Source organism: Coturnix japonica, chromosome 2, assembly GCF_054131305.1.
Source record: "Coturnix japonica strain WE chromosome 2, WE-NBRP24, whole genome shotgun sequence".
Classification (NCBI taxonomy): domain Eukaryota; kingdom Metazoa; phylum Chordata; class Aves; order Galliformes; family Phasianidae; genus Coturnix; species Coturnix japonica.
In genome coordinates this window covers 98,139,506-98,427,863 of record NC_140664.1, presented here as the reverse complement: position 1 = coordinate 98,427,863, position 288,358 = coordinate 98,139,506, and the positions used below count along the sequence as shown (strand labels likewise).

Sequence of the window (288,358 nt, the reverse complement as noted above, 5' to 3'; positions counted from 1 at the left end):
GGCTATTTAAAAACATAATTTCTATGGGATAACCTTTAGTTAGTAATGGGTGCAATATGATCTTCGGTTTTTTTTTTTGAGACAGAACAGATGTTTCATTCATAGCAGCAGAAAGACTAAATCCAATGAAGAGCCTTGCTACTTATTCTGTCTCTGCATCTATAAATCACATAGTTTCTGAAAGGTGGGGTTCTTTTCCTACCAAATTTACTTAATATTTTATGATTCAGACAACAAATTCAGATTAGATTCTGCATGCTAAGATTAAAAAATATGCATATATTTCCTCAAGTGGAGACTGGAATATGTTTATAGACTCTTATTTTGGGAAATATTTTGTTTTTGAAAAAGATGCAGGTTGTTTTTTAGAGGCATTTACCAAGAGGACAGAATTTCAGACTTTTGAGATTACAAGGGAGTGGCTTTGATGCGGTTCAAACTGATTTGAGTTTTCAGTGTAGCTGCGTTATTTGTTTGCAAAGCGAAGCCAAACTGTACTTGGTTTTAACTTGCAAAAGTTTCCACGTAGTGATCTGCGAACCCCTGGATGCGGTTAACTGGAAAACTTCATAAGCAGGAACTACAGATCTGTAAACTGTTCTGTTCATAGAAGTCATCAGTGGAAGCAGGACTGAGGAGTTGATGACCAGAACTTCCTGAACCAGTGTTTCTGCTAGAAGAAAATATGTTATTGGACAGTATTGTGCTCTGTCTCTTGGGGTGTTTTAAAATGAAGTATTTTACTGTCTTTTCTGGGCTGTTGCCCAGAACCTGTTGCTTCCTACTGGTTTGACTGACTAAATCAAATTGTGGAACTTCAAAACAGGTTCTGTGAAGAATTTGCATTGTCTTTGACATCATGTGTGCTGGAAATGTAATATCAGAAAGCACTATTTCTACCTGCATTCTCTTCTGAATACATTTCCTGACAGTGTTGCTGTTGAATTCACTCTAATATGCGTGTAATAAAAACTGCGTTACAAAAGAGTTCCAAATATTCTGGTGATAGGGAATAGTGGAAACTGCCTGGTTGGGTGGCTTCCTTTAATGGTGACCACACATGCGTGTTATGTTGGGTGTGAGAGGAGTGAGTATGGAAATAAACACATCTGTCACTCAGAGCAGGAGCAGAGCTGAAGGGTTATTTTGGAATTTGTCTTACTTGCATGAATAAATACTTTAAAAGAAGCTATTGAGAAGGAAAAAATATGGGATAAACGCTTCCAAGTAATGTTGATTTATTTCCTAAAACTTCCAGAATGTGTGTGACATCACAGGTGATGTAAATGCTTCATATAGTTAGAATAAAAAGGCCTAAGCAGAATCTTTGGATTATTTCCTGCGGTCTTATTATATAATTTTAAAAATAAACATTTTTTTTTCTACCTTTCAGGTCTGTGTAACATTTACATGGAAAGATGCTTTTGATAAAGGATCACTTTTTGGGGGCTCTGTCAAACTGGGTATGTAGTTGCACTGCAAATGCATGTATTAAAAATATTATCAAGATTTTATAAAGCTATGTAACTGAAAGGTTGATAGTCTTTATAGTATTTTCAGTATAGCTTTCCATGAGTTCAGCTGCAGTAATAACAGATGAATCTCTTAACATAAACTAATAACTTAGCACCATGCACATGATTTCTATAAAATTGAAATCAAGATTAGTTTTCCAAAAGGTGCAAATAGTTATTCAGTCTGATAATAGTTACGCTAACTTGTACACCCTGAACTGATGTTAGTTAAAATCAGTCAAGTTAACATTAAGTTTCAGTAGTAGATTATTGGCTATTTATAAGGCCAGCCCTTATGTTTTCCATGAATTGGATCTTCTTGAAACATGCTTGTGTTGCTGAGTCATCTCTACGGAAGGCTGACTTCAGTGACCTAATTGGAGATCACTTTTTGTTTAGGAGAGTAGAAGGATCTTCCTTCCCATGTAGTGAAATAATTATTCTATTATTTCTTTATATAAAGAAGTGCTTTCATACAGTGTTGAACATTTAGAAGAAAAAGAAATAATATTAGTCTCTTACAGACTTGAAGGAGTTGGTCTCTTTCATTTTATTTGCCTAAGGACAATTCTGCACTGCAAACTCACGGTCATAAAATGGATTTGGAACACTTGCCAGTAGAGAAACTGAGACTAAATCCTCTTGAATTAAGTGAGAAGGTTTTCAGCTGTGTCATCATTCTCTAGCGTTTCTATTTATACCTAAGTGTTCTTCATGACTAGCAGTGCAGGATGGCCGTTGCAATTTTGAAGCTCTGGACGAAGCTTGAAAAATGTTAGAATACCAGTTCTTGTAATTTTTTAAAGCTCTTGTGTATTGTTCTAAATACAGCTGCCACATCTATGCTTATGTGAGCCATGTATAACAAGATACCACGTCCCTGTGTGTAGCAGATGCTACACATCTTTTCTTGCTCTGTTTTCCAAACTACTCTAACAAGTTCTTGTGGGGAATGAGGGACTATCCTGAGGATGCTGTGTCTTTCTTTAAAATTTGCTTGGCCCTGATTTCTGGGGAGCTCCTGCTTCATGATAAATAACTTTCTCATAATGAAGTCCAGAATATGTAATTATTACTTTGAGAACTGACAGACTTTTTGAGATGTGTAAAAATCAGGAGAGAAAGTCAGTAGTCTTAAGGTTGGTGATTGTCCTGAGAATTTGAATACCTGTAATGTTATGGTAGTTTGAGAGAGCTTGCTTGTCTGCAGGTTAATTATATACTAGCCTAAATAATGTGAGTTAGATGGCCAGAGATTTATGCAGCAGTCCATGTTCAATATCCAAGACACTCGTAATTGAGTTCTGAGTAATGGTCAGTTAATGAGAAGTGGAATAAAATGTATTTAGAAGCTTTAAAGCAGACCTTAGTGGGAAGAAAATAACAAAAGGAGCTTACTGGTCTGTAGTGTTAATGTTACATTGAAGATTGTCTAGATGCTGCTCTCCAGGTGAAATACTGAATATATTAGGAATGTTTCCGGTGAGAATCTGCAGCGGGGTTTAGCAGTATAAGGCTAAGTTCTCTGTTATTGAGAGAGTAAAATGTGCTTGCCTCTAAAGAGGATGCAGTTCTTTCTCCAGTTCCAAATTCAACGTAAAACTTATTTGATTTCTGTGGAAGCGAGATCCAGGGGTGTGGCTCAAGAGTTCCCTTTCACTGTGGTGACTGCTTTCTTCCTGTCCCCCCTTGTATCCCAGTCTGAATCTCAGGGGTAGCTGGCAGATACTGTGACTGTTGGAAAAGTGACCCAGTTTGTAGCATGGCATGCAATCTGAAATATGCTGGCTTAAGTTAGTAGGTAGAGCTATAAGCAGATGAGTGAGGAAAAGCTATATTGCTTAACAGCTGTTCTCACTGTAGTAAATCACACTTGAGAAACAGTCCAAAGTGTAAAGTAATTCTATATACGGGGCACTTCCGTACTTCAGGAGTGTTAAGACTGTGTTTTGTTTACTTCCTTGTGTTTTAATTTTTTGACTTAATGCATAACCTGTATAATGTGTTGTTTAGAGAAATTCTGGAAAGTAAGCTTCAGAGGAGAAATGATGGAAATAAATCACTACTACCTAGATGAAATACAATGGCTGCTTGTCTTAACATTTAGTGCAAACTTCAGATATAGAGAAATATGTAGCTGTATAAAGAGGCTGGATGATAGTGAAGCAAAACAATGTGCCCCATTAGTACAACTTTCATGTTGTAACTCAGCAGTTAGATCTGGTTTTGTGAAGTGGGGAATTAAGTTACTCAGTTTTGTCTCCTCTGCAGAACACAGAATCAAAATACTGTTCAGGTATTAACTTTCTAGAACTGGGGGCTCCATCCTCTGGGGCTTTGAAGTACTGCAGGAATCGAGTCTGAGCAGGCCATGCTGCTCTCTAGTGAGAAAATGTACTGAGACAGCTACAGATTCACTTAATTAAAACATCTATAACCAGAATACATCCATTATGTTTGTTAGTGTTTTCAGTGTGAAATGATGTTTTTTAGGGGTGTGAAAAACTCCCTCCATTTCAATGTATAAATAAGACGGAGCATGTGAATCTGCTTCCAATGAGAGAAGGACGATTTACATTCAAGATACAGTAAGAGCACATGGATGGGTAGTTGCTGCAGGGTGACTGATACTTAGAAGGTCACACGTTATTAAAAGATAATCTAAAATATGTTCTTATCCTTTCAAAAGAGCCCCCAACAACCTGCATTCTAATGGTAGCGACTTTCTAGCTATTTCATGTATTGCATAGATACTTATGCTATGTCTCTTCCTCACTTTGAAACGTTTAAGTGTTGAACAGGCTTTGTTCAGTGTTTGGGTCAAAGATAATTTTTTACTTCATTATGATTGTTTTATGTGTTTATTTTGAAACTGTCCCTTTGTATGTAGGACATTCAAATACTGAAGGTTATCATTTTCTTAAACGTGTGAATAACAAGTTTTTCTTGATTGCAGCTCTGGCAAGTTTGGGGTATGAGAAGACCTGTGTTTTGTTCAACTGTGGAGCGCTGGCAAGCCAGATTGCAGCAGAGCAGAATCTAGATAATGATGAAGGGCTAAAAGCTGCAGCGAAACACTATCAGGTACAGAGGCTTATGCTTCGGAATTCATAGAATTCTATCTTAGAATATCAGTGTTGCAGCTGCAGGTGTCTTCTTCCTTTAATTACAGTGGTGGGTTGGCTGATCACATGGCATTGGCTCATGCTTATTTGCTAGTTTTGAAAGATTTCATTCCATAACAGTTCCTCTCTGCCCCAAGACTGCTGGTAACTAATAATCTTCAACTAAAGACCTAGTAATTTTAGCTAATATAAAGTGTATTCCTAACAAGTTATTCAGTAATACTCTCTTGAATTCTTCTTGGTAGAATGCATTACATTTTTCCTGTTCTTATGTGGTTAGCTACCACCGGTATAGTTAGGCTTTTGTAGTCCGTCCTGATAAATGTCTCCATGTGAGTAACTGCAAGAGCAAGAAGTTGCAAGTTGAATTTGTTTTTTGCAGTTAAACAATAAATGGGAGACTGTGTACCAAAGAATTAAAAGTTTTTTGAAGTTACTGTATGAATTATATTTGTAGGAGTAAAGGCCTGTTTGGGAATATGAAGGATATTAATTTTCTGTTTTGCTTAGTTTGCAAGTGGTGCTTTCCAGCACATTAAAGACACCGTCCTGTCAGCTCTGAGCAGAGAACCTACAGTGGACATCTCTCCAGACACAGTTGGAACTCTCAGTCTCATTATGCTGGCTCAAGCACAAGAAGTGTTCTTTTTGAAAGCAACAAGAGGTATACATTAATGTTCAGGTTGTGGGTTTATGCACTCCTTATAACTTCCAGCAAAACATATAAAAGCATTTTAAATTATTAAGAGATTATGACTGGCCAGACAGAGATTTTCAATTTTGCCTTTACTGATTTGTTTTTCAATCTTCCCCTGCAGATACAGGTCATCAAACATAAACTACAAGTGTCATTTTAGAATTTAAAGCTCATTTGACAGTGCATTTATTCCGCTTGCCTTTCTTTTCTTTTTGTATTCAAAACAATTAGTCTTTCTTTACAAAGGATTTTGCTGGATTATGTACTTACCTGTCTTGGAAACAAAAGATCTTAACTGGTATGTTTCTTCACAGAGGAAAAAATATTGTAGCCTTTTGCCTTCTAGAGAATCTCAACCAAAAGCAAATGCCCTTTGGCTTACTAATAAGCTGTGTTTATGTTCATTATTATTCTGGTAGCAAAATTCCTTCCTATTAGGAATATGATGAAGCAAGGCTGATTGAAGGCTCACATGCACCTAGATAACCAGTGAATTTGGCTATTCCTAGGACCACAAATCTCCCAGTCTTAGAAGGAGAGGTTAATGATAATCTGACTATGGAGGGTGTAGATTTTGTTAGATGTAGAGAGGTTCTTTTCCCTTCCAGGAAAATAAATGCACTGTGTGAAGTGTTGTAGTTGACAATGTGGAAAACCTGTTTTTCAGGCAGAAGTGCTTAAGAACTTAGACTCAAAACTCAAATTCAGCTTCTTGATGCTTTGTCTATTTGCATTACTTGCAATCTGATTTGACTCTCATGAGATGGGCTGTTCAGTAGCCTTACTCAACTGGTATCTTGTGAAACTGCAATTATTCACAAATTGAAAGTGGAATTTCTGATTTAAAAAAAAAAAATTGGTCAGCTAAACCTAACTGCAGATTAATTCTTCAATGTCTGTGCCTTTCTTAATGTTTTAAATGTCTCTATGTATATTTGCTATTCCATCTCTAGGTTTGCATTGTAGCTGCTGTATTTTTAGGATTTGTGAATGAAAACTAATGCCCAGAACAGGGAAATATCTATTCTGAACTATTTATGTGGATAAATAGTTTCTGACATTTCCATTGTTAACAGAAGTGTGGCTCATGTATCAATAGTTATTTTTCATTAGAGCTCGGGCTCTGTGAAGGAAGATTAAACTTTCACTCAGTAGAACATGCTTCTAGTCCTGTCTGTTTAGATGTTACTTGTTTCTCTTCAGTAAACTAAGTGTTTAATAATAGCACTTAAATGAAAGAGTTGTCAGATCCCAGAAGCTCCTTTTTCTTCATTTGTCATCTCAAACCTATTCCACAGTGAAAAACGTCTACCTAGGATACCTCAAATGCACTGAAGTCATAGAATATAAACATATATTTATATATATATATATATATATATATATATATATATATATATATGACATATAAACATGTCATAGCTCTTATCTGTGTGTTGTAGGCATGTGCACGTGCTGGAAAACAAAACAGTGCATTTGGGATTTGATTTCAATGATATGAGTACTTACGGCTTTCTATTCCCCTTCTCCTCTACCTCCCACTAATGCTTGTCAGTCTGGCCATATACAAAAAATCACCTGAATAAGAGAATTCTTATTTGTAAGAGCAGTTGTTTAGGTGGTCAGCATTGCATTGCTTGCTTTGTCTTTGAGGGCTGAATTGCTAGTGTAGGCCAGAGATGGTTATAAAAAGAGATAAGAACAGGTATGTATTCTTTTTTTTTTTAATGGTTCTGGGTTCAGAAACTGGATGAGGAAACGAGGCAGGGAATGCTACTGAACATAAGTGTTTCTGATGTGAAATATTTATTCCCTTAGCAGTTATTGAGGCTTGGTGATGAAAAAATCAATCTGTTGACTTGTGTAAACTGATAATAATCATGTTTTTCTTTCTTCCCTCAGATAAAATGAAAGATGGTATCATAGCTAAACTAGCTAATCAAGCTGCAGATTATTACGGTGATGCTTACAAACAGTGTCAGTATAAAGATACTCTGCCCAAGGTTAGTAACTCTTGGAAATAACATGGGGTCTGTTGCTGTTGTGTACAGTGTACTTAATGAAATATGCATCACAAGGTATCCTCAAGAAAGCTGACCACTGATATTTCATTTATCTTATGTGTGAAACTGTAATTACAAAAATGGAAGAATCTAGGAAGAATAATATGTCACTTATTTTAAATGATTATTTTAAAATGTAATTACATGAAATGTGTTTACTTGCAGCATATTTCATTTAAAGACAACTTGGAATATTTGATGCTTTCAAGGATACCTTCTTACTTAATCGTACTAAATCAAGTTTTCAGACTAACGTTTCTAATGGGGCTTAATTGGTTTCTAGTCTCAGTGCTTTTGTGTGAAATTTGCTGCCTTAATAACAGGTTATTATGGTGGCATTGGTCACCTACCTGTTAATGAAAAGCATGGCTGGAAAAGTGTCTCCTTCTTGCCTTCTCCTCTTCTACCTCAAAAGCAGTTTTAATATTTATAAATGACCTCAGATTAGACTTGACTATTAATTTGAATGCTCTTAATTTTTTTTGGAAGAAGTGGGAAGATTGTTTTTACCACATTCTTTCAATAAGAAATACTTTAAGAAATTAGCAAAGCTCTATCAATTGTACTTAAATCATAAAGCAGTAGGAATTTTTCTGTGCAGTGTGAGTTACAAACTTTAATCTTGGATAAGAGGTACTTAATTAGGCTCTGGAAATTTAGATGTAGCAAAGTTGGAGTTTGTCCTCTGTAGTGATTGTGGTGTGAATATCCATGGGGGCATCCCAAACTGCTGATTTTCAGATACTTTTCATTAATGGTTTCTAAAACAACGATGCCAGCTTGCAGTGGGCAATTGTCATAGAAATAAAATGTGAAATATATTAGATCTACCAAGACCCACCACCGCAGAGGGAAAAAAAAATAGTAGAAATATTTTCTACCAGTGATAAAATGACAGGTGTTTGGTCTGATAACTTAATATGCTCTATAAGCCACGTAGGTGTCTTTAGTGTCATGGCAGTTATTTCCTCTGGAATAAATCATGTCAATTTTATATATATATTTATTTATATATTTATTTTGTCTTTTGTGATTGTGGATCTTTCTAAGCTGTAGATTGGCTCCCTGTTCCAGTTTTACAGTAATCTGTCAATTGATTATTAGAAATAACATAATAAGGTTTTCTGATTCTGTGAGTTAATGTCGGCTTTGAGAATCATTACGTTTTTAGGGGGGTGAAATAAAGTCAACTTAATGTATCACATTCCAGTTGCAAAGCTTCCCAGTCTGCTGAGCTTTCAAATTGGACTTCTCTTCTCTGGGGTGCATCAAGGTTGCACAAATGTGAAGAAGCAGGTTTTTATATGAGTTCTTTAAAACATCACTCTGCTTTTCCAGTGCTCCTTGGTTTAAGAAATAGAACAGCAGGGCCAAATCCTTGATCAAAGACTATGCCCAATGCTGTTGCCTGCCCTGTAATGTTTTCTTCGTGTCTTGGTTGGTGTTCCTGTGAAGATAAGTGCATTTATATGAAAGTCTAAAATGACTTTTTAATGGTTTTAAATCTCTGTTTTTGGTTCTGTTTATTCTTTGTTTTCATGGTTGTAGAATTATTTTCTTGATAGCCTCTTGCTGTTACGTGTAAAACAAACAAGCATAACTGAACAGATGGTTTTCCTCTCCCACTCTTTCCTCTTCCTTTTGAGAATACTGTCTTGTCTTGGGGGTGTTTGGGTGTGTTCTTGCAGCTGTCCTTCCTAATATATGCATGCATTCCTAACCTCTGGAGTAAATGTTACGACTTCATGGCTTGAATTTAAACTCTAGTTCATCTAATATAATAGACACCAAGAATCTTACAGCAACTGATTGAAAAAGAAGAAAAAAATGGATTCAATCCATGTGAAGTCGTGTGATCTTTGACATTTACCTCTAATATTTTAACCTATCTAAACCATTAATTGGGTGATTCTAATTTCCTTTTCTTCTTCCTTTTTCTTCCTGCATCCCATGTTGTCTGTGGTGGTTTATGTGGTTGGACTTTCCCCTGGTCAGTATTTTTATTTCCAGGAGGTGTTTCCTGTTCTGGCTGCAAAGCACTGCATTATGCAGGCCAATGCAGAATATCATCAGTCTATCCTGGCAAAACAGCAGAAGAAGTTTGGTGAAGAAATTGGGAGGTTGCAGGTAGGTGATCTGAATACTTTTTATCTTCTCTGAGTAACACGGGAGAACTTTCAATCCTGAAAGGTTAGCTGAGTGTCTTAAACCTGAAACAGGCAGGGCTGAAACATTCAAAAATTGCAGAGTGTATTTATCACATGAATCAAATCATTGGTAGCTGCAAAGGTGAGAAATCTATCTGTAGCTTTTATAATGACACATTTTTGTTTTGGGGCACATTACTGTTGATACTGCTTGACATGTTAAATCTGTATCTTTATATTTACATGTGCTTCTTACCTCAGAATAGTTAACAGTTTTGCTAATAAATGTTCCTAAGTATTTTTGTCATAAAATAAACTTAAATTCAGCCTTGTCTATACTTAATTCCTTTTCTGCAATCCTGAGATAAATCTGAATTATTTTTGAAAAAACACAAACAATTATATTTTTAGGTTTTTTTTTTTTTGTGTCTACACCCGATTTACAGAGGGACTTAGTTATAGTAATGGGTAAGGTCTTCTCACTATCTCAGTGTAGTTTACACTTAAATTAATGATTTTCTTCAGGTCCTCTGCTTCTTGAGAAAATCTTTTTAAAGAAATTTGAGAAATTCTTTTTAAAATCAATTTAATCAAATTAGGCTGGGGAGGAAAATAACACTTGTTATGAAGTTCCAAGTTAATGTATATGTGTTGCATGCCTGTTTCTTCTTCTGTCATTTCCTCTTTCTGGCAAATGCCTGTGAGACTATAGTGATAGGGAAGATAGGGATGCAGAAGAGCTGCTGGTGGGTGACATTTGCTGAGACTTCTGCAAGAAGTCAGTTTTATTTCTAATACAGCTCTTTCCAACCCCCCACTGTACAATCCTCAAAAGCTTGAGTTCATGACTTTCTGCCAGTGAGTTTACATAGACCTTGATTAAAGTTGCCTCTTAAATGTGTTGGTTTTATGTATTGGCAACACGAATGTGATCAGGATGAAACAAATACCATTGAAGGTCAATGTCTTGCATTTCTCTTGCAGTAAATTGTGTGTAGGAGGGTTGGAGATCTTTGGGTTGTATGTAGCTTTGGCAAACAAGTGAAGGGGCAGCAGCATTTGTGTTTCGTTTTAATTTGCACTAGGATTCCAGCAACACTTCTATAGCTTCAGAGCTCAAGGTTAGACAGCTATTAGCGGTAGGTGTGGAGACCAGGACTTTGGCTTTGCTTCTTCTATGCATGTTAGCAAGATTTGAGAAACTTCTGTGATACCTGTAAAATCAAGCTTTGAATTTAAATTGACATGGAAATGGCATGGTGACTTCTTTTGTAAACAGGTGTTTGAAGTGTTGAACCTTTAATCTGTTATCGTTTCTATAGGATTTGGGGGATTTATAGGCTATTGTGGGATACTAACTTGCTCACTGATTTAAAAACAACAAACAAAACTCCAATTACTTTTTAATTTTTATTTTGATACCCAGGAAAAAATTATCCCATTTATTTAAGGAAAGAATAATATCAATCGTATGCTTTGGCATTTAAGACACACGATTAACTGCGAAGCTAATATATATATATTTTTTTACATAAATATATTGGAACCATATCTTTTCTCTCTCTAATTTTAGTTCTTTTAATTTCTTAGCATGCGGCAGACCTGGTGAAAACAGTGGCATCTCGTTATGATGAATATATAAATGTTAAAGATTTGGTTGACAAAATCAACCGTGCGCTTACAGCTGCCAAAAAAGATAATGACTTCATTTATCACGACCGTGTTCCTGACCTGAAAGATTTGGAACCCATTGGGAAAGCCAGCCTTGTCAAGTCTACTCCAGTTGCTGTGCCCCTCAGTCAGAAATTCACTGGTAAGAGAAGTATGCCAAGCACAGGGTAATTGCTGCCTTCTAAAGCTTGTTAGTGGCATGAAGAAGTAAATGTTTACTCTTGAATTATATTAAGTTCACTCAGTGTTTTCAAAAGTATTACTTTTTCCAGTTTGGTTTTCTTTTTTCAGCTTGAGGGTAAAATGCACTGGAAGAAAAAGCCACAATGTAAGTCATTATCTGCAATGTAATCTTAACGATTTTTCACAGCAGCTGTTTTTTTTCCTCCATATTAAACCAGTCTTTTTAACTTCAAAAGAGCAGTGATACAGGGGAAAATATCTGATTATACAGTCTTTGCTAACCTCGTTCAGGGCCTTCCTTAAAGCTGAAAAATACCAGTTTGGCTGAGCAGGGGGTTCTGAAAAATTTCTTCTGTTTAAACAAAAGCCTAAGGAAGGTATGATGTTTAGTCCTGCAGTCCTGTGTGCCCCTGTGGCACAAGTGGTAGAAGTGCTGCTCTGCTATACAGGGGGGCTCGAATCCCAGGGGTTGGACTCGATGATCTCTAAGGTCCCTTCCAACCCGCACGAGATATGATACTATGAGTTGTTGTTGTCAATGAAATGCTTTTAGATTATTTTAACTCAATTTCAGTCTTAAATGGAAACCCAATCCATTAAAGACCTTTGGAAATTTTAACATGACTGGAGTGGAGAAGTATCTTAAACTATATAAATCAGATCTCTATACTACAGCCTGTACTAAACAGCTGTGAAGATGGTTGCATCCTCTTACCTTTACAGTACAACAGTAATTTATATTTCTTTTATTGTAGACCTGTTTGAGAAGATGGTGCCCTTGCAAGTTCAGCAATCTGTGAGTGTTTATAACCAGAGAAAGGCAGATCTAGTAAACAGGCTAATAGCCCAGATGAGAGAAGCCACAAACTTGGCAAATGGGTAAGTATGGCTGCTTCTTAACTTGTTCAAGAGGAGTTATGGAACACCCTCAGAATATTAATGACTTGTACCTTGTATGTCTCCAGATTACAGTGAAGGTTGTTTTTTTTGTTGCTGTATAGTAGGCTAGCAAACTTCAAGTCCAGCAGGGGTGTTGAGAACTACTTGTCTGCAGGTATTAAGGCTAAAAGTATCTAAAGAACTAACAGCATTTCATTTTCTTCAGTCTTCTCAGTTTTTAAGCGTCTGGCACTTGCTCTGAAAGAAATTCACTATCATTAATCTAGTGGGATTTTCACATTTCAGTGGTCAGCTTAACTGAACCAATGATACACCACATCATTTTCCTCACCACTCCCACCTCCAAAGTTTTTTTTTTTTTTAATAATAAAAACCTTACAAAGTTGGTAAATAAAAATGTAACTCAAGGCAGTTGGTAATTTATCTACCAGGTAGTTGCTACTGAAAATATGTGCCATATTTCTTAGAAGCTGGGAGTCTAGGATGTGTTCAGCTTTTAAAAGTTTTGAAAGAGCTCTTGTTTGTTGAGTGTACCTCACAAAGTACTCACTTTGACCTTTTTGCCCAGTGGTATGTCAAATACCATGTTTCCATTCTTTTATCGACTGTGTGAATGTTTATTTGAATAGCAATGCTATTTATAGGATAAAATTACCTTAACGCTGCAGACAAGGTTCCATACAACATGTTGACTCTTTCAGAGTGTTGGCTTCCCTCAATCTTCCGGCTGCAATAGAAGATGTCTCTGGTGATACTGTTCCTCAGTCTATTTTGAACAAGTCTAAGGCTGTGATTGAGCAAGGAGGAGTTCAGACTATTGATCAGCTCATCAAAGACCTACCTGAACTGCTACAAAGGAACAAAGAAATCTTAGATGAAGTAAGCTCAGCAATTGCTAACACTAAAACACCCTTAAACACAGCCATCTAATTTGTTTTCTTTAAATGCTGGTATCAAGGTGTGTGCATGGTTATTCAAAATGCTTGTAACTTGTAACTTGTAACTTGGATAGCTCCTTAAAATCGCAGTGCTTACAGGAGCACTAAAAATTATGCTTGTAATAGCACTTTAAATGTTTAGTCCATGTATGCAAAAACTGCACTGTCAAGTAAGTGAACACCCACACAAGTATATTGTTTTTAATATCAAGGTAGGGGAAGTGGGGGAACTTTCTGTAAAAACATGGATCATTTATGCCTCATACATCCTTTTCTATTTGCAAATTATATTTATAGAAGATACGTGTTCTTTTATATTTCTTAAACAAGTTGTATACCTTGTAGCTATTTTATGCTTACAAGGCATTGTAATGCATGTACACTTCTAACCCCTTCAGTCACTGCGGTTATTAGATGAGGAAGAAACTACGGACAATGAACTCCGAACAAAATTCAAAGAACGTTGGCAGCGAACACCATCCAATGATCTGTATAAACCTTTAAGAGCAGGTAAAGTTCATACTTTATGACTTGAATCCAAGGGGTGTTCTAAAATGTCCGTTCTTCCATAAACTAAAAGTTTTTTACATATTGTGTTATATTGTTTTTAAAGATAAACCTCAATTTAGGAGAGTGTGTGGTAAAACATCCTTATGGCAATCTGTAGGTCTGTTTGGAGTTGGGAGTTGATGTTATGGCAGAGGATTTTTGCATGCTTCATCACCCCTGGAGTGAACATATGTGCTAATGTTTAGAAATTATATATAACGAATGGCCGCCCTTCTAAGAACTTGTTTTCAGTTACCACTTAAGTGGGTCTTTTAATTTAGTGCTTCTTTCTTTGAATGCTAGCTTTTAAATATCATTATTTCTTAAGGTGTTTTTTTTCTTTGGTTTGTGTAGTTTGTTTTTTAGCAGTTTGCCATACTTATGCTAATCACCACAGCAGGCTTTCTGTTCTTGATGTGTATTGTTGAGAAGGTAGCAAGGAACTGCCACCAGTGCCTTAGTTAAGCAAAGCTTTTCAGGCTTTAAAATTGGAGTGGTTTGCACTGAGTTTAAAATGCTTTCATGTGTCTCTCTGGATAATTAATATAGCTATCTTGTTTGTGTACTGTTTCTAAATGAAACTTAAAGTCATAAAAGCATTATCTTGTGTTTGTATACATAAACTGGTGCAAAATAAGTTTGAAATATTAACATTTTTTCTTCTCACCACCAGAGGGAACCAACTTCCGTAATATCTTGAATAAAGCTGTACAAGCAGATGGGCAAGTTAGAGAAGGCTATCAGTCTCACCGGGACACCATTGCACTTCTGTGTAAGCCGGAAGCAGAACTCAATGCAGCCATTCCTTCTGCCAACCCAGCAAAAACATTACAAGGGAGCGAGGTAATGCATGGAAATTAGCCTCTGCTTTGTGTAGAAGGATTGTTTGTCTAGCCAAGTATACTCAAGTGAACTGATATGTAAGTTGTTCCTTATCAGCGCACGTTTAGGCACAATTAATATGGGGGATAGCACTTCAAAAGCGTGTTCTATACTTTGTTTTGTATAAAATCTGCTGACATATGTTTTATGATTACCGTAAGCAAGTGTGGTTGTTATAAAATGTCATTTTAAACACATAAAGTAATAAACTCATACAGTAATGTTGCTGGTGCTAACAGTGAAGAGTGCAGTATAGAAAATAATATGGTATATACTTTTGCAGTAATTCTTCAAAACATATTAATTTCTGACAATTATTTTTGCCTAGGTTGTTAATGTATTAAAAACTTTGCTGGCTGGTCTGGATGAAGTCAAAAAGGAGAGAGAACAATTGGAAAATGACCTAAAATCTGTAAATTTCGACATGACAAATAAATTCCTGACTGCGCTTGCACAGGATGGCGCTATAAATGAGGAGGCCATCTCTGTGACAGAGTTGGACAGAATTTATGGGAGTTACACACAGAAAGTACAGGAATCGCTGAAAAAGCAGGAAGAACTTCTAAAAAACATTCAGGTGCAGTAGCTCGTCTTCCTTATATATCTTATGTCTTCATTACTCTGATTATTTCTTTAACATTTCCAGTGCTGTAGAACTATCACTTTGCTTTCTATTCTGTTTTGTTGTGTACTCTTATTGTAGACCAGCTGATATTCCCTTACTTATCTGATCACTGAGAAATAGCTGGAAAGAAAAACAGATTTCTAGTGACCTCTGCCAGAGTTCTAGTGTAAATTCCCTTGGACTGCCTTTATTAAATAAATCTGCTCAGTAATGCAGATTGTTTTGCCCTAAAAGAAATTTATCTGTGTATAAGAGGTTTTGGGTTGATTTAATTTTCTGTCTCCACACCCCATCATTCTATCTTGATAATCTTGATAGCCTTTTGTGAGATTACAGGAGATCAGCCTTTGCTGTGTGCTAAAAGACATTTTTTTTTCCTCTCTGAAGCAAGTTTTGGCCTATTCCTTGTTGCTGTTTATGATCTGCTTGAGTTCTAGCATCTGTGAAGCTCAAAGTAAAAAACAATGAGAATTTCTCAAAGTGTGAATTATAATCTTCATTTGTCACTAACACTAGAAATGGGTACCTGAAAGAAGAGGAAGTCTTAATGCTTAGTCAACTAAGTTGTTTGAGTAATCGTGAAAAGCCTGTTTGCATGCAAAATTACTTGCAATTTCTGACTGCAACTGGCACTTGGAAGAATATAAATAAGAAACTCTTCAAAAAGGATAAAGTTGTCTCTTAATTACCATATGGCCCTGTTTGACAGGCATTTTACATTCATATCTTTCTTAACTTCTGAAAATGTTGATGGATATTACTTAGGTGCTTGAGTGTCCTGGAATTCAAGTTTGGTTGCTTCTGGAAGCTGAAGTAGTCTTTTAAATCTGACTTTTCCCAAAGAAATGAGATGGTGATCCAAAGTCAGTTATCTGCTTTGCTGGCCTTTTAATAACTTGTCAATGTCAACCAAATTTGAGGTAGAGCTTCTTAAATATGATAGCACTCAGTATGATTTAATGAATAACAGTGGAGTATAGTGCAGCAGAAAGAGCCTAATTAGTATATCCTCTGAAGGAGTGTCTGCAGTAGGAGCTTAAGGATTATCTGGAGGCCAACTAAAACAGAACAGATAATTAGCTGTTACCTGCTGCCAGATAGTTAATACATATAGAAATCTGAAATAGCCAATGCACTTGGTAGTCAGTGCGTGTCAGGAAGCACATTGTATGGCTGGAATGTGATCAAGGTGGGTGTTGGAAAAAGAAGGTAGAAGCACTGAATAAAACTACAAACAAGAGATGCAGAATCTTAGGTGGGATCGGGCTGCATTATTTTCACTGCTCACTTTTTCCCTTCCTCCTCTTAAGAATGCGCATCAGGATTTTTCAAAGATGAAACAATCAAACAATGAGTCTAATTTGAGAGAAGAAGTTTTGAAGAACTTAGCTGTAGCAAATGACAACTTCGTGGAACTCCTAGCCAATTTAAAAGAAGGCACGAAGGTACAGTAATGTTTAAAGAATTTGGAAGAATATTTTATTTACTCAGTGAGGTGAATCAAAAGTAATAAACTTAATAGTCATGTTAAGTGGGAGGTATATTTTAGAGGATTTTACTGCAGAAGTGAGGACAGAAAATGAGGTGCTTGAATGTTGATTGTTCCTCTCTGGAATGTGAGCTTTTCTGAGCATTGGTTTATATTAAAATGGGAAAAGCTATTAATTACAGTGGACTGACTAATGCTGAATTACCCACGTAAGCTGTTTTGTCTAGGGAATTTTTTCTATGGTAATTAATCACATCATCAAATTCTTGTTTTATATACTGCTAATATATACATGAGAAAAGTTGTGCATGTGGGGGGGGAATTATTCAGTCCACTTTCTTGATCTAGTCTTCCAGAAGGCTTCCTGCTGCTTTCATATTAAGTAGTTTTGCTAGCTTATTGAATTGATAATCCTCTAGAGAGAAGAGGGGGAGGAGGGGGAAATGAAATATTACAAAACAAATCAAGTGCATGGAACTGACTGAAGATGGTAAAATAATTAGTCAATAATAATAATAATTAAAAAAAGAAACAACAGAAAACCCCACTTAATAAATAATCAACCTACAGCAACCCAAGTTTTGTTCTGTTTTAAGTAGATTCTCTAATTGTTTTGAATTATTTATGTGTTTTGATATTGATTGTGTGCAATTAGATATTACAGACGTGGGCTCCAGTTAACCAGTATGTGCTTTTGCAAAAAGTATAAAATGCAGTTGTAGTTCCTGCTGGAATGGTAGGCTGTGATCAATGGTGTAGCATAATGCCTATATCAATCAGTGTGTAGAAAAATGCTACTGTGGAATCTGAAACTCTTGGTTGAGCATGTTTAATTTTTGTTACTAGTTTTACAATGAGCTGACAGAAATCCTTCTGAAGTTCCAAAACAAATGCAGTGACATCGTCTTTGCTCGCAAGACTGAAAGAGATGAGCTGCTCAAGTAAGATTTAAATGTTTTATGTGCTATAGAAACTGTGAAGCGTTTATCAGAAAGTAATCATGGGAGACAAATGTATTATGGTACTTGATGACATGAGGTAATCCACACGCATTCTTCCTTTTGCTTCACTTTGCTTTACACATTAACCCCACTCTCTTTTCTTGAAATTCAAAACTATGAAAGTAATAGAATAAATTAATGGTAAATTCTATTTCAAATCCTGTTCTCCTGTTCCCTTGTATAGTTTAGCATGAATCTTTTTCATCTTAGCATCTACTGCGTTCATTTTTGCCTACATCTGGTAATCATATTCTTCCTTTTGAGGAAGTTTTGATTTGTTCCTTACCCCCACTGTTATCTTGGTTTGGGAGGTCAGCTAAATGCTTTAGTGTCTAATTGTCATTTATGCTCCCCAGTGTAGTGGAGGGAGAGACACAGACGTTCCATCTATGATCCAGTCAGTTCCTTTATTATTGTTTAGATTGTGCATGTTGCACTTACTGCTGAAGGAAGGCAATTACATTTTCCTTCAAGTGAAGGACAAACAGCAGTTTCACGTTGTCAAGGTCCCATGCATGTCACCATGCTAGTGCAGTATGCTTGAAATGTAATTTGTAGGCACTTGGCTTGAGAGGAGAGGGTACTTGAAAATACTTCCTATTTTCACCTGTCATCAGCAAAGCACATAGCTTATTATAAAAAAGGCTAATTAGTAAAGTTTCAGTTGGTGAAAATAAAGTTGCTTTGTGCAGTATCTTGTCATGAATAAGATACTCAGCCCCTCAAATGATACCTTTTACAGCCTCATCCTTTTTAAAACTGATTTTTATCACTTGGATGTGTTGTGCTTTTAAATAAATTCCTGGCAACTGCATACAACCCCTTCCATCTCCTTTTACCTCTAATTTTTTTTCCCCTCCTTCATACACAAATGAAGTTCAGAAGCTCTAAACTGCCAAATGAAGGCTTAGATTTTTACATCTCTTATATGTTAACAATTAGTGTTAAAGTTATACATTTACTGCTTCATACATGACCTGTTCACTGACAAATTCTTGTTGCCCAGAGACAGTCAAATTTGGGATGCCCGAAGTATTTGATACCAAATGTATTTCTCAGTTTGCTCACCACACTATTTTAGGCATTCACTGTGTGTCCCTCCTGTTCCTCTGTTAAAATCAGATACTGGACACTGGCTGTGGGCTATGCCTTCACTTACTAAAGATTAAGTTGCTGATCTGGTGTTTCATTTAGGTGGTGTTTTAAGCTTTACAGTTGATGTGCTATAGCTGCTGTATATTGTTATGTATCTCATCCATCACTTTTTAAATGCAAAATTTTTTTCAACTTTAAGTGTATCCTAATGTGTTCTGGAGAATCTGCCAAATCTCAAGTGTTGAATTTTATTGTTCTTTGCACTAAGAAATACACTGCATTAATGCAATATGTACATACATATGTACATATGTATCTACTTGCTCAGAACTTTCATGACGGACTGACTGTAAAATTTCACTATTTAGTGGAAGCTAAACACAATGCCAACACTTTTATCTTATCAAAGTAGTGTCCAAGAGTCATGATCTATACCAAATATTGACTTGGAACATAAAGATACTGTTAGAAAATAAATATAACTTCTCATCAAAGGTTTCGCTGTAAGATTTTCTGTGATGAAAGTAATATAGACTCCTCCAAATTGTTTGTTTGTTTTAAATAAAGCTTATATGTATACTTGTCTGTATTTAATAGGGATTTGCAACAAAGCATTGCTAGGGAGCCCAGTGCACCCTCTATTCCTCTGCCTACTTATCAGACCACTCCAGCCGGAGGAAGTAAGCCTGCTGCTTCATCAACTCCCACTCCAGCACCCAGAACCATGGTGGTAAGTATGTTACAGAATTAGTGGGTTGAAAGTAGGTCTGTTCTTTTGAACTCTTCGCTGGTCTATAACCTTATATATATTGTTCCTTGATGTACTGCAGGATTTTGGAAATTGTTTAAGTAAAATGGAGGAGAGAATCTAAAAACTCTATGGGAAGATGTATTATATCCTGCTGGTGTTAATAAATTGTATATCTGAAATTGAGTGTTTATTGCTTTGCATTATCTATGGGCACCTCCGGTGGCGCTGTGGTAGGAATGCCGCTTGCAACACTGGAGACCCGGGTTCGAATCCCCCCTGAGGCGCAAGTGGTAGAAGTGCCGCTCTGCTACACAGGAGGCTCGAATCCCAGGAGTTGGACTCGATGATCTCTAAGGTCCCTTCCAACCCGCACCAGACTGTGATACTGTGATATGTAAAGTAAATATAGAATATCTGTTTAAAAAATAAGAAAAAAGGCAACCATATAATATAGCTATAGATTCTTCTTGAAAGCTTCAACGTGATTAATTTTTTTTTTTTTTTTTTTTTTTTTTTTTAAGGGTACTAAACCACAGCCACCAGCACGGCCACCGCCACCAGTGATTTCTGCAGCAAGCAGTTCCCCTTCTGCATCAGCACCCTCAGGAACAGCTACAGCACCTCCTTCTGCTCCTGCTGCTGCTCCTACTCCTCCAGCTCCAGGAGCCAGTGCATCAAGCACTGCACCTTCGCAGGCACAGGGACCTCCTTACCCAACTTATCCAGGTTACCCAGGGTACGTTATGGGAGTACTGGAATTCCTACATTGTGGAATGTTAACACAGTCTAAAATTATTTGTTTGTTACTTGTGATGTATTTAAATCTATTATTATTATAGAAGTGTTTAGTGTTCTTGTGGCATGATGTTTTTTCAGTTTCAATCATGTCACTCTTGCTAGAATTATTTGCATGTAGCGTTTGTGGGGGGTCCATTTTGGTTTGAGGGGGTTTTTAACATTTTCCTGTTTAAAAGGAAGAGGGAGATAGGACTGCACTTCCTAAACTGTGCTTTGTGGACCGTCACCATTCTTTCCATAATTAGTTGGTGTTTATCTCTTAAGTGTCGGCATATCATTTTCAATTCCCAATATCTTACTGAAGATGACAATATAGAGAATAAATTCCATTTGTGTAGCGTGTTTTCTTCTGATGCTCTTTTCATCTTTCTGGAGTCGTTGCAAGGATTTTAAAGCAGCTGCTGTCTCTTACAGAGGCAGACTCTTAAAATTGACGTAAACAATTTGCAACTAAGATGTTTTTTCTCTTCACACAGGTATTGCCAGATGCCAATGCCGATAGGCTATAATCCATACATGTATGGCCAGTATAGTCTGCCGTATGCCCCATCACCTGTATTTCAGAACCCTGGACAACCACCATATCCAGCACCTCAGCAGCCTGGATACCCTTTTCCTCAACAGCCTTATTTCCCACAGCAATAATATATCTGCGAAGAAACTCTGCTTGTTAAAAATCTTGGAGAAATCTGCAATAAGCGTACTAAAATTTTAGCTTCCGTTAATGTACCATACTGAACTGTATGCAGTCTATAACTCTTGTTTATTGTTAACTGCTCAAAAGTGTCTAGATGGGTTTTTGATTACACTAAACACTGAGATCAGGTGCGGTGGTATAGACTGTCGAGCAATGCCAGAATTAGAACCTAGTTCAGTGGTCTGAAAACTCTACACTACACGTTGGTTGGCCCAAAAATGTTTCTTTGCAAAAATCCTATAAATAACAAATGGGATCAGATGAGAAAAATGAAGCAGTGCGTGCACTGGGTGTGATATATTCCATGAAACTATATAGCCTTTCCTTCTATACTCTATTGGTTTGTATTTTTTTTGAGTTTAGTTAAAATATGCTATTTTGTCTAATAATCAAGACCTTGTAAATCATTGGTTAAAAATAAATTACATAAGAACGGTTTAAATATTTAGCATTTTCATTACCAGAAAAATGTATTGTGATGTATTGTCTCCTTTAGATTCTTCCATTTATCCCTTGACTTACATTTGACCATAACACAAAACCGACTTTGAGTGCTTAGCCTTACAATTGAATTTCAACCTCTTCTTGAGCATTTTTTTTTTTGGTGACTGTCTGTCACTAACCATTTTAGATATGTAGCAGATAACATTGTGAGGGTAGAATCCCGTACCTTTGAAGTGCATTGGATTAAAAACTGCTGATTACCACTTTAAAATAATGGTTGCTCTCATCTCAAGAACCCTTTTTATATGAAGGGAGTTGAATCAAGGTCCTTATTAGAGGAGTGGTGGTTGGTTGGTATATAACCCTTGTTTTTCTGAGAAAAGTTGATCAGAAACATGTAATGACCTAACATAGGGCAGCTACTGATTGTTGGAATTTTCGGATTGTTTTTATGTGATTTTTTTTTTTTTCCTTCCATCCTCTCAAAACACATTCCTTCAGGGAGTTTGTAATTAGTGGAGAAATTGGTTTTGTTTGTTTATTTTTTGTGGGTAAAAAAAAAACCTCATCTTGCAAATTACAGCATGTATAGTATTTACTTTTGGATCCATCTTCTCAAGGGAATACCAACCTTGCACAACATTTTACATTAGATAGTGAAGAATCTAAGGTTGCGGTTAATGGCTTCTACCAAATATTTGCTAAGCATTTTTCTATCTCTTTTAAACTTGTTTGTGTAGTATGAGACTCTCTTCCTTTTAACCCTTCATATGTGTTACTTGGTTCTGTGGGGCAGTTCCTTTCTTGAGTGCTTCATTCAGGATGTTCTGGCCATACAGAATAGCTATCACAAAACTATGTTAAGTGTTACTACTTTTGTTTTTCTATTTAAGTGCCTGATTAAAATAGCAAGGTATATTTTAATGTAGAGGTTTAGAGGGTGCCAGTTTTTGTAGCATCTGGGTGGAAACCTCGTTAGGTCTTGAATACACTTCCACTTAAAAGAAAGCAGCATGTGTATCCATGTGAGCTCCTTTCTTTGTCTCGAGTTCTTGCCATGAGAACACTCCAATTACTTTGTGAAGACTAATTGTCTTTTATGCTCCCTGTCCCCTACAGAAAATGCAAATCAAAAGGTGTAAAGAACTCCTCTTTCAGAACTTGAGTATCTAATTAAAAATAATTTTATTAGTCCTGTAGAAGCTCAGTGACATGGGGGGGAAATGATGGAATAGGGGAATACAGCACCGAAGATACAACAGTGCATGAAAATGAGTGCTTTGCATTTCCTTTTAAAAATGGCTGCATGGGGTGGCATGGGAACTTCTCAGACTTATATTATCTCTAGGCGAGCAAGGATAATGAGAAAACGCTGGGAAGGGGACTGATTTGAACCAGCAATCAGAACCTGGTTTTACTCAACTGGACAAAAAACTAAACAGAACAGCAGTTTCCACTAATCTCACTGTGCTGATGTGAGCAAGCGCAAGTCAGATACCACCGTTTGAGTTCTGTATTTCTAGTACACTATGGCCTGTAGATTATTCCATTTGTACATCAGATGCTTTTGAGTAACTGTAATAAGTTCGTTCCTAGTGCCTCAATTTACAGACTTTTAATGCTGTATAAAATGTAACCTGTTCAGCAGAAGATTTCCTCAACCTGAAATTTAAGTTTAAATTTCATAGATCTGAAATCGCTGTTTAAAAACGTTTTTCCAGTTGTGTTAGTTTGCTTTGGTCTGCTGTCATTTGAATATGTATAGAAACCTGTGCATTGCTTTTGGCTTTCACATGACTGTTTCCTATTTTTCAAGAGAACAGAAAAACCCAGAGACGTGTCTGTATCTGCTTTTAAGCATGCAGCTATCATGACTTCAGTTGAAATGTTACCTTGTTCTTCTATAGTTTATTAAAAAAAAAAATCCATTAGAAAACCTGATTTCATGGCTTTCTCTCTTGAGTACTGTGGTTTCAGACAGGATGTCTGAAGTTAACTATTTTGTTTTGCCTTCTGTAAAAGCTTTCTTAGCAACTAAGCTGAAAAGCAAATTTTAGGAAGTTCTTAAAAAGCCAATAATAATGAATCAGAAGTGGAATACCAAACTGTTGCAGGGTTACCTTCCTATTAAAAGAAAAGAGGTGGTTAAGTCGTATGAAAATGATGTCATATAGAGAATATCTTTATGGAATGTTTGGAAAGCTCCAGCTTGAATTCTCAAAACTGCTGACATATTAACTATGTGGTAAGGAAGAATATTCTACTGTCGAACATGACAAAGAAGACTTCATCGTGAAATCAGTGCCAAGTCATAATAAATTACCACAAACCAACAACTGCCAGTTCTTCCCGCTCTTGCTCTTACATCAGTCCAGCTGTCCCATATGTCTGCACTGAGTGCATGCGTGCTTTACTTCAGGTGTTGGAGTGCTGGTGCTTGCTGTAGGGGCCTGGTTGTGTGCAGTGTTTGTGATTTTTTGAGCTCAGTTGTTATCCATTGGCCTGTTTTTCAGTATGTGATGATGCTTAGAGAAAGCTGCTGTGCCAAAGTCAGATCTTTGGTCAACTGAGAATTAACACTAACAACGTTCTGTAATCCCTGCCTAGGATTTCCAAGTCTCCTCGCTGCCACACCTTGCTGAGCCTCCTATTCTGTGCTCGAATAGTTCCTGAAGCATATATCTACATAATAGAGGGTCCTCAGCCTCTGCTTTCAGACTGCAGAACGCATCGGGAAGCAGCAGAGGGCGGTCTGCCACCACTCATGGCAGCGTTTCCAGCCGCTCGCTTGGCCGTGCCTGCGTGCAGGAATAGAATCCGGAGCTCACCTTGCTGGAAGGACAGGCGAGTCGCTTTTAATTAAGCACTGCCTATTTTAAGTGAATGTAGCTATCCTGGCATCTCCCTGATGGATGACCTGCGGCCCGAACTGCAGAGCTCGAAAGGCATGGAGGTAATACATCTATTGTAACAAACTGAGTGCAAAAGACATCGTGCAATCCTTAGCTCATGCAACGTAGAGTTATCTGATCGTGGTCAAACTGATGGGTGAGGAAGCAGTGTTGGAGCAAAATCGATGTAGAGTATTACTGTGACCCATTGGAGAGCTGGATGGAGCAGATAAAAAGCAGCACATTACTGGCAGGAGGAAGGTGTGTCAGTGGTAGCAGCTGCAATGTCACTGTGGGGCAGCTTTAATGGGAACAACAGGTGAGGGAGAAAAACACTGAGTGAGGAAAGATGTCAGTGTGGTCAGGCAAGAGCCAGGAGCAGGTGGGATGGAAGCTGAGGGCAGCTGAAGGCTGAGAAACAAGTGTGCTCGTCAGCCAGGGTGAGGAAGAAGAGGCAGTGGGAGAAGTGATTGCAAGGAAGGGAGGTCGTCTTGGGGGTTGGGTGTGAGCAAAGGGCTGGTGATGGGCAGAGAGGGTCTTGGGAAGGGAAAAAGAAAGATGCAGTAGATCAGGTGGATTTGGCAGTGTTGGCACAGGCTGGGTATAGGATATAGTCGGGCTTTAGAAATGGGTAGGATCACCCCTGGAGTGACTGACCTGGGCAGAGGAATCATGGTGTTGATGTGCCCACCTCTGGTACTGGAGACAAAAGGGCAACGTGAAAACCAGAGCCCATAAAGGAAAGGAGATACAGCAGGGTGAGGCACAAGAGCACAAGAACTGGTGGTAACATAGGACTGACCTTACGGAGTTTATTATTTAAACCGATGGAACCATTAAGACCACTAAGGTCATCCAGTCCAACTGTTGACCCAACACCAGCATGACCACTAAGTCGTGTCTCCACTCCAAATACAAAGCTGCCTCTCTTCTCCCTCCAGCCTTTTGCTGTCAGTAATGACACTTTATTAGTGATGGAGCATTCTATATTCTGGAATTTTCATTACTCTGTGTTTTCCTGCAATTATTAACTCCCGTAAGCAGAAAAGGAGCATGAAATCTAGCACAGAAACAGATGTCGATCCACCAAGTATGCTGTGTGGCGTCCTGCTGTTTTCTGACGTTATCATATGGCTGTGCTGAATTCTATTTTGTCTTGTCGCATTAAACAAAACTTTGCAGTGCACTCACAGTCCCCGAACATAACTAAGGAATGAAGAGTGGCAGCTTCGTACCGCTGGGTGGCATTGTATAGAAAGACAAGTCGTTATACCACCCCCCCTACATACTGCGCTGTCGTTAAATCCTTGTGTCTCAATGGCATCATCAGTTTTGCGTGGAAAATTTTGCACAGCGTTGTTAAGGGCCGAGATGAAATGATACAGGCTTACGGAAGGGAAGTTTTGCTATGCTATAAAAAGATTGTTGTGAAGAGACCAGAGAAAGCTTAACGTCACCTGCAGATCTCCAGAAGATGTTATTCTGGATTTAAAAGTTGTTTCCCCCCCCCCCATCTTTGGCCATCTGAGGTGTTTCACCTGGGATGGTCAGTGGGGACCATGCAAACATCCCCACCCTCTGTTTTACCACGCAAGGACATTGTCTGCCCATTATTTTTAATTAAGGGGCAGAAGGGCAGTAGGTTGCTTGACATACTGATAGCAATAACCTGCAATAATTAATATCCTTTCTACGTAGGGTAACACAAAAGATTTATCCTCATCTCTATAGGGGACTTAACAACAGATGTGTGCCCCTTCCTTGCAAACAGGGGCCACTGCTCAGAGAACCACTCACTCTGGTGGGCATCCAAGCAACGTGTCCTGCAGGTGGCCACACAGCAGGACGTGCGCTCATTTCTGCAGGGCTGCAGGGGACCAAAATGCTGCGCAGCCTTTAGCAGAGGGCTGTTATGGCAGAGGAAGCTCAAGGGACAAAGGGCCATTAGGGCTCTGTGGGGAACCGTGCTTGTTTCATGGTGGCTGCACTCTGTGTGGTCTCAGGGAGGTGCAGGAGGAGAGGAGCTGGATGCTCAGGGTAAGAGAAGTAGAAATCTCTCTCTGCAGCTTTCAAATAAATGCTAATGCTTCAGCAAGCAGGTGTCTCACTCCGCCAGCTTCCTCTGCTCCATATGTGCGCGTAGCAGTACCTGCTATAGGAGCGCTGCTCCGCACGCTGTGCCTCAACACCACGTGCGTGAAGGCCAAGCACAAACAGACATTTTCTGTTGGGGTGACCTTCAGTGAGGACTGACAACTGAGGAGTGAGAGCGAGAGCAAACCCGGGCTCTGTGGGAAAGCATCTGGCGTGAGTCTCTGCTGCCAGCCTGCACTGCAGCAAGCACAGCCGTGGCTGCCAACTCTCACAGAGGGTGGATTAGGGATTAGAAAGTGCAGGAAGAGAAGACAAAGGCAAGGGCTGTGTGCTTGCAAGCCCTTGCTGCCTGCTAGGGTGCAGTCTTGTGTAACTTAAGTCTTGTGATTGGAATAACACCCACTACAGAGGGGTGTAAGATCTAGGAATATAAAGGTATGCTAAAGGATTCAGTAACTTTCTAGAATGAGAAATATGAGGGCAGACAATCAGCATTTCTCTCTAATTTAGATAGGTGATCTGACCCGTCCTTTATCTGGCATGTAAGGCCATGAGAGGTAGCATAGTGGATTTTGCTGAAGAAATGGGCCAAATTTGGTTGGCTGCTCCACCTTTTATCTGTGAATTGCACGCATAGCAAGGCAAGAGACCCCAAAAGATGGACAAAGAAGGAAGACGGACATCAGTTTTTATGTTGGTGCGCTGAGCCTTCACATGGGATTCTTGCACTTTCCCAGCGTCTGAACGGGAGCCTTGATTTCCAGACATGGGAGCAGATTTCCCATGGACATGTGGCTCACGGCTGACAGAAAGGCTGGTGTCCATGCGAGGATGAGCTTTGCTACAGAGGCTCCTGGAGATGCGGCAGTAATGGCGTGGCCCACCTCTTGTTCCCCTCTTGGCAGGCTCTCTGCCCTCTGATGAGATTTCTTTGGCTGGGGAACTGCACAATCTCTTCTTCCTTACCCAGATGCTCTCCCAGAACTGGTTGCATCTGGCTATCCGTGGAACTTCCAACTTTGCTGGCAAATACATTCAAAGCTTCGGGAGGTAGGAGGGAATGCATATACGAACATACACTTATGTATATCCATTTGCTGCCTTGCAGGACAGTATCATCACAAGTGCTGTTTCTATGGAAACAAGACTAAAAATACAGAATAACAGAAATTAGAGACTCATCTAACAAGTATTTTCTATCCTGGACAAGGTTATTCTCATTTATATACTGTGCCTGCACATGTTTGCATGGAGACGGGGTTTCATTTTGTTCTGTTGGTGCTCTCGTCTGCTCTTACATGCAGAGCCCCTCAGCAATAGTCCTGCTGTTATTTCTTCTGAATAGAAATGCTGCATTGCATCAATATGTGCTGCTGAAGCACCTCGATGAGATCAAGAATTGATGTTAAGGATTCTTCCCCATCTCAGCTGCTTTGCAGCTGCGTCTCCAGGGCACTATAGCAGGTGCCCAAAGCAGGCAGCTTTTGCCCTTTGGCTCAGGGCAGCCACCTGCTTTGCTCCAGTGCTGGTGGTGTCGGAAGGGCACTGTAGGCACTGATCTGCCCTCACCTTGCAGCTCTCCCAAACAGGCCTTTGGGGCAGCAAAGCACTGAAGCACCAACAGTGTGTTGTGTGAACCCCGTGCCCTTCCCCACTTGAGCTGCCCGGGCCCACTAAAAGCTTTAAAAACCCATGAAAGTGCTCTTGCAATTTGCATATAAGCAAGACTGCACTTCAGAAAATCTTACATTTTACTTCATAAACATAGGCATCTGCTGCTAATTAAAGTAGCAGCATATAATTATACCCTTTCTTATTAGTAGATATAGAGTCTGACAGTTGCTTAGATACAAAATAAGCAACCACGGATTGTCTTCTGCACTTTAACAAGCAGAGAGAGCAGGAACAATAGAAATGTAAACTTACTCTATATTATCTCTGGTAAGCGCGCCTGGGAAAAATGTTTAATCTCATTGGTAGCTTGTAATTTTAGCTGTAAGGTTCTTCAGCAACCCCTCTGTTTTCCACAGTAAAATACCAACCAGTTGGTTCCTTGCCCCATCCTTGGAGGTGTTCAAGACCAGGTTGGACGGGGCCCTGGGCAACCTGATCTAGTGAATGTGTATGTTTGGTGGCCCTGCTAGGCAGGGGGGTTGGAACTACATGATCCTCAAGGTCCCTTCCAACCCGAGTCATTCTGTGATTCTGTGGTTCCTCTGGGGAGAGCAGTGAAGCTCCTTGGGGAAGGTGTCGGACAGGAGGAGTGATAGTGGAGCTAGTAGACACCATTTTTCAGAGACCCCATCTTCTGGCTTTTTATTTCCAGGGAAGTAATGTCTGCTTCCTGATTAAAATAAAACCAGAGCAATCCAGGATTGCCACCGTAGACAGAGGAAGATCAACAGGACCAAAGCGAACTGTGTGCAGAGCGTAGGTAAGGTTTTTAAAAGGCGATGATGTTGCCAAATGTGGTTGCCTTATTTTCTAATGGGTTAAGTTTGCAGCCAAAGCAGCCTGGATGTGACAAGATGGATCTTCAAAGTCCTTACTGCTTCTCGTCAAAATACTCATGACGCTGTAGTGAGAAATCACTTCCCTGCCCCACTGAATATGTCAGCTGCATCCTGAGAGGCACATTGCAGTGCGTGACCTTTTCTTTCCTCTTGTTCTGCTAATAACCCCCAACTTTCCTTGCTCGCAAATCTAAAACTCTGTTGATACACCTACAGTCTAAGTGCTCTTGTTATTAAACTGTAGGGAAGGTAATCAGAGCAGCTAATGCCACGATAATCCCCCTGATCCATACTGTTATCTTTGGAGATATCAGAAATGATGCTGCCTGTAAAAGCGATGATGTATGTTCTGGTTAATTCTGCACTGGGAAACATTTGAAGCTAACCTTCAGAGTGTTACATGCTGGAGGCTGCAATGGGATTTCAATTGCCTTTCTTATTGACTAACAAAAAGTGCAATATTTCTCAGCAGAAACCACGGGCTTATTTCTAAAAAGTCATAGTGATAATAAGAAAGTTCATTTTGGGAAAGGTCCTTCTTCCCTCTGCAGCACTGTGACACCTAGGCAAAAGGCCAAGGCTCATAGGGATGGGCAGCAGCCTCCTTCCCTTCTCCCTTGTGGGGCGTTAGGAGTTGAAGAGAGACATGAAGCTTCCCTTTCTCTTTGCAATGTCAGCTGGAGCAGAATTTCAGGTATGGCTTCCCGTGCTCTGAAGACAGATTCGGTGGGCTGTTGCTGTTCTCTCTTTTCTGAAGCATCACCAGTTTTAGGTTCTGTGTTACTGTTTTGGCAATGATGCCAAGGAGATGGCACAAACACCTTGCCAGCCTACTTGGTGCTTTCCAAGCTGGCCAGATCTACAGCATGGACATTGCTGGCACACCTTCTGTTTCAAAGTTTTTCTGCTATGGCAGCATTGGGATGCCAGTAGAGAAAGGCCAAGGCAACTCTTTCTCTTGCTGTGCCAATCCCTGAAACCACCTTGCCACCTCCTCCCAGCCTGCACACAAGCCAATTGATTTGCTCCACTCTCTGAGCCTCCTGGCAGCCCACTGTGAGCTGACACAAAGGAGGACCCATAGATCAAAAAAAACCAGCACAGAAACAAGGGGAAAGCATTACAGGAAAGCAAAGTGCTGCAGTGAAGTTCTCTTAGCATCTTTTTCCATCTCTGTTTTTGTTTCTGGGCTATTTCCTTTTCATTCCCAGTGTGATAGAAATTTTATCATCCCAGTAACATTAATTTGCTAGATCCACCCTTCTCTGAAAGACTCCTGACAAGAGGACTGCATGGCAAACTCCTGTGCTCTCTGCCTCCCCATTGAGTTTCTCAAATATTCTGATGTTGTCTCAGAAGTGCCTTTCTTCTGCTGTTTTTGTTTCTCAGCATGAACTTTATGGTCCCCAGAGGTAGATTCAGAGTTTAAAGGTAAGCAAAATGCAGTGTCACTGGGTGTGCTTCAGGCTCTTCTGCATGAAACGCAGAAACAACAATCTCTTCACCTCCTTCCAAGCATAACTAAAGCCCTATTTTCAGTAGGACAAACTCATGCAAAAATTCCATAAGGTTCTTAATAGAGCCAGCTGAGTTTGCTGCTCACCCTTTCAATCCGTGGGCATTTGACAATTGTGAGATGATGTTATTTTAGCAAGTATCTGACAAAGCATCTGGTAAATTTTGCCCCCCTATTTTTCAGGAAACCAAATTTCAAGATAAGGTGATCTTAGAGGTTGCCTATTGCAGCCGTGCTTGACATTTTGGCTGCAGGCAAGACATGCGAGTGCACGGCTGTGCTGTGCCAAAAAGGTATTTCTCTTTTCTTCTTAGTGTGAAGTCTCATCTAACTCAAGTACAGGTGAAGAGGTTACCCAGTGTTAACAACAGTGGGCTTTCTCCATGCCTGCTTGCAGGTATAGGTTCTACTGACAAACCATCGGAGACTCACATGTGGTAAGAAAAGCAACCTCCAATGAGCTTGCATAGTTTCTCTGTTCCTTACTATCCCGTTTTTTTCATGCACTTTTCATTACAGCTCCTTTTTTTGTACTTCACTGATCCCTCATCCTTTTTAGAAAGACTTTTTTTTTAAATAGCTTTTAAAAATACAGCTTTCTTATAAGATGGGCTCCTCAGGCAGCACGCCTCCCTCGAGACAACAAAGTAGGCATCTCACACAGAGCCCTGAGAGGCTGTGGATGTCCTGCCCATCAGTTCATTGTTTGCTTTCCCATCACCCTGCTGAGGATTCTGCTACTTCAGTGATGCTACAGCAGCAAATAGACTTCATCTGTTTTAGGCCTTCACAAGGCAAAGGGTGACAGCTCCCAGCTGTCTGCACAGGGCTGCAGGAGGAGGCTCTTCATATGAGCAAGTGCTGCCCATGGATCAGATGGTGCAGAAACATTGCTTCCACAGGTCCACGAGCTCTCTGTGCTGGCCAGTGTCTGTGTGGGCTGAGGAAAGGGGCCCAGGGGAGAGAGGCTGTAAGGTGGTTCAGTACCAGAATAGGATGGGATGTCAGGGAGCATCATTTTGGCTGCCCCTGGGGGCTCCTGTGTGGGCTGGCATAGGGCTGATACCACTTCACCACATGAAGGGGCTAGGCTGAGAGCCCCCACAGCAGATGTCTCTCCTTACATACACATTACAAGTTGCTGTAGATCCAGGAATGAGTTCCTAGTGCAGTGTGTATGGTCTGGGAAGGAAGGTATCTGAGAGGTGGAAATGTAATCCTCCAGCAAGAGTGGAGGTAAAACATCAGTGTACCAAAGGGGTTTTGTACATCCCCATATATGCTGAAGCAATATTTAATTTGTGCTCTCACGAATGCACAGAGCTCATCAAAGCTGTAAATGCAATAAGCTTTTGTAAACTGACTCACAAGAAAGGAGGAAAACTGGGGACCTGGGAACTGCTCTGGAGACTCGGCGTATCATCTCGATAAACTGCTGTTATCATCAGTGCATCAGAGAGCCTAGAGCAGGGTCCTGTTGGCAGTGTTTCTCTATTGGCTATGGGATATCTAAGAGGTACAGCTAACTGATTCCTTGCTGTACCTCAGTGTATCTAGCATCTCCAGCATTAGCAGTATGTCTGCTAAAAGGCATCTTGGAGCAATCTGAAATACAATAAGTGCTGTTGTAAAGAAAGCTGTTTTTGTGTCTGCAGTCCAGGCAAAATGGGTAAACACCTATACTGTCACAATGGGGTCATGTTGTTCCCTCAATAAAAAATAGGGTTTTCGCAGCATAGGTTGCTAAAATTTGCTAGTCACAGCATATTTGAAAAAGAGCCTCCAATTTCCCTGTTAGCTAGTGCTCTTTCTCTGCCATAAACAGTAATGCTCGATCAAACATCTTGATGCTGTTATAATGAGCTGTACCTAATACCTTAACGAAAACATCTGTGTAGGCTAAAAGGGAGAACAGACTTTCTGGCTGTCAGCAGATTTAGAGCTCTGTATCTGATGCAGTCCAGCCAGATAGTCTCTGTTCATATCTTTCCCTGTTGGCTTTCTGCTTTTCCTACATCTGCTCAGGTAGCACTGGGTGTCCACGACCAGTCACAAGTCACCAACCTATACAGATGTTCTGCTTAGGGCTGTGCCACCTGTGGAGGGGAAATCCAGCAGTGATGGGAGTTAGTGGTTTCTTTGCAAGCCCACCCCATGTGCCATGTTGTCCTGTTTTCAGATCCCCTTGAGTAGACCTTTGATTTCTCTTTTTTGCAGGCTGCTTTCAATATTCTGTTTCTCCAGCTACTGGTACCCTTCTCTTGCATTCTCTGTGTACCCCCATGCGTGTAGTACCTCATGTAGTAGCACGTAATACCTCATTCATAAAATTTCCCAGGCACGCTTCTAGACCCAGATAGCAAGGGCATTTGTTAACTGAGACAGGATTTCAACCTGTGTGATGCAGTATCTGTGGAGTTGACAGAGCCTGCGGAAAGCTGACAAGAGATGATTTCATTCAACTGTGAAGCCTTGAACCAGATCGCAGCTCTGCTCATCCTTTCAGAGCACTGTCATCATTTGATAGATTAATCAGGGTTACTTAGCAGGGATGCTTACCTGGCAAGGCAATTCCTTAGCTTTTGTACCCCTCGAGTAAAAATCTCAAGAGCAATGAGCAGCTGCATCTGGCTCCAGCAGCACTATTAAACTTCAATACCAATGGGGTATTCAGTGAAGGGTATGAGGGCTCCATGTCTTACAGTTGATTTTTTTCTCCCTTGAAGATACCTCTGTATTTTGTCTTTGGTGAGGTGAAAATTTCACTGTAACCCGCATTGTTGCATCTGATAATATTTACAGAGCTTTCTGCCTTAGTAGCCTTGAAGAAATTCCTGTCTCTGGTTTATATTTGCTATCAGCAGACCAGTGCATGTTACCATTGTTGTTTAAAGGATATTTGTGCTTCAAGACCTTTTGTGTAGCATCTCTTGCCAGCTTTGGAGTCAGACTTTCTGCTCCTCCCCTGCAGGTCTTCATGCTTCCTAAAGCCTGCCCATGGGCACAAGATGAAGCACACACGTACCAGTGTCCTGAGGCTCAAATGCTTTCCGTCCTCAGGAAAGATCCTGAAAAGCCTTTTCCTAAGTGAAGCTCTGGCCCTTGTTTGGGTTGGCTGTGAGCTGGCAGAGACAAGATCCTTAATGCTACATGCATGCATGCTTAGATTGGATTTTATGTCTTGTGAGCCTTCCTGCAGCCCTCTGTGTGGCAGCCTGACATTTAGGCTTCTTTCTTCTTCCATCTTAAAGAGGGGTCAAAAGCAAGTTAGCTTTCTGCCTTCTTTCTTATCTGATCTGGTCTTTGTACCACGATCTGAGCTTTTGTCACCTGCGTGGACAGCTTATATTAACACTGATTTTAGTTTCCAGCCTTTGATCTGCTCTCTTCTAGCTATTAATCGTCTTATCTCGTTCATCAGTAAGACTGCTTTTCCCCTGAGGGGAGATGTTCTCTTCCTCTGCCCCGTTTTCCTTTATATTACTGCTACAGCATGTTTGCAGTGCCTGAACTTGGCTCTGCATTGTATTTTCTCTAACTTCTTGCTTACAGATGCAGATTATCAAATAACATCCCATCTGCAAATGGACTCTTAATTTAAGCTTCATAGTATCTAAATATCACCACGCTGCAATCACATCAAGACTGAAGGGAGAAACATGTTTTGCAGAATGGCAGTGTTGTATTTCAGATTGGAGTCAGCCTCTTGTGAAAGCAGCCAACACTTTTAATCCAACTGGAGCATACTGATGCTTCTCTTCTGTGACTCACTTGAGGCTGCAAATCTAGCTCAGTAACATCTTATTCTTGGTAACAGTGGTCTTCAGAATCCCTCCAGTTTTGGAAGGCTTGTATCACATTTTTTTTCCCCAAGGACTGAGCCATATAGATGGCCTATGGCTTCTAGGCTGCAGACCTTGTGTATGTTTTTATAAACCTAAAGGAAAGAACTAATATCTTTCCTAAACAACTTAGTACAAGCTGTGCTACGTTACTTGAATACCCTTTCCAATTAACATCTTCTGTGTACAATTCTTGAACGGCCACTAATTTGTGTTTGCTCCATTTTAGTGTAGCACTGTTTAAGACATCAGTTTATTCATTTAATTATTTTAGCCACAGCAGTGGCACTCCCAAATATACTTTTGTTCCACTGTCCAGGTAGCTTGTCAATGTGCATATTGTTAATGCTTTTGTTTTCTTCTTTGCTTTCCCTTCTTTTTTTTCCCTCCTGCAGTTCTGCTGCAGTCAGCCCTAGAAATATCTTGAAGCATAGATTTCTTCTCTGTGCTAATTCTTTAAATGCCAAAAAGTCTTCCTGCTTCCATATGGAGGCTTTTAAGCTTTTTCTTATGCAGAAAACAAACATTTTCTGACAGCTGCAGAGGAATTCAGCCTGCTCTGGCATTTCAATACAGACACCTTTTTGCTTGCTAGATAACCACTTTGGGATGAGAGGTAGTCTTAAAAGTAGAATTTTATCGAGCATTTCCTTCCTTTCTCATAACAAAATTCAAAGCCTTTGGTCTACAAATACATATGACTCGTACCTGCCTCACTGCTGCTGAGTGTTAGCAGCAGGGTGCAATGAAGCCCTGTTTTCCTGAGTTACAGAAGGTCTTCTCCACCTGCACAGAGGCTTTTTCACCTCCCGCTAGTGCTGTGCAGTGGGAATCAGGGCTCATTTGGAGCAAGTGTAGGTGACCTCTGGGTGCTCACAATGCAATGAAAATACAGTAACCCCAAATACAGAGCTTGCTGTACCTAACACATTTACTTTGCAGATCCCTTTGTTCAGATTCCTGTTGCACAGAGTGATATGCTTTATCCTGCATAAAGATGGGTCACGCTGCTCCTGGGAGTGCAGGCTGTACAACTTTCCACTCTCTTCTGAGAGCATCGTGCCTGACAAGTCTCTCTTCAATCTCGCTAGACCCTCAGTAGCTTCCAGATATCCAGACAAGAATAAATGCCAGGATGTTCTTTCATTCTTCATTGTCAAAAAGGATTGCAAGATCATTTTTTCTACAGACTGACTGAACTTGCTCTATCTATCCAAGCCTTTTCCATCTTCATATTAAATTACTTCTTCATATTTCTACATCGGGCTATGATGAGTACAGCATATGGGAAAGTTAATAATGAAAAAGCAAAGAAGTTAAAAGTAAATCTGGAGTTTTAAATTTATTCACATTAAAAAGCCAAGTGCTACTTTAAAAATTATTTCCTATGTTTTCACAGTGTTATTTCAAAAAATATCTCCACTAAGAAAGCTAAAAATCAAATGTGAGTTGAAACTTTTTTAGTTGCATATGATGTTAATGAAGAATCTGGGCAAAACAACAAACTCTGAACCCAGATTGCAAAGTCTGTACAACCAAAGGAAACAAGGGGGGGTACCTACTGGGGGTGATGGCTGACAGGCAAACCGAGAAGAACGTGAACCCCAAGTACTTCAGCCAATAGGAAAAGGGGGAAGGGCTCACTACTGTTGGGGTATAATGATAAAATAGAGGCTGTGTCCCTCGGTACTTTGAGACATTCCACAGGGGAATGCCCCAGTGAATTCAAAATGAGAGAGCTGAAGATTCGCCTCTGTCTCTTTTTGGGATGATTGAATAAGCCTGCTGGAGCAGAAATTTTCCTAACAACTGGTTCAATGGTTCACCCACAGGTCTTAGGAGAATGGGAGGAAACTGGGGAGAGGCTTATGCATTTCTTTCTGCCTTTCTCTTGCCTGTGACACAGAGGTAGTACTGCAGCATGCAGAGAGGCTGCTCTGCTGAAGAGTGCTGAGCACACTGCCAGCTGCAAAAAATGTCATAGTGTGAGATTTAAACAAGAAAAAACAAATTAGTTCTCCTCACCCTATCTTGGAATTTTGAGGTGTCTGTGGGACTATTTTCTAAGGTCTGGAGGGCTGGAGGTTTGTGTTCTCTTCTCTCCTTTTGCTTTTTAAAAGATAGCTAAATTTCCTGTGGGATTATCTGGCTTAAAAAGCCATAAGAGAGGGAAGTCTGAATCCTCGGGAGCAGTCATTGCCCTGCACAATGCAGAATGTGCAGGCAGGTGGGTAGGAAGGCTGTTAGTGTACAAAGATTTGTCTTCGTGCATTTCATCCTGTGAGGACTGTTCAAAAGCTGCTCTTAGTTTAAGGCAATTGCAGAGATTATCATTGATGAAGAGTGACTTAACAGTTCCTAGGTGCTGTACATTCACTGTGCTGGCAATCCGGGCTCTCCATCAGCCTCCCCAAGGGCAGGCCTACAGCTGGTAAGGACACGCTTAGAGGCGGCATTTTTTCTGACTACTAACTTGAAAAAGTGGTGAACTACTCCTTGGTGTGAGCAAAGGAGGGACATCAGAGAGTGAGGGTGGCTGCAAGACCCCTCCCAGTGCCACGCTGGCCCCTCTGCCCCAACAGCTGTGTGAGGCCTCACCTGTGGCCTTTACCCACCCCTGCCCAGGCCCTGTTTCAGCCCTCCAGAGGTCTGCACCAAAGGATAGCTGCTACAGATCACGCAGGTATGTGTATGTATGCTGTTTTGGTGGGTACCTAGCTCTGTTTAACACAAGTTTGGTTGGCAAAAGATGTCGGGGTGCCCCCTCTCTCCTGCTCCACCATGCAAGACTTGCGCTATGCAGGACACATGGCTGGAACTTGCCTGCTTGATGTGCTAAAGCTAGCCAAGTCTCTGTTGTGTCAGCTTTACAAGTCAAGAGGAGCTCCACCTGAGGCTTTCTTTTCCTTTCTCCAGCCAAGATATCTCAGCCCTGGAGCTGCCAGCTGGGGTGTGGGTGGTAGCCGGTGTGCAGGACTCCACCAGAGCTTGCTGCTTGCTTTTCCCAATGTTAGCAGGGTGAGCTGAAGAGTTTGAAAGGAAAGAGGATAACTTCCTCAGTTGGAAACTAGGGGTGTTGGTAACTCTGGGAGTCCTTTCTAGCCTTGTATTTCCCATCCCCTTCCCCTGTGGGAAACCTGAAGGAGCAGAAGTAATCTACTTCCCGCTGCTTAGCTGTATTTATTTTCCACTGCCTGCCTCTCTCCCTGCAGCACCACTAATGTTCCCAAAGCACCTGAAGTCATTTATTTTCTACCTCTGCCTATGGCAGTGGTATTGCACCCTAGAAGGTTTTTCTTGAAGCCTTCTGGGCTTTGTTGGGTGCGCTCTAGGCATGTGAGAAAATAAATGGGCATAGAAGCAGTATGTGTTAAATCCACAGCGGGTGTCTAGACTGCCAAGGCTTGTATATGTTTTCACTTTTAATAAGTGTACATAGATATATTACTAAGTATCTAGTAGACAAACATACTCTAGATGCTGGAAACTTGCTGCTCCTATGGTCCTCACAGGAGCAGTTTTAACAGCATCATCTTCCCTTTATAAACACTGTAACATTTCTCTAAGAACTTAGATTACTTTTGATGCTCTCCATTTAATTAGGAAAATCTCTGCTTGTTTTACAAGCTTTTCTGGGTCATCCAAAGCCCTGTGTGAGAAAAGATGCTTGGATGTTGCTGGGGTTGTGCGGGTCTCCCTGCTCTGAACTGAGCTATGCATGCATAGACCAAGGTTCAGCATTTTGGTTAAGAGGAAAGGAGCCAGTCAGCTGCTTTTTCAAAGAATGATGAGGTTTAGAGTGATTAAATGTCTACAAGCTTCTAAGGTAACAAGGCTTCAATTCTTCTGTGATTATAAATGGCTGAGAGTCAAAATGGGACTATTTATTTCCATGAGTGACTGCGTAGGAAGTGCCTAGTTCATGCTGTGAATAACTTGTGTTTTTCCTCTTCTTCATTCCCTCGGCTTCTGATGGTCTCTTGCAGATGAACTTACACACATTTCTATTAGCTGTCCCCAGCTGGTGTCACTGGCATCTCCTAGATCTACACCAGCAGCTTTTTGGCCTCAGTCATTAAAAATTACATGAGTAAAAATACAAGTCACTGGCTCCAAGGTGGACATAGTGAGCTAGGCTGCTTTCCCCAGTATCTAGCCAGTCTGCATCTAATGGTGAGCCTGCAACCAATAAAGTCCTGAGGAAGGCACATAAGATGTAAAGCCTTTCCCCTCTTATTTCCCTTGGACTGTTTTTCCCATCTTTCCTCATGTGTTTTGCTAGCAGAAGCACCTGTTGTTTGTCAGACAGCTACTTAAGACTTAGGCTGGAACAGGCACATGATACAGTCAAAACTTTTGTAATTTGAACTCCTATGTAACTTTCCTACTTACCACAGGGGAGATAAATCCTCTTACCCACCTGTCAGGTAGGCCCAACAGAGCAGCTGGAAAGAAGAAAACAAGCTGTGCATGACCATCCAATCCCTGCTGACCATTGCGGGTGTTGCTGGGAGCATGCTTTGCTTTCTCCTGTGTAGGAGATATTACCTGGAGCTTTACCTCTGGGGTCTTCCTAGGCACTCTGGTGCTGAAAAGTCCATTCTGCTCAGCAAAGTCATCAGAGGTGAAAAAAGCAGTTTGAGCAATTGATAGAGCTTAAAAGTTACAGATGAAAAGGGAACTTCTCATCAAAGGCTTCAACTTTTTCTATAATGTTGCTGCCCCCAGGCTTGCTCTGCTGATGACTCTCTGTTGGCCTGTGCTCCTTGGGGTCATAGGAAAACTGCTTTGTCTGTTGAAGATGGGGGTGGAGGAGGAGAAAATAATAAGTTGGTCTTTCTTTTTTCTTATTTTTTTCCTCTCTGGAATTGAAAAACATGCAGTTTTATAAGACATTATGTCAGTCTGTTCCTGCTACGGAGCAAGATTAGTGTTGTATACAAATGGAGATGTTAGGAGAAAAATGTAATGCAAAACAATGTCTTGTTCCCATGCAAGCTAGAGTGGCTGCATAATAAATACAAGGCATCCAGTCTGTGTTTAACATGTTTTTTTGAAGCCATGAAAAAACCTTCAGTAAAAGTCTCCTAAAAAGCTATGAAATGAAAAAGTAGCAGCTGATTCTTATAAATGTTTCTTCCTGGAGGTTTACGTTTATCTTCAGTATTTTTGTTTAGGATTGTTTGACCCTCACACAGCCCTGTGCAGAGGGCATATATAAAATCAGAACAGCTCCACTTTGAAACACTTGGGGTGGCTTCTGAGCTCACTGGCTCTGCTGTAACTAACACTGCAGCACCTCTCTATCTCTCTCTTAAAACTGAGACATCAAAAATGTTTTTTCCAGCCTCCTCCTCCTGGCCACACTTCACCAACATGTACGTTGCAGAAGATGAGGGATAGCAATCCATGAACTTTATGGCTTCAGTGCTGGGGTTGTTCCTGGGTCAGCTGCTCCTCTGGGTCCTGCTGATGGTCAAGGTATGCATCTCTGGAAAAAGCTGGCTTCTGAAGCAAGAGGTATAGCATTGAGACCTATTTGAGATCAGTTCAAGCGCACTGATGAGCTGCAAAGCAATAAGGCATCCAGTAGGAACATGTAAGGTGGTATTTCAGCACTTGCCAAGGAAGGGCATTTATCTGCTATTAAGTCAGCACCCATCAGGATAACAACTAATTGAAACCAAAGGGACCGCTCACAGCATAAGATACCAGGCAATGTGAATAATGATAATACTATTTGGCCCTCAGTTAGTCATCTACAGTTTCCTTCAGAGCTAGAGAGCTCTGGCTGTATCTCCTGCTGCTGCACGTGGGCTCTGTGTGGATTAATTTGTGCCTCTGAAGAGGGGTGACTGCTGCTCATGTTTGCAGGTGTTTGGCCCAATCTTACCCCTTCCATTTAAGAACTGAAAAATTAGTTATTTTTTTCTTCCTCCTTTACCACAAAGTATCTGGGGTCTCTCAAGTGTCTCAAATAAATCTTTCTGATTTCTCTTTGTGCCTGCTAAATTATGGCATCTTTACTGCAGGATAACAAGCCTGGCTGTCTCCCAGCTGATTTCTTTGCTGGTTGCCCAGCTGTTAGCCTGACCAGAAAGGTGACATGGATGTCTGTCACAACGCAGGGTTTGCCTTTTCTTTCACATTACTTATGTTGCTGTAAGTATACTTGATGAGGTTCAAACACATGAAGTCTGTGGGAATGAAAATTCCTTGTTATTGCCCATTAACATCTATGCAGGGAGACTGGTACTCAACAGAGCTGGATGGGGATTTTTTTTTCTTACTGCTGGGCTTGTTTCTTTTTGTAATATATCTTCCTGGAAACTGATTTTGGTTCTCCCGTTGCTGTCTGTGAACTTTAACAAGTAGACAGACTACTGTGGTGGCTGCTGCTGCTGAACAATATTGGATGAGCAGACAGGGTTAGTGCTAAGTTTTGGAACACGCTCAGCATGTGCCCCTTGAAGTCTGGATTCTTTCCTGGGACTTGAGGTCCTTCTGTGGACTGCTGCTGTGGCATTGCCTCTGCTCATTAGATTTGATACTTCTGTAAGTATAGAAAGGTGGCTTACTGTTAATAAGCTTCTCTGTTAATCTCAAGCATGTCCCCTTACTGTGTAAAAGCTCCTTGCAAACATAGACTCCGAATTTCTTCTTGGCTGCTTCTTCGTTTCTGTTTGTGCCATGCATTGCTGTAACGTATCGTTTGCTGAATCCTGCCAGGAAGAATGTCTGCTATTCTTCATAGTCTTCTTTATAAGATGGCTTCTGTAGTGTTAGTCCTTGCCTGCTCTGGGAAACAAATACTTTGCTGACAGTGTTTTTCACTGATACATCTTGCTGTACTATTTTTGAAAGCTGGTCTCGTCTTTGCACTTGGGCAATTCTCCCTTTAGAAAATGTGACAATGAAACCCGTGTGGCACCTTTTGTTTTCTGCATAGCTGCTGATGAGTCATTGGTAGGAGACGCTCTCAATGAATTTTAAGTTTGCACAGCACCAAATGAAAGTACTTATTTGGACACTTCCAGTTGATGTTGTGCTCAAGCACAATAGCAGCAATTAACTTGAATGTGATTATTGTGAGGTCTGGTTTTGATCCCACCAAAGATGTCCTCAAACAGAGCCTGCACTGTGAGCTACCAGATCTGAGGGTGGGAAGGCAAAGCACAAGGATGTGTATTTTGGCCACTTCTGAAAACAGAAGCATCTGGATGTAGATTCTGTCTAGAGGTCTCACCCTGCAAAAATATCAGCCATCATAGTACCAGATTAGATCTTCACTTAGCTCCAGTATGTTTATCAAAATGCAAGGCTTTGCTTCCCTCATTCCCCTGCTTCTGCAGTCTAAAGCTGCTGGGGAGTTTCATAAGAATATGTAGCTGTAGTTCCTGTAAATGGGTGAGAAAAATGAACTGCCAACAGTCGTATACTTTATCAATTAGCAGACTGGAGCTGGAAAAAAGAATTATGCCCACCTGTCCTCAACAGTTTCCTGTTTACTGGATTTATTGAGCCCATTCATCTTGACTGAAACATACATCTGGATATGCAGGACTGCTGCTTAATATGTGTGAAGCGGGGGATTTAAAAATCAATCATATTGAGGAGCAACTATTTTCAGTCCTTCACTCACATTTCTGCCTTTTCATTGTGTTCTCCAAGCTGTGAAAGCTTTTAATTTCAGTGTGTTTGACTGACACCCCAGAGGATGTGACTCATGAGTTAAGGGATGGACAGGAAGTGTTCAGTGGTTTCTCAGTAGGGATACATCTGTCCAGAGGCAATTCTCCTTTTTAAGTGGCAGGGGGCTTTAGTGGGAAGAAAGGAGGTTTTGACTAGGAATTATAAAGGGTATCTAGTAGAGGCTTCTAAGAAAAATGCTCACATAAATTCTTTTAATTCTGTGCTAATAAGCACTTGTCAGTGAGCATCCAAAGGTAAAGTTTGTCCAAGTTTGATCAGCACAGAGAGCAGAAAAGGATGTGGCAGCCCAGAGTGCCTTCTTTCCCCAAGTTTCTCTGGTTGGAAGAGCCACTTCTCTGGTCTTGACAAGAGGTCCAGAAAGAAAAAGACAGATTCTGCCTACACTAGAAATAAAGCTATGCAATATGCCTACGTTCTGACACAGAGCTCCATGGGCAGTTTTCTGTGGGCAATTTCTTATTCTTTCCTTGCTTCCTTATGCTGTTCTCATTGTCATAGTGTCAAGATGTCCTGTGGATTTTATGACTTGAATTAGCTCATGCTAAGTAATTTACCTGAATGTTAACTATATGATAACACAGGGGAGGTTCAAGTTGGAAATCAGGAAAAGCCTTCAGCCATGGGGAGGCTGGGCACTGGAACAGGCTCCCCAGGGCATTGGTCATGGCTCCAGACTGCCAGAGTCTTAAAAAGGTCTATTGGTCAGTTTAATCCTACAGCCTAAGCTGACTAGAACAAGATATGTTGCAACTATAATGAGTCTATTTATTTCAGTATATTCTGATTTATTTATCTTTCTGTTCCATGGGTTCAAACTCAGCTATAGCACTAATCTATTTTATATATGGTTTTCCCTGGCTTCAAAGTTTTGGTTCAGACCCCTAGGAAAGTGCAAAGGGTTTCTCCAGACAGAAATCCGTTCAGCTTTCTGATGTGTCATGGAAAGACTTTTTTTGGGTGCTCATATGTGGAGCCAGTGAAGCGTTTTGAAGCATCCCTCACCTGCAGACCACTCTTCTGACTGCTTTGTGAGGGAGACGCTGGGTAAGGGATCTGTGAAAAGTAAAGCAGCTTGAAGCTTTTCTTGTGATCTTGCCAAGCGGGATAAATGGCTTCCCCATTTAAACAGGTCAGCCTCTAGGAGGTTTCTTTTCCAATTGGCTGCTGTGCTAGGGCACTCTGGGAAGACATTCTGTGATGTCTTGGAAAAGTTCAGAAAATGCATATAATGTTTCTCAGTCTTAAATTCTTTCATTACCATTGAAGGAACTTCTGGGATTTTGCTTTTTTATTAAAGAAGACTACAGGTGTGTAGGAATCAAACTTCATAAGCTTATGAACTTGAAGCAAATGAACGCATTTCCTCCAGTTTCCTATGGCTCTAATCTCAATAGGCTTTGATAATATAAGAACAGGGAAAGGACAGCTTGTGGTGATGGACAGTTTAATCTCACCTGCCTGCTGTGAAATACACTGGTCGATCTAGAGAACTGCAAAGTATAAATTGCCTTTTTAATACTGATAAACAGTAAAGGGGTAAACAAAAACTTAAGGAAATATTACATCCTAATTGTAGTTATCTGCTGGGATCAACAAATCTGGTTCATCCCACAGCTTCTGCTGTTTATTGAGTCTCTCAGCCCCACAGTAATTATTTCATTAGCCCTTAGTTTGTTTGTGCTGTAACAATGGCTTGAGGATGAGAAATTCTGTCCGTGTTTATTATGCAACCAAAGCAGCTGACCAGCTAAGTATCTGATTTTTTTTATCAAGGAGTTTGTAAGCAAACTTATAATCTAAATGATGCCCTGATGTAATGTAAAGAAAGGGAGGTGATGGATAATCCTCTACCCCTCTCCATCCCATTCCTTACAAGTCAATAAGCTGTATTCCGTGCTACTTCAGGCTGTTTGCATGGAAAAGAGATAAAGAGGGAATAGACTGAAATTATGTAACTTGTTTAATCATAGAATTATAGGGCTGGCAGCAATGCTTCAAGTCTCCCTCACACTCAGCCTTTACTTGTGCCCTCAGAAGAAGCAGGATCCTTGCAGAAACTCCGAGCTGAGTCTCGCCTCTCTATCACAAGGCAGAGATGGATCTTACCAGATTTTCAGGCTGATCTGATGAAAGAGAGATGGAAAAATGCTACATCCTGTCAGTTTACAATCAGGCAGCCTCCAGGTGCCACAGCTTGGGAGTACAAACACCATGAAGAGCATTTGTTTGAGAAGATCTAACACAGGGAAAGAGAATGAAATTGAGACTGGGCAGAATATCAGAGCAATGTTTCACAGCAGTGAGGACTACTGAGTATGACTGGGAAAACAGCAGAAATGATCTTAAGAGTGGGGTGATAAATATGAACCAACCCATGCACACTGCCCTGTAAAGGAGGAGGAGCTTGTTATCTGCCTGGTGGGGAAACTGTACATCAATTGGTTGATTGCAGTCTAATGAAGGATCCAAGTGTGCTGCCCAAAGATGGACATTTTCACTGATTCATGCCAGAGGAAGACTCCTGGTAGCACTTCAGCTCAGTCTGATTTCAGTGTGTTGCACTCGTGTCTTATTCTAGTGAATTAGGCCAGAGTGGAGTCCTTTGTTAACATACGGTGGTCAATTGCATTTTGCCTGTAAAGCTTTATTTTTTATGCCTTTTTCTCCTTTTGCTTCAGGATCCCAAGTCCCGAAGCATTTAGAAGAGCAGGCTCAGTTAGAAGCACTGTAAGGGCGGTGGAGATGTGTGGCTGCTTACAACTGTCATGGACAGATGTCATGGGAGCTCAGCATTTTGAACAAGAGACAGGCAGAGCCGTGCTGTCATGTCTAAGGAATATGATCCCCGTAAGAGGAATGGTATCTGCTATCCTGTAGGGCATCATGTTGATGGGTGATGTTAGCCTCTGAACTGCTTTTCATGACACTTGAGTGGGTCACTGGTAGCTCCCCAAAGAATTAACTGCTGTGGTGAGGTGGGAAAGGATGTCTGACCTTGGATAGCTGGCCTTTGTGCCTCAAGCACAGCAGCTGGTGCCCTCCCTCTGCAATTGTTTTGTGGGAGTCTGGGAGGGCAGGCAGGCAGGCATGGAGACATCCCTTTCACAGAGCAGAAAGGGGCTTGTCTGGCTGTGCTTGTATGCTTGAAACGTGGAATGAACTTAAATATCCCCTTTAACTTTCTTAGAAGAAATCCCATTTGCATGTTACACCATTATTAGCAGAGACAATGGGACAAACACTGGTATCCTGTTAATTATGGGCATGCTAATGATATATACTTCTGCAGTCAAATAGCTCTGTAATTCTATTTCCTGTCTTAATTTTGTGCTTTGCTGTTTGAAATGTTAATGAAGCCAGAATTCTCAAAGGTCATCCTCTGAATATATCGGCTTTTTTATTTTTTAATTTTTAATTTTGTTTCAGAACAATTTAAATGAGGTTTTGTTCTTAATGTTGCTAACAATGTTAGCTTTTCTGTTTAATTAATGAAGGTGTAGGAATATGCCTTGGCCCTGGTCAGTGAGCTAAATGAGAACAGCTCTGTGTTCTTCTCTAAACCATTCCCTGCCATTTTCTGCCCTGATATGTGTCCTGTTGCCCTGTTTCCCCCAGCAGCCCCTGCCTCTTTCTCTTCAAAGATCACATGGAAGAATAGTTAAAGGAAAGAAGAAAAAGAAAAAACAAGAACAAAAAAACAACAGAAAAGTGCAAATTTAGCAGAACTGAGCATTGCATTTTCCACGAGGCCATTTATCATCCTCAGAAAGTTTAGGTTCTTCACAAATAATAAAGCAAAGAACTGGTAATTGCAGTTTTCGGCTAATTGGCAGAACTGTGTCATGCAAAAAGGAGAATTTCTACACTGCCTTTGCTGACGATACTTGAAGGTTGTTTTAAACTTTCTACTAAATTAAGCGATTGTCCCTTGTCCGGGTTCAATGTTAATCCAACAGGTGGGGTTTTCATTTGTTTTTAATACTCTTAGATGACGGGGAAGTGGCAAATGTAAGAGGTTGTTTCCATCAACTCGATTTGTGTGATAAAGCTCTCCAGGTCTGTTGTATGGACCTTCATATTGTAAGCTAGGTTCTGCTTTCTTTTTCACTGGAAAGCAAATGGAAGCCCTAGGTTTTTTGGTGCTTTTGTACATGACCATACAGCTTTTTGGTGCCTTAAATACCTCTCATGCAGCCAAAGCTTCTCAGTGGTTAGAAAATGCAGGAGCCGTTTGTCTGGCTTTTTTCAGTCTGAACTGCTGACAGTTTCCAGCTTTAGGAAGCTCTCACCTGGCTCCCAGTGTTTAAGTCTCTGATACAGCGGGGCTGAAAAGGAACTGGCCAGGGGGAGGATATGCAGGTATTTGTTTCTAATGAATTAATCGAAACTGGATCAGAAGGGAGTGGTGGAATTTTTAGCTAGCTAATCTATCAGCTGTACTTGCATGTACCTACAAATCTGTGCATGAGAGGCAAGCCAAGAGCTTCTGCAGTAAACTTGCTATTTTTCACATATTTAGATAGCGTGATCATCCTGCATGTGGAGGGCAAATGTGTGAGTGGAATTTTACCGGCTTCTAATATAATCAACAGAGAGTTTGCTTACTTCTCTCATACACCGTGAAGGTGACTTTGGTCCACCTCTTACATTTCTCACTTTACAACTGAGATTGTCAGTGTCTTTTAGCTTCACTGCCTAGGGCTGGATAGTTCCTCAAATATTATTTTACAGCAAGTGTTTCCACCTACAGCGCTGAATTTGCATGTTAGAGCACTTCAAGGGCAGCTTCCCAGCCTACAGACCCTGCTGTTCAGGTAGATAGAGGACAGTTAATCAAGTGTCTGAATGGAGTTCAGCAAGCTTTGCACAGGTATTCCTGGTGTGTCTCAGTGTCAAAATGGGGCAGTATTTACCCTGTGGTGAACAACCCTGGATACAGATATAACAGCTGCTTGGGGAGGAGTCTGTGGCATTTGTAGCTCAAGAACACCCACTAGCTTAAAACCAGGGTTGTGGCCACATAAACTTCTAATCTAACACAACTGGAGAGACTATAAACCTCTTAAACCAGTTTTTCCTGGTTTGTGGACCTCACTTGTCCATCAGCCGTGGTAGTAGAACTGCCCCAAAACTGGGGAGGAACACCATGCTACTGGTTAATGTCTCCTGCAACGCTGCTGTTCTGGGGGGTGAGGCAGTTCCATTATCTGGATGCTTACTACACTGATATTGGCCAACTTTTCTTTTTTTCCTCCACTATTATAGATCTAATCATAAAGTCCAGCTTGTACCCAAAGCACTAGCACATCCATCAAGACGCATTATGTTCTCTAGGGCTTTTTATTTTTATTTATTTTTTTAAAATAAAGACTGTATATTTGGCATTATATAAGAAATCAGTTTTGAGAGAAGATTGATGTTTTCAGCAGATTTTGGTATTTTATGATATTTACAAAGCCCAGAGAAGTGCAGAGGGAGAAAAATATGACTAACTTTTCTTGAGTACTCCAAATAGTTAAATTGAAGTGAAGCTCTTTGTTGTTCCCCAGCAAAACAAAAACAAAAGTCTCTTTTGTTTTGTGTGGTAATTATGGATTTTCATGAGCACTCCCTGGTAATCAGGTTTAATGACACCAAACCCAAATCACATTATAGTCATTTTCCAAGGCTGTGTTGGAGACATGCCACATTAACCCAAAAGAACAAAGCTTTCGACGACAAGAAGAGTAAAAAGACAAAGGGAAGCAGCAAAGAAGTAAGATTTTTCTTACCTGTGACTGTACCCTTTGCACAATGTGATGCTGCACTAGAGGAATAAGCACTGATAAAAATATTGGAGAAATAATGTTGTCCTTGGATATCTTGGGAATCTAAGGGATAAACTTGTGTAAGGATTTACTCTTAATTTTATCTTCTTTACTATCATGTCTATTTGATTAAGCTAATAAAAAAACCGTGCTGCAGGTTGCATTATGTTATTTTAATATGCTCTTTTTCTTGCTTGCTAAGCCTGACTTAGCTCAGTTGTCGAGTGCCAAGGGTTATGGGTTAGACTGTTCTGTGAGCTCATGAGCTGCAGAAAAAGGTTGGGGCTTGGTGGGTTGGAGGAACTTTCTGTAGGAAACTAATGGGGGAATCTCATGCCTGCTGTGATGAGTAAGGCTTTAGCAGATGCGCATGAAATGATGGAAATAGATCAACTGTACCACCACATTGAGCACTGAAAATAATTTTGGAAAGCCTGTCTATCCAGGCTGTGCTCCAAATAAAAACTTGATAGGAATTTCATTGCTGAGCTGAGGAGGGGATGTGGTCAAGAAGTAGGTAACTTAAAATTCATACAGGGAGCATGCTTTAACATAAATGCATGTTCTGAGTTCTGGTAAGATATGAAGTGTGCACACTGGCACACTTGTATCCATTTTTCTATTATGTCACATGCACTTACTAGTGAAAACCTCCATGTAATTTTTAATATGTGCTGAGTGAGTAAGATAACTCTCAGTGTGAATTTTCCTGCACTATAACTTTTGCTTTCTGGCTTCCACAAAGCACCGTAAGGACTTCATCTGTAATTAGTGAGTTGTACGCATTGCTGTAAAGTGGTAACCTGCTGTAGCTATTGTCTTCTTGGCTGTACACAACTTTCAAAAATAGAGATATGGTCTAGGATGTCATTATTCTTTTCTTTGTGGTTCAGAAAAGGAATCCATTTTCTTTGATAAAAGACCCATTGATCTTTGTGATCTATAAATCATTCTTTCAAAAGAAGCCCTTTGAAATATCAATTCAAGGTATTCTCACAGAATATAACTTTATAGCTTTTTCTAGTGATGGAAGATAATCCTTGCGCCTATCAAAAAGGAAAATCCATACTATTTTTCATTGAATTTTGTGACTTTAGTTGAAGCTTTCTGAAGGCCCAACATTACCATCTCTAGCCTTGTATACCATACGAAGTCAAAGCCTTTGTGTCAAAACAGCATTTCCTTACCTCCAGCAGAGCTTGAGATAATTGAATTAAAAACAGGACTGTATGAAACAGCACTCCTTGCAGCACTGCAGAGGCTTAGCACCTTTCATGAGGAACACTTGTGCTGTGTGTGATTTCTTTCTATTTGTATTTTATTTTATATGTCTTTTAAGGAACTGGTTTTCCATTACTGCAAACTGCTTTAGGAGCCCTGATGAAGCACTCTCTCCATAGGATGCGTTTCTTACATGCCAGCTTGAAAGTGTCTTATGTCCAGTGGAAATACCTGATCTTGCATAGACCTGTCCTGGACAAATCTGCCTCTAGCAAGGCTACAGGCCAGTGTCTGCTAAGACTGTCGTATTTGGTGAAACAGCTGGAGGGGAGGTGGTGAGTGAGTGGTGTCCTCATGCTCTCACACCAGCTGTCAGTCCTGTAGCTATCAAGTTTTTTGGGATAAGGGTGCGTTCATGTTTCTCCTTATGCAATGAAGGACTGAGACTTTTCTTCGTATAATCAGAAAACCATGGCCACATCTTCAAGGAAAGCACAATGTACAATAACAATGCTGGCTCTATTGCTAGTGGAGGCTAGAGAGCGGGCCTGGGGTGGCTGCCTTTCAGTGCTATAAGTAATGAGCAGTCCTTAAGTGAACAGTTTAGAATTCCTCAGAGACCTTCAGAAACCTGCTGCACAAACCAAGGAATAAACGCAATGCAGCTCTTTTACATAAATAATCCTTTCTGCTTCTAATCTTCTGATTTATTCCTGCGGTGGCATATTGTTTGCGGTGTTTATCTCAAGGGATTGCTATTGATCTCTATTGTAGTGCTGAGGAAATGCATTTATCTGCATGAACCTTTGTCACTGTAGAGGCGCTCTGTGTCTGAGTGTACAGTTCTCCTCTTCGTGGTGATGGCGCCTTATCTTTATTTCTCTTTTCCCTCCTCAGTTTATCTTTTGGGTGGCTGGCGCAGAGCAGTGGGATGCTTGGTGTGGTTTGTGAAACTGATTTAGGAAGTCAGCAGTGCTTCTAGTCCAGATCTTACCTCTTCAGTCTGTGACCTGACTGTGGATATAATGTGATTTGGTTTGTTTTTTTTTTATAACTTTCTCACAGAGACATCTATACTTCAAGCATGTTCAGTGAAATTGGGGCACTCAGTAGAGGAGGGGAGAAGATGGTAGTGAGGAAATACTACCCAAACTGCATCCTTATTGAAGCTAAATAGGGTATTCCCAAAGGTTGAGAAAAGGACCAAGATCTGAAAGTAGCTGGAGTGCCATGCAGAAGGGGGAGGATTTTGTAGCAAATGTGTCCCTCTGTCTGTATTCTCCTCTGAGAATGTGAGGTCTGAAGGATTCTTCAAAGAGCAGAGCCTTCATCACAGGGTTGTCTCGTCTAAAACTGCAGAATAGAGTGAGAAACCTCTTAGGTCTGGTCCTCGAATGAGAAGATTAAACAGAAAACCACACTTCTATTTTTGTTCATTTGTCCTTCAACATTAGAAACAAGGCAAATGTTAGATTTCTGTTAATTTTTTTTTTTTCTGTTATTTTTTTTTTTTTTTTAACCTGGCTTGTATTATAGGAAATGTCAAGGTAACTGATCAAAGCTTTGGTATCATTCCTATGGGTTTTCCTGCCCCTTGAAAAAGGCAACTGCGCAGTTTTTGTGAGACCCAACATCCTGAAGATCCAGATCCAGAGCAATCAGATATGTCTTTGCCCCACTGCACAGGCTGTCACAGCAGCTGGCTTCAGGGCCTTAGGCAAAAAAATCTCCTTGGTCTTCAGCAGGATGCTGTGGAAGGAGTCTGAACTCAGATGAGTTTCTTAAAATCACCCGTAGAGTTCTCCTTCACATTTCTATACGGAGTTCAGATGCCATTTCACTGTCTTCCTTGGGATAAGTCAGCCTTGCTGTGGAAATCAGTGAGGCAGGCCATATCCTTGCTAGTTGTTCTGCAGAACCAACCTGCTTGTTCCTGTTGGCTGGGTGAATGGGATTTCGGAAAGATGCTTTATGCCTTTGAAGTTTTTTCTGGTTAAATATTGTTAATCGTCAGAGCTATTCAGTTCTTAAGGTAATTTGTGGCTTTCTTTTTTTCTTTTTTTCTTTTTTTTTTTAATTTTCTTTAAATCCATTAAAGGCATGAAATGGAAAAAATTCTTTGGTTCAAGATTATCCAATGTAATTAGAACAGTGTCACTCATCTTAGTAAAATCCTCTATAAAAGTGGTTTTTTTTTTCCCGCTCTCATTAAAACTTAAATCCATGATACGTAGGAAAAGATACAAGTTATTGTTCATTTACTCTGTACCTCCCCATATAACATATTCCTAGAAATAGAAGGCTCTTGGTTTTAGTTTTATAAGTTGAATGCAGCTACTGCTACTATAGGTTGCTGCTTGTATGGGAGGCCTGGAAGTGCTTTCTGCTGGTATCAGATTAACTACCTCTGTAATGTATGAAATCCTCATGTAAAGGATGGCTGTGCAAGAAGTGTGGCTGGGATGTGAAATATGGATTCACTGGACACCATTAGGCAAGGCAAGCTGCAATGTTATTATCTGCTTGTAGATTGTCTTTAATACCGGAATACATGTTGAGCATCCTTCTGGCCATCAACCAGATGCTGATTGTGACTTGTTGATTTCTCGATTCCAGCTTCAGCCATGACATTCCAGGCTATGAGGAATAAATTACTCTTACTACCAGTGCTCGGGATGATAAAGAAACTGTTATTGTTTTTCTTCTTCTCTGCTTTTGTCTTTAATTTGATTGCATAAAACCTTATTTTTCATTTTCTATTTTGTTCCTGTAGATCTCATGGTTCAGTGGAAAAGAAATCATGGGATGCTGCTTCCTTCTGCAAGCTCATCACTTTAAATTTTGATCATTCGAGTTAGTATTATTTCAAGGACTATTCATTAATTAGGATTTGGATTGCCAAATGTGACATTGTGCCTTGTGTAATCATGTATCAACATATCAATGACTGTGCTGTTCAGCAAACTCTAATAGCCATTTTAGGCAGATAAAAATTACAATAGAAATTAAAAGCAGATTTAAGCAGTTTTATGCTTATGCTTTATGCTTATGGCTGCATATATCTAAATTTTCCAAGTGTTTCATTTGATTATTCTGGACTCATCTATTATTATTGAAAGATTTTTTCCCCCCTTTTCTATGCTTCTCATGACTTATTTTTTTTTTTTTAAGTATCACAATTTGTTCCTCTCTCTGTGTGATGAAGAGACCTCCTCCTAGTTTTCTTCACAAAAGTTTGGCTTGCTCTCCACTTGAATCCTAGGAATGAATTTCATTTGTAGCCTGAAGATCCATAATCATTCTTTGTCTACATAGCTCACACCCTGTCAGAGGCTGCTGTTTCTTACAAATTGCTGAATACCTGCAGTGTTTTGCCTTCTTTCTGTTTGTAATGATTGTGTAACAGCTTCCACCATTCCCTAAGTGTTGTTACTGTAGTCTGTTCTCAGTTTGCTGTGCTCAGTCTTGCACTTCAACAAGCCTTTGATATTTCCAGTTGTCCCATGTGAAGTCTCCAACAGGCCCGATTTTACCTACCAAATACCCATTTTCCTTGGCTTTGTGAGTTACCACTCATCTGACAGTCTCTTAGATGGAACTCTATCCCTGTTCCTTAGTGAGGTTGGTGCAGCTTAAAATGAAACTATTATTTGGAGACATTTCTCCCGCTGTGCCATAAACTGAGGTTTCCCGTGAGCCCATGAGAGGTTATTAACAACAGGCAGTCATGGAAATGTCTGTTTCGCAGGACACAAATAAGTTCTATGAAGTATAGTCCAGTACATTATTATTTCTGTGGAGCAAAGGAATCAGGTTTTATTTGTATGATCTGGAAGCTTTGGTTTTTGGCTGGATAGAATGACTGGAAGATACTGGGAGAAGCTAAATACCAGTAATGAACACTCTTCTTTAGTGCTTCGAGCTTGTATTATATTTTTCTGTATGTTTGTCTGTTTGATATGATTGTCATAACTCAAATCCATTTGTTCTTAGGTGTTTAGGAACTGCTGTGAGCAGCTACAAGTATCATCAATTTATTTGCTCTCCTACAGGAAGATGTGTAAGAATACGAAGTTGCCTGAAAGAGACCTTTCCTGAAGTACTGATTTTGGTTCTCACTCTACAATGTGACAAAGCCACCTTCCTAAGACCTTCATCTACAGGTAATATAACATCAGCTGAGTCCATGGTGCTGCTGTTAGATGCAGCCAAATAGAAAATGTATCATAACTAACAATGCACATTGTACATCAGCATACTGAATACATGCATATGATACAGTCTGTAGCTTGGGATCTCTGGATTCCAAGGGTTGGAGCATTGGGCACCATCACAGGTTGTTTAGTCACCAGCATGTAATATATGCTCACTACTTAGCAAATATGATAAACCCAATACTGAGTTTAATGATATGGTTGGTTGAGGGAATCAGGCTCAAAGAAGAAGAAATGGTATCAAAACCAGCTGTATTCTGAAGTGCTTTTGGGGTCCTACAGTTGATAGTTTCTGAAGTGCCCAAGCAGCAGGTTGTTTTTGTTTACTTTAAAGCTTGTTGCCTTCTGATTATTTTCTTTCTCTGGTCACCTTTTCTTAAGGGGAAATAATCTGAGTACCAGGTTTACCCACTGTATTTGTGCGTAGCTTCTTTGCCTTGTTCATATTTTTGCTTAAGGGGAATGTGTCTTTGGACTGACTAGGTACTTAGATATTTCTCCTATGTTAGACAAAATATTGTATCCTTTACAGGGTGGGGAGTGCTACCATTTAAGATGATGGAACCAGTCTGTTCCAAAACTGTTTTATATGCATTAGGATCAAGTTAAAGAAGTTTTTTTTCTGTTGCTAGGACCAAACTGTTTCGGTAGCTTTGGACCATTTGCATCCTCATCTTTGTGTATTGTCATTCTGAAGTCAGTGTTTCTACTGCAACACTGGAGCTTTTACAGATTTGTTTTGAGAAACTCTTCCTCAGTCTGGGAAGGTATTTCTTGTACAGTCCAAATTATATTCACAAATAACTTGCCTTTGTGCAAGCCCCTACCACCTCCGTGCCTCAGCATGCACTGTAGTATTACAGATGAATACATTAAAATGCTTAGGCATTCACGGCTGACATTTGTTCTGTTTAATTGAAATAATTTCATCACCTTCTAAACTAAGCTTTTATGACACATCAAAACTTTGGAACATTCTCTTTTCAATTATTTATAAGCCTTACAATACATTTCTAAATTTCTAGTTTAGTTGTCTCAAATCATGTTTTTATGTTTTCTCATAACAGCCTGCTCTTCATCTTAAGAATGAAGAGTTTAACCTCTAGCTTTCTAGAAAATGTGTCTCCTATGAGCTGTAGGATGAATACACAACACAATCCACTCCATTAAAATGCACACACCATAACAATGCCAAGCTTTTGATGCAGGAGTGCTTTCAAGAAACCCGTGTTTCTTTGTGCTATAACATGTCCATTGCTGAAAGTGGTCTAGTACCTAGAGCTGCCTAAATGAAGATTGTGTTGTAGCTCGACTATATTACAATGACAGTAAATGAAGGACATGCTTTGTATTCACTTATCGTGTTTTTTTTTCCAATTTACTGAAATCATGGAAGTATTTATGGTTAGGTTACCTTAACTGAATGGTATATAAACCCACTATATGGTGGTACATCTATTCTGAGAGTCTGTAATTGAATAAAGTAGGAAAACAGGGTAAGAGTTTATTGACAGAACAGTGGTTCTGTGTTCACAGACTTCTGCACCATCTTGTCTTATTAACTGAAATGTTGTTTCCCTAGCATATAGCTGTTCTATGGTTGTCTTAAATCATTTTGCTCTGTAGCCTCTAACAGCACCCTCAATGTGCTGTTAGCAGCAGGGTCGTTCTGTAAATGAATAAGACAAAATATCTGTTTTTTTCCTTTTTCCGGTGAAATTTCTCTGCCTACACAAGTTCTGTGTCCCTGGGAGCTGCAAGGAGTCAATCTTTGGTTCAGGTTGGGAGGAGTTTTATTTCTTTTTTTTTCTTCCTCCTTTTTAAATGTAGTTCAGCCAGCCACTTGGAAGGTGAAGATAAGATAGCACTGAGGTTGTCTGCAGACTCAAGTCACGAGGACTTGTAGGCTTCTCTCTCTGCTCACAATAAAGTGTTGCAGCGGGCACTTCTTGGGATCCATGATGAAAGTGTATATTTGATTCTAGTTTCAGTGCTTTTCTCTTGGTTTCTGAAGCTGTGTTCTTGCTAAGCAGGAAGGTGTTTTTGTAGTGTTAGAATTAGCAATCAGTGTTGGAACTAATACCTTTGCTGTGAGCTGGGCAAGAGCGCTTCAGAAATAGCGCGTGGTTGTCATTAAATGCAGTGAAATGCGGCAGTGTCTTCTAAAAAAATTAACTTCCAGGATTTCCTGTGGAGCTGACTATTTTCTTGATCTTCATGTAAGTGCTCAGAATTAGTGCTCATAAAATGATTTTAGTGCTAATCCTCCTGTAGGTTCCTTTGAAATACAGTGTTAACTTTTTTTTTCTTTACTCCCGTAAAAGTTCTTAATGTGCCTCCTACGCTTCTTTCAGTGAACACACAGCCTCTGATTTATTAATGCACAACGTGTCCCAGAAATCAGTTTAACTGATTCCCATCCATCATTCAGCACCATTTCTTCTATTATGTTACAGAGCGGGTGTCTTTGAAGCCCTATTTTGTATACACTGGGTGATAGTTCTGTCTAACTTTTCTGAAAAAGAGATAGAACTCACCAGTTTTATTATTTATGATTGAAGGGTGCATTAGTAAGAGCAGAGCCAGAAACCTACTTTCCATAAAAATGTTGAATACTGTTTTTCAGAAGCTGCCTTTCATTTACGCTTCTTAAGTTTTAGGAAATAAATTTAATGATCAAGAAAGGACTGGCAACACCAGTTCAAACAATGTTTAAGGCCAGGTCTGTGTACAAAAGCAAGGTCTGCAATCATACATTGTGCATTACGAATTAATCTAAACCAGAAATGTTATTTCTTGAAGGCCTGGAGCAAAGACGATATTTATTCCAGGCAAGTACCTTCTGTTCTGCCATGTTGTGTCTGTCCATTGCTCTTAGCTGCCTGTCATCTCTGCTGAATGCAAAATACATTGATTGTCACTTCTGCCCTCTGACATTATTGAAGCCTAAATAGAAGGATGTAGAGCTAGTATTTGTTATGCTACATCAGCCATAACATACTTCCTGTACCAAAACAGTCTCATAGTCTCTGATGTTCAAAAGTAAGCAATGCCAGGGAAACAAAGACAAGCCCATCACTTGGGGTGTTTTATTAGCCTCCTCTAGCTAAATACTCCCCGACCTACATCTGGAGCTTGTCTGCAATTAGGAAATAACTATGTCTGCTGTGTTGAGCAAATCAGGAGAGAAGCTCTCAAAACAAGTGAGCAGTGGGTTATGCCTAAGCTGGGGATATTTAAGGCAGAATCCTGAAGTTCACATTCAAGCACGGAAAGTGAGTGATGTGGTAACTTTCTGGTGCGCAATCCTACACCCTGGTCAGAAAGGTGACTGAAAGCAGCCCTCTGTGGGTTTGCTGATGGAAAAGCTGAGTTACCAGACTTTGATCCATAATCAGCACCATTATTCACTGAGACGGTTGGGATGGCCCATGTTAGAGTCAGGCAGTCCCTAATCGTTAAGTAGGAGTTTGCAAAGCCTTGGATCAGTTACATTCTGAGTAGGAATAAACTCTGTTTTTTTGTGGGGATTGAATCTCAGTAAGACTCCACCAGCAGGGCTCCCCTTTGCTCCCACAGTGAGGTGGTGTCCACAGCTCTGTACCTTTTCCCACATTTCATGGTGTCGATGTGGAGTTTTTAACAATCAGCAGCACTTAAGTTAGCTAAGAGGCAGGCAGTGTGTTGGCACTGCCAACAATGTCAGCAAGCAGTTTGTGGCCACCCCACATAATTGACACATCAGTGCGTTATTCAGAGTTTGCTCCGTACAAACTGTTAAACAACGAGTTAGGATTGCCAGCAAGGATAGTCAATTTGGGAGTATGAAAATGTGTGCATCAGCATCTCTAAAATAAGAGAAGAAGAAGCTTTGAGTCTGGGAAAGATTTACAGGTAGGCAGCACCCACTTGCTTTAATTAAGACTGAAAGAGAAGAGCTGAAGGTGACCTGTAGGGGTATAAATGAAGCTGGTGTGTGTAGTAGCAGAATAGGGACTAAAAGACCTGAGGAAAGGAACTGACTATCAGGGTTTGCTAGTGAGGAAGAGGAACCTGCAGCTTTTGGATGAGTACAGAGCTCTTCACTATTCAGTAAGAACCCAAACAGATTGAATGCAGTTTCCTCCTTTCTGGCTAAACAAAGACTGATGGAATATTACAATAAACTTCAGCCTTTTACTGCTTTAGTCAGTATAAAATCATAGAGAACAGGTCAGCCCTGTGAGTGCAGAGGAAATAGGTCAGGGGTAAAGCATATGAACAATAGCATCTCCATTTTCATAAGATATTCCTGTTTTGAGGCAGATTCTGGTCTTTGTGAAGTGCCAGAGGGCATCTGTTGTGAACTCTGGAACAGGTAGATGAATGGTGGCTGAATTTAACTAATATAAGGAAGCCTTCATTAACTAATGAACTGAATAAGTACAAAGAGAAACTGAGCTTGAATAACCCAGCTTCTCCTCTGAAAAGAAGAGCAATGGCATGGAAATCAAATAACATACTCCTTACGTAGGAATAAATTTCTGGCCAATCAATCCTTGATTTGTTTTCCAGGTTGTACCCGTGCTGGCAAGCTTCATTTCTCATGAGTTGCTGGCAGTTGCTGGCTCTGGGATTCGTGGGTGGTTTATGCCAGAAGGTGAGTCCCAGTCTTGGCATTTGAGCTCTGTGTTCCACATGCAATGTGGTTGTCAGCATTTGGGCTCATGACCTTATTCTGACTGACATATCCTGTCCTATGCCCCGGAAAACCCATATGTGCACAATCCACTGTCAAACAGAGTTCATAGAGAGGACACGTTATTTTGTTTTGAAATCTTTGGTCTTTGCCCTTTACCTGTTTATCTGTAAGTTTATTTACAAGGCTGCTCTGTGTCCATTTGTGTCTAGTTGATAAGTGACAAAATCAGATCTCACTTAAGGCTTACACTTGTTTACTTCTAGAAGATGGTGTGATATAGGTGCTAGGAGAGGTGAATCTATTGCAAAACAAAACAAAAATATTTCATTCAAAATTGAGCTTAGATATTTTCTTCTTGTAGTTCAGACTCTTTTACAAGGAATACAAATATGCAATCAGGTAATAGTGCAATCAGTGTCCTAATCAAAGTCAGGGGTCACTTGTTAGATGATCTCTTCGTTTGACACAAGTAGTAGGTGGCCAGATAGATAGTAGAGGACAGACAATTGCTATAGATAAAGAAACAATACAACCAAAATCAATTCAAACTTTTTTACTCTTATGACAGCAATATGAGTCATGCTGAAAAAATCTTCACAGCACACCTTTGTTTTTTTTTCCTGGTAAATGTTTCAAAGGCTGAATATGAAATTTGGGTACAATTATTATTCCATTAAAAATAAAGATGTACTGCATCTGATTTCACTGTGTATCCAAACAGTTTTTAACATTTTTTTCTTCAGAACAAAATTGCACCAAGTAAATTTGTACTAGAAACTTGCACTTAACACAGGAAAGAAACATTATTTTCTGGGCTGAGTGTACAGATGCTGCTGCTTTGGTACACGTGAAGTTCTTTTGTGTTTTATAGTCAAGTGTGTGATTTTTTTTTTTTTCCCACGTGGATGTACTTTTCTTTTGAAATGCCATAAAAATGTATTTTCTCCGCTTCCAAACAAAGATCAACAAGTATGTGATGCACTGATATGTCAGCAGTTACACAGGATAATTTTCCATGAAAAGGATGCTAATTAAACTTGAATCAAAATGAATTTGAACTAGAACTTGCCTTCTGGTGGGTGAAGCATGTAACAAAAGTAATAGCCTATGAAAAAATGGGACACGTGTATGAAGGTTTTTCTTTTGTGGTGTGGAACTCAGGAAAATACTCTTCATGTTGTGGAATTTCACGGTGCAGTGGTTGGTAAGTTTCTATTTCATTCCCCATAGATCTTGAAGCAGAACTGCTGAGTCACAGCCTGCACCAGTGACGGAGCTCCTGGTGGGAAGGCAGGGCCTACCCGGGGGAGCTTAAGTGCATGTAATGTGTCTGAGTGATTGGAAGGGCTGGAGCCAAGATCTACCCTTTCCAACATCTCATTTGAGGGTTGGTGGTGGAGGTGAGGATATCTTGTTGGAGATTCCTGTATACCTGAGGCCTTCTCAAAGTAAGTAGCTACTTTTCTTTATTTCTGTGTCTGCTGTGTTTGAGCAAATCCTCACTTGTTGCAGCCTGTGATCTTGCTCCTCTGCTGTTGTAGTTGTGCTTTCTGTTGTGTTACAGCCCTAAATTGTGCTCTTAGTCTGTGGTAGCTCTATGGGCTTTTTCCAGACCTTATTTAAAAACAAATGGAAAATGGGCAAAGTGGGTGTGAGAGTCAGACGAAAAAGTTTGGGTTTCACAGTGTCAACAACATGTATTGCCTCCTTTGGATTCCTTGACAGGTGACAAAAGATCAGAATTTCTATATTCTTCGCTGCACTATTTGTTACAAGGCTATACTACAAAAGGAGAACTGTGGTTTCTTTTTCCTATTTCCATTTCTTTTCTTCCTGTTCATTAAACTTCTCTTTGTAGAACATAGTTTATCAACTGGATGTATATGAAAGGATGCAGCCTTTTCAGCCAGAAATTTGACTCAAGCACTGCTGTTGAGAGGAGAATGCCAGTTGTGCTTGACAACTTAGTACTCTGTTGAGTGTGGAGTAGCTTTTGATTAGTTTTAGTTTTAATGTAGGCATTCTGCAGGTGAGAGGAGGTTCATGTAGAATCAAGGTAAATGTTTTTGAAAGGCTGTTTCATTTGATCAAGCAGCAATAATAAACTTGCAATTGTTGAATATATATTTCTAGGCAAGTCAGTAATTTGCTTCCAAAGTGATTTGGTTATGTTTGGCCACTCATAATGAAAAGCCTTATTCTGATTAATCTACAGCACATGTCAATTAATCTCATGCGTAAGACTGAACTATAGTGCCGAATGTGGTTCTTCAAAGTGATAACCCTCTTATGCTTTGCTAAAAAAGTACTTGTCTTTGCACTTCTGAAGTAGATTAAATTAAATTTCACATTGTTCCTGTGAAGAGAGGAGGTAGGAAGAGCCCAGTATCATGGAATCATAACTGGAAAGCAGTTTTGCTCTTCATGAACACTCTGGTAACCTCACTGTACTAACCTATGGGCAGAACCTAAAGGAAATGACATAAAATCCAATTTAACTTCAGACTCTTTCATTTTATAAGCAAGAAGAATTTGTGAATCTGCATAGATGCAATTGAACAAAATATGTAATGCAAGCCCTTTTTCATTGACTTAATGTAACCAATTTCAGCCACGTGTCAAATCACATGAGGGGGATGCTCTAGAAACCAGTAAAGTCACAAACCTCTTAACTAATCTTGTTGATGCTAATTTAAATTCTTGTAATAAATTTCTATTATAAAAATATCAGAGGGAAATAGGAAGTGCTGGTACATAATGCTCAGGAGATATGAAAACTAGTCTGATTGGCTGGGAAACTTGTGCCTTTCAAAATTCCACACTTACGAGCAGTCCTATGAATGTTTTGGTCAGTTGCTGGCATTTAATGAAACCTGCAGAATTCATGGCATCTGTAAGAGTCCCACGTTGCATTAGTTGATGATGGGGCTTGGGCCAACAGGCTCAGTGTCTCTGGGTGATGGATCTCAGGTTGAAAATCACTGTGCTCGCTCACCCTTCTGATCATCCTGGATGTCAGATTCATGGGAAATGAAAGTTGCTTTGTTATGCTCATTTCTGAATGGAAACGCTTTGCATGCCTCTAATGTCTGTACCTGGGCTTTGGGTCAGATGCTTTGCACACTCAAGATTTCATTCGGTAGCTGTGGCAGAGTGCATCATGTTAGGTTTTCATTCGTCAGTCATGAGTGTTTGAAACTGTAAGGAAGAGCCATTCTCACAATATGAGTGAGAAACCTGAAGTTGTGGGATCCTCAGCACATCAGCTGCAGCTGACTAGCTAGTTAAAGATAATCTGGTCTTTTTAATTTAAAAATGTAGTGTAAGATGATAAGTTAAAGGGAACACTGTTACGGTTGTACATGACGCTAGAATAGATTTGTCCTCAGTGTTGTTACAAAACAAGTCTCCACAAACAAATTTTAGTGTCTCATTAAAGACTGCTTTATTGAGAGCATAGTGAACAATGGATATTTAAGGTTATTTTTTGAGAGCAGAAATAATTTACGTTTAATGAAAACTTTGACTTTATTTCTTGACCATCTTAAGCTATACATCTTAAACTGTGTTTTACTTGCTCTGTTATTACCAGAAATGCAGTGTAGTAAAACATGAAGTACTCTTAAAAAAATCCCCACAAACATTATTGAAGTCTTATATGGGCACTTAATGTTGAAACATCTTTACTACCAGTTTATAGACACTTAAAATATCATTGTCCTATAAGGTCAATTGCTCTTGCAACTTCACTAATGGCAGTTAGGTTGCCTACCCTGTATTGTATTAAATCTTCGTGTACTCATTTAGAGTCATGTGCTTCTTCCACTTTCAATGCTCTTACATATGTTATAGGAATCAGAACTTTTAAAGCAGGCTTTTAAAAATCGGATGTAACTTTTAAATCATATGTGCCTTCCTTTTGTTTATTTCTAGAGCTGTTAGAGCCAATAAATGAAAATGCTTTTGTAATATAATTGATGTCTGACTATAGCATGGATCGTGTCATATTCAACTTTTACCTCTGTTCTTGTACTTGTATCATTCTGCTCTTTTAGCAGAATTGAAGAGGATAGTGTCTAGTCTTGATAGCTTGGGTACAAAAAGGGATCTATGGCGAGTCCTAAATGAAATCATTTATCTGCTTTAAAACTATACTTCAAGGACTGTTATGCCTTCAGCAGAGATTTGCAGGGGAGGGGAAGAGATCAGAAGGAAAAACTGAAGCAATGGGTCATCATGACATACTTGCGTACAAGCATCAATAAATAGACTTTTTAGGGGCAGTTGCTGGTACGTCTTCCTCCCAAATATGAGTACAGAGGTATGGGGTCTGCCAGCACCCACTGGGCAGCTCAACACACAGCTACATGCCACACACACTCAGCAGAATGCACAAAAGGTAATTTGTGTAGGCATAAATATATGTACCGAGAATATAATTCCTTAGGAGCAGGCAAGCCGATTGTTTGATTCAAATTGTTTCTTAATTGAAACACAAAACAGCTCCTCTTTAATCTTCAGAGTACTTGAAATCATGTCTAGCTGGGAATATATGAACAACAATATATGAACTGCATCTTTGAGGAATGATGTCTCTACTTTTTTCCAGTAACAGATGCCATCTGGATTAACAAATAGGGATTCTCCTCACAGCAGCAGTATCTGATGGGGTTATCAAATTCTCTGAAACTAAAGAGAATGTGACAGTGACATCAATCAGATGTTATTGCTGCACATACAAATTCATTTGCTAGCCCAAGTGGTAGTTCATTTTTGTGCAGCTGGGAAATTCCTTTCAAGATTTGGTAATAGCTCAGCAGTGTGTATGAGTGGATTTGTATACATAAATGACATATATGGGTGCTGTGGCAGCAGTACAAAGCCATACAAATCTGAAGCTGTTTGTTCCTGATTTGAGGCTTTCCATCATCAGAGCTTTGTCTTTTTGGCCTGTGTTAAACATGGGGCGCATAATATCAAGTTGAAACTTGCCGTGGTAGATTCACAGATGTTTCACCTATGTGTTTGTTAAATTAAATGTAGGTCTGTAGTGACAAATTTCAGTCTTGATTAAACCTACGTCGGATTATAGTCTGGAGCTGCAGTTTTCACTTTCATTTTGTAGTGGAGTAGGTATCAGGCTTAAAACCTTAACTTATATCCGTAATGTTTAGAGGATGTTCAACACTAGACTTCTGTTATAACCTTGCCTTTATGGTTTTAAAATGTAATTGCCCTAGTGGCTATTTTATGCACTCAAGTATAAGCGCTCTATATATGTATAATACCTGGGTTTAACAGTTGTCTTTGTTCAGAGCCATATCAGGCATAGCAACAGCTCCTGTGGGTCAAAAGCTTTTGCCTTTTGAATACCCTCCGTGCCTCTCTTAGTTGACCTTCTCTTAGGAAATAGGTTCCCAATAGGGCTGAAACGTCCTGCATGCATTTCTCATTTCATAGTGGAGCATTGCAACTGCTATGTCCTCTTGGGCTTTGAGCTTTGAAGAGCTCCTCTTCCTTATGGCTGCTTTTAGACAAGAAAAAATATGCCAGCAGACTCTATATCTGTGCGTTAGCACTCCATGTACTGCATTCCCTTTCTGAGCTGTTGCATTAATTTCACAGTGTTTTCCAATAGCTAGTAGCTCTGAATCAAAAGAATCTTGGTCTTTTCTGTTTCTAGCAGTTCTGGATTTAGAACAGTCTAGAAATTAAACGATGTCCTAATCTTTCCTTAGTGGCAAATGAGGGAAGAGTACTCATCTGTGTGGGCATGGCCAAATTGTGGCACTGGGGCTTATAGTCCTGACGTTAATCCATGGAGAGAACATCCTCCCATCCACACTGTTATTGGGCCATGAGAAATTAGTTTATTGTGAACAGGATTTAGGAAAAAAATTAATGAAGTGTTATTTAAAAAAAAAATCTGTATACATATATATATATTTTTTCTTAAGGCACCCTGTAAAGTAAAAGCATGAATTCAGTTTATTCGTGGAGTCAGAGGCATCCCAATATGTATTCGTACTTGTTAATGAAGGGGGACAGCTACCTGGAGACGCAGAAATTGTGGTTGAAAGGAACTCTGAGAAGCACTTATAAGTGTATATCTATGTATTTTTAGATAGTCTTTTGTACAGATTTGTATCTATTCACTGTAAGAGAAACGCTATCCTTTTACAGTCTCCATTGAGTGGTATTGGCTTTGAAAGGTACATTCCACCCCTGCTTTGTTCACATATGCACATTATTTCTATTTTAAGGTTTGCTGTGAGTAAAAGCAATCACTGGGTAGGATTCATCTCCTTACAACTATGTCTCTTTAGAGTCAGTGGAGATCACATCAGGACAGTCAGTAGATTCTGGAGTGCAATTCCTGCTATCTTAAAGCAACACTTAAATAGGTCAGATTAATTGTGCCTGAGAGGTTGATTTCTTTCCACTGATTATGGAGGGAGAGTAGATGTTTGTGTCACAGTCATCAGCTCTGAAGCTCAGTGATGTGCATCCCACCTGTGGTGTCAGCACAGAGTGGTTCCTGCAGTGAGGTGCTTCCCATCTACTGGCCTCCCGCTCTGCATTTCTGTGGTTCTGCTTTCCTGCACGCCAGTATGATTTTTGCCTTGACATTAGAGTTCATAGATGTGAAAATGTAGTCTCCAGATGTTTTAATTCTGCCTGTCAGCACAAGAACCACATTCTAAAACACTTCATTTGACATAATGCATAGGAGAGAAGTGGAGGTGCTGTAGGAGACTTTGTCAAATGGGTCCTTTGCTGTTACAACTAGGGCAAGTTAGCCCTGTTTTGAGCATGGTTGGATTATGCAACCTCCAAAAGCCTCTTCCAGTCTGGTTAATTCTATGACTCTTCATCCAGAGTTTTTCAAATTCATGGTTATTAGTGGCAGGTTTTAAGTCGGGCAATCTGTCTTTTAACAGGTCATAACATAGCAGCCAGTCTTGGGCCTGTACCTTGCTATCTGACCTACTCCTGGGGCTGGATGAGGAGAGCTGCCTGGATTTTCTCCATGAAGTTAGGCAGGATCTTCTGTAGGTACTCAGCAGAGCATTGCTTGGCAAACTTTTTTTCCCCTTTCCATCCTCTACAAATAATATGTATATAGAATAAAGTGAAAGAAGATATTTTTCTGTTCTGCTAAGGCAATTTTGTAAGACTTGGCGTGAGTATCCTGGGAGTCTAAGCTAAAGATGGTGAACATATGGGAAAGCCCAGGAGGAAGCACAGAGTTTTAGTTTTCAAACCTTACTCTTGGATTGCTACAGTAATGTAATGAAAGGACATTAAATGAGCTGAAGTTATTAAACCCTAAAGGTTACAGAGTCCTATTGGGGGCCACATTCAAAATGTAATTAAACCAAGTCCAGATATTTTAATTTCTAGCTGGAGATTTACACAACATAAGTAGATTCTTCTTCCAGTTCTAAACTTTATTGAAAATAAGCTTGTTAATTTGTTTATTTCTCTTTAGCAGTAACTGAATAGACATTGTTTAGAGCCACTTGGCTCTAGTAAAACAGTAGGTACCAGTATCAAAGAGTCATGGTTCAAATCAGATCATGTATCTGGGAAAACAGATGCTTGCACTCTGCTATTAAAGTCTCAGTCCCCCAAAACCATGTAGTCTGCAAATGGTTATCCATTCTGATCCTCCAAGGCTCTCCCTGCCTGTTGTTCCAGATGGTCCATTGCTGGTATAATGCTCTCCATTACAGTGTGTGAGAGAACAATGGTCCTAGAACTGTTAATTCTGCTTATTAGGAATATAGGATTACACTTATAAGAGGTTGTTTCCATCTAAAACATTCCGATTTCATTGTAAAATGAACTTGAGTGAGTTTAACTCTTCAAGAACACTATCTTTAAAAAACAAAACACAAGAACAACAGCAACAAAAAGTTCACCAAACATGAACACCACTGAGAAAAATCCTTAAAACAAGCCAAAATCCAAAACCAAGGACATATCTTTATGGATTTGATTTGGCTTCCTATTGCTGGATTGGCTCAGCTTTTAGTAGTCCCTTCTCTCCTTCTGTCTGACTAGCTGCTCTTCTCTGAAGGAGTCGGATTGGCTCTGCTATCTATTTTCCTCAGGGAGAAAGCTGGCATGTGGTTCAGGTGCCTTGTGCTGCAGTTTGCAGGTCTGTGCTGGAAAGCTGCCTCTTGAGATGACCTGGGTGAAAAAGAAGACATCACTCCCTCTGCCCCACATCAGTTTATTTCTTGGACTAATTCTGTGACCTGTTTGGGCATTGTGACTCTAAACAAGTTTATTCATGAAACACATCTTGAGTGTGTCCTGTGACTGCCTTGGAGCTGGGAAGATGATTTGAGGGGGCAAGAAGCCAGCAGTCTGCCTTGGTGAGTTGTGCGCACACTAGCTAGGGTTTGAGTGACCTGGAATAATCAGGCACTGGCAGGGTATACCTGGGCGCTGTGAAAAGGTGTGGATTAGAATTCTTAAGGTGAGGGGAGACTCAGTCCTAAAACTCACTCCTTGGTTGTTGCCTTGACTGTTGGAGGCAACGGGCTGGCACTGAAAAAATGCTTAAGTTTTAAATTCAGAACAAAAACCTGCAGCAAGCCAAATCACCTTATTTAGAACTTACTAATTGCTTATAACTTTGCTACATCAGTGAAGACATTAGTTAGAAGCAATTGTAGGGCAAGGAGGAAGATAAGAACATGTTTTTAAGACTGTCTTAATATTCAGTCGTACTAAACGAGGTTGCTATGCTTGAGACAACAAGAGTAGAGGAGAACTGCTGAGAGTTGCTCTCCTGCTGGAAGGTGTTTGTGTTTGGAAGTACAAGCACTCTGCCCAAGAGACAGTGGGCTGCAGGCTGGCATAAAAGCTGCTTCAAGGACAGAATCCAGTGAGAATGGTTTGTATGCAGGTGGAGGAGAACATGAACCTTGGGCACCACTCTCCCTTTTTTGTTTTGTTTCTTTACTCTGATAGGGTTGTGTAGGGCTGGTCTTCTTAGAGGAGTAACTGTATTAAAGACAGCAATTCCTGAAAAGGTCAATTTAGGATACCTTCATCTTGATCGGTAAACAGACAAAAAAATAGATGTGTGAGTTTTGCACTTGAATCTCGATGAGCAGGAGGCATGTGGTAATGTGTGAGAAGAGCCTCAATGTGCAGAGCAGCCCAGAGAGACCAGTTCAGCAGCAGATCTGGATGTGGGAGTCAGACAACGCTCCCACATTAATTAATGAGGTGAGGAAAGAAATAGAATCACATGTTTTCCAAGTTTGTTCTCCAGAGAAGATTTATCTGGAAAAGCTTCTGTGTTGATTTAATGGAGATGTGCACACTATGAGGTATTTGTATGAACAGTTCTGAGCTATTTGGATGCATGTCCCAAAAGCAGAGTAGGGCAAGCGGTGAAAAACTTCTCCCCTTCTTTTTTATTTGCTTACCCTATTTCTCACTGAACGAAGGTGGATTGGGTCTGAGGGCAGTGTCTGAGCCTGTTATTCCTCTGTCCTTCCGGGGTACAGTGCCAGTCCCTGCCTGTTCCCTGTCGGGTGTTTCCTGAGGGAAAACTGAATGAGGAGTGGGGAGTAAAGAACCTGTTTCCCCCAGGAGAGCAGCTCAGGGATTTGTATTGAAACAGGCCAGTGACTGAACTTAGTCCTTAACCAAAGTGTTAATGCTGGCAGATTGCCTGCACAGTATAAAAAAAGAAGTAAAAAAAAAGGTAGGGGGAAGGATGAGGGTGAAGATGTGGATGGAAAAGAAAACACAGCAGCCTGTACAACCCATGCAAAAAAGACAAAATGAATGTGCTACAAGGAAGGCAAGCTTCCTGGGTGAGGTCAGAATGGAGAGGGGAGCAGGTCACAGGCACAAGCTTGAGAAGGTCAGCTTTGAAAAGCACTCCAATGGCTTTTTTCTGTGCTAGGGAGCAGCAGCTGTTGGTTGTGCCTCTGCTGAGGTTGAATTTTGATCTACTTCAAGCTGCAGTAAAAAAGATGCAATATCCTCTGCAAAATGCCTGCTGAGCACAGAGCTGGGTTTGCAGGGATTGCATGAGTAGCTAATATTGGCTTATTAGCTAAAATGATCAGGAATTGCATCACAATGAACTATCGATGTCCCATAGCAGCTGATGACTCTGAATTCTCTTTGAATATCTATTTTATGTATGTATATATATATGTATGTATATACATACATACATGTATATAAATATATATTTAAGTTTCTTCATAAATTTTTAGGATACAGTGCACTCGTGCCTTGTAACAATTGTATCTTCTGAGATAATTGTGCCCTTAATTTTTTCTGCTGGTTGTTTCTTCTAGGCTTGCCATCTGTGGGACTGGCAGTCCTCAGTGGCTTCAAACATCCCAGTGAAATTTGATCTGATCTTTCCTTTTTCTTTGTCTAAACAAGTATGGTCTAAACTAGTTGGTTCAGGGTGCATGGCACACAGAGCATTCTTGACTGAGTTTCCAGGCAGGGTGAGGATCCTTATGAGGAAAGTCCATTCTCTTCAGTGAAAGCTGCCTTCAGAGCCTGGGAGCCCTGGGACAACTGCAGCTGTGCCTTGCAGTAATCTGGTAAGCAAGAGAAAGATGAGGCTGATTGGAAAATAAACTGAAATGATACAATATTTGCAATGGATAGCTTTCCTCCTGTCTCTGCATATATTGAAAGTTTGTGCTATTTGATGATGCCTCTCCTTTCCCTACCAAATGTTTTACTGTTTTGCTGCTTGCTCTGAAGCTCTAGCAGAGACCTGCTGTGGTACCTAACTTCTAATCTGAGGGTCAGCAGGTTGGGCTCATTCAACAGCAAACTCTGTGGTCACTAAAGTGTCACTGATGCCATGTCCCGAGATACATCCCAGTAAGGTTTTCCAGAAGTGAAAAGATGACAGTTCTGACAAAGGCCGATGAAGTGGGAATTATCAAAGCAATGTAAAAGGGGAGTGTGTTCAATGAAGAAAAGAGAAGTTTCCTTTTGGGATTGGGGGAAAGGACTGAAATGAAATGAATCTTTCTTGTAAATATTATAGAGAAACTCTTTGCTGGCTTGGCTGAAAGACAAAGTTAGCATGAAGTAAACCGGACAATGAATTGTACAGACAGTTGGATAGGCAGGCCTTGGATTTCTTCATAAAGACCATTTCCTGTGTGTTGTTAATCCTGTTGATTTAAAAACAAAACAACAACAAAAGGTTTCCTTAATTGTCCAGAAGTTTGCTGGACCCAAACCTTGATGGTTATTACGTGTTTTCCACAGATTGCACAAATCTAAGTTTAGTTTGGATGTCATTCTAGCTGACTCTTTTTCAGCCATGCAGTGGAATTTGAATGTGGGTTATTATAGTGGGTCCCTTTTTCCTTTACTGACAATTTTCCCAGCGGTGTAATCAGTCTGTGATAAGTTTTGATTCTGCGTTAACTCTTGTGAGATTGTTTTTATGGACAATCAGACCTTTGGAACCTGCATTAGCAGAACAGAAAAACTTTTCCTCTTGTCCTCTGGATGCAGAAACGTGGTGTCACCTAGAAAAAGTGACACAATAATCACAACCTGAATGTGAATTTGCAGAAGAGGGCTGTTGTATGGTCCTTAGCTTAGAACTGCATGATGCTTCTTTAGAAGGGAGACCCTGAAGAGGCGTTCAAAATGGAGTACTTGATATGCTTCATGTAAAAACCAATGCCTTAGTGGAAATCATGTGTTGCATTTTAATATTTATGGTTTTGCTAAGGGAGAGGAGAAAAAAATAATCCAGGTTGCTATTTCTAAATGAGTTCTAGCAGTGACCCATACAGTCCACCTTCTTCTTTTACACAGGCACACAAGGGATCTCTCACAGTAAAGAGTGCTAAGTTTGCATGCTTAAATTTAAAATCCTGCTTAAATAGAGTTTAACTAAGACCTTAACTCTCTTGACATTAGACCTAATAATTATTAGGCAAAGCAAGTACTGTCTTTTATTAAACTAATGGGTAGAGTTGGAAGGAAAAAAAAGACAAGCTCCTGGGTGTAAAAGAATTTGTCTTTTTTTTTTTTTTTCCCCCAACATCTCTTAGCGAGAGGTGGGGAGAATGAAGTATTTTCTCTTTCCATTCAGTGCTTTTCTTGCCCATGTCCTTGATTGACCATAACTCTGTTATATACTACATTATGAACTATTGCTGTTCTGTGGTTGTGTGATTAAAAATGAGAGAGGTCCTATTGGGGGAAGCTGCACTCTGACTGGGACTAGACTCCATGGTGAGGTGCAGTAAGCAAAGGAGCAGCATCAGGAAGAGACAGTGGAAAAAGCATTTTTACAAAGGTAATTTCTCCATGAACTTTAGGTTTTGAAGATAGGTATGTAATGCAGTAAGCTTCCGAAGCTATCAGCAGCTTCTCCTAGCTGTCAGTTCAGGTACTGGGGATAAAATAAGTGATTTTGAAGGAACTAATGAAACTTGCGAGGTTACATGTTAACATCCAGTAGATGTGGGCTCCCAATTGCCAAGTTGGCCTCTGTGTTCTTTCATTTTTTGAGGTCTGTGGCAGATGTAGGAAAACATGAGGAATTCTGACCTGTGAATTAGGTTGGGATCTTTAATTAGGCAGGGAACATTTAGGAAAAAAATTGGCCTGAATGGGGGATTTTTGAGCAATGAGCTGATTTGAGAGGTTCAGGTTTGATATCCTGCCAACTAAAGTTTTGCATTAATACTCAAGCCTCTCTTGTTGGGTGAAGTAGGATGAAATCTGCTTGGGTTTGCCCAGGTTAGCAACATTTTAACTGATACAAAGCACATATAAACTGTCTGCACCCTGCTCAGTGTCCCTGATTCATGCTGGATACAAGCAGCAGTTAAAGTTACAGCATCCCATTCTCCAACTATCTCTGGTCTAACAGGGCAGTATCTGCTTGAGACTAAGAATGGTGTGGGTCTTCCTGGCCAGTTGGAAGAAAGCTTTAGCACGCAAGCCTGGATGTGGAAACAGTCTCGTCTGCAAGAGTAATTCATTTCCATTGTTCTGAGACCTCATTTTCTATAATGATGTGGAAACACTGCTAATGAATTTCAATTCATGTTCATCAGATCTGCTTGGATTTGATCAAATATAGGCAGGTCTAGTATAAGACTCAGTAAAAGGGGATTTAGTTTCTCAATAGCAGGAGTTATGTTCTCTCTATTGCCCTGTATTATCCAGCATCAGAACTAAGCTTGGTAGAGCCTGTTGCAAAGGTGGAATGTGCTTAGCTTAAAAACTAGGTCAGGGTCTGAGTAGGCAGTGATTAATATCAGGGTTCAGACCATGTGTAACCCATTTCTCTGAAATATTTATATTCTCAAGATGGATTTTATCATGGGAGGATTTCCCAGCAGGTTAGGCATATACCAATGTAGCCTTCATTTTTCATGCTGTGATTTAACTGGGTCTATTCAAGAAATGAGTAATTGCCACATCATTGTGATTTTTTGCTTTATCTTAGAACTGCAAGTTTACCTGTTGCCTACAGGGTTCTAATATGAACCTGGTGAACCACGAACGAAATGCTGTTTTGGAATGTAGCTGAAATTAAATCTTGATGTGGATCCTTTGCATGATTTCTAGAATAATGTTCTGCAGGGTATCCCGTAACACTGCTGTGATTCTAACACTTGCCTGTAAGAATGTTTCCAATGGCATCCCTAACAATGACTGGGAATCACTGTATGTTTTCATCTGAGATGTGTACTGACCAAACTTTTAGAAGAGTGTTTTGAGAATGTGATCATTTTCTATCACTTCCATTTTCTTGGAGTGTTTGCTGCTAACTGTGATCATTCACATAATAATAAGAAAGCAAGAGGATGAAAACTGAGACACAGGCAAGATCCATGTACTCTACCTGGTGCTAGTATTGCCTCGCTATGAGAATCATTGTTCTCATCAGCCACAGAAAATGTAGTTTAGTTTTGTCTTCACAAGCTTATCTACTTTACGCAAGCAGCTCTAAGACACCAGGCTGAGTCATGCCTCTTGATAAGTCGACTTCATGCAGTCATTTAAATTACAGTGCTTATCCCTTTCATAGCATAACGAGTCATTTTTTCATCTTTGAAGTGCTTTCAGACTGTTTGCTCTTAGTTCACCTAACACCTGAGAGACAGTAACTGAGAAATGGAGGTTAAGGGGCTTGCTTCAGGCACAGAAACAGTTGGTGTCTGGGCTAAATTCAGGTTTCTGTACACTTGATTACCATTCCAGAATTAGGAGCCTCCATTTAAAAGCCAGCTAAACTTTATATCTCCTTTTTGTTTCTTTACTTTTTTAAAGGGTAAAGACCATTTTGTTGCTCCACTGCAGCAACGCTAATGCAAGTTTTAATGTGGTAGCTGTAAGAAGGTATTTGTTACAGGCGACAGCTTAGAGTTTCTCATAATGACAGCTCCACACAAATAATAATCCAGTAGTTCTGTGTTAGGGTTGTCTGATGGCAACAAAATTCTGAGAATCAAAGGTATGGATGTAATTAGGAATCTTGCTAATGATTCTGTGCGTTTTTGTTTTTTCCTTCTCAATGAAATGAGATTCACACAGATTAATTACTACCTGCTATAAATAAACCCTGAGAATGGCAATCTGCATCGCAGTGGCAGAGGGTAGCTGTCATTTAATATATCACAGCTTTCCACGCACCTGTTCACCCGGTACTGTTCCTATGGCAACTACACTTTATAAGGGAAGCTCTGCATAATTAGCATGGATCGAGGTCTATATCAATCAGAATAATTTGGAAGAATATGGAGAGCCCAAAGGAGAAGGCAATGCTACTTGTCTCAGTAGGGAAGGTATCAGACCTCTGCTGCGTGCTACATAGTGAGGCAGTTACTAGGAGAATTCAGCAGAATTAGCAAATCTGAGGAAGCCAAATTATACAAAACAAGAGACTTTATCTTTTTTATTTTTTTTGGTTATGAAACCATGTTAGAATGAGCTTTGAAAAGTGAACAAAGACAGAAAACCAAACTAAAACAAAAACCATGCTTGCATAGGAAGCTTTGTTGCAACATAGGACATTTCACAGAATGCACAAGTGTTGTCAGCCTGGGGACCAGGCGGTGATGGCCAGCACTGCTTGTAATGTCCAGCTATGCCTTTTACCTTATTGATCTTTGTTTTTTGTCAAGACCTGCCAGACACATTTCAAAGTGACAGATGCAGATGTGTGACCCGTGTTGCCTCACAATGCAGCACATTAAATGTAGAACAACAGCTTTAGCTTCAGTTTTATTTTTTTTTCTTGGCTGCTGGTGTCAGAAATGTCACTTAAAAAAAACAGAGCTCAATGGTTTTATAAAATGCCTATAAAAAGAATAGTGCTGAAACTGGGAGAGCTTTGTGTCTGGTTGTGTGTGTGTGCACAGAAGACTGAGTGAATCTTCTAACACTGTCTTGGCTTCAAGTCTTATCTGGAAGTGACTCAGTTTTCAGTAGAGGAGCTGTATCAGGCTCTGCAGCTGTATGTGAAGTATATGACTTTTAATTCACTGGGGATCCAGTTTGAACGCAAGTGTTGATAGAGCAGAATCATACTTGTGTTGTAATAAAACTTTGTAATATGAGTCATCAAAGCATCTCAGAAGAAAAAGGGAATGAGAACTTGAAAATATGTGCTCTTCAGCATTAGTAATGCTAGAAAATAATTTGAAATACAATGGGTGTTAGAGGTCATACAACAATGTGACAGTATAGTATGTGTACCATCTTGGCTTTTGAAGATACAGTTACTGAAATCAGTCTAAATTTGCGGAATTTGTAGATCTTGTATGATAAACAAGGTAGAATTCTTGGGTGATACTGATTTGTGTTACTTCATCATTGCTGAGTTCTGCATTAGGTGATAGGCTATAGGAAACTCCTTTGCTACACCTGAGTGAAAAGTCTAGGAGAGAAGGTGCTTTTTTTGCTTCTACTGGTTCTGGATTGGGTACTTGGTGGAGAGGCCTCCACTAATGCTATATGTGATTTTTTTATATTTTATTTTATTTTATTTTATTTTATTTTATTTTATTTTATTTTATTTTATTTTATTTTATTTTATTTTATTTTTCCCAATGGGGATGATGGTGGGAGGATTCTTGACTAACAAAACTGGCATTGCATACCTCTGTAACAGAATACAGAAAAGATACCCCTCTTAGGTTCTGTGGAGGACAGGGCAGGGACTTGAGTCCTTGATGTCTTGAGGGTTCCTTCCTGCATGGTATCACAGCTTCAAGAGGCAGAGCTTTGGGTGCCTTCCATTTAAGCAGGTGTCTGCAACACTCATTTTGGAGAATTAGTTTTGAATCTCCCTAAAGAGAGACACTGGAAAGAAGAGCTGGGGGTGCAGCCTTAGCTGCGCTCATTCCAGCCTGGCTTTGCACCATTACCATTGTGGCCTTCCTGGGCAGGCTCTGAAGAAGAATTTCAGATATGACAATTTCCAGTCAAATAAGAAAATGAATAAGGAGCTTAATTTCTTCCAGGAAAAGGTTGCAATTGAGTGAAGCTTTTTGAGTTGTAACTTCCCAGGGAGATAACTAATAACTACATTCCCCAGAAAAATCTTGCTTTTAGGAGCAAATCTAGCTTCAAGTCTCTATTCTAAGTTAAGGATTTTAGCTCTGAGAGTAATGATGCAGTGTAAGTACTTTCATAAATTCATTTCATTTAAAAAATATATATTTTCTGTGGCCCCAAAGTGCTGGATCTCATAAACTACCCATTTGAAATTGTTAGATAAGTGAGGTTTTTTATTGTTTTTCAGTAGGAAAACATCACCTCAAGATAAGGATCATTTGGTGCAATCTATTCAGTTTTGGAGATGTGTTCTCTTTGGAGTTCTGCCTCATTTTACTTTTGTGTAAAGGAGAACTCAGTCCTTAGCTCCAGTGGTTCAAATCTTTTCATATTTCTAATCACGTTGAAGAAAAGGGGAAAAAACTTGGCCAGAAAAACTTAAGTAATATGCGGACCTAAGTTTTGGAAGGTAATCTTTGTACTCCATAAAGGTTTAAGGGCGGCACAGACAGTGGTTAAAAGAAATTTCCTAACCTATGTCAAATTATTCTGTGATCTACAAAAACAGCAGACTGGACTTTTCTCAGCATGTCTGCTTCTGTTTTTTTCCAGTGTTCATTTTTTGGTTATAAAATGCTATCCTTTTTGACATCTACTAAAAAATGCATTTAAAATCTTCCTTAAATATATGACCATCCATTTATCTGTGCATCGTAGATCTATCTGAAGTAAGAAGATGAGTAAAATGTCTCCTGATGCAATGCTTTAAACAACTAGACTGAAGCAAAGATTATTTCTAAACAGATAATTTACTGTTTATTAAAGGGACTAGATTGGGATAGCAAGGAAAGGTCCTCTAGATCTGAATGTATTAATAAGGAAAAAGCCCACTGCCTTGTCAACTTCTGTGGCTACAACACCAGGGATACTTCAGTGACAATTACCGAGTGATAGTTACTCGTGGAGATTAAATATAAGTTTACTTCCCTCTTCCCCTGCCCCATCCCTCCTGAGCTTAGTGGTATTAGAACGGACCATTGTCATCCAAAAACTTGAGCGAAACCACTGAATCATTCTATATGTGTGTTCAGAAACCCCTTTAACTATGACAGGCTTTAATCACTATCTATAAAAGAAATTGAGATGAAATGGAAGTCTGGTACGTGTGTTATCAGTTCCCAAAGCCAGCCAATACACTTGGCATAAAAATAAGTTCATATTCCAGGCTTACTTTCAATGTATCTTGCTGAAAATGAAAAGACTGTACAAAACCATTCCACCTTTGAGCTTACAGCTGATTTATGTAAGGTAACAAAATGGGATCAAAGGTGTCCTGATGTGTCTTCTAGATTGTGGTTCTTGTAGATTCATAAAGCACTAGTAAATTCAGCAAATTTCACCCTCATGACGAATAGTTTCTTCAGTGAACAATGTTTAATAGACTCCAGGTGATGAGACAGGCAGAACTGCAGGAAAGATCTTTGAAGGTCTGAGGATTAGCAAAATGCATTTGGAGTTTGGGTTTTCCTTGTAAAATGTATGGTCTAGTTTGTCCCTCAAAGACCCAGACTAACCAGTTTCTTCTGTAAGCATGGCCCTTCGCTTTGTTTTTCTTTGGTTTCCACACTTTGAATCTGTGTGAGTCTGTGTGCCACGCTGAAGAACAGCTGTTGTGAGTTTGCCTTTATTTCTCTCCTTCCCCCCCACCCCCCCTTTATTTTTATGCCTAATTTTTACTGAATCTGTCTTCTCTTGCAGCTTACTTTAGCTCATTCAGGGCTAGAGATCTGGAATGGGAATAGGAAAAGCAGTCAGTCAGATCTGTAAGCCTTACTTCTTTGGCAAAAGCATTGGCACTAACTCTAGTTCTTCATCACTTTTATTACATCATTATGCTGGCTTACTACACTGACTTTTCAGTGTAAAATTGGCACAATGTGGGCTTTTGGAAGGTGGGGTTTAATGCAGGTACAAACCCATGTAAAGCACTTGCTGGGGTTGCACACTGGAGGAAAGAGTAAGTAGGAAAAGAGGCAGATCCCTGTAGCGCCCACATGCTTTTATCTCAAACAGTGGATCTGTTTGTTTCCACTGGCATATGGAGGTGCTTTGGAGAGCAAAAGGATCCAGAATTTTGCCATCTGAGTGAGACTAGGAGTGAAATGTCATGTACCCTTATAGGACTCAATTAAAACATTTTGAAATGCTTGCATTGGGCATGCATACAAACACATTCAGAAGAAAGGCAAGACTCGATTAATGATGGTGCATCAAAAGTTCAGCATCCTAAACCTTCCCTTTTAAACTCAGGGAGTCTTTAGAGATCTTGTCAACGCTGTTTATGTTGCTTAACAGTGTCTTCTGCCATTGACAAAGCAGCACTTTGCTTCTGTAGTTAATGTGGCAGATTCTCTCTGTCCCTATTCGGATGCTGATGGAAGTTATTTACAGCCTCAGCAGAAAGATCACACAGCGCTGTGATAACTGGCCCCTATCGACACTGCCAGGTTTCCAGGTCTGTAAGACAAATGTTGCTGCTGGCTCTCAGCACCCTGTGTGCCTTGCATTCTGATGCAGATTTTTATTACCTGGCAGGTGGCTTGGGAGAAAAAAGAGCTGAGATCAATAACTGCAAACGATCAAGTCATGTCAGAGAGGGGTCAGCAGCCAGCACTTGTGGAAGCTGCCCCTTGACACGGCTCTTCTGGAGGAGGAAAGGGCCTTGATTTCTGAAAAGCACTGTGCTGTGTTAAGAGTGCCTAATTATAGCTGTTGCTACGGCCGGCTAAAATAACAGAGGGCTTTGAACAGGACTGGTGAATAACTGCACTTAGCTCTGATTGTTGGCTGTGTTGCTGCTGTCTCTCAGGTCTGTGCTGGGTGTTCCTGGTCTGGAGACCCAAATGCACAGTGCTGTGGGCCTGGGAGAAGACCCAAAGGCCTTGGGCAGCCCCACACCAACTGTGGCCATTTTGTGCCTGGGGTGGGCTTATCTCACCTGCTCTTAAACACCACCAGTGTCACCTTCCTTTAGCACACTCCTGTGTGGCAAAACCAAAACCAGCAATTTTTGCTCTGGTTGCCAAAGCAGAACTATGAGAGGCAAGGGCCTTGTCAGAGTTGCAGACAGAGCTCCAGCAGATATAGCAACCTCTTCATTTCATCTTGGTTCGTATCTCCTTGGAATTAGATGAGCAGCAGATTCTGCAGTTTTCTTCCAGCGCAATCCAGGAAGATGTCTGTAAGCAATTTCTGCATTAAAGTCCCTATTTATATCCGTAATTAAAGAAGTAAGTATCGTAGTTATCTTTCTAATTTCATAATTACCTCTTTGAAATAATAGCCCTGTTCCAGGTGTTTTCAAAAATAAAACAGCCAGGGAAATTAATTTCAATTAGAATGGAAAAATACAAACTGAAGTGGAGTGTTTTTTTGTTTTTAAAGATAAAAGAAAAAACAACAATAAAACACAACTGCAAAGAACAAAAAAAGCCTAACGTGCACTTCTTGGAGTGTACTTCATTTAGATAATTAAATCCGTACAGTGTGAATGAACCATTGGCAGCAGTGCCCTTTGTCGAATGACATTTAGAATGCATTAATCTGCTCAATTCTGAGGCTTCCCAGCAGCTTAAAACACATCTGGAGGCAGAAAAAATCAGTGATTTCTTAATGGGAGTGAATAGTCTTTTGGTATGTAATACAGATGCTCCAGGCTTTCTCACTTGGAAGATTTAGTAATGTTGAGAAACTCAAGCTGTATACGTGTGAATTCAGAAGCAATCACAAGCTCATAAGCTTGTTTATGCTTATGTTTAAGTGTTTATGTTGGGGTTCAAAATAAAGACTTTTTTTTTTTTCCATTCCAAAGAAAATGAGAGAACCCATGAAGGAGAACACTCTTATCTCAACCATTTATTTTCCTCCTTTCTCCCTAATCTTTCTTCCAGCACCTTTTGTATTGTCTGTTACCACTACAAATCCTATTTTCTTCCTGTGACAGGGTTGTAGGGGGAACTGTTTGATGTGGGATATGTGGAAAGGAGCTCTTAAGAGAGCTGCCAAGGCTGACAGATTTTGGGAGAAAGTCATGCTTGTTAAAGCTCAAAGTCTAAAGTTGAATTCTGTTAGCAGCACCTGTTCTCTTCCCTTCTCTGGCTCTTGGCAACCCTTCAAAGTGGTCACTAGAACAGAGCTTGTCAAAACAGATAAGGCCTGAAAGCAAATTATTAAGGTCACAACTCTCTTCTGGAGTCTTTCAAAGTGTGTTTGTTGCCCTTGTGATGATGTTGCTCCTATCGGGAATGACATCAGTGAAGTACAGTAGAACCTACCTTCCTGCAGGTCCCCTTGTGAGCCATTAAAATTTGAGACTTTGAAAACTTATTCTGAGGTTTTAATTCATCTGTGCAGGCCTCTGGGGATGAAGCTTCAGGTTTCAGTAAGTGTTTGATACAAGATAAGGCCTCAAAGTCTGGACCTTTGGATTTGTGTGACATCTGAAAGTGGCCTGGACATCTCTGAAGAGTGTGTTCTCGGGTTGGCTCCCTGAACTTCTCGGAAAAGATCTAACATTGTTCTTAACAAGTACGAAGAAGTGATGTGGCAGATGGTGAAAATGAACAGGAGGGTTCATTTTACCTCTTTAGAGGTGAATTACAGTACTGGGAATACTTGGTGTCTAAAAGTATGTGCTTTGAGGTTTAGAGGGAACTTAATGATATTTGTGTTATGCTAGCCGTGTACTGTTTCCATTTCGAAGTAAGATCTGGCACGTGCCAACCTTTCCCATCACACACATCACCCGAACTAAATGATTGTTTTCAATTGCATTAATTTTTCTGAATAAAATGTTAGTCCTTTAAGTAATAATGTGGTACAACAAATTGGGTGGGAAGGTTCTATGTGGGCACTGAATAGGAATGGAATGAAAGATGACCAGGATTCATTCATAGAAAAGGTGCATTTCAAATTGAGGGTGGGATCAAAAGAAGAGAAACGGAGTGCTTATGATCTCTGAAATTAGTGCTTTAAAAAATAAATAGGGGGAAAAATAATTTTTGAACATTGCAAGATGTAAGGGAATTTACATTGGACGTTTTTCGTAAATGTTCTTTTTCTTTTTGTTAGTAACTGAGGCTTTTGCAGCTTGAAGACTTGATCCCTTGCAGCCTATCATTTTATCTCTCCTTGATCCTGCAGTGAAATCATAATACTTCATTTTTTTGAGCGATATTATGATCATTTCCATGGCAACAGACTGATGTCCAAAGTACGGGATCATGACTTCAGCGTAGGATCAAGGAAGGGGAGATAAAGTCCTTATTAAAATACGCACTCTGTCAGTAAGAAACGAAACTCATGATAAATCAATTAATTTTACTATGTGTTTCCTTCTCCAACTGAACATAATTACAAATAAAAATAACTTTTTTTTTTTTTAAAAAAAAGGCTGCTTATTTTTGCTTGTTAATGCTGATCAATAAAACTTTGGCTTTAAAGAAAACATGAACAAAGGAATTCAAGCTATCATATATCGTATACATATATAAAACCTTACATAAAATCCTGATAATATACATATATATTTAAAAAACAGAGTGTTTTCTCACAATCTTTAGTAGGTCTACTGTTATGAAAGTAGACCTTCTCCCCAAAAGATTACTTTTGTGCATTTATATGCCAATTAGGAAGCTCCTGATCATCCCAGCTATAGTTGTATTCCATTAGGCTCTCTTGGTCATGATATTTCTCTCTTAAGACATTTGTTCTGCCTCCAGTTACCCACATTAGGGAAAAAGAAATACTGGCCTCAGTGACCTATGCTGCAAACCCTGATATGTGTTTGGCAGAGGTGACTGCCTTCTGACCTACCAGATATTTTGGAGGGCATCATGAAAGCCAATGTTAAAAGATGCTATTGGCAGTCCAGAGGCATCAGAATTTTGCCAGATAAGAATGGTCAGGGTTACATTTGTTTTGTGCACTCCCTTTCCCTAGAACTGGCTTGGAGAGGTCACTGCATGAAGACTTTCTTGATGTTTCTAAGTAGGAGCAAGAAAGAAGCAAGGGATGTCCTGTTTTAGTAGTTCTATACTGAAAAATACACAGTGAGCTCTGTGGAATCGTGCCTCATGCAGTGGTTATTAGCAGAGGTTTCATACTCAGTCTTAAGTGGTTGTCAGTCCTGTCTACTCCCTCTCAGACCTTTTTTCTAACCAGTTGTCCTCCAGTGAGGCAGTACCAGGCTATCTGTATGTCTGTGATGTGTGGAAGGGCTGAACGTGTGGTTGCCAGCCTGTAGTGGAGAAGAGGGATGGTGAGGCAAGGATGGATGAGGCTGGATCATGAATCCCAGCCTATCCCATGCTATTGGCTTCTAAGAAGCCACTATGAGTCAGACTGTGGTACTCTGATATACTTGCCTTTTGTCGCTGGATGAAGATGTTGAATTATCTGCTATCACCCCATGGGTCTAGTTCTCCTCTGTCTTATACCATGTGTGTCAGAAGTATTCCTCCTGAGACCAATATTTTGGTGTAAATTAGAGGAGAATAAAACCCTCACTGCAGCGGATAAAAAACAGACATAGATTTCAGGATCTCTCCTCCCATCAGTGTGTGCCTGATTTATGCACAAAACTCCTATTAGCATTGGTGGGAGAAGAGATAACTTACATTGCTAAACAGTTTTTTTTTTTTCCTCGGCTGCCTGAAGCTACTCAGCATAAGCCTGTTGTGAAAGTGATTGGAGATTTAGGAGAAGGAATGCCAGAGAGAAATAAGAAAAACAAAACTAATTCTAAACCAAGCAACTGTAAGAACTGTGGGCTTTTTCTTGTGATTTTCCTTGAAACCTAGAGTTTTTAAGCAACTAAATAACTATTCTTAATGGTTTTGAAGTCTTGGAGCGGCTCTGTGGGTGGGGATTTGCAGAGCCCCTGATGAGGGTGGATGTAAAAGGACAAGGAAAGCTCTTAGGTGAGAAAGCAGGAGTCATTTCTCTGCTCATTTCCCTTATCCCAATGTTCCTTGTGACAGCAGAACTCCGTAGAAATGCAGCTCTAGCCCTTACTATTTTGCAAATCAGGTTTTGCTCCCTTTTCCTTTTAATAAAACTTCTGATCTCATTGCCAGCCTCAGAGCTGTAACATTTAAGATTAGTTTTCCCTCTCTCCCTCCTTCTCTGCAATGTCTTCTGAATTTCTATGACTCTTCTTGAATTTCTGGTCTCTAACAGAAAGCTTGTTGTCTTGCCCTTATATACAGCCACCAACTTACTCACTGAAATTTTGGGTAGAATCTACCCATTTTGCTATTTTCCAAGTGCTGGCATTGCAGTAAACTCTTGAAGGCAAGAGTTAACCTTTTTAAAGCAGAAGCATACAGGACCCACATAGACTCTATAGTCTCACTATATTCTCACGCTTACCATTTCCTTTATTGATTTGCCTGTCTAAATGAGTACTTCTAAACTCTGTGGGAGTTTTCCAATTAGATAAAAGGCAATTCATGTCACCCTGCTGCAGCTCTAACAGCCATAACCAAGAGCGTGCGTTGAGGACTCTCAGCAGAACAACCTGGTTTAATCAAGGCGGCCCCCTTCGGTGCTGCCTCATCTGTAGGACATCTCTCAACATGCTTTCTTTACTGGAACTTTAGAGGAATGGGCTGCAGCTACACTAACAGCTAGATGGCTAGCAGAGAAGATGTGTGAGCTTCCCTCTCTTCACCTGTTTGGGGAAAGTGCTGCTTCTTTCAGAACACAGGTGTGATGCACGCAGAGCTTGGCAACTGTCATCAGCTGGAGCTGCCTGTAGCATCGCCCTTTTCAAATGAGAACAAAATGTCTGAGAATGGCACTGCTGCTCATGTGAATGGTGTGGCTTCTGTGAGAGCTGAAACTGATAAACTTGCTAACAGAGCCAAGGTAGCGTTTTCTGAGTCTTATGCATTTGCTGGAGAGTAATGGACTCTGTTTTGTGAGAGAAACTCATTTTCTTGTATGCCTGGAGAGTGCTTATATACCCTGTCCTGAGAAGCAACTGATGGACAACCTCTGGGCATGGCTGAAGAAACCACAATGGGAAGTGGGAGTTTCAAATTGAAACTCCATTGAGCATTTAATGCTCTGCATCTTATCCTGGCTTTGGCCCTCTAAATTTCTTCCTGCTGCTGCCTTCCACCCTCCTCTGCTGTATGCCCTTCCTAGCTGACCTGTCTACCTTCAGAAGGATCTCCATGCTTTTTGGTTTACTCTCCTGCATCAGGTTTCTGGTACCTCTCCTTGGTAACTCCAGTGAAACAGCCCACACAACTACCCATCTTTTTGAGGCTGCGAGCAGTCTCCAGGCTCTGCGTGGCTTTTAAAGGCAAGGAAGTCCCTCACATCACAAGGATAATGGTCCAGCAGCCTCCTGTTAGCACAACAGATCCCCAGCAGGTCCTTCTTGACCTTGGGCCAATAGTAGGATTTAGCTGCTGCTGAGAGGAGGCTGGGGAGTGGAAGGCTCAGGAGGGAAATGTCCCTCTCATCCAAGAGGAACAATTCTTGGGCCTGAGAGGGCTGCAGCAGAACTTAGAGTAACACAGCCTAGTCCCACTAGGTGGGAACCCAGCATGAGGATCAAGGCTGTTTATGGTTCTGCCCACAGAAAGAGCTTGTAGCTTTGACTGTAGAAGACAGATGTAGATGTGACATATCCAGATACTGAGCACAACTGAAAATTCTTTACATGTGTAAGATCTCCACAAAATACTTCCCAGTATCAGATTCTCTTTCTCAAGGAACTGGGCCGTCTAAGAGCTCCTTGGGACTCTAGAGCAGTGCTGCTATGTGCCCCAAACTGCGATCAGAGTCCTGTGGAATATTGGGTGGCTGAGGAGTATTTTTCAGTTGCAGCTTCCCACACTGTCACTAAAATTACAATAAGGAGTATGTTAATTATTACCAATGCATTTTGTCATTGTCAGAGTTAATGCTGTAATATTATTATTTCTTTTTTTTTTTTTTCTTTTTTCTTTTCTATTTTCCTAGCAGGGAGAAGTAAAAATCCTGTTATTTTTATGTTTTTTATCTAATATGATTGTGATATGACTGAGGCATTAGACTTTTCTGAGGAAACAGTATGGCTGAAAAATCTTGCTTATTGGCAGCGTTGGAGAATGTTGCCAATAGGGAAACCCGTGATTTGTCCCTCCTGCCCACACTACTGCAGTAACCCCATGGCTGACCTGCAGCTTTGCATTGTCAGTATGTTAATGCCACCTGGCTGCTGTAAAGCAGAATGGGAGACGGCTGTGCTCTGCTTGTCTCTCTTCTGGAGTGTTGCTGGCTGTGCTGATTTCTGTCTTCTCTACTCTGCCTACGCATCCACTAAACTTGTAAGAACTCAGTTATGTTAGAGGCTATGCCCTCCCCTTTCAAATTCAGGTGAAGTTAGCTACTGAACTCAGATGATAGGGGAGGACTTGCAGTTTGCACATTTGCTGGACAGACAACATGAATATATCAGCACACTACTGTTAGAAAACTAGGCTAGAAATAAATAGTAAAATTCCTGTGAATTTATGATGTGGTTCTCTGTATCTTAAACATCCTCATGATACTTGACTCACTTAAACAAATCATTATAAAAACATTCAGTGGGAGAAGGTAGGAAAAATCCCCTAACAATCATGGCAAATGCTGCTTTTCAGCTCTCACTGGAGCACATACCAAGAAGCAGAAACCCAGCGTCCAGAGCTGTGATGACTAAGATGCTGCTTCTTTCTCACACCGAGTGACCGAGGGCAATGTGAAAAGGAATAAGAAAAGTAAAAGTGTAATGGAGATAAAAATTATTTGATGGCAATTAACATGTTTTTCCTACACAAGACACAAGAAGAAAGTTCTTCCTTTTTAATGTTTAGAATGCCCCTAGCTGTAAATCTTACAAGTGTATGGGAGGACTTTATTAATTCTGAGAATTCTTTAACCTTGCTTTACCATCATCTGCGAGGCACAGCTTTACTCAGGAGTATGTAATTGCTGAACAAATGCTGCATCCGAGGGTAAGATGAATAGAATTAAGGTTGCCATGGGTACTTCACTTTTGAATTTCTTTACTTTGGAATTTAAAGTCTAAACATAAAAAATCCCAACAATTTTTAGCGCTGAATACACGTGTAAATTAATGTCTTAACTCATGGCTGCAGTGTAGCCATTACTGTCTAATGTATAATTCCCTGTATACAGACAAGCTTTGTTTTCACTTGTTCTCTAAGTTTTTAATTGCCTGATGTTTTGCAGTACAACATAAAGCGCAGGTGTTCAGAAACTATGTAGAAATGAAGGGAAAAAATTAAAAAAAGAGAAGCAGGTTATCTTTTGACTAAGAAATTACCTCTGGTGTTTGGCAGAGCGAAAGGGAAGATAAATGATGATCAGCGTTCGGCTGGGGGTTTTATGGGTACTGGTGCGGGCTATAAAAAAACAATCAGAAGGAGTCTGTGAATAAAGGCATGTAAATGTCATTGATTGGGGGAATATCAAATTGCAGAGCATCTCTTCTCTTATATGCAGACCTGGGAGCCTGTCTCTGAGAGGGGGGTTATCTGATTCCAGCCTGAAGGTTTCATCGTGAAGGGAGGTTGTGATGAGGAGGGGCTTGGCCTCTTCTCCCAGGCAACAAACAGGACCCAAGGAAATGGCCACAAGTTGTACCAGAGGAGGTTTAGACTGGACATAAGACGGAACTTTTTCTCTCAGAGGGTGGTCGGGCACTGGAATGGCTGCCCAGGAAGGTGGTGGAGTCGCCGTCCCTGGTGGTGGAGTCGCCGTGTTCAAGAAGCATCTGGATGAGGAGCTATGAGATCTGGTTTAGTAGCTTGTGGTAGCAATGGTAATGGGAGGATGGTTGGACTAGATGATCTTGTAGGTCCTTCCCAACATTGTGATTCTATGATCAGAAAGTTGTATCACATTGTTTCTGATGTTCATGCTGGCACCTCATGGATAATGCAGTAGGTGCTGCCTTGAGATGAGGGGCACTAAAACAATCCCAGGAGGCCCAGACTCACCTCACTGCTGCTGATCTGCCTGGGACCTCACACGTCTGACTGGGGCTGTTAAGTTCATTTTCTGCAGTGTGTTTCTGAAACCTGACAGAAAGACCACAAGACCCTTTCAGGCCTGAGATACAGGGACAGTGCTCTCATCTGCCACTGAATTAGGCACAAGGAAGGATCCCAATATGTTCTGACCCAAGCTACACCTGGTTGAAGTACTCTTAATGAAGTTCGTGTAGGGTGGGAATTTCAAGAGAGTACTCTGCAAGCAAGCAGAGAAGTGATGGTTATGTAGGGGTGTCTGCTGGCAGAGCTAAATTCCTGCTGGTTGCCAGAGATGCATTGAGTCTCTGAGTCTTGTGAGACATTCTGGGAAATGTCTTTTTAATGGTAATAGCCACAAGTTATAAGGTGTGCCTTGAGACAGGATGGCTTTTATATATTCTTACCCACATTACAAATTGTGATACGTACTTGTGGTATGAGCTGGTGTGTGTGTTAGTCTTGATAGAGTTTAGTCATTATTTCAGCTTCAGTGCTTTTTAATCATGCTTCCCCTGTCAAACATAGCAAATATTTCCATTCTTCACTCGGGTAGTTTTTTTTTCCCCTGTAGCCCTTCAAAACGAGACAAAGCAATAGGATTATTTTAGTTCATCTGTATGTTTGTGCATCTCTGCTCTTAGCAAAGAGCATGCTAAAATCGATGTCCATTGAGGAACTGTTGCTATTGCCCTTGCTGCCTGATACTCCACAGTAACTGTAAACTGAAGTCCACTGGAGAGTTTGGGGCTGGAAGAACACTTAATAACAGAAAGGAACCCATATGGTAAATTGTCTTAAAACTAGTTGCTGGGGGATTTGTATTTCTAGCCAAAGCAAAGCATTAGTGGATATTTTGAAGAGTAGGAGCCCAAATTTCACTGAGATCAACAATGCTCAGGCTGGGGTCTAGAGGGAGTAACTGTGGAGTTTTCCTGATTTATTCCCTGACATGTGTTCTAATCTGGGACAACTCATCTACTGAACCTCTAGCTTTGGTTTTCCTTACTGTAAAATGAAGGCGTCAGTGTTCACAATGATTAAAATGAGGAATGTTATGCAAGTGCTGGAGGAGAAGGGAATGAGATGCTCCTTCTCAACACCAATCCTTAGAGGAATGTCATTGTGGCATTGTCTGAAATATCTTCATCTTCACTGTTTACTCTTCTTGCGCTTTCTCCTTTGGGTTAACCTTTTTATTAAGTCTCCAAACTGGCTCAGATTCTCTGTAGACTTAAAGTGAAATGCTAGTAGAGGGGTTTGGTTCTTTAATTCCATGGGGACTGAAACAGAGGAGGAGGTATAAGGAGAGGGCCTAATCTGCAGTGTCAGAAAGGGCTAGAGAAGAAAGAGGAGTTTCAGAGAAAGCTGATGAATTGTGTATATGTGAGAACAGAAAGTAAGATATATTTCATGGAACAGTTCTTGACAGAGGCGAGGTGGAAAAGCAGTCCATTGTGCACCTGATTACCTTGATGTATTCTGTGGCAGGCTGTTGTTGGATGGCTTTCTGGCTGGATGGCTTTCTGGATACTTGTCCTGGGGTGCTGCAATATAGCCATTCCTCTTCAGCCCCCAATCTCTTACTGTTATTTTAATATTTCTTTTAGATGTCTCTCATCTCCCATGAGTAACTAACCACAGGCTATCCTGAGCTCTTCTCTATCTGAGGCAGAGATTTAATATCTTTGATATTGGAGATTCTTTCCATTACAACTCTGTAGTGTTTTTTCTTTCTGTTTATTGACATACGTGCACTAAATAAAACAATGTTAAGCCCTGTTATGTAAAAGTTCTTTGGAGCATTATTCCATATATTGGAATTTATAGTTCCCTATATAGATTGCCTTGAAACCTCAACAATAGATTTGAAGAACTTTCTGCACACAGTTTTACTATTAGACTGGAAGCTATTTTATGTATATATTCTTTGTGCATGGGCTCCCTCTGGAGCTTTCTCTTATTAAAAAAAGAAAGAAAACCCTTTAAAACATATTTAGAGGGAGATTTTAATAAAAAGCATCGAAAGTGCTGTTATGTCATTGCAGGGTTCAGTAGAGCATTGTTTGATATCAGTGCTAGGTACATGAACAGAGTTTTACTGTATTATGCCATCTGAGGAGAGGAGCCCTTAGAATTAACATCTAGTTGGTCTTGGAGAGAGCCTTGTGTGAAAACAATGCTGCACAGTGTAAGAGTAATTAATTACAGTACTCTGAAGATGCAAAGTGCCATGTAAATCCCAGACATTCATCATAGCGTTTAGATTCTAATGGCTAATAACAGATTTGATTTTGCTTTCAATGAATCATCATAATCAAAGAAAATTTTGCTTCTCTGAATATTTTCACTATTTTCCATATGTGTTTTATTAGAGTGTGAGCACACACGGAGAAACATTTTAATTTACTGAAATCAAACTCTGCCAGTATTGGTGCAGATACTTTCAGTGCTTTCCCCTTGGAAATTCTGGGAAATTTTTGGAAAGAAGTTTATGTGTGAAACCTATTCGGTGATGCTGAAGCATTTACCAGCATCTAGTGGCTGGACAAAGTAAGCAGTAACATCTACATTGGTTTTCTCTGAGGGGAAGATAGTAAAAGTCATATTTCCTTGAATTATGTTACTACTTTTTGAAGAGCTTATAGATAGTGTTATTCTGAGGAGCATTTTCTCTTTATTTTAATAAAATAGGATATAATTGTTCTGTGACCAGCTACATGTACTTTTTTAAAGATGCAGTCTGATTGACAACAGTAACAAAAACACGTTATGTACTTGAATTTTTATCCTGTGATCTGCTTCCCAAGCGTTTTAACATGAGCAGGATTGTAGTTTGTCCATCTCTCAGTGCACCGTGACAGTGGATGAGGTGCATCAGAAATTCTGTCACCCTTCTGGCCATTACTGTTTTTATCAGAGATTTTAGTACCTTATCAGATTTGAAGGAATTTCTACTGCATAGCAGTGCGACTGGGTTTCTGTTTCTTTTTTGAAGCTATTTCAGTGTTTTCTTGGTTTGTCTTCCTTGTGTTTAACATGAATGGAGTCTTGTACAATTAGCTTACAGACAGTGATGTGATAGAGATATTTCTTGCATGGTTGTAATGAATTTATGACTCTTCTTATAAAGGCATTCTGATAACAATCTTTTTCCTGTGGAACACAGGGAAGGAGGCCAGGATGTTCAGCTCTGAAAACAAAGATTGAGAATACAAAGGTGAGAATATCATGGGTGTCCATACTGTTCAGAGTTTCTTCTAAACGTGGAGGTCTACACAAAGTGCATGCTCCCTTACGCTGGTATTAATCTTCCTTGCCTATGCATCTTATTTTTGCAGCATTCCTTCCTGTAATGGGAGGTTGTTAGTGGTTTTGCTGTTCTTGCTGCTTATTTTTATTTATTAGCCGATGCAGGACTAATAGTATATCGGTTTTAAAAAATAATAGAGCCATTATCTTTGAGACCACTATAAGTTGAGTTACTTCTTCCGTTAATAATTCACATTTTTAGTCCATTTGCAAATTAAACATCACATTTTCATTTTTAACATCTACTGCTCTTTGGAAAAATTTAATTTCCTATCATTGTCTCATAATTAAGCTCACTGTGCATACTGTGTAACTTAAAGGACTCTAATAAGTAGGACATAGAACCAACTGTTTCAAATCTCTGCCCTTTAGAGTAGACATATTGAACGTAAATGTGGTTAAAAAAATGAAAAAGCAAGGGAAGCAGCAAAATCCAATGGGATTTTGTTGTTTCACTGAGCCGTGCGCCTGGTACTGTGACTGTGGTCCTACTGAAAAAATGTTTCTTGACACTGTGGTAAAATGGGAGTTACCTTTCAGGCTGAAAACTTTTTCTGAAGTTCTGTTGCAGTTTGGTTTGGCACACAGCACACGCAGGTGTTTTTGCTCCATTTTCTGTCTTCTGGATCCAGCCACTCTTTTCACGTGGTGAGAAACAACAGCAAGGGCTTCAGCCTGGCAGGGACTGCATGGGACTGATGCTTTGCAGATGGAAAGCAAAGTGCCTTTCCCAGGCGAACACAGAGGCACGGCAAAAGTAGGACTGCAGGGAGGTGAAAGAACCAGCTATAAGTCCAACAACATTAGTAAGTTAATTTTCTGGACATCTGTTCAGATCCCATGAATTGTAAAAGGATACATTTTCCCCTGGTGATAGGACCCCACAGTTTGCTCCCTGAGATTTCCTCCTCTCTTTGCAGAGTGAATCTCAGGTGTTTTATGAGCAAATGAAAACCAAGATTTGCCTTGGTCCTGTGCTGTTAACAAGGCTGATTTTCCTCTGTCTGCTTGAGCTGCTGCTGATGCTGCACAAAGCCCAGCTGGTTGTGCAGGAATGGAAATGATATTCCGTGAATGATATGAACGGCATAGAAAGGCAAGAAAGAGGGAAAGTAATCGTGTGGGCTCAGCTGTTTACTATTTTCAGCGTACAGGAGACTTTTTCGGGTCTTCCTAAGTGAACCTGGTGAACTGAATGTATGATGTTAGCTCAGACCATGGTTCCTCAGTTTTCTGTGGTTTGCTAAGTAAGGACAGTGATTGCAATTCTTCTTTTTCCTGTAGAAGACCACTGAAAACTAAATGAAAACCGTGTGCTTGTGCTGCACTTGCTGCTATGTCTTTTTCTTCCTCTCTCCCTCCTAACTACCTCCTGACCCAATTAATTGATGGAGAGGTAGAATAATAAAAAAGAATGAGTTCACATTAGTTTCTTGAGCAGAGGTGTCTCATTGAAGAAGATGGGTCTTGTGCGTGCTCCCACAATGCAAAAATCCTTGGAAAATGCACACAGAGTGCAGAGCTGTGCTTTGGATCAAAACTTTGTAGAAACTAAGCTTCTTAGTTTTGGCTGCTGATGGCTCTGTTAGCTTGTCATTTTAAATGCATCAAGTTCCTCGTTGTGATGGCTGAATGAGTGTTATTCCATTCATTTGCTTTATGTGAGGACATTTTCCATACAGTTGATGCATGAATGGGTTTATGGTCCAATTTAAGATGAGTCTGGGGTTCTTCTGGAATACTCTGCTCTACCTGTAAGGCTGGTGATTCATAAGGCAGGAGGGGTTTAACATCACAGACAAACGCTGATTTATAAGAATATAAAGTGTTAAAACATTCTTTTTCCTCTTATAATTGTCAATCCTAAGTCTCTTGTGGGGAAGACATATTTCACATTAAAATAAAAGTAAATGCCTCAGTTATACTGAAGACAGGAAGGATTCTTCCCCTCCTCCCCCCTCCACCCCAGTTTGATTAACCGCAGCATTGTTTTTACTCTTGAACATTACTTGTTTCCTTTTCTATGTTGTACCAATAATATCCAGAGAGTGCTTGTACAAGCCTAGAGATTTTATTCCTTAATTTATACTCCAGGGGGTACATCTCCCAGAATCTTTCTAAGGAAAGGCCAGGGAAATAAAAATTGTTGGAGTTCTTATAGCCGCACCACTGAAGTATTTTAACCTTTTTATTGCTGTGTGGGTACATGCCTACAAATATTACCACTGACCTAAGTTTGTTCCGGGTTATAAAACTGCCTCCTGTTGATAAATGGGACCTGTCTTTCCAGAGACCAGGAGGCCAAGTATTTTAGGCCTCACGTGATTATGATTTCCTCTTTTATTTCTGCTTATATGAGCTTAATCCAATACCCAGTTGAGGAGATAAGTCTTCCTGTTGACGCATGCAGCAATTGAAGGAAAAGATACAACAAAGCTGTTTGAAAGTTTCTGGTAGTTTATTTTTGTCAAAACAGAAGTGATTTGGTGGTTTCTTTACAGCTCTTCTCTCTGGCTGTAAATATGCCTGGAGAGGGAGCCTCAGTTCTAAACCAGGAAGAGCAGCCCCGAACCACTTACCCCATGCTGCTGATGAGTGTCTGAAGTGTACAGGACCCTTTTGTATTCTCTTTTTGCTACCACGTATAAGAAAGACCTTTTATTTTCATTATTATACAAAGTGACATTAAGTTAGGTCTGCTTTTCCAACAATCCCACTGATGCATATCTTGGACTTTCTCCTTTGGGCTGCTCCTACAGCATGGTGTGATTGCAGTGGTACAGTGGTCATCCTAGGTGGCTGAACTTCCCTTCGTGCAGAGGGCCATCACTGAGCCCAGAGGAAACGTAACTTCCACAGGAGTCCTAGTCTGAAAGTGAGCAAGGAGTTTATAGTGGCCTTTAGGGGTGAATTTATGTCAGCCTCTGCACTCTTCCTTGTGTTAAGCATGCCGTCTGTCAAGGAAAAATCCAGGCTTGATTATTTTCATGGATGTATTTCTCAAGTGTATTTAACTCTATTCCTTTCCTCCTTCAGGACTCCAAATAATGTCTTGTGTAATTGCCATTGTGAGCGAATTTTTGGAAAGAATATTGCATTCGAGCTGTCAGCAATGCAATAATACAATAAGCAAATACAAGGTATGGAATAGGGTTGCATTCACAATATGTAAGTGTCTGTATACATAAATGTGAAAACTTGTATGCGTCATATATGTGGTGTGTATATAGGTATAAGTATCTATGTATGTACATGTAAGGAGATTCTTTTACTGCAAGTGGGATTGGTCAGCTGAAATCTGTGAAACAGTAAAGTAATCCACATATTGCATGTTGAGAATGAAAGGGAGAAATGTGCATGAGAATACACTGAAAGATCATGTAGCTGTACAGTTAAAGTAAATGTCTCAAAGTTTCAAGAGAAAGTAGGAAAAATACTCTTTACAGCTGTGCACTTTCCAGTTGCTGATCTATGCAAACTGATAAGACTGATAAGCATTTTGGAAAACAGACCAATAGGAAGGGGAAGCTTGTAAAGTCACCTCCCCACACAAAGCAAACAAACAAAAGAAGATAATTCTAGGATGCAGAAATGGGAAGTAATTGCTTTGCTGAGTACCTGAGATACTGCCAAACTCTTCACCTGGTGTGGTTTACTCAGGTTTGGATATCACGCTAAAGAAAGATGTGAACAAACTATAGAGAGCTCACAGAAGAGAATAATCAAAGAGGGAAAGACACACCTGAATGAAGCAATTTCTCAGCATAGAGGGAAGGTGACAGGGTGGGATGTGGTAATGTTTTTCAAATATCCAAGGTGGCTATGTGAGGAAGGAAATAATCTATTTTCGGTATCCAGGGAGTTGTTTGCTAATATGAGTACCGTCATCAGATGCAGAATTGAACTAGGATTTCTTCTTTATTTTGTGAATCAACATATGCATGGTCATGTATGCAGCCATTGCTGAATTTCATGGATTTTGTTGGCTCTGCACTACATGCATATGTTGCAGATATCAAAAAGAAAAGTGTATTTTACCAGAATCTATTTCCTTACATTTTCTTGGTGGCTTTTTCTTGTCTTGCTCCCACTCTTGATGCAAGTTCATAATAAAATTAGGCCAACTTGATTCGTTTTTACGCTTGTGGCCTTTTCTTTCTGTAAAGCTGAACTAGATCCACAAAGAGACATCACAGAATTTGGCATCTTTATCCCATCATGTGCTAGGCTGCCTAACTCTAGGTGCAGCATTTGGGAGCTGAGCAGAGGGGCAGGATCACCACCTTTCACTTGCTGGCAGCACTTGCCCTCATGTAGCCCGGGACACCATTCACCTTAGTGGCCAGGGCTCCCTGCTGGTTCTGCCTAGTGTCCAGCAGAACTCTGACTTCCTGTCCAGATGGTTGGCACCATCTATGAAAGAGCCTGGTGATTTTTCTCCTCAGTTGCAGAAATTTGCTCTTCCCTTCACTGAGACCCATGGGGATCCTGCCTGAAATGTAACAGGGGCACACCAGCAGGAAAAAGGGGAGAAAGCATTTGGGGTAGGGAGGCAATGACCACTATGCTGTTGGCAGCACCAACACGTTTTCTGCATCTCTGTTTCTGCTTGATTTCCATGGTGGAAGTGGACAGCAATGACAGGAGTCCATAGGGGCTAATTTGTGTCCCAGCTGCCATACAGCCCCAGTCTTGCCAGCTCCACCACTGTTGTATTGCTGCTGCTGGCGGGGTGGAGTCTTCTTTGGTGATGCCAGATCCTGATAGTTACTGGCCTTCCTCTTGGAGGCTCACTGGGTCCCCCCAGATGGGCTGATGCCACAGGGCCCTGCCGTAGGCTCTGCCAGTTCCTCACCAGATGATGCGTGATCCACAGTGAAGGTGGAATAGATGCAGCTCTTCTGCCATGGTTGGCACCTCATCCCTGTTGAAGCTGGTTGGGCTGCTGAACTGCGCAGAAAGTCTATTAAAGGTGTGCTTGCTACGGTGTCTCACTTCATTGAATAATATGAGATTAATTCTCATTTTTCCTGTGTTCCCTTGAACAGCCACTGGTACCTCGTGCTATTTGGAGTTTTTTTAAAAGCAAATTGACGTATCACATATGAATCTGTTCTGCATTTTAAAAAAATCAGGGGATTCAAGTTAAAAAAGATCATGATGTAACTTAAATGTTTCAAAAATTAAGGAGATCACTCAAGGCAGTGTGCTGCTATTGGGTTGGAGTTTGATTCTTTAGTGTTCCGTGTGTTTTCCTTCCTCTGATGAGTTCCTGCATTACTCACAGTGGGATGGTTTGGGACGGGGTCTGATTTTGTGATGTCAGCACACAGTGTAATCACATGCAATCATAATTGGTCCATCTTCTGCTTTTTGGCGTCTTTGTCTCTTTTATTAGTAATATCAGGAGTGCTGATATACGGTCATAAATTTCAAAGATGAAATTTAACAACCTCTGTCTATCAGGACTGAAATATGGAGAAAGTAGCATGGGCAGCGTGGGTAGGAACAGCAAAGCCAGCAGTCTTGTCAATAACACAGAGACTTTTTGTTCTAAGTTGTAAGGGATGTTTATTAGGTATTATAAGCAGCAGGCCGAGAGGCAGATGTTGGGCTCCCGGCCCACCGGAGCCGTCCTAGCGCCGCCGCCGGGGCTGCCTCTTGCAGGGCGGCGCAGAGTCCTGGGGGCTGCTGCGGGCCTTCCTCTTCGGGGGGCGCCGGGGCCCCCCAGACGAGCAGTCCCTGCCCTGGGAAGAGGGGCCCGCTGTGGCCGCCTGCCCTGGCTCCGTGCTGGCCCCTGCGGTGCTGGTGGAGCGGCCTGGGCCCGAGGCAGGAGGCTCCTGATGGGAGGTGCTGGTGATGGTGCTGGCTGCAGGACTGTCCTCCCTCCCTCCAGCAGCACGGGCGTCCTGGTGGTCCAGCTGGTGGCGGATGGTGGGGCCGTACAGGGCTGCAGCGGTGCCGATGAGCCTTCTGACGAAGGGCACCACGTCACCACTGGTGGTCATCTGCAGCGCCTGCACCAAGGCCTCCTGGTCCAGCCCGTGCTGGCACAGGAAGTTCACGGTGGTGCACTGTGCCACGTAGACTTCCCACCAGTCATCGCTGGACACCTGCTGGATCTCTTCCTGCAGCCATTGGAGCAGGGGTCCGAGGTCTTCCGGATGTTGCTGGAAGAAGGCAGCCCAGACCTCGGCTGGGAAGTTGTGCTCGGCTGGGATGAGCACCGGCTCTGCAGGCCCCTGCTCGTCCTGCAGGCCGTCACCTGAGCGCGCTGCGGGCTGCGGGACAGCACACTCCAGGTAACCCTCGTCCGACCTCACCGAGTATCGGATGGTGGCGACTTTGTGCCTGCATACGGCACAACTCGGCTTCTTCTGTGCCCACCAGACGGCACAGCCGTAGCACAGCTGGTGCTGGCAGGGGGTCACGAATGCGACATCCTCCCGTACTTGCCCGCAGATGGGGCAGGTCCAGTCGGATGTTGCATCCATGGCCCGGGCTGTTCGGTGGGCTGGGGAGAGCTGAGGTCGGGAAGCTGCTCCCCTCACAGGTGCTGCAGCAGGCAGAAAGATGGTGTCACCAACTGCAAAAGACAGAGAGAGGCCACGGTCACTCACTGTTCCAGTCTCTCATCAGCAAACCCTCCCGGTCCCTGTTCCCCTCCAGCCACTGCGGGGGCCATGTCCCCACGGGCATAGGCCGGCCTGGGGAGGGGCCCTCAAGAAGCACCCCCAGCTTCTGGCATCAGGCATTGCCACGCTGCCCACCTGCGCTGCTGCACGCTCCTCTCCTAGATGTCCCAGACGCCTGCAACCAGCAGGGTCGGGGTACAGCTCAAGAGGCTCTGGGACGGCGGCTGAGTGCTGCGCAAGCAACACCCAGATCACGTTCCAGCTCCAAAACTCACCCTGTCCACACTCCAGTCCTCGCACACTCGCTCGGTTGGAGGCCAGGCACGAACTGCTGGGCTGGGCTGCTGCGCCCGCATTGGAGCAGCGTGGGCCAAGCAGTCACAATCCATCGCACGGAGATGTCACAGACCAGGGCTTGGCCGTGTTGCCGGGCCTCGCCTTCACCGGGGGACATCACCACCCGTCCCACAGCGACGGCGTCATCCACTGCTTGGTCATCACTATGCGCCGGCCTCACGTGCTGCACGTGTGCCAACAGCACTCCAGCCCCAGCACACGTTCCTGGGCTTTCCCCAGCACTGCTGCCCACTCCTCGAAACCCCCCACCTCTTTGTTGCTTGGCACCCGTGTTTCACACCAATCTCCGGGGCCTGGGCCTCATCTTCCCGCATGCGCCATCTGGTAGCTCTGGCCGTGGCCATGGCAAACAGCCCCAGTCTCATACAGCAAGAAGGTTTATTATTCAATATAATTTCCTGCTTCCCTCTGTCTCTTGTAGTAGGTGATCTTGGAGATCTCTTCCAGCCCTCATGATTCTATGATTTTGTGCTACCCAAGATGGCTGTTGAGCGAACCGTTCAGTGGAACATAAGGTCGTCACTGTCCCCAGCATTGTCACCATTCCTTTATATAAGCATTTGTTTTTACTCTTCAACCTTAAGTGCAGTACTCTGGTCTGCTGGAAAGCCAGCCACTGTAGAAAAGGCATAGGGATGCTAATTAGCTGTGGGAGGGTAGCAAAATGGGAGTACATTTGACTAGAATAGAGGACTAGAATTACTAATACGTTTCCATCACTGAGATGCTGAGTAGCCACTGGGGCAACTGTGTGTGCTTGTCAGAGTGCTGTGGAATTAACTGGCCACCAGTGAGTAGGATGTGTGTGTGTGCCTTGCCTGAATATGGCCATCTGTGCGAGATCGCAGGGCAGTCCCAGCTCGTTTTGTTCAGTAACTACACAGGGTTTGCTTGCAGCATAGCCCGTACATTTCCAGTACCGGGCCTGCAGTGGTGACTTGACACACATGAGGGATCGCTATCCTGATCCTTCTTAGTCTGTGAAATGTGCTGAAATAAAAGCCTGACGTGCTTCATGTGTAACTTCTGGTCTGTTGCTGTTCAGCTGTTGTTGCCACGTCTGCACTGGGTGGACAAGGTGGCTCTGCTGACTTCTCGAATGGGATGCCAGAAGGTTTGTTCCAGGTGCGCTTGCTGAAGCTTTTCACTGCATTGAATTCCTCATATTAAGCTGTACTCTGTTGTCAGATATCACAGAATTCAAGGCAACGGTCATGATGTAATTTAAGTGTTTCAAAAATTAAGGAGATCACTCATGGCAGCGTGCTGTTCTTGGGTTGGAGTTTGGTTCTTTACTGTTCTGTGTGTTTTCCTTCCTCTGATGAATTCCTGCATTACTTGAAGTGGGATGGTTTGGGACAATGGTTTATTGCTGCAGGTTGGGAGGCCTCTTCTTTGGTGATGGCAGATCCTAGTAGTTACTGGCCTTCCTCTGGGAGGCTCACTGGGTCCCCCCAGATGGGCTGATGCCACAGGGCCCTGCCGTAGGCTCTGCCAGTTCCTCACCAGATGATGCGTGATCCACAATGAAGGTGGAATAGATGCAGCTCTTCTGCCATGGTTGGCACCTCATCCCTCCTGGAGCTGGTTGGGCTGCGGAACGAGGCAGTAAGTCTATTACAGGTGTGCTTGCTACGATGTTTCACTTCATTGAATAATCTGGGATTGTTTCTCATTTTTCCTATGCTCGCTTGAACAGCCACTGGTACCTCGTGCTATTTGGAGTTTTTCAATGGACAGATTTTAAAAACAAATTGAGGTACCACATATGAAGCTGTTCTCCATTTAAAAAAAAACAGGGGATTCAAGTAAAAAAAGATCATGATGTAACTTAAATGTTTCAAAAATCAAGGGTATCACTCAAGGCTATGTGCTGCTATTGGGTTGGAGTTTGATTCTTTAGTGTTCCGTGTGTTTTCCTTCCTCTGATGAGTTCCTGCATTACTCACAGTGGGATGGTTTGGGACGGGGTCTGATTTTGTGACGTCAGCACACAATGTCATCACATGTTATCACAATTGGTCCATCTTCTGCTTTTTGGCGTCATTGTCTCTTTTATTAGTAATATCATGAGTACTGATCTATGGTCATGGCAACAAAGATGAAATTTAACACCCTCTATCTATCAGGACTGAAATATGGAGAAAGTAGCATGGGCAGCGTGGGTAGGAACAGCAAAGCCAGCAGACTTGTCAATAACACAGAGACTTTTTGTTCTTAGTTGTAAGGGATGTTTATTAGGTATTCTAATAAATAAGCAGCAGGCCGAGAGGCAGATGTTGGGCTCCCGGCCCGCCGGAGCCGTCCTAGCGCTGCCGCCGGGGCCGCCTCTTGCAGGGCGGCACAGAGTCCTGGGGGCTGCTGCGGGCCTTCCTCTTCGGGGGGCGCCGGGGCCCCCCAGACGAGCGGTCCCTGCCCTGGGAAGAGGGACCCGCTGTGGCCGCCTGCCCTGGCTCCGTGCTGGGCCCTGCGGTGCTGGTGGAGCGGCCTGGGCCCGAGGCAGGAGGCTCCTGATGGGAGGTGCTGGTGCTGGTGCTGGCTGCAGGACTGTCCTCCCTCCCTCCAGCAGCACGGGTGTCCTGGTGGTCCAGCTGGTGGCGGATGGTGGGGCCGTACAGGGCTGCAGCGGTGCCGATGAGCCTTCTGACGAAGGGCACCACGTCACCACTGGTGGTCATCTGCAGCGCCTGCACCAAGGCCTCCTGGTCCAGCCCGTGCTGGCACAGGAAGTTCACGGTGGTGCACTGTGCCACGTAGACTTCCCACCAGTCGTCGCTGGACACCTGCTGGATCTCTTCCTGCAGCCATTGGAGCAGGGGTCCGAGGTCTTCCGGATGTTGCTGGAAGAAGGCAGCCCAGACCTCGGCTGGGAAGTTGTGCTCAGCTGGGATGAGCACCGGCTCTGCAGGCCCCTGCTCGTCCTGCAGGCCGTCACCTGAGTGCGCTGCGGGCTGCGGGACAGCACACTCCAGGTAATCCTCGTCCGACCTCACCGAGTATCGGATGGTGGCGACTTTGTGCCCGCATACGGCACAACTCGGCTTCTTCTGTGCCCACCAGACGGCACAGCCGTAGCACAGCTGGTGCTGGCAGGGGGTCACGTAAGCCACATCCTCCCGTACTTGCCCGCAGATGGGGCAGGTCCAGTCGGATGTCGCGTCCATGGCCCGGGCTGTGCGGTGGGCTGGGGAGAGCTGAGGTCGGGAAGCTGCTCCCCTCACAGGTGCTGCAGCAGGCAGAAAGATGGTGTCACCAACTGCAAAAGACAGAGAGAGGCCACGGTCACTCACTGTCCCAGTCTCTCATCAGCAAACCCTCCCGGTCCCTGTTCCCCTCCAGCCACTGCGGGGGCCATGTCCCCACGGGCATAGGCCGGCCTGGGGAGGGGCCCTCAAGAAGCATCCCCAGCTTCTGGTGTCAGGCATTGCCACGCTGCCCACCTGCGCTGCTGCACGCTCCTCTCCTTGATGTCCCAGACGCCTGCAACCAGCAGGGTCGGGGTACAGCAAAAGTGGCTCTGGGACGGCGGCTGAGTGCTGCGCAAGCAACACCCAGATCACGTTCCAGCTCCAAAACTCGCCCTGTCCACACTCCAGTCCTCGCACACTCGCTCGGTTGGAGGCCAGGCACGAACTGCTGGGCTGGGCTGCTGCGCCCGCATTGGAGTCACAATCCATCACATGGAGATGTCACAGACCAGGGCTTGGCCGTGTTGCCGGGCCTCGCCTTCACCGGGGGACATCACCACCCGTCCCACAGCGACGGCGTCATCCACTGCTTGGTCATCACTATGCGCCGGCCTCACGTGCTGCACGTGTGCCAACAGCACTCCAGCCCCAGCACACGTTCCTGGGCTTTCCCCAGCACTGCTGCCCTCTACATGTAACCCCCCACCTCTTTATTGCTTGGCACCCGTGTTTCACACGAATCTCCGGGGCCTGGGCCTCATCTTCCCGCATGCGCCATCTGGTAGCTCTGGCCGTGGCCATGGCAAGCAGCCCCAGTCTCATACAGCAAGAAGGTTTATTATTCAATAAAATGTCCTGCTTCCCTCTGTCTCTAGTAGTAGGTGATCTTGTAAATATTTTCCAGCCATCATGATTCTGTGATTTTGTGTTACCCTATATCAGTCTGATTTGGAGTCTGAGGGTAGCCTTTGTTAATGAATTTTCACTGCCAATGTATGGAATCTGTTGTATGATCTGGTTATCAAGTAGTTTGAAGAAGAGAAATTAAGAAACAATTTTCTGTCCATCTTTGTTTATGAACTGTATTGCAGTGACTAAAGAATAACTCTTCTAATATAAGGCAAAACGCAGCAGGCAAAACTGTAGAGTAAAAAAGTTACTTCTTTCAACCAATGACTTTTTTGTTTTGCAAGAGATACAAAACAGAAGTTAAATGTACATACATCAAGTTCTCAGCACTCAGTGGATAGAATGTAATGCATTACCAACAACAGTTCAGCTGTATCTGATCTCCAGACAAAGGTACTTTACGATTCCTACACCTTCACATGTATGGAGAGCATATCTACTGTCACAGAATATCGCCCAAATGAATGCTGTACTGGCAGCATGTAGAAAATGGCACCCACAGAAGTGAATGGATGTTTTGTTACTGCTTTCAAAGTGCTACTGAGTATCAGACTTGCCTTGTGACTTGCATAAGGACTGTCCTATTTGAGTTGTGGCTGAATTGATGCTGTCTCCCAGGAAATAGTTTTGAGGCTTCTCTCTTTCAGCTAGCTTTGAAGGCTCAGGGGCATCAATTCCTGGCTGAAGATGAAAATTCTACTGCAAAAAGATGAACTGTCCCCTCGCTAGTGCTTGCTTGTATTTCTGTTCTGTTTGGAGTATAATTTCATTTTGGGCCTTCTTCCTCCCGTGTCATATGAAAGTTCTATGCTTCTTTTTGGGTATTTTTTATTTAATTCCTGTCCAGAGGGGTGTAAAATGCAAGTTGAATTAAGCTCCTTGAAGATAGGAACATCTACCTCTTTTCATGTACCATTTTGGGTGAATGTATATAAAATGTCTAACAAGATGTTTCATTGAGAAGTAACCTGAAACCTATGGACTGACTGACAACAAGTCTGTTTTCTTTTGACATGAAGGACCACGTAAATTAATGTTTGAAATTTAAATGACCTTGTGAAGGAGAAAAATAAGTACTCGCCCTGTCTAAGGACCTCATGGGACTGGTATCTAAACCTTTTTCTACTAAGCATGGTCCTTTTTAGTGGGAAAAAAATATTAAGAATATTAAGGAGAATTAGAACTGGATTTTCTTTAAGGTCCTTTCCAACCTGAGCCATTCTATGACGCGCTGCTTGCTCTCTTCTGAACTAGAAGAACTTTGCCCTTAAACTGATGCAAATGCAGTAGCTGACATAGAAGAACAAGAATGCTCTCTGAGAGTTTTTATTATGAAATACGTCAAATTTGGGTACCTTATTAAAAATACATAGTGTTTTGATCTTATTGGCTGTTGGAGCGCTTGAATAGTCAAAGAAACATTGAAAACCAGGATATTTCTGTTGTGAGGTGACTGTCGTTTGAGTTTTCTTTCGTGATGAGCCTTCTTATTTTAAAGGAGCATGATCTTTGTACTTCTTGTTTATCACCTTAATTTTTTATGAATTCAGAATGCTTTAAGAGAACTTGCTATGTCTCTTTGTTTATCTTTTTGCTTTTGTCACTATTAGTTTTGAACACATGAATGTGTGATCAGCTTTAAGAAGCTGTCCGGACACAGACCAGAAGAGGAAAAGCTGCCTCAAAGAGATGCCATGGTTTTTAACTTCCCAGCAGTTAGCTTGCACATTTTGACTATGCAATTTTTTAAAAGCCTGCGTGAATCCTGGTGTAATCTGAGTCTGCCACACTGTGATTTATGACACCTTAATGCAGGAATTTAGATTTCTGCTTGTCTGCCATGAGGCACAATTGTAGTAAAGAGTTAACGAGGGGACATGAGTAACTTGAGCACAGAATAATTTTGCTGCCACAGGTAGGATTTAAGCCTTACAAACCTGAACATTCTGTTATAAATATGGTAAACATTGCCTCTTGTGTATGCCATTTAACAAGGAAAAAAGTAGGCAGTGTGTTTGGAACTTGCTCCCTATAAATGATAGGACACAGAGCATTCATGCATAATTTTCTGGGGTCTGCATGTGCAGGCTGGTACCAAGTTAATATGCCACGTAGGTGCAAATACAAAACATGAGAAAACCACCCACAAGTTGTTCTTGAAGTTTCCATCAAATGCCCTTTGAGTTTATACTTTATTTCTAGGAGTCCCTTAGATTTCTTTTTATTCAAGATGTTTGTCATGATGCATTGGATGCAGCACAGATGGGAAATGAGATTTTTATCTGGAAATGTGTATTATCTTTTACAGAAGCATAGAGTCCAGAACAACTCTGAAAAATGAGTTTATCTGTGCAGCTGCCTGGGAGAAGTCTTCCTTACTTTTTATAGGTACCTTGTGTGCTCAGTGGGAATGCATGACCAGCCACTCTTTCTCTGATCATGCAACCTAATATATTTAATTTCGTGGGTAAGGTTCAGAGAAAAGGTGGAAGGGACTTGTCAGGGAATACAGCCAGTACGTGTTTGAAATGTTTCTTTAAACTTGGCTCCTTTAACTATAAAGCTAGAAATTTAACTTGGCTTCCTGGGCAAACTTCAGTCGTCCTGATAAACATACACAAGGATGTTTGGATAACAAAAGAGAGAGCATTACCAAGGTGATGCTTAATTGAGCTAAATCCACATATAATCATTCCTATTATAGTGAAGTGCTGTTCCTCTTAGATGAAGTAAGCCACTTAGAAAATTCTGCAAATGTTTCATTGTGTTGCTGCTGCTTCTCTGACTTACACTAATGAGGATGAGGAAATGCTCTACTGAAATCCGTGGTGCTAAGCAACTGTTAAACATCATTTGACATGCCAATATTAAGACGGACTTATGTTTTCTTTGATTTTCTTTTAGTAAATTATTCATTATTATTATAAGTGAATGGGCAAAACTTCAAAAGGAAGAAAAAAACAGCTAAGGATTGAAACAGGAGGAACTCACGTTGAACTGTTAATACCCACAAGGAAAGTGTTTTGGAACAACAGTAACAAAAAAGGCATAGCCTTTGTCCCAAATCATTTTTCCTCTTGAGTCACTTATCTAAGGACTGTTTGACAGATTCTGGCTCCATTTAGTAACAGTTTTATGCACTCTGCACTCTCATTTTGCTGTGGCATAAGGAGAACCTGTTGCTATTCAGGTGCCTATTTGGCTAACATAGATAAGTTCATGGGAAATTGGTAGCAACCAGTACATCTGGGAAGAGAGAGATCAACTCAGTATGTTCATTCCGATACTTTTACTTGTCTTGCTTTTTAAAATTAATTTAATTTATCAGAAGTTGGTAAAAGATTGAAGTAAGGGGAGGAAATTGCATAGGCTGTGGTTATTTCATGCTTGTATTTTGAGGTTGTTTTCTGGGCATGATCTGCATTCCTTGGTCTTGCTTCACTCTATGTAGTGGATGGAGATGGAGGGCTTAGCTCTGGTGTAAAGCCAGCTGTTTCTGCTAGGAATCATGATATTCATTCACAGGTTTTTCCTTCAGGTGTTTTTTACTGAAATTAAATGGTCTGGGAGTTACTTGAGTAGCTTATGATGCTTTTCTACAAGCATAAGTGAAGTATTCCTGGTCTTTTAGAGCACTGCTTTTCTTTAAATTAAGCCATTTTCTGTGTGCTTTTATATAACCATTTCTTTATCCTTCTTAAAAAAATAATAATAAAATAAGCAAGTTTATACAGGAGGGAATTCAGGAAAGTAGAGAACGATATTTGGCATGTTTTCTGAAAAGGGCAGATTGGGTTCTTGGCATCTGTTTGTTCCATATTTCTGAATATTGGGTTGGCCACAGTTTTTCGCAGTCTTCTTTCTGAAAGCTTTGGTCAGCTTGAATTCTAGAACAGCTGGATCTTCTATGAAAAGTAGGCGTCACAAAGACTCTGAGGGTCCTGGATTAGCAATTTCTTTCCCCCAGTCTTTCAGGCTTTCAGTTGATTGTGGCTGACAGTGCTGTACTTAATACATTTTCTTTCCAGTTGTTTCTGACAAACGTAAAGAAATCTCTTCTGATATTGCTTTAGAGGAGCACCTTGTTCTCTGGTTTCTTGCTGAAAGCTCACTAAGATCTTATTATTCAGAACTCAGCAATTCCTTAGAGGAATAACTGCTGTAATTTGGACTGGGAATTTAGGTAATGTAACAGTATTTACCTGAGTCCACTTACAGTGGAAAAGAAAGAGATGAAAAATGTGAATAAAGGAAGGAGAAATATGTCAAGTATTAGTTCAGAAAAAATTAGCATTCCGTAGTTTTGTTCATATTTTATATTAGAATGGCAGATTGTTTAAAATTTAGTCCTAAAGTCCCACAGTAGTGCTAGTAGTTAGATAGACCTTATTTTATCTTTAGGATAGCAAGAAGAATTCCCTTTTTTTTTTTTTTTTTTTCTTCAAAATATGAATTTAATATTGTGACTTGTTAGATATGAATCCGTTTTGGTTTCCTAAGGGTTTGTGCATCGCTGGAGATATTAAAGATGGAAAAGCCTTATTCAGTCATCAACAAGGCCGTTACAGGTTTTATTCTCTGGACTATGGTTTCTAGTATTGTGCTCTCCTGGTTTGATATGCTCTCAACAATAAGGCTGCCTTATCTTTTCTCAGGAGGATGTTCTACTGCCTAATACGAATCACTATCAAGAAATACTTAAGATATCAAGTGTACTGTTTCTAAGAGATCTGATGCAGCAGTGTATGAAATTGCTCTGTACGGAACTCGTGCTGATCCATCGACACAGAGAAGCTCAGTCTGAGCTTCAGGCTTCTGGAGTTCACAGGAAGGTTGTCATCAGAGGAAAAGGTTTCTTGTTTTGCTGCATATATTCCACCTAAAATTGATTTTGAACAAAACTAATGATAGTTCATCCTCATTGGTGAAATGCAAGGCCTGCTCCAAAAATAATGCCATCTATTTTGTTGGCCTACAACATTAGAGGCAGATGGTGGTGGTATGGCAGTAGAGAATGAAAATTCCCACCAGTATTCCATTGCATTTTGTTGCTGTGGGACAGATAGAAGCAGAAGGGCAGACTAACAAAGTGGTATCTGGCATGGAAGTGCAGATGAAGCAAAAGTGTGTCATCCAGTGGTTTGGGCAGGTTATGGAGACTCTTAATTCTCCCTTATAGATGAGTTCCTTCACTTCATGTGTCTTACTTGTCTTTAAACTCTGTCCATTTTATTAACATAAAGCAAAATTTGCTATCTACTAACTAGAACTGAAAGCAGTTCAGCATGTGAAGTCACTCTGGAGCCAAAGAAGCATGGATTTTTACCTCCCTGATTGCTAAGCGGCAGCTGTAATAAAGCTGAAATATTTGTATCACTTATACTGGAAGTATGCTCAGTTATGTCACTATTTTCAGCTCATCACTGAAGTCAGTTATGTCTATGCCTGCATAATACCAGGAAAGCTTGTTATGAGTATTTCAGTATCTACTTCATTACCTACTTCATCCCAACCAACTAAACTAGTGAAGAAGTTTCTCCTCTGTAGCACCTCCCCATGACATGCCTGTAATCTTCACAGATGTTTGCAGAATTTTTGCCATCTCATGTGGTTGGACGTTTGCTGAGGTGCCTTACTGCTGACTTAAAGAGGAAAGCAACTGAGAGAAGGACCTTTGTGACAGCAAGAGCAGTGTAACTGGTTAAGCCCATTTAGAAATCTGCAGCTTTTCTTGGCCAAGGGCTCCCCAGGGAGCTCTCTGGAAGTAGTTCTGTCCATCTGCTGAAAGTAAGGATATGTGCTGCTGCTTAGCTTTGCACTCAAGCCCTCTTGGTAAGCTAGTGTCAAGGTTTTATCAGTGTTCAGTTGTTACTGCATCACCTGCTGAATAGACTGCAAAATGTGACTGCATGAGCAGTGGGAAGAGCAAGTGGCATTTTGTGTATGTGAAAGGCAGTATTAACTGCAGAACCTCCAATTTGCTTTGGTCAGAAGCTGCTAAGTTTGCTTTTTGTTGTGAGGAGCAAGATTGAAAAATAAGTAAATCAAGAAGTTTTCTACTGCTTTCATCAGTACGAGTGTGAATTCAGGCCACAGAATAAAACAGAGATTCTGAATTAATACTAGGGAGTACAGCATCTGAACCTTTACCTGAACAGGCTTTTCTACTGTACCAGCTCTAAATTTCTGTTGTTCCTAACACCAACCATTCATGTAAATCTTTTGAGATGTGTCTCTTTTGAGAAAGTGTATCGAGAGGCGACCTTCAGTGTGCTGCTTATTGTCACCTTCTAACCAAAGCCACTATGCTCAACTTAGTAGGCAGCTCTGCTCAAAGTGCTTGACTTATGTTTGAGATGCTCTGCACTGCTCCTTCCAACGTGTGAGATATTCTCAATAGCATTTCGACTGTCAGGAATTGACAGATGCATCTGTTTTGGCTGTTCCATGTTCATAGTCTCAGTCTGCACCAGCTGTTTTCTCCCAGTCCCATTCAGGCAAGAGGGCAGACTGAGTGCCACGTATATCCTTTCTTTGTGTGTTTGTGAGAATAAGTTGTCTACTCCTTCATAAAATGCATCTGTGATGACAATCTCATATAAATGAGGGTAACCTCTTGAGACACTATCTCTTTTTACAACCATTGTTTCTCTTTATTGAGATGCACAGAACTATTTTCATGAAATAGGATAGTTTCTAAGGCTTCTAATTGTATTATTTTTTGTTTTTCTCTGTCTGTTGCTTTATAAATCAGCAAATCTCTAATGTGTTTGACACTGGGTTTCAACAGCGTAGGCAGGCATTCTGGTTTTCAATTTTCTGTTGAACACAGTGTCGGAGGGTGACAACCCACACTTTAATGGTATTGTTCCTTAATTAAATAGTACGGAATACGGATAGGAAACTGATTCCAAGGTCTTTCAAATAAGCACTTTATTTTGATACTGTTTTCCAATACCTATTTAAATGAAGGATAATGGTGACTAGTGGTTGCTTGTCTCTAGGCTCTCTTTAAATTCATCTCCATTAAACTCTAGTCCACTTTCAGACATACCTCTGGGCAGGTATAACATGCAAGAAAAATGCATTTGATATAAGCAGTTGTTAATTCAATTGTGCTATCTTCTAGTGAGACTGTTTCAGAGAAATGCAAGTAGAAATCTAAGGGAAGTTTGTTTTAATACACAGAATGAAAATGGATTGGGAGTATGCCACTCCAGCCGTGCTCTATCATCTAAATTACTTTTGGTGACCTAATCCTTGCCAATAGCTGTTGTTAGTAATCGTAAATGCAAACTGACACGTGAAACCTGTTTTGTTCAACTTCAGGCAAAGGCTGCTGAATTTGCCCGTTCATCAAATTGTTATGCGCCTCATATGTTTTAAAGTACTTTTATTTTCTCTCTTCGATTGTGTGTGATGCCACAGTAAGTAGTTACTAGTTAATGCTGTTTAATTTCTACCCCAATGAAGGGAGACAGGACATTTTTACGTTTTCTGTATATGAGCATGTAGACGTTCAACCTTTGATACAAAAGCAACACTAATCCCCATTGCTGGGACATCCATCAAGAAGTCCATTTGTTTAACTGTTCCACACCATAGACATGAATCCTTTGGTTTCTATGTCTATTTTTGCCACAGCATCCTCGTGTTGTCCTCTGTGGTGCCTTGACTTTTTTTTTTTTGGTAGCAGACTGCCTGATAGACTTCATCACAGCATATTTGAACTGAAGAGGTCAATTGCGTAGCCTGAGCTGAACTCTGTTCCTAGCATCAGTTGTCTTGAGTGGTGTAGCTCTGCAATCCATCTTTAGTTTAAAGCATCTCTCGTGGTTTTAAACTCCTTCTCCATAACTGAAGAACCAAGTTATAACATTCAGAACAGGGCAATGCAGTGAAGCACTGACATGTTTTGGTAGTTTAAAGAAGCTCCAAGTTTATTGTAGTAAAACAGGGACAGGCAATTTGCATTTGCTTCTGCAACTCTAATCTCATCAGAGTTAAGACAGCCAAGATAAACCTAAGGCAACTTCACACTTAACATATCTTTTTAATGCAGTCATGCTTAACGGTGCTGCTGCTGTATATTCCTAGGGTAACTATGGCCTGTTTCTCAGTGTGTGCTGAAGTGTTTCTGTTTTTAATATAAGGATCTGACTTGAAGAGGAGAAAAACATCCCTTTTCCAAGTTTTTCATGCTGAGAACTACAATTAAAAGTAATTGCTTCTATTTCCAAAGTAAAACATGACTTTTAAAAGCTATAATATTCAGCAGTACCAGGAGGACGCTTATGTCATGTAGAGACAGTTTCGATATTTCACTTTATAGGTGCTCCCATCTGCCTCTCTTAAAGCAGTTCTTCCTGAGAGATGAATGAAGCAGGTTTCTCAAAAAGGCAATATAAAGGGAAGAGGAACACAAAATACCAGAAGTAGAAAAATGAAATAAATATGAATGCCGCATCAATCTGAAGGCATTTGTGCAAATTGCCTCATAAATATAAACAGTGTAGACTGCTGTGATAAGTAGAGGCATTTTAGGGCTGAGATGTTTTGTATACAACTCCGATGCTAATTGTAAACGAAAAAGATTATATTGATAAATGAACCTTGTCTTACTTCTTTTTTTCTTCTTCTTTTTTTTTTTTTTTTTTTTTTTTTTTTTTTTTTTTCCCCTCATAAAATAGAGGTACAAATTGCATGAGTTAAATTTGTTTTACCTATAAGCCATTATAAATAAGAGAATCAAGAGAATGTCTGAACTTTGAGAGAAAACAGAACAACGTAAAATGGGTTTAGAAACCTATCTTGATTGGGCAATGAATTGTGCTGAAACAGCTCAACGTAGAAGGAAATGATCAGAATATCCCAAATTTGGAAATTTAAGTTTTATGCCTGGGAAGGAGAATAGACTGAATTAAAACAAAATACAAGTTCAGATGACATTGGAAGGGGAGATATGGCTTTCTGCAGAGTTTGCGCCTGCCTGGGAAAATCTGCTGTGATCTGACACATCCAGAACAACTGGACAAGTATTGGTTTTGCTGGCTTCCTTAATGTGTTGTTCCCTGGAGTGCACACTGTGGACAGAGTAAAAGCCAGATGCTTGCCAAATACAACAGAAAGGAATTACAGAATTAGAACCCTTTGCAGCCTCTTAAAACGCTATGAAACTTGTGAGATTTACACACGGCATCACTGCTTTCCGGCTTAATGAATTGGCCAAGTCCATTTTCCACTGCCCTTTGGACCTCCTCTTTAGGTCATCTCCCTGCAGAGACAGGCCAGCCTTTTAGGAGACCCAAGCTTTCAAATAGAAAAGCCATTTCTTTAAAGGCCATGCTCCTGTATCCATAGATGTAGGAAGTACTTTTAGCAGTAAGGATGGGGTAGGTTGGAGCATATGTAGGAAGGCTGGGAAACCTGATGCCCTGACATCCTGCTCTCCATACATTTCCTGCAGGATTTGGGGCAAATTACTTTGCCTCTTTGCCTGGCAGTTACACAGTTGTGAAATGGGGACAGCTGTCCTCCTCTATTTCTCAGAGGACTTGTGAAAATAAAGGCATTAAAGATTGTGAAGCCATCTGTTGCTATGGTGATGAGGCTCATTTAGGCACTGAAGCACCAAGATTAGAAACTAATATGTTTCCTGCACAACTTATTTAGAAATATAGATAGGCGGCACTGACGTGTAGGGTCTGGCTCTGCCTCCAGTAACAGGGTTACTGATTTTCATTGGGAACAGAATCTGTAGATTGTAGCAGGCACTCTTTGCTAAGCCTTGGTATGTTAAATGCCTCAAATTGGGTCAGTTGCATAATGCCTCATGGTTGCTTGTTACACCAGGTAAAAACAACGTGCAGGATTTTAACACCTATTATGATTGCTAGATGCTTTTGCATTTCTTGTTAGGCATTCAGAGCTCAGGTGAACGCAGTGGGAATGTGAAAATTTTGCTGGGGAGGTACTGGAGGAAAGAGCAGAGAAAGGGTATAGGGAAATGGATTGTCTTGCTTCAGCCCAGCCATAAAGAGCATGCTATGGATGAGTCAGAGGCTGGGGAGAAGGATCAGTGGGATACCTGTGATACTGCTGTTGGTGGGGAAGGATGATGAAACTTACTTCCATGTGTTGCTTTGCCCTGCAAGTGTAAGTTTGATATCTTGAGGCTGACAGATTTTGCAAATCTTACCTGCCTGTCTTTTCCCAATGCTCTGCATCAGTACAGCTAGTGCCGTTTAGCTGTATTGAATAATTCAGGTTGGAAGGGACCTTTGGGTCCTCTGGTCCAATGCCTTGCTCAAAGGAGGGTACGCTTCAAAGCTAAACCAGGTTACTGGAATTCTTGTCTAATCAAGTTTTAAAAATCTCCAAGGATGAGTATTCCATACCCTTTATGGGCCCCAGTTTCAGTTCTGATCCACATTTTTCACTATTATTTAACTAGAATTTTCTTTGATGCTGCTTATTCCTGATGGGTCTTTATTGGACTCTGAGGAAAAACTGCAGTACCTTGAAGCCACGAGACTGTGCTTACAGGACATTTGTTTATTAGCAAATGCTGCATGACCAGAAATCTTCCTGCTTGCAAGGCCTGAGCTACACCCCACGTGGGACAGCCCTGTGCCACACTGCTGCTCATTCTCAGCCCGAGTCCTTCCTGCATTATGCTGCTGTGCACCATCTGTGTTTGCCCTTGGAAATAAAAAGACTGGAAAACAAAAACCTACTTACGATGAGGAGCTTTAATAAGCACTTGATACAAATAGAGAAAGCATCTGGGGTCAGCTGTAAGATGTTTGCTTTTAAATGGCCTATCAAAGTATGAGATGCTTTCTCTAAATCTGATCTTGAGAGAAATCTGAGTTCTATATCCCATTTCCAGATGGCATAACTTAATATCATGGTGAATTATTTGGCACACTTTAAACAAATTTTTCTTCTCTCTGCACCTGAGACAGAAGCATCATCAAATTATGTCTGGAAAGTTTGGTGAATTATTGTTTCTTATACTTAAAAACATAATACAGCTTTTCAGACTTTTCTGGGACCTGGTTAGTATTCTCTCTTTTTAAACCTAACATGACTTTTCTCCTATGTGTTTGTGTTTGGGAGTTTTTCTAGCACACCATTCTCAACCATCTGTTTTTGTTCAGTGTTCTGAATCTTCTTCCAGCTGCCCTATAGCTCAGAAGTCTCCAGTGCAGAGGGAGAATAGGCTCCAGTAAAACACTAGAGCGGTTAAGTGGTTCCAGCATGACCAGCGTGAGTTTGCTCTGTTTTTAAACAATGTGAATATGAACTAAATGAAAATGCTCTGAAGGAGAAGGACGAGGCAGGAAAACTTATTTTCTGTATCTTGCTGAGACATTGTAGTCAGAAGTAACAGGAAAAATGATCATTTTCTCACATCCAGGTGATGGCGCACATGGCCTCTATTAGCTGACAACAAATTTAGATTATGTTTATGTTGTAGCCAGCTTTGTCAGTAATTTTCTTTTGAAGTAGTAAATAATATTAATTGTGTAGAACAGCAGCATAAATACTCTTCTTTGCTACTCTCTGCTGTTTAGAACATTGTTTTGAGAAGGATTTGTATTTCCTACAGTTTTTAATATTAATTTGTTAAGTCATTCGTGGCTTGTTCAAGTGATTAAGACTCAAGTTCTGCTTTCCTGTACCTCTAGGTCATTGCAATGAATTTCAGTTTTTATTTGCTTCTGTTGCCTGAAGTACAAGCCAACAATCACATGTAAATGCACTTCAGAAATTCCACAGGTGTTCCATGAACACTGGCTTATAAATTGAGTTGAGACAGAATAGGATGCAGCTGAAACATAAAAGTAAAAGGTTGCAGAACTGTATTCCTGCAGCTGGGACCGTGCCTTGGGGGGCATTTATCAGTTCAGACAGCCTCCTGATTAGGACTCAAAAGAAACACAGGAAAGCAGAGTGAGGGTGGATGTAGGAATAGGGCATTGCAGAACATACAAACCAAAATCAAACATCTGAGGAGTCAAAATGTCAGATATGGAGTGGCCGAAAAACAATTGGAAGTCAGTCAAAGGATCACAAAGCCATCACAACCAAAGCAAAATGTGGTCAGAAACAGGGATAAGGCAGGAATGAGTGGTGCTGACCCTTAGAGCAATCTCAGGATGAGGTGTAAGAGCCCCACGTAGCACAGTGGTGCTGTCCCCATGTCCTCCATGCCTGCCTGGGTGCTGCTACCATGCCTTAGGCTGACTGTGAACACTCTCCAGCACCTCTGCAAGCTGTACTGCTCAGTTGCATTTGCAAATTCTTAAACACTTTCTCCTTGGCAGTGCCTCTGCAAGGAAACGAGTGACACTTAGGTCTCTTTCCTTTCACTGTCGGCCTTGTTCTTTGGCTTGTCAGGGTTATTATCATTAAGGGGTTGCAAAGCTCTCTTCAGCCTGTTAGCAATTAGCAGACTGTGGCCTGGGATTTCTGAGACAGAAGATGTGGCCTTGCAAAAGCAGTTACAGCTGAGAGTGGTGTCTTTGCTGTGCTCTCTTAATGCGTAATTGACTGCTCCAGGGCAGAGAGGGAATGAGCAGACAGAAGTATCGGGGAAAAGTGTATCGTTCTGCTTTTTCTTGATCTGATCCAAGCACTTGGTTGAATCTACAGTGAGCAAGGCATGCTTGTAATTGGCCTGACTTTTCTTTGCTGGGTTTTGTTATTCCCCAAACTATTTGGAGCTCTCCAAAGTTTTGGTGTTAAGTCTAAAGGAAGGATTTCTGTATGTTATACTCAAAATGGAGTAAAAGGTCTTCAGGGCCAAAAGCCTTTGGACCTTTGTGGTGTTTCCATACTGGAAACCCAAGTTAAACACTGTATCACCACTGCAAGCTTTGTCTCTGCCTTAGAAACTGGACTAGTATTTTGTGGACTAACCTTTGTGTCTGTGAAAGCAGACTTCACCTGGTAGAAGTGAAGTTCTGCTGATCTGGAAGAAATGGTTCTTTGATCCCATTTTCTTCCACTGTTTGGATAGAGAATGTTTTATGAAAAATGACCATGTTGCAGGTAGCTTTGTTGCAGCTGATAGCTATAGCACTGCCTTGTAGCAGTATCATCTCAATGACTGCAATAAAAGATTCAGTGGGCTTGATTCTGCTCTCCATCTGATGTGTTTATGCCAGCAGGCTTCTGTGGCTGTATTATTGTTTGTTTCTAACAGTGTCAGAACAAGAACAGAGCTTCTGGGGACAAATATAGGTAAATGGAATATTTCTTTGGAATTCAACTCATTCGTTGCTCTCCCTCACCTGTCTAAGAGCAGACTACCCTGGCAAGGCTCTAAACCAACTTCCCATATTGGTCCTGTTCCAAGAAGGTCATCTGAAAAGTTGTACCACTTGGCAGCGATTTAAAAACAAATAATCAAACCTACTTGTCTCATTTCTTCAGAAGAGAGAGAAAGGGCACCAGTCTTAAAGAGAAGTTTTGGAGCTGTGAATTCCAAGGAGACAGTGGCATCAACTACAGCCATGACAAAGTTGAAGGAGAATGCAGATTTAAGAATTACTCTATCCTTACTGAATAGTTGTTAGCTAAGGGTGGAGGAGAGTGGATTTTACATGGTCCCTTGGTTAGTGAGCTTGAGTGCATTATATACTGCTATAATGCATTAAATGCACCATGCACTAGACAAGATGTCTCAGTAGAGTTGAGGTCTCTAAAGTCAGATATAGTAGTGGCTGTCTTCAGCTCTGTCTTTAGTGTGAACATCTTTGCCAAAGGAGGGAACTTGTTTTAATTGACTTTTTTTTCTCTGCCAACATTTTGCTTTGGTAAAATAAGTGAAAAATCCTATTAGACAGGGGAAGGGAAAAAGAGAGGGACTTTTTGTCCCTCAGTGTGTTCTGAATATTTAAAGGATGTGATGTTTAGAAATCAGTGAAAGCTAGATGGGATTTAAATATTAAGGGGCAGGAATTTGCCTTCAGGTAAAGGATGATATTTGCATAGTAACAAGAATGACTCATGTTGTTAGGTGAACATTCCTGTGTATTGGTGACCTTTTACCTTGGTAGCAATGGGAAATATGTTAAGTAGGGGGCCCAGTTCTTCATCATGTTCCACCATAGGAAATGATTAGAGGGAACTCAAAAATAGTGTGTAGCATAACAAGATGCTGAACTAAATATTTTCACTGCTCAACTAAATCTCCCATCGCTTTTAATAACACACTATTTTTTTTTTTATTTTATTTTTTTTTCTTTCTTTTTCCCATGAATACCATACAAGAAGAGGAAATCTCTTCTTGTAACAACTACTATGGAAGCCATGAATTTCACCGCAATTTCATTTCTACAGTTTAAATTATATGAAAGAATATGCTGATTTATCTGCTTAACCATGTCTCTCCTCTGCCTGGTATTACAGTTTTCAAGGTATCCAAAGAGTATCCAAAGAAAGACAGGTGGTGAGATGCCTCTGTTAAGTTATTCTGATTTATGTACCAGAATGGAGGTGATGGGTTCAAACATAATGTTATTTTTTGTTACTCTTTGAACCAACGTTCCTACAAAGAATTTGCTTCAAATGCAGTTCCTCATCTTACCTTTTTATTATGGTTTAACAGTTCAAGCAAGTTAACACCATCTGATTTCATCTTGGTTTCCCATTAGGGGTGCAAATCAGCTAGCATAGGAACCTGACCCCTTCAGCTACTCATCTTGTTGCTGTATGTAGTAAGCAGGGTCATCTCCTATTCTGTCATTTCATCTTCTCTACAAATGTTATAGTCCCCTCATTTAAGAAAAATATATCCAAGTCCAACTCAATTCTGTAGTAATTTCCTTTTTTCCCTCTCTCTCTTCCCCCTCGGTCCCCCCCCTTTTTTTTTGTATCTATAAACTACTTGTTTACTGGACACTCAAAATATTCCTTACGTCTGCTTAATATAGAAGTATTACTTTCATATGGAATGCAAGGTGAAACAGATGCTTCTTTATGCAAAACAAAGTGACTGCAGCACTTAAAATACAGAGAATTGGAGTTATGGTGTCTGCTGGAATTGCACAGAGTGAAAATACAGAAACTTTCCCAGCTATTCTGCCAGGGCCCAGCATTGCTTGTTTGCAGTAATTCTCATTAGTTCTGGATGAGCTCAAATGGGTATTTGTGTGAGTCCACAAAATGCATATTTACTTGAAATTAAATACACAATCCAATAATGAGATGGTGTAAATCGGTTGACTTTAGGAAACCTATGCAGCTGCAAAATTAGTCTGGTAAGCAGAGTCCATGAATGTCTGCTGGTGCCCTGGAAGGCAGCACTGCAGTTTTCCTTCTGCAGCTGGGGATCCCACACTTTTTATTTTTAATTAAAACAATAAAAATAAGAATAAGAGGTTGGGTGTCCTCATTACCATCAAGATAAGTAGGGAATTACTCTGTTTTCTACTGGAAAATGATAGTTTTCTGGGAAACTTCCTGACTTTCATCTGTTTTTGCAAGTTTGATATCAGCATACAGAGCCTTGCAATGCTTCTATTTCTTTCCAACAGCTTTTAAACAGGCTAAAGCAAACCTGTCTTGCCTCTCCCACAAGAGGGATGTGGCTGCCTGTGGATGTTTGATATCATGTTTTCAGAAGCTGTTGAATAAACAAAACCTGAGTGGCTGTTCAGAATTTCTTTGGCATCTTTTTGTAGTATTCAGGGAAGATTTCTGCCTAATGTATTTAAGTCAAATTCAGCATGACTTTAATTCACCGCTGTAAATAGGTTTTGAAGATATCTTTCTGTTTGTTTGTTTTTCCCCCCCTAATGCTTGTAAAATTAGCTCCCCTAAAAAGAAGACCCTGCAACACATTTGTTGGAATACTTCTAATGACCAGCACTTGGTTCTGTTTTACTCTTGACTCTGTTACTTCCTCAGTTGCATTAGTGCAGGAAAGGTTCTTAAACTCTATCTGCCTTGGGTTGTTCACTTAAAAATGATTATCTAAATAGCAACCTACTTACATTGTTAAGGATCAATTCATTTATTAAGTGAAAGCACTCTGAAAATATAAAATGCTGTGGATGTAATTTTTATCACTAACAGCACTTCAAAACTGGGAGTGCTAAAACATTCATTAGCAAAATCTTCTGGGTACTGAAAGAATATTACATCAGCTCAAAATGGGAAAGAACTTCATCTGGAAGCATATGAAGTTGTATGCAATATTACGATCCTTGGGAGTGCAAAAATCCCGATCCTGAGCTTCCCTCATGGCAGTGTTCATTTTTGGTGGTAATGAGCTCTAATGTAAGAGTGATAAACTTATCAACAGCTGGGGCTGATGTGGAGTAGATTAATATTGTGTAAAAACATAAAACTTGCTTTTTGGTTTGTTGGTAATCATTCCCTTACACCTTTCACTGTATTTTTGACTTGTACTCTGTGGGCTGCTTGTTTTATGTCATGAAAGGATGAGCAGGAAATGCAATTTGTTTCTCAATATTAGTTGCTCCAATACATAGTGCTTCCCTATGCGTCTGTCTTCTTCAAAGCTGGCTCCTGCTCAAAGTGCTTTCTGTTACGTTGTTTTAAAGGGCTTCTAGCAAAGGAATGGCACCATTCACTGGTGGGGAGGATGGTGCGCTTTGATCAGCGGTGTTTGTCCCTGCTGAACTCCCTTGCTCTGATCTGAATGCCACGTGCACGCCTCTGACTGCTTGATCTGTGTATTTTGTTTCTGTAGTTCTTGTCACAGTATTATGCAAAGCTTGTTAAAATGCTGCAGCTCTCCCCACCCTCAGATTATTTTTCCTGTGCTGTTTTCATGACCTGTGGCTGAGGCATGGCCTTTGTACACCTCATATACTAATTTGCTGTTGTGTTGAAAGTGGGATGCTCTAACTTGTTATCTACAACTATCTAGGATATAAAAATATATATTCATCAAATCCAGATGCTAAATATTGCTCACATTAATATGTATACATTCTGTTTCATAGTATCTATCACAATTTGGCAATCTTGAAGTAGACATAAGATGCTTTGGTTTTACTCTAAGATAAATTTAATGAGAAAAGGGGCAGCATAGACCTTGTGTAAATTACCTGCAATAAAATGTGAGTGGCAACCACATTGAGATCTACGTGGCATGAAAACAGACGTTTACTTTTTGTGACGTATACTTGCAACAGAAGATGCATTTCCATGTTAAATGTACAGCCCCAGCGATGAGGCACTTGCTGATCAGTGGGGTGTCGTGGCTTGTCAGTCAAAGTTGAATTACTGCTGTATTCCCCCACAGCCTTCACAGACAGAAGGTCAAGGGAGTGTGAGCACTCACCAGTAGTCAGGTCCTTTGCGGCATCAAAAGCTTTATATTTGCTCTTATCAGCTAAATATACAGGAAGAAAAATTTCTAATTTTCAGGAATCTCAGTCCAGATATAGAAACTGGACTTTTATCTACACCACGTATGTCCTGGGCTGCATTTGCATTCTCTTGCTGCATGTACAATTTCTTAAGCTGCAAACAGCAGCTCATGCTGCAGAACAGTGATCGTGGCTCTGCTCTCACACTGGAGTCATTCTGAGCAAGGGGCATGAGAGAAAAGTACTCTTTCTTTAGAAAGTGCCACCTGCTTCGTTAACCTCATACTTAGCTTTATATATTGGGTCATTTTAAAAACATTCTCCTTCAAAGTGTTAAAACAAGCCCTAACAATGTACAAGCATAAACAACCAGCAGACAGTTCAAACTGAGGTTTGAAGTCTTCAGCCACGTCTTTAACTTTTGCAGTGAATTTGGGGTGTGAATAACATGGCCTAAAGTGATTTAAGCAAGCAAAATTAATTGTGCTTAGGGGTGGTCAGTCCAATCCCTTCATCTATACAGTAATAAGACTCAGATGTGTAAATACTGTAGAAGCGCTCAGTCCTAAGTTAGACACTAAATTAGACTGCTCTGAAAAGGTAGCTGAAGAGGCATCTGTTTGCCTTTTTAGTGCTGTAACTGCAGAGAGAGGACTTTGTATCTGTAAAAACACATCTCGTGTAGCAAACAAAATAAAAAATCCCTCTGGCTTAAATGGAAGGTTTTATGAAGGGTGAGAAAGAGAACATAGCTAACCCTCTTCCCTCTGCGACTGTCATTGCAATAGGACTCTGGCATTAGTCTTATAATGCTTTTCAGACATATAAGCACCCTTTCCTTTACAACCCCTCAAATTATTCCACAGTTCCACGGGAAGAGATTTCTCGTGCAAAGAGATACTCCCAAATCCCCCAGTCAAGGAACCAGGTGGATTAAAAAACTGAACAAAGATAACCCCTCTGCCTTAAGGCAGGAGGAAACACAGCCTGCTGCTGATGCTGCTTATTCTTTTTTCTTTCCAGCCTTATCTTCCCTCCTTTCCCCCTCCCCTTCCCCTTTGTCATATGAAATGCTCAGTGTGACTCAACTTGCATCCTTCAGGTTGCTTGGACACTACTGCCACTGAAACCTTAAAATTACACCCTCGTCATGAGTGTGAGTTAAATTCTTTCTTCCCCATCAGAGCAGAATCTGACTCTTTTTAAATCTCATCTGTTAACGATGATTGGTCCTTCTGCCTTAGTGTTTGTAAAAACATTAACTCGGCTGACCGCATGCAGCTAGGTGGGGAGCCGCATAGGCAGCACGCTGTGGGTGCAGAGAGACCTGGAAGGCCAGCAGAGATGTAATGTGCTCATTATTTAAGGCTCACTAATAATCGCAGGAGTTCTGTCTGGGTTGCCAGTTTTTAGATTTGTGTGTTGAAACATCTTGAACAAAATGTTAGTGAGAGCATTTCTGCAGCATCCTGCTGACTGAATTCAAGGTGCTGCCGTGTTTGCCATCTGCCTGCGAGCTCACAGTGGTAATTATAGTGAGTCTTCCAAGTGCTGGAACGAGAGGTATGTCAAATGCATTTTCCTTCCTTTTGAAGGTAATTTTCATTTTTTCAACTCATTGGAAACTGCATGTGATTATCAGCCACAGGTGCAAGAGCCATGCAGGAGACAGACGTGTACACACCCACAGAGCAGGCTATCAACTCCTAAAGTGTCCACAAGAGCTTGCATACGAAGCTCAGCACTTCTAAATTAAATGCAATACTGGAGAAAATTCCCTCATTACTGCTTCTCCTGTCCTTGTGGATAGAATCTTAGCATCTCTCTTATTAGTGTAATAGTATGAAAAGCACTTGATTTGGTTGAGCATCACTGGAGTAATGTGTGCTGGAATAATAACATATTATAAAAGCTACTGAAATTGTATGTCACATCCCACTTGTAGAGACTTCCAAAGATTTCTAGTTTTAGCTGAGTTGCTGCTGTTATATATGTTGGTTGTTTCAAAACCTTGCAGGGTTAAAAAGGATTGTGAGTAGCAGGGAGAGGTAACTGAAGTAGGTGGTTTGAACAGCCTTCTCTGCTGCTGAAGGCACTTAATTCAGTTGCCATTCACAGCATCTACTTGTATTCTGCAAGGTCGATGGAGAAAAGAGGTGAGTCCAGAGGGTGGCCTGGAAGACTTAAGACAGGTCTACGTGTTCCCTGTGTGGTTCTTGTGGGATGTGGTGTGAGCGTTGTGCTAACAGTGTGTCCCACATGGGGCAGAAAGGAGAGGGGTGGCTTATGGGCACAACCACGATGAGGCTAAACAGGGTGGAAGGTAAAATCAGCCCTAAGTGATGAACAGTTTCTTTTGATGTGTAAATGCCACTGAGAAACTGGGCTCTTAGAGCTGACTTGTTTTGTGATTAAAGATCTGTTGCGTTTGATTGTTGGCCACCTTGGAGGAGGAGGCTTGGAACTGGTGTTGCACTTGTGTACTGGCCCCAGACCTTCAGGAGTCTGCCCCCTCTCAGGCTTGAGGCTGGAATTCTCCTGGAAGAGCAAGAAAGCCGGAGAACAACTACTTCCATCATCTTGACTTCTTTAGTGAGCTGGGATGATGGATGGGGGAGAACAGAAGTTGGTTCGCATTGGACAGTGATGTTGGTCTTGTTTGGAGTGACACACTGGAGATGACATCATCATCAGAAAAATGTCTGTTTTCTTTTTGTCATTGTTTGCCATATTTCTGGTTCTGGTGCCTGGTGGGAGGAGGTGGGAATTAGACACTGTGAGCTGCTCCTTTTGCTTTCCCTTACATTTCTCACTTTAAAGAATAGGGAAACTTTGTCCAAGATGCACATTCTCTGAAGTGTGACTGAATATGGCTGAACTGCTTTCCAGGCTGCTCACCCTCATGAGACTGGAAAGATCTGGGCTCTGCAGGGAAAGTGCAGCTGAACCTGATGGGCTTCATAAGGGCAACTTACAGACCACAGGGGTCGTGGGTAGATTTTAAAGGAAGTAGAGAAGGGTCCTGCAGGAGATGTGAGCACCAGGCCTGTCACAGCCTGCTTAAGCTGAATATTCTTCAATATACCTTAAAGTTAAACCTCTGCATTTGCACTTGCAGTATCAAGGATCAGGCACACTCAGCAGTTTAATATGTCAAAAGCAAGAGAGGATTTGAGATTTTTGATTTTATGCCTTAAATAAAAGCTCTATGCTAAGGTCGTCTTTCCTTTTCAAGCTATAAACTAATTCTAGGACAGTGGAATATCATGTAATTTTCAAACAGGCATCTGAGCCATTGAATTCTAGTTTTCCATGGGTTTGCATTTCCTGGCTACTTATTAACTCTGAAGGTCATCTTCACCATGACTGGAGTATGCACCATCTTCATTCCATGCCTTATTCCTTGCTGTAGCCAGAAGTTTCTCTGCTGAGCTCATCCAGCAGCCTTTGTCTAGTAAGGGCAATCACTTGGATACCCAGCTGCCTTGCACAAACTGGAAGACTTCCCATGGGCACTCCACCATTCTGTCAGAGGTAGCTGAAATTAGCCAATCGGTTTGAAAGTTACTGAGAAACATATATAGAGTGTGATCTCATAAGTCAAGTTTCCATAGGAACCAGCTAAAAATAATCTGTATTAATACTCAGTTTGTACCATGCTGAACTATTATGTCTTTTTCTTTTCTCTCGTTTTTTTTCCTCAGTAAGAACATTGCAGCCACTTGTTAATAGGTCGTGGTAGAATTTACAGACAAGTTTACGAGTCATCATATGTGCAATCAACTGTGTTTATTATATCATCTGCCTTCTTTCCTGCTGACTAAAATGGGAAATTAACAGAGCATTCTTTCTTGTGTCATAAAAATGTCCAGAAGATTAAAAATAGCCTAAAGCTTAAAAACTTCTTCACCTGTTGTCAGAAAATATTGTCAGAAAATAATGCATACGTATGCGTATATACACTGTATACTTAACAGTAAAATTCATAGAGTTTACGTAATACCATACTAGGCATAGCATGCCAGAGAGGGAGAAAGAAAGAGTACATGTATTCTGAACCTCGTAATAGCATGCCGTGGAAAAAAAGTTTGAGTTGTGAGTATTAGCAAATGCTGAATAATTTACACGCCCAGAGTTAATGATCAAAGTTATTATTTAAATTAAAAATGAATTCAAGAATTCAACATGATGTCTGTGGACAATTCATTGACAGAGCAGAAAAAAAAGGATGAAATTAATCAAATAAATAATTTATTGTAGATCGCTTGCTTCTAATTATAAAAAGGTGTTAAGAAATAGATCTGCTTTTTGAGTTTGACTGCACATACATATCACCACAAATACAGCTGTCCAAGGATAATCCCTGTTTTAATTGCATTTGACTCAGGACAATAGGTAGATACACATGTGGTAACAAAGGCACTGGCTTACCCCATTTATTGAAAGCTTTTTGTTTGCTTGCATGACAAAGCACCCTAAGCTAATGGCTCTGCAGTGTGAGAGAGACCAGCTTACCCTCTCCAAATCTTCAAAGTGTAAGTTCATACTGGGCTGAGGTTTCCTTTCCTTCTCACCATTTACCTGCTCAGAGCTCTCTCTTTTCCCGGGAAGCTGGTTATTAAATAGGCATAGAATGGGCCTTTCCACCTGTCACCACTTCTGAAGGCAGTACTTGTGGATACTCCTGTACACACCGGTGGGCATGGGGACCTTGTCAGATGCATTGCTCAGCAGCCCCACTGCTGCAGAGTTTGTAGATAGAGGGTGGGGAAGAGACAACACGGAAACCAATGCAGTGTGTGTGAACATATTTGTTACAAGGCCTTCAGAGGAGTGAATCACCAGGCACCTCATCTTCACCATCCAGGGCTCTTTGGTAGCTGAGAGCCAGGTTTAGTAAACCATGCTGGTCCCACTTCTCCATCCCACTGCACTGCCAGCACACTCTGAGTATGCAAGATCCAGCACTGTTCATTGTATTTCATCTTTTGCATCTCTTGCTTATCTTCCTCCTTGCCACCAGAAAAACTGTTTCTTTTTTTTTTTTTTTTTTCCTTAAACACTAAGCACGTTGGGCTTGGAAGGGTCTCACTTGCAAGAACTGTGTTACACAGGCAAGGACAAATCCAGCCCTTTACCCTGCATTCAAAGAGGTCCTAGTTTAGCTCCCATTACAATAACGGCTAGTAGCAGTTGTAGTGAGAAGATGATGGCATTTATCATGAAACATCTGTATAGATTTTGAGCAAAATGGCTTTTACTGCCTTAAGAACTGCTAGGGAAGTGCTAGAACAAAAGCCATCTAGAAATCCTGAGTGCAAAAATAACTGTGTAGTCTGAACTGGAACATCCACTTAAGTACAAATGGTGCTTTTCCTAGTGAGCTAAAAAGTCCCTGTCCTGTCAGAATTGGTGTCATGACTGGAAGTCTGAGATGCTCCATGGCAGAGGGTTCAGTATTTTTGAATGTCTGCACTGTCCACTCTTGGCTTTGTCACATCACTGGGTCAGGCAGCAACTGGCAGCCTGACTCTGTCACTGTGCTCTAACAGTGCCAGTCTCTCAGCCATCAGAAATTGCTGAAGATTCCAGTTTTCTCTGCAGCTGAATAATGCAGAAGTGTAACATATACGCAGCACCTGTAAAATGATTGAAAAGTGGGGTGGAAGAGCAGGAACTAGGTGAGTGGAAAGAGGATTAAATTTGCCTTTGTGTCAGCCATGCCTTATCACATTAGTAAAAATAAAATCATCAGAATAATACCATCTCACAAAGGTATTTACATCAGCATTTTGTCCTCTGAAAATATACTGGTAGCAGCTTTTTCACCATCCTAGCAAAATTTGCAGTGGTGGAAAATTGCTTGCCGTTATTGTACAATAAGGCTTCCATTTCTTCCCCTTAAATTTCAAATCCCCAAATAGTTCATAATAGTTCCCAGTATGCCAGTGACTTTGGGATTTTTGTAATGTTAGTCATTTTGAACATACAGTGTTTTTGCCTTGGTGATGTGAAAGCAATTGGCACTGCGGAACAAGAAAAAATGAAGGAAAAGACCAATACCATGTATTAATCAGCTTCAAAACATCATAAAATCCAGACTGCCACATGCTGAATACCAATGCTGTAGAAATGTTCAGAAACTGCAATCAAATAGCTTTGAATGTCAAATGAAATTACTCTGGGAGTCTTCTAAGCCCTCTTCTTAAAGCACACTGGAACATAAATCCCCTACTTTCATTTGATTAGTCCGAAAGGCTATAGGAAATATTATTACATCTAGAAAACATGACTGGAGTCTTAGTCATTAGCATTGCTGAACACACAAATTCCCTCAGGTCTTTATTTTTTCATGCTCTATATCTTCTGAATGGAACATGGTCAGTGAAAGCTTCAGGTAGAATTCTACCTTAGACTCATTGACTCTTATTATGTATATATTCATATATATACATTGAAGAAAATCCTTTGGGATGTAAATCTGCTCCATTAGTGTGTGACATCAAAAATGAAAAAGTCATTAGTGAATACTTAGAATTGCGTGTAAAGGTATAGATGTTAAGAGTATTTGGTTAACAAACTGCCATACATTAGTGACAAACAACTTTGGCAACAGAGCTTTGATGTAATTAAATCAAAGAAGTGTGTACTCAGTCTGCTCTTGATGATTTGTTGCCAAACTATGCAGATTTAGCTTTCACCTGGGAAAATGGCAACAGAAGGTGAAAGCAATTGTGCTAAGACATTTATATGAATAGTAATGACAAAACCTCCAATACCAGAAATCACCTCAGTTTAAGAAAGGGTTTATGCCTGTGCCTTATTTCTATTAAACTTAAGACCTTAATATGAGCTTAAATTAGTGCCCTTCTGCTTCAGGAAACCTTCTGTTTGTAAGCCACATTAGAAGCAGAGGTTGAGTGGGGACGTAGAAGTGGCTGTATTGGTCCATGGGGCACTGCATCTTCTGTTGGACATCCTCATTCTAAGAACTTTGATGCCTACTTGCTTTCTAGTACAAGGTCAGAAAATGAATGGTTGTTTCTGTTGTCTCCACGCCTTTCCTTATTTTGCCAACCCCCCCCCATCTTTTTTTCAGTGAGGAATCACTCTGTATTAGTTGTTCCTTGTTTGGAAGCTGCGCCAAACCTCTGATCCTCTCTTTCATGTTTCTGTGTCTTTCTTCTAAGTCAACTCAATTCTTTCTGAGATGAGGAGAGTAGAATTTAACACAGTAACCAAGATGTGGGCAAAATGATAGTTTTTGGTTTTGTTCTCCATTTCTTTCTATTATTTCTAAAATTTCCATTGCTTTTTGACAACTACTTAGCACTGTGCTGACACGTTCATAATGCTATCTATTATAACCCCAACATCTCTTGTTGGAGTGGTAATTGCTAGTTCAGAGCCCATCACTATGTCTTTAGAGTTAGTAATCATTTTTTTTTTAACTCGTGCACGTTACTTTTCATTGTTGCTTTCACACCAGACACAGGATGTGCTATTGACCCTTTTATTTTAGATTGTTATTTGAGAACTGCTCAATGTGTTCAGTGCACACATCAAACCAGAGTCTGAGCAGACTTCAGTGGAACCATGGCCCTTTGCATTTACAGAGGAGCTGTCTGCAATGAAGAGTCCCTTTGTCTTCTTGGCTAAATCTAAAGGTTGCATAACAGCTGCTTTAAGTGACAAATGAATAAAATGCTGAAAAAACTGAAAAACTGGTTATCTGCATGGCGGGAAAAATAGGAAGATGTTTTGGCATATCTCAGATTCCTTTAGGATTCACACCAGGTAAGAGATGTTGGCACTTTTGATTACAGAAAAACCTGTTTGATGTCCCTGACTGCTGCCTTTGCATGTACAGCTCTGTACCAGTGATACTGTGAAAAGAGAAAGCTCGAACATTAGCTTCAGACTGAAGTCCTGCAGTTCTTGGTCATTTGTGGGTGAATGAGTACAACTTCCTAAGCAAACCTGCAGGGTATACAATTTCTTGACATTTAGGTCTCTGTGCCTTAAAGAAGTCAGATTAGGAGTGCAGTTTCTATACTTTATATAGTGAGTATTTAAATAGATGCAATTGATGGGTTCTTTCCACAGTTGTTTTTGGTTTTTTTTTTTCCCCAAGAAAAATAGCCCATAGATTTGATTTGATTTTTTTTAAGAAGTGAGACATTATTTATTCTTAGTAAAAGATACTGTTATTACTGCTAGCTGCAATACAAATGTGACAATTTATACTACACTCTCTTCACATTTACAAATAACAGTATTAGGATGAAAAGGAAAAATAACAGCATTCAGGATGGGCCTGAATCTATCTAAAAATGCTACTGATTCTTTTATTTCAGTTTATTTGTACACAGAAGATAGGTTCTGCTTATGGAAAAAGAGAAAAAATGAAATCAGCAGTTTTCCTTCCAACTAAAATTTGAGGATGTTGCAATTAGGGCAACAGATTATGCCTCCAATTTCAGAGGATTTTCTGTTTAACGTTGCGTGTACGTATACACCTCTACAATATCTGACATCTGCTTGAATATGCAGATATTTGTTTTGACACTGTGATAGTTGCAGAAAGTATTTTTGTTTTTAATTTTCTGAAACATGTCAGTGTGATAATTAGACCTTAGTTCCCATTTGCCAGTGACACAGAGTCTGAAGTCAAGCATTTTCTGATTTATTTGTAGGCTGTTTTCTTGAGTCCACACTGCTTTACTTCTGAAACCTGTGCTATTTCTGTAATGTGTAGACTTTACTCAATAACTACTTGGTTTTCCTCTGACCTCCAAAGTAATTTCTATTTGTTATTGAAAAAAAACACAAGTGTTTTTAATGAAGAGGACTGTCCAGGTTCTGGATTACTCATGTAGAGATCAAGGCCCAACTTCTGGCTCAGCTGAAGCCTTTTGTGCAGTGAGCTAATGTTTAGATTGCAGTAGTATATTGAAGCTCATCACAACCAGGACTTCATTGTGCCCCACTCTTTATTAACAGATTATTTAAAGATATACTGTCTTGAAAAGTCTTGCGGTTCAAAAGTTAAGGTAACTTTTGTCTTCATGGCTGATGCTATGTAAGCATGCCATAAAGCCCTTAAGTCCCTGCTCCTTTCCAAGCATGCTAGATGTGCTTCTATGCTATGTAGCTTATCACACATTAAGTCCATCCACAGGCCAAATGATTTTACAGTGCTTACATCAATTCTTGCCCTGAAGGGCATACATAATGGGATGCAAAGCCACAAAATAGGAAAGGATTTTCCACAGCTAAGTGACTCTAACAGCTGCTCCCCCTCCCTCCCCAAACCCCACTGTGACTGTAAGATGCAGGAAAGCCTATAGTTGTTCTGTGTACAAGGTTGTCTGGTTCATGTTGTATCTCTTGTGCAGGAATTTTTGAGTTGCGGCCTGTGGGTATTCACTGCAATTTGCAATGAAATGTTTTGGTTTTGTTACCCTGTCCCCAAGCACTGTGTACTTCACCTGATTTTGCTTAGCATTTTCAGGAAATCCATCATGGATCTGTTGGTTCTTTATGCTTGTGGTGAAAAAGTGATCTTTTTTTTCCTTCTCCATAACCTTCAGCATTTTGTGCTGCTTCTGTAGCCACAAACATCTCATGTGTAGGTCACTCTCACAGATTTCAACTTATTTTTCAGAAAACATCTTCTGCTATTAGAATGTTTTAAGTGGCAAGGAAGATCTTCAAAGAACCACCTGAAAAGCCAAAGGCAAGCAGAGAAATGTTAGAGATAAGTAAAGCTCTGGAAAGTTCTTGGAAGCAAAGTTGGTTGTTAGGGTCACTTGTGAATTATCTTTTCTTACCAGTGAGGTTTGGCGCTGGGTGTTTTAACATTATAATACAATCAGAACTGTTTTAGCTTTTTTGTTTTTTGGTATTTTTTTCCAGAGTTTGAGTCATGCTCTTCTTTACTTCCACTGTAGCATTCTGCAGTACCTTGGTGCTCTGGAGTCTTAAAGGAGCACCAAGTCTCAGTAAGGCAGAGATTTTTCTATCTGGACACAGGAGTCATTCACATACTTTGGAAATTTTGAGTCTTTGTGAACCATTTGGATGGAAACAGCCGATCTCTCCAACCTGCATAGCTCTGCTTTGTATTTGTTCTGCCCATTTGGATTGCAAGTTCTTCGAGGCCAGGATGTATGCATGCTTGTGTAGCATATAGTGCATATGACCACAGTATCAGTTGGGTTCTTACTTCTACAAAACATAATTAAGCTGACTGCTTCTTTAGAAGAATAACAAATACACTATCTACTTAAAATGTGCTACAAATTGATGCCTTAAAATGGAAATGTGAATGTCCTAATTAACTTCTTCAAGGTGCATGTGCTATTGTGGTTGTAAGGACAATACATCTGCTCATTCATGCTCTCTTGGAACTGGCCTAGAACAAAGTTGCACAATTCTGGGGATCTGCCCTGTGTAGCTCTGCTTGGAGCAGATGTATCCAGAGGTCACTTCCAAATTCAACCGCTCAGATTCTGTAGTTTATGTAGACTTTTTATAGGTTGTCCTTAAATGGCTCATTAAAAGAGATCAAATTTGTGAAAAGGTAAAGCTGGAGTCTGTGTTAGTTCTAGTGACTGTAATACACTATCAAGTAAATGATTCTGTCCCTGCAGGTGCTTTTTTGGTCTCTTGTGTATGTTTGTCTTTGTTTGATGACTTCTTTTCTTTCTTTAGTTACTGTTATAACTGTGTTTTACAAGTAAGAGATGACTTTCAATAGGAGCAGAAAATTATTTGTCTTCTCTAGGGGAAGAATCCCAGGTCCAAATATTCACAGATTTTGTCTGATGATAGTCAGATTCACTTCTAAGACTATTAAGAGATTAATTCAAATAGTAGTATTGTTCAGTCATAGAATGCAACTTGCTGTTGTTACATGTGTTCCCAGCAATTTATTCTAGATTCATGAAAAAGCAAAATCCTAGCATGGGTACCTTTCATTTTTATTTTTTTTTTTAGCTCCAAATCTACCAGTTCACTTGTTCATTTAGAATCGTTTACAAAAATGGCCACCTCCACAAAACCAAGTATTCAGTTTTTTGATATTTTATAGTGATCCAGATATATTTGGTGATTAAGTCTCTCAATATCCGTGTGATGGAGATAGGTTGGTATATATTGCAAATTAATAGCTAAGAAAGTTAATAATTTAGTCACACGGGTATTTTATTTAAGCTTTAGTCATTTGACTTCTAATTACATGCTGTAACAACTACACTATGCTTCCCTGAAAGGGAAAGTCCTTTAATGAAGAGCTTAATTCCAGGAAATATTTTGTTCCCCTCTTGCTGATCAGGATAGCTCTGTCAGATGGCTTTCCAAATCAGCATGGCAAAAACTACAGATTTTACTCTGAGAAAAACTTTGGAAGTCAAACTTGAGGTTTGATTGGCAGAAGCAAAGGATCTGGGCAAACTTGGCACTAAACGAGGGCAGCAGTTGGTTAAAGTGCCTGAAGCACTGTCAGTCACTTGCTAAAGATATGCTCATGAAACAAGGAAATATGCTGGTAGCAGCACCTAGGTAATCTTCCCCCTCACTTCCCCTCCCTAGATTCAATATCTGACTTCATCAGCAGCCTTGTAGCTCCGTCCTCTGGAGAAGATAACCTGCACCTGTGGTTTTCTTTCTATATAAGGAGGGATTTGAGTTGTAGAAAAGAAAATCCTGACAGTGGGTCTGAGAGGGTCAAGCATGGTCTGCTGTGGAAAGTAAAGCCAGCTGGTTCAGCTTGTGAAATAATTCAAAGCAGCTTTAAGAGTATTCTGATATTTTCCAGATCGGCGGTGGCCCCATGCAGCTGCTCCAGCAGCTGGAGAATTGCAGTTGTGAGCTGCTGCTGACATTTGCCTACATCACCTCCAGAGGAAGGGAAGAACGATGTGGAGTTCCTTGTTCTGGCTTTGCAGTGCATGAACAACCCATGTGAAGGGAATCTGGCTTGCCAGCCTGTGTGCCTTTATGGCTCTTTCATGCTCCTGTGGTGGTGTAAATTAGAGCCCAGTTCTGTACAGAAATAAAGCAGGAGATGGCTGCTACAACATGTAAGGGCACAGCTAATTCTTTCTACTCCTTCCCATACTTTCTTGAACTCAAGGAGGCTGTCAGATTAGTTCCATCTTTTGCATATTCTGTAGAGATATGTTGCTGAGAAACTTCAGGTTTCCTTCCAGTAAGTTTGGAGCATCTATGAACAGTGCATAGGTGTGCTTTAACAGATTATAATTTGCATCAGTGTTCCTTGCAGAAGACGTTGGTCCCATGAGCACTTAGATGTTTTATTGGTTGGTGATAGCATGGCAGTACCTGGGACAGAAAGACAGAGCTGTGTAACCACCTGGATGCTTGAACTCAAACTTTTTCTCCCATGTCAAGTATATAAAGCACTAAATAAAAATGTGAATACTTCATGCCTACTTTTCTCTCAGAATGCTGACAGGGCACTTACTGATGTCAGTGTCATTGCAACTCTTATGATGCAAATTGTCACTCCGCTACCCTAAAATGTCTCCCAGGGGACCAATTTCATGTTAAAAGACTGACCTCTGCTCTCAGTAACCCCAGTATAAATCTAGAATAAATTTTATATTGTCAACAGCAATTATACATGCCACTCAGGGCGTAAGTGATAGATGCGGGTCCTGCCCGAAAGTTGATTCAAAGCTCTGATGATAGTCTTACTGCCCAGTGCAGATATTTGACATCTTCTTAACTTTGGTTGTGCACTCATTCCTTTCCTTTGGATTCAAAGTCTCTTTTTTTTTGTAGGGAAAGCCAGACTTAGATATAAATGCAAAATACAACCTGGCCGTACTCATTTCCATGCATTATGTTGGATTTCAGCAGATTGCCTGTCAATAACGCTGACCTTATGCATTTTATTTCCTTACCTGGCTACTTAAATTGCTTCGCACTGCTCTGATTTTAACCATAGACCAAGGAAAAAAGTCACCTTGCATCTCTTTCAGTGTCTGCTCTTTTTTTCAGTTGAAAAATTAAAAAAAAACAGAATAACCACCAGAAAAAAAGCTACAAAGAAACTTAAGGTAAAACAAGAGTCTACAAAATAAGTATAATGAAAAATGGAATAGGTGCAAAATAACCTGAAGCAGGGTTTCAGGTATGCAGAGGTCCTTCCTGTCAGCCAAGGTTACTACCAAACTGTTAAAAGTTCATCGAATAAACCATTGGACATCGTGAATGTTCCCACTATATCACAATTACAGGAGTAGTCACTGAATAAATTTAAGCTGATCTACTGGGAACGTTTTTAGAAAGTTTAATAGCCCTTAAAATTTCTCATTTCTACCTGTCATTGGCTTGCCTCGTGACTGCTCATTTTGTTGTGTTATAAAAGCAGGTAGAAAATCAGATTTCTGACTTAAAGCCTCACCAAAACCATCCTTCCTGTTTAAGACAGCAGTAGCCACACATCATTTAAGCCTGCATTTCTTTCCACACCGACCGCAGGAACACAGCAACACATTGCGTGGCTTAATTACTTCTGGTCTAATTAGGAGAGCCTGCAAAAATCTGTGCAAAGAGAATACATGAGAAGATCACTGGAAAGTTTAAGTGGCACAGGTCTAATTTCTAATACTGAGTAACTCACAAATGAGAAAGGCATCTTTAAAATATGGGCTCCAAACTCTGTTGATAAGATCATTAAGTTGCCTCAGTGATTACAACGGGCTTTGGACACCAATGAGGAACTTCTGCTACTACTGTTCCTGATAACAGTTCAGTTACTGACTCCGTTGACCTCTGTAGAAAAAAACCAAATCCAAGTGGACATAATCATAATGAGTCATGATTAAAAATTCAGTCAGACTTAAAACAAAGAGGAATCAAAACTTAAAAAGATAGATGGAGCTATGGTGATGAGATGTAATCAGCAGTATGAAAATGATGAGTGTTTAATCTAGACATCTTTTATCTGGGAAAAGACTTATAAAATATAGGAGATTATATATAAAAAAAGAAGCTTTCAAAGCTGTGTATAAACATAATGAAATATGAAAATAATTATGATGATAGCATATAGCAAAATATTAACCCAAATGATTGCAATTTTGCGAAATGAAGGGAATAAGGAAAGTATAGCATAACAAAGTATAAAGAAACAACAAGAACAACAAAGATGTATAGTCTACTGAATCACAGCACTTGGGAATCCACTTTGTTATTCATCTGAGAACTCATTATACAAGGGCTGCTCTGAAAGTAATGCCTCCTGTTTTATTATATTGGCTCATGATGTCAGAAATGTATGTTGGTGGTCCAGCAGTAGAGTAGAGCAGATTTTTGACTGCAGCATGCAGACTCATGTTCATTGCTGGTGAGAATGCATAGCTAATGGTGGTGACTGTTGAAAAATACTGTTCTGTAGCCGAGAATTTGCTCTATCAAATAACGTCATCGTGCTCTTTGTTATCTGTTGTGGTTTCCGTGAAAATAAATAGGAAGCATTACTTTCAGAGTAGCCTACCTATGTAATGCCTTTCTGGGCATGCCAGACTGAAAAAGCAGACGAACAAACAAATGAACTCTAAGACAAACAAACAAAAGGCATTATGCAGTATTGCTGGGAGGGGAAGGCTACGTAGTCACTACAAGAAATAATATTAAGCTGAATTCCTCTGCCTCAAAGATTTTCTAAACCAAAATCCTCTGGAGTTCTTAAACATCAGCAGATCTTAGAAACCTACTCTTATTGGAATTAGGATAGCAAATAGGAGGCAAAGGAAGAGATCTTTTCCTTGCTCTTTCCCTTTCCCCTTCCCTTTCCCTGTCAAGTCTACTATTTTGGAAGCTGTTCTTTCTGTTTAGTTTCTTGTTACCATTTTTGCAGAAGAAGACAGTTCTTTCACCTCTCTCCTTTTCTGATCTCCATCTAAATATCTGATCATGACAAATTAATGCTTTTTTTGTGTGCCCGTGTTATCATTTAGCATAAGTAACCATTTTTCCCTGGTAGGCATTTATTCTCTGCTATCTGTGGGTAGCATTCATATCTCTTTGAATCCTTTGTTTCAAATCTTTTGGAAGAAAGCTTTTAATTTCCTTAATTATCATAATGTCCTGATCTAGTTTCAAATTATCTTCATTTTCCTTTAAATATGTATGCCTTGAACCACACTGCAGATGGGTGCCTATGGTCTGTATGCTGTCACTGATCATTTCCTATTTCTACCAGAAACACTGTACCTGGTAACAACTGAAGACTGCATGCATTTTTTCACAAACTCAGTCCTTCTGTCCTCTGTGAATAGCCCAGGCCTTTTTCCTTTCTGACATCTCCAACTAATGAGTTCTCAGCTTAGAAATAGACTTCTTGTTGGTAAACTCTAAGTGCAAGATGATGCCACTTTTGTACTATGCTCCTTGATTCAATTTCTGCTATTCCTGCTCTTGAATTCTCAGATTCTCATCACACTATCCTGATATTCATCTTTACAGATGACATCTCTCAGCAAGCATCATAGATCAGTCTTGTTTTTAAGTGAAGTCATTATATGAAAACATGAGTCACAAATGGTGCCCACTGATTCTTAAGGTACAGAAGCAGTCAGCTCTGTTTCACCCAAGAACTTCCTTTTTAAACTCATTTAATTCCTTGCACTTCACCTACTTTATAAACATCATATAGTGTTTCATCAGATGCTTTTCTCATGTCAAGCTTGATGAAGACCCTGCATTTCTTTCATACAGAAAAACAAGTATCAAATAAAATCAGTATTAATAAATTGCAAATTCACTCTGAATACTATTTCTGTCTCAAAGATTCTTTCTATTAAACTAAATGAGCTGACTGTAAGAATTCAAGGTGGAGGTAACTTTAAAAACTTCTGGAAAGATATTCAAGGATATTAAGATGATGGAAAGTTTTCAGAAGGGCCTCCAGGCCATTATTGTTCTATCTCTGTTATGCCCTGCTTATTTTGTGTTGTCACCCAACCATGCCCTCAATTGCTAACGCTTCCAAGGCTTCTCTTTTCTTTGTTTGCTTTTGCTATTGGTGCTATGCTCAGGCCTAAATGTCTCCTCACAAAAAAAGCTCAGTCATTCATTTCGAAAATTCCTCATTCATTTTTGAAATGCTGATGGTGTTATTTCATCTTTCCTCTTATAGTCTGATAAAGCTTTGCTGTCAAATCCAGGTTGCAGAAAGGCTAGAAGTCATGATTCCTTAGAATGGAACTAATGATTTATGAAATAAGAGCCCAGTTCACTCATTCTTCACAGTTTATGGCTTATTTAGGTTTCCAGATGAAGTATGCTTTATTGTTTTATACCATTACCACATGGGCATTTGTCTGCGTCAAAGGCTACAGACAACGAGGCGAATATTAGCTGATTACCTACTTAAAAGACACTTGGTTGTGAATTACTGAAGTGATAGCATTTGTTGTTTGTTTGTTTGTTTGTTTTTGCATTTTTCTCTTTTTTGTTTGTCTTCTTTTATGTTTTAAAGTGAAAGGTGGAGGTAAATAAGTCTAAAACAGCATCTGCCCAGGCTGTGCTTTGCTTTATCTTGGGTTCTATGCACCTGCCTTCCTGATCTCCTAAATTCATTCTTTATTGCAAAAGCATGAATGTTAACACTACCTTTCATTTCAGTCATTCTATTTCAGCAGATTTACCTCTCTGAATCACTAACTGAACTCAACAAAAGGTTTTTATCTGCTGATAACTTTCCATCTGAGAGATTTAAAGTGCCGGATGACATTAGCTCTAGCTCAATGATGTTATTAAATTCTCACCTTAAATCTCACCTACAGAAAGCTCTTGTCAAGTCACATGGACAGGATGATTGCATTAGTCATACTACACAAGCGATACACTTACTTCAGTAAGTTCACTGCATTCAGACTGAAGTTTCATCTCTGACAGGTTTCTTCATATCTAACACAATGTGGTCTTTTGCTTCAGTGTTTTTACTAGTTATATTCTTCTCATTGTAATTTATATCCTCTTTGTTCTGGAGTGTGCGTTTCTCATGATCCTTGCTGCTTTTGTGAAACTGAGATCAACTACAGTTATAAAAAACATGCTTACTTTATGCATTGCAAAACAAATTCTTGTGTTTGTAGTTCAGTTTGAAACTAACTTTAATCTTTTAAAGTACAATTTTCATAGCCTGGCCTCTGAACTATAAAATTCAATTGACATGACTGACATTTTGCATGTGCAAATTTATGCGAAGATTGACTTATGGGAAGTTTAAATACACTGCCTGAAACACTAGTGAATTATGAATGATTTAAATTGTGTTTATGATTTTTATCTCATTTCCCCCATTTTCTGGCTTCTCTTAACCCAATAATATCCAGATAGTTTGGGACAGATAGATTTCTTTATGTGTGAGTGCTGATCATGAAGGAAAGCAGTGCCATTGACTAGATTTGGGGATTAAAATGCATTTATCTATGGATTAAGAACTCCATGAGCCAGTTTTAGAAGATGTTATGAAATAGGAATCAGCTAGCTACAGAGCTCCTAATACACTTATGTATTCTTATAACCTAAATCATCTTAGTATCAGAGCTCTCAGCAACTTGAATGTACCTACAACACTTGTGCGAGTTAAAAGGGTTATCTCGTGATTCTCCTAATGGGATAACTGAGGTGCAGAAAGATTAAATGGCTAAATCAAAGCCAATAAGAAATCTGTAGCAGACCTGAAGCTAAAACTGAATTCTTTGGGTTCTAGGCCATTGCCTTGAATATAGTACTGTTTCCTTCACCTTGCATAACAATATTGCTGAAGCCAGCAGCTTACCTCACAGAATGCTCTGAGAGATGCAGAGATGCTTATTAGGCAAAATGGGCAGCCAGATGCCCATCCTCTATATTTTCATGTTGCTAACTCCCTCTTTATAGCATCAGAGGATGCTTTGCCATCCTGTATGTCCTGTCCCTTATGGTAATTAAAGAGATTTGTAAGTACAGTTATCTATGTCTTATGGATGGGGAAAAGGGGAAGTGACTGGCATGTGTAGTTTTCCTCTTGTAATTAAAATATTTATTCATTGCTTCTCTTTTTCCAGTTGCTTTCTGGAAAAAGCTCAACTTAAATATTAGGGACCTGTCACTCTTTCTTACCTTTTTGATTATTATTTTTAAATTCTAGCCCACCCCCCCCCCCCTTTTTTTTTTTTTTTTAGCTAGTTCTCTATCCTCTTTCATCCAGATCCGCCTCTGTTCTTTTTCCTTCTTTCAATCCTAGTTATTTATTTATTAATGTATGTGCATGTTCATTTTTGGCTCCTTTTTTACAGCTGTTTTCTTATCCTATCTGGCCTGTGCATTAGGTTTTGTGAGTCAGCAACCTGATGGCGGTGACAGACACAAGCCTCTGCCCAGTGGTGCTGCATGGAGTGACATGTGGCTTCAGGTACCACCAGTCTTGTTTGTGTAAACTTTGCCTTTTCACTCTTCTGTGTGTTGCTAGCTGTTGATGCTGACATTCTCTAAAGCTTTTTTGACTTAATATACTGGCATTTATTTACAACCCTACCTTAGCCAAGCTTTCTTTCACTCTTTTGCGTGTGAAATACATTGCTCATGAAAGCAGAGGCTAATAGCAGACGAGAATGAAGCCCAGTAAAAGCAGGTGTTATGCAATTTGTCACTGCATGACTCTGCTAATGCATCTTTCGTCCAGAACTGCAGTACCCCTGCCATGTTTTAAAGTGCAGGAAGATAAGCGTGTGCTGTACCCTGGAGTGCCTTCGTCTATAAATGTAATTCAGAAATATGGGAAACAGTGCTCTGAATCTGATGGCCTTTTTCAACACAATTACAGAAACAGCGTGAGATTAGGAACATTGCAGCTAGGGTGCACAGAACAAACAGGAAGTGGGATGTGCAAGATATTAATTCAAGCCCAGATAAGATTCTGAGAGGGTTTTGTTTTTAATCCTAATACGATGCTTGCATGACAGCAGTTTTCTTGAGAAGGCCTACTGGATGCCAGTGCTCATCTGTAGAGCCCCATTTAATGACAAAGACCCCTCAGGCTTTTGAATGGGCCTCTATAGACATCAAAGATATGGATCTAAAAAAATGTTGAATATTTAAATGATTTGACTGCAGGTGAAGACGTTTTACTATGGAAAGATTGCGTGCAGTTTGAAATATAATGAAAGGGACAACATGAAAAGGAATACTTTCTCTCAGGAGGGAGGTAGAAAAAGCATTCAATGTACCAGTCTCACATTTGCCTGTCTTTGTCCTTCCAGGACAACCTTCTGGAAGGTGCCAGGAGCCTCTGTTGAACATTCAGTGCCCTCAGAATCCTGTTGGTATGAGTGGGAACTGAAAACTTCTGGTACTGAAGAGGAGGGCTTTAACTCTGAGGTGCTGCAGACAAGAAAATGCATTCCTGTTCCAGAACCTCCAGGTGTACATAAGGTAAGCAAGGTTGGACTGGCTGCTAGGAATTTTTCTAGCTGTTGAACAACAACAAATCAACCCTCTAGTTAACCCCTTGTGACCTCACTGAATAATCAGAGCCTGCAGTATAGCCTGAAAATCAATAATCCCTGGTTTTGTGTGTCTGGAAATAGGAAAGAAACTGGACAGAGCAGATGGGCAAAGCAAGCATCAGCATGCACACCTTTTCACAGGGAGTATGTCATCGCCAGCATTTCACCTGTGCAGAATCAGACAGAACTTTCTCATTGCATCCAACAGGTGGGTGGCTGCTGCTTGTTAGAAGCTCGTCTCCTATTTGGCCTTCTGTTTCTTCTGGTTATAGAAGCAGTTTGTGTGAATAGGTAGATGGAGAATTCTCAGTTTTTTTCCAACTTGATGCCCTTTGATCTCACCTGTTGGAAATATGACAGTGAGTTACAACACCAACTCAGGAAAAGGTTTTGTGGTAGGCAGACATTGCAAAAATCGCCAAGTGCAGAGAGAGTCCTTTGATCTACATATGTGTGCAAATGAGTGTTCATACAGCTGGATGGCAGCTCTTTGAAATAGTATCAGCTCAGAAACTTTGCTCGTTGTATATTTATGAGATGCTGTGAAACAGTCATTCACTTTCGTATTAATACTGTGTGAATTTTTCACTCCCACAATTCTGTGTTCAGCAAATAGTATGAGAATTAAGATGCTTTTTTTGCAGTCTCATGGAATAAGTTTCTCAGGACTGGTACCTTTCAAATGTTTATCCATAGCAGATGCTGAACCTCGTATTACTTAACATTAATGCTCTTTTTCCAAAAGTACAGACCAGACTCTTTTTCTGCAAAGAGCTGACACCTGACCCCCAGGGGAATCTTATCATCAGCCTCAAGGGAGGCTCTGCAGTTTACTTACTATAAGGATTACGGTCCTCTCACCTGCTGTTGCCAAGCATAGCATGTCTCCCTTTTCTCTTACTCACCTCAGTATTGCAAAGCTTTCCTTAGGAATACTGGTCCCCACAGACAGGGAGGCCTGTTGCACATATTGTGGTTGCAGACATGCACTAGTGCCAGCAGAAGCTCCACACGACCCTCAGCATGAGCAAAGTCTAGGATACTTGTTCAGAGCCAATTCAAAAACACTGACTCAGAGATGTCCTGTCTTTCTTCTACTTTGGAAAGATTTTGTCCAATGTTTGGATGGCACTAAAAGGATTTATGCAGAAGAAGCTGAGCCTGATGACTTTGTCCCTTCCTCAGCTACTTGTGCTGCTCTGCTGGGCCATCCAGATGTAGGGGTTTATTCTGTCATTTGTCCTGGCTTTGACTATTTCTAACCACAGTGAATGTCTTTACCCTGCTCTCGTGAGACAGCTGGAATGGAGAAAGGGCTGGAGTTAAGCCTTCTCTTGAACTTGCTTGTTGCAAAGAGAAAGACGCTCCAAAGTCCTAAAAGTTCCTCCGTACATTTGTGCCTCAATCAAATCTTCACATTTCCCCACAATGACTATTCGTCTTCCTTTGCTGTGCCAGATAATCCCTATGTTTAGCAGTGAGGCATGCTTTTTCAGGCTATTCTTAATTAATATTGTATAATCTGTCAATAATTAGTGTGGAAATTGGAAAGAATAATGTTGTTGAGGCTGAGATCTGCTACCTGGCAACAGTGAATGTACATATCCATTATATCACGAAATTAGAAGCTGGAGAAAGGACTGATCTGTCTGACATTTTGTAAGATGATATAAATGGGCACATTTGACAAACACTAGATTTATGTGAGGATATGAATGATACATGTCTGAGGAAAAGATATTATCTCTCTTATGAGGGTGCAGTTAATACCACATATCAATTAAGTATAGTTCATTAAAGCCTCTGGGTAATCTTATTTTTGGACTAGTTCAGAGGAGCTCTCTATAAGGACTGACAGAGGGGTTATCTCAGTAATAATCTCTACTTTTTCACGTAACATCTCTCATAGGATGGACTAAGTGAACTAGCATCTAGACTGTAACAAAAATAACCTTTTCAGCCTGAAAGTAATGGTATTTTATTATGTTTGAAGTAGTTGCATAAGGTAGGTATATTGAGACATGCCAATCATGATGGTAGTGCTGATATAATAATAGTTGGATTGTGCACTTACACTACCAGTCCTCAGAGGAGAATTTTTCCTTTTTTCACGTTCACTGGATGTTGTTTTTATCTAAAGCATTTCAGCCATACAGATGGAGTGGCTTAGAGAAAATCAGGTGGCTTTTTTTTTTTTTTTTTTTGCTTCTTCCTACTCTGGTTAAAATATTCAGATCTTGACAGAGAATTTTCTAGAATTTGGCTAGTTGTCTCCAGCTTTTGAAACCCTCATGCTGTGCTTGAACTAGATGTACCCTCACTTACTATTATCAACGCTAGATCTTCAGCTTACAGACACTGTCTGCAGGAGAAAAAGGGGATTTGCTGCATTGGGATCTCCCCATCTTCCTCCTCATCAGAATTCTCTCTAGGTGAGAAATCATTGAGAACATGCTTACCAAGCGGTGCCGTCCATGCAAGCCATGTGAGGTCCTGTGGAGAAGTAGTGCTGACAGCTGCTTCTGTTTAAATGGTTGGCACTGCTGCCCACCTCTTCCTTACTCACTTTCTCTTTCCACCTCCGTTCTGCCCACTGTATGGAGCCCTGCTCATTGTGTGGGTGTTGCAACAGCTACATCACTCCAGAGCTTGTTGCATCCCAAAGTATGTCAGATTTCTGGTAGTGCAGTTCAGCTAATCCTTGCTCCTATCTGGGGTTTTCTGTTTCAGAGGCACTCAGGATAGGAAGCCATGCCAAATACAGTATAATGAGAGAAAACTGGCAATGCTGACTTACTGAAGGTTTATTTCCCACAGGCCATTCATACCATCATGCATGGTGTGTGAGTTTTCTGCTTCCCACAACTCTCCCCGAAGTCTTTAGGGATCCTCAGATATCTTTTTCTGGTAATTATTCCACTTTGTGGATTTGGGTCTGTTATTTTCCACCCACCTGTGTTAATTGGGCAAGCAATCAAACTCCACATCCAAAGGCAAAGGATAATCTGTGGAAGTTTTGAGACTTGAGGGAGAGATTCAGAATGGCGTAAAAGCAAATCCGGTGTATACGACATGAGTCAAAAGAGAGCCATTTCAAAAACCTAGCTCTAAGCATCCCTATTAGCAAAGCTTCTGCACTCTACTTAAAGGGTTGGCAGCCATGTAGCTGGCTTCAAAAGTATAAAATGTGACTGTATTACCTGCCTTGTTGCACTGTAACTAGCATGGTTCCTTTTGGGGCCTCAGCGCACAGCATCTGTCAGCTCCGATGGCAGAGATGATGAGAGAGAAGTGACTGTCATGGGGCCAGACTCTGGACAGTGCCCAGTTTGCTTTCATTTTGAGGGTAGTTCTGACTCAGGCTTCTGCTGTGGTACTTTGAAGGAGTCCTTCCAGGGCACAAGGAGACTGGCAGCTACCTGAAAATACAGGATGTTCATTTATTTTTAATTTTCCTGGCAGCTCTTCTGCTGGTCACACCCGATGGGCTTTATTTATTTATTTATTTTCAGGTTTTTTTGCTACTGTCTCCATATGAGAACTGGATGTTTTACTTGCCAAAGTGCTGCTCTTCTCTTTAGAGGAGTGTAAACTAACAAGCTATTAAGCTCCATTGAGACAGGCAGACTCTTCCTGCAGCTCTTCTGGAGATCTCAGCTCCAGCCCCAGCTGCTGCTGCTAGTTGCCACAACCTGAGGTCTCACTGAAACCTGAGCTCTTTATCCCTCACATGTACAATTAAATTAAGCCAGCGTGGTTCCCCAGAGAATGCACGGACCAGGAGGGGGCAAATAAAACAGGAAAGAGGAGATGGTGAACTAGTTCTCTCTTCCATTTATACTTTTAACGAGATGAAGTAAGAAAAGCACATTTAATACATCTCTCTACAGCTTTTTGGCTTTTGCTGAAACACCTTTCTATGAGGCTGCGAGAGACTTCTAAAGCTGCTGTTCTGATTAAGCAGTGTGCTACTGAAGGGCAGCTAATTAGCAAAGCCACAGCGCTTGGGCTGTTAAGGTAGGTTCGGTTGTTTCACATTGGGAAACTGTAGGAGCTGTGAGCATCTCTCAGTCTGTTTTTCAAAGTGCTTCCTTTTCTTCAGACTGGTCAAATATTTCATTTCACGGTTCATCCCAGTTCACATTAATATCCTAAATTTTCACAGAATGCATATAGTAATTGCAGGTCCAGCACAGTTTGTGTAAACGTTTCATCTCTTACCACCTTGTGTGCACGTGTCACCTTTTTTTCCCTGCTTGCATTAACTGGACATCTACTAATGCTCTGTGACCAAAGGCAAGAAATCATCTTTTGAAGTCTTGGTATTGGAAGCAGGAACTTTCAATAACATAAAATCATTATTGTGCTCTGTTTAAGTGATTTACAGTTTTCCAGATCAGTTTTTCAAATTTATATATTTGAGCCAATACAAAAAACATGCAACTAAAAAGCCATAAAATAAATGAGCATGCAGTTCTGATACATTCATTAAGAGACGCCCAGGTCTTTATGCCTCCATCAAAACACCATGCAGTTATGCTGAGCATGGTAAATTCATCTCCTTACTCTGCCTTTCTCTGTTTCTTCTTGTTATACTATTTCTTCATCATAGTAGATAGTCTTTGTTATTCTGTGATCTTTTTACATGTCTCATTTGGTCCTCTACTGTTTATCTTAGGGGTCTTGAATTAAAAAGTGGAAGAGTATAGACAGTAAAACCCTTTGCTACTGAAAACAGAAAACAGAAAAACTTCCCAAGAAGGATCTGTGTTCCTGTTTTATAGATAGGGTCACTGAGACATGACAAAATGATTCAACCTTGGTCACTCAGCAGGCAAACAGCCAAGAAAAGGTGAGGAGACAGGTATCCTTAGCTCTGATATAATCCACTTCCCACTAGAATACAGTGCTTTTGAGTCCCTGCAATCTGCAATGTTGTTTTTTTTCTTACTTAGTAAGTAGCAGAAGCCACATAGAAATCTGTGAGAGCAGTTTTGCTGAAGGCATTGAAGAAGGCTAAAGATACAGTGCGAGGCTTACTCTTTTCTTCCTACAGTGGTAAAAGCAAATAAAACCATAAAATCCCCCCTTTCAAAATAGAGTTAATATATGGAAGTGTAAAAGGATACAGCCTTATGCAAAGAGGCAGAGATACATGAGCCGAAAATGGTTAACGAATTACATGTGGATGCTATGTATTCTGCTCCTAGTATTGTAGCTTTGAGGATCAAAACAATTTTGCCCTAGATACATGTGCTGATTCACAGAGAAAATGTGTAGTGTTAAATGACTGTGTCATATTTCTTACCCATGCTGGGGTTAGACTGGAGGTTGCAAACTGGGTTGTCAAAACAGCACATGTGGGATCCCATAACTGTGAAATCTGGCTGTTTTAAACACCCATTCAAAATCTATCTTCACTTAAAAAAAACAACAACTGGGAGGAAGGTGGGAGTATATGGCAGAGGAAGGATCACCCTGCTGCTTCTTGTGTTGTACATCTCTGTTTCCCTAATCATCTCCTTCAGGCAACCGTCTGAGACCAGGTCCCAGATCAAGTCTCAGACCTCTGGAGTGACTCCAAAGAGCCACCTGTATACTTTTATTTACTTTTTCACAAAACCTAAAAAAAAACAGACAGGAAGGTTGCAAAACACTACAGCCTGTAACAGGTACCCAGCTGTGGTAACATTCCCGCTGCATTGCTGTAGATGTTACAGCAGAGAGTGCCAACAATAGGCAGTGCGCAATTTCCTTTAATACCTTTTGGGTGTAGAATTAAGTAGAAAGATTTTCTACTACTGTCACAACTGACACACACAGTTCTTGTGGTTCTCAATGTCATTTTGGCCTCAAGAAGAAGCAGGGTGACTGAAGTAAGTGACACTAACATGATGTCTTCAACCTTAGTTATTTATTTTTTAAGACTGCTTGGATATCAAAGTTTAAATGAATACCAGTAGCTGAACAAACAGTCAGGAACTTGCCTGGCACAAAGAAGAGCTGCATTTTAACTGCAGAACCGAGGGTCTGTTGAACTTGGACCAACAATTTCAGTATTTTTTTTCCAAAGAAATCAATAAGCCTTAGTTATGAATAATAATAGGTCACTAATACAAGATGCTTTTAAGGCATTACATCAATATCATGCAAAATGTGAGTGAAGGCTGCCAACTTATTTTGGCAACGGGATCAGTTTTAGTAGAACAAGTCTACTACAAGGCATTTCACCTCTAAGGTATCAATTAGACTGTTGCTTGCATAAGCAAAGATGATAGCTATTTAATGTGCATTGAAGGGTGAGTCAGTAATCTCACTGAATTTTCAAAATCTCCAGTTTCCCAAAGCATTACAAAAGGTGCTTCCACTCTTCTGTGTTATTCTTACTGCTACCAAAATCAGATTTGATGTGCAGCGAGGCTGTTCTCCTTAAGCCAGCGGTGGTGTCAGTCAGAAGGATGTGATGTGGTTTGCATTACACTCCTTGTCCAGCCTTGGATGGGCAGCTTGCATGGGCACTGGGTGCCTGGAGCAACTCCTGTAGAAGATGTTGTGTTTGACATTTCTATAACCTCTTGCTGGCTGTTTCACGAATAGCGCAGTGGAATGTTGTTGCTGGTCTTGCAGACTCTAATAGCAGAGGTAGTTTTATTTTTTTAAATTATATTTTAACTTATACTTCATATCTTACTCCTCCTTGCAAGCAAATGCATAGTAATATTATGTGCTTGGCAAGTGGTGTTGCAGCTGAATTCTTCACATGCATCATGAAACAACTATTTGTGCTGAGATGAATGGACGATTATTACCTCTTTGTTTTCTTTTTCATTATCCGTTTGAATTAAAACCTCCTTGCAAAACCATTATCCTTGTTTTAAGCAGCTCTCTATATTAAACGTCACTGCCTCCTCTAGTGTTTATATTTCCTTCGCTTAGATTGAGTTCTAATTTTCTCTTATTTCTGAACTCTTTATTTCCTTATTGTAGCACATTTGTACTTCTTCTTCATAGATTCAATATGTACATACTCCATTTTGTTTTTCAAGTACAGGTAGGCCAAAAAAGTAGCAGGAGCCTTCTCTAAAAGCTGTATTTACAGCTCTAGTGGCATGCACTCTTCTCCTACACTGAAAAGCTGTGAAAAACTGTCAAGATGTGAGTATGCATAACAATGCTTCTGACTGCTGGAGCTGATTTATTTTTTAACCATGGCTTTATTTTGTCAGCTACACCAAATACAGTGAGAAAGAGTTACAGAATCATAGAATCACAGAGTATCCTGAGTTGGAAACAACCTGCAACGATTATTGTGTCCAACTCTTGACTCTCCACAGGACTGCTCAAAATTCAAACCACATTTCTGAAATCACTGCCCAAATTCTGTTTGAACTCCAGCAGACTTGGTACTGTGACCACTTGAAGTCTACTAATAAAACCCAGCAAAACAGTCTTCAAAACTACTTAAAATTGCAGCAGCTCATGTGCTAATAAACTCATGCTCTGCAGCGCTGCAAAGAGTAGACATAGATACAAGAATGTCAAGAAAGGCCAGTTATGCCTAGGTCTAATTCTTTGCTTTTCCTGCTTGAAAATGGTCAGGAGAGATCCCCCTACATGTAGTGGTAGTTAGTAAGCTTCAGAATGCATCACAGTGTCACTTAAGGCCAGAAGGGTAAAAGAATCTTAAAACTGTGATGTGCCACAGGGAGGAAAGAAGAAAAGGGATGAATGTCGTCAGTATCATGGATCCCTGTAGTAGACTGGTTTAGTCCTTCGTTCATGTAAGAACTTATGCTGAATAACCAATGGAAATAAACCTGATAGTATTTGTAGTATAACAGTGCCTCACCACCCTCTGAGTGAAGAATTTCTTCCTGACATCTAAACTAAACCTTACTTAACAATTCCTTAAGCAGCCTGAAGTTCGCTCTCTTGAAGTTCAGGGTCCTGACTCCATTTTTTGCCAGGCACACATTCCTTGAGATCACAAACTCAAACAGGGCACAGTCACTCCTTAATGGTCTCTGCTTTGAACACCCATTCGAGCAATACTTCATCATTTGTGGGTCTGTCCAATACCTGACCCAGAAAGTTGTTGTCAGAGGGCTCCAAGAGACACCTGGACTATTTTCTCTGAATCTGAGGTTTTTCCCTGCAGCTTCCTAAAACAACAGTTTTCACTAACTCTTCTCTGTACCTCAGCATTGCATCCTCTTCCCCCATAAAACCTCGTGTACAGCCTTAGCAGCAGGTTGAGATGAGATGCAGCAGGTTGAGGAAATGATGGAGAAAAGAATTATGTTCTTGTGTCTGGAAGTCTGGGAAATGGAAAATAATGTCAGTAGAGGGTGGGTAAGTAAGAGGAAAATCTGTAATGGTTGAAAAAGTTGAAGGACACCAGGTGAAGGAGGTGAAAATAAGAATCAAATAAGGGATATGAGAGGAATTGAGGTTTTTGGGAGACAGATATTCACTTTTTCCTACATAAAGTAAGAGAGAACTTGTTCTGAGGAAGCTTTTGCTGGGGAGAGGAAGAGGAAAGGGGACACAAGATGAGAGTAGTGTGCAGTTAAGTTCTGTTGTTTATTTTCAGTAGACTGGTAGAATTGCTATGTTAGGTTGGCATATCTGCTTGTAAGTCTGCTTTGAGGCCATTTATTCAACATGCTTTATCACCCCCTGTCCCTTATGCTTTCAGTGGGTTACATGTTCAGCAAGGGCACCTTGTTTCTTAACTGCAGACCTTGACGGAGTGTTTTAGGACTGACTTTAGAATTGCAAATGAGTATCACGTGAGATTGGTGTTCTCCTGGGCCTGGCACTGTTCTCCAAGCACTTTTATGTGGTCTGTTGTGTAGGATCTATCACTTGTTATGAGAAAAGACTCGGATGTCAGAAAAAATAGAGGGCAAAGCCAGTTGGGTATTGACCCATCAGACTGATGGACTGGCAGGAAAGCACATAAAGATCTTTTTGATATTATCAGGATAAGGTCTCACTGAATCACTTGAAATAAGAAAATAATGATTCAGAGGTAGCTGAGATTTGTTACAGAGGGAGACTTAGGGTCATTTTAGGGTGTGCAGAGATGGATACCTGTGTAAACATTTTCACAGTCTATTAAGGATGAACCGTTCTATAGAAACTTTCAAAATCCTATCAGCAGCTCATTCACATCCTGGAGCATAAACTCTTATGTTTGTTCAAACATTGCTTAGCTTAGCTAGTGTAATAAGTGGTTAATATCTTGGTGTCACACTGAATAATAGTTGATTGTTTCCTCCCATTTCCAGTCATTATTCTTGCATAAATGAGGAAATCACTCTTGCTCTGTACATAGCCATACGTAGTGTGTGGCCCTGTTCATCCTGTTCTGCTAGTCTATTAAAGGAGAACAGCACTGAATGTAGGATGCCTGCATGATTAACAGCGATCGCCATACATTGCTTTTTAGCAATAAATAGCACTCAGTCAAGAAATGAGCAAAATAACTAGAGATACCTGCTTTTTCTTTAAAGATAATAGGAGGTGATACTTTCCTTTCTTCCACTTACAACCTTCATTTTGCTGCACACCTTGAAATGCTGATGTTTCAAGATGGGAAACACTGATTTTCTGAGCTTGATAGAGGATTTTATGAAACGTGCTTTGGGGCATGGGCATTGTATCAGGGAAATCAAGCTAAACTCAGGCCTCAGATCTGTCTTAGCTCACAAATGAAAAAGATCAGCAGACCTAAGTCCCCAACAGCAGACATTTATTTGCCTTATGAAACTGCTGTGCCGCTGATAGACCTGAGAAATTGGTGTGCCACAGAGAGGAAAGGGCCAATATATTTCCTGGATGTAAGCTTTGCTATAAGTCTGGGGCACATTTTATAAAATCTCGTGCATTTTAGGGTAATATATACCACCTTCAGCTGTGCTTTTATGAATGAGGGAGAATGATAATAACTCTAAAGCCTTTCTAGCTTGTCATGGACCTGTTAGCACAGTCTGGAGGCAACTATCTCCTTTACTCCTCAACTACTAGGTTTACTGTAACTTGAATGCTAACTCCCCAAGTTAGCTAAGTGCTCTGAGCTCCAGTGTTTAAGGTTTACATATCTTGTGTCTGAAACTCACCTTGCATAACGCCTTCTAACACATTACAGCATCGAGTAACAACTGATGTGTGATATACATAATTCTCATTGCCTCTTGGCTATCAGTGCAAACAGCAATTTATAGTCACTATGCCAAACACTTGGGCTTCTAATACATAATAATAGATGAATGTGGTCAATGCTTGCTAATTTTGCTCATATTAAACAAAATGCTCAGTGACAACTAGTGAAAAATCTTTTCTCTGAGTTCTGCTCCCCTCTTTCTGGATGCTTTACCTTCTGTTGGTGTTCCTCCTGTTTTTCAGATCTTACTTTGCCAAAGAGAACAGCTCACTTCTGACAGTGAAGCTGCCTTTACAGGGATTCACAAAAGAAAACATTTGTCCTTAACTAGTTCCTGAAGATATCAGCTGCACTGAAATGTGCCATCCTCTAGCACAGGTTTTTCATTTGTCCTGTCTTACTTTGTGGATGGATTCCCCACCCTTTTCCTCCTGCCTTTGGCATGAGACAGGGAGAAAGAGGACAGAAAGATGTACCATCTGCACTCCTTATTTACAGCCCAGAGGAAAACAAAGGGATTACTGAACAAATTAACAAAGCAGACTTTCTGTGGCATAACACAGCCCACCATGCTTAAAACCAAAAGACACAGCATTTTGGCAAACGTATAGAATAAGATTAGGAAATAAAAACATTCAGATCTTAAACTTAACTAGGACTCTGTTAGAGATGAGAATTAGCGGAGGTTCCTCCTATGCAGACTGCAGCAAGCGATGCTGGAAAGTCAAGAGAAACATGCAGTGGAAGCAGGTTATTCCAGATGTCAAAGAAAGGGGCACTGCACAGACAGAAGCCAGCACTAAAACTTCCTTGGAATGGCAAACAGTGTGAGAGGTTATTCAGACCTGAAAGAGAAGTATGATCTCTGTTTGGTGACAGAGGTATTTCTGTAGACCAGACAAAAGAGAGCCATGATTGAATTGAAGCAATGCTATTTTCTGAAACATTGCCTTTGGCAGTTTCAAAGATCTCAAGGCAGTGGCAGAGATGAACAACTTACTTTGCCCTCTTTTAAACTCAATCTGAAGACTGCTTTGCATTTGGGAATCTGCTTGGGAAAAGCATAACACAAGCATTAACCCTGGATCTAAATTCATGTCATTTCTGATGACAGGAGTAGGGGTAATGGGATGAATCTACAGCATAGGAAGTTCTGCACGAATGTGTGCAAGATCTGCTTTACAGTGAGGGTGACAGAGCACTGGAACAGGCTGCCCAGGGAGGTGGTGGAGTCTCCTTCTCTGGAGATATTCAAGACCCGCCTGGACGCCTACCTGTGTGACGTGGTGTAGGGAACCTGCTTTGGCAGGGGGGTTGGACTTGATGATCTCTAGAGGTCCCTTCCAACCCCTACAATTCTGTGATTCTGTGATTCTGTGATCTGGCTTGTGTATGGTATTAATGAGAAACTTGTTGTTTATTTATGATAATGAATTGGCAGAACAGACTGGCACCTTCCCAAGATCCTATAACTTGATGTGGAGTTAGGTGAATATTTATACTGTGTAAATTTCCACTGCAAGGAGATGGGATGCACAAATGATTAGTCCATACTACTCCTTTAGAATTGTCATTTAAACAAACTTTTCTTGTAAGAGATTGTTACATTAAAAGTAGAAAGCAGAAAGATAAAAAGAGACATTCCACCTGACTGCAACTGAAAAGTTCTCCTAGTAAAGTAAAATAAGAGGTGGTCTAACATGGCTTTCGCTAAAGCAAAACAAGTATTTACAAACTTATCTGCTGGATTGCTTGCAGGAAGCAGTCTAGCATTTATTATCCTAGGCAGCTAATCCAAGCCCTTTGAGAGAGATGAATAAATCAATATCACTGAGACCATCTTATAGGTGGCTAAACTAAAGCAAAGCCGTCACTCCTTTGAGACCACTGATAGAGTCAGTGCTGTAAACATGCAGTCTTCGATCATGATGTGATGCCTGTTTTGATCCTGAGGAAGGCTAGAGCATTTGTGATGTAAATGCAGAAGAGTTTGATGCAAGAAAACTTGTACAGCACGCTTCATCCTGCCAGGGGCTGATTAAGAATTAGAGAAAGGTTTTTATTTTTGAGCATGAGTCATTTTGTTTAAACATTAAACTCCAAAATCAATCTTCTCACTATTTAGTCATTATTTCAGAGGAATGGAGATTTTTTTTACATTCATTAAATTCCTTTGCTGCCTTTACCAAAAATTATGGCATTTTTCAGCAGGTCACAAGGACTTTCTGTACAAACTAGTGTTTCTTCTGAAGCACACGCAGAAGACATTTGCTTGCATGATCTATGGGCAGGGCCACGAGCCTCTGGGAATCAGAGGGCCCATTTTTTCTCCTGGTGTTGTCTTAGACTCACTAAAGAGTCTTGGAAAAACCATGTTCCTAAAAATTTTTATACATGTATGGATTTTCCATGGAAGGAAAAGGCTTTTAGTCAATAAGGCTTTTTATTTTCCATGCTTATTATGTTAGCAAGAGGAACTTCCTTTGATCATAAGAACTTCACAGGTTTTTGCAGAGATTCCTTAAACATGATCTAGCTGCAGTAAATGAGATCTATGTTATTTTCTTGTTAGAAGCCTGAAGCAGGTCATGTTTCAGGGAGGATTCTTGGTAAGCTGTGAACAGGAGACTATTACCCCTACTCATGATCATAATACAGAAAATATGCCCGTACTGTCCAGAATTCTCCACCAGCATTTTTATCCTACTTTCTATGTACAGTGAAGGTCTGGACCAGGACAAGTAGTCCCCCTGCTCTGCTTCTGCTAGGCGGTTCAAAAGGGAGTCTCTTCTTCTGACAAGCAAAGATCTTTGCTTATGCAATGCATGTGGGAGAAATCTGAGTTAGTCACTACAGGGCAAATTCATGTGTATTCCTCATTGGTTTGTATGTGTACAACTGACTGCAAAGCTGAGATGTATTTCCCATAAGCATAGCGTGTTTTCTACTGGTAAGGTGGGAGACTGGGTGTTGGCTGCCCATTCTATTGATCGTAAGCATGCGGATCTGAATTGGAGAGTAATGTTTGTCCTATGGAATTTTGCTTGAATTTTACCACCTAAAATGGAAAGCATGCAGAGAGGAAATTGTGAGGCATATGCTGTGTGTGTCTGTATGCATGTGTTCTATGGTGGCAACATGTATACATTTTACATATTAACTAAATGCAGCTAAGAAGGCTGTTTGTCTGAAAAGTATAATTTCCTGGGTTTTGAGAGACAGAGAATGGATCGTTTTACAAAAAGAATGTACAGTAACAGCCAATCAAGTTGACAGTTGAGAACCCCCTCCTAAAATTTCTAGCGCATTAGAAAAGCATTATGTATCTCATTATGGGCAGAATATAGGAGTAGAGCAATGAAAAAAATGGCTAATTACAGATGCTCAAACAGAGCATTTTGTGCAGATGGGATAGGATAATGAAATTAATCAAGCATATGTGTTGAATTAGCCCTCAAAGGTCAAGGAAAAATACGGAGGACATGTGCGAAACTCTAATCTTCCCAGAAAAACAAGCGCACTGTACGAATTAATGTCTGCATCAGGACACTTCGTTAGCAGTTGACAAGACTTTCACACATGCTCATGTCTGCCTAGGTGTATTAAATCTCCCTTTTTCCGAAAGAAATTATGAAGTGGAGAAAGAAGCATCTGATCCCTTAAAAAGTACATTTGGAAGTCAACCAAAGAGACCTTGTTATAAGTCTTTTTGGTAAATGCTTAATCTTCCCCCTGCTGCCCTGTCTATTAAGAAAAAGGCAACGTGACAGTGAACTTGAAAGAACAGGGAATCTGGATGTGTGTGAGACTAACACCCCTAACAGCTAAACTAGTTGTTTTTGAGAAGATAGCAGAAGTCTCTCCTCCACTTGTATCTAAGCAGAGCTTAACAAAGTTTTTGGCTAATGTGCTGTGTTGCTTTTGTTACTGACTCAAAAAGTGTTTTCTTGTTTAATTTGATTAGAAAGACAAAGGGTTTTTTTGTAAATTCTCAAATTATATATCCTGCACATATAATTTTACATCTTTTCACAAAAGATCCTCTACTAATGCTGAAGACTGCTATTTTGTCACAAAGAGACCTTTACAAAAGACAAGTTACTATAACAACCAAGCATACCATTTCAACCCAGGAACTATATTTTTATGCTTGTCTTCCAGTTTCTTTTTCTTCTTTTTTTTTTTTTTTTTTTGTTTTTGTTTTCGTTTTTGTTTCCAAACTGGGTAACATAGAGGGATACTCTAACAAATATACTGTGGGGATATATAGACATAAAAAGGTTCACAGTTTGGACATGTTTGAGACACATCCAACATTACGAGCACACATATGTGCCTTCATCTACTACTAATCTAGAAACAAAGACGAAACAGGAAGAAATGTCTTGTTTCTGTTCCAAAATATTTGCTTTATTTTCAATGTGATCTTTCCTGAAAAGCCAGAAGACAATATTAACTAAGATTATTCTTAGATGAACAGCATTATTTACCTGCTTGTGTGGCTGGGACTCCATCTCTGCTGTCTGTTCTCTTCCATGGCTCCTTGGAACTGCTGGCAGCTGATGGAAGAGAAGCATTCCTCCATCAGCGTCAAAGGAGCTAGAGGACTAACAGAGGCACTTTTCAAGCCAGAGGCACAGGCAAATATGTGAATAATTTTCTCTCTTGTTTCCTTGCAAGTCGCTCTCTCTGGAGTCCTCAAATGTAACTGACCCTATAACTCAAATTAGAAACACTCTAGAACAATTTAGTTTATATCTGATGTGTTTGCTAAGCACTGTGTTACCTTTGCTGTGTTTCCTGCCTTACAGAATACCAATAGTCCCAACATTAAGAAAATACCTCTATATTAGTTTCAAGGCTAAAGCAGGGAAAAAATAACTTCATTTAGGCCACTCAGATTTTAAAAACTGGAGTTGGTCTTCCCTGGTGTCTATTAAATGAACAAAACCCCAACCTTACTGTAGAAATCTGTCAGAACTTTAGATGAAAGGCTTTTTGATGTATGCCATGATGATTGGTGTGGAAGTTGTTGAAAGCAACGGGTGTGAAAACACTGGGAAAAATTTTGTCCTCCAGGGCTGCAGTGCACTGGGGAGAGTCTGCTGCAAACTGGTTATGTTAAAGGAACTTTTCCTAGTCTCCTAAAGTGCAGGTTAAGGTTTGAAAAGCAGAAGTGCCTTTATCCATGCATCTGAACATTTTGGGTGAGTTGTTCTATGTTGAGGTGTCAGCCAGGACTGTGGTCTTCCTTTGTAGCTTGAACAGGGCATTTGGAGGGGAGATCACAGATGAAAAAACAAAGAGTTAGGAAAGAGTACCTAAAAGTTGATCTTTTTGCCATTGTAAGAGGTGTAGAAGTGAAGCATAGTGCCCACAGTCAAGTGAGAGCATGCTTATCAGATTAGCAGAACAAAAGCAATATTAAAGATTTTAAGTCTGTGAAGATGGTGCATTTCCTGTCAACTGTATAGAAATGGTACAAGTAAGGACCAAGCCCATCTAAGGAGTTGACAAGAGAGGTGAAAGTGAAAAAAGGGGAAGCTGGAGCTATTATCATGTTATTGCTGGGGTGAGAGGTAGAAACCAAGTGGAGACTTTTGTCAGCAGTACATGTGAGAAGTATCAACATAGATGGGCTGACTGGACTCAGTCAATGCTAGAGAACCCAGAGGAAACAAGACCAAAACAGGCTACATACTAGAAACTAAGTAGAAAAATTTCCTAGCTAGGTCTAATGAGGGTCCAAGTTTCACTACAGAATGGCAGTGAAACACTGGTGATCCTGCTTTGACAAAGGCACTGTTAGTCTGGATTGCTTTGAGATTTCCTATAAACAAGGCCAAGTGTTAATGCTTCTCTGTAGGGGATGTCTGTGTGCTTTTCTGATCAGCCATGCTCAAGAAAGATAAATTCAAGTTGGAAAAGAAAGACTATTAGGGTAGCTGGGAGAAAAGAGAACTTTATCTTACAAAAAGAGATTAAAGGGACGTGTTCTCTCTAGAGTAACAGTATTAAGGCTGAACAGGGATAATTGTTGTCCATGTGTATATCAGGAGAGTAAACACTACAGAGGGATAAAAAGCACTTTAAGACAAAGAACAATGATGGAAAATGAACAAAAGTTCTATACTGGCAAAAGATAAATTAAAGCAAGGTTGCCAACCATGGCAGTTGAGCCCACTTTCCCAAGGCTTTAAAAAGAAGCTTGCTAGATTTATGAAGGGAATTATTTGACGTGTTGAATACTGTCTCCAATGGACCAGGCTTGTCTGAGCTTATTCCATGTTCCCTGAGTGAATACATGTGTATGTCACCAAGCCAAGATCTCTGTTCTTACCTAACTCTGGAAATATAATAGATTGACTAATCAGAACCAAGGAAAATCATTTCTGTTAACACTTGTCCTGGTTTTGGTTGAGGCAGAGTTAATTTTTTCCATAGTGGCTGGTATGGTGCTGTGTTTTGGATTTAGGAGTAGTGTTGCTAACATGATGATGTTTTAGCTATTACTGACAAAGGCTCGGCTTCTCATGCGACCCTGCTAGCAAGAAGGCTGGGCAGGGACAGAATCAGGACAGATTAAACAAACAGGCCAAAGTGGTATCCCATTCCATGTGGTGTCATGCTCAGCAATAAAACAGGGGTCTGCTTCTTACTGAGGACTGGCTGAGCATCCATAAGTAGGTGGTAAGCTATTGTGTTGTGCATTACTTGCTTTGCATGTACATATATGTATGTATCTAATATAATAATAATAATGGTTATTGTTATTATTACCCTCCCTATCTTGTCCTATGAACCAGTCTTTATCTCAGCCCATGAGTTCTATTCCAGTTCTCTCCTCCATCCCACAGAGAGCAAATGATGGTGTGCCACTTAGCTGTCAACTGGGTTTAACCACAACATCAGTGACACGATTTTACAGAAGAAACTGTTGAAAACCAGATTTTGTATTTGCAAATAGTAGCAGATGACCACAGAATAGCATTAACAAGCCATCAGAGCTACAGGTATCTCAGCTCGCTGTTTTGGGTGCAGGACAGTATTTAGTTCGAAGGCATGAATGGGAATTTCGGTGGGGTTAGGAGTTAACTTCATTAGGTAATCAGAATCCACCTCTCTTAAAACTTTCTTTTCAAAATGCAGTGTGCCTCAAGCTTCTTTCTTTGAACAGGTGTTTGGGTTGGTGGCTGAACTGAAAAAAATCTGTTTCAGATACAAATTGGAACTGGGAGAACGCCTTGGCAAAGACAGTGATCGGCAGCTTAAAAAAAGAGTTAGAGGTATCAGAAATAAGACAGCTTGAGAGCCCTTATCTGGGAGAGTTCTGAACACTGTTGTGCAGAGTGAGATGGAGCTTAAATAACTGAGGTGAAATTTGTTTAGATATTGTATCTTACAGTTAGTCTTAACTGAATTCTTTAGTGTTGTATTTAGTTGTATTTAGTATATTTGGAGGGTCCAGTATAAAAACCTCTTTTCTAAAGGAGTGAAATGGAAAAGATAGGACGTTTTAGAGTTGACTGACATTCTTGTAGTGACTCTTCTGCAAATCTGGCTCAGTAATTGGGTCTCTGCATGATAATATGTTCTTAATATCTGGCTTCAAATATATTCTTCAAAGGCACAGAGGTAATAGCTCATCCTGTAAACAAAGTAAATTTGTGCAGTGCTTAATCTATTGCTGCTTAAAGACTCCTATGAATCTTAGAGGCTCCAGAATATGCATTCACTCTGATAAGAGCGACCTGTGCTGTATCACAAACCTTGCTTTGGAACCCTTGGAAAGCACATGGATGGGTGTTGCATGGTCACTGCCCAGCGCCCAGGAGCCTTCCTGGAGCCTTCCTGGGCACTCCTGAATGCACTGGCAGGGCTGTAGCCATACAGAATGAAATCTGAAGTGCTTGTGTGATTTTGGATCAGTTTTTTTGCACTTAAATGCCCTGAATTACAACAACAAAAACAAAAATTGCAAACAAAATGAAAATTCCAGGATTATAGTCCTGTGTACAGCTAAAGGAGGAAGAAAACCCAGAAAACTCTGATAAGTGCATTATTAGGTGGTTAATTGTTCAATTTAGTGCTTGGTTGGTAATGAAATCAAACATGTATGCTAATGAGACTGTTTTCACTATTACAAAACACTTTGGGACATTTTGCATATGCAGGGTGCAATGGTATATTAAACCAAATAGTAATTCAGAATTTGACAATTTGGCTTCGTTAGCATAATACCATTTTTATTTTATTGTAGCAGTGAAGAGGGAAACACATTTTGATAATAATTTTCTTTCATTATCTATGTACATTACTTCTTCCTACTTGATACTTTATTTTTTTAAACAAAACAGAAAGCTTTTATATCCAAAAAGGCTGAATGAAAAAACCAAACAAACAAAAAAAAACATCGGATTAGTTCTGTTTTCAATAATATTTAGCAAGAAAGGTGTCGGCATAAGAGAACAACTCTAATATCCGTCAGCTCCCCACATATTCCTGGTATTTTTACAGAAAAAATAAGAAAAGCAAAGACATGATATTATAGAACCTGCATGACAGCAAAGAGTTATTGTGCTTGTGCTTCTCTTTTGATGTGGGGGAGAGATGGTTTGGAGGAAATTACAATATCTTTTATTAGGTCAACTGGTGTAATTGGAAAAAATGGAGAAGAATGTGTAAAATCTTGCTGGTTTTTTTGGTTTTTTTTTCCCCAGCTTTTTCAGTCTGATGTAATAAAAGTCACTGTTATTATTTTATTTTATTTTTATCTTCAAATCTTGCTTCTTTTAAATCAGAGACTCTTGCTGCCTGTGCAGATTTTCCTGTGATTCAGTCTTTCTCATTCAGTCCAGTTGTGCCCATTTTCTTTCAGAGGGCCACTCCTTCCCCTGAAGCTGGATTTTGGCTGTCTGGTTGGGTATCCCCAGGTAGCTCTGCCACCCCTGCTGCCACTGCCGCCGCTTTGTTTTTCACATTGTTAGCTTTCTCTTCCTTTTCCCAAATGGCAGACTCAGCAAAAAACCCAAACCCAAACCCAAACAAAACACAAAAGCAGAACGTTTTCTGCGTGTCCAAAAGCTCCTCTGCAATTTGTTTATAACCTGTAGGTAGGAGATGTGTCAGGAGCACACTGAAATGTCCTTTTGGTTATCCAGACTTACATATTGAATTTGTCTGGGCCCATCCCTTATGCCCCTACCTCTGGTCTGCTGTTGTTTGTAGAGGTAACCGTAGGCTAAGCCGATGGCTTGAAGATACCTATACCTGATAGTGAGCCCTGCATGCCCAGAAGAAAGGAAGCACTGCAAATGGAACTTAAAATCATGACTGTGTTTCTCCTAAGGCAGAGAATAGATGCATTTCAGCGTCCCATCTTACCACTCTGAGTTGCTCTTTTTTCAGTGCAGGCTTAGTTGGTTCTACCTCTTAGCTATGGTCAGTCATTAAATAAGATGATGTTATTAAGCTAATTAAAAAAGTCTAGCAGGAGAATGGTGTGCAGACTTCTGCGGGATGTACAATTAACCTTAAGTGAGTGAGGAGGGGAAACAGCAAATTAACAAACTGGCTGCCGTTAGCCAGATACCGTGCCCAGCTTTCCACTTGCTGTTAATCAGACAGATTGTTACATGCTTTGGGAAGTTTAGCTGACTTGCCGGATCAGCACAAAACAGAAGCTCGCCAAAGAGATCACATAGTGTTTCCAAAAGCATCTGAAGGAATTTATAGCTTGTGAATTACAAAAGCAACTCTTAATTAGTCCCCAGAGGCAGCTGCATGAGTAAAACTGAGAACACTGCCTCGTCATATTTGCTGCCTTCTCACCATTTTCATATGGGAACCTGATAATGAATGTTCTCTAACAATTGGAGCTCAGGGACCTGTGGCTAATAGCATTCCTGAGCAAACAGCATCCTGTGTCTGCTGTGCTGCAAAGATAGGTTGGATGCTGCTGTGTGTCAATACTGCCACAGCCAAAGTGTTCAAGCTGAAAGATTCGGTAGCCACCAGGAACATCTTTGATGGAAATTGAGTGCCTTGGTAGCCTAGCAGTAGTCAGACCATTCTGCAGTATGTTTGTGTTTTCTGTTTCTGAGGTGTAGTTTTTATTCATAAGCTCTGGAAGTACGAACTCTCAGTGCTTCCCTATATTATGGATGAAATTGATTTGGGATATCCAGGAGCATGGACATGGGTGAATGCAAACCACCATTCTTGTGTACTTTGTATGTCTTGCCGCACTCCTGGACCATTTCCAGATTTTGTTTTTGTTGGAGACTGACAATCAAACCATCTCAAACCAGATGAAATAGTTTGGGGAGCCTGAGTTTACACATTTCTCTTCTGTGGGATCTGTTGAGTAGGGATTAGGGATTCCCGGATCAGATCCACAGATAACATTGCATTCCGAAAGCTCTCCCATCTGACAAACGTTAAGAGTTTTGATACAGCAATAATTTCCTTGCTATCTGCTACAAAAGCAAATGTAGAATCATGTGGTGCCTGTCTCTGACTTTGCAAACCTGCAAACTTTAAAGAATCTTATTAGTTGTGGAGGTGAAAAAGGACCTCGGCGATTCAAGGGGAGAAAAGTAGGAAAGGCATAAAAAGGTACGCAGGAGAGATAGGAAGGGTGAAAGACAAAAGCTAAGTTGATATATCAGTGACAGGTCGTAAAATGAGATTAACATGAGTATTTTTCATTTAAGTTTAGTGTTTGATCACAAGTTAAAGACATAAGAGCTGTCTTGGCTTTAGAATGAAAGGAATTTGTCCTTTTTTTTTTTTCTTACTTCTTTTTTATTTTCAACTGAGAATGTCAACTGTTAAACCAGTGGCGGGGTTCCTGGCCAGAAGTGTTATCACAGATAGCATTTAAGAAGTCGAATCAGTCATTCTGGCAAGGTATTAGCAGAACTAAAATACTTTTCTCAGTTGTCCTCTTTGTTATGGGTCAAGTGGTCTCTGACTGAAGGAGACGCAGACCAGGTCAGCTACTAAGATCCAATTACTTTGAGGTCCGCTGAGTGCTCATTGACTTCTTGAATCAGCACCTCATGCCATATAGCTCTGTCGATCAGAAACCAGCAGAGGAGTCACTGAAAAACTTTCACTCTATTGCTCCAATGTATTTATTAGGAAGGATGATTGTCTATGCTGCACATTTGATAAAATACAAGTAACAGGGCATTATCACAGTGTCTTTGCTGTTAATATAATAGCAGATAAGTGACTCTCTTTTGCAATGGCATTCGTTCATAAGTGTTCTGAAAAGGTGATTTGTAATGCCAGTGCACCAAGTCATGACAGCAATATAGTCCTCAGACATTATTCTGCAGTCTTTTATGCTAATAAGTATAAATTTCTAGGCTACCAGAAAAATGTATGTAAAACATAACTAATTCAAAGCCATTCAGCCCTATGTTCCATTGGCAGCATGATGCCATCCTGAGATCCCTCTGGCAGACTAAAACACAGGTGTAACCACTTGCAGGGCTTGCATGTGCTGAGAAAATTGCAGTGACCTGAAACAAGAGAGAAAGGAATTCAGTAGGGTCTTGATCTTTGGCTGATCCTCAAAACAATGCTGGCACATGGATCAGGTCAGCAATATGTGCAGGTCTTCGTGAGGAGGAGAGTGTCAGTTATTAGGAAGGGGACAGAAAGAAATGGGCTGTTAACAGCTGCTTCTGCACAGCTCCCATCCCTCTTCAGTAGCACTGCAAATGAGGTAACAAAAAAAACAGGGGTCAGTGTCTGAGCATCTCCATCACATTCTGCTGCCTGCACTCTCTTCTTGGTTACTCTGAAGTGTTACCATCTCTGTGCTCCTTGTTTTTTTGGTTACTTCCTTGAATTTGGAAGTCAGAATTTCTTTTCACAGTGCTTGTGTTGGGCTGCTGTTGTCCCTTTAGACAGACCCTATGATTCTGGCTGAATTGCTTCTGCCAACATGCTCAACAATCTGCAGTTGAATAACAGTGCAACAAAAAAGCCATGCTGGTAGAAAAAGTAGCAAAGAGAGAGGAAAAAAAAAGGCAAAAAGAACAAAAAGTAGTGTTCAGATGACATTTTGAAATGCCCTGAGTGCTCCACAGGAAGACTTAGAGGACCCTCTGGTCTTTCCAGCAAGTGAAAAAAACAAGTTTAATGGACAGCAGGCTGAGAGTCAGTCAAATGATGAATTGAGACAATGGTTATCTCCAAACAACTCATTCGCTGTACCTTTTATCTTTGAGGCAGTGATGCTTTTGAGAGAATCTGTGGATGGCTGCCATTTATCGAGACAGATGAACTCATTTGCAGGAAAAGGAAAGGCAGAGATACAAAGATTGACATTTCTACTGTGTGGTTTGAAGCTATAATGTAAAGCCCAGGGCTCCTCCTGTCCATGGAATGCTCATCTGCTATGGTGAGTGAAACACTGAATGGATTTGGAGAAAAAAAGCAACAACAGGTTGATGGGGGTCTATGTTCTCTTGAATCCATTTCTTTGCAGAGGTTAAAAGAGAGTGAATGCCAGAGGACTGCTGACATGCTGTGCCATGACAGTCAAACTTTAAAGTCAGATTTATTGGCAGCAGGCCTACTTTGAAGGGTCCTTCCTGGCTGAGGCTTGGATTAGATGTGTGTGATGAAGGCTGCAGATGTGTGTAGGCAGCTCTCAGCTGCATATGGATGCTGTGGTGCATGGTTAAGTTTGCAGAACAGGACCATCCCAGATTAAGATAGGGAAGGAGAGTCAGAAGGATGGGGTGAGGTGGGGAACCTAAAGAAAGGGTAGGGAAAAATAAAGAAAGGTGGAGGGAGAACTTCAGGAGAAAGGTGAAAACTAGCTGGCAACATACAGTTGGCAGGAGGAGAAGGAACAGAGCAAGAGGAATTTGGGAGTCAGTTGTTTTTGGCTGCGGAGGGAGGTGGGAGCAAGGCTAGTTTAGCACATAGGCAGGAAAGACTGCTGCCAATGATAGCCAGAGAAGAGAGCCATAATAATTTAACTGAGGGGACGAATGTGGGCCATAGGGCTGACATTTACCAATTACACTGAGCAGAGTGAAGGAAGGAGTGTTTATGCATAAGAAGAACACAAGAAAAAAAAAGGTTGTAATGACTTATCTGAATCATTAGCAATGTTCCTCCGGGTCATTCCTGTGCTGTTCAAAACTCAGAATCCTTTACTTGTTTCTCTATTCCATATTTTCCTTTTCTTTTCATAGCAATTTACGTCCTGCTCATGCAGTTTTGATTCAGGTAAATTTCCCTTTCAGTCTCAAATTAGTGGAAGTTTTTCTTGAGCAATGGCTGAACTATTTGGCTCTTAGAGCTATTGTTTCAAGCATTACAAAGCTGTTATTTATCAGTAGCCAATTTGTTTGTATACCTGACTTCTTACTGGAATTAAAAAAGGGCACTCTAAGAGACAGTAAACCAAAGCCTACAGAGCAGGAGACACATCTGCTCTTAAAGGGCTTTGAGCACTACCAAAGAGCAGTGCTTTCTAAGAAATAATCTGTGCTGGTAAATATTGTTTTTAAATGACTTTCTAATGGTTTTAAAAACACTGACATTTCTATCAACAGCATTGCGGCTGACTGTTCTTAACTGAGTGAAATGGCATTTGGTTTAGATATTTTTAGTTGTTTCCTAGTTGACTCGACATTGAAAAGGCAGTACTTCATATTGTGAACACGTACATTCCAACTTTTTCTGTGATGAAAGACATAAATGCTGAAGACTTCTGAAGTGACTTCTGGTGGGGCTGAAAAAAAAAATCAGAACACTTTTTGAACTGCTTTATCATTGTGATGCGAAAGAGGTTTTGCTTTGCTTTGCTTTGCTTTCCTCTTGGATGTCTGCAATCCTGCTGCCCTTAGCATGTGAAGTGCTCCTAGTGACTGTGTCCTTTGCTGAACTTTTCAACTGTGCCACTGACATTGAAATGCATTTCAGATTTTCCTCTGACTGTCTGCCAGCAAATTTCCTTCTATGTTCACCTGATATTGAGGGGTTGAATATCTTTCCATGAGTTGTGTAGTTCATCCCGCAGTTTCTCTAATTTAGAATACCTTGTTACTTTTAACTTGTTTTGAAGATTTTGGCATTTTCCCTCATTAGCCCGTCTTCTTTCATAGCTATGTTCATCTGCCTTAAACCTGAATTGTGTCCTGTATGTGTTACAGACATTAAAAAAGCCCTCTGATGTTACATCTGTTGCCTTATCCTTGCCAACCTGTGATTTGGAAAGTGGCTGATAACATTTTTTTTTCCTGACAGTTTAGGTCTTTATATATCAGCAGAAGTGAGTCTCTTTTCTGGCTCAGAATCTCACTGCTAAGAGCAGAGACTTTATGTTTACTTACTTATTTTCATTGTTTGGTGCCATCTGGATATGACTTATTTCATGTAAAAAGGAAAAAAGAAGCAATCTTTGCAATGAAAGAAGACCTCTGGAACCTCTGATTACTATCCAGAATATTTTGAGTGCTAATAAAAGCATACAAGGTGCCATTCCTTGATAATATTTTTCCTCTCCACACATGCTTCTGAGCTAATCCAGTACTCTGAGGAGAGTGCTTGTGCGTGAAAAACAGGAGTTCTTCCTTGTCACAAGCCTTAGCATATTGCTCTTCTACTCGTGCCTGTGAAATGCATTTCATGCCTCACTCATCTGTTACCTAAATGAGATGTGAAAGCAGTTTCCACCTCGTTTACATTTGCACTGTTTTATAGAGCAGTGTAGATGCAGTTCCCCTGGAAGTAACAAAACGAGGCCATCAACCCCGGCTTCTCCTTGGGCTGAATCCACGCAGCCTCATCCTTTCAATTCACTAAACTGGAAATTAAGTCTGTTCCTCTGAGCGAGTTGCTACGAAACACCAACATTCTCCAGCATGCAGCAGTCACCAGTAGTTTCTTTACCAAGCAGTAAGCTGTCCATGCTGGAAATAAAAATGAAAGCTGTGCATTTACATGAGTTATCTGAGCCCGAAGTGATTCCTCCTGCATCGAGCAGAATGTAGTGAAGGTGAATAAGCAGGAAAGCAGAATAAACTGATACGGAAACGAGATGAAAACAAGGAAAAATAAACAAAAACAAAAAATCCCAACAGAAATCAGTGCTCCTGTGGCACCCCTGCCTTGGTCTGCAGGAATGTGCCTAAGGGGCAGAGGGCTGCTGGGGGACCAGCATCTGCACAGCGCTGGGAATCCTGGATGCTACATCCATACCACTTCTACATTGCTGAAGAGACTTCAGCTGCAGAACCTGGCTTCTTGCTGTCTTACATTTTACACCAGCACAGAGAAGTGAAAAGTGTTAGCTTCCTGTTTCGGAATGGATTTTTTCTTTTCAGTTTTTGAACCTTATAAAGGTATAAATAGCTGTGTAAGGAAGGACACAGAAGGCCCTAGAGTATAGTTGTACAAATTCAACCAATTCAACCACTTCTGTTCTTACATCAACAGAGTCCTAGAGTTGAAAATAGTGGCAATGTAAAGCTTGCAAGGTGTCAGCTATATTTGGCATCATGCTAATGCCTCAGAAGACACAGGCTGAAAATTCACGTGATACCCTCCTTTTTTTTTTCCTTCTAGTGCTCTCTGCTGGTTATGGGATCAAGATGCCTTGGCTGGCATTCGCCTCACATAAATCTGAGAGCAGAAAATAACCACCTGACCAGTCACCCCTGTGAATGAAAAGACCTATGTCTTGGAGGCATGGCTATTTTAAACAAATTCTTTCAGAAGATGCAGCATGATATACAGGTGCCTCTTTCCTTCTGTTGTCTACAAAAGAAGTCTAAGCTGCAGGTGCGTTTCCTGAGGGTGGGTGAAATGAATCTTTCTCCTTTTTCTGCTGAAGGAAGGAAGAGGTTGGGATAAGGGAAAAAATGCTTAGGTTTCTATAGGAAAGGGCACTGTAGGCTGAGGTCACATCTTCTCAGTGTCCTGTACCAGAGCTGCTAATGGATCCCAGCTCATTTAATAACTGCAAGAAAGACAGATCAGGGATGCCAGCTCATAAAAAAAGAAGCAAACAAAACAGGCTGTCTTGGCTCCCACCATGTGACAGCAGAAATACTATTGGCCAAGTGGAAAAAGGCAAAATCTGTTGAGGAATAAATGCTGTTTTCAAGCTTCCTAAGAGGAATCGCAAACATTAAGAATAAACAAACTGGAAAGTGAAAAATATTGGTTTTGTTCCCCATTTAGTGTTTGCAAAAATGACAAGATGGGACATGCTGGACTTGCTGGAGATGTTTGAGACTACAGTGCACTGAAATACTTGTTTTACAAACCTTGTGGGTTCTATCATTATATGAGCAAGATAACTTTGAGTAGGTTTCTTCTAATAGCTGGCTCTTTGGCTTTGTTCTATATGGTGCTGCGTGCCCTCTGACAGTACAGAAGGTACCTGGAGGGCTTCACAGCATCCCTCTTTGTACTCAGTTTTTATGCGGCAGAGGGAATTGTTTCATTTGTTACATCACTCAAATACATACCAAACAATAGTGTTTGTGCGTTGCTCTCCCTCTGTGCAATTATATTTTTACATTTTCCTGTTATTATGTTCCTGCAGTTTCTATGGCTCTCAGTCTGTGAGGTGTCTGATTTGTGCCACAGAAATGTTGCATACATGGATTAACACAGTTCAGAGCAGATGTAGGGGAGCTTTCAGTTGTGTGGGCAGCTGTTTGGGTTTCTTCACTGGGGAAAAGTACCAGACTGACTGCATTTCTGACAAACTACACACCCTCCGCCTACTTTGCACCTTACTGCAATCTTGTCAGGATTGGAAAAATCTCAGCCCAAGATTTTTTCTAGCCCCTGCCATGCAAAATGCATCAGCTTTGTACTTAGCATCACATTTCTGATGTGTTTTGCTTTGCTTTCACTTTGCTGAGGATACGTGATGGAGAATTTAAGCTGTCCCCACCTATGCTTCTTTTCTGTAATGGTAATCTTTGTAGGAAAAGCCCTGGGAGCAAACCAGTCCTTATGTATGTAACTGGAAACACCAGGTAATCAGCAGTATATTCAGTGATGAGAATAATTTCTTTGAGGCCAAATTAATGTGTGTGGATGAACTGGGAATAATCACAGTGGATCCTGCAAAACCTGAGAAGTAGGTGGGGTTTCTAATTGCACAGTGAGAAATGCAAATCTCTTTAAAAGTACCAATAAGAATAATTTGTGGATTGAAAAGATGTTAGAGAGCCCAGCTGTACTTTATTTAATTCATAGAGACTAGATTTATTAACTTCTGGGGTCTTGATATTTGTATTGCAGGCTGGTAGGCTGACATTTCTGCAAGTGTTTTGATAATCTGTGCAAAGGGCTGAACATTTTGTTGATGGCCGGTACACCAAGTCCTTTGCAGTCATTTGTAACCCGATTGCATGTGGAAAGCAGTGCTTGGTGATAAAGCAGGAGAGCTATTGGAAGTGTGCTTTAGCAAGGAATGGTCTTTTTGGCTCCAAAGATGACATAGGGTCATCTTTGTGAATGTTGGGCAGAACATCAGGGAAGAAATGGAACTCATGATGAAGACTTGTTGATTTCTCTTAAGGTTTTATTTCTTTCTAACATTCATAGTAATTTAAATCTCACCTTAGTCAATGGTGAGTCAAACCACGCACAGTGAGATCTTATGTTTTCTTTCCATTGTGTCAATCTATTCACAAACTTCTAGCACATTCTGTCTTCAAAGTTGTTTCAGATGAATGTAATTCAGGCAAGCAGTTAGGTAACAATTTCTTTGGCTTGACAGCAAAGTCATCTAAATTTTACAGCTTAAATGCTATAAAGTAACTTCACTCAGCACAGTCTTCAGGTTAGTGTAAAGGTCAACAGTATCATGGAAGAGTTCATGTCAGTCTGTGGCAAAAAGATTCTTGGATTCCTCTTTAGTTTCCATTGCTGCTCTCAAGACTCCAGACTTGGATTCTTGGAGCATAGTGAGGTATGGTTTGCACAGAGTCTGTCCATACTGAAAGCTTCTGAGCTCTAAAGCTCATCAGACTTGAGATCCAAACATGCATGCTAAGAAAGTGTGTGCAGACCTCTTAGAACAGTCTTGGAGCACTATACCTTTACCACTTGTGAATGTTCTCTTGTTCTGTAATAACAAAGACATACAGTGATGTTGGCAGTCCATCCCTCTTGGATTCCCTTTGTACTCTACCCTAGAGGCAGAAGTTGTACTGCCCATGAGAAATAATGGAGAAAGGAGAAAGCTATAAAATACACACAGATTTACGAGACTGCGATTCTTTTTCTAACCTATCTGGAACTTCATGATCTCCCTCTAAAGGTTATGGAGGTGCTCAGGAGCTATGGAAAATCAAAGACCTGAAGAAGTTCTTTGTTGTTTCCATCTGTTCTCCTTTTTTCAGTGTCTGAGCCTCAAGTAGGCAGATCCACAGCTAAACTGTGAAATGTCATACTCATTATCACAAGACTTGGTGCTTAGATGACCATCTTAAGCTACCAGAATATTGAACAGTAGACCTATTAGCAAAAACGTATCATGGTGCATCAAGAACTTGGCTGTTCTTGTATGTGTCAAATATTTTTCAGAAAGATATTGCTTTATTTTTGGCTGTGTTTGGAGGAACACGGAAGTGTTAACAATTTATTCACAGTGTGAGACAAACAGATATTAATAGAATTTTAATGAACTCTTCTCAACAGGATTTGAAGATTTTTGTTAAATCAAATGTTGTATGTGGTTCTGTTAATGCCGTGGCAGTCAAAAATACAGGCATCATAAGACAAGAGTGTGAAAACAACTGATCCACATCACCAGAGACAGCAAGAAAGGGAAAGTAAGGAGACAGTTTCAGCAGGACAGCCCCAGATGCTCTGTCACTACCAAAGTCCAAGCAGTTGTTAGCAGATTCACATATAGATCCCATGTAATGGTGTGAACAGGTTTGTGGGCCTTTGAAATGCACGTTCACGTATTGCTCCAAAGTGGAAGGGCTTTTGAATTATGGGTTCACCTTTTGTCAATCTTTAAATAATTATCAGTTCTGCATTTTTTACAAATAAAATTAAATCATCTGCTTCCTACTGATGCTCTCTTAAAAATCTGTGTTTTTAAGTACACAAAGAGGCACAGTTTCAGGCCTCCGGCTTCCCATCCTTACATTTCAGTGACCTTAATAATGCCTCTGCCTAGTGAAGTGATAAAGAGAGGATGTACTTCTGTTGGCCCCTGCTCTCTGAAGTGAAATATTGAGACTTTCATTTTGTTAGTGAGAAAATCCTTGCTTTGCACTCTCTCATCTCTGACCCCATATTTTGTTACTGTACTGTAATCTTTTTTTGGGGCCACTGCTAGCTCTAATGCCAGCTTTTTGCAGGAGGAGCATGACATATGTATGGGAGGCAGGTTCTGAAAGGCTGAATGCCTTTCCCTGATAAAAGCATCCCTTTGTTAGTGGACAAGAACATAAAGGTCAACTATCACTGAATGCAGTGCAAATCTACTTAACACCTGAACACAATAAAGATGCTGGTGACTTATACTCTATTAGCCCATAGAGTAGCTTTTTAATTAAAAACTTTCATTTCAGTGCTGCACAGTGTGGATGGGCATAGCTGAAGGTGCAGGTCCTTTCCAAAAGAATGCTGATGATTCCGTCTCTTCTAAATCTTGATTCCATTGTGCAGTCCAAAATGCTACCTGCTTTTACTGTAGAGTCATATTTTCTTTGCCCTCTGGCATTAGTTTAGTCAGATCTACTGATTTTACCCAGCCCTTTCCTTGAAACATGAGCACATGGAATGTGCCTTAAGCTGTTCGGGGAGTGGGAGATGGGCACTCAATTCAGGCTCCCAAGAAAAAAAGAAATTGGTAATAGCGATTTGATGGGATATATTGGACTAAGATATGTTGGGACTAATTAACTCAAATCTTAGTGTGTAACAAAACAGAGAGCTGTAACTGTAGTCAAATATTTCCTCAGCCTGTGGGCAGTTTTCTCTTGTGTGCTGCTGTCACCTGCCCTTGTCCTGTTAGACTCAGGCTTTTGGTATTGGGAGTTATGGGCAAACTGAATTCTAACAACCTTGTCCCTGTAAAAGGCTCTTAAAGGATCTTACTTTCAACTAAATACTAATAATACTGAGAATGAATTACTAACCTCTTCAGAAAAACTTGTAGCTCTTAGATTTTATTCAGAAGAGGGCTCTGCTGATGTCAATGGAAAAAACAGGATCCTTCAGGGTGTGAAGCCATCATTGCAAAATGGTGTAGTGATGTCCTGGAGGAAAAGAATAAATACCACAACTCTAGTTTAGTTTGCTCCAACAGCTTGTGTTCTTAGGAGCATTTTCCATTTCAGTTTTTTAAGCTTTTATCTTGGAGGGCAAGGCAAGTTCACTGCTCACATCTAGCAGGAGTTGCTGCCAAAAGGACAATTCAGTTTGATTCCTGACATTACATGCTAGCAAAAGAAAAAAGGAGAGAAGTTTTTGATGGTTGTGAGGGAGCCTGTGTTTGCAGAAACCATTCCCTCTCCTTCTCCAATTTTTATTGCTTTCATTGCACAATGGTGTTATGTTTTACAAAGTCACAAGCAGCCTGTGGGATAGCTGACTTCTTTTATGGTCTTACACGCACATTTGACTGCCTCAGGACAGCAGAAGTTACAGTATATTGCAGCTGCACATGGGGAGAAATGCATTATAGCCAGAAGAGATATCAGACAGTGTGCTTTTCCCCATTAGATTTGAAGAATCACCCTTGCACCTGCTCCTGCTATGGACATCTGTGGTCCCACCAGCAGCACGTGTGATGCAGCCCTTCTACCTTACTCCTCATTTCTCATGCAAGCCTTACTGATAATTATTCAGTCTATCCAGGCACCTGTGTGTGTGCTCTTACCATTAAAATTTAAATCTGAAGTGACATAAAAAAAAAATAAAAATCTATTTTCTCTTCCTGCTCTCCCCCTCACCTATTTATTTATTTCATTTTCTTTTTTTGTTTGTTAGTCTCATGTGCTGAATATTAAGGAGGAAAACAAAGACGTAAATCACCTGAGAAGGAGCACAGGTGCACATACCAGGCAGCGAGCAAACCCAAACCATTTATTTAAAAGATTTTTATTCATTATTGTGCTCTCATACTTTATTCGACAGCCCAATATGACACCTCGAGTCCGCCTACGTGCGCACGCAGCTTGGAGCTGAGATGTTTTCTTGGCTCTTATACACGTTGTGAATTTTTACCACGGCTTTGCTCAGAGTTGCCTGGTGCAGAAACACTTCCTTTCCTCCTCCTTTTCTCACAGCTTTTCTCTCCTCATCTCTCTTGGTTCTTTGTTTGGAGCAGAAGTCACACACTCTTTATAGGGATGGTTACATCCTGCTTGCTCTCTCCAAAACCTGAATACAACAGGAGATACAATGAACTTTGACACCAACTTTTCTATTGTAGTCAGTCTCTACTGTTTATTACCAGTAGAAAGAAAAAAAAAAATCTCAAACGTTTACACATTTATTTATTTCTCAAATTTCTGTTTTCTGTGCTATTGGTAAAATTTCCGTTCATTTTCCAAGTCTGTGGCTTGGGCGCATGCTGGGCAGTCATGTTCAGCAGGGCACAAAAGGAGAGCTTGGTTCTGGATGACTTTGCAGGTCTGAGTGGTGGCAACAGAGAAACAGTCCCATTGTAGAAATCATCAGTTATTTACCAGGCTGAGTTACCGTTTTTAGAAGAACAAGTCATTAGCCTAATTCTCTCAATATGTGGTTGGTTTCTGGCAAGGGTATGTAGCCAGATTTTTTCTTATGTGGCTTAAGGAGAGAGCCATCTCCCAGTTTGGCTCTGGCTCCCTGCTCACTTTACTCCCTGTTTTCTCGTCTCCCTCCTTGTCTCCTAACACTGTGATCTCTTTCTCAGACAAAATGCCTTCTGTGTAGGGTGCTCATCATATCTCCCAAGCAGGGTTCACTGAACTTGCTCTTAGCAGTGATGCAGAGGTAGAATCTATTCACTCGGTCCTGCTTGTAGGAGAAGAAAGTTGCCCCAGCACTTGTGTGTGTAGCCTCACTCCATCTCACAGTGAATCCATAGTCCAGCTGTGCTGTGGGTAGAGTCACAGAACAGCAATCCCAACTCCTGGTCTCTTTCAAGACTGCATAGCTGAGAATTGAAGTATTACAAGTGCACTGACTCCTATTCTATTTTTGATGTGGCTTCCACCACGAAGGCTTTGGAAGGATGTGAAAGAAATAAACCCACAGTATTGGGGTACAAGTCTGTGGGCTTGAGGTGCATGTTACTCCTCAGGAGAAAGACCTTAGAGTTTCAATAGATCTTTCAATGTTCTTCTCCCCTTTCCCTCCAAGTTATTATTTTTTGATGAAAAAATAATACAAATCAAATGTAAGGAATGGGCAAGAAAGGATTAGAGACCAAAGCAGAAATTAACCTTCCTGTCTTTAGTATTGTATGCATTTCTGTTTTCCTTCTCAGAAAGAATATCCAGAAAGAATATCCAACCTTAGTGATTCTGTGATTCTATGAATGCAAAAGAACTCAAAAGGATTTGGAGGCAATAGGAGTAGTTAAACATACATAATGATTAAAGAAGCTGGGCCTCTTCAACCTGGAAAAGAGATGAGAGGATCTTGAAAGGCATGGATGAGGCAGATAAGAATTGTCGGTGCATTGTTTGTGCCAGTTGGAGAGCTAAGGTACATTGAGTGAGGCTGGGATGAGCCAGGCTCGAAGCCATTGGAGACTCGTCATGCAGCGGGCAGCACATTTGTGCAGCAGGGAAAGTTGTAGATGCCAGGAGTTCATCAGAGTGAGCGTGAAGGGAGATGAGAGAAGTTTATCCAGCCCCCCTGCCACTGCAGCTCCATGATGATAAAAGCACAGATTAACAAGAGAGCAACAGGAGAAGCAAAATGAGCAGATTGGTTTGAACGGTGATATCTACCCCTTTTACCCAAATATTCCTGCTAAAAGTCGTGGATCTTAAATAGTTTTCAGAAGAATTATAATAATGTATTTTCTTAGGGCAGGAGGATGGAACAGTGAGGACTGACAGAGCGGCACATGACCACAGGAAGGGAAAACGTGGGATAGTTATCTATCTATATGGCGAAGATATGTTAGTAGGTTTTTTTCCATTCTGTCTGTAACTTGTGCTTCAGAAATTGCTGTGCCAGTCTTGGATGTGGCTCACAGCCATTGCTGATCCAGGAGAGGGACTCTGGTCTGAGATAGGACTTGAATGAGTTGATAAGTGAAAATCATCACTTGCTAGTAAAAGAGGATAGAAAACACAATAAAGCTGTGGACCTGGTCATATGAAAGTTGCCCACAGAAAAAGTGAATTTCTATAAAAATAATTAATTCTCTGTAAAAAGAATTAATTCTCTGCAGCAAGGCTGTCCCTTGATAGTGCATAAAGGACTTCAAGAAATACTGGTGGATCAAAAATGGTGGAGTCTGAAGGGAACACTTGCTACTTGTGGATGTCTTGCAGTTTAGATGAGAGAATGCCTAGGAAAAAAAATCCTCACCAGTAAGCAACCTGGGCATGGGAGAGGCATCCGTGGGTGACAAGGCTGGAGACTCAATAGGAATTCAACCAGAAACAAGCAGCAGAGGCAGCAGCTCAGGGCAGGGTCTGATCAGATGTTCGTCTATAAAAATTGCCTTGGGTTAAAATATACTTGGTATGTAGAAAGCACTCAGCTAGGAAGTAGAAGATAACATATAGTCACCAGTTTAATTCATAGCGGACTGCCACAGGTGATAGAGACCATCAGTTACTGCTGTGGATTAGGACTCTGCATCCCAGCCAAAACCCTATGGCATGGCATTTGCCATTAATGCTGTACTCACTTTCTGCTGAAGGGTATCACAAGAGTAGCAGCATATTTAGTTGTATTCAGTGATGTTCAGTTGCACATACCAGGAGGTGCAAGTGAGTGAGCAGTTAGTTCTTCATGCCCTAGAGGTACTTTTTCCTTCCAGGGAAGGTACAGACTAATTGGTTATAAATGATTTGTAACTGACCCAAAGGGCGTGCTCCCAGAAACACCATTTGGAAATTAGCAGTTGATGGCAGTGGAGCTGTTTGCTTCTCTGAGCCCAGTTCTGCATTTGTAGACATGTAGCCACTGAAGGCTGAGGTAATGATGGACGAGTTGCTGAGTTAACCTCACCAACTTTATGCCTGCAGTCATCAACATACTGTGATCAAGATTCGATGTGCTCTGTTTATGTCATGAAGTTTTCCAACAGCTGCAGCCAAGCAAGGTCAGGACTGGCTATGCTCTGTGCAAGCCGTGCCAGTGTGAAGCTCATGAATGTACATTTCACTGGATCTGTTACACTGCATTAAGTATCAAAGAGAGTGTTTGTAATCCCAGTTAAAGAGGTCTTATTTCAAGGTACTCTGTTCCTCTATTTTAGAAGGAAATTTTTCACTCAGAGGATGGTGACGCACTGGAACAGGTTGCCCAAGGAGGCTGTGGATGCCCCATCCCTGGAGGCATTCAAGGCCAGGCTGGATGCAGCTCTGGGCAGCCTGGCCTGGTGGTTGGCAACCCAGCACATAGCAGGGGGGTTGAAACCAGATGTGGACCATTGTGGTCCTTTTCAACCCTGGCCATTCTATGATTCTGTGATTCTATGATTCCATTTCCAAAACAGACCCTAGAATAGGTGAGTTGCATTTCTATCCAGGAAGACGCTAAAAAGTAATGATGAAAAATTTCCAAAGAATGCCTTTTCTTGAGAGGAACTGTGCCCTTGGAAGAAATAAAACATCTCTTTGCAGATCTAATTTACAAGAGCTTGCCATTCTGTAGTACTTTTAAAGCACCCACACTGGAAGAAGAGAAAGGAGTAAACACATAGTACGGTACAGTCAAACACCTTGTATAAAGTGATAGCTCCAGGCTCTTGCTCAGCTGTGTTTACCTGGTGATGATTAACTAGCTTGGTAACTATTGCTAAATCTGAGTCAAACATATTCATCTTTGTAGTTCCATCTTGTGTGCCACAACCTTTATGAATGAATTGCATTTCCAAGATGGTTGCTGAAATCAAATTGGATGCAATTTCATTTGTACATCTGCTACTACTGCTTTTATTTAATAGAGCTGATGAATTGTTGTGCAGCTTACAATACAGCCAGTGTTTTTATTGGAGGCTTGCAGAATACAGTTCACATATATGGAGATAAGCATAGAAGAAGAACGAGCCAGTGGACAGTCTTTCAAATGAGAAAGAAAAGTGTGAATGTTTCTCACAACTGCAGAAGATCCATGTGCCAGCACAGTGTCTGTGGAGCATAAATTTACAGAATGCCCTTCTGAAACCTGCTCAGAGCCATTATCGCCTTCTAGTTTTGGAAGTTGTCCACTTGGAAGAGAAACACTGAAATATATCTATGATGCTTGTGATGACACATGCCAGGTACATTTCTGTGGACTGCTCTGTAGTGACAGATATTCACAAATCCTTGAAGTCCTTGGAGTGTAACTCTGTCATCAAAAAGAACGGTTACCTGGAAAATTGTGTTGATGGAACCTGTCAGAACTCTGAGTTTCTGACAGTGGTGTAGTCCACATTATGATGAGATTATTTTGAACATTTAAGCAGGGGGTTGGAATGGAATCCTATTCTGTGGTTCCATTTTTTCAGGTGATAAATTAAAATTCCAAACCATAAGGAGATAGTATATTTACTAAAAAGCTTCCCAAATGTTCACATCTATCCTAAGAACAGGAGACACTGTGTTCAAATGGCGGTACTCTTGGTGAAAGAAGACCTCATTTAACTGATGAAAGGCCAGATAAAAATATACGCATTCAAAGAGCTACAAAGGTGTGTACTCTTAAACCAGGATTGTCAGTATGTGCTGTTTATCTGCTGAGCAGTGTAGCAGAGTATCATTTTCATGTACCCGCATCAACAGACGTGCTGAGTATTTTTCTAACTCCAGAAGATCTGTAGTTCTCTAGGATTCAGAAATACCAACCAAGTTTTGAAATCTCATTGGAACTGCTTGAGAACAGTTGGATAGATCTGGTAAGACTTGAAAAAAACATAAGCCACCTGTCTGACTGCTGGCCAGCAAAAGCTGGGGGGTCTTGATGACTTACTGACAGCAACAAATGTAAAGAAGCAAGTGCATGGCAGTTTTGAGAAGAATAGAACGATGCTTCTGAAAGTGATGCTTCTCGACAGAAATGTGACTAAGTGGATGTTGAAGTTGCAGAAACAGATGATGTAGATCTTGGGAAATAAACTACACATTGCAGATTATTTCGATAATCATGCTAACTGTTGTCTAAAGCTGGGCATGAAAAAAGCACTTCTGTGTTCCACGGGATCCTTTGGGTACCAGCATGGTTCATTTGAGTCTGTATGAAGGCAAGAAAGGCATAGTACAGAACTGCAGGAGCTGTTGAATGTATCCTCCTGCCATATGGTCTTGATGAGCTTGCTCCAGGGAATAAATGGCAGTACAGAGCATTTTCAAAGCTTATGGAACATACCTGTCAGCACTGTGTGAAGGTGAAGAAATTCTTGTAGAATTGATGTTGCGCTTGAAGTTTACTACGAGATATCAATAAAAACTGCTGAGAGATGCAAAGTAGATCCATCGCAAACCGTCTTTTCAAGAACATAGCAGCAGGTCACACACCAAAGAATACTTTTATTTTTTCCAGCAGGTCAGCAAAGTTAGGTCCAAACAAATCCTTGAACAAACAATAAGAGAAGAATAAGCACAACGCAGAGAAAATTTGTGTATGCTGTATGAGAGTTCCTATGCAACGTGTTGACCAGAGATCACTGTGTGGAAAGCAAACCAAATTATTTCAGGAGGAAACAGATTCGTGTATTGTTTTGCATGTGTTTAGCAGCTTGGGCGATAGCTGCAAATCAGTCATAACCCAAATAGATATTTTTGAGCTTGTCCTGCATTAAGCAGGACCGTGTCTTATTCAATATAGCAGAAAGCTGCAGTGTTTAGACACTGACGAAGTAATGTAATGAAATCAATGAAGTAGCGTGTTATCTTGGAAATTCTGTACCTGAAACCTTTAAAGCCAAATAAGATGTAGTCAGAGAAAGCATACCTTGCCTAACATTTTTCAAGCGTGGTAAAACACTGCATGTCTAAATTGTCATCACGCAAAGCTGTCCCAGCATCTGGAATTCTGCTGTTCCCATTCCCACAGATCGGAGACTGCATGTGGATGGGGAACGAACTCAAGAGACCAGAGGCAAGCAAATTGTAAATCTGAACCAACTGATAATTGATTACAAGGAGGAAAATGATGTGCAGCGTCACTTCAGCAAAGATTTTTGAAGAGGAGAGTTATAGAGAGTTATTATCATTAGAAATGTTAGAAACTGTAATTTCTTAGAAGAGGCTTACAGCAAACCTAACACACGTTCATTAAAAAAAAGGTCATGTGCTTACTCTCCTAACACTTGAAAAAATGATTTTTTTCCTTTTAGTTCATTAATAATAGCAAGCATCTGTGTTTCGTAATATACAGCAAAACTTCCATAACACAAAATATAACTGTCAGGATTTGGGAGGTTACTGCTATTAAGAATACAATCGTATCTACCTTGTTACTTATGATTAATGGGAGCTTATGAACAGGGAGATCTGGAAAAGGGAAGTGAAGGGAAGGGGAAAAACATCTCATTTGTCACGTCACACCAATAATGTATTTCTGCTCATGGTTCCTTCATGTTGAAGAGGAATTGGGATAATCCAGTGTTTCTAAAGGTCTATTGTGATACAGCCAGAGCTGGATGAAGTTTTAAGTGAAGTGGAAAGAAATTACTGTCTAGAGTTCAACCAAAATAGAAATCTGGTAAAAGCCTGATCAGAAAAAAAATGTTGCCTCTGATTTCCAGAGTGAGGTGTCTCCCCATCACAGCTCCTTCTGCCTGTCTCCTACACCCATCCTGGTGGACAGCACTTTGTTGCTGCATGTTGTAGATGCTTTACCTTACTGCATGAGGCAAATGCTGAAATGAAGGTGCTTGAAATCCGCTGAGAGGAGTTAAGGAGCAGGGCTGGAAGTCTCTCACCCTTCTGTGGTCCATCAGACCTCAGCAGACAGCCATGCTGACTGGCAGATTGAGCTGCACCTGCTGCTTTGTGATGGGGATTTTAACAGTTCCAAATGCTTTCTGCATTTAGATCTTTTCTACAGTGACACTGATGGCCTTGGCACATGGTTGCAGTAAGGTGGGAAGCGTTGCTTGAGAAAACAGAGCCCCAGAGTTCCCCAGAGAGCACCAGGACATCTATCTTTACCTGGTTATATGTTTCTGTTCTGTGGAGCCATAAGAATTCTCTTTTCCTCCTTTATAAGGAGATAAGTCATATTAAATACTAGATTGGCTCAACTCTCTGAGTTCTGCTAGATAAATCGAGGTGGAAAAAAGGCTAAATAAGGCACCTGATCTTCCTATATTTTCCATGCACAGAAAGATGGACAAACATGCAGGTGAAGTGTTCACCAAAGTAGTGCATCTTACAGCAGGAGATGGGACGGAGGCAGGTCGTTTAGATCTGGAGGTAGGTTTGAAGGCTCCAGAAATCAACATTCTCAGCAGAGCAGAGCTGGTTTGATCTCTCTGGGAAAGTAAAGTTCAGCTGCAGTCACTCCACTTATGTGGGCAATGGAAAATGGTTCTGGTGTCAGATCGATTCTAGCAAAACCAGATTTTACTTTTATTTTAGTCCCCTGAAAGGGAGTTTTTAACCCTGCTCAAATGCAGCCCGGTGCTGCAGAGTTTTAAGTCTCTTCTGAGTCCATCTGTCCAATGCAGTGCTGCATGGACTCCTGAGTAAAAATGAAATGCATTGCTTCTGATGAAATACATTATCACACCAGTAAATGCTTAAGGTGGAATATGTATGCGGCTGGCTGATTGATGGATAACTGTAAGTCATTTTCATCAACATATCTTTAAAACCATAAGAACATTTTCTGCTTCTTCGAAGATATTTTAGGACTATGATGGAAAATGAAGGTGTAAGCCTGTTTAACCCTATCTTATTTTTTCACATGGCAAACCAGAACTGCTTGCTGTCCTTCTGCTTGCACACTGAGGTCTACAGCTCTCCTAGAGACCTACATGGAAAGGTGGGCCTAGGTGAATCTGGTGAGGTTCAATACAGAAAACTTCAAGGTTTTGCACTTGGGCTGGAGGAAACTCAAGCATATATACTGACTGGAATGTGCAATCCTGACAGTTGCCCTGCAAAGAATGACCTGAAGGTCCTGGTGGATGAAAAACTAAACATGAGCCAGCAGTGTGTGCTTGCAGCTTGGAAAGTAAATGGTAGCCTGGGCTCCATCAGAAGAGGGGTGGCCAGCAGGGGCAGGGAGGTGATCGTCCCTCTCTACTCTGCCTTTGTGAGGCCCCATCTGAAGTACTGCATCCAGGAGTGGGGCTCCCCAATACAAGAAAGCCAGGGAGCTGTTGGAGAGGGTCTAAAGGAGCATCACAAACGTGATCAGTGGGCTGGAGCACCTCCTCTATGAAGAAAGGCCAAGGGAGCTGGTCCTGTTCAGCTTGGAGAAGTCTGAGGGGTGACCTCATTGCAGCCTTCCAGTACCTAAAGGAAGCTCCTCCTATATAAACAGGACGGGAGTAAACTCTTTGAAAGGGTGTATAACAGCAGGACAAGGGGAAATGCTTTTAAGTTGAAGGAGGGCAATTTAGGTTGGATATTAGGGGGAAGTTCTTTACTGTGAGAGTGATGAGGTGCTGGAACAGGCTGCCCAGAGGGATCGTGGACGCCTCGTTTCTGGAGGTGTTTAAGGCCAGATTGGATGGGGCTCTGGGCAGCCTGGTCTAGTATTAATCAGGGAGGTTGGTGGCCTTGCCTATGGCAGAGGTGTTGGAGCTTTTTGATCCTTGAGGTCCCTTCCAACCCAAGCCATTCTATGACTCTGTGATTCCTTCTATACAAACCTCTCCTTTCCTCCATGCCCAGAGGGAGGGCACTTGGGAGCATCCCCCTATAATCCTGTGCTTTGGTTTCTGGTAGCTTCTCATTGTGCAGATCTTCTGGCTAATCTCCTGTCTCACCTCTTGTGTTCATGCACTTAATTTCTGTGTGGAGCTGAATTCTTCAGTGGTGTAAATCCTGACGGTGTCATTAGCCTTGCTGATTTCAGCAATGCTGTGCTTATTTATGGCAGCTCAAGGGCCGGGCCCTTATTTAAAGGCAGTTTTCTCAACTGTGAATTCTTGGACATTTTTTTAAACCTATTGCCTAGAAACGGATATAGCTGAAATATATAAATAAATGCAGAAAGTCAAAAGTATTATAGGATGTGGCTCCGTTTCCACGGAAACCTGATCTTCTTCTTATCCAGTTCTTTTTTTTCTCTGTTAGCCAATTTAACCTCTCTATCCTTCTATTAAAACTCTTCCTCATTAAAAGCATGGTTTCGGGGGTTTTGCTAGAGACATGTGGGCAAAGAAAGATCAGCTTTCGCATCTGTTTGGTGCATTATATATTTAAAAAAAAAAAGCCACTGAGCCGTAGGGAAGAATGTGTAGGAGGGCAAAGGTAGAGGGAAATATAACTGTATTAAAAATAAAAATATGATTCAGTTGGATAACCACCAGGTAAATTGGTAGCAGGCATGCAATCCATAATCAGTATCTTTTCTTCCTCTGTTTGTTCCACTCGCCATTACATTAAGAGATGTTCTGCTGCTTAGGTGTATGACAAGGTGCAGTTTGGAGTAGTATGACACAGTGTTAGTTACACAATGGTGTGAGACCTAGAAGAGCTAAATTTGCCCGCTGACTGGCTTGATGGGTCAGTGTTGGATGGAGGCTGGGTATTGTGGCAGTTGTCTGCTCTTCCTCATTTTCATTTCTGAGTCACTTTCCCAGCCTTGCTGACAGAGCTTTCACATTGAGAGCTGCCAATAAAGGATCCTCTTGCTAATTAATTCACTCTCTCAAATGCACCTGAATGACAAGGGAGGTTTCTGAGCTATTCCTGAGTGCTTTTGACTGGGACAATTTATCACATTTGGATGCAGCTTTTGCCCTGTCTCCACTCCTGATAATGTGGAGGTGGTTTTTTAAGTGGTGACCTGACCCAGCCTTAGAAGCAATAACATTGTTTTTCTCTCTCCTTGTTTTGTGATTGCTTAATAATGTAGTGTCCCTTGGTGGCAAGGTGCTGAACTCGCACTGATGATAGGAATGCAAGTTCCCATGTCAAAAGATGCTACAGAAAATCACATAAATATTCCTGCTTCTCATTTATTTATTTATATAATTTTTTCACCTGTGGAAACAAGTATTTTTTAAAGCAGGTCTTGTGTAAAGATCTTACTGCTGTAAGCTTCAGTCTGGTCCTAATCTCACGTGGCCTTCTGAAGCTGTGATTTCTTCTGCATACAGAAGCTTGACCATGGGAAAGGTCAGAGGACTTGGAAGTTCCATTGGGGTGGAAATGTGTTTTTTGTTTTCTTGAAGAAGCACTGATCAGGCTTATCAAGTGTATGTAAATATTATTCATAGTGAATTTTATGGCACTAATTGAGCATCTGAGAGAAAGATATGAACCCTTTATGATAAGTCAGAAGGCCAAAGTGACCTGAGAGTCAAGGGGTTGGATGAAGGGAAATAGGTGTCATGAACTGCCCATCCAAACAGTTCAGTGTTGGTGTCTGAGAGCAATTGCAAACTCTCTTATGAAAGCAACTTCTGATGCTAGTCTGGGATACATAAAAGTTTTCATTTCCCATTGCCAGAAACCATTTGTTGAGCCATCCAGTTCCCACAGAGATATAGGTTTCATTAAATACATATTGCTTCCTGTAATTATTTCTTGGATAAACTTGATAGGAGTAGGAAATGGGAATGGAGGATTACCATGGGAACCATCTTGATTGTCTTTATCAAGGAGGGTGCATCCCAGAGTAATGCTAGGATGCTTTTGATTTTCACTGGACTTTCTTGCATTTATCTCAGGGAGAGATCTTGAGATATTTCAGGAAGAAGTCTTTGCAGGAGAGCTGTGTTGTACCACCAGCAAGATGCCCAAGTGCAGATTCACAGATTTAAAGGCCAGAAGGAACTGCTTGTCTTGTCTGATCTCCTGAATAATGCAGGGCATGATTTCACCCCCTAATTTCTGCATACCCTAAAATAATCACATCGTATCTGATGACAGTGTTGTGGGGCTGAGGATGGGAAGCAGGTCCTTGGGTTTGGGGGAGAGCTGGAGCTTTGATGCTGTAGAACAGGGACTGGTTGGAAGCTCCAGTGTGAAGCTGGGAATACAGGGGTTGCTGCTGCAGTAAGCCAGGACTGGGAGCCAAAGCTGTCAAAGGTGTGGAAATCCTCCCAGTCTGGTTCATCAGGAACTGATTGAGCTGTCAGAAATATGCCATCTAAGCACTGATTGCGCACCAGATCATTACAGACTTTGAGGGAATTTAGGAAGATAGCTCTGAGATTTGATTCTCGTGTTCTGTTTACTCTCATTCTACCTCTTACAAGTGAAGATTTTTAATTAAATGTTTACCACATTTAAATTTCAAGTGTGTATTCAGATGCATATCATAGTAAAGCAATTCTGAATCCTGAACTGATAATTCCACTGAAATGCATCGATGATATCTCACACAATTGTTAGAAAACAGCAGGTATATTTAACTCAGTGGTCAGCTGTGTAAACTAATAAGGAAAATACACTTCTTTAAACTGATCACTACCAGCAGCATACATTGGGTTCCTAGATCCAGTTTTGTTTCTGTCTTTATTCTACATCAGCCTTTTGTCACTGGATGTCTTAGTTCAGCCTTCGTGTTAGCCAAAAAAATGATGATTGCCATCTTTCCTGGAAAGCTGGAGTGAACACCGGGCCCTTTGTTGTTGATTGCTGTCTGTTTTCTTTGAGTGATGCCAGTCTGTTTCTGAGACACGAGCTTACCCAGGGGGAAGTGAGGAGAGAGATTAACTGCTACAAATGCTGAGAACAAAAAACACATGAATTTTAGTTTTGACAAGCAAATAGTGCTGCCTGCTATTTAAGATTTTTTATTTTTATATTTATTTATTTATTTATTTATTTTATATCTGATCACAAATCGGAGATGTAATGATAAAAGAAAATGTGAATAAGAGTAAATCTGTGCTTTTCAGGCCAGTTAGTGAAAGTTAGGTAGAACGTGCAGATTAAAAACATTTACTCTCTTATATTGCTAATATTTTAAAAATCAACACTGCCTATAGAACAGCCTTGTGTGCTTGTGCCACTTCTTTCCACAAACTCCAGTTCTCCTGAGCCCACTTCTTGCCGACCTTTTGAAATCCAGGGAATACTCAACACAAACGGGTCTGCATTGGCACCACATTTATGTTTGTAGATAATATTGCATGAAGTGGGAAGATGTGATCTTTCGCTTCTGAATAGACTGTACGCACTGTGACACTCAACTATTCACATTTCTTAGGTAGTCTTTTACTGTATTTCTCTCTCTCTTTTTCCCTTTCCTGGCAGTGTTCCACGTTGCCGTTTGCCTTTCTTTTACCTTCAAGCATAGAAAACACTTTTAAAAAACACATTGTTAGTCAATGCCAAGAGAGAGAAAAGAAAAGCTCTTAATATGTGTCATCTGCTGGAATATGTTATTGAATTAAAAAAATTAGCAACACAATACTTACATTATGTCATGAACTTCAGGATTCTGTGTTGTGTTGACTTCATTATAATTACTGCAGGCAGTGGTAATTGCATTAGGTGTGCTGAGGATCTAGTGATTTCAAATGACTGAAAACCTTAAATTGTTAAATGGAGATGAATGTTCTCTGTCCCTCAAAATTCCCCATTTAAAAGAGAAACTTCTGCCACTCATCTTTGAAATCTTTGCAATAGTTGGTAGCATGGCACTGAATTACCCGATGGTGCCAGCAAGTACAAAACCTGCTTCTCCATAGCAACAAGAGATTATCATGGTAATAAATGCAGCTAAACCATATATGCACAATTTATTCTGCTGTTCCCTATCCGCTTTACCTTAAGTGACTTTTCCTTTGATAGTCAGTATAAAGCTGTCACACAGACTTATAGGGATGTGTGGTACCAAGACTGGGTATTTACTTGGACTTTAGCAAGGCACTTTACACTGTTTCTCACCGTCTTCTCCTGGAAAACCTGGCTGCTCATAGCTTGGACAGATGGACTCTCACTGGGTAAAAATTGGCTGGATGGCCAGGCCCAGAGGCCACTGTCAGTGGAGTTAAATCTTGTTAGTGGCTGGGCACCAGTGGCATTCTCAAGGGTCTGGTTTTATTTAACATTTTTATCAGTGATCTTGACAAGGGAATTGAATACAGCCTCAATAAGTTTGCAGGGACCAAATTAGGCAGGAGTGCTGATCTGCTTGGGGGCAGGAAGGTTCTGCAGAGGGACCTCAATGAGCTGTACTGAAGGACTACATTCACTTGTGTGGCATTCAACCAGGCTAAATACCAGGTGCTGCAATTGGGGCACAGCAACCCCATGTAGTGATTTAGGCTTAGGGAGGAGTGGTTGGAAAGCTGTCTGGCTAAAAGGTCCCAGGGGTGCTGGTCATCAGCTAGCTGAATGTGAGTCAGCAGGGTGCCCATGTGGCCAACAAGGCCCATGGCAGCCTGGCCTGCACCAGATGTAGCGTGGTCAGCGGGACCAGGGAAGTGATTTTCTCTCTGTACTCAGCATTGGTGAGTCTGCATTTTGAGTGCTGTGTGCAGTTTGAGCCCATCACTACAAGAAGGGATTGAGCTGCTGGAACACATGCATAGAAGAGCAAAGCTGGTGAAGGGACTGGAAAACAAGAGCTGCAAGGAGAGGCTGAGGGAACTGAGGCTGTTCAGACTGGAAAAAAGAAAAGCTGAGGGCTGTACACCTGACAAGGAAGCTGCAGTGAGGCAAGTGCCAACTTCTTTCCTCGGGTGACAAGTGACAGGACATCAGGCAACGGCCTCAAGTTGCTCCAGGGGAGGTTTAGATTGGATATCAGGAAGAATTTCTCCATGGAGGCATTGGAATGGGCTACCCAGGGAGGTGGTGAGTCCCTGTCCCATGAGATTTTTAAGAGATGTGTGAATGTAGTACTTAGGGACAAGGTTTTGTAGTGAAATAGGTAGTGTTACATGATGCCTGGACTTGATTTTAGAGGTCTTCTTCAACGTCAATTATTCTATTCTACTTGTTATTCTAAGGCACAAAGTCAAGCTTCATAAGATGGAGATAAATTTTAATTTTTTCCTTCCCATATTTGCCTTGAATGGTACAAGAAAGAGTGTAGGGCGGTGACCATTTCTCAGTGGGAAACAGTACAGGTAATGTCCCATTTTAAATTTCTTTAAGCTTTTTCGAAACCCCAGCCTCATTTCTTGTTCCTAAGTCCTTCTAAGCTTATAATTCACTGGCACTTGCCATCTGACTCCCATTTTAGCAGGAAGAAGTGGTTATGGACCTCTAAGTAGAAGACAAAGGTACAAGAAGATGAATGCAGGAAGGGCAGTATTCTAGCAATAGCTGCATGTTGACCATGTGTTGGAAAAATGTATTTTAAGAGGGGTGGCATCCCTCAACATGGTTCTCAAAACAATGTTAGCTCCTTGTACAGCTCCTCCTCCATACCAGAAACTTTGCAGCCACTGCTTTAAATTTGCAATTGGCAAACCTCAAAAGCAGCTTCACTATCACAGCTGCCAAGAGACCTTACTATGTTCATCAAGATTGTTACATACTACACAACTGTGTAACCCACCTAATTTTTCCTTAATGATTGCTTTCTAACATAAAGAAACAGCCCTCCCAAATTGACTTATACTGCAGCTGAAAATGATTGCACGGAGGCTGAGAGCGGTGGGGAAGCATCTGACCTCCAGTTGTATTCTCATTTCTGTTCAAGAGAGAGACGGAAAAGGTCAGAAGGAGCACGGGGTTAATAATGAGTGGCTTGAGGAAACTGGCCATGCAGCTGAGTCACCAAGTGCCTTTTTTTTTTCCAGTTTGCAGTACTTTACACTCAAAATGTCCTGTACTTCTGGCATTTATGAGCACTTTCCAGTGAATTAAGTTGGCTCAGGCAAAATAGAGGTGTGTCCGTCCCCCCCCCCCCCCCCCAGTTTCTTTCAATGTGTCTGCAGCTTCATTAGATCCAGCGTAAGACACAGTAACATACTGCATGCAGCTGAATTATGATTAAGCTCGTAATAATAACAGTGACATCTGTTAGTGTTGAACAACAGGTATGCCAGATCCTCTTGCTTATTATCCTAAGGGAGAATTCTATCAGTGGGCGAAATGAAGGAGAATGAGGTAATGATAACTGTCTCTAACCATCAACAAGAAATCCAAGCATTAATCCTGTAGATTCATATCCAGAGAACAGTCGGGAGTATTTCTGTGGTTCCATATTTATGTATTTTAGTTGCATGAAAATAAAGCATCTTCCTTTCTCTTAGCAATCTGTTTTGATGTGCAATAGCGATACCTGGTTGTATGTAAAACTAAGAAGCCAGTTTACACAGTGCTGTCATTGTAGACAATGAAATTACTCAGACATTTAAAATTAGTCTTTAATACTGCTGTGGATCGGGACCTAAAACTGTAATAGAAAAAAAGACATTTTTCTAATCCAATTCTGCAGTTAAGAAGCTGAGCTGTTGCTAAGAATTGTATCCCTATTGAGAGGGCAAGAACTGTGAGTGTTCATTGCAGGAAATAATGAATGAGAAAGTATTTAGCAAGATAAGGAGTAACTGTGTTAAATTTTTATTTGGAGCTCAGTTTTACCTGTTCTTAAATTACTCTGTGGTACAGATGTAAAAGAAAACAATATTTTCCTCCACAGAATTACACTTAATCTATAAAATAATTAGAAACGTTGAACAATTACAGCACCAATCAGTCATTCAGAAATAGTATCTCCAAACAAAATGCTTTCTTGGACAAATTCACCCTGAGCTGGAATGCCTTTACACCTGAACCATGTTACAGAGTTCTTGGTCAGACAGCACTGAAGTATTTATCTTGTCTATCATTGCTCTCAGACTGCTGCAGAAAGCACCATTTATTTATTCCTTTTCTCAGCATTTTATTAAATGTTATTGTGGTAGTGTTCTGCATTAAAAAAAACCTATTAAAAATATTCCCTGTGTAGCTCTATGCATTCAGTCACGTATCAAACCTTAGTGCTGATGGACAGCTTGAGTACTTTCTTTCAAGCTATTTCATTATCTGAAGTTCATGCTGGTATTTGAGATTTACAGTCCTAAAATACCAGAAATATTAAGTAAATGTGGCTGAGGCAATTCTTTTAAAAATAACTGGGAGAACGGAAAGAAAACAGTAAAGTAAAGCATATGTAGCAATAGATACTTAAAAAAAAATCTTTAAATATCAAATGACAAGAGAAATAGTTAAGGAGTTTCTCCTTTCACTTATAGCAAAGAAGAATAAAGAAGCTGCAGCACCACAGAAAGAAAGAGAGGGGTGAAAATGGCACTGCTTCATCCACAGCTGTGCCCTAGATTTTATGCCATATATCTCATAGATACCTCATAAAATGGAAGAGCAGAGTACATCAGTGGCTCCAGAACAACTTTAATGTCAAAACATGAGCATCGGCAGCAGGGAGGGGCATTCCTAGGAAGGCAAATTGGAATTATTCTGCTTATTGTTCCTGTGCTGTGGATTTTGAAGCCTCTCCAGAAACCCCTATGATATGTAGGAAAACTGAAGGCAGAATGTTTGTCCTTGCAGGACTATAGCTTGAGGCACATGCATGGGGGATAGAAATCCAAACTGACTTATAAACAAGGTACCAAGTCTTCACATCTTGTTATTGCAGAGCTGGAAGAGCTGATATTGGTGCTATTCCTTGAAGACAGATTGAGCAGCCTTCACAAGCCTCATCATTTCACGCAGGATGATGTGCTAGGGCAGGGTCAAGCTTTATGAATGCCAGGATCCTGGCACAAGTAATTTTCTGTATTCTCTTACCTGCTCAGAGTACAGCTCCCTGTCTGGTAATTCTGTTATCCTGACTTTAAGCAGGGCTCTCTGCAGATAAGGAGGGCTTCTCTCTAAGAGCCATTTGCTGGATTGGGCCTTAGGGCGTAATGTTCTTAGCTTTTCATTTCACTTAGAATTACTGGGAATGAAGCTTTTTATTCTTTCAAAGGCTTATCCAAAGGTGGAAAGACAGAAAAGACAGAAAAGACAGTCAGGAAGGAAGGAAGGAAGGAAGGAAGGGAGGAAGGGAGGAAGGGAGGAAGGGAGGAAGGGAGGAAGGGAGGAAGGGAGGAAGGGAGGAAGGGAGGGAGGAAGGGAGGAAGGAAGGGAGGAAGGAAGGGAGGAAGGAAGGGAGGAAGGAAGGGAGGAAGGAAGGGAGGAAGGAGGGGAGGAAGGAAGGAAGGAAGGAAGGAAGGAAGGAAGGAAGGAAGGAAGGAAGGAAGGAAGGAAGGAAGGAAGGAAGGAAGGAAGGAAGGAAGGAAGGAAGGAAGGAAGGAAGGAAGGAAGGAAGGAAGGAAGGAAGGAAGGAAGGAAGGAAGGAAGGAAGGAAGGAAGGAAGGAAGGAAGGAAGGGAGGGAGGGAGGGAGGGAGGGAGGGAGGGAGGGAGGGAGGGAGGGAGGGAGGGAGGGAGGGAGGGAGGGAGGGAGGGAGGGAGGGAGGGAGGGAGGGAGGGAGGGAGGGAGGGAGGGAGGGAGGGAGGGAGGGAGGGAGGGAGGGAGGGAGGGAGGGAGGGAGGGAGGGAGGGAGGGAGGGAGGGAGGGAGGGAGGGAGGGAGGGAGGGAGGGAGGGAGGGAGGGAGGGAGGGAGGGAGGGAGGGAGGGAGGGAGGGAGGGAGGGAGGGAGGGAGGGAGGGAGGGAGGGAGGGAGGGAGGGAGGGAGGGAGGGAGGGAGATATGCTACATGTGAGTCCTCTACCTCTGAGCTGAAGCCATTGCTATATAGAGTATGGATGGAACCATGAGACTTCTGCGTGGCATGAGTTGTGTACCAACTCCTCAGTAAGAAAGGAAGTATTTCTTTTACAGCATTAGTCTCTAGATACATGAATTTAGGAGACAAACATAGGTTCTGATGAGTGGATGATCTGACTCAAGGTTCACCTGCTGTCTGATTTTCAGTTGCTCTTTTTCATCATTTCTTTCTTGTCTGCGTGTGTGCACATGCAGCCTTGCTTTCATTAAATACAGATTTCCTTGATGTTTATGCAGAAGATATGTGCATTTTTATCAAGCCAGTTGCATTTGAATGGAGCATGCCAAATTCCCAAAGCAAATACAAGCTGCCTGCTACATCTCCACCAGAACTTATTGTAGAAGCCAAATCTCAACTCAGACTTTTCCTTAGGAAGGTTTAATGCTCACTCTTCTGAATCCAACTTTCAAGAGCTCATGTTACAACTTTCCTTCCCAGTTATGCTTAAAACACAGCAGTATATGGTTTTTCTATATAAGGAATATGCTAATGTGTTTTGTCACCCAACACATGGTAGAAGCGTTTCAGTTACCAGGGGAAATGGTCTGTGTGTGGGGAGGAAGTTACAGCCACACTGCATATGTCCAACTGCATATATTCTGTTACAGCAAGCTTTACTTTTACTGAAAGTGAAATTCTGCCTTTACAACAATATCTGGTAGGCAAATATGAAGAAAAGGAACAGAAAGTTGACCTTTTAAATATTATAATCAGTGCTCACATTTTCTTCTTAAAGTTAAAGGAAGAGGAAATATGGTTAAAGAAATGAACTATCCTCCTTATGCTTTGGCGTAGCTCGTGTAGGATGACATCCAGAGGAACATGTGAGGTGGTACTGCCATGGGCTTGATGGAGATGGGTATCTGAGAGGAGCCTAATCTAAATGGCAGTGCTGTGTAGATGTTTGCAAAAGACACCAAGCAGAGTGGTGCAGATGACATGACAGAAAGTAGGGATGAGATCCAAAAGGACCCTATTGAGCTTAAAAAGTGGGTCCACATGAATCTAATGAGGTTCACCAAAACCAAGTGCAAGGCATTGCACTTGGGCTGGGGCACTCTCAGTTACATGTATGGACTGGAAGAACTCATTGAGAGCAGCCCCGAAGAAGGCTTGGGGGTCTTGGTGGGCAGAAAACTAAAGATGAGCTGGCAGTGTGCACTTGCAGCCTGGAAGGCCAACAGTATCCTGGGCTGCATCAAAAAGGGGGTGGCCAACAAGATGAGGGAGGTGCTGCATCTAGGCCTGAGCCCCCAGCACAAGAAATACATGGAGCTCTTGGACTGGGTCTGGAGGAGGGCCACAAAGATGATCAGATGGCTGGAGCACCTCTCCTAAGAAGAAAGGCTGAAGGAGTTGGGCTTGTTCAGTTTGGAGAAGGCTACAGGGAGACTGCATTGTGTATTTCTAATACGTAAAGGGAGCTTATAAACAGAGACCAACTTTTTGCACAGTCGGATAGTGATAGGTCAAAGGGGAAAAATTTAATTTAAACTAGAAACAGGGAGATTTAGACTAGATGTTAGGAGGAATTTTTTTACTGAGAGGGTGGTGAAGCACTGGTACAGGTTTCCCAGAGAAGCTGTGGATGCCCCATCCCTGGAGGTGCTCAAGGCCAGATTAAATGGGGCCCTGGGCAGCCTGGTCTTGTGGGTTCAACCCTGCCCATAGCAAAGGACTGGAACTGGATGGTCTCTATGGTCCCTTTCAACCCAGGCCATTCTGTGCTTCTATGATTCTATGTGGATCTGTGTGCCTTGGTCAGTTTATTCACTGCTGTTTAACTCCTGGGTTTTTTCTCTCTGCAGAATCTCAGAGCAAAGGGAAGGAGGTGTGATTGAAAAACAAAGGCAGAGAGCAACAGAAAGGTTTTAGGAAAGTGCATTTGCTTGGTGGGGAGGAGAGGGAGAAGAAAGGGACAGAGATGAACTGGTGACTGAGCTGTTATGTAGCCAGTGCTTCTAGGGTAGGTGACCAAGGCCAACAACCCAGCAATAGCCTGAGCCATCTTGGGGCATCATGCAAGACAGAGGCAGAAGAAGGAAAGAGAGAGGGTCAGCTGTAGGCTTCTGCCAAAATGCTTTTGTTCCACAGCCCAGCATTTATGCTGCCTCCATGCACTGGCCTCTACCATGGCCTGAGTGTATGAGGAGAGGTTCCCTTGTCTCAAGGCCTGTCCTTGAAAGCCTGGGCCCCATTGCTTGCCTACAGCCACTCTGAAATGAGGACTTAACTCTTCTCAGGGAGCTGAGATAGGTGGTAATGTTCTTGGGAAGAAATAGATCCTTTCTAAATGAAAACAGCTTTTTCTTTTGGTCAGCTTGGGGAGCATACCTGTCAGGCTGCTGCTCTGTCTCAGCAGCATCCTTACTGGGCAGAGGGCAGCATATCTGCTCAAGCTTTCTTTCTCAGATCCTGAAGACATTTACCGATGCGTCTCTGACACCTCGTACCCAACACATCTCTGCATCACCTGCTGCCTTTCTCACAGGACCACTCCTGCCAAGGAAGGAGTTCCTGCTCAGAGGATCACTGTTTTCTCTGAAAAGATGCCATTCCCCATTGTCGTTTGCTTGGCTCCAGATGGATCATTCACCTCCAGATGAGATAAGCAAAGGAAAAATTCCCTTTTTATTCCATAGGTCTCCTTCTCTTTCAGTCCTGGGAAAGAATTTAACCTATTCCACTTACAAAATGATGGCTGAAAGTGAACATATTTAAAGCATTCTGGCATTCACCATACTTAACAGAGTTTCAAATCTGCCCTGATATTTAATTGTTCTAGTCTTGATGCTTCTCTTTTTTTGTGGCAAACATTCCCCTGCTGGTATCCTGCCTTACTGCTGCCCTTTAAATCCAACATCTTTTCCAGGTTTTTCCATCTGCTGCTATTCTTTCATACCTCTCCCTGCCTGCCTGCCTGCAGTCACTTCAGTTTCTAGTCCTTTCCCCATAGCAATCCCTTTCATCAGTGCCTTTGCACAACTCTTTGCATCTCTTCTCATTCCCTGCAAGCCCTCTCAGGACCCTGCTTGGCCATGTTCCTTCCATACCTCCCTCCATATTACCCTGTTGATACTACAGGTCATGAGGGTGCAGGGGGAAGTATAACTCACTGGGAGAAGTGGCCCTGATGTTAGAAGGGATTTACTACCTGAGCCACTTGTTCAGAATTTTACTCCGGGAGGTGATTAGAAGGAAAAAAAAAAACTCAGATGAAAGCAGTGCCTTTCAGTTCTGCACTGCATTTGTTTGTGTGTTGAGAAGAGTTGGAAAAGGCTGAAATCAATTTGTGGAATTTCAGTTTGGAGCCCGAATCACCTTTTTGGGGATGGATATGTGATTTTCCTTCACTGGTGTCTTTAACTGATTTTGGTTTTGGCATGTTCAAAACTAAAGGTGGTTTGAAATACCCACATTTCTGTGCATAATGAAAATCTTCAGTAATCAGAGTACTCCTGCTTCCTGATTCTTCTAGAAGAACCCTTTCTGGGTTAAAGGATTGCTAGATGTGCTTCTGCATACTTTATTTGTTTGCGGATTCTTTCTTCTCACCCAGTCAACGTTGCCACCAGTGGTTTCATCATTTTCAGTCCAATCCCAAATGTACTATTCCAGGACAGTAGTTGGAGTGGCACAACCCATGTCTTTGAAAGTTAATTTTATGTAAAGCAACCAGAAGTGAAATTAAGAGTTTTTCCATTTTGCTACAGAGTAAGCTATACAAAGAAAGCATCTTTTTATTTTGTAAGCCTCCACATGCTTTCATTCAGACGCTCCACCAAAATAAAGGACTAGATGGAGCCATTTCTTCATCTGAGCCCCCTCCCCCCCCTCCAAAAAGAAAACTACTTTCAAATCCCCTATAATTTCAAAACTTGCTTTGATTTCTACCAAACTTCTTGTTTGAAGGAGGGGATAAAACACAACAGAAAACATCCTAATACAATATCTTTTCTGTGTGGGTAGCTTAGGGACTGGAAATCACATCAGAGTTTGATTTATGATAGCAAAGGTGATGAGTCTAAGCAAATTATCTGGATAGGGAATCATTAGAGGACATTCAGAGCTACCAGTGGGATCTTCCTTCACCTGTGTTTTCCGATAACATTTCAAAAATGCTCAAGAGACACCAGCAGCTCAAGTGTTGCATTTATTAAAGGATCCAAGAGACTCTAGCCAAATTATTATTTATTATTTGTATTACAGTATTGCCTAAATGTCAAGTGATTCGCAGCTGTTCCAAAAAAGGTATAATCTTTTTTACTCGCAGCATCTTTCTTACAGTGAGGGAATTTATAGCAGATATTCTGCAATCTGGGTTATTGCTGAGATGAAATTCCTGCCCCATACACAGTTGCTGCTGTACCAAGATGCAGCCTATTGTGTTGTGTGCTATATCATGTCCCACCCAATACTGCAGAGAACCTGCTTTCACCTTCCCTCTCCCAGTTGGTGATGCTTTCCCTGGGGAGCATCATTTGCAGCAACAGCTGTGTGATTTAATACCTCTGAGCACTCGGTGGTCCCTGAAGGGTTTGCTGAGCTGCTTGCTGATGGGCACTCGCTGGGTGCTGCTGTCTCTTTGCCCCTCTCACAGTGTTGCCAAAGAGCAGAAAGAAGGTCAGAGCAAATGACTTCGATCCCAGCTTTAAGCCACAGGGACTGCACTTCCAGTTTACACCCTAACTTTATTCTTCATCACCTATCACACCGCTCTTGGGTGAAAAAGAAGAAAAGTAGATAATACACTTTGTAGAAGAAGCATGTATATTTAGCTGCTGCTGATCTTGTAACTTTTGTTACTTTGTATGTGGCTAGCCATCCATTCTTGCCAATTACCAATGCGCTGCTTTGACAATAGTGGAATGAAATTCACAGCTACACAGTCACAGCTTGAAACTTTGCAAATGAACATTCATAGCATGCTTCTCAGCTTCCTTTTTATAGAAAAGCTGGCACTTAAAATTATATACTTTTTAACAAATATTCTTTCTGCATCTCCAGCCTCTAAGTTTGCTTTGTGGTCCTTATGTATCATCCCTGCACTGCTGAACTTCCCAAAATAAAATGAGAGAGGGAAATTATGTTACTGTATAAGCAGAAGTAGCCAAAAGAGGTGAAATGAAGATATCAGTCATCTGATTCACTCTTTGAAAAATATTGTTAATCTGGAAATTTTATTATTATTATTTTTTGCATCGCCGACAGCATCTAATCCAAGAGAAAAGGTTTTCTAGCTAAAGATTTTTTCTTTGCGGAGAAAATGAATATGAAACATTAAAGTTGAAAAAGCCTTATGGCAAGGAGAAGCAGCTTGCTGTCCTCAAATCTGCATAATTTTTTGCTGAGGAGGAGGTGACACACAGCCAGTACTAATGGCCACAGGTAGACTTCCAGTGCTGCTGGTCACAGGAGGCTGCGCCTGGCATCTCTGTCAGAGCACTTAAATTGAATGTCTCATTCACATTGACTGCAAATCTTATGATAGGCTACTGCATACTTACCTGAAGTTTTAGACAGGTTCCAAATGAATGAAGTAGGGATATCTGTTAAACAAACTGGGGAGCAAAACAAAATGGAAAAGAAAGCAGAACTCACCTTATCCCTGCCTTTCAGGTAATGCCATCTAGTAGGGCTATGTGGCTGCAGGGTGGGCTGATTTTGACTCACTATTTTTGTTTTCTCATTTTTGCCATTCTTTTCTGTTCCCACAGATCTTTTCTTTTCCTCCCGTGTCCTCCCAGCATCAGACTGAAGCCCAGTGAGGGTCACCCAGTGCCAGTCACAGCCTCAGTGAGGAGCCTGGGGGCTCCTTCTCTCTGAAAGCAAACTGTTTGTCACTGGTGACTAAACAGACTTCTTAGCTAACCAAGAATGCCTTAATCATAGCAGAGCTTCACTAAAGAAAAAGGGGGCTGTGAGAGTAAGATCCTTATTTGAAACCATTCACTCTGTGGAAAGGGTCACAGGAAAAGGCTGCCTTCTTCTGTCCCTTCAGAGAGGCCTTCTTGCTCCATCCCCATCATTTCCTCTGCTAATACAGCACAGATACTCTCATTTTTATACAAGTAACTTTGTAAAGCAAATTTTCTCCAAACAACTTTTGTCTATCCATCACCTTTAAGCTTCCCAGCTGGGGCTGGCTGTCCATGATAAATGCAGTGAGATCCTCAGGACAACCTCTGAGACAGAGTTTTCCATTGTGTGTTTAGGAAGTTTTGTTTTCTAACATTCTGCTATTATATTTAGCCAATACAGTCATGCAGTCAATAGTTGGATTGCACAATTTTCATAAATTATTACATTTAAGACTTCTTTCTGTCACACTGTTGTATCATTGATGTTACCAGAAATAAGGTGGTAATGTATGGTATGGGACAATACATATCAGAGACTATAATCAGGGAAAGAAACAGAAGTCGCTCTACACAGTGGTGAGTCACAGCTTGTAAAAGGAGCTGGGAGTAAAAGGCAAATAATGGGGTGCTTGAGCATGCTTTAATCTATCCTTGTTTACAAAGAACAGCTACCAACGGCATTGTATTGACTGTAATGTTTTCTGAAAAAAAAATTAGATTACAATATATTGCTCAGGATGTTTTTTGTATTAATCCCCTCTCTCTTTTTTTTCTGTCACTGAGTCTGATAATATGAATATTATTGAAGGTTTTTTGCTGTTAATCTCCTTTCTTTCCTAAAGTGTTCATTATTTTTAGCCTTGTAGAGCTTAAATTCTTGGCTGAGTTTTTAAGATTTCTCTTCCTTTTGCTCCTTCTGTCTTTTCAGTCACACTCAACTCTCTGATGGTTTGGAAGATGGGAAAAGGTTCTGGAAAAAAAAATCAGTCCTGTTCAGTCAAGTGCTTGTGGTTGCAAAAGATGAAAGTAGAATAAAAAGTCTGGAAACCCACTGAACCCGCAGTGCTTGTTTAATTTTATATGAGCTATCCCATTCAAAAAAGGAGCTAAATCGCATTTCTTCGCCAAATCTCATTCTTGACAGAAGAGGAGATTGTTCATTTTTCACAGGAAAATTTTCCAGATGACAATTTTCAGGCAGCAACGGTTGCTAGCTGTAGGGATGACAGAACAATTGGAGCAGTGAAGCTTTAAACTATTGTCCTTTTCCTCCAGGTAGCCTTGAAAGAGTATATTCACCCACTTACCAGGGGTGAGCAGTTTTTTAGCGGATGACTAAAATATCATTTCTTTCCCATAGATATCACTTGTCATGATAAATATCTCGATTCTCATCTCTCCTGTAGTCAATTGCAAGTAAGGAGGTTAAGCAGAAAATACCGCTGGGCAATGTAAATGGTTGCAAAATGCATCTCACCAACAACTGGCAGATCTTTTTGCTGATGTTAGCTAACTACTAGTTTGTGTGACCCAGCAGTGCAAGGGATAAGAAAGTTGACAAACAACATGGTGGTGTTGTCACTGTGTTGATGCTATTTGGTAAGGGGCTGTGGAGAATCTGTTCTGCTTCAAAATCATGTATTGCCACGCATACATATCAGTATCTTCAAAATGCAGTTTCTTGGGTAGTTCTGTACTGTCTAAGCATGGAAAGGAAAGCAGACGTTGCTGGTAAACAGTCGGTAGGCATGACAGTCAGATTGGATTAAATAATTAATCTGCAATAATGGTGTCTAAACAGGAAGGCACAGTCAATTTGGCAACCGAGGGTATGAAATCTATTTGCTAATGCTGAGGAGATGTTTTCATTGTGAGAGAAAAGCTAACCTTGAGCTGAAAGCTCTGAGGTGTCGGCTTATGGGGACCGACCTCAGGCCTTATCCCCTCTGTTCAGCTGTTGAAGCACCGCTTGAGTACCAGATTTTCAGTATTTGGATTTCCCAGATCTGTTAAAATAGATGCTAGCAGAAATATCAGTACCATAAGTTGAAGCAAGTCAGCAACAATTTGTGTTTAAAACAGGCAGACTGAAAAGCATTGAATCCCTGTGCAGATTCCCTCTGTAGAGTATGCTTTCTTCTACATACTGATGTCAAAGTAACACACATTACTGCTGTTGCTGTAGGCTCTTGTTGGGATGAGAAGCAGTATTTAAAGCTATTTATGCGAGTAAAGACAGATTTGTCATTAGTGAAATTTCTTTTGGATGTGCAAAGCTAGTTACTTAAGCCTTTAATTCATAACTGAATCAGGATCTTCTCTTCAAATTGGTTGAAGTTAAGAAGCCTGATAGCTGGTTGGCAGTCCAAGGTGTTTCTTTTTCCAGGCCATTCCATAAACATTCTGCCCTAAAAAGGCTGATTAGAACGCCTGGTGTTTGTGCAGACTGAGACGACTGAAACTGCTGCGAACAGAGACATCTAACAGTCTCCTAAAGCACCCATCTGTATTTATTTTTTAGGAATACGTGCATTTAAAACTGTCACCACCCTACTCAGACATGATAGTGCTGCTGCTGATATCAAAACCTGTTTAGGCAGCTGAGGAAGACACAGAGATATAGGTGACCTGAGCTGTTCCCAGGGAAGCCTATACCTCTGTCCTCCACTGGGAACTGAGGAAGACCAATGTCCCCAGGCTGAAACTGATCTCAAATACCTCTCTGAGATACTTAAGGCCTTTTAGTACCTGTGTATTTTGATTATCTGATCCCATCACCTATGTTAGTGCCTGTGTACCTTTGGGGATATACGTAGTGGAGGTTCTGGCTTGTACCCAAGAATTTCAGCTGAATGGTATAAGCCACTAATGGAGGGAAATGTTTGTTAATTGTGAATGAAAAACTTTTCAAGGTGTCTTTATAAAACTAGAGGGAGCACAACCACTTTCCTCTGTCCTTCATGGTTTATGTTTAAGAGCGCTGATTGAAGTACATTAGAAATAGGCTGTGGGCTCTGAGAGCTCGTGATGAAACGTACAGGCAGAAATACTTGGGTAAAAATCAGTAGTTTTACCCAGAGTTTCTCCTTTGAAAAAGTGCTCTTTAAGAACTGTGATATGCATAATTACATCTGAGAATTGCTATCATCATGACTTCCCTCAGACGGTGTTAGCTTTGATACAAACCTACATGCACAGTTAGTGCTGACTGCATGGCAGAGACAGCAGCACCCTGCAGTTGGTGGTGGTTGGCGCGCCCTGGTTGTAACAGCTTCTAGAATGTGCTTTTATCATTAGGAATATTGACTTAATGTTTACTGTCTTGGCTTCAAATACGCATCATGGATTTTTCTGTGTTTCTATGGAATAACAAGCAGCACAGCAAACCTTGAGACTGAGAGGAAGCTGCAAACAGACCAAAACCACTGCAATTTTTGTCTGTAATTTTATTACAGGTCCCTGTAGCTTTTCTTTTTCCTTGGAAAGAAACAAACAGCAGTTGAATTGGGTCTTCCAATCCATAGCAGGAAGCTAGAAAGAGGGTGCCAGTGTAAATGTTTCCAGAGAGACTCAGGCTATATCTGACTTGAGACAACTGGGAATAGATTTGTTTTCTGGAGTCTGGAGATACTCCTTGACCAGGGGTGTGCCTGTGCTAGCAAGTGGTGGGGTGTAAATGGAGAAGGTTTGCAGAGCAGAGCAACTGGTTCTAAGGGAACGGTGTATTTGTGGTGTTTTGTTTGAAGGGTTATAACTAAGTGGCTCCCGCTCTGTCCTGCAGATGCAGTGCCTGTTAGTGGCTGGAGTTCCTTGCATGTCCTCATGGGCCATATACAACTGTTCATATGCATTTTGGTTTAAACAAGACCAACACAGCAGTGCGGACTCACTCGTGTTCTGACTTCCAGCACAGAATATCTCACTGCTTCCTTGCCAAGGAAAGAAAGCAGCCAGCCATGTGTATGGGTATGCCATGCAACAGCTGGGGTGTCAGGAAAGGCAGGCTTAGTGGTCACATCAGGATCAATGACATCTCCCATTTGGACCTAAACTGATTGTGGAGTGAACTCTGTTCTCCAAGCAAAAAGCTTCTAACATTTGCTGCTGGGAATGCAAATGCAACTAGGAGGATGGGCAGAATCAGAAGCTGGGCATCAGGTGAGGAGCAGTACTGTTCTTCTCAGTAAGATGATGCTAGTATGAAAACTGTGGCTAAAAAAAAAAGCAGTGAGATGGGAGACCAGATCTTTACTTTTTCCATGAGTCGTGCTTAACCAAGTACTTTTCTGCCACATTTCTCCGTTAAATCATGAAACTGCTTCAGAGGCGGTGCCCGGGCAGGGCCTTAACTGAACCAGTTTTCATAGATAGCATCTATTCTTTTATTGTGAACAATAAAAGAAAGGGGCACAGATAAAACATCACAGCTAGCCAATAAAAAAATGAACCACTCTACAGAAACATTATGATGCATAAAAAATTAACTCCATGCTCACGTATGCAAAACTTAATTACGTAGGCTTCAAATCTCATCAGAGTCATTGTTTAACTGCTTTACCAAGAAACTAGGCGAACTCTCTAGAAACAGTTCACATCTATCATTAATTTGAAAAGCATTTTAAATCCAGTAGACGTTTAAACTTCAAAGAAAATCTGGTTTCTTTGTCTTGAGCTAAGTCTGCTACGAGGAATTTGTTGTGTTACTATTTAGACAGATGTTCTGCAAATACAAATATGAATGAAATAAGACTCTTGAGCCCACATGTTAAATTGCTGTAAACTGGCATTGCTTTAGTAAAGCTCACGGGGGCAGATTCGCCTCAGTAGAAGAGTTTACTCTTGCCTCTTTCTGAAAATAATTTAGCAATGGCAACACCCTAATTAGAAAACTAGGGGGTTTGGTTCCGGGTAGCCTTGAGTAGCTGCAAGAGAAGAAAGCGTTCAGCCATTTTATGCTCTCTTCTGGGCAACAGGGAGTAAGTAGACTCTGTATTGCTAAATTTCACTTCTTGTTTATTCCCAGCTGAAGCTGAGCTAAAGGACAAGTCCAAAATCGAACCTGTCTATGGTCTGGTTGCCAATTGCTAATGGGCACTGTGGCTGCAGGATCAGATTGTGTTTATGATAGTTTTGCAGCGCAGAGAGCCCCACAGCCTCTGCTTTTGATGAATTCGTTAGTAAAAACTTTAAAGTAAAGACTATATTAAGCCTAGAAGACTATACATATATATATATATATTTGTATTTCTGGCTGTGTGAAACAGGAAAATTGCTAACACAGCAGAGTTTTTTCAGCCCACAGGAGTTTCCATATTTTGGACATACTTAATGGGAAAGTATCTTCATGTCTCTATGCTAATGCTTGGGTATTTTATTCCTTACTAGAAACAACAGTGGCATTCATTGACAGTGGATGCTAAATTTAGACAAAATAAACTGTTTTGGGGACATGTTCTGACACATCTGACATGTTTTTAACACATCATTCAGTGTCCATGCATACATTTTATAAGCATAACAGTTCTGCTCAAGAAATCCCAGATGAAAATCATAATATCTAAGGCTCTGAAAAAATCCAGGATGGAGTGAAATTTTTCTCATTAGAAGAAGAGAAAGAATAATACTACACCTTCCACTACCAGAAGGATCAATACATTGCTCTATCTTAATTGTATACTGAAAGTTAAGGACTGATATTACCTTGTTGTCTTCAGTCCTGTCAATACTTTAATAACTTGTTTTGCAGCAGTACTGTGATCTACAAGGGTGCCATTCCTGCTAGCAACTCCATCCTTCCTTTGTCTTTTGTTTGAAAAAACATCTTATAATATCAATATGTTAAATCTTACAGAGTTTTTTGGTGCTGTACAGCCAGTAACAACAATAGGTATATAGCCTGGCATACTTTTTGACATTGTTGAAGTGCTGCATAAAGGATTTCCTTGTCTATGAACCATTAAAGTGTATGGAAACCACATGGTCAGATCCCCAAGTACCATTATGTCCATAATGGACTATTGGATGTAGAAAATTCTGTTCAGTGCTTTTCTGCTGGTGAAGCACTGGAACAGGTTGCCCAAGGAGGTTGTGGATGCCCCATCCCTGGAGGCATTCAAGGCCAGGCTGGATGTGGCTCTGGGCAGCCTGCTCTGGTGGTTGGTGACCCTGCACATAGCAGGGGGGTTGAAACCAGATGATCATTGTGGTCCTTTTCAACCCAGGCCATTCTATGATTCTATGATGATTCACTTTAATTTTTTTTTTTTTTTTTTTTTTTGCATTTATTGTATGAAATTTTTTGTATGAACAGGGTCATGCTAGAGGCTGGATTCTGGGTCATATGCCCATTCCTGATGCTTTAGTTCTCCTACCACTGTGTAGGCAAGTCTTCTGGGGATCCTCTAATAACAACATGCCACTTGGGGCACTGTAAATGCATTGTTTGCCTTTGTTCTAAACGTTACCCTAAATAAATGCATTCCTGCACACTCTCCTTGAGGAGCAGAGACAGGTAAATGTTTATCAACAGACAAACCTTTGCATGCTGAGAGTGCAAAGCCTCTCCATTTCCCTTTGGCTCCTCTGACTACAGGTGTGTTATGTAAAGTTTTGCTTTCAGAGCTACTAACCAACTTTTGGAAGGTCTAATGTGAGGGACAATGAGGAGAGCCCTTTAGACCAGGTTATGACAGGAGCTGTGCTTAATTACTCTGATGTGGGACAAAAACAGCTCTCAGCTTAAAATGAATGAGCTGAACAAGCTGGCTTTTAATCTGCAGGAGCACACTGAATACTTCTGGCAGGTTTAAAGAGCTGGGAGAACCTGCAACACCTGCTTGGAGGTGCCTCTGGGCAACCCTCATGTGGATGCCCCTGGATGAACCTGGCTGGTGTTGTGGCATCCTAAATGCCTGGCTTGGGGATGAGCAGGTGGCGGTGGCATCTGGAAGGAGCCAAAAGAGGATGGAGGGGGCAGACATGAAGGTACTTGTACTTATATACACTTGTGTCTTAAAAGTGCATGCACACATGCACTCTGGCTACCAAAACTTCTCTCTGGTTCTTCTTATCCCACTGTTACACTTCTGGTTTGTGTGAGCCTACAGGAAAAGCTTTAAATTAGAAAAGAAAGACAAAAAGATGGGAGGAAAAGATAAGAAAACATATAAGCAGAGAGGATGACTGGCACACACTTCATGTGGCCTATTTTTTCTGCTGCTTATCCCTTGACTTTACTCATGTAGGCTCGGTGGCAATTAGCTTTAGGATATATTTGCAGCTGATAACGGGAGAGGTACTTCCATCCAGACAGAAGTGTTTAAATTGCACTTGAATATTTTAAATCAACTTCACAGTTGCATCTGACATAGCTGCAACCTGCTTTTCATGCTGGAATCTCAAGTGGTCTTTGCTGCTTCCTTCGTCATTCAGGCAACCACTCTTGTGCAAAAATGTGTCTGTGTGCTAGGACAAAAATTAGGTAGCATTGACTCCTCCTAATTACATAGCAGAGAGCTTTTTTTGTGTGTCTACGTTTGAGAATTACAGGAGCATAAATACCTTTGTTCTTCAAAATTTAGACTGGCACCCATTCTTTACTGTTGAGCCATATGTGTAGCTGCCTTCACCAGTAAACCTTTGTGTGTGGCTGTGTTTACATAAGAACACTGACAAGGAATTATCGGAGCTGTATGTTTGGATATGACCCTTCCATACATGATTTTCCAGCTGAAAGGAGGGTCTGCCTTACATTTAAATCGCAGTGATCAGACAGAGACAAAAAGAGGAATTGAAACTGTTTCTTTGAACCCTTCGGGTTCCTCTGAGCCTCCCCAGATATAAATGATATCTTCACTGGTATGCAAGGACCAAAAGCAAGCCAGAGGTACTACTTACTTCAACCCCTGCCAGTATGAACCATCCTGTATTTTTGTTCTAACTGGATGCAGTGTGGATTTCTGTCCCTCTATGCTCCCTGTCTGCCTTTTCCCTCGCAGTCACCATGCCAACCCAGCTGAATTCCTTCCTGACACAGCTGAAGCATCAGGTCCCCCAAAATGCCCCTGACGATGGACAGATGCCCCAGTTCTCTCAGCATCTGCGCTAACCTTGAAACCCTACCTGGCAGGCACAGCACAATCAAAATCTAATCAGTGAAACTAAGCGGGGATTTGATCTAGGGAGCTAACAGGAGGAAGAAAAAAAGAAAAAAAAAAAAGATGACAGTGCAAATATGTATGGCTTTCTAGAGAGGAGAGGCACAAAGCTGTCGTTAATCATTAGCATCTCAACAGAGCAGCGATGGGAGGACCTGGCAAAGCCCGTCAGCATCTGTGGTAATCCAGTTAATTAGTGAGAAAGGACAAACTCATCTGGAAGTACCTCAGCGACAGGCAAGCTCTCTTCGTATTTCATTAGGATGATTGCTTTAAAGGTTACAGGCAGACCTATGCCTTCGTGGCTCCAGAGCTCTCCCTGGATGCACAGGCTGATGCTGGGCATGTCGGAGGGCATGGACAGGCAGGTGGTGCCGGGATTGGGATGCAGTGTGTGGGGAGAGGGGAGCTCAAGCTCCAACCCACAGTCTGCACCGATTCTCCTCTCCTTCCTCTCCTGCCTTGCTCTTTCAGCAAGTTAAAATAAATAAAGAAATAAGGAGGAAAAGGCTGCAATGTGTCACAAAGGAACAGACTGGCAGACATCTGCCTCTTGCCTTATTTATTTATTTCTTTAAAAAAAGGGAAAAAAAAGAAAGAGGAAAGAGTACAGAGCCAACTCTTCACTCCAGAGCCCCCGTTCCCTTAACAAACCAAATGGTGGCTGTTGGCAGGGTATTGACAGCTTGTTAATGAAGGAATTCTTGACAAAATGACAACCTGTGTGGGATGCTGTGTGAAGCAGAATCCGCCCACAAACCAGTACTAAGTAATTAGGAGGTGGTGAAAATAGCAACTAACTACTGCTGGGGAGAAAAGGAAGAGGGAAGGGAAAAAACCTCCTAAATTAATTATAAAAGCATTTCTGATTTGAAAAGTATCCCTCTTCCCTTTCCCTGAGGAGACACAACGATTTTTCCTGAACTGTCTATTTTCTCCTTTGCATTTCTCTTCGTGGGGCAAAAGGCGCATTTCAAAGGACAGCACCTGGTGGCGGAGAATCCAGAGCCTTTCTCTTCTGCAGAGACATACAAAGGAAAATCAAACAACAAGATGGGTGCTGGCGCAGCCCCTTCTGCTCCTCAAAAGTTTGCCTTGCTGTGCTTTTCCCTTGATTTTTGTCTGATTGCTTCAGGCCGGTGAGCTTGACTCTCAATGAGTGTGCTGTGCAGAATGGAGGGTGGGTGGAGAAGTGGAAGTAAGAGGACCTGGGGCTCATCAATCAGAGAGTGGGTCTCATGGAAAGGTACAGCTTTGAGCAGCAGAATGGCATTTGTGAGTTACAGCAGCAACATCATTCACAACCATGGCACCGGCATCCACGTCAGTGTTAGCGTCAGGATCAGGTGCTAGATCAATGGTTAGCAGCAGAGGTAGCAAAATCCATGGCTTCTGCTGCAGTTAACTCTCAGGTCATCCTTCTGTGGGCTTGGAAGCAAGGTAACGCTCACCACCCTGTCTTGAACATGGTAATTTAACTAAGTGGCTTGAAGAAAAAGAGCAAAAATGGTTTGTACAATAAAAGAAGTGAGATATTGTTTCAAAATGTTTATTTCTTTCCCCAGAGACTGAAAACTTTTGAACAACTTGAACGAGCAACAAACCATTGGAATACAAGAGATGGAAGAAACAGACAAACACTCTGTGAGAGTATATATGTATATATATATTTAATTTCTTATTTTTTTAAACTAAAGCTAGAATATTGAGAATTTCAGATAACTCATTTTGGAGTTTTAATCTGTGTGGCCTTTTGGCACCTTTTACAGCTTCTGGGATTGACATTTACTTTCTATGAGCATAGTTTCAGATAAGCAATACGAGCAGAAATGAACATTTTATTCCTTCCGTTTTGAAAGTAATGAGGAGAAATGTAGAACTTGTCGTCTTTGAGCAGCCCTCAAACAGCTCGTACGCATCTTCAGTTCTTCATCAGGTGTTTGTTTTTGATTAGAATGAGCAAAGTAACCTCTCTACCTTTATTGTGTCTCATCTGGTACTCGGTTAATTTGTTCCCATTTGTGGCTTTTGTACTCAAGCTCTCCTAAATTATTCCAAAAAGCTACAAATGAACAACTGCCTGAAGAATTATTCACTGATATTTGAAGTGGATGGACAATAACTGATCTGTTTAATTCTATGCAGTATTTTTGGAGGGAGTATAGATTGACTTAGTTTTGGTTTACTATGTGAGGTCAAGAATAGACATAAGAAAGAACACTCTAAAGGTTAAAGGCTGCACTTTACAGGGAGCTGTCAAAGTATTGCATGTTTCAGTGGTCTGTCGGACCAGGCAGAGGCAAAGGCCAGGTCAGGGGTATTTTGTTCTTTTCAAGTATAAAAACAGAACTAGGAAATAATTGATCATTCAAAAAGCACATGATGTTGTTTTGTTTTGGTTAAGTGCCTTAAAGTACTGATTTACTTTGTTTTCGATGACTTCTGTTCCCACACAGTTTTCAAAGAAAGCAAACCAGTGTTTGATGTTGGGTAATTACGTTGCTCAGAAGGACTGGTAAATTAATGATAGGACATAAATGAATGTTTTATCATTAGGATAGTCATCAATTTTTTTTTTTTTAATTATTATTATTATTTTTTTTTTGTGATGTGAAGAAGCGTAGCTGTACTGATGATGAAAGTTTGACCTATGCAAATATATGGGTGTGTATTAGCATTGGCTGATAAGAATTTTGCTGTACAGAGATTACAAAGTCAGGAAACCAGCCCTTTTGCTTTCATTTCTGGCAGATGAATTAAAGCTTTTGGACATGATCTTAGGACAACAGGAGTGATAAATGACTCCAGAAAGCCAACCAACATGCAGGATATAGGGTGAATTAATGCACGAGATTCGTTCCAAACACAGATTCTGAGCTCCTTTCTTTTTAGAAAGATTACTTCATATTGTGGCCCTCACTGTAGGGGGATGTTTCACCAAGGGAAAATATATCCAAAAACAAAGGAAACAAGCTGTGTTATTTGATGGTTATATTAAAAGGTACATCATAATAAAAATAGTCAAAGCTATTCTGCAGAAGATAATGTATCTTTTGCATGTGTGCCAGGTGCTGTAATAATCTTTTCCGCAAATAGGAAAGAAAACGTACACAACCCCTTTTGTGTTTGTGCAAGTAGTGTAGGGCTGGCTTAGTGATAATGAGGTAGGGAGAAGCTCTTACCATGAGTGGAAGTGCTTGTGTGATCCTGATTCTGGGGCCAGTTTCTTCACCTGTAGACTGAGAGACAAATATTAAGGCATGTACTGATGTGAAGCTCTTACCCCCCAGGGGAATGTTGCTGCTTTTGCTGTCCATAGGTCTCAGCCTCCCACTACTGGTGCCTGTACGGGAAGTGGAACCTGCATCGGTTCCAGTGGAAAATGCTCTCTTCAGAGCAGGTATGAGCTACTGTCACTGCTACAGAAAGGGTCTGTGCATGGGGCTTGCTCTCACCATGTTCAGAGTAAAAGACGTTGTTATGTCTACTGCTTTGCAGGCTCAGTGCTCTCAATCTTTTGTTGTATCAAACTGTCAGTGAGGAGTGATATACCAGCGAATCTCTTTTTGCTCCAGGGTCTTATTTGTCCAAAAGCAATCTGAAATGCAAGTAAATTCCAAGCAACCACACGAGCAAAGCAGCTGAAGCACTGTCAGTGGAGACAGACACGTGAAAGCAGTGAGGACTGTGCTGTATTCACTTGCATGGGATTAGTTCAGCTGCTAAGAAATGAAGGAAGTGATGGGATGAGATCTGTTTCACTCCTCCACGTATTTTAATAAATCTGTACCTTTCTTATACTAACTAATATAAGAAGAGAAGTCTTTTCAAAACTTGACAGAGCTATCTGTTAGTGCCCCATGATGTGTGAGCACTTGTGATGCTCAGCTGCTCAGAAAGTCATGCAAGGTGCAGCAGAGTAGTGAAATTCTTCATAGAGCTTTGTCTTGTCTTACGGATGAGGAAATATATGTCTCTTTGCATTTAAAGGTCATGCTGTTGTGTATCACATGGAGTTGCACTGAACAACTGAAATAGAAGAGCCTTAAACACATTTGCTTTCATGTCATTGCAAAGTCATGATGAACATTTGCTAACTGGTTATCTAAACTTACATTCTGTCTAATTCACAATAAATATCACGATTCTTTCAGAGCTACCAAGACCCCATATTTCTTCTATCTTTCATGGAATCAGTTGGAGGTACTGAATACTTGATGCTTTTGAAACTGAAATGGCTCAAATGGGCTGAAGTAAGGCCAAGGGAGCTCTGTTTCAGAGCTTTTGAAAATCTGGATCTGAGATCTGTCCCTGAGGGAATCAAGTAAACCTTGGTACTGGTGAAACTTATTTGTGTACTTACCCATCGGCGCCAGATTTCAGCTTGTCCAAATGTTGTGTTTGTTACAGCTTCCCAGAGAGCGAGTTCTCTGCCTGAGGGCTGTCAGGAAGGTGTCTGCATTAGATACTGTTCAGATCCAATCATCTGTGTACAATAGGTAATGAAAAGAGGACTGGTCAATAGCAGCATCCATTCCCTCATCACTCCTAAGTAGTAGGCTAGCTGTGGGTTTTGGATCTGAGCATCACTTTCTCCTGTTTTCATCTTATGAGTTAGGAAAGCTCCTGATAATGTCAAGCTGCCTCATCCCTCACCAGCCAGCACCAGCTTTCATGTTTCTATAGGTGCTGGCACTTGGAACACATATTGCTTTCTCAAAAAACAGCCTTGTTCCCACCTGTGCTTACCAACTCCAGCAAGTGACTGCTGAGCTAAATTGTAACCTGAGATCTCTGCTGTAGGTGGATTTCAGTGCGATGCAGATATATGGTGAGGGAAGCTACTGATGAAGGAGTTTGCATATGTGTATATGTGCAAATATTGTGTATATGTGGCAGTGCTTCACAAAATTTCCAAGAGAAAAAAGGCACCATGTTATACCTTCAAATTATTTATGTATATGTTCTTTGGTTTAAAAAAAAAAACACACCTAATTAGGGTAAGTAAATAAAAATGAGAAACTGAAAAGCAGGGCTAAGGGAGGTAAAGGAAATTGTCCAAAGAGACTGCAATTAAACCATGGGAATTTCTGACTCCAAGGCACCCGTTCGGCTCACTTCATCAGACCCAGCTGTCTGATTATTATTTAAAGTGAAATGTCTGTTGGCTTGTTCGCTTTATTTATTCACTTTAATCATCTTGCAGCTCCTTCCAAACTCCGGGGCATTGCTGGTGGACAGGAGATTTATAATTTGGACAAATCCTCAGCCTGAAAATGGGTGAATTGCTACAGCTGTAGCACAGGTGTCATTTCATAGCAGTAGATCCTCTGATTTAAACCCGTGGACGTTATCGGCTAACACAAACAGAGCTGGTTCAGCAGGCAGTAATATATAATTAGGAAACTATATGGTGCTGCATTGTTATTAGGACAAAATCTAGGGGTAGGAGATGTTTGCTGTATCTCAACAGCAGGCTATCAATATTCTCAGCAGCATTATTAGTATTTATTGAAAATCTTTTGTGAAGCACTGCAAGTTTGCACAGAGGTAATTTACATCACATAATTAGGATGCCTAAAACCATATACGGAAGGATAGATCCTAGTAGTGCCATGTACTTGACTGTATTACATTGCAATACTATTCTGTGGGGATTAGAGCATTTTCTGTCAATGCTGATTGTGTGGCAACAAAATGAGTAGTTTGCTGTGTGCACTTCTGGGTCTGACTGACGATGAATTCTAGACTGTGCCTCAACATCACTCTGATACTGCACTATCTAGGTGCTGCTATCCTGCAAAATAGGGCACAGACAATGTGCCCAGACACATAAAGTACCAACGTGTAAACTGCTAGCTCTGCTTTTACACGTATGGTATTTTGAAAGAGTATTGCCAAATGCAGGAGTTGTGAATTACACCATGTTTAAGTGGCCGCTTCTTACCATAAGAGTATTTTCCCTTTGTAGAAAAAGAATAATAATATGTCATCACACCATCAGGATTCTGGACTTAAGCTTGAATTGTCCCATTCAGCAAACTTTGAAAAGACCTAAACATTAATGATTTATTTTTTTCTTCTGTCTACACAGCCAGGATTTCAGTTCTCTGTGGTGTGAAATTTGCTGTTTGTCTAATAGGAAGGTGTAGTTCTGTATGTTGCACGCAATTTTGGTATATGCTCAGGTTTAGATTGGGTTTTGAAGCACCAAGCAGCTCCAGCTGGTGTCACTCAGCCCTCAAATTCAAGATGCATCAAAACCCTAATCAATATTGTGAGTGTGTTACAGACCCCACAGAATTCAGTGTGAGTTTTTTGATCCAAAGGAGCAATCAGTAGCATTCCACTTGGAGGACTCTGTTTGCTCCTTTCTCAGTGTGAACCAAGAAATGGCACCTGGACAAATGGTGCATCTGCTGTGTATCTGCAGTCAGTCCCTGACCTTGCAGAGATGCTAAGGAGGGGCGAGGCAAGGCAGGACTGAAGCCCCTGCACAGAGAGTGTGGTGAGTGAATTTCTAACCATGTAGAAGCTGTTAAAGTTTGTGAAAGCCCCCATGACCCCTCATTGTGCTCCTTCCTTAAGCTTCTTCCTTGGCCATCTCAAGGCCAAGCAAAATGTGGTGGTGACAGGAAGATTCTACTAGGTCAGGCATGAGAGAGGTGCTCTCCAGGGCTAAGGTTTTATGAAGAGCAGAGGCACAGAGGTCCAGGAGCATTATTAAATGAACCAATCAATACCAAATCAATTTTTCAGCATTCATTCACAGGAAGAATAACCATGTCTAACTTAATCATTCCTTACAGAAAATAAACAGACACATTGTCAGCCCATGAGAAGAATCATTCAGTGATGCCAAGATAATGTTTCTAAACAACTGACTGGATCAAAGGTGAAATCTAATTGATTATGTGTTAAATGTTCTCTCCTCTGTCTCTCTGACATAACACTCTCTCTCGTACACACAGAGTGAAAATACACATACAGCAGGCCAAACAATTTCCTTCTTGTTGCCATAGAAATTTCAGGAGATTATCCAGTAGCTTAGCTGGATTGCTTCTAGAGGCATAAGGTTTGATCCTTTTTCACTTAAACAATGTAAATCAGAGACGGCTCTGCCTAACTCTGTGAACTGTGGAGCTGGTGTAAAAAAGAAGAGAACCTGTGCCACACTGTTAGAGGCTCTTCATTTTATTTTTGATATTATTTAACTAGGGGAAATAAATGGTTGAATTATGTACCTAACCTGCTGCATGTCTTCTGTGTTAGAGTTCAAAATCGTGAGTGGATTGTTACAGATTTTTGGGGGAATTTTGTTAATGGCAGCTTAAGTCTTTGGTGTAGGACTTGAGTACTGTTAAAATTTACAGTATATTGATATCCTTCACAGGGGGACTTCTGTCTGTGTGTGGGAATTAAAAAAAAAGGAGAAACTAAGTGCAAAATGACTTGTCTGGAGTCACAGGCAGATCGGAGGCAGGGTAGGAGCCCACCTCCTGTCTCTCCTGCTCCCATTGTGCCTGTGAGTAAAAGGGCAGTGCTTCAGGTAACCAGAAGGCAATGCTCCATTACCTGTTTTGATTTTACCAATATGCATGTGTCAGATCTGGTTTGTAGGCTGAGATGCAACTGAGCATCCCAATAAACAGCATATGACTATGACATCCAGCTGCAGTCTGTTGCTGTTATGTTGAATTAATCAGAGTTTGGCTCTCTGTACTCCTTGTGGGAAGGCAAAGCCAAGGGAGTGAAAACAAATGAGACTGAGCATCTTCTGTGCCAGGCACATGTATTGTTAAGAGGGCATTTGACCCTCGCCCAGGGCACCTGCAGCTCTACAAGTCTCTGCCCACTTCCTGCCACAGTGCTTGCCCAGGAGGGAACCCTGGTCAGCTGAGGGAGATGTCCTGATGGAGATGGCCAGGAACTGAGACTCTCTTTGGGCCCAGCCTTGCTACTGTGATGGTGAGCTGGCCCATACGCAGCTCCAGGAACACTGAGGGGTGATCTGGTGGTAGACGCAGACCCCAAGACTAGCCTTGGGCCTCATCGATGTGGCTTATGTCCTGCAGCTTCACCACTGCCTGGAAAAACTTGTACCCTTGAGTATACCAGAGTGCCTGAGAACAGCTGTGTTTGGGATCTGCAGTCGGACTTGATTTTTGTACATACTGGACTTGCTGTTTGTGCATGCAATTATCCAAGCATCTTTTTCAAGTATGTTAACTTGGGCTCACTCCCAGTGCACTGCATGTGGAAGATGGAAAGCAGACGCATATTCTCGGGGATACAGTGTTGGTTGTGCACCACCAGGGGTGGTGAGGCCTGTGTCATGCAGTGGGATGTGAGTTGTTTCTCTGAGCATCAACAGTTTCCCATCTGTATGCTGATCAGGTGCTAGGGCCAGTGGGATGGCAGTAGTATGGAGATGAACTATCACTGCAGGAAACTTATTTCCATCACAGACAAGTCAAAATCATTCTCTGTAGCCTGTAGAAGTCTGGGTCTACAAAAAGAGGTTTTCCAGCAAAATGTCCCTTACCAGATAGCTGTTTTCCAGGGTTTCTTCCCTTCCTTTACAGTTATTTATATTGGTGAAGATAAAGATGTGCCATGTTATTATATCTTTCCTTCTGTTTTGTGCTGTAGTATGGGGATTTCTAACTGTGAGGCAGGAGCTGTGTTAGGTATCTTCCTTGGGCAACCTTGTTATTACTTGCTCAGGACTGTCCTCAGCTGGTAATATTTTCACAGAATCAATGGATGAAGATCTGTCATTGATGGATGAATACGGTATTAATGCACTTCTAACAGGTTAAGATGCTGACATCCCAAAATGAGCTATGCATTCTGTATTAGCTTCATGGGGAATGCTGTGCACTGTCACATTTGGGCCATCTGTAAAAACAGCAGCTCCATGACTCATGATTTTATTTTATTTTTTACATTTGAAGTCAAAGAAAAATTAATCTGGACCATCTGCAGCCAGACTTGTTAGAAAATCTGATTGCATTCCAGAACCAGCCATCCATGCTCCAGGGATGACAGTCTTTCCACGTGCTAATTAACTAAGGACAGAAGAAATCATCCCCAAACATTCCCATCTTTGTGCCCGCAGCTGTAAATTCAGAATTAAAATAATCTGGGGAGAAATAATGTTGTGAAGTGTCACAGAAGATTTGCAAATGCCGGTATTTTTGAAGGAACGGTGCTTAGAAGCATGCAGTGAATACTGAACTGAAATTTAACTTTCACTGGTTTAAAGTCTTGTTCTGTTAAACCAGCCCAGTAGAACTGGGGCTCTAGAAAGCACCCACATAATTCAGATTAGTAGTTTAAGCAGGGGATTGCAAAGATAGGGGCTAAAATCAGCAAAGGTACGGATCTTTGGTATCTTCTCTGTTCCTTGCTAATCCAAGCCACTGAGAGACTGAGAGTCATTAGGACTCTTTTCAGAAATAAAATGCGTCAGGAGAAATGGCAGAGGCACAAGGCTCAGCTGCTAAATAAAGAAATTTAAATGAGCAGTATCTTGAACTCCATAGATTTATGTAATACCAACTGCCTGAAAGAGACAAATGTTAGTTATTCGGGAGGAATCACACACAGTGAAGTCCTACATGTTAAGAATATTATGATTTTGGTTACTGCTGCATGGAAGTGGAGGATGTGAAGGATGTCCATAAGGATTCCTTTGTGATGTGGCTGCATCTTGTCAGCTCTTACCTTTTACCATCTATCTTATATGTGCTATTTTTCAGTAATTCTTGCTGCTGTGGTAGAAGAACCTTGGATTGCATAGAAAAGAATGAAAATTGGTGGGGGGAAAAAAGCCTAAAAACACGATTAAAAACATTCCCTAAGCAGAAGATGAATGAAAACAACCTAACTTTTTATCTTTACCTCCAGATTTGTTCTTCAGTGAAACTGGAAATAACTCCTTAGCTGCAGAACCTCACTCATCACAGTGGCTTTGAGCGGTCTGTGTACTCCCATTTACACCCACGCTGATTTCCCAACAGAAATCTGCGCGTAGATGAGTGCATTCAGGGCTGTTTTAAATCCCATCAGTCAGTCAGAGTCTTTCAATTGCTTATAGTGGTCTTTGGATCAGTCCTATAACCATTAATAACAAGTTAGAAATGGCCACTGCAGTGCTCCGGTTAGTGCAAACAACTGTAACGTTTTGTGCTGCAGCAACCCTTACAAGTGACTGGTCTGTTTTATCTCTACCACTGAGCATAATAAGTCTGCATGAGGAGTGTGAAAAAAGGAAAATGTCTTCTGCTTTTTGATTCTCAAGTATCTTCTTTCTGTAGGTATGCCTGCATTACTGTCTGTCAAACTCTAGATGCCCTGGCAATGAGTTAGAATTCAGCACCCACTGAGTATTGTGCTGAACACTTCAGAAAATAATCATTTTAAAAGAATGACAGATTGAGTGCAAAAGCAGTCCCAGAAGTTTTGCATCCACTTTATGAGTGACTCAAATCCAGGGTGTCTAGCTGGTTCAAACAGAGCTTGCAATGATTTTCATTCTTGTAGCTCCTGGTTGCTCGGGAATGTACAATTAAACAACCCACTGTTGCATGGTTACACCAGTCAATGTGTGTGCTATCCCATGCCTCTGCAGGCAGCATGAGTAGAAAAGTTCAGATGTGCTATGAAATATTACTGTTTATTAATACAGTGGATAGGAGCACTCTACAGGTAGCACGAGTGTCAGCAACACACAAAAGATGACAGAAAGCAGGAAAAACTTTAAGGACAATCGGCAAGATGAGTAAAATGCTGGAAATGAAACCCTGACCTGTAGGCAGGACAACTGTAAGAGGCAACATTGGATGGCTTTTTTAAGGGGGAAGATTTGGTGGTTGATGTGAACTTGTGGATCCCCAGCCTTATGATACTACAAGATAGTGTTTGTAAATAATCTGCCATAAAGCAGCTGATGAGCAGTATTTTGCCTACTTCTGGCTGTTTTTTTACTGAGAAACCTGAGAAAGTAAAAATAATGTAGCTACCCTGCTATGGAAAGCAGTATTAAACATTTAGTTAAAGCTCAACGTCTTTGACCATTCACACCTATTTTTATTTCTTTCTAGAGATGTGATCCTGGAAATTGTAATGAAATCATGCTGTGCAAAACAGCTCCTCTGCAACTGTCTCAGGACCTGAGATACTACAACAATCTCTTGAGCAGGTTTTACTAGATGAAGTAAAGGATTTGTAAAGAGGATGAAAGTCTGTGCCCAGTGGAGTTGTACAGTGCTTCAACATGCACGTAGTCAGTGAAAGAATAAGAGTATCAGAGTCTGGCTGTACAAGCTACATCAAGTGATTATCTCCCAGTTTCTGAAACACAGGAAGTTCAAGGGGCGGACTGGACTTGCGTGAATCCATATGCCCAGCTTCCTCCCCATGGAAATTAGGCATGAAACAGAGACAGGAGCTCATCCTAGTCTGTAGTCTGGACATGGCCCTGGTAGACATCTGGACCTGTGATCTGGCCAGAAACTTGGCTCCACACTGTAGATAACACTATTTACTGCAATTACTGATTATGGAGATTATAAAGGTGCACGTTTAGGGCAGTCACTATTTGAGCTGACACAAACAATGTATGGCTTGGTTTGCTCCGTGTTAGCTCACTTGCATGTTGACACTGCTAGAGCCATTTAGTAGAGTAGAGCAACTTACTATGTGACTTTTTGGATTGCTACATATTCCTCATCGAAATTCCTACAAGGAAAGGAGCTCTGACAGAATGTCAGCTTTAAATCTGTCTGCTTGTGATGATTGAAATTTCACGCTTCTATATTGTTATTCTTTCCTGATAGAAACGCACTAGTGTTTATTTGACTGCAGCTTGATTACGCGAACAGTAGTTTAAACATTTTGAAGGGAAAGTGTAGGCTATATTAAATGTGTTTAGAAGATGAGAAATGGCTGCATGTGGAAGGCACATGTTTCATTAGCAAGACATCTCTTCAAGGTGCAGCAGAAAGAGGAGGATGTGGGCATAGGGTGCCAAGCCCTGTGTCCCGCAGGGGTCATGATGGAATTAGAGACAAGAATGTTGTTGCTCCTCTGAACTGGCATGTTTCCAGTTATGCCATTTTTCAGCAAGACCATTCTGTTCCCACAGAAAGCCCACATCCAATTTTAGAATAGTTCTGAAATGCGACCTGCCCTAAGCTTAGTAAATGGTGCTTTCCATAATCATTGGTGGAATTCGCTTCAGATAAGTGGCCGTACCTCGTAGATACTGTGGACTTACTTACCCTGGGACTTAGGAGAAAGATTTACAAAGGCCTAAAGGGGAAGCAAGTAGCTTGTTCCTGTCATTGGATGAAGCTATTCATTTAACTAGCTTTTGTTCTCTTGTACATCCGTTTTTCATTTGCACTCATATGGCTGGTCCTTTGTGTTGGTGTGGCAGTGCCACTCAATCAGGCACTGAGTTAATTAAGAACATGTCCTTTACCTTGCAACGTATGAAGCTCTATTTGGCATTCCTGTGATGCTCAGGAAGGTTTTCAATTAGGTATGCCATCTCCATGTTTGAGCTGTGGTAGTCTTAATCTGTTTGATCAAAAGAAGGAGCAAAATACGCCTGAGGTGACTGATGTTTGGAGTGGTTCCACCCTTATTTGTGTTTTGAACTTGGTGGTTCATAACGTGCGGAGCAGACACTAAGTACTTTCAGGGAATTATGCATGCAACAGTCACTTTATACCTCTGCTCCAAGGAATGGCTGGTTTAAACTGTGCCAACCACATGATATAGCCAAGAGAATGTTAATTGGGTTGAAGTCAAGATGCGTGCCAAAACAAATAAATAAAATGAAACAATGTGAAAATACTGTTTGAAGCAGCAAAATGAACCTTGATTTAAAATCTCAGTTGCATCTGGGTAGGCCCTGCAGACTGAACAGATGCCAGGTTACATGGTGCCCGGGTCGGAAAATTCCTTCTGCACTATTACCCAAGTTCTGCTTTCAGACGTTGTCCACGGGTAGGCGCCCTCATTTCTCCTCATTGCAAGTGAGCTTGGCCAGCACATGTAGCACCGGTCATCGTTCTGGGATGCCAAGAGAGTTTTCTTAACACAGTTTATGCAGGCAGGGTCTTTTTGATCTGGAGTTATGAGCTGCAGTTTCCCCCCATATCTTTTTGAAAGCAAAGGGGGATGTTTAATACAAGACTGAATTAGGTTTGTGTTTATGTACGTGTGCAGTCAGTGTGGGTTTGGTATGCTATTGGTAAGTGCCAGGGAGTTTTGTCTCTAATACTAAGTAAAAAAATACCACAGTCACATTAACATGCAGTGTGTGTAGGTGAGAAAGAGATCCGATTTCCTTTCTCCTCTATTTCTGGATGGAAATGCGGATATAATGGAAATAAAATGACTTGCTAATGACTTTGGTAATGCAGTATCTCTTAGAAGGGTATTTAGACGGGGGAATGGTAGTTGAGAAACAACTGAAATCGTAGCTTTTGGCACAGAACTATTCCATTTTAGCCACTAGTTTCCTTTTCTGAAGTAACAGATTGCCAGAGCAACAACTGCAGCTTTAGTTTAGCTCACAGTGAGTGCCAGGGCTGAGATTCAGGAGACTGTGTCAAAACTCCCTCTGGCTTCAGTAGGGCGCTACTTTAATTTTCAGCATAGGTAAGAGTTCCTGGGATCCCTTAATGGCCCAAAATATGTTTTTAAACTTATAAGTGCAAAATGAGGTGTAATTAAGACTAGACTGTGGACTGACTCTTAGAATGTGTGTTCATACTGGGCATGTGAATCACTGAATAGGTTGCAGTGGAGATGTAATATCTGTAAAGACAAAATTGCTAATTGTGTTTTTATGCTGTTTTTCTATGTGATACTTAGACTGTAAGAACAGGTCTCACATCTGTTAGCTTTCTTTTAAACCTTTCAGACACATGTGTGTATTTCTCACACTTACTGAATCTACCAATCTGCTTTCAGCTCAGCAATATCATTGCCAAAATGCTTTTGTGACTCCAAAGGTTTGAGTGCCTGGAGCAAGTGAGACGTGTATTAGATTTGTCTGAGGTCTTTTTAAAAAGAGTCTAGAGAGAAACGGCAGCTGAGGAAGGTAGTGCTGTTTTCTGCCAAGGCTGAAATTAAGGGAGTCCTTATATAAGATGACAAAAGTTTTCATTTTAAGCCCAGGTTTATGTTACAGATTCCTAACACCCCTGGGGATTTCTGTCATGAAGTTGCTAATGAGAAGCCCCTTCATGAAAGATCAGTTGTTTAGATTCTTTTCTGTACTAGCACAAAACTTTAACACCTTTATTGCATGGAATCACTGTTTAGAGGAAGTTCATCAGCTCTCACTGGACTTTTTCAGTAGATGGTTGCCTTTCTCCCATGTTGTTGCCTGCTGTCTGGCTTGCCTATCCATTCAATAGTGGAAAAATATTTTCATACATACTATGAAGGGCATACAGAGGCCATTATTTTTGCAAGCATGCTACTCACAGCATGGATGTTTTCCAGTAAATGAGGCAGGAAGCTGTCAGCAGAGGTCGGGGTGAACAGACAAATAGGTTGAAAATTAGGGAGAAAAGTCATGTATGTAGCCCTGAACATTTGTGGAAAGGTTGGAATGAGAAGCCCTTTAGACTTGTGGGTTCTACAAAAGCAGGCAAAAGGAACAACAGCTATTGTACAGTATGAAAATGCCCTCCAGTACACCTGGAAGACACATTCCATGCAGAAATATGTGCTGGCCTATTATTGTCTAATATTAGCCTATTCTTATGTGATTACAATACATATATTTACAATTCTAATACTACTCTGAACCCCATGTAATCCCAATATCAGCTCATTGTTACGCTCCTGTATCAGAAGAAAAAGTCTTGTATGTTTCTTTGCAGATGCAGCCTTTGAGCGATGTGTTAAAGACATGTACTAAAACACTGCACTTCTATAACTGTGTGCCTGATTCCAACAGACATATCTGCATCAACAAGGGAAAAAATAAGCAGGGTAGGGTAGCATCTACTCAGTCTGGAAAAGAAGGCAGAGTTAAGCCCAAACAGGTCTTCTGCAGAAGTCAGTGAGTGGCTTAGGCGTAATGAGAACTTCTCCATCATTCTCTTCTCCAAAGTTCTTCATGGCTTCAGCTCTGGGGTCTCTCATTCAGCTATGTTGTATTGTCTGTAAAGTCTCCTATTAGTATGTATTTTTAACACTACAGTGAGCACCCTGGAGAGTGAAATTAAATGTAGATGATGATGGAGTACTGAAACTCAGCAAAATTACAGTTTCAATTACCCAACTATAAATATGGATCAGAGACGTGTTCCTAAGCCCTCCATTCTATCTGGGTCTCAAATGAGTTCGAACTCACATATAATTTCCTTGTTCGGTTGAAACCTGTCTTGTTTCTGCTTATGGTCCATTTATTTTCCTGGGACAGCCATTATAGGCGTTTAGACTTGGAGGCACTAAAAATTGCTTTGGAAACGAGCTAATATCACTACTGGGAAATGATCTTCTTCCATCTCACAGTCTGTGTCTCAGAATGACGTGTGGAGCAAGTCCAGAGGCTGAAATTAGAAGGTATGCTGAAGCTGCTTAAATAACCCAAATTCATTGTGTGTGGTTTCTCCAGGAGTATAAAACTGTCTCTCACTATTTGGATGATAAGTTAGCCTCTTCTGAGACCTCTAGGCACTGCTAGATCATAATCTTATAATAATAGATATGCAATATAATAAGAATTGTTATTATAAATGTTGACCTAATGGTATAAGTGAATATATCAATTCTGGCAAGTATATCCAAATCTGAGATAACTTATTCTGCTTTGTATGCTGTTTAAGGTGCCAAGCGGCTAGGCTGAAATGGATCCATATTATAGAGTTTGGCCCATGCCAAAAAGGAAATAAGTATTAAGACAAAGAATTGACTTAAATACTTTTGTGGAAGGTAAGCATAGAAAAACTTCAAGTTTTAGTGACATAAAAGAAGTTCTGTAAAGCAAAGACTTTGGAGCAGTTTTCTGGTGAGAAGCATCAGCTGAACAATTACATATGAAATTTCCCAACAGGTTGTGCCGATTTTTATAGAGTGAGTAGACTGAAAGTCAAAGATAAATGTCAGATGCTGGCTACTGCCTTTAAGCACGTGCCACATTGAAAGTAACAGAGCAGATCAAGCTATTAGGCCTTAATGAAAACTGAGGATGTCCTGAATTGATATTATTATATCGTGTTGCTAAGAATTTTAGGGAATATGTAGTACAGTTGAATGGAGCTTCAGCTCTGGTATGCTGCTCGTTAAAGAAGTGTGGATTAACAGCAAAAGAATGTATCAGGCTAGTTAGAAATTGCTGAAAGGGTTATGAATGGTGGGCCAGAACTTCAGTGGACATAAATTGGCATAGCTCAGTTCAACTCGGTGAACTATGCCTATTTTAAATCCACTGAGATTCCAGCTCATTATATAGAAAACTGCATCCATTTATAGATAATAGCCAGAAAAGGTTAAAATTTAAGATCACAGAAATAAAGCATTAGTAGAGAATTCTACCTTTTCCCTTTTTTTATCAAATAACAAAGTCAAAATGACCTTTGGAGATGGCATGGTGTTTAGGGTGCTAGAAATTTATATATCATTACAGAAGAAATTCAGTATATTATTAGGAAGATAACACAGCGATATTTCTTTTCATTACAATTTTATTTTTAACTACTCTTTTGCAGGAAACATCATAAAGATTTAATGTCTGAAAATAAATTAAAAAGAAAAAAACAACACAAAAAAATAAACATATAAAGAATCCAACTCCAATCTTTTGGAGATATATTTGTAGCTGATTTTGCCATGTTCAGGCACAGTCCAGATTTCTCTCTAGACATTTCGAACTAAACTGCTCAAACTGAAATTAAAATTCTACACTGGAAGCTATAAAAAGTACAACATCAAGCCTTTCTCCTTTCTGCAAAGATTGCTGTGCTGGAGGTTTGCTGGTACCCAACAGCAAGGGCAAAGTTGTTGCAGCAGTTTTGTATTAAACACATCCTTTAAAACTGGCTGGCAGAAAGATGAGCTGGCTTTTACCTAGATGGCTTTGTGGTGAAAGGTCACCACACAATCATGCTGGTCAGAGTAGCTGAGGGATACGTGAGAAACAGCAAACAAATATCTCTGCTGCCTGTTCTCAATGCTGCGCCTGCATCACAGCAGCCTTGGACTCCATCTGTAGAATAACTGAACAGCACTGGTTGCAAAGGACCTTGAAAGATCATCAGGTTCAAACTTTTGTGGGAAAAGGGAGTCTAGATGAGATTATCTAGCACTCTATCCAACTGTATCTTGAAATATGATGATGATGAAGAAGATTTCATCTTCTTCTCTTCCATGCCCCTGGGGACAGAGGCTGGTGTTACTGTGAAAGATTTCTTTCTAATATCAAGATGAAACCTCCCCTAATGAAGTCTGTACCTGTTGCCTCTTGTCTTCTCCATGTGGCTCCTTTTGAAGAGAGGGTTTCCATGTTTTTTGTACCTACACTCTGAGGACTGAAACTCTATAAGGAGGCCCCTTGGTGTCTTCTCCAGGATCAAAAGAGCTAACTCCTTCAGTCTGTCTTCATGGGGCAGGTTCTCCAGCGTTCTGATCACCTTCATGGCCCTACTTTTGACCATCTCTGATCTGTCCTTTTTTGTTTGTGAGGACCAGTACTGGACACGATACCCCAGGTACAGCGTGACAACGTGCCCCAAACTGGTGCACCACATGCCACGGAAGGGATCAGGGAAGAGTCAAGCTCTGGATAATAAAAGGCGAGTTTTGTTTAAGCCATAAACTATTTTGTGAGTTTATGCAGCAGTCTGGCATTTGAGAAATAAAGCTGACAGGCTGCTATGGTCCTGACATTTCAATGTATTTTCTGATAGACTGCAATCATAAAGAGGCCCAGACACACACGGGTGCATTCATTTTTCCCTTGAACTGGAATAAATCAGGAGCAATGGAATTACATCCAAGTAAGCCCCGGCATAGGTAGCATTGAAACAAGGCTCATTTAGCGGCAAGATGTTATGAAAGATGTTATTAACCCTTCCCACAGGAACTAATCTGTACCTTTATTCAATGCAACAGGAGAAGCTGAATGTGATACATGGCCAAAGACCTAATTCAGACTCCTTTATCTGCTGCTTATGATTTTAACCCTTCAGGCTGAATTTTTCCATGCTTGATCTGGGTCCAAGGCTTACTGTCTTCTGAGGAAAGCTGCAGGTGGGGGTGAGTCAGCCATTTCTCAGTCAGCAACGTGGACTGAATGCATTGTTTCATCAGTATTATAAAACAAAACAGCCTCCCCCAGCCCTGTCTCTCTCCCCAGTCTCTGGGGTCATAAAGGAGCCTTTAATGATGCCCTTGGGGTGGGGAGTGGAGAGGTTATCCGGTCTGCTCCCTTGACCCAAGTCCTTGGCTTCAGCTCTGCTGCCTCATTTCTCTCCCATACTGCCTGGAGGCTTGTTCTGCACACAGTTGCCCCTTCGGTTGTGTCCTCAGGGCCTGCCTCATCCCTCGTCTGAGGATGCTGAGGGAGCCCCTCACCCTCCTGGTGCTGCTCAGGTATGGTGGGGCTTGTGGGTTGTGGTGGAGGGCACCATGTTTTCTTACCCTCCTCCGAGGTACGTGGGAGGAATGCTGTGTGGGAGGTTTTATTCAGTAGCAGAGCAAGCCCAGGTTAAATGAAGGTGAGGCTGTGATGTAAGCTAAGAAATGCTGGGGAGCTTTCTAGGCTAATGCCTTGCTCAGCTTTCATAAGTGTTAATAGTTCAGTGGGTAATCCTCATCCACAGAACTTGTATTTGCTCTCAGCACTACCAATGGTCGGGTCGGAATGCAGCAGACCAACCTTTTTTTAGTGCATCTCCTCCACGAATTGCCCTGCATGCCCAATGGCCTTTTTCCCCCCTGGGATTCATGAGAGTTTTCAGGGCAGTGACTGAGTTCTTCTGTGTTCTGGAGGGCCTGGAGAGGTGAGGTAATGCCTGCCTCCCACATAGCTCTGGGAAACAGAGTCTGAGCTGTTTTAGAAGAGTATAATATTATGTCATGTCTTTTTAAGGACCTGCTAATGCGAGATACCAAGCCTGACTGAGTTTTCGCTTGGCATGCGCTGTGGAAATGTGTCCAGTTGTTTGTTTCTTATTCTGTCAGTCCTAAATGATCTAAATGCTGTGTGTCTTGAAGGGGAGTACCTAGTACAGTGTGATCCAGATACGGGGATTATTTGCTAGCTGTATGAGAAACATGCTCAGCAACACATGGCAATGGCTTGGCACATGGACAGCAGGTCTGAGTGTTGTCCAGTTCTCTTGACTGGAGAACTGAGCTGTCTCTGGTTTCCTGACAAGATACCTGTTGAGATGTGGTCTAGCAAGTACCTCTGACTGTTAGGCACATGTTTCCTCTTGAGGGTCATATGTGTGAAATTGTCATCTTATGTATTTACTTAGAGCCTTATTAATTGTGGAGCAGTTCATCTCTTCTTCATTGGTAAGGATGCTCCTTGTAAGCGTGTTCTTATTGCAGTTGTATGGAAACAACTTACGTATGTATGAACAAAGAAATGGGCTGTTCTTGTTCGTTCACCTTAGTCTTTCACAAATGAGCATTCTGAAAGGCATAAAAAAGTGTAGGCCTTGTTTTGGTGGACTGTAATTTCAGATTTGCTTTTTATGGTGAAGTTCCATGAATGAATGATCCTCTGCTCTTGACTGCAGTTGGATTCCTGTGCTTATGTACAGTGGAATGCATATTTCATGCTTTGAGCATAATGTAGCTTTTGGACTCAGATATTCACTGTTACTTTATAAAACAAGTTATTATTATTATTATTATTGTTTTCTATTGCTCAGTGAAGATACTATATATGTATTTTTTAATGTAAAATTCTAAGATAACTTGTTGTTTTGGCTGGTTGAACCAGCAACAGGACCTTAATTAAAAAATGAGCTTTGTGGAATGAAATTTGTGCAAGAATTATATTTCTTTTGAACACTGAAACGCTTCAGTATTTGAGTTGTAATAAACCCTGTATTTTTCACATGGATGCTATGTCTTGTTACAGTTAAATAAAAACAGTAGTAACCTCTGTTTCTTTACAGTATGTTTTCACAAGTGATAGAATTTATGTATTACTGAAGATATTCTAAGTAGCATATTATATTGAGTTGTCAGTACAATAAACATAGCAAGTCTCAGGTTTTGGCAGTTACGTATGAGATAAATGTAGCAGAACTCAGTGCAAGACCTTACTGAAGACTGAGGATAGATGCCTTAAATACAGATGATTGCAGTCACTCTCATGGATTTCTCCCACATGCTCACTAGCACCATATCCAGGTGCATGGTTAATCTGGGGCAGATGCATATTTCAAGATGTATGTGTGCAGGTATTTGTGTTAGGACATATCTGGCACCAGAAAGTTACTGCTGACCATAGGTATTACAGCATGTCTGGATCCCCAGGTTATTCCTCATCATGCCAACTGCCCAGGATAAAGCCAATCCCTTATCTAGTGTTGTGCTGATCTAAGCAGGATGCTGATGGGAAGGATAAAAGGTAATAAAAAATGGAAAACTGCAGTATGCAGGGTGGCATGAACTACTCCTAAATGCTGCTACAGTTCTACTACCAGTTTTTTAATGGCCTCAGGCAGTGTTTATATATTTCACGTTGCTCCTGAGGAAATCAGATGAGCAAGTAAGTAGGACAGCTGTCCCCAGCATGTTTGCAAGCCAACCTTTATTCTAGGCTAGTCTCTTAAAACTAGTGTTTGCAAAGTGCTGTAATCCACTTGTGTCAGGTGTGGGTACATTGTAGAACAAAGACTATTAATATTATTGTTTTGAAGTAATAAAATACCATTTCCCATTCCTGCTTTTTCAAATGGCATTCCGGAGGGACTGGATGGCAAGACCCTTATCAAACCATCTGCATGCATTTTGATATAAGAAGGTATGTGTTTGTTTCTAGCATTTGTATTAAAAAAACACTCAACACAAAATAAACAGAAATCTTGGAGAAGTCCTTGGAGATGCAAGAGAAAGGGGGAGGTCTCCAGTATTGCTGCAGATGGGTCATTCATACTAAATGAAATAAAAAAAGAGTGCAGATCATCATCGCACTGACACAAGGATAATGATGTGGCTTGACATAGTGTAACCAGACATAATGCGATGTGATGTTATAAATGAGAGGTACCATGGATAGTTGTAGTGTATCTTTTTTGACACACTACCTCTGCTATGCGTGAGCTGGCAGACAGTGTTCACCGAGCACCAAATTGCTTTCAAATGGGCAAGCCTACCACGTCATGATGCACAAAAATAAACCAGCCCCTTGGATTGTTTAGTCATAGACCAAATGATTGAATGTTCACTGACATGCTTTTTTGAGTTTGGGGCTGGTGTGTAAGCACAGGGACTGAGCTAAGAAATCATAATTACAAATCAGTAAGTGAGAAAGATCCCCACTGCTGTGAGGGACAGAAATAGAGCAGTGTGGCTTTTGTCATGATCTTGAAGAGTGTCAGGCTGGTTGAACCCTCTAACACTGCCCAGCCAGCTGAGATATGATGAAATGCAAAGATTAATTTTGAGTCAGTGAATCCAAACCTTTGTGTCATGATGGTTCCGGTGGTCTCCAGTTCAGCAGCAATATGGTTGTTGAAAGTTCATGAGTTTGCTGGCAAATACTACCTTTGACCAGAGAAAGGAAGGGAGCAGTCAGTGGTTGCCTGGCAAGGTCTTTTACTGCCTGAATCAGTTCTGCTGAGGATGGGTGTAATTCTGTACTGTGTAGTCCTTTGTTCTTACTTCTGGCAAAAGGAGAGCTCAGGTGGTTGTCCCATATTCTCCTCGGCATAGGAGGAATGTTCTATATCTGAAAATAGAAAATATTTTAAGGATCAAGCCAACCCATCACCAAATGAGTTAATGCTTGCCCCCAAAACGGGGTGATACTGATGTTGTGTGAACAAAACTGTTTCCACTATAGAACAGGAAACAATGTGTGACTGTAAGAATGGGAAAATGTTCAAAGAAATGGGTTATTATATGAAACTGTGACAGGGAAGCATGACATGCAAAGTGCGTCCGGGAGTTATTCCAGTGCTCAGTGTTCGTGGCACTCCAGACTGAGTCCCATTCTGGGGCTAATGATCACTTGGCTGGTTTGCATTAATGTATGGATTTGAGATTTAAGTAGGCAGATAGCACTCCATTAGCTGGAATAGCAGTAGGCTGGGATGGGCGAAGTGGTAGAAAAAGCTGAGACAACACCACTATGCTCGCATTCTCTGTGTACTTATCTAGACCAGCTCTCTGGTCCATTAGGGCTTATTAGCTATGATTCAGGGCTGGCCCAGGTAATTTCACTCCCATCTCTGCCTGCTGCTACCTGATATACTCCCACTATACCAGTTTTTAGGTGTAGTGCCGGAGGAAATAAAAAAGGTCATCTCTTAGATCAAATGTGCCCTGAAGGAATCTGGATGGAGGTGCAAAAGGCATTTGCTCTGAGGGAGGTGGTTTGCATTATAGATCTTTCTGCATCTTGGCTGACTGCAAGTGGTCCTTCAGTTGTTCTACCAGAGTGCTGCGTAAATTTAGAAGTACCTTTTCTGGAAGGACTTCGGGTGATGCCTGTGATTTCTGCCCTGTCGTGCAGTACTTGCTTGTGATCAGAGTCTAGACTTTCAAGTAGTCCTGCTGTAAAGAACTCCTGCTGTGCTGTTCTCTGTCTCCCTCTAAAAGAAGGTGCACGGTGGTACTTTTATCTTGTGTAACAGGTGTGCGGTGTCTGCTGTGGTTGTGGTCTCCTCAGGAGGATGGTGGATGACACAGTCGATTTCTCCACATACCTGGATTTATTTCCTAAGGATAGCGATAGGAACTTCTTGATTTTTGTCTTGGTGTGAGATCAGAACAAGGCAAGGTGCTCCCACCAGCCCCATGTTGTGTGTTTGTGTCATAGAGGGATTTCTGAGATTCTGCAGAATTAAACCTTTCTGTAGCTCCTCTTAGACCACAAAGATCTCCAATTAATTTGTTACAGTTTCTGTGCAGGGTTTCTATGCTGAATTACATAAGAGCTCATTATTATTGTTACACAAAGTACATGACTTTTTTTCCTTTTTTTTTTTTTTTTTTTTTTTGCTGCTTCTGTGCAGAGCATTTTTAAAATCCCACAAATATCTCCCTTTCCAGAAACATGTCTGGCTATTCTATAAATGCAGCTTGATTCACATGCACGTTTTTCTGATTCACTGTAGAAGAACCGCATTGTTTTCAGAGTTGTAATTATGAAGCCTCTCTCTTAAATAAAACAATAATTATTTCCATACAAATATTTTCAAAGCCAGCGTGCATGAGTGAAATTAAAATGTTCTGTCCCCGCCCTGTCCAGTGCTGGATTCCTGCCCATCCTGCAGCGCTGTGCATTCATCTGCCGTACTGCAGCAGAGGCTTCTCTGCAGGTGGAGATATGGCAAACCAGCAGCAATCTGTGACCAGATTTGTGATGGGCATAGACCGTCACAGTCCTGTGGTTTCTAGAGGCCAATTTTAATGCTCTTTTATTTATTATATTTTTTCACACAGAGTTCATGAAAGTAATTCCATCTGAGGAGGCAGATCTTCAGCATTCTCCTCCCTCTCACCCTGGTGTTTTGTTTTTTTTTTTTTCTTTCTAAATCTAAAGAGAGGGTAGGGATCCGATGAAATTCATCTCTGAAAGAATGGCTGGAGCTCTGTTTTCTAACTTGCTTATTGTTTAAGCTACACTTGGCATAGTACCTTCCATTATTTCCACTTTGATCTGCTTGTGATTCTGCTAACCTTTGGCAAAACCAGGAAAGAGTTGGATCTGGTGCTCTGGCCCAGCTGGCTGCTGTGCCATGGAGCAGCTGCTGTGCAGCAGGGGCTGCACGTACAGAGCTGGCTCCTGCTGAGCTGAGCACTTTGCCAAGAGTACATCAGAGGATCCAGGGAGAGCTTCGAAAAACCACGGCAGGAGCAGAAAAGAAGCTTTTGTCTCAGAAGAGAAAGGCTGTTTGTGTGCCAAGGTGGACTCCATTAGCTCCTATGGAGGAGGAAAAGGAGATTTTTGTTTTGTTTGTTTGTTTTTAATGTGCTTTTGAACTCTTCGTTTCAAAACAGCTTGTGGCTTTTTTATTAATTTTGGCCTAGGTAAAATGTAGAGAACAGCAATAAGCAAAATGGTTATGTAACCCCCCAATAAAGCAAATCTTTCACATATATACTAACTTTGCTTTGCCAACAGATGCTTTCCATTTCACTGAGCATCCTTTCATCTACCTTACTGTAAATCCTTCTACAGATCATATATATATTAAAACCAAATCAATATCTTCTTTCCACACACTTTCTGTTTGGCTTTAGAGCTGCAGAATCAGTTCTTGCTCAGCAGCGCTCCAGTGCTTGCAGTGTTGCTGCTCCATGGAGGATGCAGCAGTTGCTACGGGCACAGGCAGAGAGCCACCTTCTGTCACTTCTGCCTTGCTGGGCAGGTGAACTGGGCACAGAGACTCCATTTTCTTTCAACGACCCTTTCTTATATAAAGGTAAATGTGAAAGAGCTGAGCAGTTAGATCTGAGGAGTCTTGGAGAGAGGGTACTGGTTTTATTCCTCTAATTACTGGGGGGAGGAGAATTTAGTTTTAAAACAAATCCAAAACACAATTAAAAAACCCCACTTCATGGGTTCCAGAGAAGCAAAAGATGTTGAGAGCTTGTTCTTTGTCTTTCTGCTATCTGTAAAGCTTCTTTGTGCCAAGTGATGCTGCTATGTATTTTTATGGAGGTCCTGCAAAATACTGCACTAAAAGATGCTCTCTGCTGAAGATACCTCTTTATATTTGCATTATTCATGTAGTCCACCATTTTTTCCTTCTAGTAATATGCTGAAATGGAGAATGGGATTCAGCTTCCACTGAAATGTGCAGTCAGGGTTGGTGCTGAGCACACACCATTGGCAGCCTGACAGGGAGTCGTCTGCAGGAGAGGAGTGGCTGCAGAGGTTCAGCTTCCCATTTAATGAACAGAGAATGGTCATTTCTGCAGGGGTCAGTAGCAGCCTGGGGGAAAGGATTCTGCTGTGCTGTAGAAACTGCCTCTTCTTCAAATGTGGGCGTAAGGGGCACAGGAGAGAGAGAGAATTTGCAGATACTCAACTTCTTCTGTTTGAAAGCTCACAGCAAGGGATTGTTTACTCAAGTCCAAGTGCTTCTGGAAAATAAATAAGTAAAATTTAAAAATATCCCCTAATGGCATGAGAACACGCTGAAAAAAAAGCTTGTGTTAATGGATAAGAACGTTGGTTTTTTTTTTGTCCCAGTGGAAATGAGTATGAGTAAAAACATGAATCCTTGTTTAATAGTGTAAAAAGATGCACTGTCTTTCTTACTGTGTTTTTATGAACATTGACATTGCAGGGGAAAAAAAGGAAAAAATGCTTGCTTACTGGTGTGTTGTATTTTGTATCTGATCAAAGAGCATAAGCACATAAGAACTTCAGAAACGGCTGTAGTGATTGATGCCTCTTTGCTATTGTCCCTGAAGCAGTGCTGCTTCAACGTGGGCTCTGCAGATCCACTTCAGTGCAAACTCCTCTTGCTTGGTTTAAAACGTCGCCAGTTGGTATATGAGGAATAGCCATGTGGTTAATTACTGAGGTGCAGCAGTAATAGAAGTAGCCGACTGGTAAACAGGTACATCAGCCACATCAGTTGTTTTCAGAGCCCACACATGACTGTGCCTTGTTTGTGCCAGTGACATCAAACTGAACATCAAACATCAAAATGTATGTACGTAGGATTTCTACCTGAGGCTTCCTGAAAGTGTTCTGAAGTTGAATGTTGATGGGGTTTTTTGTTTGTTTTTCCCCTCTTCTGGAGTTTTAAGGCAGCTGTAGTGAGGTTAAGCAACTTGTACTTATACAAAAGGTTATTTAAGTCCAAAAGCCAGGAAGAGAACCTAATTATTTCACAAGATAACTCTCATCTACCAAAACTGATCTTTGCATAAAACATGAGCCAAGAAAGGCATTATTATTTTTGTCTCAAAGTAATATATTCATGCTTATATTTAAGGGAGGTGGGAGGAAATATCAAGATCTCTCTCTTCCAACCATTTGATTGACAAGCTTCTGCTGTGCTTTTAAAAAGTTTTATAACATTGATGTTTGATAAGCTAGCATTCATGTGTGTGTATATACATACATATCTATATGGCTTTTTTTTTACATGCAGACTTTCTGCATGGGAATATTATCTGAGAGACTGAGCAATGGAAGTCCTGAAATAGTGACACTTAAGCAATGCTGAGTGGCCTCTGCCTCTAGCCAAGGAATAATGTGATCGAATATAAAAGTGTTACAGTAGTTATAGAGTATCATAAGAGCTCTTTCTTATGCTTACTGTTGTTAGCATAGTCAGACTTTCTGCACTGCATTGATAGCTGTTTCCTTGGGATTTTATGCTGATTGACTTCAAGTTGGCAAGGGGAGTCCAAGACTGGGGTCATAAGTTAACTACACATACCAAAACCACCCTGGTGATACTGAAGGAAATATGAAGAAAATGGAGGTAGTTACTATTCTGTGTCTCTTAGTACCACAGTTGTATTTTCCTCAGAACCCTGGATCCTAGAGACATCTTGTTATGGCAGTCTTGGCTTTAAGAACAGCAATGTCCAAAATTGAACACTTAAAGATAAAGGAACTTCAGTCTTGCAGATGATAATGGATTAAATTATTGGGATATTAATTGATAGAAATCTTACTTTTGTGAGGTCACATAGTGTTTTTAATACCAGCACTGGAATCAGCACTGGGACCACTGTGCAGTACTTTGTGTTGCTGGTGCAGTGTAAGAAGCAGATGCTTTCCAGGAGGTTGGGGCAGGAAAGCAACATCTCACCTGTATAGGAGATAACAGCAGCAATAATAAAGGTTCCAGGAGGAATTCACTGCAGATGTCAGTAGGTGACACTTGGTATCTGAAAACTGTAAACGAAGAGTCTTCCTTGCATTATCATAATAGTTTACTAGTACTAAAGCAAAATATTGTCAGCTGGAACATGTATGGTGATCCGCTGTTGTCTAAATATTTCCAGTAATTTAAGTTGCTTCACAGTTTTATTTTGCATAAAAAGAGGCTCTTGTTGTCTTTGAATCATTATTTTCAGCTTTACTTTTTAATTGGTAATGGGCATATGCACACAAAATCCCCAAGTCCCAGGGTGAGGGTTGAAGCTGAATAACCAGAGCATCGTCTGTCTGTTAACTTCAGGTCAACACTCAGATCTTAAAACAAGGGCAAGAGGAAGGGGAGTGCACTGTCTCCCTCGAGACCCAGGAGCTGGCCAGGTAGGAGTGAGGTGACCGTCAGCCTTGTGCAGTCTTTTTCTTTCCACCATGTTATACGGCTTGAAACAATGCACATTTGTTTTGCAAGGTCTTTCCAGAGCAGTGAGCCCATCTTGCTTGCTGCCTGCTGTTTGATGATTGCCACACCTGCACTTCTTAAATTAGTCACAGGTTGGCTGGCTGTGGTCTAATGGCACCCAAATGACAAGAGACAGCGTAGGGACTCAGTCCCAGGAATAAACTGGGATTATTGAACTATTATTTTCCCTTCCTCCCGAGGTGATCACTTTCTTCCTGGGTATCAGGAGAAAAGATGAAACAAGGTAAACTAGATTAAGGGATTTCCACTTATTCCCAGCTCTTATTTTCATTCGTTCTTCTTGTTTTCCCCCCTGTGGTGCTGTGGGACTGCAGCTATGCTTTACCTTGCATTTAACCTTTCAAAGAAATACAGGAATGTGGGAGCTTCCTCCTGCTCTGAGAGAACTGGAAATAGAAGGTTAGAAGAAGTAGAGGCAAATTAGGATGTTAAGGGTTATTGCTTATAGAGGAGTTGGAATAAAGGATGTAACAACTCAGCGATATCTAAACATGATAAATGTGGGGTAGATGCTGGCCATTGTTGCCTGTGCCTAAAATTTGAGCACTTTGTATGGTGTTTTCATTTGGTTTTCTTCCTTGTCTGAGAAAGCTAAAAGCTACACATGCTTCCGAGTATGGTGCACTCCAGTTCTTCCCTTTCAACTCTTTTTTTGTAGGGAGGTGCTTGGAATGAGAAGACCTATGTGGTCAAATAGAACAAAGAGAGGAGGTCCCCACTATTTTATCACCAATACTGGTTCTGAGTTCTGAATAACATTTGCTGCATGTAGCTGAACCCAGCTTGCTGATTGTGAGAAACAGACCCTCAGTTAACCTACTGTTAAAAAGTGAAACATGAATAACTAAAAACTGCCTGTGGTCATCACCTGAAAAAAAAAAAGCAGCCACAGAAATGGCTGCCATGGTATGTCAAAGTGTCTAGTTCAGAGCTAGTCCAGCACTACTGGGCCTGCAGTCCTTGTGCCACGGGCTTGGCTGATGCTTCACTCATCTGAAAGCTGAATTATGGGCACTCCGAAAAGCACAGGGTGACTTGTGTTCCTCGATCATTTCTACACCCTGGGAAGCCTTGTCCCATTCAGTCCTTCTCAGGAACATACATGAGTTTGTGCTTTGTGCATTAGAATGTCTACCAGTCTGGTCACCCATTCATAGAAGGAGATGAGGTTGGTCAAGCACGACCTGCACTTCATGAAGCTGTGCTGGCTGGGCCTAATCCCCTGGATGCCACACATGTGCCATGTGATTTCACCCAAGACAGTTTGCTCCATAAATTTCCTTGGCATTAAGAGCAGGCCTGTAGTACCCCGGATCCTCCTTATGGCCCTTCTTGTAGATGGTAGTCACATTGGCAAGCCTCCAATCCTCTGGGACCTCTGCAGATAGCCAGGAATGCTGATAGGTGGTGGAGAGCAGCTCAGCAACCATCCCGGTCAACTGGCTCAGCACCCAGGGGTGGAACCTGTCCAGTCCCATGGGCTTGTGACAGTCCAGATGGAGGAGGAGTTCTCCAACTTTCTCCACCTGAATCACGGGGGTGTATTCTGTGTTCCATCCCAGACTTCCAGATCAGGGTGTAAAGTTCCCTGGGGATAACTGATCTGCCTTTTAAAGGCAGATGTAAAGAAGGTGTTTAGGATTTAGGCCTTGTCCTTATCCTCAGTGAAATGATCAGAGGGCTGGAGCACTTCTCCTGTGGGGAAAGGTTGAGGGAACTGGGCTTGTTTAGCTTGGAAGAGAGAAGGCTCTGGGGAAACCTCATTGTGGCATTCCAATACTTGAAGAGGAGGGGAATGGCTGTTTACGAGGGTGAACAGTGACAAGACAAGAGGGACTGGTTTTAAACTGAGACAGAGGAGGATTAATTTAAGTATTAGGAAGAAGTTTTTCACACAGAGTGTGGTGACACACTGGAACAGGTTGCCCATGGTGGCTATGGATGCCCCATCCCTGGAGGCATTCAAGGCCAGGCTGAATGTTGCTCTGGTCTGGTGGTTGGCAGCCCTGCACATAGAGGAGGGTTGAAACCAGATGATCATTGTGGTCCTTTTCAACCTAGGCCATTCTATGATTCTTTGATTTGTGAAGGACAGTGGTTAGTCTTTCTCTTGACGTATGAATTTTACTCCTTTTCTCACTTGCAATGCCTTGAAAGTCAGTTCAGGCCAATTTGCATTGTGATATGTATTCTGTAATAAGGCATGCAAGAAATTGGTCCTATGAATTCTCCGATGTGGTCAGATTCTCCCCACTTTGAGCAATTTCCAGCAGAGTGTGAGGGGTGTTATATTGTTCTGCAGGGCAGGGTGTTAGGCCCAACTCCAGCTGGTTTGCAGGCTTCAGCCTCCCAGGGGTGTCAGGTGAGCCATTAGTGAGTAAAGAATTTTAAAGTGAAGGATGAGTCTGTTCAGTGTACGGTGTCCAAGAACATGATTCTGAATGTGCACAGCACAGTGGGGTGCACAAATTAGTTTCCCACTATGGAAATAAATAGCGAAATGCTGGGAACTGCACAGACTTCAGTGCCTCAAAGTGTACTGTTTTTGATCTGCCTTCCCACCCCCGTTAGATGCAGCAATTAAAAAGTGGGCCCTGAAACTGTTCAGACATAAAAATAAATAAATAAGTAGAACTTTGAAGCCATCACTTTAAACATCTGTTAATTGTCTGTCATCTCTGAATGAAAAAGAAAACCAAAGGTGACCATTTGATGTGTGGCTGCAGAGCAGTCTGAAGGCTTCTGGAGGGTGTGTGTGAGCCTCCTGAATGGAGGAGTTTCAATTTCTGTGCATCTTCCCCTTTGTATTTAAGCCTGTGTCCACTGTATCGCCCAGCACATGCTACCCAGCTGCAGTGCAGGTTCCCAGCTCATTCTGTAACCTCAGCAGCACAGATGTGGGCTGGTGAGGCACTGGGGCACAGATAGCACTCGTTGCTTTCATCAGCAGCCCTGTACCTCTGGCTGCTGACCTGATAGTTATTCTTTACAGCAGTCGCTCAAAGGAAAAAGAGACTGCTGAACTGCAATGAAATCCGCGTGCTGCCCGCTGCTTTTGTTCAGTCTGCTGCCTCTGTGGTGCTGGCTTGTGTGATCTGAAGAGCATTTGGGCTGCAAAGCCTGCTTGTATTGGAATGCTGCAGTCTTCCTTCCACGGTTCTGCAACAGGCTTCTCTAAGCCCAGTGGCTCCTTCTACCCCAGCCTTTTTTCCCCCTAATTTAACAGCCTCTGCCTTGGTGCTACCAGGTTCTGTCACACTTCATGGCTCAACACCCACTGACTTGATGGGAATACTGCTGCTGTTCTAATTCATTGTAAGCAACCTGGCCGTTCTGTGTGCACTCAGAGATCCCAGAGCATTGGGATAGGGAGGAGGGAAGGGAGGTAATTGGTGTGTTTTCTCCTGAATGGTGACAGCAGCATTAACTTCAGGTATAAAAATGAACAAAGCAAATTGCTTATAGCTGTAAGACTCCTGATGGCAATGCCATCAAAACAGTTATTTGTTTTCTCCTCTGGTTTTCTGACACACCTGATGTGAGCTGCTCTGAATCCAGGCTCATTTCTTTCACTGAATAATGTGACTGTGGGGGGGGGGGGGGGGGAGGGGAACAGCAATAAGGTATTTGTGCTGATGCACAAAAAAGCCTTAATTGTAAACACTTTCCAAGTTACCTGCTTGTTGCTTTTTATTGTTTGACTTCTGTTTCTTCTGAGATTTCTGTTGCTATTTCCAGTTTTGCTGCAGTGTGGACTCTGCCTTTGATCTTGTTTTGTTTGCTCTTGATGTTTTTTGCAATCCAAGCAGAAACAAATGATATTTGGAAAGCAGTAAGTTTGACTGCTCGTTGCTGATTGAAATTCAGAACATCTTTTTGACGTTAATTTTTATTAGGAATGTTGCTGATCCTTGCTCAATCCATGATCAAGAATTAGTTTGTGATTTTTCTTTTTAGAAGAAGTTTATCAGTACAATTAATTGAAAGAATTACTAAATGAAGCAGTTTCAACCAGCATTGTTATTTGATGATTGCACCTGTTCTGTTTTTAATTCCAAGATCCTAAAATGAGACCACTAAATGCAGACCTGCATCTGAGTTTATTAGATGTTACACCAGTGCAGCACTGAAGTCTCTTGTTTGAGCTGCAGTGCAAAGCATTTAAATTGATTCCTAAACGTGAATGAAGAAACTTATTTGGAGGAACCTGTTCTTTTTAATGTCTTGTATCTCTGTAAATTGGCTTCTAAGCAAAACTTGTGTGGGTTCCCACTGCAGTATTTTCTTACTTGTAAAAGCTGTTGAATGTCCTCCCTTCCCTTTGAATGTAGTTCAGGGGATGTGATTTTGTTGGTGTTCAGTAATTGCACACTAGCAAATTCCAGGTCTGAGAGCTCTGCAGAGATCCAGGCCATTTCCTTACCAAGGTTCTACCTACATAGTGTCAACAACATCTGTTATATTTTTGCATTGTTGAAATATATATGTAAATATATGTTTCTGTATATAGTATTCCATGTGATGAGAAGGCTGCCACTGTAACAGCCGTATTCCAGAAAGGTCTGGAATGAAACCCCCCTAGTTTAGAAAACAACAACAATACTCTATATGCTTTTCAGTAAAAGGACTCATCCCCTTTGGCAGTTACATGTACTTTGGAGGTCTGGAATATCAAAAGAATAACATGAAAAAAGGAAAGCTTTTCAGTCATTCTCCTCAATGATGAAGCTTTGGTCTCCTTTTTTTTGAATCTTTAGTAATGAGAACTGCTTGTGGTGCCTTGATTGTCTTGCAATAGACTGAATGAAAATTATATCACTGTGCTTTTGTTTTTCTTTCCAGGAGCTGTCAGTGTGCCATGCATGAAATGGTAGGCAAAAGTAATGCAGAGTGAAGTGGGGTTAAAAGTTAATTGTCATTTGCCCTTTAACTGTCTCATCTTGTGTTTATTGAAACCTGTTAAACATCAGTGTGTATGTGGTACTATGGGCTACTCTGAAAGTAATGCCTCCTATATTGCTGTGTGGGCTGATGACTTATTATTTAGGTTTACATTATTTTTATTGCAAATTTGGTGATGTAAAGGAATATGTCATGAACTTGAACCAAAATATTTTGCTTTACTTATGTGTTTGTCCTGATGAGTGCTCATTCTTGGGTTTCAGTCCAAGCATCCACATGGACTATCCAGTTAACTGATGAGAGGAAATGTAATACTATTAGCTTTGGGATTGTGTAGGACTACCTTTTCTACAGTCAAAAGGGTTTCTTGACTGTATTCTTGATGATGCGTGTGTGAAATATCTCCACCCCATACCATAGGGTGCTGAGGCAGGGCCAGGGAACAGCCTCTGTGGCAGTGTGGTGGTTGTTCCTCAGGCTGGCAATGAGGGCAGCATGTCCTGCTGCGGGGTACGTTCTGTGTGCGGGAGGCAAGGAGGGGACGTGGGAACCTACATGCAAACTCTGAGGTTCCTAAAGCAGAGAGACAACCATTGCTGAGCTTTTTAAAAACAGAAGATTGTTCATTACGTTTTATTTATTATTTTGAATTGTTGTTTTAAAATGGTGATGGTCCAGTCCTGAAAGAGAAGTCCAAGTGAAGCACCTGGATTGGTTCTTGCTGAATTTCAGCACTTCTTCCTATCTGAATCAAAGTGTGGTTCTCCCCTGGAGGAGAGGTGCTCTGAATAGGGTTTGCTGTCCTCAGCCTATTTGGCTCTCCTTGGCCATGGAATGAGTGGCTGAAAGTGAAGCCAGGCCCTCCATGGCGGTGCACGAAGAACAGCTGGCTATCAGTCATGTCTCCTGTGAAGTAGTTTGGACAGATTTGATCTCTGCAGTCTCTGGTATAGCGTTCTTGAGAAGAGAGCTTAGGGGCAGGGGCACAGGTGTGTAGGTGGCTGTTTCCCATCAGTTGTCCCCAGTGTACCTCAAGCAACATAGAAATGCTCAGGCTCTACCTTCAGGTGAAGGGGAGAGGGAGGTGTTTCTTTCCTGTGTTGTGCCTGAATTGCAAATGATGTGCCAAAAGCATGTAGAGACTGTTGCTGAACCAAGACCAAAGCCAGTTGTATTGACTTATCTGGTAATGGCTTGCTGTGCCTGTGCTGACACGGAACCAGGCGATCCCATGTGCCCTTTCTCCTGGATGCTTGAGGTATTTTGCTTTCATGCTTACTATCTAGATGGTAGGAGGTTGTGGCAGCTGTTAAGTTGTCTAGTTGGCTAACAGGGACAGGTGTCCCCTCTTAACCATTCCTAAGATTTTTCTGCCTTTGTCTCTTTTAGTGTAGGCTTCTGATATAGATGGCACGTTTAGAGGTTTCATTGGTTGTTGGTGCTGTGAACTTGATTCACAAGAAGTGGAAAGGATTAAAAGAGATGGAGAAAGACTTGTCCCAGTGGTTCCCACTTAAAGGACAAAACACAGTGGGCACGAACTGAAATACAAGAAATTCTGTTCCAATATAAGAAAAAAAACCCCACTTCATTATGAATTTGGTCATACCCTGGAACAGATTGCCCAGGGAAGATGAGATATTTCCAACTTTGAGATATCTTAAAATCCAGCACAGTCCTGAGCAGCTTGCTCTTGTTAACCCTTGTCAGCCAGTGGGGTTGGACTCTATCTCCAGAGGTCCCTTACCATCTCAGTACTTCTGTGATGGTGTTTTATATAGAGAAATAGTTGAAGGAGCTGATGTGCTCATAACCATTTCAGGCACATAACTCAGTGAAGAGTTTTAATTATAGTTTAATTTGTTCAGTTTGGAATTGAATATGCTGAATTAGACTTCTCTTGAATCATGCGTTATTCCGGTTAGAAAACTGATAAACTTGCTCTTCTGTACAGACCTAGAAAAGTTTCCCAATTATTATTCCAAACTTAATTTGTCTTCTCTTGCTATTTTTAACAGCTTCTGTACTTTATTTCTGACCTCTGGAGCTGCAGACTTCTGTAATAGCTACACTAACAATCTATGGTTTTTGTTTCTTGAAATAACTCTGAAAACCTGCTGTAGCAGAAAGGCTTAATAATTGGGATTCCACATCTTAATGCATTTTTTTTCCTACAGATCTAAAAATGAATGCTTTTTGTATGTGCAAAGCAGTGAATATGTACACCACTTTTCATTCCTGAAGTACTCCAAATTTGTTGGCTAATTAATATTCACAATATGCTTTGGAGATTTGTGTATTTATCTTTCTTTTATAAACATTGGGTATTTCAAAGAGTGACGTGTGGGACCCAACACAACAAACCTTCACTTCTTTGCATTGCTGCCCCAGCCCAAATAATAGTTTTCCTGCAAGTTGTATCAGAAAGTATACAAGCAGAAAGAGAAATGAACGTAGATCTCCTGCTCTAGTGTCCAGCCTGTTCCCAGAGAAATCATTTTTCATCCTTGTATTTCCTTTTATTCTGTGACACCACCAGCAATTAAATTTGTCTTGGAGATGAGATGAGTGGAATTTCATTAGTCAATTTCTCTTGTCGGTTGTTGCAAATTGCTTCTTGTGGCTTTGTTTTCGTAAGCTTTGCTCAGCTTGTCAGCTGGGAATGTGCTGTAGTGCGTGACTATTAGGTAGAACTCGATAAAACTTGTAACAGTCTTTTGAAAGAAGTTAAAACCTGATATTTTAGTAAGATTTCTGTTTTGTGCCTCTTTCTGGAGAGGAAAAAGCAGGGTAAATACTCTCTTTTTTGTATTTTTTGGAAGATTAATTGTGCTAGAAAGATGGGGGGAGGAAATAATGTTATTTCTCCAAGTATTCCATAGAGAGTAAAAGGAGTTGAACTACTTGGCTTCTGCACAGTAGTGTACTTAATTCTCTCATAAGCATCATTATTAACGAACAGCAGGGCTTCATATAGTGATCCTTGATGATTCTTTTAGCCTTCTAATGCAGGAAAAGAAGTATTTTACAAGAATACGTGTAAAGATGGGAGTATTTGAACTGACTTGGACACTTCTAGATATTGAAGTGAGTCCCCTGATTCTGCATATTTAAAGAAAATGAAAGTATTCAAACTTGTCTTGCTGTGTCTCTCCATGAAATCTCCTAATTTGTCTTTGGAAAAGGTAACTGGTTGTTTTGTTAGGAGAAAGCATGCAAGCCTTACTTTATTAAGGATTGTTGCTTGTTCATGTGAAACAGCTTAATGCTTGCTGTCTCTGGGCTAGTAGGTTTTGTGAAACATAGCGAGCCTTTCCCCCAGTGTTCTACAACATTGTTGATTTGATCCTTCCAAACAAGGGAGCCAGCCTCTTGTGCAGTGGCTCAGATGCCAATGTTCGCCTGTGTTCATTTGTTCTGTGGCAAATGTATGTAGACTAGATAATTTCATTTCTTGTGTGTGTGTGGGGGGGGGGTGGTGTGTGAAAATTAATTTATGAAGGAAAGTCTGTTATGTGAGGAGCAGCTCCAGGACTCTTCATGTCTTGCTTTCTGACAAGTTTCTTCAATAAATCTGACCTGTCAGTGCTACTTTAGGTTTGCAAGTCTGTAGTAGCTACTGATGGACTTTCTCTTGTTTTTAATTGTGTTGTTTTGTTCAAAGATTCTGGTTTAAAACAGAACCATTTCTTGTCTATAGTCGCATCCTGACTAAATAGTGTTGTCAGTAATGTCTGTTGTTTCTGCAGTCTTCAAGAAGTGGGTTAGGTATGGTTCAGGTACTCACTACTGTTAAACAACAGCTGGCCAAGATTTAAATGGCAGTTTTCCTAATACCGTAGCTGTTTTTTCCAGATTTGGTTGACAGTAGTTCTATAAACTGTTTCCATTGGAAATTGGTGCCTTTAATGGTATTTTCATTCTAAGGGAATTTTCAGCCAACGTAACAGAGGCAGAATAGTTGATAACCACTTACTTAGTGAACTCTTTTATCCTTGTGCACAGATTTGAACTCTTACCAACCGCAACAGAAATGAGAGCTCAGAAAAGAGGAGTCAACAGAAGCCCTACCAACAGAATACTTATACTGGAGTTAAGGAAATGATTTTTATCAACTTATTTTTGAATGATTGAATCAAGGCTGTAGTCTATTTATTAGTTAATTACTTCATGTAGTTTCAGAGGAGGAATTAGAGATATAAGAGAGAACCACATTCCCCAAAACATTGGAAAAATTCTGAGTGCTGCACCTGTTCAAATGACTTTAACCTAGCTGGTTGTTCAGAGTTATTCTGAGACACTTTAAGTTAAATGCATTCATGAAAATGACAATATAACAAACTCTTAACACTCCAAAATATCCCGTTATGCCCCAGTTAAGCCTCCTCCCCATCTCTCTCCTCCTTTCTGTCCTGTCTGCAGTAGACCACCAAATGAGCCCCTTATTCTCTTGATTTGTATCGGACGTGAAGTTAGCAGTGAGGTACTCTGAAAAGAATCAGTGCAACTAGTAGAAGAAACTGGGTTAGTGGGCCTTCTGCTTTTAGCTGTGCCAAGAGCTGTATTGTGTGTCCTACAAATGAAGCTGTTCAACATAAAATTGTTTTTTATTCCCTCCTTCCAACTATAACTCTATTCCAAAATGTTATTCCTCTCATGATACAGGGCTCTCATTTCAGCCAAAATGTGTTGGTTAGAATTAGGGCAGTTCTCATTGTTGTTCTTGTACTTAAATCATTTTCTATTTCACCAACTTCTGCCATTTGCTGGTCGTTTTGCTAAGCTATAAAAACAAGCTCTTCCATTGGCTCTAATGAGTGGATTTTTTTAAAGTTGTGTTCATTTGTGGGTTTTGGTTTTTTTTAAAATCTCCTTTTGGCTAAATGAAAAAGCTGTATATAACCTTCTATGTAAGGTCCCACAAGGGTCAGGTATGATGGCTTTTAATTTTCTCCCTGCCAACACCTCTTGTGATGTGCCCTCTGTCTCTCTCATAGCCACAGTGCTTGTCTTGTGAGCAAAGATTTTACTGGACCCAACTTAAGCAGCATCTGACGCTATATAGGGGAAGCGCTAGCTGAGCTGCAGGAGAGGGTGCTTAGTACAATCATATTGTTGGGAGTGACTCAGAAGATGAGAAACTATGTAGAAAGAAACTGTAAGATGTGAGGGAGGTTATTAGTGGAGGTTCTCAGGGTCTGGTTTTGACATTGATCTTATTTTTTCTTTTCACTGCTTACCAGAATGTAGGAGAAAACTAAGAACGTACTCATCAAATTTGCTATTGGGTTAAGTTAGGTCTACAGAAGAAGACTGTGTGTTTTGAGATATTTATAGCTCATTGGAAAAATTCAGCTGATTAAAATGAAAGCAATCCCAGGGATGGTGATGGAAGCACATCTCAAAAAGCTACTAGTATCCTGTCCTGTGCTCCCTGGAAAACTGCGGACAATCTGAATTAAAAATGTTTATTATCTAATTTTACTGTGTCAAGTTATTGTGTCAAATTGTTACGAATTTTGTGCTGTTGCCGTTCAGTTAATAAGACTAATTTTTTTTTCTTTCTCATTAGAAGGAACTACAGTCAAGAAGATTCCAGTAAAGACAAGGCACATAATCACAAATAAAGGAAGACTTCAATGGTAACAGCAAAATTAAAATCATTTAATTCTCTACTCTAAACTTGACAGAATTGCTCTACTGAAATTTTCCTGTTCAGTAGCTAGGATGCGGTGCAGTAGTGAGACTGACAGACAGAAGCTGCATTGACTGCTTTTTAAATGGGGAGGGGGGAAGTAGACATCTGATAGAACCACATCAGATGAACAGATCATATGTGTTCTAATGTGCTGTTCTTTCCCACACTGTTATTTTGGACACCATGTCTCTACTGTGGAAAACACTATACAATCAACGCTGTTTTTCCAGTTAGCATCGAGCATTCTGAGGTTTATTGTGCAGGGATTTCATAGTTTATTTTACAAGGTAGGATTGGAAGAAACTGCAGTTAATCAAGTAATTTGTAGACAGTTTGCAAATCAACTGTTTTGTATGTGTCAGAAGTTACTATCTGGAAACTCTTCCCTTCTTTATTCTCATTTAATCTTCAGTTCTGTGTCCTCATGGTGGCTCCTTTTTGTATGATGTCCTCACTTAGAAATCAGTCTTGTGTTGGCTGTAAAGCTCCTGGGGACTTGAGAACCCTTGGCTGTTTATGTAAGTCTTAGTGATGTTATAGCGCTCACACACACAGGATTTAGCACCTTTTGATGCAATTTAGTTCTGGTTATACTTATGTTAGTGTTTCACCTGAAGTCTGCAGTTATTCTACTCCCTAATGAATATGTTAATTGTTTCACACTTTAAAAAAAAATAAAAAAATCTTTGCAGACAGAGAGCTAACTTCGCATCTTGGGGTGGTATTTAAATAACTTCATGGAAAATGTATAAGTCTAAGTTTAAAAAAAGGGTAGTGAATAAATTCAGTGTGGCACAAATCTGACATCTGCATTGCAAAAAATATTCAGTGCAAGTAAATTATGCATCTTTTTGGTTACAACGTTTTGGAAACCATACTTGCAAATATTACTTTAATTACTATCCTTTCTGTACTGTTTCTAAAGAAGCTTTCTACTTGGCAGTGGACTACCTGAAGTCTGATACATTAAGTATTTCCTTTTATTCCTGATGTAAGATACATCTTTTATGATCACTTCCTTATTCTAATTTTCCTCTGTCGATCAAATAGGTATCTCACATGTTATTTTCATTATGCCCATAAGGACATAGCATAACAATACTATTTTCTCCATATCTTATATTTTTCACTTAATTTTCTTTGTGTGTGAACTTTCCCGTAGTGATTGTTTGTCACCCACTTTGACACTTCATTATTATTTTAGATGATTCCTGGACATACTATTAGAGTAAGTATTACACTAAGCTAAATTTCATTAAATAATTATCTTACGGAATAAAACTTATTAGCACTGAAGTTGTTAAGAATTACAAATATTTCTGGTATTTGTAGTTCTTGCTATTTTTCATAAAATATTGGAAACCTCATAAAAAGCTTGACAATGAGAGCCATACAACCTACTTTTTAGATCTGAGTAGTTCGAAGAAATCTAAATGTGCTTATACTGTTTTGTTCACATCTTACTTTTCTGAAGCCTATTCCAGTCAAGTGGTATCTTATTTTAGGTATAATAAGTGAGTTCGAGCAAGGATTTTTAACTACTCCAATAGCTTTCTGGGATGTTATAGGTATTATTTGACACCAGAAGATATATGCAGCTCTTAAGACCATTGAACTTCAAAGTTGCATTATCTATAGACATTATTCTTAAGATCTGTACTTCAGATGTCGTGGCTAGTGCTTGAATTTAAGACTTAGGGGAAAGAATTCAGCACCAGAGAATTGTGTGTTGACTTGTGTCCATCTTCAGAAGTCATTTAAGCAGATGTGATGTGAGACTGGGATTGTGGCTTAATTGAAGGGTTGTAACTGAGCCCTCCAGGGAGTTGAAATGTTTTTGTTGGGTTGTAAATGTAATGTGGTAATGTTCCTTGGTGAATCGTTTGTGGTTTAATCTCTTGCTAACAAGAGGCAGGAAGAGAAATTGGCACTGTGGCTTCATGATATGAATCCCTCATGTCTCGTGTTATGAATAGGCTTCTCCTGAGCTCTTTCTTGGGGTATTGCAGACCTGGAAGGGAAGGGTAAAATATTGATGAGAATTGCTCTGTGAAATTTATCTTGTCCTGTGTTGGGTGTGAATGCTCTTCCCTTTAAGATAGGCTTTAATAGTGTGCTTTTAGTTTGGTTTCAGAACAAGTGCATTTGGCTTAATTGCCATCAGTGGGTGTGTTCTAAAGTGCAACTGACTCCTCTGCATTGATACTAAATGGTTCTGTCCTTTTTTCCTAGCATAGGTAAGTCTTGAAGGGGGTACTGACCTCAGTCAGTGGTCCTTGGCTACCTGTGGATTGAGGGTTCTTTGATATGTTCTGAGATATTGTATACAAATTTTAGTTGGAGTTGTGCTTAATTGTAGATTCCAGAAACAATATAATAACATGAAAGTTGAATACTTCAGTTGTCAAGTAATGTTAAGAACTGTAGTCTTAAACTTGTACAAATAATTTTATATTTGCATACCTGAGGCACTGTGTTGTGAATGTGTGTGTCTTGTCTTCAATAACACATAGTATTGCTTTCATTCTTTTGTTGTGGAGTTGAAATTCTCCACGGTGGAATAGTCAAGAGGGATCTGGATGTTTTGAGTTTCTGTGAGCTTTACTAGGATGCAAACGTGTGGGCAGATGGGAGCCCAGCCCATGCACACACTGAAGCAAGCAATGCAGGCAACTCTGGTCAGAATTTGCTGTGTTTGCAAGGGAGTAAAATGTAGATCGACTTTGAGTGGCTAACTCTTCGTTCCAGGGACATATGGAGAGAGACTATCTGTGAACAGCAATTTCATATTAAGCTTTTCTTTGTAATCCTTTACTCTTTCTGAACAGTGGTCACAATTAGAATACTTAAGTAATTTAGTTTATCTTCCGGAAACCTTCTGGTTGTGGAAAATGGTGTCTTACTGGGCTAGATGGAAACAATTTTATGTGAGAGATTACGAGATAAATTGGCTCAACCAAAAGGGTTGGTGACTATTTGTATGGTGACAAAAGTCTCAGTTCATTTTGAGAGCTTCACAGTTCAAGAATCAATTGGATTTGCATATCCCAAAAGTTCAGGAATTGATTTCCTAAATGATGATATTCAAGGCATAATGATCATGTCTGCCTGTTATTATATGATCAAATGTATTCCAGGGAGGATGAATTATTTAATCTCTGTGGAAACATGGAATTTTCATGATGCATTAGGATTGTAATGGGCACTTTTTTTTCTTCCAAAGGAAGAAATTGTTCCATCTTCTAAACAAATGATCTGTGATGCCTCGAAGGCTGCTTGGAGAAGTAGATAATTAGCTACCCCACTGCCTAGAGAAATAGCTTGGAGAATTTTAGAAGCCTCATGCAAATGGTTTGGGATATTATACAAAATTAGTTTCAGTTAGGCTCAAATTTATCTAATTTAATTTAATTATTGGGAAAAGTAAATCTTTGACTGAGGGGGAAGAAAGGAAACCTGACACGAACAGAAGTCAGGGTAAAAAAGACGCTGCAATATAGACTGCAACAATTAGATACTGATGGATTTACAGTTGCCATTTACTTTGTAGGCATTCACCTCTAAGGCATCAGTAATGACTTTGTTCTGTAAGACTTCATCTATCAGAATTAATACCCTAGGCCACAGGTGGAATAATTACTAAACTGAATTAAACCCTGTTGCTCACTATGTCTGTATTCTATTTTAGCAGACTGTGTACTTAGGTGGTAAATCTCCATCCTTCTGGGATTTTGAAGTTCTAGGACATCCTGCTTGTGGAACTTGAGGTTGCAAGGGGTATCTGACAGGGATTGGCTGGTTCTCTGAGGTGGAACCATGATGACTGTACTGGGCTTGAGAGCCTGATTACTTGCCTGTGGGAACAGTGGTGGCTCTTTCATGTTCCTGTAACATCTGCAGCCATCTTTTCATTCCAGGCAAAGTTGTGGGTGCATCAATTTCTTCCTTAATCCAAAGAAGATAGTTGAGAGATTAGAGAAGCAGGTGGTGCATAGCTGCCTCTTCAATATGCAGAGCTCAGGCAGAGAGCAAAAAAGGAAAAGGAAATATATTGAAGTGGCTCAGGTTTTTACAGCTTGGCCTGTGGTTTAGCGGCTGAAATAAGACCAGAGAAGCTGGGACGTGGCAGTTGTGTTGCCTGAGGTAGGTTGGCAGACTATTAAGTAGGCTGGTGTGAGTCTGTGTTTGAGGGACGTAAGTTAATGCTGTTACATGGAGGATGAAAAGAGATATGTAGTGTGTCAGGGTAAAGTGGATGGGTTGGTGGTATCGATAAAGAAAGAGGGAAGGGTAGATCCCTGCTGGGATGATGGTAAGGGGTTATAGCAGATGAATCTCTGCTGAGACCAGTAGAGCTGGGAACACACACTCTTCATTAGTTGAACTGTAGCAATTTCAGTGGACTTCTGTTCCGTTTCATCATGCATGATGGTTTTGTAGTATATTTCAACAACATCCTATGTGATGTGACCACTGTAAGAGAAAATTCACTGAGCAATCTAAATACATGTTTCTGAAAAAGCTTCCTCAGCAAGCGTTTGCTTCACTTGCTGCTTTGGGAACATGTCCTGAAATTTTCATCTAGCATGTTGTCTAGTGAACTCTTTTGTTTTGTTTTTAAGCAGTATTTTGGTGCTAATTTGAATAATATGAGTTTAATTACAATAAAAGCATTTTAATTTATGGCAAGTGTCTATTTTAACAGTGACGTGTTCTCCATATACTTAACAGTAGAGGAACCAAATTACTTCACGGGATAAACACAGTTTCAAAGAGACTCAAACCGGAAACTTCTTGAAATTGTTCACATAGCCATCATAGGTTTAGGCACATATATATGTTGTTATTCTAAGATAGTCTGAGGTCATCGTGTTGAAGATACAGGCAAAACTTCTGAGCTTTAGTTGTAAAGCTCTGAAAGGAAGGTTCTTTTGACCTTTAGTTAAGTTACTTTTGATATGTAAAGTCTGTATGATGTCTTGCAACTCCTCTTCAGCACCTTAGGATCTTAAATAGGTGTGTTGTGAAGCTCAAAGTGCGGTATTGTTTCAGACATAGCAGCCTACACTCAAACTTTATTCCAGAAGGAATAAACAATTTGGGTCATGCATGATTGTGCATGAAATTATTTTGGTGTTTAATAGTTTTATTTAACCTGTGAAGTGTCACATCATCCAATATATGTATAGTAGGTGCTTGATGAGGATGCTCATGTTTTCAGTTCTATCACTTTCCCAGTGACAGGACTTCCTCTTTCCAGGTCACAGCAATCAGTTGAAGAAGAACCAGTGGAAAGCACCAGGGAAAAGCAGGCACCTGGCTTGAATCTATTCTCATTTAAAAATAAGAAAAAAAGTAAATAAAAACTTAGCTGACAACAAATCAACAACTGACCCAAAAAGATTGTCATTCTATTCTAGCGGAGCAGAGCTGCCCCTAACAATATCAGCAGTACAAGAAGAGTGCTTATATATATGCTATACCTACATAGTTTGTTTGCTTCTTTGGTAGCTGTCCTGAAGGTAATGCAAAAATTATTTCAAAAGGGAGCCTTAAACTTTCTTCAGTTAAATTCTTCCTAGTTTGAAAAATACCTTGTTTTTATGTCCTGCTTGTGTTATTTTTAGGTGGAAGTCTATTGCTTACTTACAATAAGCTGTTGAAGCTTGATGCTGTAACCTTATCTTTACATGAAATTCATCATGTCATTTTTCAGTGTTTTATTATAGTTGAAACATTGTTCATAAGAAAAGGCTCAAGAATCCTTTCTAGGACCCACTGTCCTTACCCTGTAGTGAGTGATGTTCCTGGCAAGGATTGGTGAACAACATTTGGCCAAAGATAGGTCAAGTGTTGGCGATTTCCCTTTGAATGGCTGGGACATTGTTTTTAGATAAAACTTCAGTTTCTTAATTGTGATTAATAAAGATAAAGGCAGATAAGTATCATTTCTGTTTTTGTAACTCTATATTGATGACAGATCTTGAAATCTTTTAGTATCCCCTATTTAGCTACCTTGTTTTTAGACATCTCAAGTGCATGTGAAAATCATTAGTGTATTTGATGACAGCCTCTGTATAATGTTCATAAATGCTGCTTTCTGGTGTTTGTGTTTTTAGTGTGGTGTTCATGCAAATTTTGTCCTTGTTTAGCAGTTAAGCCCATAGTTGTGGATCTGTTCTTGGCCATTACTGACAGTTCACCTGTTCAAACTACACAAAAGGTAGCTTTTAGCCGTAAGGGATAAACAAAACTCTTTCAAAGCAGAAACATGACATTATGACATTTCTGGTAACTTAGGCCTAGAGGTGAGTTTAATGCATGAAGATCATGGCTGAAGGAAATTGAGAGGAATTTTTTTTAATGTTTTTTTTTTTTTTCCCCCCCCCAGAATATCATCATTTTTTTATTATTTATTATTGCTGAAGATAGAAAAGTAATCTTGTATTTTTTTTCTTTGTTGAAAAAGAAAATATATATATATATATATATATATATATTCTTGCCCGTAGAGGTGTACCAAAATGCTTTGTTAGTTATGGGTGAACATTAGCATTTGCTTAAAAACTAAGAATTCCTCAGCACTTGTGATAGTAACAGTGCCAGCAAAAATACAGACATGGGAACACATGCTGTTTGGCTTGGAGGCAAGAAGAGGCTGATGTTCTCTAAGCATCTAGAGGGAGGATATTGTTATTTTTCTTTCCAAAACATAGAAAACATTGGTTAAAGGCAAATGAGCTGCTAGATAACAAAAATGGTCCTTTGTAAGTCAACACTGACCTTGCCACACAAAAAGTACAGAGAATTCTCTAGATAACTTACTTAACTTGAATAAATACCAGGTGTTCTTTTCCTTCAAGCACATATTGACTTGCAAACCTTTCGCTAATCTTCCTTAATCTTTGTCAATATTTACCTCTTCATGCAATAAACACTGAGAAGTCAACAGAACCAAACTTCATTGTGATTTTTGTGCTTGTGTTATTTCTTTGCCAATTTCAGTGAAATCTATATGTAACTTGAGAATGATAAAATGATACTGTCCCAGACCACTTCTGAAGTGCTGGAGAACATGAGATATTTTTGAGCTTTGTATCTGTGTTTCTTCTGAGGCTGGATATAGCCTTGCTGTGTTACTTATCAGTTGAATTCTCTATTTAGTTAAAACGTATTACACTGCTTCTTGTAAGATTCTTTAGATTTACTGGTGCACAGAACAATCATGAAACATTGTGTGGGCATGTACTTCTCAAAAACTAAGTGGTTATGAGCATATTCTTTAAAAGAAAATGGCATAGTGTTGTTGTTATTCTTGGTTGTTGGCTTTTTTCTTTTCCTAGTATCTGTTAAGATCACTGACTTTATCACACTTCCTTCTGTTCTCACTTGTTTTGCACTTGAGCAAAAACTTAAAATGGTGGAAAAAGCCTGAGAAACTGTTGCTTCTGTTTGTTGTTAACTACAATATCTGATCTGGCTGCTGGTGGAGGTGGCAGAAAGGGATATTCATGGAGTCAGAGCTCAGCTCCAGCCCCTTGCTCACAGTGTGGGCACTGAATCAAGTCTGAGCTGTAGCTGGGTGCCAAGGACAGTCTTCTGCATCTCTATCATCATTACCTCCTTAAACTTTTCTAACTAAATTTCCAAAGGTCTTGTGAAAACAGTGAAGGTGAGATTTGTTAGTTATATTGCTCAGAGTGAAATGTTATCTCCTTGAAAACTGCTTGCTTAATAGCAAACTAATTGCCTTTGAGCTAATCATGACTGTAATAGTGTAAGACTTGCCTGTACCTCTTATCTTTTACTAGTCTGAATGTCTGCAAGAGTGCTTCATATATATCTTGATATGCACAAACATATCAAGAGAAGTGTAATTCACTTCTGAGAAGCGTCGTAGATACTGCACAGTATATACTCAGGTATAGCATGTGTATGGAAGGAGCTCAGTTTAAACAAGGAAGCTGAAGTAGTGGGAAGTAAAATATGGGAGGGAGCTGAAATTGTGTGCATGAGCAAGTCCTGAGAAGAGATTAAGGCTTGGATTGCTGTCTTGTTCCCAAGTTGTTAAGTCCCACCCTAAATCTCTGAGGCATGTGTGGGTATCTGATGTCATGCTTCTGAGGTGATTGTCGCCTCTGGGTTGCATGGAATGTGCATCTCTAATGCTGACTAGCTAAATGCTGCAGACAGAAATTAACAGAACTGCAATTGTTTTCACTGTATTTGAGAGATGAGTTGTGTATTTTCTAGTTAAGTTTTTTCTTCTCAGAAAATCAAAACATTTCCTGGGAAGCTACTTACTTCCATGAAAAAAATTGGCAGAAGATCACTGGAACACCTTGATGGCCTTTGCTTGACTTCATGGCATTTAACTCAATAAGATGAGCTGTGAAGAACCGTGTGGTTTCCTTTCTTCCCAGTTGGAGCCAAGAGAGACTTCAAACAGCAGGAATCTTATGTGATCGAGGAATTTTGGGGAAGAGTGCAAAAGTAGGGACGCTGCGTATTTAAGACTTGATTTATGCCTTGGGAGAGAACTGAGTTGGGATCTATGGTTCAGATCAACTTTGGCAGTTTAAGTAGCCCTGTTAATTAGCATTAGATCTTGACATAGCTGTATTACTTGGTACGCATTAGTAGGAAACTGTAAAATAAGTTATTAAACCCAGAGGGCATTAAATGTCTCCTACTATAGCTAAAACAGTACAACAATAGGAATAAGGGTAGGCCATTCATGTTACTGCTTTCTCTTCCTCTGGAATCTCATGTCTTATTAAAAAGCTTCCCAGAAGGATTATTGGTATGAAATTATACATTAAAAATGAAAACACAGTGGTTATTCACTTGCCTACAAAAGCAAATGGTTACCATAAAAGTATATTGTCTAGAGAAGTCAATTACGCCTTAAAGAGGGAAGAAGAAAAATTTTAGTGATGTTTTGAAGAATAAGCCTCGGAAATGCATTGGGTAAAAGAGCAACGATGCAGTTGGGCATGCATAAGTATTTTGGTGTCTGCCTTCGTGCAGATTTGGGACTGGTTGAATCAGCTCCCTTGTGAGGGCAGCAGTCCCATTATGTTTTTTCCAGGTTGGCTGGTGTAATTGTTTTTTCTGAGGTTATCAGCATGTTCAATCAAAAAGCTAATATGTGCGTTATTGCTTTGCTAGTTTTTTAAGCCCTTTTCTCATTATAGGTATCGATCTTGATTAAAAGCTGTTCTCCAAATGTTTGGTTCCATTGACATGAAGTGATTCTTGCCTCTCCGTCTGCTACCAGAGGGAAGGTAGCCTCATTCAGGTTAATTGCCAGTGCTTGATGCTAAATGCAAATGCCAGAGCACTGCTTGAGGTGAAAATTCAAAAATAAAAAAGAGCAGCTGTTAAAATGTCCTTTCCTTCTGTATTTACCAGAACAGCATGCTTTTCATTGGCATTGTAATATGCCAGAGAAAATGTCACCAATACTGTTTTCAAGACTGATAATTTTCAGTTCTTTGTCAGTGAATGTGTATTGTCTCAGTCCTTCGCCAGGAGTTGGGGGAGGGGACAATAGCAGCGGACAGTGGTGGGTATAGAAATAAACCATGATCAAAACACAATGAGCCAATGCCAGAAGGAGGACTGATGTACAGGCATGTGGAGCACAGACGAAACCAGGGGCACTGCAATTGTAGTCTGAAATGTGTGGGTGGGCTCTTGTGTCCATGATGGTGATGATTCGCACAGGCGTACATCTCCAGTCAGGATTTGCAAGAATGTTGTAGCCTTTCAGAACAGAAAACCGGTTCAAAAATACTTACGAAGAGATGGGCCTTCTGAAGTGTTTTCTCTGCGACACTGTTTAGTTCGGGCCTTGCAATATTGCTGTTTTATTGTGACTTTATTAATAGTGATGAAAGAAGATCTATACCAGGCTCAAGATATCCTGAAATCTAACTGCATACTACAGCCTTCAGTTTTACAGGCCAAAGAAAAGAGAAGAGCAATTGAAACTGGTTCCCTGTGTAGAATTCCTGTAAAGCCTCGGAATTTGATGCTGGATGGATTATGGAGGAGTTTATAAAACTAGAAGTGGTGCACGGGTTAAAAATTCCCAGAATTATTTGTTTAAAGATTGTTTGTAAACTGTAGTAAACCACTCTTGTGGCAAATGTGCTTTACTTAGCATTTGGGCTTTATTCCTTGTCCGAAATGGTTTTGTTTCTGGATCTTAGATCTTCCTGTACTCTTGTCTGTCAGGCAGAGAGCCTTCCACTACAGGTATCTGTTTTGTTCCATGTTCAATTGGATGCTATCTTTGAGTTACTCTTCTCTGCTAAATGGACTGACTGTTGGCAAAAAGTGCAATTTAAACTTTTAATCATTTTTGACTCTCTCTTTTTTTTCCCCCACAGCATATTTTAGGTCCTATATAAAGTTTGGAGTCCTTTGTGACAAAATAAATCCTATTATGAACTCAGTCTCAACCCTAAATGAAATGTTTTGGTATGGCTGGCTGTCTGGAAGATTTCTCTTGTCAATATTTTTTTTTTTTTTCTCAGCAGGTAAAAACAAGGGAAGAGGGAAACTTAATCTTGGAGGCTAAATGCCTTGGTGCTCTGTGCTCTGTTGGTGTTAATGTGTATCAGCCCTGAAGCCAAATGTAGTCACACAGCTACCTGCCTGGAAGGCTCCTGCCAAATTGAATTTGGCAATAGCTTCCCCAGCATGAGGACAGGAACCTCATCACTTAGTTTTTCTGATGGGTATTTCTTTTATTAGATTGGATATGTAATGATAAATTGATTATTTTCTTTTTGATAAATGGGAGGGGAGCAAAGAAAACAACTCCAGGATATAGGGATCCCTAAAGGAGTTGTTTTGTGTCTTCCTTTCTAGGGACTGAATTTTTTCCTGCAGCTTGAGAACACAGGTTTAGGCCTGATTAGCACAGAACCAGAGAAAGTTCAAGTCCTAGAGATCGTTGTGAGAGAATTCTTAACTCCCATCAAAGATTTTAGCTTTGATGTTACTGCTCAAACTGAACAGCACCTTGTCCCAGAAGATCTCTGTCCCTCTGGAGGGATTGTTCAAAGTATACATATTGCCAGTGTGAATGAAGACTGTCGTGTCTTTTCAGATACAATTTTAGAAAAACATTCCAGGTCCCTCAAGAGGAAGCAAGAACTGTGTGCTTTGTTGATTACTGTGTCTCATGGTCTTAAAGGTTTTCGGAGCAAGGCTTATTTCTTGCAATGTCAGGCACCCAGCCATTTAGCTGTCTATCATGTTATCTGGTATAAACAACTCAGTGCAGAACCTAAAAAAATACTCAAAAAGCCAAAACCAAACAAACCCCAAAACACATAGAGGCCTAATTTCAATATAGCTTATAATTATTTCTTATATGAATGTTTGATCATTGCATTTTATCTGCCATTGTTTCTGCTTATTCTGAGAAATGGGCAGAAGTGCCCTCAGAAATGCCTAAGCTCTTTACCTTCACTTAAAAAAAAAAAACAAAAAAAACAAAAAAGACTAAAAATGAGGTAAGTTTAGTGCTGTCTTTTTTTTCCCCTATTCAGTGTGATATTCTAAACTGAACTGCTATCTTCATTTTGCTTTGTTCAAGTCTAAATAGAGCTGCATCCATAGTAATAAGGTGGGAAGATAATCAAGTCTCTCTTTTCTTTAGGAATATTCTTCTTTTTAGGAAGTTTCATGTATTAATGAAGCAGATGCTCACTACTGAGCTTAGGCAATCTCCTTTTAAAAGCCAAAATAATTTATATTTGGTTGAACTACATGAATACTCTTGGTTAAGTAAGAAAGCAGAGGAATAGAGGTATGCTTGAACACAAATATTGATATGTAAGTGCATTTACAATCTCATGTTTTGAAAAATCAAACTATTTCCACCACCCTGAATTTTATTAAAGGAAAAATGTAATGATAGAACATAGACTTTTAAGGCCACATCAGCTTCTTCAAAGTATTGCTCCTTAAATCTCATTTGTTTATCTTCTCATTTAAAGTATTACATGATAAATCAACTGGTGGTGATACAGTATTTTATGCTGTGCACTTCTATTTCTATGCCTTTAATAAAAACAGAGATTTTGCTAGGAGATATTTTTCCTTTAATGACTTTCTTCATGTGTTTGGATTTCAAATAATCTGTTTTCGTTTTCCCTAGTTCTATGGCATTATTCTGGTTCTTCTGAATGACATGATTATTATAAATAACAGATATGATTCTGTTCAAATAAACAATTTTAAAGGAAGCTTTTTCTTTTTTCAAATCAGAATCGTTGGCGGTGCGGTGTCTGGCTGGAGGCCTGTAACTAGTGGCGTGCCCCAGGGGTCTGTACTGTGTCCGGTCTTGTTCAACATCTTCATCAATGACCTTGATGAGGGGATAGTGACCACCCTCAGCAAGTTTGCTGATGACATGAAGTTGGGAGGATTGGCTGACACGCCTGAAGGATGTGCTGCCATTCAGCGAGACCTGGACAGGCTGGAGAGCTGGGCAGTAAGAAACCGGATGAGGTTTAACAAAAGCAAGTGTAAAGTCTTGCACCTGGGTAGAAATAATTGCATGCACCAGTACAGGCTGGGGGAAGAGCTGCTGGAGAGGAGCTCTGCAGAGAGGGACCTGGGCATCCTGGTGGACGACAGATTGACCATGAGCCAGCAGTGTGCCCTTGTAGCCAAAAAAGCCAATGGCATACTGGGGTGTATTAAAAAGAGCGTGTCCAGCAGGTCGAAGGAGGTGATCCTCCCCCTCTACTCTGCCCTGGTGAGGCCTCATCTGGAATATTGTGTCCAGTTCTGGGCTCCCCAGTACAAAAAAGACAGGGATCTCTTGGAAAGAGTCCAGCGGAGGGCCACTAAGATGGTGAAGGGCCTGGAGCATCTCCCCTATGAGGAGAGACTTAGGGAACTGGGTCTGTTTAGCCTTGAGAAAAGAAGGATGAGAGGGGACTTGATCCAGGTTTATAAATACCTGAGGTGTGGGAGCCATAGTGGTGAGTCTGGTCTCTTTTCAGTAGTGCATGGGGACAGGACTAGGAGTAATGGGATGAAAGTACAGCATAGGAAGTTCCGCAGGAATGTGCGGAAGAACCTCTTTACAGTGAGGGTGACGGAGCACTGGAACAGGCTGCCCAGGGAGGTGGTGGAGTCTCCTTCTCTGGAGATATTTAAGACCCGCCTGGACGCTGACCTGTGTGACATGGTGTAGGGAGCCTGCTTTGGCAGGGGGGTTGGACTCGATGATCTCTAGAGGTCCCTTCCAACCCCTACAATTCTGTGATTCTGTGATTCTGATTCAGAATCCAGAAAAGAATAAAATAAGAATAAAGGAGACTGGCTTTCCTATATCTCACTTCCTCTATGGAGCATCTGAGAAATAAGGAAGTCATCAGTTGTCAGTCAGTACCAGTGAAACTTTTCCATTTGATTCAGCTTTTGATTAATTGAAACAGGCGATATTGATTGTTGCCCCTGAAAAGAATAGGAAGTTTGTTTGTATGGCTGAAGTCAAACTGAATGACTTGGAAGGGGAGTCCAACTCTTATGCAGGCGTGTTTATTGTTTTTGATATTTGTTCTTGAAGGAAAAGATCTAATTTGCATTTGGAAGGAGATGCCCGTTTCATAATCTAATGTATGGCAGTTCACTGAGGTTTTATAATTCTCTGGTTATTGGATGCCATATTGAAATATCATACTTCTGGGATAGCAGTTTCTTAATTCAGACATTTATTCATTTATTGCCTACAGAAACCCAACTCTTTCTACCCCTGCCAGTATTAATCACCTCCTACTCTGTCACTTGTTGCCTGCCAAAAATTGTTGGGGGTCAGAAATAATCAAAAACTTGTTTCTGGATCTTGCTTGATAGATGGGACAGCGAAGCCCACAGCATTAGCGTAGGTCAGTAAATTGCTCTTGAAAACCTGGGAGCTTTACTCAATAATATTTTTCATGAAGTTTGGCTCAGTGAATAGTTCTTCCATTCCTGGATCAAGCCTGGATCTTGTGTAAGGTATCCAGACAGCTCCCTTAGTCAGGTCCAACTTATGATGCTTTTCAGTAATTATGATTAGCATTTAAGTCTAAGTGAATTAAGAAGGAAAATCTGAATAGAATTTTCAGTTTTTATTAAAATAAGATGGAAGTAAAAACAGACATTGCAGGAACCTCAGCCATTTTAACAGACAACTTTACCTGCAAAGTTGATCTGTTTTAGGGAAACTTAAGTAGAAAGATTTTCTTCCACCTGCTACAAGCCTCTCTGGAGAAGTAATATCCCATAGCAGGGCAGTAGAGCTTTGTACTCAGGTGCTGGAAAAGAGATGCTGTAAACCTGTGTCACGGTGCCACCTGGTGACTCCCACAGGAACAGGAGGTTGAGGCAACTACATCAGGCTCGAATGTGCCATCAGTCAGCTGACTGATTTCACCAATTTGCCACCAAAATCTTCCTCTGACTCCTGCAGTGATGAAGGAGTGGGAGGAATGACTCAGTCCCCCAGAAGTAACTTCTGATATTTCATGTTTAACTCTGGATGTTGTGATCCACAAACATGCCGAACACTTAAAGTTACCTAAAGGAATGGGCATTTCTGTCTGTAAGTGCAGCCAGAAGCATTACGATGTCCACACAGCAGTTTTTGTGCCAAATGGATAACAAATATGAATTATTTATTGTTCATATTGTAACTGCTCTGCACTGTCAGTCTGTGCAGAAAAATGATGTCCTGAAAACTCAGAACTACCTTTTGGATGTATGCAGAGGGATCCTGAGGGTTTCCCAGTTGTTCCCTTAGAAGGAAGAAGTTTGTATTTCTAATAATGTTCTTCTTATGCTTTCTAGATGTATTTCCACCTTGATCGTGATCAGACTTGCATCATGTTCATCTTCAAGGTGGAATAGTTTAGGAGTTGGCACAGTTAGTTTTACAGCATCACTTTGAATGTCAAGTGATGCTTGACACTGGATAGCTGGCATAGACAGATGCATAACTTTCCATTGTAGACCAGAGTTGAAAAAATTGGTATGAGGGCTTGTAGCTTACTATTACTAGGGTCACTATTTTTCTCAGGCCTGCAGGCCTAGCGTGATGACCTCACTTAAATTTAGAAGGATGTATTTTGAAAATACATGTGTTGTTTTGTTTTTAAGACAGGGTAAATAGTGAGAAACAGCAGGAGGCAGAGTCTGTGACCTAATTGCCAGCTACTAAATAATACTTTGCTCCATCCTTAACTGCCATAGACGAGTGTGTATGGAGGATCCAGACATGTTTCTTTCATATTTTAACAGCTCTACCTGTCTTGAGAGCATGCTTTGGCTGGAGTGGGTCAAGGACTTTGACACTTCCTCTGAGACAATAACATTTAAGTCATGACAGTGTTCTTGGGCGCTTGTATAGCACTGAAGTGAAAGCTCATATTAGTGCAGAATAGGCTTTTCATATCTAAATACTCAGAAGTCAGGAGAGAAAATTGATGATCTCAGTGTAACATTCACCCACTTCAATTTTTTCTAGGTTGTTGAGAAAACAGTTACTTTACAAAGGAAAGCACAAGATGTGCCAAATGGTCAATGTCAAACCTTAATGAGTTAACGATATCTCAATTTTTTGTTAATTTTCCCGTTATGTCACTGGCAGTTCTTACCTTTAAAGGTGATTTCAAGGTTGTTTTCTTCTTTTTTTGTTGTTGTTGTTTCTGCTTTGTACGGATTGCCAAAGAATCTGCCTTATGTCTGCTGATATGTGGGTGCTTCCTGCTTGGAAAATGATGTTGGAGTGAGATGATGTTTGTATTTAGCTGGTAGCTGAGGGCAGCAGGCGTTCTTAAAAACACAAAAATCAGGCTTTTCACTTAAGGAAAAATAATAATAATAATAAAAATCTAGTTTTCCAAACAGTATCAGTCCTCTTCCTGCTTTCCAAAGTATTTTTTATCACTAGTATCTGTTTATTACTTTACTGTGAGCAAGCTGTCAGTTAATAGGAGCCTTCTCTCCCCTTCCTCTCTCTAGTGTGTTTGGAAGTACGTTCATGATAAGAGGGACTGAAAATAATGTGGTCTGTTTGTTTTCTATAGTCGGTTTCTGCTTTACTGTTTGAAGCTGCATATTAGCATCCTTTTTAGAGAAAACTACGTCATTGCACCTGTGAAGGACTGTTCTGCTTCAAACCCCTCTCCTTGCTTTTGAGAGTGTCGATTAAGTGACTCATGTCACAGCTCTTGATTGAGAGAGATCTGCTTTGGTGATTACATGTTAGGAGTCTGCTCCTAATCCATTTAAATCACTTGTAAATTACTTGCCTTCATTTTCTCATTGCTTCCACCATTGTGTGGCACTTGCTTATTTGCATGTCAGGGTGAGCTATTTCCTCATTCCTAAAGAATAGCATAATACCACAAAGTGTATGGAAAACACACAGTTTCAGCTGTCACTTATGATATGTTTGGATTCCATTGGAGAGCTCATCTACCAAGCTGGCAAAAATTCCTACATTATCTTCACCTGAATTATCACGCAATTGTATTTGATCCTGAGGACAGCTATTTTCAGGAGTTAGAAGGCTATTTTGATTTTCAGCAGTGCTTCTCTAATCAGATATTTTGTGGTCCCTTCACAGTGTCTGGATTTGTTGCTGGACTGCACAAATATTTTTAGTGCTCTCTAGATATTAAACTTTTTGGAGATGAAACCATCCTTACTCTGAAGTTGCAGGAGTGTGGTTAGGCAGTATGGCAGAGGTGATGCAGTGGCTGAAGACTACTAAAGAGAGGTTCCTCCTTTTCCACTCATCTTGTGGATCCTGCTGTGGTTGAGCTTGCATATTCCTTGCACTATCTCTTGAGCTTTTCTGACCCTGTAATAAACTAACTGAGCTCACTGGCAGAGAAGAACACCAGTCGTTGCATTTATTGCGTTAGTTTCCTGCTGGATTAATGAGGTGAATACTTCTACCATACAGCTAGAAAAACATTAGAACTGTGAATTATTGGAGGATAGAAAAAGTGGCAGAGGAACCCTCCTGTTATCCCATGAACCTAATCACTATTAGAGAGAACGCTCCTTCCACATTTCTTCCATTTTTAAGCTTGTAAGTAATGCAACTAATGGCTTTTCTTCTATGGATAACATTAAGGTGCTTAACTTTTTTTTAGAGTGAAGCTCAATTTCTTGGCATCTGTAAAATAATATTTTTGCAGCCTGTTACTATCTAATTGTAGGCAAGGTTTTACTTTCTCCTTTATAAGCTACGTTCCTTACCTTGGATAATTGCTTGCTCCTGTTATTAGCTGACTAATAGATGACCATAACATTGATTTTAATAGCTCATTTTGCTCACAGTGGGCTGTGGGAGACTAGAAAGACTAAAATCTTTGAGTACAGAAGAGGAAAATATAAGTCAATTTAATTTTATTGGATGAAAGCCACCAAATATAGAACAAAATCAATTTCAGCATCATCAGGAAGTTGCTGTTTTCTTTATGCAGTTTAAACTTCCTTCATAAAGTTTTCTGCATTAAGGTTAGAATTTTGGTTTGATACTTTTTATACTTTTGCTCTGAACTAAGGCAAAAGATTCTAGTTCCCCCAAAGGGAAACTTAAACCTACTTGACTGCCTCTGAGTCAGCAAGACTTCTTGGTTCCCTGTTTGCTTTCTTTCTTCTTACGCGTTGTTATAATGGAATTGATTCAAAAGCAAACAATTCTGAAACTGTTAGTACAATTTACTTTATTTGTATATTGTTATTTGTGATTCTGGCAGCCCTATGACCTCTGTGACAGGAATATTTGCCCTATTTGTAGTGTCATTTGAGGCAACTGTACATGCTTGATAATTATCAGGACTTGGCTTACCTCAGTTAGAAAGGAGCTTGGAGCTGGTAAGCAGGAATATGACTGTTAATGCAAGAACGCTCGTGAACAGATGCAGCCTCTGCAGGAATGGGCAGGCTGGCCAGCCCTAATCACATCAGCTGGCATAGGAATGGGATGTCTGTCTGTCTTGCCTCCATCCCCCACTAAGTACTGGCCAGCAGCATCCCTGGGGCATGTGGATAAGTCTGCACTTGTTTAATAGTATTGCTGATTCTATCCAAATTTGGGAATGGTTGTAGCATATAAATACTTGAGGCCTCTTCTCTGGTCTTGTTCAGTCAGATTCTGATTTTGTTAATTGGTACAAAAAAAATACAACTTTTTTTTTTTCCTATTTTGAATTGGTATTAAAAAGAAAATCGTATCTTGATGCTACCTTGATTTCTATTGATGAGTGTACTTGTTAATGTTGTAGATTTTAAAGAAACTTCCATATTTAAAGGCTAAAAGGTTAACAACTGAACCCAGATTGTCTCCAGTGAATCAAGCTCAATTTTCTTGAGCTTATTGAAAGCAATCTGCTCCAAAGAAACTAATTAGAGTGAATGCAGAATGTCTGGGCTGTACAGTCTATGCACTCTCAGAGATTTAATTCATTTATTTCCTGTAATTTTGTAAAATCAGGTAGTTGTCTATCTCGCTTTCTCTTCTGGTAGTGGTGATGTGGAAAGCAAAATACACTCCTCTGAAATACAAGGTTGGACCAGTTGTGCTACAAGAAGGATGTTCTGATGCTGCTACTTGGATATCCATGCTAATAGAAATGATACTGTCAGATTCATCAGCTGTCTTTAGTTGAACTGATGGCTGCTGGCTGGCTCAGATGATTCAGTGGATGCAAAAACCACAGTTAACTAAGGATACTTAATTGAGGCATGTAATGTTAAGTAGTTAAGTATGCTTTCTGTTTTATTATTATTATTTTTATTTAGTTACATGCCTTTCTCTAGTGTACTGTTTGTTTTGAACTTGAGAATAGTAATCAAGTTGTTCTTGTCATGTTTTGCTCCATGCAGGAGAGAAGTGTTACCTTGTTACATAGAAGATGACAGCATCACTTCAGATCTGGATATAGATGACCTTGGAGTTGTTAACAGTTGAATCAAAAGGTCAGATTTTTATACTCCTGTGATATGTGGGATGTGGATTTGCAGGATTAAGTTTTGACAGCCGTGTTTGAACAATTCTTTGCCGAAGTCCCCGAAGTCCTATTTTGTGGAAATAATGGTAGGGCATGAAACAGTTTTGAACTCGCTTGGTATCCCTTAGGCAACTGGTCTATTTATTTATGCAAAGATTTTTCTTCCTAGAACTCTAGGCATCCTGAACATTTATCAAATTACTCTCCTTTTTGAAGGTAGGAACTTTTAATATCTAAATAATTTGGTAGATCTCTGATAGCCTTTGCAGGGCATAGTAGCTTCTAGTGCAGTTTGCTCTTTATATGCTAAGCAGCTGTGGTTTAACCATCAAAACAAGTGGAATGGTGCAGAGCATTTTGTAGGGGAGGATCTGGTGGTGGATCAGGACTGTTGTGGAGCTCATTTGAATCTGATCCCTTTGAAGAAACATCAGAAGCCCTTTTACTTCTGAAAAGGGTGTTGCTTTCATGTAGTGTATCTAGCAATCACTCCTCAAGCTGTTTGTTGATGTGATACCTGAAAAGTCCCTGGTTCTATACATACAATTAGGAAAGTTGGCAATACTTGTCTTTATCGGGTGGAAAGTGCATGGATATTCTGAGAGTGGGCTGGTGGCATGTTCACCATACATAAAGAAATGACTGTTAAACTTGTTAACTGTTCTAGAAGCTTTCCTAAATTCTTCTTTTCTGCTTTCAGAACAATGTTTTAAGAGAATCCGATTCTGCTTGTATGTTCCAAAATGCTACAGCTAAAAATAGATGCTGAGAAACGGGATTTTGTTTGTTTCTTTAAAAAAAAAAAAAAAAAAAGAGAGAGAGAGAAAAAGGTAGCATAAAATATCAGGGAGGTGGGGAGAGAGATGCTTCCAACAGCTTGATTTGCCTTTTCTTTGTGTAAGATGGGTGAATGTGAAAATCAGAGTAATTAATCAATGTGAACTTTCCAGATTTATCATTGTTAAAGTGCACCTGTGCCAAGCAACATTGTGCTGATTCTGGGGAAAAAAAAAAAAGCAGCATATTCATTAACCACCTCTGGGTTTTGTGCCTCATTTGCAGAGAATGGGCCAGGGAGAGGCAGGATTTTTGGTTCATGCTGAGGTAATGCAGCACAAAGCAAGCAGAATGGCTTCAACTGAAGATATTAACTGCACTCTCTTTTATGGTTTTGTTTTTTTCCCCTTCTTCTCTTTGTTCCTCACTTTTTAATGAATAATGCTTATAGTAGAAGGTGGCTGGAAGGAGGGGAGATCTTGCAATGTGTGGGCAAATGTGGAGCTGGTGTCTTCCTCTTAGGCCTTGTGTTGTCAGAATCCCTCCTGCATAGTGGGGATCAGTGCCCACTGAGAAGGCTCACTTGTGTGCACTGTGGCTGTGTCCTGGCTTTGCTTGCTTGCTGGCTCATTAATACAGCTGTCAGAGCTATTTAGGTATTAACCTTGCTGAAGCATGTGTGGACATCAAGAGTTAGAACTTATTTTTAACACCCAATTTTATTCCTTTTCATAAGGAGTGAGGGAAAAAAAAATTTAAACAATCTAAAACTTCCCACAGAAAAATTAGTGAACTCATAAAAATAATTTTTAAGAGGTATATTTCAGCTTCAGTATTTCACATGTCTGCTGCTATGAGTATAGGAACATTTTATTTTATTTTACATGCTCTTTTGTCAAACCATTTAATAGAGAAAATTGAGTACTAATCAGAAATTACCCTAGAGGACTTTGAAAATAATGGATTATCCATACACTGGCATCAATAATAGTAATATATAATTATACAGTACTACTTATTTGTCATGAAATAATGAAGATCTCGACAAAACGCAGAAGAAATAATTGGAGGTTGTGATGTAGTACTTCTGGAAGTTCAGCACAGTATTCTGTTCAGAACTGCAATTTCATGTGTTCCCAGGGGTGAAAACTGTTGGGTTTTATTGTATTTATTTTTTTTTATTCAGAATTTTCATACTCCAACAGTTAATATAGCTTTGTCTAGAACAGGAATTCTATGATGTGAGTGCTCTGATGTTTGAGTTATCAGAGTTCTTGCTAGATAATGTAAACAGGGACTTAAAGAAGCTCTTATTCCATCTGTATATGTGACTGCCAAGTAGCACTGAAATTCTCAAGCTGTATGGTAGGTTATTCATTCATGTTTTTTTTTCCTTCTGAGTGTAGGCTGACTAAGATATTTTTCACAACTGTGTTTAAAAATAGGAGAGAGATACTGGGGTGTGACTGCCTAAGAGGGTGTAGGTATGGAATGGAATATGGAAAATAAGATGAAGACTTATGAAATCCAGGAGACAATCGAGTCAAACCACAGTCTGTCTCTCTTACGGATTCCATCACTCTTCAGCTGTGCCCCTTCTGCATCGTTTGTAGAGAAGGGTTGTACCCAATTTACCAGCTTGTGTTTTGTGGATAGCTTTTAACTACAAGCACCTACAACACCAGCCTTTCTGTAAGCTTAACCAAGTCAAATGTCTTGAATGCACAACATGCGTATGCATGGCTGAAGTGTTACTAGTCAGCTGCAGCGACACACTGTCAAATAAAAGGAATGTTCATAGAACTTAAAAATATCCCACTCTCTGTGCCCGAGTGCCTCCACACTAAACTTTAGCCAAAACTATCAAGAAAGAGTGTAATGAGGAGAAGTATGGTCATTTTACATATGAATTGTTAATATGTAACTGACCTGAAATGCTGATAATGTTGAATGGCATCTTACATTCTTTGAGTCTGTGTAAGAGCTGGTTTTTTTGTGAAGTACTGTAACAACCATGGGTGATAGATAACTATGTCACCAGGAACTGTGCTAGTCCATGAGGCATGCAGCAAAACAAGCTGTTAAATGATGTTTGTGTTTCAGCCTTTGTTTATTTGAGGGCTTCATTGCTCCTTGGAGGCTTCTTTCACTTAAAGAAAGGGAGATGGCAACTTGAAATTTATACCTCTGTGCTTGCAGATAGAACTAATTCGGTTGTATTAGAAGATACCACTGAGTTGGTGCTTGGGATTGATGGGTTTTACAAGCTCATGCTGTGCTTGGTTTGTTCCTGCTCTAGACTGCAGTAATCACAAATGGACAGAACTGGTGCTAGTCAAAATGTTGTAGCTTGGGATACTGAACATGGAAACTGATAGAAGCAAGGCTTTGCCAAGTGGTGGAACATCCTCCCAGGCCAATACCAGTCTCTTGTGACTGTGTTGTACTTCAGTCTGGACTGTTGGTAGGATTTCTTCCTCTTTCCAGCTCTAAAGAATCTTTTGGTTCTGATACCACTGCTTGGAAATGTGATAACACCTGGACCAAATGCAAGTAACACATCCTGAATCCTTGAACTAATAAAACAGTGAGATACACCAGCCAGTTAATAAGCTCACTGTGTATTCTGTTTCTGCACACAGACTATCAGGGCTGGAGAAGATGGAGACCTGGTTTCTAGAAAGAAGAGCTGGTGCTGAGAGATGGCTTCCAGAGAGAAAAAAGAGGCCCAGAGAGAACATGAAGATCTTGACTGAGACATATCTAGGAAGTGAGGGAAGATCCTGGAGGTGAGGCAAATGCATGGAGACCATTGTCAGGAGATGCCCAATCACCAAACAATTATGCCTGAGACCAGAAACTGCAAGCAGCATTATAGCAGAATCCAGCAGGAATTTCTGCACAAACTGCTCTAGCCAATGACATGCTTGCAAGGAAGTCAAGACCTTGGGAACATCATGGGGAAGCTGTAACAGACATAGAGAATAAGCATAGAAAAAAAAACAAACCCTGCTCAAGTTTTGGCAGAGGTGATATTCTTTGTTTTCCCAAGGATTCTGGATGAACCATAAAGCAAGCTATGAGATGGAAAAGGAAGCAGGGAGGGGGAAGTGCTGCTGTTAATTTGGCATTCATTTTAAGGAGCTGAATGGCAGCCAGAAGTAGTGCAGATGGCATCTCAATTCCCTCTTCTTTTGAAGAAAATGTATTTTTAATACAGTAACTTTTTGTTTTCATTAAGACATTTTTAGCTGTGGAATAAGGACACTTAAAGGCAGTAGTTAAACCCTCAGCTTTTAGATGACATTTCTGGATGTAGTTTATTTCCCAGAGTGATGTATGAAATGTATGGTTTCTCCAAAGCCACAACCAAGAAGCTGGGTAGTAAGGATGCAAGGGGCTAGCTGCCAGACACCCTAGGAAGGAAGCAAAAGGACACAAAGCTGGTGATATTGTTGCTTTTGCTTATGGGCATGGTGGTGACATGAGAAATTGTATTAAATTGGATTTTATAATGTTCTGGTCAAATCCCAGCTCCAAACTTGTCCAGATAAACTGTGTTCCAGGCACCTGCTTAAATGCCTATCTGACTGCTATCAAGACTGCAAGCCTGCATGAGGTGAAAAGATATCATGCTTTAGGTGTGGTGTATTATAAATTATTATTTCAGTAGGGTATTTTTCTGAAACTAATTTTTTCATGAACTTATTTGTGAATTGTTCTCCTAGGTGAGCTCCAAAGCAAAGATAAAATTTGAACTAACTTGATACCAAACAAGTTGCCATGTGTTTGCTTGTCAATAAGATAATGTTCATATTTTGGCAATTTATTGCACCTCTAACGTGATCTTCAGGCTTAATAGTATACTGAAAGCATTCCTACAGGGCAGGATCAGCACTACCATAGTACAACTCATGATTGATAGCAGTATGAATCAGGAAGTGCCACTTAAAAGACTTTATAAGGGAAGCTGTCTCTTGAAATCTACGGTTAGTATTTTGTTATTATTTATTTGTATATTTGAACAACTAAAGGATCTTGAGTTTGATTTTTACAGAAAACCAATGCACAATCACCAAATATACGGAGTGGTGTGGTTAGGCTAGTATTTTATAGATCGTATAACTAGAAAGATTATCATGGTGGAAAGAGATAATAAAAAATAAATGAAAATGCTCACCTAGGATTGCAGGGAAACTCCAAAGCAAGCCATCTCCAGAGAGAGATCCTTCCCTAGTGGCAGATAGCTGTTAAATGGAGTTTAGGGGAGTTGTAGCCAGGCTCCAACCCCTTCTGGTCACACAGCTGAATTGCCTTCACCTTTGCTCCCACAGCTGCCCCAGTCATTGCCTCAGGTGATCGATTTAGGCTGACTCAACAGTTCCCATACAACCCTTAAATTGATATTAGAACCATTGCTTCTACTTCCTTTTGAGAGACAAAATTCTGAGATTTCACTACTAAATAAGTGAAAGAACGACTAAAAGGACATGACAACTGAAAAGGTTAGTTGTTCAAACAGTTTATTCCCCGAACTATTAAATAGTTAGATAAATAAATGAAAGTATCTTATAGTGGAGAAGGTTCATTACTCAAACATCTTTCCAGAACTATCTATAACCTCTAAAATTATGAACTTGTTACTGATGCTGCTGTCTGCAGTGGATTCTACCTGGGGAGCCGGCCCATCCCCTGCATGTGCCTGGTGAGAGCTGCAGGTCCCACAGGGGCAGGACGGGGCTTCCCGTCAGGTGGCACCAGCATGGCTGCTGCTAGCATGGCTACTGCAAGGGATGAAGTGAGGAGGGCCCAGCTCTCTGTGCTGCTACAGCAGATCTGACAGGGGTGGAACAGCACTGGTTCGGCTGGTGGCTTTCTGAGGATGCTTGAGTGGCAGGGTCCCCACAGTTGCTGCTGTCTCTGCCTTTTTCCATTGGTACTGCCAGCAGGCTTGCTGAACAGCTGCTCCCTGCGTGGTCTTGGCACCTGATCTGCTCCTCAGGTGGCTCTTGTTCAGGTCTCTCTGCAGGGCAGGGGCAGCCATCTTTCATTTCCTCAGGGCAACCCCTTGCTGGCAGTGTTTGGGAAGCTGGAATTCATCTCTCATGAAGCATGGGTGAGAGTAGAAGAGTGAGTGAAAAATGCAAAGGAGAAGAGTTGGTTGCTATCTGTTTGGAACTGAAAAACAGTGAAATACAGGAAGTAAGGCTTAATTGCTGGAGGCAAAGATGGGTAGTGAGAAGGTCTGTTGGTCAGATTAATCCCAGAGCTTAGGTTAAGTCAAACAAGATATGTTGCAAATATATTGTAATAAATAGACTCATCATATCCTGATTTATCTTTCTTTTCCATGCATTCAAATTGGGATATAACTCAAATCTATTTTATCTCTATTTCTACAATTCAGCAGTGCAACTTCTAAAATACCCAGAAACAGTCAGAGAAAGATATAAAGATCAGAACATCGACTAACATCCTCCTTTCTTCTGTTACCAAAGCTTTTTTCCTTGAAACTTCATCCCACCAGCACTTCTTGTTGACCTGCACGGAGCCACAGGTGTTTAAACAAGAGTAGAGAAGCAAAGAGAGCTGTATTTAAAGGGGATCACTTGTCTCCTAGATATTGCTTCCCCTTCCCTGTGTGGTCCTTGAATAGCTCACTTCTGGCCTCCCTGGTGTCCCTTTGGTTCTCCAGATGGGGCTGGGAAGAAATCAGTTTCCCAAGCAACATTAACAAAAGAAAATAGCAATCTCTTCCCAGTTTGTAACCACTTCCTGGAAGTGCTCCGTGGTTTCAATAGTGTGGCTTCTGCAGGGCAGTAGCTGTATGTCCAGGTGGTGCTCTACCATATCAGCAATCTCCCAGAGCCTTTTGGTCCAACTAGGAGAAGACAGTAAATACATTCTGCTGATAGTATTAACAACCTGTCTTTGGTTCCTGTGCTTTTATTTGATATTATTTGAATTTAGAAAGCAAGCTCATAAAATCGGTGATGTTCTTTAAGCCTGTCAAATCACACTCCTCTCTGCAGGAGCAAGGGCTTCATCTGTCAGGGAAAGACTTGGTCTGGAGTTGGTGTATGCAGGACTTGAGTGTATGCTAAGTCTTAGGACACCACTAAATTGGAGGAGCTTTTTACTCCCTCAAGGGCATAGAGTCCTTGCAGAGGGATCTTGACATATGTAAAGGCTGGGCAGTTACCAAGTGCATGAAGTTGAACAAGAGCAAGTGCCAAATTCTGTCCCAGAGTGGGGCAGCCCAGGATGTACACACAAATTAGGGGAGCTGCCCTAAAGAAAAGGATCTGGGGGTTCTGGTTGATGGCAAGTTGAATCTCAGTCAGTATTGTGCCAACTGTACCTGGACACGGTGCATCAGGTCCATCCACTCTGACAGCTGGGCAAGGGAAGGGGTTGTCCTGCTGTGCTCTGTGCTGTGCAGCCTCACCTCCAGCACTGGGTGCTGGTTTGGGCACCACAATCTAAGAAGGATGGCTACAGCTCCTCACACGGAGCAGATGGGTAGCCCTGAGCTCTGCTCTCTGTGACAGCAACATGGCCCCAGGGAATGGCATGGAGCTGTGTGAGGGGAGGGGCAGCTTGGGAGTTTGGGAGTTCAGTTTCAGACTGTAACCCTGCATGTGCACTCAGCTACCCACTGTCAGTGATTATAATTTAAGCAGCTTTTTCAGTGACTGCAGGTGTCTGGATGTTCCCTGTACTCCATACAAGAACAGGCACCACAAAGGACAGAACCTCACATTTAAAGACAGTTATTCCTTTCTTATTAATTCATCTAGTATATGTGCATTTTTGCATAAGGGAGGAAGATGTGTTTGAGGTAAAGGGAGAGTGCTATTAAGTGATGTATTATTCTTGCTGAGGTAGTTTGAGTCTGTTTTGAAGAGGAAATTTAGTTACAATATATGTGTTTTATGGAGCTAGTTCTCAGCATAGTGTTTTCCAAACTATAGGTTGCAAGGCTAACAGAAAGGAAAATGCTCACATTAGCATATAACATACAAATCTGGCTAGATGAGATTTCAGCTTCTGTCCTCTTTTGCAGTGAAAGCAATAGCTAATACTCTTCTGAATGCCTTAGAAATCTCTTATCCCTTTTGAATAAAAATTCACAATGTGTTTTTTTTTTTTTGCTAATTAATTTGGAGATAGGGTTGGGAAAATATTTTCGTGTAGCTGGGGAGAGCTACTGGTGTCTGCCACTGCTAAGTTGAGAGGCTTTTTCTTTCACTCTTTTTAGGAATAGGCTTAAGGCTGTTCAGAAGGGAGGGTGAAGCTCTGAATTCTCTGATGGAGACTTGTTTTGCAGCCAGATTGCTGTGACAGAAAATGCTTTGCTCCAGCTCTCATGTAGCTTTGTCTGGGCTTTGTGATCAGCATCATCCCAAAGAAGCAAAACTGTTTAGGAAATTTATAGATAGCAATTTGGTCTCCAGTGCAGCAGAGGCTCATCTGTTAATTGCTTTGAAGATTAAAGTCAAGACCTTGAACTGGCATCTGAAACTGACTTTAGAGATAAGCCCTAGCCGTGAACTTCTGTCATCTCCTTCACAAAGCCTTTGGTATTTAGAGGATAATAGATAAGCAGGATATCCAGGACAGCATCTAACTGATGTAAAGGATTTGTTTTATGGGAACCTAAATTGTTTCAGGGCTAAAACCAGTCCTCTCTATGTCTGTTATCCAGAGATCTTTCCAGAGAAGATGTAAACTAAGGAAGAGTGGAAGTAAGGCCAAGTAGACATACAGAAGTGACAGCAAGTCAAATATTGATAATATCTGCATGTAAATAATGGATTCAGGTTGCTAATTGAATTTATATGTTGTATTATTTTAATTTAAGATGAATAAAAAGGAGCACCATTCTAGATATGGTGTTATGTTTTCTTTTTTTTGTCCTTTTTTGTTTTTGTTTTTGTTTTCTGATGCTTCAGTTCCTTTCTTTCTCTCCTTCCTCACCGCACAAACCTAATTTGGATTAAGCTGCCATGTTTTGCTTAGCAAAGTGAACTATCGTATTCTAAGGAGATTTAAACATTTTGTCATAACTTCTTTTTTTTTCCAAGGCAGTTTGCATTGAGGGCTGTTTCTCTTTGTTCTGCGTTAAGAATGCAGTAGGAAAATGCTTCTGGCAAGTTAGACAGTTTGTTCTGGGCTGCTTAGATATAGCCAAATTCCCCAGTTTGGGTTTGATTCCATCACTCCATGTCATTTTTAATCGGAAGTATCTCCCTTTGTCAAGTATGGTACAAGCAAATAGAGGTGTTTTCTCAGAGACACTCTAGTGCCAGCACATTAGAGGCTGATTTGAATACAATGTTTGAGAGCTCTCTGTTGATGGCATTTGTTTTTATGGTGTTTGGGAGCAGTACCTGAGGAATAGCTGTTGCATGTGGCCAACTACAAAGACAAAACCACAGACACTCCACGCATTGCAGAGCTTGTAGCGTGCTGTTAAATGGAAAAAAAACTTGTGGTGTGTAACCAGTATGGTAACAGCAGTGCTGCTGCTGTTAAAATGCTTTTTCTCAGGGAGATTAAAAAGAACAGATTTAATTAGGAGAGGATAAACATCAGAGGGAAAGAACATATGCCATTGAACTTGAAGGATGAGGAGTGGAGAATTTATGTGTAATTGGTGAAATTTAAGATGGGAATGAATTGAAAGTGCTGCATGGCAGGTGACAGAAGGCAGTTTGAACAAACCACTGTCATGAGAAGTCTGAAAACAGAAAGAGCTCTTGTATGTTGTTAAACCAAAGAAAAGACTTGCTCTATTTTGGTTTCTCCTGTTTCTGTCTGGTTTCTCCCTATGTTTTCTGACCTCAGTTTGTCCTCCTTGAAGTTACTCTTTCCTTTTAATATAGTTGAGGTTGCTCAGTGATATAGATTACCTGCTGTTATGGGCTTGGATAATACAGGTTGTCCTCGCATGCTGCGTGGCCTGGAACATCAAGCAGTGGCGTTAGCCTTCTTGGTGGGTGACTAATATATTCCAGCAGCGTTTCTGAGCTCAGGAAAGCAGAGCCCAAGGAAAACACTTCAGGCAGCTATAGGTCTTTCCAAGCTGCAGCAGAGAGAGAAGGAGATGTGGGAACAGGGATGGGGCCTCTGAGTTCTGTTTCAGGAGACAGGAAATTCTCCCTTGAAGAGGGGAGAAAAGAGTCATTTCTCCTCCTCCTATTTATAAGAGGGAAAGAAGGAGCAAGTAAGATAAAGGACTTGCATTCCAGTGCTCAGCTACAGTGGAGCTTGCAAAAACGATGCTGGGATAGATGAGTGTGCCCCTTTTGTTCAGTGAGCAAAACCCTTTCTTCTTTTTCTTATCCCTTCCCACCCCCCTCATTTCCACTGTTTATTGTGATATATAAAGTGGATCTTGTTCTCTACCTCATCCCAGCCCTGCAGCTGGTGCTCTATTTTGAGAAGGAAGATGATGAAAAGAGGATACTATGATTTGGTTTGAACTGCAGCCACTCTTACTAGCTCAGCTGTGGCTCTCCAACACAGGCATGGTGCTTTCCTTCTCAGTTTTTTATTAGAAGTAAATATACTACTTGTGTAGGTAACAGCTATCCTGTGATGTGTGAGCCGAGCACAAAAGGGATTCTGGTATAACCTCAGGGAGCTGCAGATAACTTAATTTTACTGTTTGTTGTCTTTGTAGCAGTGGCTGGCTACCAAGCACTTGGGTAAATTGTTTATTTGAAGAGAAATACAGGACAAGTCTGTAGAGTATAATAATGTGTCTTTGCTCAGTTTTTTATCATAAAAGAATCTTAAAAGTTAAGCTGTAGTAATTATTGCTTGCAGGTAGCAGAGATTTATCGTTGCTCTTATGGAGAGATCTGCTGCCTATGTTAAAATGTTTCCTTCTGCAAAAGCAATATGAAATCCCTGTTTTATTGACAAAAGCAATTTTCCTTAGCTTTAGAGGAAGATGGAGAAGGGCAACTGCTGATTTAAGTTCTGAACAAATATCCCAATGCCATGCATACACACACATGGACTTCTTGGTTGCTGTGCTATTAATATTTAATGTAAGAAGCTACCTTTGCATGAAAAAAATATTTCTTATACCTGATCCCACTTCCCAAAAAGGCACCACAGAAACCATAGTTTTTTCTATCTCTGTGTAGAATCGAGACAGTAACGACAATGAATTTTACAGCTCAAACGGTACCTTTCATACTGTAACAATAACTTCCTCATACTACCTGTAGAAGCAAGGCATCCTAGGGCAATTGCACGTAAAATGATAACATTGCTAAGTTTCAAATGTACAACATGAATAAACAAAATATTTGCTGATGGTGTGACTAGAGTTCTGCAAATAGGTCAGATGCAAATGGAGATCTTTAGCAAATTTTGTTGTATAAATTGTAGCTGATAAAGAAGTAAATGTTTTGAGACAATGGCATCTTTGAGGAATAGTGAACAGCATAATGTATGTGTGGGAATGGTGGGGTTGTTTCTGATCTAGATCTGTACAGTATCCGTTCACTGATGGTTCTAATTCAGTTGAGACTTTAAGAATAGGTTTATAAAGTTGCAGCTTTAAGCTTCAGTATGTTTGATCTTGGCTGGCTTAATTCATGCAGAAGGACCTGCAGGAGTGGAATAATCCTAAATTTTTATGAAGGGAAAACTCTTTTTGACTTCAATTCTTCTTTTTGAATTCATAACGAGTACTCTTGTATTTAAGAAATAAACTGATAGCATCATCAGTTTCATAGAATCCTTGAATATCCTGAGTTGTAAGGGACTGCCCAATAATCAAACCATTTTTCTGAGAACATTGTCCAAACACTTTTTGAGATGTGCTGAAAAGCCCAAAGATACCATCGTGCTGTTCAGAGACATGCACAAACTAGAAGGGCTGGTGGGGGGGAGGGGCGGAAGGGGGAAAGAGATTCTACCTCTACCAAAGCTCTTCTTTCAACGTATATTAGTATGGAGAATAGTTTATTGGAAGGGGAGTCGCAAAGCATATGGGTCCTTTGTAGAAAGAAACAGAGAAATGTCTGCCCTGTGCCCATAGCGATAGCATTCAAAAGCTAATAGAAAAATCCTCAAATTGTACTGTTGAGTAATGGTGGGCTTGGAGTGCCATAGGTTATATTTAGGCCCATGGCTGGAAGCACCTGAGACCAGTTTTTAAAGGATTGATTGGAGTATGGCTTTTTATTATTGATCATCCATAGCTTTGAGATGTACAAATTAGCATCTTATTTCTAGTTGGTGCAAAACTACGATGCTAGGTGGACTTTTTTGCTGTGATAGACTGTTGTCTTATATTCTCACACTGAATATATTGGACAAGGTCTTGAGATGGTCTTTGAACCTTCAGCTTGCGTTGGTTCAGGAAGGATCAGTAGGTAATTCAGTAGCTTGCAGTATCAGCCTGTTGGAACTGAGCAGAGTTCAGTGAATACCCTTTAAAATCCTGTTTGAAGGCAGCCGCTTTTTAGAAGGCTTAAAATGCTTGTTATAGATAGCTTGTGACGTTCCCATCCATCTAGTCAGAGATGAAGATAAATTAAGAAGTGTAAACAAAGCAGGAGCGTTCAGAAAGAATTCAATACTGTACTGATTTCTCTTTTCCATTTATGTCTTAAGGCTGTAAGACTCCTTAAAAATGAGCAAATCTTTAAAAATTAAATAATTTTTAAGCAGAAGAGAAATATTTTTGGTTAAAGAACAACTTCTGCAATATATTTGGGGGGTGGTGGAGGGAAGGGAGAACAGTGATTTTATTATGGCCTGATTATAGAGAACTTCACACTTAGCCCAGCTATTATGACTCTTCACTTTGCGCAATATTCGGCCAGTTTCTGCCAATATAAATTCATATTGATTTTTATCGAGTGATGGCAAGTTGTGGAACCAAGCATTAAAATGAGAAGGTACAATAGGGAGCATCAAAGGCAGGAGAAGAGTTTTGGTGCTCTCTGATGTCAGAAATGCTGTCTCAGAGTAAGGCTTTAAATGAAATCTTGCTTGAAAAAGTGGACTGGATTTATCCAGGGGTCACTTCTTGACATTTCTGAGTTGGTCTCCTTAGGCTGTTTTAGAGGAATTGATGAGAAAACTGGATGGTATCAATTACTACTAGAAAAGATCTCGGATGATAATTTAATTCACCAGCTACCATCGGATGTTTAAGTATCTTTCTATTACCTGTTTTAATTTTCTGTAACGGTGTTCACTATTTCAGGCCAGTTCTTTAAGCAGATGCTGATGATAACTTCTTGATTTTAGGCATCGTTTTCTTTTGAAATCTTGCTCTTTCATAACTGATTTCAGCTGAAACTGTGTTTTCTCTCCCGCCTTCTTGATGTTGCCCTTAGAATGCTTCACTCTGTGGTTAGAATTGTGAGGAATGATCTTTGCTTCTTACTGAGTACTTTGATGGGCTGTTTAAGACTGACTTTGTGCTAATTGTGTATGGTAAACAGTAGTGGCTGTATGTTCCTCTGTCAAATATTGTCGTTAATACTTTTAAATTTGTTATTGAGAATGATTTTTAAATGTAATTTGTGACATCTCATGAAAGCAAGAAAGAGCCTGAAACTGAACGTATGCAGATCAAATAATGGAACATTTTGAATACCTAGAAGGGAACCTGAAATCAGAACTCTGTGGAGAAGTCCTCAGGAGTTCAACATTACTGGGACTGTAGTACTTCAAGTTATGTCACATTCTGAACATGTAAGTGTGACAGTAGAATGGGAGGACTTCTTTTCTAAAGTTTAGATGTCTTGATCTCTTTGTTAAGTGCTTTGGTTTGGTTGGTAAGCGAGGATTCTCCTGAATTTCATTCCATTTGAAGTGGAGAAAATGCCTTCTAAATATCCCAAGCAAGACTGACCAGGTATCTGAGAGAAAAGGAGGAGTTTTCAGCCAGCGTTTGGAGATACCAGCTGCACACAGGAGAATTCAACAGGTGAGCAGAAAAGGAGTAAGCAGCGATGGAATTGGTGCACTTCCTTGCTGTGTGAACTGACATAGTTAACTACACATCTGCCATATTCTTCCAGTAGACCTCAAGTTCAGTAAATCCTTGGTTCTTTCTGATTATTTCACTCAGTTCTTGATTAGAGCCTTGCCATTCAACTCTGATTGTCATCTGCCTCGTTTGTAGCTGGTGAGGCTTGCTTTTGTTTGCCTTGATGGATATTGGTATTAATTCCTTGAATAACAATTTTGTTTTTCATAAATGGAGAGACAATAATAACACGAAGTTGTCACAGTATATCAGATGTACTTGAATTTTCTGAATGCATTAATAAAGACGGAAAAGACCAAGTATAAATATAAAACTGAGATGGCCATTCTTTTTCAGTCAGTATGAAAGATTAAAAAAGAAAGGAAATTTACTACTCAGGGAAATTTAGTTGCTCTTTCTCAGGGGAAATGGTCAATCAACCCCACAGGGATGATTTATCAAGTAAATTCAGATAGTAGGTGGGGGAACCAGGGCAAGGGAAGGTTGCAGAGTTGATAACTTTTTAAGCTTTTTGCACACAGCATTTAGAAAGAGCTGAGCTTTCTTTGGCTACTTTTACTGTATATTTCATTTTCCCTTTCATGAGGAAAAAAATAAAAGCCATGTGTCCATGAAGCTGTACAGCTGAGTGGGAGCCTTCCCAACATACACCATGAAGCACGCTTAAGTGTGCTTCAAGAATCACGCCTGCATGGGCCATGATTCAGTAATGACAATCATAAAGATAACTGTTCAAAGTATTATTTCATTGTACTTCAAGGCATCACCCTACCTATCTTCCTTAATATTTTTGAATGTTGTGGTATGATCAAACAGCAGTCATGTAAAAGCAGTTAAGAATGAGAATGCAAAGTGCTTGAGGTTTAACTGTTATTTCTGTCCTTCAGTACTGACGTGTGGAGAGAGCCTGTAGCAGGGACTTCAGTATTGTTTTGTTTCAAGTTGCTTGGCCTTCCCAATGTCCTTTGGAGGTACCACATGAGCTCAGTAAAACACAAATGATTCCTGCTTCTCAATTTTTCCCCTCATCATCTATCTTTACTACATATTCTAATTCTTATTCTAATTCTTTCCCACTGGCCTGGAATCCCAACTTAAATTTTCCAAGAGAAGAAACATTTGTATTTCTTCCCTCTTTAGATGTCCAATGTAGCATGCTTTAAACGTGGTGGTTTTTTTTTTTTGTTTTGGTTTGGGTTTTTTTTTGGTATCTTCAGTAGTTAAATAAAGTGTATGTAGCCTATTCCTCCTTAGGCACTTTAATTGCCTTTGAAAATGTAAGCTAATGTGGATTCTGCTTTCTGTTGCCTTTTCTGCATCTCCAGTTATTTTTGGTGACAGTGTTTCCCAGTATCACCTGTCCTTCCATGTGAACATTTCCTGTTGTTGCTTGAGGTTAGAGAACAATTCAGCTTGCATTTTTCCCCCCACAACTGCCAGCACTACTAATTGAATTATGATTCCTCAAGAGAATGTGTACGTGTTTTCTGTTTTGCTACTGAGAGGAATAAATGAAGATGCAATTAGAACATCTAAGCTGTTTTTTTTCCCCCCTCAAATAATGTATCTGAAATTCAGACATTTTGCGGAATGTTTGTAAGTATTAAACCTGTATGAAATGGATCACAATTTAAATGACAAAGCAGCACCCTACACCTATCAGAATTTGATTTCTATCTTTTTATTCTGTTTGATTTGTGTTGTGGTTTAACCTGGCATGCATGTAAACACCACACAGCCTTTTGCTCACCTCCCCTCCTCCCAGTGCGATGGGAGAGAGAATTAAATAACAGTAAAGATAATATGTATATATAAAATGAGTGATGGACAAATCATTCTGATTAATGTTATGCATGATGTACATTGTATACATCTATGATTTTTAAATAAAAGTCTATTCCTGTATAGCATTATCTTTTCTTATACTTTTAATTATAATAATGCTCTTGTATTTAGTATCTCTCCATATTTGACCTGGATGAACTCTTCTAACCTTCCTCTTGAGTTTGTCTCAAGTGCAGATATGTTCCTGCATGTATAAAATTAGAAATTGGGAAGAGTGTTCTTTGATAGTCACAGCTAGGAGCACAGATAGTGAGGCAAAGGAATGAGCAGAATTTCTTGTTCTTTAACTATTTGGTTGGAGAATTTGTGCAGTATTTGCCCAGCGTGTCAGTAATATATTGAATAATCTTTCAGCACTTAAGCAGTGAGGCATGCAGACACTGGAGGATGAAGTAGGGCTCTTGGCCTCTGTCTTCCTCACTATTTCCTCCCATTCTGAAATCCTGAAAGCTAGAGCCTTGATCTTCCATAGAGAAGGATGGCCACATTGAAGAACTGTGTGCTATGAAACTTCTCTAGAGCCTCCTCTAGTTTAGTTTTTGTTTCCTTACCAAAGTTTCCAACAAACTTACGGCTGTTAAGATTGCAACTGTAGGGCCTTGAGAAAATTTGCCTGCATGTGCAGCATCACAGAATGCTAGATAAGAAAGCAAGAAAATACTATATCCAGAATGCTGCCTCTACTGGAACTATAGTTGCTGATGATCTGTCATGTAAACCTGTTATTTATGCTCGTATATATATATATATAAGAAATAATCCTAAAACCAATGGAACATGACAAACTCTATGTAAGATGCTTATTTAATCTTTGGACTGCAATATTACAGCTGTTTCCTGAAGTCTCTTTTGTCTTCTATTACTTTTTTTTTTATTTTATTACTGGTTTATGATTCTCAAATTGACTTATGTTGAATTGGGGAAACTTTTAAGTATTGATTTAAACAGGCTGAATAAAATAATGGGTATTTTTCTGAGAAATGAAAAGAAGAGGTAGTTGTTAAATGATGAAATGAAGAAAAATATCAAAATATCTCCCCTCCACGTGGAATTATATATATGTTGTTTTGTTTTTTTTTTTCCCTGTCCTCCTTTTAATGACGAATGAAGTTTTAACTGAAAATGCTTAAATGATAGCAGTGCTTTTTTGGCTTACAAAACTGCAAACAAAATGATATTTGCTATGATGCAAAGCTAAATTCTGTATTTAAAAATGCTCCTTGGGTGAAAAGAGATTTTGCTTGTTTGAAGGTGGGAGGTTATTTCTAGATTTGACATTTTCCTGTGGAAAAATGCATTTGGATAAAATGAACACTGGCAGGCAGACTGTTTGACAGCTCTAGGTACCACTGTTAAATGAATATGACAGTGATTTTAAATACAGGAATAGAAAATCGCTTAAAAGCCAGCTGAAGTTTCTTGTTTCTGGTATGACTGCATAAGGACTTCAGCCAGTGTATAATGCTCCTGAAAAGCAATTCATCTTTCCTCTCCCTGTGTCTGCACTGCTCACCATCGAGGCCTGTTCCTGGGTCTCCATCAAGAACATGAGGTGCACTGCAGCTATGAGCAAACCACTTCATCATACTGGGGCCAGTTACACCCAAGTCATGCTTGCTGTTCTCTGAAGCATAATTCTCTTGTAGCTGTTGTTTTTGCCCTGTTAAAGGAACATACTGCTTTAGGATTAGGTAGATGCTGTGAGGAGGGAGATGGCTTGGCTTTAGCAGTAAATTATGGCAAAAAGGAAAAAGCAGTGGCTGTGTGATGTGCAGATAAAGCATATGTTTTTTCATTACAATCCTGCTGTCTCTTACACGCTGCTCTCATTAAATGTAATGAGGCTTATCTAAAAGCCTTAATAATCTTTCAATATATTATTAAGCCCCAGTTATTTGTGAACAATGCCAGTGTATGTGTTTGAGGTCAACATTGCATGCAAGTGCTTTAATTAGTGCATCATGTCCAGTTGTATTCACTTACTGTTTTAATTAGAATAGTAATTGAGAAGTGATATGTATGTATCATCCTGCATTTGTGAGCGCCTAAACCTATTTGTTCTTGTTGTAATTACTCCTTGCCCTACATCTTCTACCACCTCTTGTTTGTTTGCTATTAAATTAAGAACATGTAAAGAGAAGAAGCAGTTACTGTGTAAAGGCTTATTTTGCTTTGGTCTGCCTAGATTGTAGAACAATGTAATTTAATGATCATTGGAGATGACTGTGAGATGGAGTCTTGCCTGTATTTCCTTGTCTCTGCCATACTGGACTTTTGGTCCTTATTAACCCTTGCAAAACCAGCAGAAAAGCAGGGAGACGCACATTTTGCATCATTCAGTTGCTTTGCATGTTTTTCTTGACACATATCATCATGTACTCCAAATACCAGCTGTGAACTTAATGTCATCGACTGTAGTAACTTGGGGAGTTTTGCCATTGCCAGGTCAACCTGAATGTTCTGAGAAAGTGGAATGGAAAACGTAAATGTAGTTTTTACTGAAGTCAGATTTGCAAATAGATGCAACTCAACCCATAGTTTGCATTTAACATTTGAACACGTAAGAGCTTATAATAATTTTTGTTGCAGTGGAACATCTGTTAAATAATCAGAGCTTGAATTAATAGGGGACTGAAAACAGTTAGCTGAAGGTTACAAACTAATTAGTATAATAATTATATTAAACTAACCCTTCCATAACCTAAATTGCAGTCAGTTTTTGTGGTAAGAACACATTATTTTAAGGGACCTCAAATTCTTTGTTTGGTGAAATGGAGTCAAAGAGAAATGTTTTTGTAAAGTTTGAGAAATTAAACGGAACTGACCGAGGATTAACAAATAATTTATATCTATCTGTCTATATTTTAAATAGCTTTCCATTTTGGGTTTTAGCTTTTTTTGTCTCATATCAGGTCAAATAGTGGTGTTTTCACTCTTCGTATCCGTACAGTGAAATCTCCTTGGAAACAAATGCAGCAGTTTAATTGAAGAAGGTTCATTATAACTGAAGTAAGTTGTTAATGTTGTGGATGATACTGAGACAGACCAGCTTGCTTCCTTTGACTTCACTGACTGCTATGAACACGTTCGTGCCTTCATTCAGGTAAAAAGATATTTTGGGTAGGTTGTGGGGATTTTGTTTGTTTGTGGGTGTTTGTTTGTTCGTTTGCTACTGGGGGAATATCATGTAGCTGCTGATCCAAAAAGGGACCAGTTTTTCACAGATTAGCATGTAGATGCTGGTTGAGAACTCAGAAGCCTGGAGAGTTGAGGGTGTTTTGTGGGTGGGTGGAAGCGTGGGCATGCTGACAGCCTCCATCACAGTTCTGAGAATCTTGCTTTCTGATAGGGCACTCCTACCTGGTAACACACTGTTCTTTGAGGAACTGAATGAGCAAAGTCAAGTTTCATACAGATTTCTCCTTAAGGCTGTGATTGGAGTTACTGTAATCTAGCAGAAATTCACAAAATGTTTGGAATGAAAGTTTCCAGCTACTCAGTGAAATGTTATGGCAGCTTTTGTGTCTTTTTTTAACCAAAAATACTCTTAAAAATACTTGAACGTGGACAATTGTACTTCACATACTCCCTTTTTACTGCTTTGTCATCAAATTTCATTCATTCACCTGTTGTTCTTCCAAACCTGCAGCTGTGTGTGGCAAGTTAGTGTTGTACAAGTCTCTGCAAGCTCTGTTATGATGAGTTACTTCACGTGGACTGCTGAACTGATGGGCCTGTTGGGTTATCCAACTTCTGAAATATCTGCTAAGTCTCCATTGAGAGCTCCTGACTAATGTAGTTAGCTTGTTGGAGAAACAAAACAAACCCACAACAGTTTTGGCACCTTTATGGGGAGTGCTGTGTTTATTAATAGTCTTCCCCTTGAGCTTTTTGTTTCTGTATTTTTCATGGACGGATGCCTTGGGCACATCTGTGCAGCAGTTACTCCTGCATTAGCTGTCTTGCTTTACAAAGTCATTACTTCTTTAGGATCTGAACAGGAAATGTAATATTGGTAATGGAGGATGATCAAGATACTTTCATGAGCTTTCTTACAAAGTTTGATTAATGTAAAATACGATCCATCATTTGGGATGTCACCTGCCAGGAACTTAGAGTCACCTTCCCATTTCTTCAGTGAGAATCTCTTCCTTTTTAAGCAGAGGTAGCTAATCCTTCATTGTAATTGAAAGTGGCTCAAAACCAAGTCTGCTGCACCTGGCAGTGTTTCTGGCTTTGGTGACACCACTCCTGCTGCAAGAAGGCAGCCCATTCTGAGCATGGACCAGTGCTGGCCCATGGAGCATCCTCTCAGCTGGAGCTGCCCTCCCTCCCCTCAGAGGCCAAGCTGCTCACTGTCCAGAGCTGTCAGTCTCCATTCCTCATGTGTGCACAAGTTCAAAACAACCTTTAAAGCAGTAGAAAATGATTTTAATTTCCTAGAGCACCTCCATGCACGTGCATGCATACACAGAGCTCTGCATTTCTCACTGCCCTAGACCTAGACCCCCTCCACCCCTGCATGTGTGTTTACTGCCTGCCTCACTGACACCTTCTGTGTGAGTCAGCAGCCTGGGAGGGAAGGACATGGCAACCATTTTTCATGCTCTTGTTCCAAAAAGAAGCCTGCTTCTGTGACACTGAGAATAAAGCTGCTTTCCCCAGCCCTTTCTAAAACATACTCGTTGCTCTCAGTGTGATATTTGCTTCTTATTGGCACCATTCAGTGTTTTGTTCCAGTGCCCTTCCAATTATTACTGTATATTAATTTTGATTAGACAGGAGGCTGCTTTGTGAGTCTTGACTTCCTGCCAGTACAATCAAGTGTGAGCCATGGGAATGAAAAGCAAATGTTACTTTCAAAACCTTGTGAAGAATATATTACTTACAATTCATAGTCAATATATATAATTTTAAAAAGAATAAATATATCTTGGGTAGGCCAGGAATTGAGATAATGAATCTGCCCTACCCTAAAAGAGGCAATAAAAACAGATAAAATATCTGTGTAAACCATCTTGTTTGTATATTTTCACCATTCAACCTTTGTATTCTTTTAATTTTTAATCAGCTGTTCCTTTAATAGATCAGCAGCTGCTATATGAATTAGAAGAACAGAACCAATGTCAGAGCAAATAGGAATGGCTTAAGTTCCTATTCCGTGGCTAAACAGGAATTTGAGGAGGAATGTTTTCAAAGAAGTCCTGGAGTGTGTGCTGCTGAGAATGGGTGACCCTCTGGTGTCATCTAACGTCGTGAATAATGCAGGTTTAATTGCACTACTTGCACACTGTTTGGGGGAGGATGAGGTTTGCATTTTCCTTCTTTCTTTTTTCTTTTTCTTTATTTCTGTTGAATTTTTCTTTTCTTGCTTTTCCTGTTTTTCTGACTGAAGCTCTTGTCCTTCCTCATCCCCTTGTTCACCTCACCCTCCTCTTTGGCTGGTGACTACTGACTTGTCATCCTACATTACTTACCGTTGAGAGGATAACTCCTATGTCCCGGTTGCATGGAGTTCAGTCAACAGCAGGTGCTGGAAGAGCCAAGCATGTCAATATTTCATGCATTTAAAATCACACACATTGAGTCACATATGGTTGCTCTAAGGAGTGCTGTACGTAAGTCTGCTTGCTTTAAGTAAGTGTGCTAAACTGCTCTTTCTAATGTACCACCAGACTGACTAGATTAATGTGTTGGTAAGCAATATGATAAGGAGGTGCTATCTACATTATAAAATGTTGTACTTGAACATGAAGATATATCAGAGCTATGGCTTAGGCTTGAACCTGATTTTTGCATGCAGCCCTGTGACGTGACAGGAGAATCAGCGGGTATCATGGAATGACAGAATGAGTCATAAGAAGCGTGCACAAAGAGGGAAAGGTTTAGTATGGGCACTTCCTACTGGCAGATTCCCATTTTTGCTGCTACAGTATTACTTCAACAAAGCCTTTTGTTTATAATTTAAGAGTTTACTTGTGTTAGAACATCACGCGGTTGCTTTTTCATTGCCTAATCACTGTTGTCTCCTTGAGGTCTTCCTTTAGAAGATGGGGTTGAGCTTTGAATTTTAGCATTGCAGCACTGATCTCCAGGAGTGAAGCTATGGAGCTAACTCCATCTGCGTAGGACAAGAAGACTACAGGTGGGGGATGCTGGGTTGTCAGCTGTTTGGTCAAGGAGGAGTAGCTGGGAGAGCTGGATAATTCTTCCTTGTATTGCACACGTAAGTGCAGTCTTTCCCCTTGAGGTCTGCCAGCACAGACCTTGGTCTGACAGCTTTGTGTACCATCATTATTCTTTGACTTGTTACTGGAAAGAGGACCCTCAAAAGGGAAAGAATAATTTTTCATAGTCTTATCTGACTGGCAAACTGTGTGAAGGGGGACAAGAACAACGTGTCTCTGGCTAACTGTCTTCCAGAAATCCAAGTCCACTGCACTGGAACTTAGATCAGCACTGGCAGCAGAAAAACTCTTAAAGAGACTTTATGCTTTTACAGCTTGATATTGATGGAATAGTTACAGCATCTCAAAGAAAAAAAAAATAGATTAAAATGCTGCTGGAAAAAAAAAAAATTAAAAAAAAATCAAACCCCCAAACAAACAAAACCACCTGGACTTAGAGATTTAGAAACAAGTTTTAATTTTATTACTATGGGGCTGAGATGGTTACTGAAGAAGTATGTGAACATTTAGCAGCCCTGGGGAGAGATGAAGGCATAGTACATTGACTTTTTTGTCCGCAAACCATTCTAGCTGATACTTTGTACTGTTGATGTGCTTATAGTTAAGGCTTAACTACCTACTGAGCGCAGAGAAGGTACTGCAGAACGGAAGAAGATGGAAACGAGTGGAAATGTACTGTATGAAAATCTTTCCTCTAGGAAATGAAATAGTCCATACGATTTCATTTTATCGCCTGGAATTTCAACTCTATCTTGGCTTTTTAACTACAGAAGTAAAACAGCATTGGTGTTTGTTTTTGTACTGATTGAAAAGAGTTAAACTTGATGTCTCATTTAATGGGGAGGGTATGTTATTGCATTTGTACAGAAATAAGGCTCTCTTCGCTTTTAGGTTGCATTTAATTATATTTCTTACATGAAAATTAGAATAGATTCTTTGTTGCAGTTTCCAAACCATCCACTGCAAAACACTGCAGTAATTTCATAACAGCCTTGCCTAGAAAAGAATTCTGCCAGTTAATGTAGCAGTTGTGAAATGAAAGGGTGAAAAAAGATGTCTGCTTTTTTTTTTTTTTTAAAAAAGAAAATTTTCCTAATTTTGAGCTAAATGACCTTCAGCTTATTCCTCCCTTCCTACTCTGCCTTTTGATCTGCATGGCTTCAGGAGGTTTGGGAGTCTGAATAATGATCCTTAGGGACACTTATGGCAACACAGATTGTGTTGATGCTGATGAAACAACTTCTCTGCTTTGATTGTATTGCAAAACTACAGAAGCTGAAAACAGAAACCAGGTAATCCTCTGTGCCGTGGACTAAGAACAGGCTGCAAAGGCTAGATCCTGCAAATTAATGTAATAAGCAGAAGACAGATGTGAATAAGCAAAGCAGTAGAGACTTTAGAGGAATGCTTGGCTTTTGGAAAGATTCTAAAGGCATTTTTAAAGGAAATAATTTATCTCAGCTCTTCTCTGTTCCCTGAACAATGGATGTCAGTGTTATCTCTGCCCAGATATGTTGTCACATGAGAGCTCCCATTTGTAGTTCCCACCCAATTTGAAAACCTACAAATTTAATTTAATCTTTCAAAAATCCTTTCACAGTACCAGGCAACTTCAGCTCTCTGTCATCAGCCTGCTCTTGACTTTTGAAAGAGATTTGTTTTACCCCTATGGATAGGAGCAGCGTCTGATGTTCGGTATCCGCAGGTATATTGAACCAGCTCTTTAGTGTGTAGGATTTTCTTTTAATTTGCTTTAAGTAATAAGGGTCCGTGTAAAAGAAGTAAGTAATGAAATGCCTGACATTGTTGTTAATCCTTTGCCTTATTAGCAGTTGTCTAGCAGTACCTAGGGATTTCCTCCCGCAGACACCCTCCTTGCCTTGTTCTGTCTTGCTGAATGGTGATCTTGAATTTTATAGAGAGGGTTTGCAAAAAATGCACAAACAGCTGGCAAAAGTGCGTATCATGCAACTGTGCATACACCTACATACATGGAGAGATGTGGGGAGTGACAGTATCAACCACATTACATATGTAATTTGGGTGGCAGGTCAGTAAATATTTACTTATTTTCCTGGAGATTATTTACATCTCTCTCAATATATATTAGTGTATATATGATGAATTTGAACCTTTTTAAGGGTCTGATGTGGAGTAGATAAATCTCATTTCTGCATTGGCTTTAGTTGATAATGGAGGAGGAAGGACAGAATGAGCCTGACAGGTATTGTTCTCATTCACCACACCTGGGTTTTGTCTTCCTCAGGAATAAGATAATTCTTTTTGACACCAAGTGGCTGTCTTCTGTGGAAAACCAAACCAGCAAAGCCCAAGCTATTTGATACAAAATCTGTGAGTGCTAAGACATAGGCGTAGGCTGCAGAGCTTTGGGGTGAACCTTATGAAACCATTCCTTTCTTGGGATAGACTGGCAAGCAACTAATGATGTTTCTGTCTGTATTTTAATGGAAAATTTCATTCATGCTTAACTAACCTAGCTGATGCATGCTTACTAGTTCAGCTGGGTACCTGTGAGCTGAATGTGATCCAAAGCTGTAAGACACCTCAGTAGTGAAACTATTTATTTCCTATGTACTGGTTTTCTCAGATGTCTGCTGTCTTGGAGGCATCCCTCACCATATTCACAGTAGCCTACACTTAGATTTAGAAAGTCTGAAAAAGGTAAAGCTCTAAGGCTTCTTTCTCAATAGCATTTCATAGTAACTGGCTTTCTGTGAGCAAGCTCTGCATCCATACCCTTTGAAGCAAGTGCAATTTCATATAGGGGTCCTGAGCTGCTTTAAAACAATGTAGGTCAAATGGTGTAAGCAGGTAGTAAACAAGAAAATTAGCGTTCCCTGGCTGTAACTCTTTCTCTTTTTTACACTGACCTAAAGCTTCAAATAGTCTTTGGGGCAGGCTGGTCATGTACTGCCCAATCTGGCGTTAGGACTTTGTTTTGAGTTTCTGTTGGAAGTCCAGAAGCTGTAATGTTGTTGCTTCATATGTGTAGTCTGTTGAGACTCTGATGGCCAAAGTAAAGAACTTTTTAAATCAGAAATGGTAACTGCTCAGCACAACAGAGCATAAGTAAATCTTGGAAGAAAATTGCATATGATTTGCTTTACCAGTGGATGTGAACGTTCTCTGAGGAATTTGCTGAAAGCTATTTGAAAGCCATCTGATTAAATGGGAAAGGAGAGCCTTGAGAACAATCTACAATTAATTCAACAAGTAGCACAAAGCATGACCTCACCTGACTTCCAGTGTCACCCACACTATTAACCTTTTGACTTCTGGTCATGCAGTCTGTCTCTTCCAGCTGCCATCCACTCTGTGCCAAAAGGTGGACACATCCTAGGAAACGGTCTTAGACAAACCATCTGGTACCCTGTTAGCCTTGAAACATGCACCCAGCAGCTTAGGAAGCCAGGTGTTGATTTTTCTCTTTTGATTCACTTAAGAGGTTTAGTTCTTCTGGTGTCCTATATACCAGAGTTTTCTCAGCATGCCTGCACTACGCAAGTGATGGTCATACCTGACGTGGTGTGGCTGGGATCTGAGTCTTTGCGTATCAGTGCTGTGACATGTCAGACTTGGAACCAGTCCTGAAATAAGTGTCTGCATTTTCATGTTGACTTCCAGCTGTGCTTCTTTGCTTGGGATGCCGTACAACAAGGATTCACTGTCATTGTTTTAGGAGTGAGGGTGGTCTGAACTAGCCCCAAGGTCTTTGCTGTGATCTCACTTGACAGCGTGCTCTTCATAATTTGGATGAAATCTTCTGATCATGTTGGTTCTGTGGACTAACATTACTTACCTCCTAATTGTACTTTAAAAGGACCGCTCATGACTGTGCATGTAAACAAATGCATGGGGAAGATTTTCACGTTCCTGGTAAGGGATTGGCTGGAGCTAACGGGCAATCCTGGGATGAGGCTGATCTGCTGAGCAGTTGTTCTGATTGCTGGATGCACGAGGGCCTATCTCATTTTTGATTCTCAGAATTCTGTGCCGAAAAGTTTTTCCTCAAAATGACATGTCTCTAAAATATTAAAAATCCTTATATGTTTGCTGCTGTCCTCAGCTCACCCAGCCAGCTGGCAGAGAAAAACGGATGGAAAATTTTAGATTCGCTTTCCCTTCACCAAGAAAGGATTTATACAAGTGCATGTTGGCACATATTCATGTATGAGCACATATACGAGAAGTTGCTTGAAAATATACTGGCCTTATTAGATGATAAAAGCTCCTGGGATTTCAGATTTGTTTTTCTGCCTTAATATAAGTATTCAAAATACCAGCTATTCAGTGGTATAATTAGATGTTTATGAAGTTATCCTTTTGCATGCAGCAACACCTGCCTCAAAATGATCCAATGATTTCATTTCTTTCTTAGTAAAGGGTGATTGAAGCAAGGGCTATAAATTATCTAGAAAAGCAGCTTGATTATTTTTCTCTTTTTTTTTTTGATTTTTGCAGAAACAAAAGATGATCAAGAAGTTTGTGTTATCAGTACCGTGCTCCACAGCTCTTGCTAATTAAGAAAGATAAGTGCAACACTGCTTGCAGTACTGTGGTTAGCCTGCACACATAAAACATTTTCCAAGAGCTCAAGTCTCATTTTCCGAAGTGACCTTTATTAGATGCCTTGGGTGATTCATCTCACTATTTCTTGTGAGATACGGACTAAGTTAGTGATGACCATGTAGCTGGATGTAGTGAGAAGTGGTTGTTTATCTGTGTACAGGAGGGATGGGGGGAATACAGATGTAGGAATCCTACTCTGCAAAGGAGCGGTGAATTTGGAGAGGGAACTGGAAACTGTCAGGAACTTCACGTTAATACATGTACTCAAGGCAATGCAGTGTGTGACAGAGTGTTGTAAAGATTACTGTACAAGGCAGATGTGGAGACACGGAGCTGTGGTGGTGAGGACAAATAGTACAAAGCATATAATTCAAGCTGAGATTAGAAAAACTTGGAGGGGAAAAGAAAATCAGTTAAAATTTCAGAAAGGCAGCACTGAAAATTCTACTTTGATGATTTAAAAACTGGAGTCATATCAAAACTAGAAATAGGAATAAATACAAGATCTATGAAGCTCTTGCCCAGAATTCATGTTAAAAATTCAGAGGAGCTATGTGAGGAGAGGATGCCATTTTCTCACTTATAGAAATGTTACTGAAATCAAGGAGATCTTTGGGACATGTGCACATGTGATTATACTCTGAAGTTTCCAATAAATTAAAATTGTACATTGCACCTTCTGTTGTTAGCCATTGTAAATTAAAAAAAAAGTGAAATTTCTACTTTCTGAAGGATACTGGGAGTGTTTTTCTGAGATGCATATATATTATCTCACTGTTACTCCTGATCCTTCTCTTACAAATCTGAAGAATAGACTCCACCTCATGGGTTAGGACTTTTCTTTCTATAAGTTTCAATATCTCTTCCTTGTCATACCTTCTGGCAGATTTAAAAGGAAACGAATTGGGTATAATAGAGATTGAGTTCTTTTTATAACCTTTTAAATAATTAAGTCACCTCTACATCTGTACTGTCCATGAAAGCTTAATCCACTCTCCCAATTAATGAACCTTATCATTTCCCCTTGTGCCAAGTATTCCTTCTAGAGCATTTCTTCATAAGTGTTGGCAATAGACTTGTGTTCTTTCTGGAATTATGTTTTTGTAGGATACACCAAGCGAATGTCTAATTAGTACAGTTTAAGACTGATTTTTATTTTTTTTTTCTTTTCCTTAGAAATGATGCACTGAGAAATGTAATTTTTAATTGGTTTATTTGGAAACAGTTTTAATTGTGGGCTTCATTACAGTGGCACAACAAATGCATTTAGTTGCTGACCATTGGAAGGGTTATTGGATGCCAGGGACAGAAAGTCAGTCAGCTATTTTAGTAGAAGTCACAGGAGACAACCTTCAATATATTTGAATTTTGCATTTCGAATATTGCTTTTTCACATAAAGTGTTATTGCAACATGAATCTTTTTTTATTAAAATAAAAGCTCTATTCTTTATAAAAGCATAATATTTTTAACACTGAAAAAGAGTGAATAGATGACAGCATTTATAGCAAGGAAGGCAGATGTGATTCATGTATGAAAGCTGGCTGTGAAAACAGAGCTTTCTCCAAGGTCTTATAATAAGTGAGAGGGGCTCTTATGCAAGTCTTATAACATTAAAGGAAAATATTCAGCTGCAGAGAAGTCATTTATCAGCACATGACACCTGTATTTCTGCTTCTCCCAGAGTACTGACTAGCTGGTGAAAATGATCATGTTTCATTCTTTTTCAGGGACTGCCAGAGAAATAAGACAGCAGTATGCTGCACTTTTGTACTTGATTTAAGAACATACGTCAAGTATTTTTCTTCTGCATCATTATAAAATTATCTGTAGAATCTGTAGATATATTTTCTTTTTTTTTTTTTTTCTTTCTTTTTTTTTTTTCTCTTCTGAATAAGATGAACACGGAAATAGCATTAATAGGCATTCTGCTGCTTTTATTATTTTTATAGAGATTGCTCCAAAAGTAATGCCTCCTATTTATATATTATTATATGGAAATATATTTCCATGGAAACTACAGATTGTACAAAGAGCATGACAACACTATTTGATAGAACAAGTTCTCAGCTACAAAACATTATTTTTCAGCATTGTCACCACCATTAGCCAATTACTATGGATGAGCTGATTGAAATGCTCTTATTTTGTGGTATGACAGCTGTGCGTGGCCATATAGATCAAGGCTTGCCATTCATGTTGCAATTGCCTCTGCTGAAATGCATCACCCCTCGTCTCACTGTGCTCATGTCCACTGTTCAATCTCCAGGAACATTCAGGAGGCTTTGATGAGTATCAGTGGATGAATTTTTTTCTACATGGAGGAACCTTTACGTCAGGGCAGTGTAACGGAGCAGCCTCTGCTTAGCTTTGAGAAGACACTGGAGCAGCCTAATAGTTGCTACTGCCTCCTGCATCTGGACAAGGCATGAAAGCAAAACTCTGGAAACATCCAGGAAAAAGGGGCACATTGGGCTCACCTGGTTCTGTGTTAGCATATGCAGTTAGCATAAGTCCTCTCATCTCTTCATCAAGTCTTGAGGAAGAGGGCAAGGCAGGGTCTGCCATCCTTGGAGCTGCTGTGCTGTTCTGGAATTCAGTGGACCTAAACTACCAGGGGCCTCAAACACCACAGAGGCATGAGGATCCTGTAAGTTTACCCTTAGCCAAGGGGGAGAGTGTAATATAAGTAACTACCAGGGGTAGCCTCACCAGCACCAAGAATTCAAGCATGTGGTCTGTACTTTTAATCTGTACATTGATTACATTATACTGCTCTAAAACTACACAGTCCTCATGAATACTTTGAGAGGAGATGCTAGAAGCCTGATCCTGCAGTCCTGATTTAGCTTTACCTTTCTATTCAGGCACTGCCATTAACTGGCATTGATGAAGAGTTTAAATTCTCTTTTTCTGTGCTGTGTTCTTTGAAAGAAATAAAGGTTTAAATCCTGCAGATTCCAGATGGACTTTTCCCTTATGCCCATTTTTTTTCTTTAAAGTATGCTTAGGTAGGTCCAGACACACATCCCACATGAGCAGCTTTCCAGTGTTACTCCGAGTCCTGCTGAGCTGTCCCACAAGTCTTTAAAATGTAGAAAGGCATTCTTTCAGAGTCCTGCTATTGACCATTAAAAACTATAGTCTTAGGAGGGAAATGTTTGAAATACCAATCTGCACTTTTTTTCCTGCCCATAGAGATTATATAAAGTTTCTTAATTACATTCTGTGTGTCTGAAACTGAGCTTTCCAGCAAAACAAAACCTGTGGATAGCTGCTAGTGTTATTACTTAATTAGCAGTAAAAGAGCAGGATCAAAGGATCTTTAAGGAAGCAAGCTTCTAAAAATTCAGTAGGATACATATCTCTAAAGAAACGTTCCAAGTGACTACATTTTTCTTTGCAGTTCTAACATTTTCCATTTAAACAGCTTAGATTTTCTTTTCTCCTAGTACTAATGAGAAATGAAGAACTTTTATAAATACTCAACACAGTAGTAGAGTAGAACCACTGGAAAAAGGATAGATAGAGGATATTTTTATTTCTTTTTGGAGAAATAGAATTATTGGAAACTGAAGAAAAAATTATTAGAACCTGAAATGTGTGTCAATATGGTGTTTGTTTTCCTGACACTAGAAGACTCAGATGAATAGGTGATAATAAAAGCATGAAGAGCCTTGCAAGGACTTGTGTAACATTTCAATGTGGGAATATGTTTTATAAATCTGGTAAGGAGTACTAAATACTTCTTTTGATTTAGGAGTTGTTAGGAAAATACCAATGCTTGTTAACAGCATGACCTATGTAACTCACTCAACAAGTAATGCCTCCTATTTATATTCATGGAAACAACAACAGCTGCAAAAAGCACAACAACACTATTTGGTAGAGAAAACACACACCTACAAAACACTATTTTTTCAACTTTTTCAACTGTTTCACAGCTGCGCTGGCAGTGTAGTTGCCAGGAAAACGTTGCCCACACAGGCTGACTTTCACTGTGCTGGCATCCACTGTTTGGTCTCCATAAACATTCAGCAGTCATCAGTGAATGTCAGTGGGTGCAATGCACAGAGGAATTCAGCAACACACCTTTGCTTCATACACACTTCCATGTCAGATGGCATTTGGTCAGACTGCCCCTTTGCTGCTGTCTGTTGTACTGCAACAATGTGTAACAGAATGCTGTTGGGAAGTTTCAACCTCTACTGCCGCATCACCAACGTTCACCTGATTTTGTGGGCCAGGCCAACATCATAAAATAGGAGGCATTACTTTTAGTGCAGCCCTCATATTTTAGGGTAGGAATTGTCTTTTTGGTTTTTTGTGTGTGTTAAGCTTTCATCATAAGCATAGTAGGAAGCAATCAGTTTAGCTAGGTTACCATAGCTCTTAAGAAACTGATAGTGCAGTGACTGTTCCTTCCCAAGATTCCACACATTCCCTGGTTTTTGTCTTGTACCATGCAGAAAACACTACATTCTACAGCTTTGTTCCTGATAAAAATGGAGTACAGAAGGCAA

At 40.6% G+C, this 288,358-nt stretch overlaps 3 protein-coding genes and 1 long non-coding RNA gene across 6 annotated transcripts in view; 3 read left to right on the top strand and 1 right to left on the bottom strand.

Annotated features, from left to right (window-relative positions):
- PDCD6IP (programmed cell death 6 interacting protein) overlaps positions 1–23,510 on the top strand; it is a 29,706-nt gene extending 6,196 nt beyond the window's left edge. The window contains exons 3-18 of one of the 2 annotated variants that reach the window (XM_015854173.3): positions 1,394–1,463; positions 4,471–4,598; positions 5,150–5,303; positions 7,239–7,339; positions 9,410–9,526; positions 11,137–11,359; positions 12,156–12,279; positions 13,002–13,179; positions 13,637–13,748; positions 14,461–14,630; positions 14,998–15,246; positions 16,605–16,739; positions 17,630–17,724; positions 19,477–19,609; positions 20,152–20,366; positions 20,905–23,510. In XM_015854173.3, coding sequence (XP_015709659.2) covers positions 1,394–1,463; positions 4,471–4,598; positions 5,150–5,303; positions 7,239–7,339; positions 9,410–9,526; positions 11,137–11,359; positions 12,156–12,279; positions 13,002–13,179; positions 13,637–13,748; positions 14,461–14,630; positions 14,998–15,246; positions 16,605–16,739; positions 17,630–17,724; positions 19,477–19,609; positions 20,152–20,366; positions 20,905–21,073 — 2,373 coding nt within the window. In that variant the 3' untranslated portion in view covers positions 21,074–23,510. Of the gene's footprint in view, positions 1–1,393; positions 1,464–4,470; positions 4,599–5,149; positions 5,304–7,238; positions 7,340–9,394; positions 9,527–11,136; positions 11,360–12,155; positions 12,280–13,001; positions 13,180–13,636; positions 13,749–14,460; positions 14,631–14,997; positions 15,247–16,604; positions 16,740–17,629; positions 17,725–19,476; positions 19,610–20,151; positions 20,367–20,904 lie in introns of both variants that reach the window. The other variant, XM_015854172.3, reaches the window with a different exon arrangement.
- Positions 23,511–59,360: 35,850 nt separating this feature from the next.
- Positions 59,361–203,683, top strand: LOC146762075 (uncharacterized). 2 transcript variants are annotated; one of them, XM_085538195.1, is made up of 6 exons: positions 59,361–59,509; positions 88,866–88,916; positions 135,808–135,890; positions 136,738–136,909; positions 137,065–137,191; positions 201,778–203,683. In XM_085538195.1, the coding sequence occupies exons 3-6, from the start codon at positions 135,829–135,831 to the stop codon at positions 201,792–201,794; spliced, it is 378 nt and encodes a 125-aa protein (XP_085394321.1). In that variant the 5' UTR covers positions 59,361–59,509; positions 88,866–88,916; positions 135,808–135,828; the 3' UTR covers positions 201,795–203,683. The 2 variants fall into 2 exon arrangements, with proteins under 2 accessions (XP_085394321.1, XP_085394320.1); XM_085538194.1 differs by lacking the exon at positions 201,778–203,683 and adding an exon at positions 162,752–162,967.
- Positions 98,307–99,382, bottom strand: LOC146762076 (uncharacterized). Its single transcript, XM_085540889.1, has one exon. The coding sequence runs from the start codon at positions 99,162–99,164 to the stop codon at positions 98,307–98,309; it is 858 nt and encodes a 285-aa protein (XP_085397015.1). The 5' UTR covers positions 99,165–99,382.
- A 5,539-nt stretch (positions 203,684–209,222) lies between the features above and the next one.
- LOC146762074 (uncharacterized) lies at positions 209,223–273,120 on the top strand. The gene is made up of 4 exons (XR_014942919.1): positions 209,223–218,503; positions 238,241–238,310; positions 257,282–257,374; positions 260,826–273,120. It is a non-coding gene; the product is annotated as an uncharacterized LOC146762074 (long non-coding RNA).
- The last annotated feature ends 15,238 nt before the right edge of the window (positions 273,121–288,358 follow it).

Excerpts from the sequence above, each read along its gene's own strand:
- LOC146762075 (XM_085538194.1), top strand. The coding sequence starts at position 135,829 with ATGGCGGTGACAGACACAAGCCTCTGCCCAGTGGTGCTGCATGGAGTG. Across the intron at positions 136,910-137,064 it reads AACCTCCAGGTGTACATAAG|GAAAGAAACTGGACAGAGCA; the intron begins GTAAGCAAGGTT and ends GTCTGGAAATAG. Across the intron at positions 137,192-162,751 it reads TTTCTCATTGCATCCAACAG|TGCTCTCTGCTGGTTATGGG; the intron begins GTGGGTGGCTGC and ends TTTTCCTTCTAG.
- LOC146762076 (XM_085540889.1), bottom strand. The coding sequence starts at position 99,164 with ATGGACGCGACATCCGACTGGACCTGCCCCATCTGCGGGCAAGTACGG.